The 230,252-nt window shown below is 39.0% G+C and overlaps 8 protein-coding genes and 1 pseudogene across 8 annotated transcripts; all 9 read left to right on the plus strand.

The window, feature by feature from the left end:
- Positions 1 to 7,064: 7,064 nt before the first annotated feature.
- On the plus strand, positions 7,065 to 25,685 carry LOC119732445 (plexin-B-like). Its single transcript, XM_038205969.1, has 37 exons — positions 7,065 to 8,242; positions 9,086 to 9,194; positions 9,316 to 9,401; positions 9,801 to 9,926; positions 10,199 to 10,314; positions 10,682 to 10,814; positions 11,087 to 11,240; positions 11,483 to 11,582; positions 11,771 to 11,888; positions 12,024 to 12,158; positions 12,498 to 12,593; positions 12,737 to 12,845; positions 13,016 to 13,206; positions 13,566 to 13,720; positions 14,109 to 14,223; positions 14,484 to 14,620; positions 15,015 to 15,182; positions 15,461 to 15,554; positions 15,779 to 16,015; positions 16,313 to 16,489; positions 16,861 to 17,086; positions 17,498 to 17,640; positions 18,245 to 18,372; positions 18,767 to 18,832; positions 19,012 to 19,086; positions 19,197 to 19,263; positions 19,533 to 19,679; positions 19,853 to 20,009; positions 20,358 to 20,458; positions 20,702 to 20,801; positions 22,651 to 22,757; positions 23,131 to 23,280; positions 23,442 to 23,605; positions 23,807 to 23,954; positions 24,254 to 24,394; positions 24,795 to 24,869; positions 25,207 to 25,685. The coding sequence occupies exons 1-37, from the start codon at positions 7,088 to 7,090 to the stop codon at positions 25,321 to 25,323; spliced, it is 5,823 nt and encodes a 1,940-aa protein (XP_038061897.1). The 5' UTR covers positions 7,065 to 7,087; the 3' UTR covers positions 25,324 to 25,685.
- Positions 25,686 to 33,833: 8,148 nt separating this feature from the next.
- LOC119732446 (plexin-B-like) lies at positions 33,834 to 55,229 on the plus strand. The gene is made up of 37 exons (XM_038205971.1): positions 33,834 to 35,070; positions 35,571 to 35,688; positions 35,805 to 35,890; positions 36,298 to 36,423; positions 36,917 to 37,032; positions 37,320 to 37,452; positions 37,863 to 38,016; positions 38,458 to 38,557; positions 38,757 to 38,874; positions 39,103 to 39,237; positions 39,727 to 39,822; positions 40,003 to 40,111; positions 40,431 to 40,621; positions 40,904 to 41,058; positions 41,419 to 41,533; positions 41,793 to 41,929; positions 42,325 to 42,492; positions 42,809 to 42,902; positions 43,103 to 43,339; positions 43,640 to 43,816; positions 44,752 to 44,977; positions 45,425 to 45,567; positions 46,064 to 46,191; positions 46,599 to 46,664; positions 46,989 to 47,063; positions 47,161 to 47,227; positions 47,497 to 47,643; positions 47,826 to 47,982; positions 48,331 to 48,431; positions 48,671 to 48,770; positions 50,595 to 50,701; positions 51,076 to 51,225; positions 51,387 to 51,550; positions 51,751 to 51,898; positions 52,199 to 52,339; positions 52,719 to 52,793; positions 53,132 to 55,229. The coding sequence occupies exons 1-37, from the start codon at positions 33,898 to 33,900 to the stop codon at positions 53,246 to 53,248; spliced, it is 5,850 nt and encodes a 1,949-aa protein (XP_038061899.1). The 5' UTR covers positions 33,834 to 33,897; the 3' UTR covers positions 53,249 to 55,229.
- A 3,167-nt stretch (positions 55,230 to 58,396) lies between these two features.
- Positions 58,397 to 84,432, plus strand: LOC119732447 (plexin-B-like). Its single transcript, XM_038205972.1, has 38 exons — positions 58,397 to 59,113; positions 61,095 to 62,312; positions 62,826 to 62,949; positions 63,066 to 63,151; positions 63,604 to 63,729; positions 63,996 to 64,111; positions 64,449 to 64,581; positions 64,875 to 65,028; positions 65,479 to 65,578; positions 65,697 to 65,814; positions 66,406 to 66,540; positions 66,880 to 66,975; positions 67,132 to 67,243; positions 67,405 to 67,595; positions 68,072 to 68,226; positions 68,584 to 68,698; positions 69,233 to 69,369; positions 69,794 to 69,961; positions 70,460 to 70,547; positions 70,777 to 71,007; positions 71,623 to 71,799; positions 72,543 to 72,768; positions 73,225 to 73,367; positions 73,804 to 73,931; positions 74,068 to 74,133; positions 74,384 to 74,458; positions 74,949 to 75,015; positions 75,293 to 75,439; positions 75,525 to 75,681; positions 75,998 to 76,098; positions 77,059 to 77,158; positions 78,689 to 78,795; positions 79,075 to 79,224; positions 79,569 to 79,732; positions 79,925 to 80,072; positions 81,283 to 81,423; positions 81,681 to 81,755; positions 82,043 to 84,432. Exons 2-38 carry the CDS (start codon positions 61,161 to 61,163, stop codon positions 82,157 to 82,159), a joined length of 5,826 nt encoding a protein of 1,941 aa, XP_038061900.1. The 5' UTR covers positions 58,397 to 59,113; positions 61,095 to 61,160; the 3' UTR covers positions 82,160 to 84,432.
- An 878-nt stretch (positions 84,433 to 85,310) lies between these two features.
- LOC119732299 (plexin-B1-like) lies at positions 85,311 to 104,298 on the plus strand. Its single transcript, XM_038205759.1, has 23 exons — positions 85,311 to 85,811; positions 86,568 to 87,781; positions 88,305 to 88,425; positions 88,520 to 88,605; positions 89,506 to 89,631; positions 90,140 to 90,255; positions 90,695 to 90,827; positions 91,366 to 91,525; positions 91,664 to 91,763; positions 92,285 to 92,402; positions 92,880 to 93,014; positions 93,534 to 93,623; positions 94,087 to 94,192; positions 94,453 to 94,646; positions 94,891 to 95,039; positions 95,573 to 95,708; positions 96,902 to 97,038; positions 97,414 to 97,584; positions 97,781 to 97,880; positions 98,097 to 98,372; positions 98,477 to 98,653; positions 99,942 to 100,176; positions 101,017 to 104,298. The coding sequence occupies exons 2-23, from the start codon at positions 86,627 to 86,629 to the stop codon at positions 101,031 to 101,033; spliced, it is 4,038 nt and encodes a 1,345-aa protein (XP_038061687.1). The 5' UTR covers positions 85,311 to 85,811; positions 86,568 to 86,626; the 3' UTR covers positions 101,034 to 104,298.
- Positions 104,299 to 105,350: 1,052 nt separating this feature from the next.
- On the plus strand, positions 105,351 to 125,158 carry LOC119732448 (annotated as a pseudogene).
- A 3,266-nt stretch (positions 125,159 to 128,424) lies between these two features.
- LOC119732301 (plexin-B-like) lies at positions 128,425 to 142,830 on the plus strand. Its single transcript, XM_038205760.1, has 20 exons — positions 128,425 to 129,539; positions 131,293 to 131,481; positions 131,869 to 131,994; positions 132,215 to 132,330; positions 132,506 to 132,638; positions 133,000 to 133,159; positions 134,100 to 134,196; positions 135,267 to 135,384; positions 135,938 to 136,069; positions 136,291 to 136,386; positions 136,630 to 136,735; positions 137,331 to 137,524; positions 137,730 to 137,884; positions 138,248 to 138,365; positions 139,082 to 139,218; positions 139,408 to 139,578; positions 140,135 to 140,234; positions 141,395 to 141,571; positions 142,079 to 142,301; positions 142,793 to 142,830. Exons 1-20 carry the CDS (start codon positions 128,439 to 128,441, stop codon positions 142,828 to 142,830), a joined length of 3,687 nt encoding a protein of 1,228 aa, XP_038061688.1. The 5' UTR covers positions 128,425 to 128,438.
- A 7,010-nt stretch (positions 142,831 to 149,840) lies between these two features.
- Positions 149,841 to 160,998, plus strand: LOC119732302 (plexin-B-like). Its single transcript, XM_038205761.1, has 16 exons — positions 149,841 to 150,960; positions 152,361 to 152,549; positions 152,937 to 153,062; positions 153,283 to 153,398; positions 153,574 to 153,706; positions 154,068 to 154,227; positions 155,061 to 155,157; positions 156,242 to 156,359; positions 156,941 to 157,072; positions 157,702 to 157,797; positions 158,041 to 158,146; positions 158,742 to 158,935; positions 159,141 to 159,295; positions 159,659 to 159,776; positions 160,498 to 160,634; positions 160,824 to 160,998. The coding sequence occupies exons 1-16, from the start codon at positions 149,842 to 149,844 to the stop codon at positions 160,996 to 160,998; spliced, it is 3,171 nt and encodes a 1,056-aa protein (XP_038061689.1). The 5' UTR covers position 149,841.
- Positions 160,999 to 161,951: 953 nt separating this feature from the next.
- Positions 161,952 to 164,219, plus strand: LOC119732056 (plexin-B-like). Its single transcript, XM_038205425.1, has 4 exons — positions 161,952 to 162,214; positions 162,800 to 162,976; positions 163,476 to 163,698; positions 163,987 to 164,219. Exons 1-4 carry the CDS (start codon positions 161,972 to 161,974, stop codon positions 164,022 to 164,024), a joined length of 681 nt encoding a protein of 226 aa, XP_038061353.1. The 5' UTR covers positions 161,952 to 161,971; the 3' UTR covers positions 164,025 to 164,219.
- Positions 164,220 to 173,304: 9,085 nt separating this feature from the next.
- On the plus strand, positions 173,305 to 227,777 carry LOC119732057 (plexin-B-like; the record flags this gene model as incomplete). The annotated part of the gene is made up of 36 exons (XM_038205426.1): positions 173,305 to 174,447; positions 175,661 to 175,849; positions 176,272 to 176,397; positions 178,094 to 178,209; positions 184,979 to 185,111; positions 185,571 to 185,730; positions 186,089 to 186,188; positions 187,367 to 187,484; positions 189,165 to 189,296; positions 190,671 to 190,766; positions 191,690 to 191,795; positions 192,191 to 192,384; positions 194,530 to 194,678; positions 196,770 to 196,905; positions 198,429 to 198,565; positions 202,194 to 202,364; positions 203,203 to 203,302; positions 204,046 to 204,321; positions 204,425 to 204,601; positions 206,191 to 206,413; positions 207,878 to 208,020; positions 209,379 to 209,506; positions 210,304 to 210,369; positions 210,838 to 210,912; positions 211,780 to 211,846; positions 213,175 to 213,321; positions 215,217 to 215,373; positions 216,762 to 216,865; positions 217,921 to 217,999; positions 219,762 to 219,901; positions 221,388 to 221,537; positions 222,501 to 222,658; positions 223,602 to 223,749; positions 224,676 to 224,816; positions 225,318 to 225,392; positions 226,076 to 227,777. Coding segments are annotated over 36 exons (5,877 nt in total), but the record flags the coding sequence as incomplete, so codon positions are not given.
- Between the last annotated feature and the right edge of the window lie 2,475 nt (positions 227,778 to 230,252).

Below are 230,252 nucleotides of genomic sequence, written 5' to 3' on the forward strand. Positions count from 1 at the left end.
CAACCGATTTCAAGGAAAATCGATGATGCTGTACATCAAATGTAAACTCGAGTCACACTTTGAGCGCGATTTTTGAATAGGTACGTACTTGCACGTGAATTTCAAAAGTGACTCAGAATAACAAAGAACAATATTGTTAATTTGAAAAACAGAAAGTAAAAGGCAACGAGATTGTCACATCATGAACATGATGAAGCATTTACACATTAGAACAAATGCGCATGACTGATTTTCCTTTAAATCGGTTGAGTTTGTTTGTGACATGCCTTTATGTGAACACGAATAATTTCAAAATCCTTTTGGAAATCAAACCATTACTTACCAGGGATAGCGTTAAGATTCCAAGCTTCAAAATGGTATGAAAAATAATGGCGGTAGAGCCTCGCAAAAATGTTGCGAGTATTTTTGGACGCGCTGTATTGATCGACTTACAATGCTTTGCGAAAATCATTTCCTTCACCAAAACAATGTTAGGGCGGCGGGAGCCAGTGCTAGCCAACTGCTGGTACGTTCCAGGGACGAGGTTGGCGTGTGCGCGCGCATACACATTTTAAAGTTGGCCAACAATCTTGCTTGATTAGAAAACTGCAGCTGCAGATACAAAATCGATTAATTGTTTTAAACTGAGCCCAGATGCTACAGTATGGTGTGCCTAGCCTGGGATAATTGAAAAAAATCAAACGCGTGTTTCAGCCACGTATTGAAAAAACTAAACGCTTTTTAAAAATCACAGTATTGTGTCGGGGATTTCTTTTTAAAGCGTTGTGAATTAAAATGGTAAACAAAGAAGGTTTGGCGCCCCTGCGAATATCATCGTAGTTCGGCCTATTTGTGATTTGCTTGGTGAAATTTGATTGCTTGTCTGATTACTTTAGGCCCCGGTGAGTCTCAGCTGAATCTCCCGTTGAACCTTTTCTTCGGAAATGTTAATAGTGCAACTTGTCCATCCTGTCCATCGACCATCCATGATTAACCCAATGGCAAGTTATATTACCTTTGTATCAACTGCATGCTGCCATGGAGCTTATTTACCGTCACAAAATCTTATTGGTTCCCAATTTTTGGTAGGCGGGTACAAAATTGAGTCACCAACATGGTGAGGTGAATTGTGATTGGTTGATAAGCTCGCTGCATACTGTGAATATTATGTGCATTGCAATCGTGTCCACAGACTGGCGCATATGCGTGCCAAAAAGAGCGGGAAAATGAAGTCTTTTCCCCTCCTTGGCTCGTTGCAGTCGAAATGCCGCAAGTTGAAGTCAAACGGTGAAGAAGACGCAAGGGTACATGAAGTTCACTTAAAGATGGAGAGTGGACGACAAGGAGTTTGGTTGACAGCACGCTGATCGAGATGTAAGTAGTAAAGTCGCATGCCGGCTGCATATGCCTTCGACGACAACCCGGTTTCACGACGTCAGTCTCACTAGGGGGCGAGTCTCACTAGGGAGCTGAACCTACAGTTGTTCACAATCATGGAGACCCTGATGATCTTGGCTTGCCTCGGGATATCGAACAGTCGAAACCGAATCGACATGAGTAGACTCTGCACTGGGATCAAGCTCGACTGAAGACGGCCATTCGAATTTCCACAGATAGGAACCGGCAAATACCACTGACGGCACTGTCTGGCAAAATAGGCCTGATACAGTGGCCAAGATGCCGACATGAAGCAACTTGGTGGAAGTATGGAAGCATGGTAATTGTTATTGTATGATTCATAAGCACCTATTAACCTTCACGGCATGATGCAGTCTGGAGAAGTAAAGGCGAAGTAGAGACGACAACAAAGTGGATATGACCGCACCGGTAAGCTTGAAACGGCAATTGTTTCAAACCAGTTGTGGATGCCTTGGTGAATAGACAACTAAACAGACGAGGCAGTGTGATACAATGTTTTGATACAGTTATGTAAGCAACGTTCTCAGCAATTTAAGTCCAGTGCAGTTAATTTAATAACTGGTTACCACGAAGAAGAAGGCAAGCATTTCAGCAGTCTGTTTGAAAAGTTAAGCATGTAAAATATTATATTCTTTCAGGGTCTTGAGAGACGGCCAGGTGTAACTATGAGCAAGAAGATGCAGACCAGGAAAACAAGTCTTAAATGTAAATCGGTGAGGTTGACATGCACTGCGCACGCTGAATGAGGTGGTAAATGATTGACATAAACGTATTCAGACAGAACTTTCAGTGCTCATCCTTTGTCTATAGTATGTCGTTATTGAAAAGGTAAGTGTTGGAGAAAGAGTCTACAGTGGATGCAGACTGGTAGTGTCCAGAGCTGACTATAACTGAGATTTGAAATTATGAATCAAGCTAATGAAAAGAAATACATTATGACATCAAGTTGCGATATTTGTGTTTCACTATTTCATGTTTCAGTGGTTGCTTATGCACCGACCAAGTTGCAAGTACGGGAAAAGAATTAAAGGTAAGGGAAACGTGCCTTGAGATACCAAAGAAGCTTTCCGCATGGTAACAATGTCTGTGGATATAGGTGCAGGCAACTGCCTTCAAAGCCGTCATAGACCAGACCAAGATGAAAGTCATGGCTTAGAAGAGAGAGCATGGTGATGACACCACGTCTTCAAGATGGAGTAATATCAACAAGATAAATTGCCAACAGTGTATGAAACAGCAGTTAATTATCCAGAATATAATGACAATCACCAGGAAAAATTAGACTTCGTAATGTATTGTCGGAGACGTTTTCCTGGGCATTATATATAACCGAAAAAAGAATGCTAAATCGTATTTGCCATCAAACTTAAACCAATGAAACAATAAAACAACGGGTAACTTTATAGAACCATAACTTTATAGAACCATTAGCGTGATCATAGATTATGAAGAACGAGGAACATTGCTTTCGATCAGTCTGAATTTTTTAACAATGATATCCATGTTGATTTATTCTTATCACAGCAAACCTTTAAACCCTTGCGCAGAGTGACCTGCTGCCTTTTGGGCCCCAGGTAACCGAATTTTTTGGAAAAAAAAAATTGAGGGCCAATGACGGTCACCTTCCATCTAATCCTCATTCGACCCTTGCCAAATCAGCTGGTTCAATGAACTTTGCAGCCAGGGCTACACCCAGGCCGTGTCAACAAACTTTCGACCAGGCCTCCTGCCAAGTCTCATTGAAACATCAACAAAGACCTGTAACTTGACACAGTCATCTCCCTTCATAACTGCATACCACAGCCGCCAGTCAATTATCTTTCCAGCGCACTGTCCGGCAACTGTCTGGACACTGTCTGGCACGTGGCTTTTTGTTGTATTGCTATGAATAGGGTCTTGCGTAGTGCGGGAAAGTACCTGGACGAGTTGTTGGAAAGTTTTTTCGTAAACGCTGCGCAAGGTTGGGTATACATAGTGATAGGTTTGTGAAATTGGCCAAGTAGGCCTTCATTATAAACGATGGGCCACCATATGCATTCTATTTCATCTCAAACCTACATTCGGGATACTAAACGTAAGACTACAAAGGGTAAAGCTTGGCTTCATTAACAAGTTCAAATAAATTGTACGGGTCCATTCTTGCCTATTCAAAGAAAAAGCCTATCGCTATGCTTATAGACAGAAGCAAACGTCCATTACCTCACCGGTCAGCAGCATACATTGGCTACATCAGATGTTTAGTTCTTTTACCTTTCCAATGAAGGTACTAACTTAGCAGATTAACCTTGTGAATAACAAGGGTTAACGTGTCCAAGCATATACCACTTACTACAAAATCCTCCACAGCTATAGAGCAGACTGAGAGCCAAAGTCAGCCCAACAAGGTCAACAGATATCGTCCAGTGACAGATGATAATACTCACTGGTAACTGGTTTTCGACCGATATTAAAAGATCGTTCAAAAGTGCAAATTGTGCCACCATCTGACCGGCTGTTTGACCGACTATCAACGCCGTGACTGATGAAAATTTTGCCTGACTGATCAGAATGGTACCTCATGAAATAACAAGCCTCGTTGGGCGAATTGGCAGTGTGATTCGAGATCGTTTACAGGTAAATTGAATTTTTCTTTTTATCATACGTTTTTGCTGTTTAAGTTTGTTGGTGTCGATAAAATGTTACAGTGGAAATGAATGAAAGAGGTAACATAAAATTTTTATATAACCTACCTTATCATTGGCCAGACACGCAGCAGAACTACTCATCGAATGCAGAAAACTGGTTCAACACTTTCCGTACATACAGCGTAAGCAGTATGGTCTAATGGCGAGAGATGTACTTCGATGAAGAACGTGCAACAGGGCAATATAGGTGCAATTATTTTTTAGGTAGATGCGTTATGACGTACTCCTAGCTCAATCACCAACAGCAAATTTAAGGTTCCGATTGGCTCAAATTGTTGAGAAGGCGTGAACGATCTCTCGTAGTAGTATTACTCGTAAGTCACCTACATGGTAAATGTGGATTATTATTGGTCGATGGACCTGATGTATTTTTATGCTAGACGTACAACGTGCAAGCGACGTTAGGTAGAGTGATTTAGAAATACATGTATAGCCTATGTGTATAAAAGTAAACGCAGAATTTATCAAAATCCATTTCGTTTCCTTCTTGATTCAGTTCGGAAAGAAGCAACTGCATGACCGTGTTCAGTTATTTGCTTGTTACAAGAAGGTGATCAACTCGGATTGTAAACTGCAATGTAGGAAAGAGGTGACATCGACTCACTCTGATACCAGTAGATAGTCGAATCTTTGGAAATCACTGCTCTGTCCACTCACTGGATTGATCTATACTCTATGGATCTGTGGTTGGATCGTCACTAATGTGTGAACGCTTGTGATCTTGCCTCACGTTGGATTGGTGTATTTTGAATACATCCGTGGACCAAAGAAGCTGCAGGTTGGCTTGCAACGTACCAAATTCTGGTAAGATTCTTTTCTGTGTGTCGAACAAAAAATCGCATCGGTAGGTTGTTATGAAGTGGATGTAATTTTAGCTCTATATGAAAAATCAGGTGTGCAACAATGGCCCTAAACACTATATACATATTTTATTTTCAAATTAACCACACAGAGAAACTTACTAGGTGAATTATAACTTAGCCGCATAAAATAAAAAAAAAGCTGTATCCTCTCCAAGTGATCCCGTTTGCTATTTTCCAGTTCTGTACCGTGACTTTGGAAAGGGCAGATCCAGAACACAATTTGTTTTTCTTTGGGGGGGGGGGCAAAAACAAATTGGTCCACAAAAAGTGTGTCAAAAAAGACAAAGGACTGTGTGGGGTTCGGGGCCCGCTTAAGGGAACCGATTTTTTTTTTGATTCTGGATGCTCTGTGGTGCGATCTGAGGCAATTTCTGACCACTTTAACCCGATTTTTTTGAGACAAAGATGGTGGTGTATGCAGTGCCTGTCTTTATTGCGACGTCACTTGGACTTTGACTTGATCCCTGGCTGTATGGCATACTGGTTTATGGCTTCTGACTAGCGCCCATTGAACAAAGATATTGACTTATTGGGGAAACCGCCAACATAGGGCTGGATAGCTCAGTGGAAAAGAGCACCGGAACGGTTATCCAGAGGTCATATATAGGTTCAAGGCCCGCTCCAGTCAATTTATTTGTTCAACTGTTCAACTTTACTTATTTTAAATCACACAAATGGGAAATTGAAAACATCCAACCCATCAATACATGCAAATGAGATTGAACTGAGTTAGTCATAGGTCATTCTTGGTGCAATTTAAATGTATTATATATTTGATATATAATACCGTACGAATGCATCAATGCAGACAGTAACAGTTTTGACCGCTTTGTGTAAACTGTAGGGGGCGCTCTAGCCTCCAAAAATAATGTTTGTTCCCCTATCTGTGGATTGATCTACATTTTGTACCCTTAAGTTGAACAGTGGGTCATCCTTACTTAATTGTAGGTTCATATATTGAGCGATTGAGATCTTGCTAGGTGACTAATACCTAGCAATTCCATTCATGCATCAACATACTAGAACCCACTCTATTAGATGCTTGCATGAACTATAAATACCGCTCGAGCCTATATCATATCATACATGATTGCACAACAACACTGAGCGGATAGCGGGTACACAACAATGTGAACGCGACCTCGAGGTGCTGAAAATGTATAGTGTTCTTGAAAAGACACCATTCCGTCGTTTATTCTTTCAATCGTATTGGTTCACATGTGTAAACGTTGTGGTTCACTTTAAACGATGCAGACCACGTTGAAGCATGATATTTCAAAAACACCATGATAAGTGTAGGCCTATACAAAATGCACTCTTACGATTCCTGTCTGCCGCGCAATGTCATTAATGCTGATACACTTCTGTTCAGACGTTTGAAATGTACTGCCTTGCTATTTTTGAGTAGGACTATTACCCCCCGAAATCCATTTCCTTTCTTTTTCTTCAATTTAACTTTTTTTTTGGTGATGAAAACAAATAAGTTTACTATCAGCATTACTATCAGCAAGCCGGAAAGACGATTCGGTTTTTTTTTTCAGTAACCCAGCCAGGTCTGCAATGTTCTCCATAAAGCATGTTAAAACATTTGAATATGGTGGGTTTATATACTTTGTTGCCTCGCAGAAAATGGATTTAAATTCTGCCCAGTTTGTTTCTAAGATAAGTAGAGTCTGTCACAGTGGTCCAAGGGCACGGACATTATCTTTTGTGATAATTATCAAACACGTAAATTACATTGCGTGGTATAACGATCATGTTCAGACAAATTTTAAACACGATGTTTTTCCGGATTAATAACTCTCGTGGCAGGGAGACCTGTATGCGGCAGGCACAGTCGCACCTCTTATTATATCCCCACGCCCACGACACACTTTTCACGTTGTAAATGTGTCGTCCGTTCACCTTCCCGCCCACCCGTCCGTCCGTTTGTGTTTATTTTTCAAGACATATGATTTTTTTGTTGTAAGTTCTTGTTGTGCGTGCCTTCTGTATTAGGGGTAGTTTGTGTCGATAATCGTACAATTTAACCAACTGAAATAAAATAAATAATCGTTTCCCCTTCGTATTATACAGACTGTTCAGGCATAGAATCCACCAGGACCAAGCTCGTCGACTCCAACAAGAACATCTGTGAATTTTATGAGAATTATGGAGTCCCATGGGCTGAGACATAACGCCTTTCTGCTGTTAGTCTGTCTGTCTTTGAGCATCACCTGTATGAGTGTTTGTATGGCATCTGCTGAGTGGTCTGGGGATCTGTCAGACTATGAGTTGGCAAGCTTTGACAATCCGGACATTTTGGGTGAAAATGAAAGACGTGGATCAAAGTTCAACCATTTTACCTTGAGTGACCATGGTGATGTCTATGTTGGAGCTGTCAATTGGTTGTACAGGTTGGATAGCAGTTTGGGAGAGATAGAGAATGTTACAACCTGTGATGCCAGCAGGCCAGATAGTGTGATGCCCTGTCACCTTACAAACAACTACAACAAGATACTGGTGGTTGACAGTACTCGGCCAGACAGTCTGATAACCTGTGGTGGTGTGTATGATGGTATTTGTCAGTTACGACAGTTACAGGATATTAGTAATGTGATGATGGAGTCGGTTCCTTATGTTGCAGGATTTGAGGATGCAACTACTGTTAGCGTGATAGCTCCAGGAAGTGATGGGGGGAAATGGCTTTATGTTGTAGTAACATATACTGGTAAAAATCTTGATAATTCAGGAAATTTTCGGCCGATCATAAGAAGGGGCCTACAAATGAATCCTTTTTTATCAGCATCAGATGATGAGAATGCCGTCCTTTTTAGTCTCGGTGCCAACGTGGCGATGTTTTCCATTAATTATGTATTAACATTTGCCGACGGTGGATTCACATATGTTGTTGCCTCACAGAAAGAGGACTTGAATTCTGTCCAGTATGTTTCTAAGATAAGCAGAGTCTGTCATGACCATACAAACCTAGACGCATACACAGAAATCACTCTACAGTGCAGTGGATCAGATGGCAGTGTGTACAGCTTGGTGCAAGCAGCTCACTTTGGACCAGCAGGACCTGATCTAGCGGCATCATTGGGTATCCCTGCAGACGAGCAGGTGCTGTATGCTGTGTTTGCCAAGAACCAAGGAGCTCCGGGTACCAGTGATGTACCCATCGATCACTCAGCATTGTGTGTGTACAGGATGACGGATATCTTGGATGCATGCAAAGCCGCAGTCACTGGCTGTATTAAGAATGGAAATGCATACTTGGTGGACTATTTGCAGGGCTCTCTCTGTAATAACTATGATGTAAGTCAATAGGCTAAACCTATTTTCTTTGTTAGATTCACATTCAGCGTCGTAGCTAAGGTTCAAGCCCCCCCCCCCCACAAAAAATGTCGTACCCCAATCACCCCCCCCCCTGGAAATTTGGCATTGCCAAAATCACAAAACCATGATTAGCTAGCGGATTTAACGTAAAGTGCCATTTTTAACATTTTTGATTTATTTTTTGGCGAAAACCCTGTTTTTTCGTGATTGGCTGTTTATTTTCGTGATTGGCTGTTTATTATAACATCCCATGGAACGGGTATAGTTATACCTTTTGTCTGGCAATGACCATGAGTTTGCCCCCCATTGAAAGAGATGTCCAGCCCCCCCCCCCCCCCCCCCCATTTTTGATTTTACGGAGGCCCAGTGTCCGGTGAACAGAACCTGTCAACCATTGAGCACGGATGAAATTAGGGGCCTCTCCACTGTTACATCCAGCCTTCCCCCTCACTCGCCCCCCCCCCCCCCCAGGATGAGAATCCTGGTGGAGGGGCGCCCAATTTCATCGGTGCTCAAAGGTAGAAGGGTTTTGTTCACTGGACACTTTGCACCAGCACCGGTGGGATTGGAACTAATGTTATGGGATTCTTCCATCTCCCATGTTAAAAAATCTATGCAGCTATATATATTCCTGTAGAGTATTCACAAAGAAATAAAAAAGAGGTCTGTTCCGGATCAAATGATTGATTAATGATATTTATTTCAGCTGTAACCCTTTTCTAAACCTTTGACATAGAATCAAACTATGCAAACTTCCAGACTTTCATCAGTGAATGGTATTAAAACTGACAAATAATCGTTATCATCATTCACAATCCACAGATTCCCATCTTAGACCCATACCTTTGCAATCCTGAAGCGAATCTACCACTGTACAAGTATGCCAAGGGCATCGCTCCAGTGCCATCTACAGCTGTGCTGGAACTTCCAGGTAAATGTCTTCACTTGCTGTAGCAAATGGCTATTATTAATAGGCCTTCAATAATTAGTGAAGTTTTTACAAATGTTTGCAAAGGGTAAATGTACATTTAAAAACTTTGTATATTTTTCAGGGAATCTTGCATCTTCCATCGTCACGAGCATTGAAGTCAACCACACTGTGGCTTTCATTGGAACATTGCCTGGAGATCTACTAAAGGTAAGAATTTATTAATATATTTGCATATGTGAGAGTTGCGTAATGCCTTTACATTTAAACATCATCCACTATTAGGAAGATGTTTAATTAACCTTCTCGGAAATAAATAGGCATGCATACTCGGAATTTTTTTTTGTTTTTGTTTTGCTGTAACCTTTGTGTGTTCTTAAAGCCAAAAATTAACTCTTAAAAAAATACACAAGAGAAAGCGCAATTGAAGAGCACAAAAAGAAACCCCTCAACACATATTGACTCTTTTCAATTCAAGCGGGCACTATCTCAAGTCGATATAACAGCTGGCTGTACACCAAGGGTAATTTCGAAACTCCTTATGTTTCAAGTTAATCCATCCTGTCAGTGTTAAAATGTATTGGGTATGTCTTGTGTTTCCTAATTCAGGTTCACATTGAAAGTAATACTACAGCCAGATTGTATGAGAGCGTTTCTCTAGATACCAGTCCAGTACTGACAGATATCAAGATTGATGACCAAACTAGAGTGATGCATGTACTCACTGAACAAAAGGTATGTTCAAAAAGTATATGGTGCATAATATTGTCTTAGAAAATATTTGACAAACAGTTTGTAGACTAAACTAAAAGTTTGAAAGTCTAATTTGAAATTACAATCAATTAATTCACTGAAAAAAACCCCAAATTGCTGTTAAAGGCATTGTTAATCACAAAAAGGATTGCTGAGTTATAAATGGAGCGGATGACAATGCTTTGTGTATACACACACATGTGGCCAATTTGTTATAGTAAAGGTCATTCGGGACTCATTGTTTTTCCTTTCAGTTGATCAAGATGCGTGCTGAGAATTGTGGTCAGTACACAACCTGTGAGACGTGTATTGGGACTGATGCAGGGAATGATGGAGACCCATACTGTGGATGGTGCACTCTGGAAAGGAGGTTAGCATATTGATTAGTCAGCATCCAAGAAAGGTCGTTTATGGATTGTCCCAATAAATTATTATTTTTTTGCCAAGGTAATTGGTTATCATTTTGTCTGTATTATCTTGTTTAAAGTGTGGGCGTATTAATCGCGAAATTTGTGCATTCGTAGGAAAATTAATATTTCGTTTACTGCAAATGTTACACCAGAATAAAACAACTGTAAGAAAAGAATGTTGAAGGAAATGACTGAAATGATGTCAAATAGATCAAAACCATTGACTCATAAGACTTCATGCACTGTAGGATTATCACACTTGATGTCAGTTTATCCTAAATTGTTTTAATATCTCACCACCATTTTAACATAAAATTATTCTCCTAGATGCTCAAGATACTCAGACTGTCCACTACCAGATGTGTCTTCTCGTTGGTTGGCCTACAATGCTGCTCAGTGCATCAATATTACCGATGTAGCTCCCTATGACAACCTGCCAATTACCGTCACAGAGCAACAGGTGAAAAGTCGGGCTTTTCCGGTATACTGAGGGCGTAAGAGGGTTCAAATTTGACAATGCCATAAGTTACAGTCGAAGTGTGCGTTTCGGTTATTTACCGGAGGTCATTCAATTAATTTTTTTTTATAAAAACATTCGGATATTTGAGTGTGATATGCGATCTTTTCAATAATTTTGGTTTGTTATGATGTAATGGCTTATTTGTTCGAGATACAACTTCAAAGTTGAACAAAATTTATAAATCTCGCTTTCTGTGTTGTTCTTTCCTGTAGATAACCCTGACTGTGCAGCAGTTACCCGATCTAGGAACTGGTCAGAATTATTCATGTCACTTTGGGTCGTCCGAATCTCCAGCTACAAAGAATGGTGAAGTACTTGAGTGTACGTCACCTCCGAGTGATGGCATACCAGCCATACCACAAGGAGGTATGTATCAAAAACACGTGTATAAACATAGAATTCTATGTTTTCTTGTTAATTCATGATAGCAAATAGCGAATAAGAAGTTGTGTTTTGAATTTTAGTGCCCTTCAGCACTATTGTATGTGATCAATCGGAACAAACTTTGTTAGTCGGTCATTATAGTGTGATCAACTTGTGATTACTGAATTACTAGGCATGTCTTACATTTTCACGAGCACTTTTTTTTGTTTACATCCTTTGCCTAGATGATGCAGTACACGTTGATTTGGGTGTTAAGTCTTCTGAAACTTCAGTTGAGTTCATTGACACCGACTTTTACTTCTACGAGTGTTCAACTCATACCTCGTGAGTAGCCTACTGGTATTTTCCTTGGTGTATTTCGACTATTGTTTCCTTCTGTTGAAGGGTTTGAAATGTGCTTTAAAAAAAATATATATATTTGTTCCCCTTTATCATTTTGTGCCTCATTTTTGTGTTGTATTAGTAGGCATATATATTTCTGTTATTTGGTTTACTTTCGTTGTTTTGCATAGTTGTGTATCCTGTGTTGGTAGTCGCTGGGCCTGTGATTGGTGCGTGTTTGAGAACAGATGTACTCATGAAAGCTCCACATGCACACGAGCCAATGAAATCATCATAACTGGAGATAATGTAAGAACAAACAAATGAAGTAAAACAAGACAGTCTGAAAATTAATAAGCGTCTGAACCATGTGTCCACATCATAAGTCTGAATTGGAGAGCACGTAAAATAATGTTTGTCTTGTCTTCTTTTTTTCAATCGCAGAATCCAACTGCTTTTGCAGTGAAAGGACCCAAGTTTTGCCCTCAGCTGCTGAATCAGACTGCTGAAGTTCTGCTTCCTAATAACATTATGAGGAACATCACTGTCATAACTACAAACCTGCCAGACAAAGCTGAGGTTGGTGTATCTGCTATGCGATTCAAAAACGTGCTGATCTCTTTAAAAGTAGTACCACTACTGTGCTTCAGTGAGATAGAGATTTTTTCGTCTTTCTTTCTAGAGATATTTGCTTGCGTTATCTTCATGAGAGTGCATTTGACACCAGTTGTTTCAAATAGCTTGGTGAACATAATACTCTCAATGTCTATCCTTGAGTGGGTCGGAGTCAAACTAATAGCCCATTTAATATATATAATTATATTATGTGAAAAGGTTCTGTCTGAAATCAAGTGAGGTATAAAAGAATGGAACAAATTCAAGAACTTCCTGATGCCTAACCTCATAACCCTTTTGCAGATTTCTAGCTATCAGTGCAGCTTGGATGTAGAGGGATCACCGCAGGCTGTGAATGCAGATCGTAATGGAGATAGAATCACATGCCAAGAGAAGGCTGTAAGTATTTTTTTTTTTCGATTTTGTATTGTCGTTCTCTTTTTACGAACAAGAAACAATGAAAAATTAAAGTAGTGTGTATAATATTGTTTGTTGAGAAAGTGCTGCAAAATGTATTCAATATATTTTTTTCCGTTCAACAGTACACATATCTTTCGAATGATGAGCCCGAACTTGAAGTGAAACTGAGTGTTTCATGGACAGACACGAGTGGTGTTGCGCACATCCTGGACGACATACATGGATTTGATGGTAATAGGAATCAGGACCTTTGCCTAGTATTACATGGCCAAGGGCCATGTTTATCGTCCAATTAGATTCAATACCAAAATTGAAAAAAAAATGTATGTGCAACAATTATGTCTTTATCGATTTACCATTAAAATGATTTGAATGTGTTATTCTTATTTTTCTTCTGACAGTTACCCTTTACAAGTGTGAAGTCCAGAAGCCAGACTGCAGTCGATGTGTAACAGCCCGCCCTGCGCTTGAGTGTGTTTGGTGTGGTGCCATGCCATCTGAGTCTGGTGTTTGCAAACTGAACGAAGTCTGCAGAGAAAACATGATTACTTTGGACAATGGATTGAACTGTCCTAACCCAGTCCTTAGCGAGGTGGGTGTGATGATCGATCCACTTTTGTTGAATTTTAAGAATCGAATGTTCAGCCAGATGACGCTTGCGCAATGCATTCATTGATTTTTATACCTGAACAGTCTTTAGATACTCAAACCGTCGATTTCTTATATTATAGGTTTTCCCGTTTATAACAATTGAAATTAACAATAAAGCGAAAAAAAGAAGACAAAACAAAACAAAATCAATATTGATCGTTCCCATAGGATTCAAAATGTGAGTGCTAACGGGAAAACCATTAAATCAGGAGATTAATGAGTACAGAGATTTCATGTCTTTCATACGTTGGCCATATTGCTTATTGATGTTTTGCTTGTTAACTTGATCTCATGTTGAAGGTATTTCCCTTGACTGGACCGATTGAAGGCAACACAGTCATAGATGTGATGGGAACTGAGATCGGTCGGAGATTCGAGGATGTTGTGTCAGTGATGGTTGGCAATCAGCCATGTGATCTAGCTGGATTGGACTCAGACTATGAAATTGGAGCAAGGTAAGAAATTAAATCAAATTACTTTCTTTATTAACAAATAATATGGAATTGCTCTCATTTTTCAGTATTTGTGCTATCTCAATTTTCATATGAATTACTGATCATTTTTTTGAACAATTCCAGTCCCGAAGCATTCATCAACTATGAGTTTACAAAATAAACTATTTACTGTTTTTAAATCTTTTTTGGTCATTTTCGATTTTAATCGGTAAGTTTCACTGGGACAATTGATATAATGTCATTTTAGATCAGATAATGGTTTGTAAAAATGCAAAGCCATGTTGAATTGCTATTTTAGTTTCGCCTCATTGCTACAGTAAATCTTCTGTGTGAGAGTTAATTTGGTAATAATCTGGAAATTTAAATGAAAGTCACACATTTCTTGCAGTGTCAGCTGCAGAACACGAGCAGAGAGTGAAGGAGCTGAGTTGCTTACATTGACAGTCACAGGTGCAGATGGTACAATGCAGCACAGCTCAGGAACAGTCAACTTTAACTTTAAGGTCAGCACATGTACTGATGATGGTGATTTTTCCAATGGTAAAATAATTATAGATGCGACCTGGCTAATAGGGTTGCAGGCATCTGCTCTCAATTAAGGTGCTCCGTCAAAAAGGTTTTCTTGATAGAATCCAGAGATAACATACAAAGTCCACAGTAAATACTTAACATAATGTTTTTACGATAGGAAATTGATTGCACGGGTTAGCCATACTAGTCAAGCTACCTGATTCTTTTGCAAGTATGTGTTGTTACCATTCAGGATCCAGCTATTACATCTTTCCAACCCCGCCTTGGCCCAGAAGCTGGTGGAACTGCAGTGAGTGTGAATGGTACAGCCCTCAACACAGGACGGAATATCGAAGCATTCATTGGTGACAATCCTTGCAATAAAACAGGGTATCTTTGCTTCTCTTTTTTTCGGATCGGTTTCGTAATTTCTTGTATGCAAGTTTGGAAATCACCTCGCTATTTGGCAGTGATTATGTTTATTGTCTTTTATCCCTAGCTAGTTTGAAAGTGGATGAGAAAAGATTTTTCTTGTCTTCCGGAAAGTACATTTATATTCGTGGTGGAGGGATATCGCCACATCTGTACTATTATTGGTTGTATATAACTAATTGATATTCTTAGAAGTGGTTATAATGGATATAACACTATGAACAACCTTGATATTTTCGTTCGTGCCACAAAAGCTACGACATGACTTTGTGTTTAGAAATTATTGGGATGCCAGCGATCCTAGCCTTTATGTTCATTAATTGTGTTTTCATTTCTCTCCGTGATTTCCAAGCAAACCAGTTGAATCTATGTTAGAGTGCACGACCACTGCTGGCCAAGTTGGATATAAAGGTGTTGTGAAAGTCTCCTTTGATGGGGCCATGAGAAACTCAGCAGATATATACACCTACACTGAAAATCCTACCATCACCAAGGTGTCTCCACTCAAAAGCATCGTTTCGTGAGTCTATGTCATTTGCAATTTCCATTTTTCCCCAGAAATTGACACTGTCAGCATTAAGTGAATCACACTGTTTTAAATTCACCGAAAAAAGTAAGGAAAATGCAATAATACTCACGAAATGCTTAAGTAAAGCAATCAAACTTTTTGTGTGACTTGTTTATGTAGTCATGCTGTTTACCTTTCGATATTTGCATGCTGTCTCTAATTTTGCGAGATTGGATTGAATAATGAGTATGAAAAATTTTATGTGCTGTGTTGTTACGTATTACATAAAGGGGTGGCCGAATACTGACTGTCACCGGGACATTCTTGAACACCTCCCGGAATCGTCAGATTTTGGTTGGAGACGGGAGTGAGACATATAATGAGGTAAAAGCAACACTGACATCAAGAAACAATCATTATATTTTGCTAATTTTAAGGGGAAAACGGACGTAACATTGCGATACCGTAGATTTCTTTCTACCCGTAAACAAATATATGACCATGGTTCTGATAAGAGCCCACGTGAATTGCAATGAGTATTATGTTAAAACATGTTGTGCTATGTTAAAACACACCGAAAGTTGTTGCTGCTACCCATTTCTGTCCAGGAATGCGAAGGCAAATCTGCAACAGAAATGCGTTGCAAATCTCCCAACATAACATCCCTGGACATGCTTGAAGAAGGCAACGAGAACGCGACCTTTGGATTCATCATGGACGGGGTCACCCAGCTATTGACATGGTCTCAGGACAACGACGTCGACTTGGAGTATTTGGAAGATCCAGTGTATTACACGTTTGAGGATGGGTTGCAAGACAAAGAAGGAGAAACACTAACAATAATGGTGTGTATAGTTCAGGCTCTATCCAATTGTCTACATATTGTAGATGCATTTCATGTTACTTCAGTAAGTCTTACTAGGTCCAGTGGAGCGAGAATAATTCCTGGGGAAATTAAAGTTGAAACAAAATCAATTTGAAAGTCTTTTTCCACTTCTACATCTGATCTGAGACTCAGTACAAATCTGGTTTCTTAAGATTGGGTTAAAGCAAGCCAGCGGCCCTAGAAAATATATTATGAGTCATAATGAATGAAATTTTCACTTACCCTGTTTGGTGTTTGAAAATGGAAATTGTTTCAGGGCGAACGGATCAACAGTGCAATCACAGACGAAGAAATCCTAGTCAGGATAGGAAGTGACGTATGCACAGTCAGCTTGATTAGTGACAGCTCCTTAGTGTGTAGGTTGCCAACAGAGGATCCAGGGCCTGGGGACTTCATGGGTGAAGACACAAGCGAAGGTCTACCTGTGGTCTGGGTAAGTGAAGAGAAAATACATCAAAGACATGTATGCACTGTGCCCATGCATGTGTGTCATTATATCATAATAACAGCCAAGTTGTACAATATTTAGTAAGAAAACAGCATTTTTCAGTCTCTGGAAATCAAGAAGTTGCTGGTATAGTTACTTTTTATCACAATAGAAACGACCCAGTGAAAACGATCTCCCAAATGTATAGCTTATTGTGACAAGTTTTGAGTTTCAGATATTCCGTTCATATTGTATAGATTGCCATATTTGCCATTGTATAGATTGCCATCAATTTCAAAACAAATGGTTATTTTACTATTTGAAACTAGAAGCTGTTTTCCAATTTCAACTAAATGTTCCATTAATTTTTTTTTCAGGTCGTGCACAGCAACCTTAAATTTCGCATCGGTTACATTCGGTACCCGCCTGATGTGCCCCCATACATCATCATTGTCTCGTCAGTCTGTGGAGCTATCCTGGTGTGTATTCTCTTTGTAGTGATATGTTTTGGAGCTCAGGTGTATGGAGCTAAACGAGAGGCCAGACTGATCCTGGAAGACATGAGAGCTATGGAGGCAGATCTGGCTGATGAGGTCAGGCAAGGTAAGCAAGTTCTTAGGTTATATAATAAAGTGCTTAGGTTATAAGGGCAATTGTCTAGTCTATTACTCTCTAAATTCCAAAGAGTGACAATTCACTCCATTCGAGTGAAGATTCACTCCCACAGTTGGAAACTAGGGACTAGACTTTTTAGAGCGAAATTTCTTCAATCGTAAAGATCGAGTTTTCAATCGAGCTTCGATGAGAGTGGTTCTTTTTCAGACTTTTTCAATCGAAAATGAGAGTGATTTTTACTGTAAAACGTGTAGTCCCTAATTCCTCTCTGTGGAATTTAGAGAGTATGGATCTGTTGCTAACAATAAAATCATTTCAATTTTTCCTTCAATTGACTCACCCTGTATTGCAATTTAGCAAAAGGATGGCAAAACAAAACTGTGGATTTTTGTCTTGCAGCCTTTGCCGAGCTTCAGACCGACATGACCGATCTGACCAGCGACTTGGAAGGGATCGGCATGCCGTTTGTCAGTCATCGCGAGTATGCCACCAACATGCTGTTCATTGGCCAGGAAATCACACCAGATACTGAAGATGAAGAGGTATAGTAAAAAGTAAAATAATGTGGATATACTTCATCAAATTTTGCCTTTTTAACACTTTTCTTTTCATGGCAATGACAAAAAATAAAAGCACAAGGAAGTAGTGATTTCTAAAAGCAATTGCAAAGCACAGACCAATATCTATGGAGATTTTTTTTTTTTTAAGACTAATAGTACCGTACTTCTAGAACTACTAGTGGTGTCGAAACGAAAGGTTCACTCATTCCATGTATATAACAGCAATCACTGAAAAATTACCGATCTAATGAAGTTATAGATGCAGATATTAGTAATAGGTTTTCACGTAACATTTAAGCAGGTATTTTTTGCTTAGTACTAAACCTGTTTGCTCTCAGTTATATTATACACACAGCATTTTAAGCAGAGGTGCGCCAAGCGCTACATTTTAGGAACTATTAATTTTCGTGATGGATTGCGCCAACATAAATCAAAATGTATTTTAGGCTGTGGAGATATTATATCAATGTTTACAAACTTGTAGCCGGAAAATCAAAGTAATTTGATTCACTATTTTCCTTATAATTTGTATTTGATAATCGGTTTTTCATGACATTGTGATCCCACCTTATATCTGTCTGTCCAGTACCCCAATGAGCAAGTGGAGAGGGCCATGGTCAAGTTCTCTCAGCTGCTAAGCAACAAGAACTTCCTCCTGCTCTTCATCCAGACACTGGATGCAGAGAGTAATGCCAAGCTGTCCATCCGAGAAAAGTAAGACACTCTCCCTGTTAACAACATAGAAGATAAATTGTGAATTTGATGTGGCAACATCTTTTGCTGTCTTGTTTGGTAGATATATTGTCAATGTGTGGAAATTTGTATTGACTTTTAATTGTAAGATACTGTAGGGCCTATGCTCAGGATTGATCAAGTTCTTGCTTGCGTTAGTGAGACTCCAATAAAAAAAATCTTCTGCTAACCTTAAGTTAAGATGAACAAACAAACAGATTGTGCCTTAGCATTCACATATGAACCAGTTCCAAGTTCATTGCCACATTATGGGCAATAATTATCTGCACAATAAATGAAGTTACATAATAATTTTGATGAAATAAGGACTGAAATAATCTTTACATTCTTTAATACCGATTTCCTTTCATTTCAGGCAATCCATTGCATCTCTGCTGACCGTTGTGATGATTCTTGAGAATAAACTTGTCTACTTGACCGAGTAAGTGACTTCTGAGATTAAACTCTTTATTAAAAGCATCTATCAAAATGTCAAGAATTTTTTTCTCGGGCTTTAACTCTCCCTTTTCTTATGTATACTTTTCTTTTTCATGCTAATTAGTTTCAAGTTTTCTTTGTTTAAATCATTTTTTTTTCTCCGAACCTTTCTCTATGTTACAGTGTAATGGTAACACTGATGACCCAGTTGATTGAGGATGCAGCTGATTCTGACCGCACCCGTCAGCTGTTCTGCAGGTAAGAAAGTCATTGTCTTCTTCCCGTTCTTTGACTTATTGTTTTGTATTTGTTTGGATAAAACTGCAAACATTTGTTTAAACAATCCTAACATCTGTTTACTTGCACAGAACGGAGACTATCCTAGAGAAGGTGATGTCAAACTGGGTTGCTCTTTGCCTGTACGACCAGTTGAAGGTAAAATCTCAATTGTGAACATTCTTGTTAAGATGAAAAATTGCCATTTCTATAGACACTTTAACATTGTTTGTAAGTAACAGGTCCACAAAATGTGCAATAAATATGATTTGTAGAGCTGATCTGCATACTCCTAATTATTGCCATGTTGCAGAATATTCATATTGAAATGTTATTTTGCAGTTCGTTTGGGAAAACCAAAAGCCATGAAGTTGAATGTTTACTTGCATAGCAAATTGTCTTAAGTCCTCTCTCTCTCTTTGATAAAGACTCACACAGCCTATCCCCTGTTTGTGATGTACCGAGCCATCAAATATCGCAGTGAGAATGGTCCCATTGACGTCATCACTGGTCGCTCCCGCTTCTCCCTGAACTACGACAAACTTCTTCAAGAGGATGTGGAATTCAATGCTCTTGTAAGACACTTAATACCACACTTTTGTAATCGTGATTTGAACACTAGACTATAGGCTTACTCTAATTAAACCGTATTTGGCCAACATATAAGATTTGCAGGGATTTCAATCATCCAATTTTAAGAACAAAACTGGGGAGATCAAGTTTGAATTTGGTTTGGTTGTCCTTTTAGACTCTGGTGGTTCTTATCAATGAAGAAGGCGATATCATCAAAGAAGTCAAGGTGCTTGACGTGGACACCATCTCTCAAGTGAAGGAGAAGATCTTAGATGCCATCCATGGCAACCATCCCTACTCCGAGCGGCCCAGTGCCAACCAAGTCAGTCTTGGTATGTTCAATATCGCTCAATATCATAATTAATAAAGTAGGAGTAGTGAATGTATATTCAAGACACACTGACACAGAATCACAGTAAAACATATTTTAATGGTCTTGTCCTTTGAAATAAATCGCACCAGAAAGTGCATGACTACTTTGATCAATTGTCAAAGTGCCTAACCATACAGATTTTCTTAATCAAAAAGTACGTTGACAAAAGGGTCTCTCTCGTATGCCTAAAATGCAACAGATTTGTGACTCTATACCTTAGAGAGTAGGTGAACATTATTTTGTCTTCAAAGTCGATACACACAATTTGTATTAAAGTTATATTTTTTTTATTTATCATTCGATCTAGAGTGGCGTCATGGAAGAAGCGGTAAACTTGTCTTGACTGACACAGACATGAGGCCATTGACAGACAAGTGGCGTAGAATCAACATGCTTAAAGACTTTCATGTATGTATGATTAACAAGTACTTGTACATGATGAGTGACATGACGACTAACATAGACCATGAAAGTATCGGAAATTTAATCAAGCTCTTCATATTATTCAAGGCATGAAATACTGTATTAAACAGAAACTGCATTTTTTTCTTCAATTCACATCCATTAAATCAGTGGAGGTTTCGGTTGTACTGGTTCAATGCTGCACTGATACTCGCGCTGAAACTGATACTGTTCTTTTGTAATTGAAAGGTTGGAGACAATGCTCAAGTGACCTTGGTAGAGAAACAGGATGTCCCAAATGCCGCCCTCTCGGGAACAATCCTCAAGGTGCAGGGCTCGGCTTCTTATGGTAAGACTTGAATTTCAGTGAATTAATTATAGGATGATATAGGATACACACATAATATGTTCGTTTAGTCAAAGAGAAAAGTGGCCTAGTAAAAATTGCAATCATACACAGTTTTCATGTCGAGTCAAGTGTTGGTAACTATATAAAAGCTTTCTTTTGGGAGGAGTTGTATATAATGAAACTAATGAATTTGAAATCAAAGGAAGAAATTAAAAATATACACCAGATTAGGGATATTTTCAGGTGGCGGAAATACTTTGCTAAATTCTGAATTGCGTGCAACTGCATACAAGCTAATTGAAAACAAATTCCATACTTTTTCCATGCTGTTGGCATGTCTTTGTATCCCACCGTGGGATCGTCTGGCTCTGCTCTGAGTACAATACCACTAAGGTCAGAAGGTCAACTGAACCAGTGGATCGAATCAATATGCCATTGAGTTACGAAAATAGCACAAGGAAGTTCAGAAAAGTATTGCTTTCATTGCTTGATGCACGTATTTCCGTTTGTTGTCAATTTCCGTAGCATAAAGCGTGTGGCATGTTTCTTTGAATAAACCAAGGGGCCGTCCCGCACGAAATACCGAGTTTTTAGACTCCCTCCCCATATGCACATGACATGTACGCAGTGGTTTCAACCCCTTCCTGTACGCATGCGCATTCCAAATATACATGTACATGTATTTGGTTGTGTTTTGGATTTATGCCGAAGTTGATTTGGAATTATAAACACACTCTTGACTCTAAGTACATGTACTCGACCAAAACTAAATAGGAGCCCGTAGCATCACAATAACCTTGTTTATTATGTCGCAGTCTCGTTAAGTTGAATGACCTTAAAATCTAAATGGTGGGCATAAAAAGGGTATTAATAGTGTTATAACTATATTGATGCATAAAAGCTGGTCCTGGTAGGTTTTGAATATGAAAACGGACATTGATTTTTTTGGCAATTGATAACAAGCAAATAATCACTCTGCATACGTATGCATTGACTTGGGCCATATTCCCCCGTGTATGCGTGGTGTACGCAAGGGCGGATCAAGAGGAGGGGGGGGGGGGGCAATGGTGGCCTTGGCCCCCCTAAAAAAATTAACCATTTTTTTTTTAGTGACGTCGCTATAAAAGCAGACAATGCGTACACCACCATTTTTTACTCGAACAAAAATTGGTCAAAGTGATCGGAAATTGCCTCAGATCGCACCACGGAGCATTTAGAATCAAAAAAAAATTCGGGGCCCTAGTGGGCCCTAGTGGGCCCCCAAACCCCACGCCGTATTTTTTTGGACCCACTTTTTGGGGGACCGAATCCCCCCCCCCCAAAAAAACCCAACAACAACAACAAATTGTGTTCTTGATCCGCCCTTGGGTGTACGCGATGTTAACAACCCCCCCCCCCTTTTCGTTAGTCTTATTTTATAGTTTGGTCATGATTTCTCCTGAACGACATTAATCATACAGTTGAACAAGAAATAGGCCTACATATAACCACAAGAACAACTCCTGTGTTTAGAATGTTGTTGAAAATATAGCAGATAGGGAAAGTGTGGGGTGGGGCTCAATTTTGAAATCAACCTCACATTTTTAGAATCCACAGAAGGCTGTTAACTAAACTTACTTACCTGATCTTAGATACACTATTTGAAAAAAAAAAACCATAAACTGTTTCTAGGTATGGGTTGAAACATTTAAAAACATGAAACATGACACTACAAACAAACTCATGAAGATACCGGAAAGGCATAATGATTGATTCCTGAAGCAAATCAAACAACACCCCAACACTACACAACCTAATCAACAACATCAAAAGTTCAAGCTGGTATCAATTCTCTCTATGCCTTCTGCAGTAAACATCGGCTTTGATGATGAGAAGATCAAGCGCAGGATGAGTACCAAGCGACGATACACCATTGCTGAAGTCGAGGCTCAAGAAGGAATCAGAGACTGGCATCTTGTAAAAAAACAACTTCATCATTGTACTCAAAATAAACAGTGTCCTAAAGATCTGAAATGAACCTCGTCCTCTGATGTGGAGAAAAGATCCCAGCTTGGCTATAAGAATGTAGATTTTACTTTGTCCGATAATCAAACCTGTACAAGCATTTTGAAAAAGAGATCTGACCGTCATTACCTAGTCTTCAATTTAACGTTGCTTGTATTGCCAGGGAATATATAAGTATGACTCTTATAAATGACAGAAACTGTTTAAAACTGTAGCCATTCTAACGAGTTTAGCTGATTGCAGCTCTTATCGATCGGATGGCATGAATGAAAAATCAGTGATGCATTTCAAGAAACTGAAAGGTGTCTCTTGTTTGATTCGCCAGACCCAGGAGGAGGAGTGGCCTACAGATGAGGACGGACATAGGCGGAGAAAACGAGGAGGTTGCATCTCACTGGATGCTGTCACCTTCAGGAATAAGATTACTCGTCACAGGATCAGAGAGATCTCCTTCCCTAGACTTCTCTCCACCAAGGCAAGAAACAATTATGGTTCTTATGTTTAATGATGATGGGAAATGACCCAACTCTCTATTCTATATAGCTTAAGTGAATCAACTGTTCCTATAATGCAACTTTTACGAGCTGAATTAATTGAAATGATACGATTTTAATATTACATTTTGATGAAACACAGGGCATCGTGCAGGAATATGTGGATAACATGTTCCAGGCGATACTGTCAGCGAAGAGTGCCCCCAAGGCCATCAAGTACCTGTTTGATTTCTTCGACAGTCAAGCCTACCGACATGACTTGTCCACCGCGGATCCTGACCTGGTCCACATCTGGAAGAGTAACATGTAAGTGAGATGGATCGAAAGACAAGACTGCTCCATTTGTCATTGTAGGGAAACTTTGCATTGGTAGAGTGCAATAAACATGCAAGAAACCTATGTTAGCTTTGAGGTCATTACCCTTTTTTTAATGAACAAAATTATATATCTGACGTCTAGTCTGCAAGACATGTAAAGTAGAATTTAATCGTTCATATGTTTCTTCAGTCTGCCATTGCGTTTCTGGGCAAACGCCATCAAGCACCCAGACTACATCTTTGACATCCGCCCATCTCGCACCGTGGAGGCCAGCCTGGATGTCATCGCACAGTTGTTCCATGATGCACACGATACAAAGACCCACAAACTTGGCAGGGTAAGTTGAATTTCATTGATTTATGGTATGTGTATAACATTTCGTGTTGGTTGAGCTATCATGCAGTCATTAAGATTGTGGTAAAGAATTTTCTTCTGGACAGGTTTTGTTCTTATGAAAAGGAAAGATGACACGACGACAAATTGTTAATAAGATTTCTTTTAAACATTTGTACAAATGAAAATATTTGACAATAATCTCGGCATTTAAAGAGTGTATCATCAGCTCCATCAAACGGAGATTGTGCATGGAATTTTCAAATAATAAAACTGTCCTTCCTCACAAAATGTCCATTGCAGGAGACGTCTATCAACAAACTACTGTACGGCAGAGAGAAGACAAAGTTCCACAATGAAATCGTCTCCTTCTACGAAGAAGTTGAGCAGTTGCCTCCAGTTCCGACTCAAGAATTGAACAAGGAGCTGTACAAAGCATGCGAGGTAAACTCATTAACTAACAGGACACAGATTTAGATATGAGTTGCTTTCAACTTGTTATTTTGGTTGCCACTTTTTGCTGAGGAATCGAGTCATCCAAATTTTAACTTTTACAAAACCTGAAATATATATGTGAACCTCAGAATAATTCGTTAACACTGAATATAAACTGATAAAAGCTTGCATTTTTCACAATTTGTGTTGTCTGTTTAACAATCCTTGGGCAACCTTCACAAAAAATGTACGGATTTAGAAGCATAAGGAAAATATCTCAATCTTCATGCATCTTAAATCAATTATCGGATTGGAGATACCAATTAACTGATAATACAGGCTAAGTTTCTTTAAAGTCAATATAATATGCAACTTGAATAACTTTGGTTGGACTTTGTTTTTTTCCCAGAACTTCACTGGCTTGTTCAGTAAGCTGAGTACTCTGGATCAACTCTGGAAAATTGTGCGACGGTTCAAGCAGAAGGTGGGCTATACAGATTTTCCTTTTAGATAAATTCTGTGCTTGAAAATTTGAACTGGTGTTGTGGATTTGAGTGCAAGTCGGAATACTTATCATGCGAACTTTAAGCAAATGTTTTCCATCTGATTTAATGTACAGTATCAACATTATTCTAGTCACTCAATTTTGAATTTACTGACCACTTACAATGATATTCCCCTTCAAGATAAGTTAGCAAGGTTCTTATTTTGTAGATTCTGATTTATATTGATTTGCCATATGTTTTAACAGTTTAATTTTGATGATTGCAAGACATGACTCCTTCTAAGTCATATGACTCCTTTTTATTGTCTTTGCGTAGCTCTTGGATGAAATCGAAAACAATGAGCGATGCAAGGACGAGAATCTGGATGGATTGTTGGAGGAGATTGACAACATTCTGTCTGAGGAACCTGATGTTGCTGAAGAATGTGTGTAAGATGCTGACAGTTGGCAACAGATTAATCAGAAAATACTTGAACATAAGTACACTTTAAAAGACAGACTAAAAGAAATTCAAAACAAATTTAGCGATTCATTTCATAACAGATTTGACGTGTCAAACGATTTACAGGTTGTTTTTTTTTACCCCAAAGCACAAGTTTTTAATTTTGCAGGTGATCATCTTATGTCCAACAAATGATTGTGCCAACGATCTGAATGCAGTAATTATATGCTTTAAGAAATTGATAAGATGTCTTAATAAAAATATATTTTTTACGCAGATATGTTCAAATGAAGTTATGTTATTTTACGTAAAGTTGCCACCAGTTCTTGTTTAATGCTGTTATATTATGGATGCTTGCCTTGGTGTTTGAAATGTGGATATTAGCTTAATTGTAAAGCCATTAGATTAATAGTTTGTTATAACAGGTTGCAGGAAGGTCTTTATCTATACATAATTATATACAAAGTGCATTGACCTATAAAGGGTCGATGAAGTGAATTGTTCTGAGGAACATATTTTGTGCAACTTTCTGCTTCTAAAATGTATGAAAACTATTTGGCATTCTTTTTTGGTGAATTCTATTGAAAAGTTTACTTCTTTGTACATTTAAAATGGGTTTAGGGGTTTCTGTACAAAATGTGAACCCAAATATTTGCTTTTAAAAAATATTTGCGGAAAAAAATTACTCACTGGCTTACTGCCATGTACTGGCACAACAACCGATCTTCAAGGAAAAACAATTTACGACAGCGAAATACCAAAAATTCTGGAAAATAGTTCTGAAACTTTCATAAGCATAACAAGCCAAAAGGCCTTGAAAATAGGAAAACAAAAATCGAAAATGGGGTTAAAGGGACACAAAAGTAAATTTCAAAGGATTGTATAAAAGAAAGTTACATTGCATGGGCCCTTTAACCTTGTGTTTTTTTTCAAACGAATTCCCTCATTTTTTTACTGTCGGCTTGTTGTAAACAAGACGTATAGTAGTTAATATATTTGGATATGTATAGAATACTGAACCCTCCAAAAGAGATTTTACAAACAAGAATCTTGTGAGGGTCTCCAACATTTTGTTCAATGGGATCAAATGTACAACTTAGTTTTTCATAGTTTTTTTCAGAACCTTTGGAAAACGTGTATGTGAAATGTTTGTGCAACTCATGCAGTGGTGAAGTGGCCTTAAATTAAGCAATTTGTAAAAATATTTTGTGATTAATATATAGGCAGGTGTGAATATGGAACTCAGATTATATTTGTTAATAAGTATGTGCTTATTCGGAAAACGCTGTCATATTCAGAATATGATCAAGTAATTCGATGTTTGGCATCTGAAATGAAAAGTATATTGCAATAGAAAAATGGCTGTATCCAAGATTACCAGAGTTGGTTTACAAAATATTCTACTTTAAGCACCTATTTTTCTAAATACAATTTTTATTATACCTACATATGCTTTATTTTTTATACACAGAAGATTTGTATCGTCAGATAATGTATGGTACTTAAAAGGAATTTCTATAGAAGCATTTGCACGTCGTTTATAACAACACAGTGATTGATGAGTTTACTGTAATTGATGATATAAGCGTAACTGATGGTAATTGCTTTACTGATTATAAGGGTAATTAAACGAAACTTCCTATTTGACTAAGAATGCAAATTTCTGTATGCGCTGATAGAATACCAGATGCTATTTAAGCACAGTAAGAAGAGATCATCTGCTTCATGAGGGATTACCAGGATTAAACACACACAAAGAAATACCGCTTTTTAGTACTCTACAGTGATTATTGTTGCCTTTAGTTACTTTGACTCCGTTAATGTACATGTACAAGATGCATAGTTGACATGTACACGACGCATGTTTTCAGTTACAATTCGTCGAGTGAAAGTGGAAATGCAATAAAATATTAATTCGTGCAAAAACACTGGTGTTTGTTGTAATGCATTTATTAGATTTATTTGTTTTAATACGAAGATCAACACGTTGTCCCTACTACTGCATGTCTGATGATTAACTTATGTTCTAGCGAATGTCATTTTGACCTCATGTAATTCCTTTAGTGGAACCAGCCTATCAACTACCCACGATGACCAAACGGTAAGTTGATAGTATTAATATATAAGCCATTTATCAGGGCCCATCTACAAGTTCAAAAGATAACACAACTTATACGCTGCCACGGAGCTAGACTACTTCCACAAAATCTTATTGGCTCAATTTGTTTGGAAGGCGGGAACAAGATCGAGTCACCTACATGGTGAAGTAAATTTTGATTGGTTGATATGCTTGCCGCATGTATTACTGTGAATAAAATGTACATTGCTATCGTGCCCCTAGCTCACGCATATGAGTGCCAGGAGAGCGGGAAAATGAAGTCCTTTCCCCTCCTTGACCTTATGCAGTCGAAATGCCGTGAGTTGAAGTTAAACAGTGAAGAAGACGCAATGGTGCATGAAGTTCACTTAAAGATGGAGAGTGGACGACAAGACGTTTGGTTGACAGCACGCTGATCGAGATGTAAGTAGTAAAGTCGCATGCCGGCTGCATATGCCTTCGTCGACAACCCGGTTTCACGACGTCAGTCTCACTAGGGGGCGAGTTGCTGAACCTACAGTTGTTCACAATCATGGAGACCCTGATGATCTTGGCTTGCCTGGGGATATCGAACAGTCGAAACCGAATCGACATGAGTAGACCCTGCACTGGGATCAAGCTCGACTGAAGACGGCCATTCGAATTTCCACAGATAGGAACCGGCAAATACCACTGACGGCACTGTCTGGCAAAATAGGCCTGATACAGTGGCCAAGATGCCGACATGAAGCAACTTGGTGGAAGTATGGAAGCATGGTAAGTGTTATTGTATGATTCATAAGCACCTATTAACCTTCACGGGCATGATGCAGTCTGGAGAAGTAAAGGCGAAGTAGAGACGACAACAAAGTGGATATGACCACACCGGTAAGCTTGAAACGGCAAATGTTTCAAACCAGTTGTAGATGCCGTGGTGAATAGACAACTAAATAGACGAGGCAGTGTTATACAATGTTTTGATACAGTTATATATAAGCAACGTTCTCAGCAATTTAAGTCCAGTGCAGTTAATTTAATAACTGGTTACCACGAAGAAGAAGGCAAGCATTTCAGCAATCTGTTTGAAAAGTTAAGCATGTAAAATGTTATATTCTTTACAGGGTCTTGAGAGACGGCCAGGCGTAACTATGAGCAAGAAGGTGCAGACCAGGAAAACAGGTCTTAAATTAGGTAAATCGGTGAGGTTGACATGCAATGCGCACGCTGAATGATGTGGTAAATGATTGTCATAAATGTATTCAGACAGAACTTTCAGTGCTCATCCCTTGACAATAGTACCGGTATGTCGTTATTCAAAAGGTAAGTGTTGGAGAAAGAGTCTACACTATGAGTGGATGCAGACTGGCAGTGTCCAGAGCTGACTATAATTGAGATTTGAAATTATGAATCAAGCTAATGAAAAGAAATACATTATGACATTAAGTTGCTATATTTGTGTTTCACTATTTCATGTTTCAGAGTTTGCTTATGCATCGACCAAGTTGCAAGTATGGGAAAAGAATTAAAGGTAAGGGAAACGTGCCTTGAGATACCAAAGAAGCTTTCCGCATGGCAACAATGTATGTGGATATGCAGGCAACTGTATACCAAGCCGTTATAGACCAGACAAAAATGAAAGTCATTGGTTAGAAGAGGAAGCATGGTGATGACACTACGTCTTCAAGATGGAGTAATATCAACAAGATAAATTGCAAACAGTGAACAGCAGTTAATTAACCAGAATATATTGACAATAACCAGGAAAAATTAGACTCCGTAATTGATAGTCGAAGACGTTTTCCTGGGAATTATATATAACCGAAGAAAAGAAGGCGAAATCGTATTTGCCATCAAATTTAAACCTATGAAACAATAAAACAACGGATAACTTTATAGAACCATTGGCGTAACCATAGGTTATAAAGAACGAGGAACATTGCTTTCGATCAGTTTGAATCTTTTAACAATGATATCCATGTTGATTGAATCTTATCACAGCAAATATTTAAGGGATGGTATACATAGTGCTAGGTTTGTGAAATTGGCCAAGTAGGCCTTCATTATAAACGATGGGCCACCATATGCATTCTATTTCATCTCAAACCTACATTCGGGATACTAAACGTGAGACTACAAAGGGTAAAGCTTGGCTTCATTAACAAGTTCAAATAAATTGTACGGGTCCATTTTTGCCTATTCAAAGAAAAAGCCTATCGCTATGCTTATAGACAGAAGCAAACGTCCATTACCTCACCGGTCAGCAGCATACATTGGCTACATCAGATGTTTTGTTCTTTTACCTTTCTAATGAAGGTACTAACTTAGCAGATTAAACTTGTGAATAACAAGGGTTGACGGGTCCAAGCATCTATCACCTACTACAAAATCCTCCATAGCTACAGGTAGAGCAGACCAAGAGCCAAAGTCAGCCCAAAAAGGTAAACAGATATCGTCCAGTGACAGATGATAATACCCACTGGTAACTTCAATTATTCGACCGATAATGAAAGATTGTTCAAAGGTGCAAGTTGTGCCACCATCTGACCGGCTGTTTCACCGACTATCAACGCCGTGACTGATGAACATTTTGCCTGACTGATCAGAATGGTACATCATCAAATAGCAAGCCTCGTTGGGCGAATTGGCAGTGTGATTTGCGATCATGCACAGGTAAATTGAATTCTCTTTTTATCATACTTTTTGCTGTTTAGTTAAGTTTGGTTGTGCCGATAAAATGTTACAGTGGAATGAATGAAAGAGGGAACAAAAACTTAATATTTAACCTACCTATATCATTGGCCAGACATGTAGCAGAACTGCTCTTCGATTGCAGAAAACGAGTTCAACACTTTCCGTACATACAGCGTAAGCAGTATGGTCTAATGGCGAGAGATGTACTTCAGCGAAGAGCGTGCAACAAGGCAATACAGGTAGAATTATTTTTTAGATGGGTTATGACGTACTCCTAGCTCAATCACCAACAGCATATTTAAGGTTCCGATTGGCTCAAATCGTTCAGAAGGCGTGAACGATCTCTCTTAGTAGTATTACTCGTAAGTCACCTACATGGTAAATGTGGATTATGATTGGTTGAAGGACCAAATATATTTTATGCTAGACGTAGAGCCGTGCAAGTAAAGTTTCGTAGAGTGATCTAAAAATATATGTGTATAAAAGTAAACGCAGAATTTATTAAAATCCATTTCGTTTCCTTCTTGATTCAGTTCGGAAAGAAGCAACTGCATGATCGTGTTCATGTATTTTTCTTGTTACAAGAAGGTGATCAACTCGGATTCTAAATTGCAACGTAGGAATGAAGTGACATCGACCCACTCTGATATAGCAGTAGATAGTCAAACTAATCTTCGGGAGACACTGCTCAGTCTGCTCACTGGATTGACCTACTCTTTGGATCTGTGGTTGGCTCGTAGTTAATGTGTGACGCTTGTGATTTTGCCTCGCACTGGATTGGTGTATTTGAATAGTTTGCATCTGGACCAAAGAAGCTGCACGTTGGCTAACTGGTAAGTTTCTTTTCTGTGTGTAGAGCAAAAAATCGCATCGGTAGGTTGTTATGAAGAGGATGTAATTTTAGCTTTATATGAAATATTAGGTGTGCAACAATGCCTCTAAACATGTATATACATATTTTATTTTCAAATGAACCACACAGAGAAACTGACTAGGTGAATTATGACTAAGCCTCAATAAAAAAAAGAAGCTGTATCCTCTTTGAGTGGTCACGTTTGCTATTTCCCAGGTCTGCATCGTGACTCTGGCAAGGGCGGATCCAGAAAACAATGTTTTTTGGGGGGAGGGGGGAATTTGGTCCCCAAAAGGTGGGTAAAAAAAATTGACTGCGTGGGGTTTTGGGCCCGCTTAAGGGCCCCGATTTTTTTTTTTTGGGGGGGGGGATTCTAGATGCTCTGTGGTGCGATCTAAGGCAATTTATGACCACTTTAACCCATTTTTTTGGGAAAAAGATGGTGGTGTATGCAGTGCCTGTCTTTATTGCAACGTCACTTGAACTTTGACTTGATCCCTTGGCATACTGGTTTATGGCTTCTGACTAGCGCCCATTGAACAAAGATATGCACTGATTGGGGAACTGCCAACATAGGGCTGGATAGCTCACTTGGTAAGAGCACCGGAACGGTTATCCGGAGGTCGTATAGGTTCAAGCCCCGCTCCATCACTTTCTTTGTTCAACTTTTCAATTATACTTATCTTAAATCACACAAATTGGAAATTAAAAACGTCCAACCCATCAATACATGCAAATGAGATTGAACTGAGTTAGTCATAGGTCATCCTTGGTGCAATTTAAATGTATGTTTGTTCCCCTATCTGTGGATTGATCTACATTTTGTACCCTTAAGTTAAAACAGTGGGTCATCCTTACTTAATTGTAGGTTCATATATTGAGCGATTGGGATCTTGCTAGGTGACTAATACCTAGCAATTCCATTCATGCATCAACATACGAGAACCCACTCTATTAGATGCTTGCATGAACTATAAATACCGCTCGAGCCTATATCATATCATACATGATTGCACTACAACACCGAGCGGATAGCGGGTACACAACAATGTGAACGCGACCTCGAGGGGCTGAAATGTATAGTGTTCTTGAAAAGACACCTTTCCGTCGTTTATTCTTTCAATCGTATTGGTTCACATTAGTAAACGTTGTGGTTCACTTTAAATGATGCAGACCACGATTGAAGCATGATCTTTCAAGAACACCATGATAAGTGTAGGCCTATACAAAATGCACTCTTACGATTCCTGTCTGCCGCGCGATGTCATTAATGCTGATACACTTCTGTTCAGACGTTTGAAATGTACTGCCTTGCGATTTTTGAGTAGGACTATTACCCCCCGAAATCCATTTCCTTTCTTTTCTTCAATTTATTTTTTTTTTGGTGATGAAAACAAATAAGTTTACCTATTAATTTAGTACCCCACAAACGGCTTTAATACGCTAATGTTCGCTTGGATAGGCATGAATCAACATGTTCCGCAGTCATTTTTACCACATTAGAATGACAAAGAATGCGCACACGATGGTTGCTATGAATGAGATCTATTTGAATTATTTGCAACCCGACAATGAATCTGGAGGATTGTTTGGTCGTTAGAGGCGCAAAGGCAGCCCTGAATAAAACCTCTTTCTAGAAGGATGAAGACACCCCAAAACAGAAAATGTATATATTTTTTATTGTTTAAATGAAGCATAGGCCTATACATTTTGAAATTGTCAGAAAAAAATAAATCAGTACATTGAAGGGCACCGACATTATCTTTTATAATAATTATCAAACACGTAGATTACATTGCGTGGTATAACGATCAAGTTCAGACAAATTATTAATATGATATCTTTCGGAGCAATGACTCTATGGTGGCAGGGAGACCTGTCTGCGGCAGGCCAATTGCACTTTTTAAGGACATCGCACATAATTCGTCGCTTTGCTCACGAAGTGACAAAAACCTCCAAAATCGATAATTATTCGATTTTGAGTTTTACTAGCCATTTTATTATAGTTGTCTCAAGGAACAATTTGACCAAGTTTCAAGGCAAAATATTGTTTACTTTCTTAATTATTGTAAACAAACAATTGACAAAAAGCCTGAAATCGGTGATTTTCATTTTCACAAAGTGTAAAAAAGTGTAAAATGTTCTCACGAAGTGACAAAAAGTCACCTCGTGAGCAGGGCCAGAAATTATACAATGGTCTATACGCGGCAGGATGGAAGCATACACGCGCGCGCGAACGATGTTGAAAAAGAACAGACGCGCGCGCGCTCAACTGTCGTGACGCGCAAAAGTAACAAGTTTGTTGCGTCGAAAAAAAGATTCATGATCCCACGAAGTGACAAAAACTGTGTACAAAGTAATTGGCAAAATATGGGAGCCAAAGTTCTGATGTTCTCACGAAGTGCAAAAAAGTTGTATTAATGAATTACTGTTTAATTACGAACTATTTTTAACAAACAACTATGAACTAACAAAGAGCAAATCATATCCTATCGGACAATGTAAACAATTCCGAATTCTGTTACTGCAAAATGGTCGAAAATGTCCTTTGAAAAAATGAATAACTTCAAATGCGATTATCTCAGAATGAACTTTTGTCAAATTTTGAGGTTTTTGTCACTTCGTGAGCAAAGCGACGAATTATACCCCCGTGCGGACGACACGCTTTTCACATTGTAAATGTTTCGTCCGTTCACCTTCCCGTCCACCCGTCCGTCCGTTTGTGTTTATTTTTTCAAGACATTTGATTTTGTTGTTGTTGTAAGTTCATTTAATGCCTGCTGTCTGTATTAGGTAGTTTGTGTTGATAATCGTACAATTTAACCAAGTGAAATAAAATAAATATTCTTCACCCCTTCGTTTTATACAGACTGTTCAGGCATGGAATCTACCAGGGTCTAGTGCGTCGACTTCAACAAGAACATCTGTGAATTTTATAAGAATCATGGAGTCCCACAGGCTGAGACATAACGCCTTTCTCTTGGTAGTCAGTCTGTCTTTGAGCATCACCTGTATGAGTGTTTGTATGGTATCTGCTGATGAGTGGCTTGGCAATCTGTCAGACTATGAGTTGGCCAGCTTTGACAATCCGGACATTTTGGGTGAAAATGAAAGACGTGCATCAAAGTTAAACCATTTCACCTTGAGTGATCATGGTGATGTCTATGTTGGAGCTGTCAATTGGTTGTACAGGTTGAACGGTAGTTTGGAAGAGTTACAGAATGTTTCAACCTGTGATGACAGCAGGCCAGATAGTGTGATGCCCTGTCACCTTACAAACAACTACAACAAGATACTGGTAGTTGACAGTACTCGGCCAAACAGTCTGATAACCTGTGGTGGTGTGTATGAGGGTATCTGTCAGTCACGACAGTTACAGGATATAAATAATGTAATAAAAGAATCAGTTCCTTACATTGCAGGGTTTGGGGATGCATCTACCGTTGGTTTGATTGCTCCAGAAAGTGGTGGGGCGGAAATGTTTTATGTGGGTGTTACATATACTGGTAAAAATCTTGATGGCACAGGAAACGTTCTGCCAATCGCAAGAAGGAGCCTGAAACTAATACCACAAATGGATACCTTCTTATCAGCAGCACTACCTGACAATGGCATGGTTTTTAATACGTTTGCCAAGATGAGACAATTTCTCATCAAGTACGTTTTAGCATTTGGCTATAGGGGATTCACATACTTTGTTGCCTCCCAGAAAGAGGACTTGAATTCTGCTCGGTTTGTTTCAAAGATAAGCAGAGTCTGTCAGGATGGTCCCGGTCCCAACTTGAACCTAGACGCTTACACCGAAGTTACCCTACAGTGCAGTGGATCAGGTAGCAGTGTGTACAGCTTGGTGCAAGCAGCTCACTTTGGACCAGCAGGACCTGATCTAGCGGCATCATTGGGTCTCCATGCAGACGAGCAGGTGCTGTATGCTGTGTTTGCCAAGAACCAAGGAGCTCCGGGTACCAGTGATGTACCAATCGATAACTCAGCATTGTGTGTGTACAGGATGACGGATATCTTGGCTGCCTTCACAGAAGCAGTGCGGGGATGTATTCAGGATGGAAATACCTACGCTATTGAATATTTGGAGAATGCTGTCTGTAGTAACTTTGGGGTAAGTCAATAGGCTAAACATAATTTCTTTGTTGAATTCAAGTTATCACTTTAAGAGAGACAGAGAGTTGAAGTACACACCTTTTGTAATAAAAAACGTTGCCAAATTAGCCAATAGTTGAAAACCAGAAGTTCCAATTCAGATAATGAAGAGTATACATTACCTTGGTGCGATTGCCTCACTTTGTACCAGCACCGGCAGGATTGGAACTAATAGTATGAGTGTCCTCGCAGATAAATGGTTTATTGTGTTCACCCTAAGGGAAAGCGTGAATCTTGCACGGTAACAAATGAGGCTTATATTCGGGTAGAGTGTTTAAAGGAAATTCAAAAAGAGATTCTTTACACATTAAATTATTAACCAATGAAAATATCTATTTCAGCCCTAATCCTTCAGAAAATCCGTTTGCCTCTAAATAAGATATCCAAAGTTTCTTACTTTCGTCAGTGAATGGTAGTTCAAACCGACAAATGATTGTCATTATTATTCACAATCCACAGATTCCCATCTTAGACCGATACTTTTGCATCCCTACAACGAGTGATAATAACACACCACTGTTCAAGTATGCCAAGGGCATCGATCCTGTGCCCTCTACAGCTGTGCTGGAACTTCCAGGTAAACGCGTTTAGTAAATGTCTAATTATTAAAATGACCATAATTTACAATTGATCCAGGTATAAAAAAATTGCTAAGGTTGAAATACACGTGAGAAAACTTTGTTTATTCTTCAGGGAATCTGATGTCTTCAATCATCATCAGCATTGAAGTCAATCACACTGTGGCTTTCATTGGGACATCAAGTGGGAATCTACTTAAGGTGAAAATTGTATTTGATTAGAGTTGCGTAATGCCTTATACATTTGTCAAATTTGTGTACTCGGGGTATTCAGGAAATAAATGTAGACTGTCACGTGTGTGTGAATAAGGTCTAAAATTAGTAAGAAATCATTAAAAACACATTTAAGTAGGATTTAAGAAAGAAAAACTAAGCAAATGGTGATGCTTTGTTTTCATTATCAGATGGAACCAAATACAAAAGACAATGCATAATGACGTCGAGCTTGTAACTTTTGGCTCGTCAGTTCAAGCCATCACTATTTCAAGCCGATAAAACAGCGGGCTGTTAACAAAGAGTAATTGGAGAACTCCTTGTGTTTCAAGTTAGTTAATAGTAATCCATCCTGTCAATAGATGTATTGGCTATGCTTTGTCTTCCTAATTCAGGTTCACATTGAAAGTAGTACTGCTGCCAGATTGTATGAGAGAGTGCCTCTAGACACCAGTCCAGTACTGACAGATATCAAGATCAATGAGACAAATAAATTGATGCATGTACTCACTGAACAAAAGGTAGTGTGAACAACTATCTATGTGGAGTTTATTTCCAAAACGCGATCAACGCCAGTTTGTTACCTTTTAACATTCCACCATCTCCTGGTTGCTAAAAATCCGTTTAGTTACACACATATTAATACATTAATAAAACGAAAATCTCAGTTAAGAAACCGCTGTCACTGTTTTTATTCTTTAAAGTTCATAATCGTGGAAAACTTCCACTTTTTTCGAATAGATATGTCGCATTTTGGAAATGAACGCTTCTTTAACTAAATGTGTGGAAAACACAAACCAAGATAAAAGGCTCAAAGTGCAAAAGTCCAAAATTAACTTAATTTGTGTTCATTCACAAGTGAAATCACAGTAAAATAGCTGCTTACTTGAACTTTATCACATTATGATATAGTTTGTGCATGAATGGAGATGAAATAATGCGTCATGATGTGTTGTTGTTTTGTTCTAAGATGAAATATTTGCTATCCTCGGGATTTATTGTTTTCCCTTTCAGTTGATCAAGATGCGTGCTGAGAATTGTGGTCAGTACACAACCTGTGAGACGTGTATTGGGACTGATGCAGGGAATGATGGAGACCCATACTGTGGATGGTGCACTCTGAATCGAACGTAATATGTCATAAGGGATGTATATTTTTTGTTGTATAGCTGTCAGTTCATTATCAGTCAGTCAGCATTAAAGAAAGTTTATCTGTTAATGATTTGTGTGCATACCATTATCATCAGTCAGTATATGTCAGTGTGTTTATGCAGAAACATTGACCAACCACTGAATGATAAAAAAAATACAACTCGGTTATAAGCAGGTTCAATCCATAGTAGATAAAACTTGATTTCGATTTATATGAAAGTTTTGAATATCTAGCAACCTTGATATCATTGAATTATTCTCCTAGATGCACAAGATACGCTGATTGTCCTTCACCTGATGTGTCTACTCGGTGGTTGGCCTACAATGCTGCCCAGTGCATCAATATTACCGATGTAGCTCCTTATGACAACCTGCCGATTACCGTCACAGAGCAACAGGTGAGGGTTTTCCTATCAGGAAATCAGTTGTCTTGTTGGTGTCTGACTATGATTTATATAGATGAAAATAAGAGTTCCTAAGGCTAAGGCAAGGCTTTTGTATCTTGATTAAAATCGCACCCTGAAAGAGAAAATCCCTGTGAAGAAATATATGCATTTTCGTCTGTTAAGGTTGGCTTCCTTTGGCCAATTATTCGTTACAACAACAAAGTTTTCTATTATTTTTTTGTGCATTACGTTTTGTCCTTTCACTATTGTTGGAACTAGACTTTTCGGGGATTGATGAAAATTAAATTAAATCTTATTTCAATACTACTAATATTCACAATGTGGGCTGTCATTCACTCTTTGGTCATGGTGCTTATCCAAGGAATAAATGATAAGTACATTTTTTAATTTTTACTTTGTAGATAACCCTGACTGTACAGCAGTTACCTGATCTAGGAACTGGCCAGAGTTATGAGTGTTACTTTGGGTCGTTTGAATCACCAGCTACGAAGAATGGTGAAGTGCTTGAGTGTACGTCACCTCCGAGTGATGCCATACCAGCCATATCTCAAGATGGTTAGTATTCCACCAGAGGTTTTCAAGAATAGTTGTCACAGATGGAATCGGAATATGATCGAATTGAGGGAATTGAGTCCCAATTTCTCGGAGCTGCAGAATGATTTGCTTGGAAAAAAACAGGATTGGAAAACACAGGCTACTGATAAAACTATTATTTACTTATAATATATTGCTTGTTACTGGTTTTATCTAAGTAAAGCACCTTATTTAGAAAAAAGAGTGTTTGGTGCTTCGCGCCTCCATGAAATTTGATCCTTACGATAAGCAAGCCTCTTGCAACAAAAGTGCATCCTATCCCTTTAAGTTATGAGTTATAGGTTTAAAATAGGTTGCCATAGTACAAATTAAAATATCAATAGTTAATTCTTCATCACAATACATTTGTCCATTCAGAACACATTATTTAAACCCCATCTATTTTTTCCTTACCCAAATTAGATGATGCTGTCTTAGTTAATCTGGCTGTCTATTCATCAGAAACAATGGTCGGCTTCATTGATACCAGCTTTCACTTCTATGACTGCTCAAAGCATACCTCGTAAGTTATTTGTTTGAACTGAAGTTTTGATTTCAAATTTGATTAAGATCTGCTTATGCAGTAAAATTTTCAAATGTAAGTACACATTTTTTTTATCCTCACATTTAGTTCTTTTTTATCCTTAGCAATATTTTCAACAGGTTTTGAGTTTTTTAAAGTCTTTTAACGAGTATTTAGTTTCTCTTGTTGTTTTGCATAGTTGTGTGTCCTGTGTTGGTAGTCGCTGGGCCTGCGATTGGTGCGTGTTTGACAACAGATGTACTCATGAAAGCTCCACATGCGCAAGAGCCAATGAAATCATCATCTCTGGAGATAATGTACGGCCTTATAATTTTTAATTTATTGAAAACTGCCCGTATTGCAACTGTTTAATTAGAACAACTGAATATGTATTACATCTTTAAAATACCGGAAAATATGTGGCTGGGAGCTTGTTACTTTTATTCAAAATCTTTCATCAGTCCTGTTATTTTTTATTCATCCGTTTTTATCAAGTAAAATTGAGTAAAGAAAATCATCTCTGAAATGTGATGCACACTTTATAGAATCCAACTGCTGCTATGCCGAAGGGGCCCGGTTTTTGCCCACAGCTTCAAGCTCAAAGTGGTGAAGTTCTTCTGCCCAACGGAATCCAAAAGACTATTGCAATCATGACAGATAATCTGCCACATGCATCTGAGGTAGGTGAAATTGGATTACAAAAATCAATCCTGTGAAATCATTTTAACTGTATTATGAGCAATGAACGTCACATACTGAGGCGTCATCCTTGGGTCTAGATTTCTCGTCGGAGGGGGGGGGGGCTGGTCCCCCCCCCCCCTTGGCGACGGACTTGACTGTACCACAGGGCTTTGCATGAATGGACGTCTTGTGCTCTCATTGTTATAAATTAACCCCAAAAAACCCACGCGCATAAAGATGGCACCTGGCCGGGTGCATATTGTGTACAGTACATACATGGCTATTAGTGTTTTAATAACCAAAAAGTGACAAGAATCATTCACAAGAATGTGTGTAAGTTAATTGTATTTGACCTATACGATGGGTAGGTTAATAATCCTGATTATTTCTGGAACAGTTATCCGACTCGTTACAGTCTATTATTTTACGAAGCTGAAGTGAAAAAAAAAAAAGATCAGTAAAAAGGTTTTGTTTGGGTTTGTGTGTAGATTTCTAGGTACGGTTGCAGTGTAGACATTGAGGGAACACCTCAGACCGTAGCGGCACAACGCAATGGAGATAACATCACATGTACCGAGAGGAGTGTAAGTATAACAATCCGAAAATTATATCGTTCTTGTAATGCTTTTGTTTAAAACAATTCCAACCTGATGTGTTTTTAGAATTTGTAGAAAATCTGCATACTTATGATAGGGTTCAGCAATAAGACACAGTTGTTCCTTTTACTTAAAACTAAGAGGAATATTTTTGGTTACATTTAACAGTACATGTACGTTGATAATGATGATCCAGAGCTTGAAGTGCGAGTGACTTTAACATGGACCGATGAAAGTGATGTTGTGCACATCCTAGATGACACACATGGATTTAATGGTAAGAATCAAGGAGTGGTGAATGGAGAAATATATGAACAAGGGTCGTGTTGTTATTGCCCGATTACATTCAACGTTTTTTTAAATGAAGATATGTATGATGAACATTGACACCATCGATTTACTGCTGCAGTTTTTTCGATTCATGAGTGTGATTACTCGATTTACTACTGCGATGATTTCGATTTAAATTACTGCGATGATTTCAATTTACTACAGCGGTGATTTCAATTTACTCGTGCAATAATTTCAATTTACTTCTGTGATGTTTATCACAACTGTTGAGATGATGAAGTTCCATTTTTTTTTTGGTCTGACAGTGACGCTTTACAAGTGTGAAGTCCAGAAGCCAGACTGCAGTCGATGCGTTACTGCCCGCCCTGCGCTTGAGTGTGTCTGGTGTGGTGCCATGCCATCTGAGTCTGGTGTTTGCAAACTGAACGAAGTCTGCAGAGAAATCATGGTTACTTTGGACAATGGAGTGAACTGCCCTGATCCAGTTCTTAGCGAGGTGGGTGTGATGATTGATCCACACTTGCAAGTGCTTGATGGATTTTAAGCCTTTGGATAATCAAACGATTGCTTATATTATAGGTTTTCCCGTTTACAACTATTGTAATTAACGATAAAGCCAAACGATATTGATCGTTCTTGTAAAGTTTCCATGTCTATGATAAAATATAAGTGTTCACGGGAAAACCTTTAAATCAGGAGATTAATGAGTACACAGATTTCATGCGTTGGCAATGTTGCTTATCGATGTTTTGCTTGTTAACTTGAACTCATGTTGAAGATGTTTCCCTTGACTGGACCAACTGAAGGCAACACAGTCATAGATGTGATGGGAACTGACATCGGTCGGAGATTCGAGGATGTTGTGTCAGTGATGGTTGGCAATCAACCATGTGATCTAGCTGGATTGGACTCAGACTATAAAATTGGAGCAAGGTAAGAAATTAAATCAAGCTACTTTCTTTATTGACAAATACTATGGAATTGCTCTTGTTTATCAGTATTTGTGCTATCTCAATTTTCATATTAATTACTGTTGATCATTTTTTTGAACAATCCCAGTCCCGAAGCATTCATCAACTATGAGTTTTCAAAATAAACTATTCACTGTTTTTTAAAACTGTTTTGGTCATTTTCGATAATCATGTCATTTAAGATCAGATAATGGTTTTTAAAATGCACAGCTATGTTGAATTGTTATTTTAGTTTCGCCTCATTGCTACAAAAATATTCTGAGTGAGTGTTGATTTGGTAATAATCTGGAAATTTAAATGAAAGTCACACTTTTTTTCGCAGTGTCAGCTGCAGAACACGACCAGAGGTTAAAGGAGTTGAGTTGGTTACATTGACAGTCACAGGTGCAGATGGTACAATGCAGCACAGCTCAGGAACAGTCAACTTTAACTTTAAGGTCAGTGCATGTACTGATGATGGTGATAGTAAAATAGTAAAATAATTGTAAATGCGACCTGGCTAATAGGGTTGCAGACATCTGCTCTCAATTAAGGTGCTCCGTCAAAACGTTTTTCTTGATAGAATCCAGAGATAACATTCAAAGTCCACAGTAAATACTTAACATAATGTTTTTACGATAGGAAATTGATTGCACGGGTTAGCCATACTAGTCAAGCTACCTGATTCTTATGCAAGTATGTGTTGTTACCATTCAGGATCCAGCTATTACATCTTTCCAACCCCGCCTTGGCCCAGAAGCTGGTGGAACTGCAGTGAGTGTGAATGGTACAGCCCTCAACACAGGACGGGATATCGAAGCATTCATTGGTGACAAACCTTGCAATATAACGGGGTATCTTTGCTTCTCTTTTTTTCGGATCGGTTTTGTAATTTCTTGTATGCAAGTTTGGAAATCACGTCGCTATTTGGCAGTGATTATGTTTATTGGCTTTTATCCCTAGCTAGTTTGAAAGTGGATGAGAAATGTTTTTTCTTTTCTTCCGGAAAGCACATTTATTTTCGTGTCGGAAGGATATCGCCATATCTGGTACTATTATTGGTTGCATATAACTAATTGATATTCTTAGAAGTGATTATAATGGATATAACACTATGAACAACCTTGACTTTTTCGTTCGTGCCACAAAAGCCACGACATGACTTTGTGTTTAGAAATTATTGGGATGCCCGCGATCCTAGCCTTTATGTCCATTAATTGTGTTTTCATTTGTCTCCGTGATTTCCAAGCAAACCAGTTGAATCTATGTTAGAGTGCACGACCACTGCTGGCCAAGTTGGATATAAAGGTGTTGTGAAAGTCTCCTTTGATGGGGCCACGAGAACCTCATCAGATATGTACACCTACACTGAAAATCCTACCATCACCAAGGTGTCTCCTCTGAAAAGCATCATTTCGTGAGTCTACGTCATTTGCTATTTCCATTCCCCCCCTGAAATTGACACTGTCAGCATGAAGTGAATCACACTGTTTTAAATTCACCGAAAAAAGTAAGAAAAAATGCAATAATACTCATGAAATGCTTAAGTTAAGCAATCAAACTTTTTGTGTGACTTGTTTTTGTAGTCATGCTGTATACCTTTCGATATTTGCATGCTGTCTCTAATTTTGTGAGGTTGGATTGAATATTAGAATGAGTATGAAATATTTTGGCACTGAACTGTTCTCCCCTTTCTGTTAATTATGTACTGTGTTGTTACGTATTACATAAAGGGGTGGCCGAACACTGACTGTCATCGGGACATTCTTGAACACCTGCCAGAATCGTCAGATTTTGGTCGGAGACAGAAGCAAGACATATACAGAGGTAAAAGCAACATTGTCATCAAGAAACAATTATTATATTTTGCTAATTTAAAGGAGGAAAATGTAACATTGCGATGCCTTAGAGTTCATTCTACACGTAAACAGACTACGTACATGGTTCTGATAAGAGCCCGCGTGAATTGCAATAAGTATTATGTTAAAACACACCGAAAGTTGTTGCTGCTACCCATTTCTGTCCAGGAATGCGAAGGCGAATCTGCAACAGAAATGCGTTGCAAATCTCCCAACATAACAGCCCTGGACATGCTTGAAGAAGGCAACGAGAACGCGACCTTTGGCTTCATCATGGACGGGGTCACCCAGCTATTGACATGGTCTGAGGACAACGACGTCGACTTGGAGTATTTGGAAGATCCAGTGTATTACATGTTTGAGAATGGGTTGCAAGACAAAGAAGGAGAAACACTAACAATAATGGTGTGTATAGTTCAGGCTCTATTCAATTGTCTACATATTGTAGATGCATTTCATGTTACTTCAGTAAGTCTTACTAGGTCCAGTGGAGCGAGAATAATCCCTGGGGAAGTTAAAGTCGAAACAATATCAATTTGATAGTCTATTTCCACTTAGAACTACATCTGATCTGAGATTCAGTACAAATCTGGTTTCTTAGGATAGGGTAAAAGCAAGCCAGCGGCTTTCGAAAATGTATTATGAGTTTTAATGAATGAAATTTGTACTTACCCTTTTTGGTGTTTGAAAATGGAATTGTTTCAGGGCGAACGGATCAACAGTGCAATCACAGAGGAAGAAATCCTAGTCAGGATAGGAAGTGACGTATGTACAGTCAGCTTGATTAGTGAAACATCCTTAGTGTGTAGGTTGCCAACAGGGGATCCAGGGCCTGGGGACTTCATGGGTGAAGACACAAGCAAAGGTCTACCTGTGGTCTGGGTAAGTGTAGAGAAAAAAACATCAAAGACATGTATGCACTGTGCCCATGCATGTGTGTCATTATATCATATTCATAAATACCTCAGACAGTTTAGCTATTCCTATTGGTCGAGAGCCCGTCACGTGGCCGGTATTAAACGGATGATAAAGACATGGCTAGCTGGTCTTAAACACTTTTCCAGTGTCACAATAAAATGTGGACTCCTTAAAATCCAGTGCCTCTTACCGTTTCATTGGTTGAACGTTCACAATCCTCACGTAGGCATGCACAACACTACAAGCGAGTCAGAATTTTATAGTTCTAAATTCAAAACGCAACGCCCCAGGTGCGTTCTGCGTGACATCGCGCAGAACATGTTACGCGCGCGTCAATCTCCATAAAAGGGTTGTTTACATCTTACTCGCCAGCTGAACACTCCATTATTTTGCAAGAGGGATGTTTCAAAAAGCATGAAGTGAACTTGTTGAACAAAATCGGGATTTTTTGAACGAATTATTTGAAATTTTTTTTACGGATAAGGTATTTATGAATGGGAATAAATATGTGCTCGGTCGGTATTTATCACTCGTTTAATACCGCTTAGAGTCTGGGTGCTGATAATTACCCTCGCCTCCGGCTCTGGTAATTATCAGCACCCAGACTCTAAGCGGTATTAAACGAGTGATAAAAACCTCCGGAGCACACATTTATTCCCTTAATAACAGCCAAGTTGTACAATATTAAGTAAGTGAAAACGATCTCCCAAATGTATAGCTTATTGTGACAAATTGTGAGTTTCAGATATTCCGTTCATATTGTATAGATTGCCATATTAGTACTTTGAATAATATGAAGCTTTTGACATAAATTTCAATACAAATGGTTATTTTACTATTTGAAACTAGAAGCTGTTTTCCAATTTTCAACTAAATGTTTCATTAATTTTTTTTTTCAGGTCGTGCACAGCAACCTTAAAGTTCGCATCGGTTACATTCGGTACCCGCCTGATGTGCCCCCATACATCATCATTGTCTCGTCAGTCTGTGGAGCTATCCTGGTGTGTATTCTCTTTGTAGTGATATGTTTTGGAGCTCAGGTGTATGGAGCTAAACGAGAGGCCAGACTGATCCTGGAAGACATGAGAGCTATGGAGGCAGATCTGGCTGATGAGGTCAGGCAAGGTAAGCAAGTTCTTAGGTTATATAATAAAGTGCTTAGGTAATAGGGCAATTGTCTAGTCTATTACTCTCTAAATTCCAAAGAGTGAAAATTCACTCCATTCGAGTGAAGATTCACTCCCACAGTCGGAAACTAGGGACTAGACGTTTTAGAGTGAAATTTCTTCAATCGTAAAGATCGAGTTTTCAATCGAGCTTCGATGAGAGTGGTTCTTTTTCAGACTTTTTCAATCGAAAATGAGAGTGATTTTCACTCTAAAACGTGTAGTCCTTTATTCCACTTTTTGGAATTTAGAGAGTATGGATCTGTTGCTAACAATAAAATCATTGGCTCGGCAAAGTCTACTGTAAGTAACTTCATCTTGTTTTTTTCCCCTTAAATTGATTCACCCTGTATTGCAATTTAGCAATAGGATGGCAAAACAAAACTGTGGATTTTTTGTCTTGCAGCCTTTGCCGAGCTTCAGACCGACATGACCGATCTGACCAGTGACCTGGAAGGGATCGGCATGCCGTTTGTCAGTCATCGCGAGTATGCCACCAACATGCTGTTCATTGGCCAGGAAATCACACCAGATACCGAGGATGAAGAGGTATATTAAAAAGAAAAATAATGTGGATATACTTCATCAAATTTCAAAGCACAGACCAATATTTATGGAGAATTTTTTTTAAGACTAATAGTACCGCACTACTAGAACTACTAGTGGTGTCGAAACGAAAGGTTCACTCATTCCATGTATATAACAGCAATCACTGAAAAATTACCGATCTAATGAAATTATAGATGCAGATATTAGTAATAGGTTTTCACGTAATATTTAAGCAGGTACTTTTTTGTTTAGTATTAAAGCTGTTTGCTCACAAAACGTCAATGTAGCTTCAAAACGCTACATTTTAGGAACTAATAATATTCGTGATGGATTGCGCCAACATCACTCAAAACATATTTTAGGCAGTTGAGATAACAATGTTTACAAACTTGTAGCCGGAAAATCAAAGTAATTTTATTCCCTAATTTCCTAATATTTTGCAATTGATAATCTGTTGCCATTACATTGTGACCTTACCTTATATCTGTCTGTCCAGTACCCCAATGAGCAAGTGGAGAGGGCCATGGTCAAGTTCTCTCAGCTGCTTAGCAACAAGAACTTCCTCCTGCTCTTCATCCAGACACTGGATGCAGAGAGTAATGCCAAGCTGTCCATCCGAGAAAAGTAAGACACTCTCCCTGTTAAAAACATAGAAGATAAATAATGAATTTGATGTGGCAACCTCTTCGGTTTTTTTTTAGTAAATATTTTATAAATGTGTGGAAATTTGTATTGATTTTTAATTGTAAGATACTGTATGCTCAGGATTGATCAAGTCCTTGCTTGCGTAAGTGAGACTCCAATCAAAAAAATCCTTCTGCTAATCTTAGGTTAAGGTGTACAAAACTGACCACCAAAACAAACAGATTGTGCCTTGGCATTTACATATTAACCAGTTCCCAGTTGATTGCCACAGTATGGGCGATTATTCCCTGCTCAAAACAAGAAGTTATTTTTTTTTAAATAATGACTGAAAATGTACTGACATTAGTGTTTCATTCTTATTGCATATCGATTTCTTTTCATTTCAGGCAATCCATTGCATCTCTGCTGACCGTTGTGATGATTCTTGAGAATAAACTGGTCTACTTGACCGAGTAAGTGACTTCTGAGATTGAACTCTGTATTAAAAGCATCCATCGAATTTCAAGACAATGGTTTCAGGAGCTTTGCCTCCCTTTTCCCTTCTATTATTCTTGTCCTTCCCATTCTTGGGCCGGGAAGGCACATCTTTTGATGACAGTTTTTTAACTTTTGCTTTTCCCTGGGCAGCCCCTGTCAATGAGTTATTTGTTACTTCTTTGTTGTCAAGAGATGTAAAATACAATAAATAAATAAGATTCTAATTCTTTTCAAGATTTCTTTAATTCAATAAAATACATCTAATTATTGTATTTTGTGAACCTTTCTCCATGTTACAGTGTGATGATAACACTGATGACCCAGTTGATTGAGGATGCAGCTGATTCTGATCGCACCCGTCAGCTGTTCTGTCGGTAAGAAAGTCTTCTTTCTGACTGTTTTTTTTTTAATTATGTGAATAAAACTGACATAATTTGTCAATAAAATCCTCACATCTGTTTACTTGCACAGAACGGAGACTATCCTAGAGAAGGTGATGTCAAACTGGGTTGCTCTTTGCCTGTATGACCAGTTGAAGGTAAAATCTCAATTGTGAACATTCTTGTTAAGATGAAAAATTGCAATTTCTATAGACACTTTAACATTGTTTGTAAGTAACAGGTCCACAAAATGTGCAATAAATATGATTGCTAGAGCTGATCTGCATACTCCTAATTATTGCCATGTTGCAGAATATTCATATTGAAATGTCATTTTGCAGTTCGTTTGGGAAAACCAAAAGCCATGAAGTTGAATGTTCACTTGCATAGCAAATTGTCTTAAGTCCTCTCTCTCTCTTTGATAAAGACTCACACAGCCTATCCCCTGTTTGTGATGTACCGAGCCATCAAGTATCGCAGTGAGAATGGTCCCATTGACGTCATCACTGGTCGCTCCCGCTTCTCCTTGAACTACGACAAACTTCTCCAAGAGGATGTGGAATTCAGTGCTCTTGTAAGACACTTACTACCTCACTTTTGTACATGGCAAAATGTATATAAATCGTTCTTTGAACACTAAACTATACGCTTACTCTAATTAAACCAACATATAAGATTTGCAGGGATTTCAATCATCCAATTTTAAGAACAAAACTGGGGAGATCAAGTTTGAATTTGGTTTGGTTGTCTTTTTAGACTCTGGTGGTTCTTATCAATGAAGAAGGGGATATCATCAAAGAAGTCAAGGTGCTTGACGTGGACACCATCTCCCAAGTGAAGGAGAAGATCTTAGATGCCATCCATGGCAACCATCCCTACTCCGAGCGGCCCAGTGCCAACCAAGTCAGTCTTGGTATGTTCAATGTCGCTTAATATCATAATTAATAAAGTAGGAGTAGTGAATGTATATTCAAGACACACTGACACAGAATCACAGTAAAACATATTTTAATGGTCTTGTCCTTTGAAATAAATCGCACCAGAAAGCGCATGACTACTTTGATCAACTGTCAAAGTGCCTAACCATACAGATTTTCTAAATCAAAAAGTACGTTGACAAAAGGGTCTCTCTCGTATGCCTGAAATGCAAAAGATTTGTGACTCTATAACTCAGAGAGTAGGTGAACATTATTTTGTCTTCAAAGTCGATACACACAATTTGTATTAAAGTTTTATTTTTTTAATTTATCATTCGATCTAGAGTGGCGTCATGGAAGAAGCGGTAAACTTGTCTTGACTGACACAGACATGAGGCCATTGACAGACAAGTGGCGTAGAATCAACATGCTCAAAGACTTTCATGTATGTATGATTAACAAGTACTTGTACATGATGAGTGACATGACGACTAACATAGACCATGAATCGGAAATTTAATCAAGCTCTTCATATTATTCAAGGCATGAAATACTGTATTAAACAGAAACTGCATTTTTTTCTTCCATTCACATCCATTAAATCAGTGGAGGTTTCGGTTGTACTGGTTCAATGCTGCACTGATACTCGCGCTGAAACTGATACTGTTCCTTTGTAATTGAAAGGTTGGAGACAATGCTCAAGTGACCTTGGTAGAGAAACAGGATGTCCCAAATGCCGCTCTCTCAGGAACAATCCTCAAGGTGCAGGGCTCGGCTTCTTATGGTGAGACTTGAATTTCAGTGAATTAATTATAGGATGATATAGGATACACACATACTATGTTCGTTTAGTCAAAGAGAAAAGTGGCCTTGTAAAAATTGCAATCATACACAATTTTCATGTCGATTAAAGTGTTGGTAACTATATAAAAGCTTTCTTTTTGGAAGGATGTATATAATGAAACTAATGAATTTGAAATCAAAGGAAGAAATTTAAAATATACACCAGATTAGGGATATATTTTTCAGGTGGCGGAAATACTTTGCTAAATTCTGAATTGCGTGCAACTGCATACACAAGTTAATTGAAAACAAATTCCTTACTTTATCCATGCTGTTGGCATGTCTTTGTATCCCACCGTGGGATCGTCTGGCTCTGCTCTGACTACAATACCACTAAAGTCAATAGGTCAACTGAACCAATGGATCGAATCAATATGCCATTGAGTTACGAAAATAGCACAAGGAAGTTCAGAAAAGTATTGCTTTCATTGCTTGATGCACGTATTTCCTTTTGTCGTCAATTTCAGTAGCATAAAGCGTGTGGCATGTTTCTCTGAATAAAGCAAGGGGCCGTCCCGCACGAAATACCGAGTTTTTAGACTCCTCCCCATATGCACATGACATATACGCAGTGGTTTCAACCCCCTCCTGTACGCATGCGCATTCCAAATGTACAATATACATGTACGTGTATGAAGTTGTTTTGGAATTATAAACACACTCTTGACTCTAAGTACATGTACATGTACATGACCAAAACTAAATAGGAGCCCGTATAATCACAGTGATCGCCATTTTATTATGTCGCGGTTTCGTTAAGTTGAATGACCTTAAATCTAAATGGTGGGCCTGAATAGGGTTAGGGTTATTTGATGCATAAAAGCTGGTCCCGGTAGGTTTTAAATATGAAAACGGACTTTGATTTTTTTGGCAATTGATGAAAAGCAAATTATCATTCTGCATACGTATGCATTGACTTGGGCCATATTCCCCCGTGTATGCGTGGTGTACGCAAGGGCGGATCGGGGGGGGGGGGGGGGGCAACGGGGGCCATGCTCCCCCCAAACAAAAATTAACCAATTGTTTTAAATTTTTTTTTTAGTGACGTCGTTGTAAAGGCAGGCACTTCGTACACCACCATTTTTTCCTCCAACAAAAATTGGTCAAAGTGATCGGAAATTGCCTCAGATTGCACCGCAGAGCATTAAGAATCGCAAAAAAATGTCGGGGCCCTAGTGGGCCCCCAACCCTACGCCGTATTTTTTTTATCCACTTTTTGGGGAACCAAATTCCCACCCAAACGAATTGTGTTCTGGATCCGCCCTTGGGTGTACACGCTGTTAACACCCCCCCCCCCCCACGTGCGTTAGTCTTGTTTTATAGTTTTGACGTGATTTTGCCTGAACGACATTAATCATTCAGTTGATAAAGAAATAAGCCTACATATAACTACTAGAACAACTCCTGAGTTTTGAAATGTTGGGAAAATATAGGAGAAAGGGAACATGTGGGGTTCAATTTTGAAATCAACCTCCAATTTGTGGAATCCACAGAAGGCTGTTAGGTGAACTTACCAATTCACGATTTGATTTCATACCTGATGTTAGATACACTATTTGAAGAAAAAAAACATAAACCGTTTCTAGGTATGAGTTGAAACATTTAAAAACATGAAACATGACACTACAAATAAACTCATGAAGATACCGGAAAGGCATAATAATTGATTTCTTGAGCAAATCATACAACACCCCAACAGTTTCACAACCTAATCAACAACATCAAAAGCTCAAGCTGGTATCATTTCTCTCTATGTCTTCTGCAGTGAACATCGGCTTTGATGATGAGAAGATCAAGCGCAGGATGAGTACCAAGCGACGATACACCATTGCTGAAGTCGAGGCTCAAGAAGGAATCAGAGACTGGCATCTTGTAAGGAAACAACTTCATCATTGTACTCAAAATAAATAAACTCCTAAAGATCTTAAATGAATCTCGTCCTCTGATGTGGAGAAAAGGTCCCAGCTTGTTTATAAGTGTAGATTTTACTTTGTCCGATAGTCAACCTGTACAAGCATTTTGAAAAAAAAGATCTGACCGTCATTACCCCGTCATCAATTTAATGTTGCTTGTATTGCCACGGAATGTAAAAGTACGACTCTTATATGAATGACAGAAAACTGTTTAAAACTTTAGCCGTTCCAACTAGTTTAGCTGATTGCAGCTCTTATCGATCTGATGGCATGAATAAACAAATCAGTGATGCATTTCAAGAAACCACAGTTGTCTTTTGTTTGATTCGCCAGACCCAGGAGGAGGAGTGGCCTACAGATGAGGACGGACATAGACGGAGAAAACGAGGAGGTTGCATCTCACTGGATGCTGTCACCTTCAGGAATAAGATTACTCGTCACAGGATCAGAGAGATCTCCTTCCCTAGACTTCTCTCCACAAAGGCAAGAAACAATTATGGTTCTTATGTTTAATGATGATGTGAAATGACCCAACTCTCTATTCTATATAGCTTAAGTGAATCAACTGTTCCTATAATGCAACTTTTACGAGCTGAATTAATTGAAATGATACGATTTTAATATTACATTTTGATGAAACACAGGGCATCGTGCAGGAATATGTGGATAACATGTTCCAGGCGATACTGTCAGCGAAGAGCGCACCCAAGGCCATCAAGTACCTGTTTGATTTCTTTGACAGTCAAGCCTACCGACATGAATTGTCCACCGCGGATCCTGACCTGGTCCACATCTGGAAGAGTAACATGTAAGTGAGATGGATCGAAAGACAAAGCTGCTCCGTTTGTCATTGTAGGGAAACTTTGCATTGGTGGAGTGCAATAAACATGCAAGGAACCCATGTTAGGTTCGGGGTCATTACCATTTTTTTTTTAAACAAAGTATATATCTGACGTCTATAGTCTGCAAGACATGTAAAGTAGAATTTAATCGTTAATGTTTCTTCAGTCTGCCACTGCGTTTCTGGGCAAACGCCATCAAGCACCCAGACTACATCTTTGACATCCGCCCATCTCGCACCGTGGAGGCCAGCCTGGATGTCATCGCACAGTTGTTCCATGATGCACACGACACCAAGACACACAAACTTGGCAGGGTAAGTTGAATTTCATTGAGTTATGGTAAGTGTATAACATTTCGTGTTGGTTGAGCTATCATGCAGTCATTGAGATTGTGGAAAAGAATTTTCTTCTGGACAGGTTTTGTTCTTATGAAATGGAAAGATGACACGACGACAAATTTTTAACAAGATTTATTTTAAACATTTGTACAAATGAAAATATTTGACAATAATCTCGGCATTTTAAAGAGTGTTTCATCAGCTCCATCAAACGGAGATTGTGTATGGAATCTTCAAATGATAAAACTGTCCTTCCTCACAAAATGTCCATTGCAGGAGACATCTATCAACAAGCTACTGTATGGCAGAGAGAAGACAAAGTTCCACAATGAAATCGTCTCCTTCTACGAAGAAGTTGAGCAGCTGCCCCCAGTCCCGACTCAAGAACTGAACAAGGAGCTGTACAAAGCATGCGAGGTAAAACTCATTTACTAACAAGACACGAATTCAGATATGAGTTCCTTTCAACTTGCTGTTTCGCTTGCCACTTTTTGCTGAGGAATTGAGTCATCCAAATTTAAACTTTTATAAAATCTTGAAATATATATGTGAACCTCAGAATAATTCGTTAACACTGAATATAAACTAATATAAGCTTGCATTTTTCACAAAAGCTTGCATTTTTTCAGAAAAAATGTACGGATTTAAAAGCATAAGGAAAATATCTCAATCTTCATGCTTCTAAAATCAATCATCGGATTGGAGATACCAATTAACTGATATTACAGGCTAAGTTTCTTTAAAGTCAATACAAACTGCAACTTGAATAACTTTGGTCGGACTTTGTTTTTTCTAGAACTTCACTGGTTTGTTCAGTAAGCTGAGTACTCTGGATCAACTCTGGAAAATTGTGCGACGGTTCAAGCAGAAGGTGGGATATACAGATTTTCCTTTTAGATGAATTCTGTGCTTGGAAATTGGAACTGGTTTTGTGGATTTGAGTGCAAGTCTGAATATTAATCATGCAACGTTTAAGCAAATGTTGTCCATCTGATTTAATGTACAGAATCAACATCATTCTAGTCATTCAATTTTGAATTTACTGACCACTTACAATGATATTAACCTTCAAGATAAGTTAGCAAGGTTCTTATGTTGTAGATTCTGATTGATATTGATTTGCCATATTTTTTAACAGTTCATGATAATTTTGATGTTGGCAAGACATGACTCCTTCTAAGCCATGACCCTTTTATTGTCTTATCATAGCTCCTGGATGAAATCGAAAACAATGAGCGATGCAAGGACGAGAATCTGGATGGATTGTTGGAGGAGATTGACAACATTCTGTCTGAGGAACCTGATGTTGCTGAAGAATGTGTGTAAGATGCTGACAGTCGGCGACAGATTAAATAATGAATGGCAGCAAATACTTGAACATAAGTACACTATACAAGACAGCCGTAAATAATTCAAACAAATTAAGCGATTCATTTCATAACAGATTTGACGTGTCAAACGATTTACAGGTTGTTTTTTTTTACCCCAAAGCACAAGTTTATAATTTTGCAGGTGATCATCTTATGTCCAACAAATGATTGTGCCAGCGATCTGACTGCAGTAATGATATTCTTTAAGAAATTGATAAGATGTCTTGATAAAAATATATTTTTTTTGTACGCAGATATGTTCAAATGAAGTTATGTTGATTTACGTAAAGTTGCCACAAGTTCTTGTTTAATGCTGGTATATTATGGATGCTTGCCTTGGTGTTTGAAATGTGGATATTTGCTAAATTGTAAAGCCATTAGATTAATAGTTTGTTATAACAGGTTGCAGGAAGGTCTTTATCTATACATAATTATATACAAAGTGCATTGACCTTTGAAGGGTCGATGAAGTGAATTGTTCTGAGGAACATATTTTGTGCAACTTCCTACTTCTAAAATGTATAAAAAGTATTTGGCATTCTTTTTTGGTGAATTCTATTGAAAAGTTTACTTCTATATACATTTAAAATGGGTTTCCAAAATGTGAACCGAAATATTTGCTTTTAAAAAATATTTGCGAAAACAATTTACTCAGTGGCTTACTGCCATGTACTGGCACAACAACCAATCACCAAGGAAACGAAAATCTACGACAGCGAGATATCAAAAATTCTGGCAAATAGTTCTGAAAGTATAACATTGAGATTTCTGCCTGAAATGACATTACACTTTTGCTCATGAATATGGACATTTTCATAATCATAACAATCCAAAAGGCACCAAAATGACCTTGAAAATGGGAAAACAAAAAATCGAAAATGGGGTTAAAGGGACACAAAAGTAAATTTCAAAGGATTGTATAAAAGAAAGTTACATTGCATGGGCCCTTTAACCTTGTGTTTTTTTTTTCAAACGAATTCCCTCATTTTTTTACTGTCGGCTTGTTGTAAACAAGACGTATAGTAGTTAATATATTTGGATATGTATAGAATACTGAACCCTCCAAAAGAGATTTTACAAACAAGAATCTTATGAGGGTCTCCAACATTTTGTTCAATGTGATCAAATGTACAACTTAGTTTTTCATAGTTTTTTTTTCAGAACCTTTGGAAAACGTGTATGTGAAATGTTTGTGCAACTCATGCAGTGGTGAAGTGGCCTTAAATTAAGCAATTTGTAAAAATATTTTGTGATTAATATATTGGCAGGTGTGAATATGGAACTTAGATTATATTTGTTAACAAGTATGTGCTTATTCGGAAAACGCTGTCATATTTAGAATATGATCAAGTAATTCGATATTTGGCATCTGAAATGAAAAGTATATTGCAATAGAAAAATGGCTGTATCCAAGATTACCAGAGTTGGTTTACAAAATATTCTACTTTAACCACCTATTTTTCTAAATACAATTTTTATTATACCTACATATGCTTTATTTTTTATACACAGAAGATTTGTATCGTCAGATAATTATGGTACTTAAAAGGAATTTCTATTGAAGCATTTGCACGTCGTTTATAACAAAACAGTGATTGATGATTTTACTGTAATTGATGATATAAGCGTAACTGATGGTAATTGCATTATTGGTTATAAGGGTAATTAAACGAAACTTCCTATTTGACTAAGAATGCGACTTTCTTTATGCGCTGATAGAATACCACGTGCTTTCTAAACACGATAAGAAATGAGGGATTACCAGGAGTAAACACATACACAAAGAAATGCCGCTTTTTAGTACTATACAGTGATTATTGTAGCCTTTAGTTACTTTGACTCCGTTAATGTACACGTACAAAATGCATATTTGACATGTACACGACGCATGCTTTTTATTTACAATTCGTCGAGTGAAAGTGGAAATGCAATAAAGAATTAATTTGTGCTAAAAAAGTGGTGTTTGTTGTAATGCATTTATTTAATTTATTTGTTTTAATACGAAGATCAATACTTTGTCCTTACTACTGCATGTCTGATGATTAACGTATGCTCCAGCGAATCTCATTTTGACCTCCAAAATTTTTTTTTTCTGACATGTAATTTCTTTAGTGCAAGCTGCCCATCAACTACCCATGATGACCAAACGGTAAGTTGATAATAGTTTTACTATATAAGCCATTTATCAGGGCCTAGCTACAAGTTCAAAAGATATGCTGCCACGGAGCTAGACTACTTCCACACAATCTTATTGGCTCAATTTGTTTGGAGGGCGGGTACAAAATCGAGTCACCAACATGTTGAAGTCAATTTTGATTGGTTGATAAGCTTGCCACATGTATTACGGTGAATAAAATGTGCATTGCTATCGTGCCCCCAGCTCACGCATATGAGTGCCAGGAGAGCGGGAAAATGAAGTCCTTTTCCCCTCCTTGACCTTATGCAGTCGAAATGCCGCGAGTTGAAGAAGACGCAATGGTGCATGAAGTTGACCTAAAGATGGAGAGTGGACGACAAGGAGTTTGGTTGACAGCACGCTGCCCGAGATGCAAGTAGTAAAGACGCGTGTCAGGTGCTCACCGCAGTCATCCTTCAAACATTGATATGTGGTATGCCACGCTGCATGATTCCTGTGTCTGCGTCGACAACCCGGTCTCACGATGTCAATCTTACCAGGCCGGGCCAGTTGCTGAGTGCACAATCTTTCACAATCATGGAGAGCCTGATGATGTTGGCTTGCCTCGGGATATTAAACAGTCGAAACCGACGGAATCGACATGAGTAGACCCTGCACGGGGATCAAGCTCGACAGAAGATTCCGCCAATCAAGTATCCACAGATTGGAAGCGGCAAATAAGTATCGCCAACGGCAATGCCTGGCAAAATAGACCGACACAGTAGCCAAGATGTCGATATGAAGCAACACTTGGTGGAAGTGCGGAGGCATGGTTAGTGTAATTGTATGTTTCCTGAGCACCTATAAATTTTCACGGAATAAGATGCAGTCTGGAAATGCAGTGATTAATTTGAGACGACAGCAAAATGGACATAAGTGTAACGGTGAGCTTGGGGTGACAGATGTTTCAAACCAGTTGTTGGATGAATAGACAACTAAACACTTGAGACAGTGTGGTAGAGTGTTTTGATACAGTTATACTGTGCTCCCATCATTGTCAAGAATGTACAGTCGTGTGCAATGAACAATGTGTTACCAAGTATCTGTATCTGCATCATTATAGTCGGTAAAGCATCCCAGGGGAAACATCACACCAACTTAGAGAGAAGACAATGAGAAGAAATTACAGTTTTAGAGGTGGGAGGAAAATCAGGCAGGGACTGAAAATCCAATCCACATATTGACCCAGTAGCCAGGAATTTTTCAGTGTGTGTGTGTGTGTGTGTGGGGGGGGGGGGGGGGGGGGGCTGGAACATTTCATGGGGGGGGGGGGCGTCATGTAGATCAATGATAATTTTTTTAGAAACTCAAAATCTCAGTGGGGGGGGGGGGCTGTCGTCCCCCCCCCGTGGCTACGCCACTGCATTGACCCAGGCGGGATTCGAACCCGAGTAACAGCAGTGGAAGGTGAGGAAAGTACCGCTACGCCAACCTGACTCCCTGACAAGTAGAAGAAGACCTATTTTCAGCAGTCTGGATAACATGTTAAAACCATAGCAGGATCTTTGCAGGATCTTCAAAGATGGCTAGGCTTATTTATGAGCTAGAAGGTGCAGACCAGGAAAACAGGTCTTATACAAGCGAGTGAGGTGCAGACAATGCGCACACTGACTGAGAGGGTAAGTGGTTGACATAGGACCTAACTTAAAACTGTACTCGGACAGAGCGTTATCGGTGTCGTTATTGATGTAGTAAGTGTTGGAGTGTCTGCTTTGGCAGTGCCGACCAACTGAAATTTTTAATCAAATATCAAGCTAATAAGTGTTCAAAAATACTTGATGAAACAAACCCGAACCAACGTTGACATTAATTTTCAATATCTGTGTTTAATTATTTAGTGTTTCAGTGGTTGCCTTAGTTGCAAGTATGGAAAAGAATTTAAGAGCAAGGAAAAATCTGCCCTGAGGCACAAGAGAACGTTTCCAGATGGTTAAGATGCTATGTAGCTGCATGGAATTCCTCACCGAACCCTATAGACCAGGCACAGATGAGAAAGCATGGCGATGACATTCTTCCAGATGGATCTTTTCAAACAAGATGATATAGAAGTTGTCCAGACTCTATTATCAAATACAAGGTAAAAGTATGAACTTCGTAATGTAGTTGGAGCGTTTTATCCGGGGATTACGAATGACCCAAGTAAAGTAAATATGCTTTGAATCAAATTTAAACCAGATATCAAGGAGCGCAACCATTTTTTTTGAAGAACGAGGCACATTGTTCTCGATCAGTTTGAATCTTTTAACAACGTAAATCATGTTAATGACATTAACAAGTTCAAATTAATTGTATGGGGTAACTTCTTGCTACGTTAGAGGAAGTCAATCTCTATGCTTAGACAGGCCATCCTTAAATGGAAGCAAAATTCTAGTTTCCCTCAGCTGTCACCAGAATATTGGCTACATCAGAAGCCTTTCCTCTTTTTACCTTTCTAGTGAAAGCACTATCTTTGCCGATTAACCCTGTGATTTACCAGGGTTAACGGCTGCAAGCATCTAGCACTTACAATGGATTACGAAATATTCCATACCTACAGGTGTAGCATATACACCAAGAGCCACAGTCAGCCCAACAAGGTCAAAAGATATTGTCCAGTAACAGGAGATGACACAATACCCACTGGTAACTTCCATTATTCGACCTATAATAAAAGACCATTCAAACGTGCAAGTTGTGCCACCATTTGACCGGCTATTTGACTGACTATCAACGCCGTGACTGATGGAAATCCCGCCTGACTGGTCATAAAATGATATTAGAATAAAATAGCAGGCATCGATGGTAAATTTGCAGTGGGATTCGCGATCATGTACGCTCACAGGTAACTTGAATTCTCCTTGTATTATACGCTTTTGCTGTCAGTGTTTGCTAAATATTGTCGATGAAATGTTTAAGTGGAGTTTAATGTTAGAGGTAAAATATTACCTACCTTATGTTTGGTCAGGCACTTAGCAAATCTGCTCGTCGAATGCAGAAAACGGGTTCAACACTTCTCCGTGCAGAGAGCAGGTTTAGTATGGTCAAGGGACGAGAGATACACTTCAGTGAAAATCATGCTACAAAATAATATAGGCGCAATTATTAGATGCATTATGGCGTACTCCTAGCTAAATCACCAACACCGTGACCTAAATAAAAGGCTCCGATTGGCTCAAATTGATGAGAAGGCGTGAAAGGTAGTAGTAGTACTACTAGTAAGTCACCTACGTTGTAAAAGTGGATTATGATTGGTTGATGGACCTGATGCATTTTGTTGCTGGATGTAGATCCGTGCACGATACATAGAGTGATCTAGAAATACATGTCTATAAAGGTAAACGTAGAATTGATTAAAATCCACTTCGTTTCCTTCTTGATTCAGTTCAGGAAAAATCATAGGAATCGCTCGTGTTCAGAGTGTTAACAACTCGGACTCCAAAACCTACGTTTTTATACCTTTCCAAATGAAATGAAGTCTAATCGACCCTCTCTGATATCGCAGTAGTCGGAGTAATCTTTGGAAGTCACTGCCAATTGATTGATATACATGTACTCTTTTGGCTCGCAACTAATGTGTGAACGCTTCTGATCTTGACTGTAGCTGAATGGTTTACATCTGGACCAAAGAAGCTGCATGTTGGCCAACTGGCAACGTACCAAAACCTGGTAAGTTTCTCTTCAAGGGGTAGAACACAAATCGTATCAGTAGTTCGTCATTTGAGAGGAAGACATTTTAGGCTTTTAGGATTAAAATCAGGTGCAACAATTATCCTAAATATGTAAATACTAAATCACAAAACAGGATTGGGTTCATCAAAAATGGCCAATCCATGCGAATGACATTTAAGCGAGTTAGTTCTACATGCATTGGTCATCTGTGGTGTAATTTAAGTGTATTATATATCGGGTCGATATAATAGCCAGAGGCCACCAATACCAAGCAATTGAATCAATGCAGACCTACGAGCACAATTATTTATTTGATCGTTTCCGCCTTTCGTGAACTGTAGATGGCGCTCTAGCCTTTATCAATGGATTGATCTATGCGTGGGTCATCCTTACAAAAAAGTACAGGTTCATGTAATAAACAGTTGAGATCTTGCTAGTTCACTAGTACCCGGAAACCCCATTCATTGAGCAATATACGAGAACGCATCCTATGAAATGCTTGCATAAATTATGGAGGCCACTATAGCCCATAATAATGTTATACAATGTAGCATAATACTGACCGGATAGCGGGTAGAGAACACAGGCCAAAATGATCTGAACGCGATCTCGAGGGGCTTATCATGTTGTTGAACAGACAATTTTTCGTCGTTTTTCTTTCAATCGTCGTAGTTTACTTTGTTAAACGTTGTGGTTCACTTTAAACGATGAAAAAAAAACCAACGATGGGAGCATGAACTTTCTAAAACACCATGATACGTGTAGGCAGGCCTATAAAAACAGTCTTGCAAATCTATAGAGATGTATTTAAATTTCTAGAGTGTTCTTGCTGTACAGTGTAACATGCTAGGCGCATCCAAATCGATGGACAGCTCGGAAATTTCGCAGTTTTGTGCGGCAGTTTGTAAATCTACTCCATTTTTAGTGAGAATCGATGCATAAATGAAGCCGATATGCCAAAAACGAAACCGCGCACAATCAGTAACGCACATTTAGTTTTACACACTTAAGAAACCGCGCCTAATTGTCGGGTTTGTTCACTCTTATTTTCCATTTAGAGACCAAGGGTGAAATTCAGGGCAATTGTCAGGGCTACAGCCTGACGATTTCCGCGTGATAGCATTCATGCTGATACATTTTTAACGAGACTTTTGAATGTGCTGTCGTGCTACTTTCCAGTATGCATATTACCCCGAAAATCGTTACCTTTCTTTTTCTTGAATTTAACTTTTTTGGTGATAAAAAAAGAAAAGAATCCGCCTAACTTTACATATGGATTTGTTACAAACGGCCTTATTCGCTTTTGTTTTGCCTTGGATAGGCATGAGTAAACATATTCTGCAGTCATTTTACTACGTTACAAAGAATGCACCCCAATATGGCCGCTACGCATGAGATCTATTCGAAATATTTTTAACCTGACAATAGCTATGGTGAATAGTTTGGTCTTAAGAGGCGCAAGGGCAGCCCTGAATGAAACCTCTTTGATGGATTGAGGACACCAAACCAGAATTTTGTTTTGTGTTATTGTTAATACAAAACATACATATTTTGAAATCGTCAGATGAAAAATCAATACATTGACGAGCACGTACATATCTTTTTATAATTATCAAACACGCAAATTACTTTGTGCGGTAACGATCATGTTCAAATCGTGGTAACGATCAGACAAATTTAAACACAATGTTTTCCGGATATTAACTCTGGTGGCAGGGAGATCTGTCTGCGGTGGGCATAGTCGCACTTTTTTTTTTTTAGGACATTGTACATAATTATAACCCTATGCGGACGGCACACTTCCCGCTCGCCCGTCAGTTTTGTGTTTATTTTTCAAGGCATTTGATTTTTGTTGTAGTAAGTTCATGTCTAAACGCATGCCTCTGTATTTTGGGTAGTCATATGTCAATAATCGTATAGGCCTAGTTTAACCAAGTGGAGTAAAAATAATGTTTCGTCTCCCCTTCGTTTGATACAGATTGTTCAGGCATAGAATCTACCAGGGTCAAGCTCGTCGACTCCAACAAGAACATCTGTGAATTTTATGAGAATCATGGAGTCCCATGGGCTGAGACATAACGCCTTTCTGCTGTTAGTCTGTCTGTCTTTGAGCATCACCTGTATGAGTGTTTGTATGGTATCTGCTGAGTGGTCTGGGGATCTGTCAGACTATGAGTTGGCAAGCTTTGACAATCCGGACATTTTGGGTGAAAATGAAAGACGTGCATCAAAGTTCAACCACTTCACCTTGAGTGATCATGGCGATGTCTATGTTGGAGCTGTCAATTGGTTGTACAGGTTGAGTGGTAGTTTGGAAGAGATACAGAATGTTACAACCTGTGATGACAGCAGGCAAGATAGTGTGATGCCCTGCCACCTTACAAACAACTACAACAAGATACTGGTAGTTGACAGTACTCGGCCAAACAGTTTGATAACCTGTGGTGGTGTGTATGAGGGTATTTGTCAGTTACGACAGTTACAGGATATTGGTGTCGAAGTGCAAGAATCAATTGAAAAAGTTGCGGGGTTTGAGGATTTAACTACTGTTAGTTTGATTGCTCCAGGAAGAGGTAACAATCAGATGCTTTATGCTGCTGTTACTTATACTGCAGTTAATAATAATGGAATGGGAATCTTTCCAGCAATCACAAGAAGGAGCCTCCTTTTGGGAGGAACATATTTAAGTGCACCTGACGATACAGATACAGTTCCTTTCATCGCAGCCGCTCAAAATGTTCTCATCAAGTATGTTTTAGCTTTTGGCTACAACGGCTTCACATACTTTGTCGCCTCCCAGAAAGAGGACTTGAATTCTGCCCAGTATGTTTCTAAGATAAGCAGAGTCTGTCAGCGTGGTCCCAACCTAGACGCATACACAGAAATTACCCTACAGTGCAGTGGATCAGATGGCAGTGTGTACAGCTTGGTGCAAGCAGCTCACTTTGGACCAGCAGGACCTGATCTAGCGGTATCATTCGGTCTCACTGCAGACGAGCAGGTGCTGTATGCTGTGTTTGCCAAGAACCAAGGAGCTCCGGGTACCAGTGATGTACCCATCGATCACTCAGCATTGTGTGTGTACAGGATGACGGATATCTTGGCTGCCTTCAGAGAAGCAGTGCGGGGATGTATTCAGGATGGAATTACCTACTCTGTTAACTATTTGGAGAGTTCTTTCTGTAATAGCTTTCCGGTAAGTCAATAGACTGAATATATTTTCTTTGTTAGATTCACATTATCACTTTGCAAAGAGAGCGAGTTGTAGTACATACATTTTGTAATTAACAAAAGTTACCAAATAAACCAATAGATGGCATCCAGAGATGCCAATACAGTGCATTAATTATATCATAACGTGTATACCCGCCTTGGTGCGATTGCCTCACTGTGTACCAGCACCGGCAGGATTGAAACTAATGAGATTCTCGCAGATAACCTGTTATCTTGTGTTCAACCTTAAGGGAAAGCGTGAATCCTGCATAGTCAAAAACAAATAAAGTTTATGTTCGGGTGGGGTGTCAAAAGTAAATTCCAAAAGAGAGTCTTTACACATTAAATAATTAATAAATGATAACATTTATTTCAGCCGTGTGACCCTTCAGAAAAGTATTTGTCATAAAATCAAAATATCCAAACTTTTCGACTTTTATCAGTGAATGGGAGTTAAAACTGACACATAATTGGCATTTTTATTCACAATCCACAGACTGTTAGGATCGAAGACCGATACTTTTGCATTCCTGTAACGGCAGATGTTAATCAGGTGTCACTGTTCAAGTCTGCCAAGGGCATCGATCCAGTGCCATCTACAGCTGTGCTGGAACTTCCAGGTAAACACGTTTAGCAAATGCCTTAGTCAATGACTATAATTTACAATTTGTCCGGACATTACAAACTTGCTTCATTTGAAATACACGTATGAACGTAATACACGTATGTTCTTTAGGTACTCTGATGTCATCCATCATCACCAGCATTGAAGTCAACCACACCGTGGCTTTCATTGGAACATCAAGGGGACATCTACTGAAGGTAAGAATTGCATGAAAATCTTGGCTTAGAGTTGTGTAAGTCATACATTTGAACATCCAATTCCTGTAGATACGTCAAACTCAAATACTGAGAATACTCAGGAAATATATGTTCATTAGGCTGTCACGTGTGTCTGCGTATAAAGGTCAACATTTAGTGAGAAATCATTAAAATGCACCACAAACATGCACAATAAGGTAGGATGAAAGAAATGCCTAAACGCGTGTTAACTCTTTGCTTTTAGAATGTGCTGGAGCCATTTACAACTAAGACAATGCACAATGACGTCGAGTCTGTACATAATTACATTTTGGCTTATCAATTCAAGCGGGCACTATATGTCAAGCCGATCAACACTTGACTGTACGAGTAACTTGTTATATTTCAAGCTAGTTAATAGTAATCCATCCTGTCAATAAACATATTGGGTATGTCTTGTCTTCCTAATTCAGGTTCAAATTGAAAGTAATACTACAGGAAGATTGTATGAAAGAGTTTCTCTAGACACCAGTCCAGTACTGACTGACATCAAGATCAATGACACAACTAGAGTGATGCATGTGCTCACCGAACAAAAGGTATGCTCAAAAAGTATATTGTGCATACTATTGTCTTAGAAAATATTGGACAAAAAGTTTTCGGGCTAAACTAAAATTGTGAAAGTCTGATTTGAAAATGCAGTCAATCGCAAAAAAAAACATAGCCTAACCAAATTGCTGTTGAAGGCAATGCTAATGAGTTATGAATGGAGCGGATGACAATGCTTTGTTTGCACGTAAATATATGGTCATTTTGTTCTAGTAATAGTATTTGCGCTCCTCGGATTCATTGTTTTCCCTTTCAGATAATCAAGATGCGTGCTGAGAATTGTGGTCGGTACACAACCTGTGAGACGTGTATTGGGACTGATGCAGGGAATGATGGAGACCCATACTGTGGATGGTGCACTCTGGAAAGGAGGTCAGTCAAACTCTATGTCTCGCTCAGAAATGGCTGGTTAGTGGTTCAGCATATTGATTGTCAGCATACAAAAAATACGTATATGGATTGTCCAAATAAATTCATTGTTTGCCCAGATAATTATATTATCTTTTGTAAAGTGCGGGTGTTTTAACCGCGAAATTTGTGCTATTCGTAGGAAAATTAATGTTTCGTTAACTGCAAATGTTATTCCAGAATAAAACAACTTGAAGGCAATGACTAAAACGATGTAAAATGGATCAAACTCATTAACTTTCTTTCATCTGAATTTGTTTCAATATCTCACCACCTTTTTAACTTTATATTATTCTCCTAGATGCACAAGATATTCAGACTGTCCATCACCTGATGTGTCTACTCGTTGGTTGGCCTACAATGCTGCTCAGTGCATCAATATTACCAATGTAGCTCCTTACGACAACCTGCCAATTACCGTCACAGAGCAACAGGTGAGAGTCGGTGTTTTCCGGTATTACTGAAGGCATGAATAAGGTTTTCTTTTTTGACACTGCTGTATTAGTTTCAGTCAAAATGTGCGTCTTGCTTATTTTTTTTTTTAATTGTTACCGAAAGTAATTCATTTAAACTGTATGTAAAAACATCCTTTTCTGGTGTTATGTTCGTGCGATCTTTTTAATAATTTGGTCTGTGTCATGTAATGATGGCTTGATTTGTTCAAGATATAACTTCAATGTTGAGAGAAAATTCTAAAACTCAATGTTTCTGTTGATCTTTCTTATAGATAACCCTGACTGTGCAGCAACTACCCGATCTAGGGACCGGTCAGAGTTATGAGTGTCACTTTGGGTCGTTTGAATCTCCAGCTACAAAGAATGGTGAAGTGCTTGAGTGTACGTCACCTCCTAGTGATGGCATACCAGCCATTCCGCAAGGAGGTATGTACCAAAAACACGTGTATTATAGTCATAATGTGAACATAAATCAAACATTAGCTAACCCTCCTACTATTTAAGAGGTCACAAACGGTCAAAATTTTCTTCCTCACCTCCTGGCATACCGTGTACAAACCAATGGGGGTCGTGACCAATATTGACCCAAGTAATAACAAGGCTCACACGGCATGTTTCCATAGGAGAGATGAATTGTATGTTTCATTGTTAATTCATGATAACAAACAAACGAATAAGTAGGTGTGTTCTGAATTATAGTGCCCTTCAACGTTTTGTGTTACAATTGTATGTGATCAATCGGAGCAAACTTTGTTATGTAGTCGGTCATTATAATGTGATCAACTCGTGATTAATTGATTACTAGGCATGTCTGACATACTCACGCGCACTAACGAGAACCTTTAAATTCAATATAATTTTATATCTTTTGCTTAGATGATGCAGTGCACGTTGATTTGAGTGTTGAGTCGTCTGAAACTTTAGTTCAGTTTACTGACACTGACTTTTACTTCTACGAGTGTTCAACTCATACCTCGTGAGTATATATGCTAATTTTTCTTTGATGTTTTTCGACTTGGGTTTCCTTTTGTTTAATGGATTTAAAATGCATTGTTTCCCCCTTACCATTGTGTGCCGTTTGTTGTTTTGCATAGTTGTGTGTCCTGCGTTGGCAGTCGCTGGGCCTGTGATTGGTGCGTGTTTGAGAACAGATGTACTCATGAAAGCTCCACATGCACAAGACCTGACGAAATCATCATAACTGGAAATAATGTAAGAACAAACAAATGAAGTAAAACAAGACAGTATGAGAAGAAAATGTAAAGTTTTACGCTTATTTCCATTGAATCTCAGTTAATCGTAAAACTCCAGGTTAAGAACCTACTCTTCATAACTGCTCTGAAAATTGGAAAACAAACAAACACCAATTGTGATATAGCCCCCCAGCACCACTGTCGCATAGGTATAGGTAATACCTGGAAATTAATCAGCACTTAAACAATGTGACCATCATAACTTTGAATGGGCCTTATTCCCGAGTCGGCCATATTGGATTGAGAGTGAGGTAAAATCTTCATTTTTGGGAACCTGTGTATAGTGAAATATAAGCAAGTTAATTACTAATTAATTCCAGTCTGCTTCAGTGAATAATTTTAGATTTAAACGTTCCCGAATGTTTAAAGCCACATTAAAAAAAATACATTAAAAAAGGCTGCATTATGCCTGCAAAAATAGTCTGGCGCCATCCCATTCAACAGTTAAGAATTAATTATATATATTGAGGGAACTCAACAAAAATGGCCAACTCGTGAATAAGGCCCATTGGAGAACACGTAAATGTTTGTCCTCTCTTTTCAATTACAGAATCCAACTGCTGCTGCTGTGAAAGGACCTGAGTTTTGCCCTCAGCTGCTGAATCAGACTGCTGAAGAGTTGCTTCCTAATGGCATTATGAGGAGAATCACTGTCATGACTACAAACCTGCCAAACGTAGCTGAGGTAGGTGTATCTGCAATGCGCTTAAAAAACTTACTGATCTCTTTAAATGAAGTACCACTACTGTGCTTCAGTGAGATAAAGATTTTCTTCGTCTTTCTTTCTAGAGATATAGAGATTTTCTTGCGTTATCGTCATGAGAGTGCATTTGCACCTGTTGTTTCAAATTGCTTGATGAACGTACTTCCCTCACCGTCTATCCATGAGTGGGTCAGAGTCAAGCTAAAAGCCATATATGTAATTATATTATGTGAAAGGTTCAGTCTGAAATCACGTAAGGTATAAAAAAAATGGAACAAATTGAAGAACTTCCTAATGCCTAACCTCATGACCCGTTTGCAGATGTTAAGCTATCAGTGCAGCTTGGATGTAGAGGGATCACCACAGGCTGTAAATGCAGATCGTAATGGAGATATAATCACATGCCGAGAGAAGGCTGTAAGTATTTGTTTGTTTTTGATTTTGTATATATGCTTTAATGATCAAGCTATTTTTTTTTTAAGAATAAAAAATGAAATGGGAAATTGAAGTGGTGTGTAGTTTTTGGTGAGGAAGTGCTGAAAGATTACCAATATATTTTTTTCTGTTCAACAGTACACGTATCTTTCGAATGATGAGCCTGAACTTGAAGTGAAACTGAGTGTTTCATGGACGGACACGATCAGTGGTGTTGTGCACATCCTGGACGACATACATGGATTCGATGGTAATTAGAATCAGGACCCTTGCTAAATAATACATTGCCAAGGGTTATGTTTATCATCCAATTACATTCAAATTTAGCAAAATTGCAATGTTTATCAGCAACACCTTCTTTATCAATTTACAAATGATGATGATTTTAAATTTCCGCCTTTCCCCTTTTAGTGACCCTTTACAAGTGTGAAGTCCAGAAGCCAGACTGCAGTCGATGCGTTACTGCCCGCCCTGTGCTTGAGTGTGTCTGGTGTGGTGCCGTGCCATCTGAGTCTGGTGTTTGCAAACTGAACGAAATCTGCAGTGAAAACATGGTTACTTTGGACAATGGATTGAACTGCCCTGATCCAGTCCTTAGCGAGGTGGGTGTGACGATTGATCTACACTTGGTAAACTTTAGGAATAAAAGTGGACAGTCGACACTAATAGGCCTATAGCTTCGAAGATTCCTATAACTAAACAGTATGTGGATACTCAACCGATATTCAATTCAATTCAATTCAATTCAATTCAATTCAATTCAATTCAATTCAATTCAACATTTATTTCCAATTCATACAGACACTTTATGGTAATAAATATGTGAAAATTATCTTTTATAGGTCTAAGTTTGTAGTTTACAATTGGAATTAACAACATCGCTCAACAATATTTAATGTTATTACACTGAAAGTGGGCATTTCGCTCAACTTGTGTTGTACAAATATTTGAGCAAACGTTGGACCTTAAATTTAAATCATCTTCCCGGACTCAAAGGATTCCATGGACTCCAAGCAATTCATGCCAATACAATGTTGCTTACTAACATGTTGCTTGTCAACGTGAACTCATGTTGAAGGTGTTTCCCTTGACTGGACCGATTGAAGGCAACACAGTCATAGATGTGATGGGAACTGACATCGGTCGGAGATTCGAGGATGTCGTGTCAGTAACGGTTGGGGATAAACCTTGTGATCTAGCTGGATTGAACTCAGACTATGAAATTGGAGCAAGGTAAGAATATGGATTACTCTTGTTTATCAGTGTATGTTTTATCAGTCAATTTTCATGTCAAATACTGTTTATAATTTTGTATGAACAATTCCAATCCCGAAGCATTTATCAACTATGAGTTTACAAAATAAACCATTCACTTTTTAAAAACTGTTTTGGTCATTTTCGATTTTAATCGGTAAGTTTTACTGGGAGAAATTATATCATGTCATTTTAGATCAGATAATGTTTTGTTAAATGCAAAGCAATGTTGAATTGCTATTTTAACTTCGCCTCATTGCTACAGTAAATCTTCTGTGTGAGAGTTGATTTGGTAATAATCTGGAAATTGAAATGAAAGTTACACTTTTCGTGCAGTGTCAGCTGCAGAGCACGAGCAGAGAGTGAAGGAGCTGAGTTGGTGACATTGACAGTCACAGGTGCAGATGGTACGATGCAGCACAGCTCAGGAACAGTCAACTTCAACTTTAAGGTCAATATTGATAATGATGATTTTCCCCAATGGTAAATAATCTATGCTACCTGCTGGTTATTGGGCTCCGTGCACAAGTATTCCTTCAACGGCCAGGGAAAGGGAGAGTTGGGGAGACTGGTTCCCGGTCCATCCACTGCGTATTTCGAATAATCCAAAGTTATTGGGGCGAGGATTAGTGTGGGAGACCATCGCCTAAAGGCTGCATCCGAATCAGCTGTCTAGAGCTAGGTCTAGGTCTGCGCCATGCGCCCATTGAAAATACGCGGCGGTGACGCGCTGACAAGACGTAGCCTTAGCTCCGGAAGCCCGTTTCGGACACGGCCTAACTAAATTCTCACGTGCGAAGACGCTATGGCTTAGCTTTGTGCACATTCAGGATAAATAAGTCGTGTGTACGTCTCGCGCAAATCAGTACAGAACGCACACGCGTTGTCCCGGCCAAGACTTTTTTCAAGTTGCGAAATTGATTGCACGGTTTAGCCATTCTAGTCAAGATTACTTTATTCTCACCAAATTGTGTTTTGTTGCCAGCATCCAGCGATTACAGCTTTCCAACCCAGCCTTGGCCCAGAAGCTGGTGGAACTGCAGTGAGTGTGAATGGTACAGCCCTCAACACAGGACGGGATATCGAAGCATTCATTGGTGACAATCCTTGCAATATAACGGGGTATCTTTGCTTCTCTTTTGGTTTTCTTATCTTAAAGGTTTCGTAAATTTTGTCTGCAACATTCAAAACGTCTCAATATTGGACAGTGATTATGTTGATTGCCTCGCCGCCATGGCTTGTTTGAAACTGGTCCGAAAAGCAAGTTTATTTTGGTGTCAGATATCGCCGTATCCAGTATTATTATTGGTGGCATTAACTGATCTTCTTAGAATTCTTACAAATGCGTTTTTGAATAAACACAATTGTAATATCGGTTGGCATATAGAAATTAAATCACGAATATAACACTGTAAATAAAATCGACCTTTTCATCTGTGCCAAAATAGCTACGACATGAATTTGTGTTTTAAGAAATATTGGGATGTCAGACAACTTAGCGTTTGTGTTTCACGAAGAGCTTTCAATTCTTTCCATGATTTCCCAGCCAACCAGTTGAATCTATGTTAGAGTGCACGACCACTGCTGCCCAAGTTGGATATAAAGGTGTTGTGAAAGTCTCCTTCGATGGGGCCATGAGAACCTCATCAGATATGTACACCTACACTGAAAATCCTACCATCACCGAGGTGTCTCCTCTGAAAAGCATCATTTCGTGAGTCTCGTAACTGCTGTCTTAGTAAAGCTATTTGAAAAGCTTGCACCATTCCAAACTTATTGGACAAGAGTTAGTTGAAACTGTCAAAATTGTACAACGGAAATCACAATCTTCCGATTTACAAGGACAAATGAATGAAATTAAATGAAATGAAATTCATGCCACGGCATTAGTAAAATTTGTCCACTTTTGTGCTCAGTGACTCGGTGCTTTTTCTGAATTTCCGAAGTCTTGCAACCTCCAGGGACATTGTTTCATTTAAAAGAAATTTAATAAACGGTATTTGTTGTTTTAGAAATGCGAGTTAAACAATGCAACTTGAGCATAATTTGCAAAGTGCAATGTAATGCATTATTTTCTTCGGTGGTTAAGGTTGTGATGTTGGAATGAATAGCAAAGTAGCAATATAACTTATGGCACCGAACTGCTGTCGACTTTCTCTTTATTCTTTGTTGTTTTATTATCATAAAATATATTGTATTTCTCAATTATAAGGGGCGGCCGAACACTGACTGTCACTGGGACATTCCTGGACACCTGCCAGAATCGTCAGATTTTTGTTGGAGACAGCAGTAATAAGGAGGTACAAGCAGCACTGACATCAAGACACATAAGTTATCTTTTGCTTATTATTACAAAAAAAGCCTTAAAATTGCAATACCTCTGAGTACTTTCTGCACTAACAGTGACCAAGGCCATGGTCATAATAAGAGCCTGCACGTGAAATGCAACAACAAATTCGGTAAACATAGACCAATCATTTATATATAAACACTATTCAAAGGTCGTCTTTGCTCTCCATTATTTTCTAGGAATGCAAAGGAGAATCTGCAACAGAAATGAGTTGCATATCTCCCAACATAACAGCCCTGAGAAGCATCACAGAAGTCAACGCGACCTTTGGATTCATCATGGACGGGGTCACCAAGCTATTGACATGGTCTGAGGTCAACGACGTCGACTTGGAGTATTTTCAAGATCCAGTGTATGACGAATTTGAGAATGGGATGCAGGAAAAAGTAGGAGAAACGCTAACAATAAAGGTGTGTAGTTAAGGCTCCATGCGTTTGCCCACATATTGTAGCCGGTGAAATTAAAATCGAAACAAAATCAAGTTGATGCTCAACTTCCATTTCTACACCTGATCGGGGACTCAATACAAGTCTGGTATGTTAGGATTGGGTTAAAGGGAAAACAACATTTACAAACATATAAAAGCTGCCAAATTATAACGAAATACCTTACTGGACTGTTAATGAATGACAGTCTAAATATCCTGTAAAATTCTGGCACCTGGCATGCTGTCATTTTCAAGAAACTTGTATTTTTGAAGCAATTTCCAAGTTAATCCATATTTTGTTTGCAATTGATTATAAACACCTATATGAACGGGTACAAGCCAGCTAGACTGGTTCCCTGACACTACATTTCCCCGACGTCTTTAAATCACCCCGTTTCATCATAAGTGGGGTCAGTGAACCAGCCTACAGGAACAAGATTGCTTTTCTTGGTTTTTCCAGCATCTACGAACCCAAAACTTCGAACAAGTCATTGTAACAGTATTTGCTATAAAAACTCGCAAAACAAGTCATAACGAGATGTAATGAATGAACTTTTCACTTGCCGTTTTTGGTGTTTGAAATTCGAAATTGTTTCAGGGCGAACGGATCAACAGTGCAATCACAGAAGAAGAAATCATAGTCAGGATAGGAAGTGACGTATGTACAGTCAGCTTGATTAGTGAAACAGCCTTAGTGTGTACGCTACCAGAAAAAGATCCTGGGCCTGGGGACTTCATGGGTGAAGACGATGAGAAAGGCCTACCTGTGGTGTGGGTAAGTGTAAAGAAAACACATCAAAGGCATGTGCCCATGGCAGTGTTTAGTAGAATATAAGCCATTATATCAGAATAACAGCCAAGTTGTTAACTATTTTTGTGAGTATATAAGCAACATGTTTTCAGTCTCTGAAAGTCAAAATGTTGCCGACATAGTTACTTATTATAAGATTTGAGGCTTTGCATGGTGGGGTATCGGTATCGTTTCGGTTTGCGGTAATACCATGTGGTAATAACTACTGCTTAGAAGATATTAGTTCTGAGAAGAACTTGTCCTGCTTATTATCAACTTTGCTCAGTAGTTTTTGTTCTGTTAAGAACAGTCCTGCTGTAAGTTCTATAGCTGTAAGTTTTGAGACCAATGACAAGTTCGTATAGAACTTACAGCAGGACTGTTCTTAACAGAACAAAAACTACCGAGCAAAGTTGATAATAAGCAGGACAAGTTCTTCTCAGAACTACTATCTTCTAAGCAGTAGTTATTACCACATGGTGTTACCGCAAACCGAAACGATATAGTTACTTATTATCCGAATAGAAACAACCCAAAGTGAAAACGGTCTCCTAAAAATGATACCTCAAGCTAATTGTGACAAGATTTGAGTTTGTGATATTCTGTCTAAGATTTCCATATTAATACCTTCAATATTTTGAGGCTTTTACACCGGAGGCTGTTATAATATTTGAAACTAGCAATTTTTCAATGTTCAACTAAGCGCTCATCTATTTATCTCCATTCAGGTCCAGCACAGTAACCTTAAAGTCCGCATCGGTTACATTCAGTACCCGCCTGATGTGCCCCCATTCGTCATTATTGTCTCGTCAATCTGTGGAGCTATCCTGGTGTGTATTCTCTTTGTAGTGATATGTTTCGGAGCTCAGGTGTATGGAGCTAAACGAGAGGCCAGACTGATCGTGGAAGACATGAGAGCTTTAGAAGCAGATCTGGCTGATGAGGTCAGGCAAGGTAAACAGGTCATAATCAAAAATAATATCAAGTATATGCAATTATTGGATCCGCTCTTACATTAAAACCAATTGGCTTGGCAAAGTCTGTTGTAAATAAAGTACAAGACTTCATCCTGCTTTGGTGGTTTTTTTTAATTGACTCGCAAATATAACCTGTTTTTTAGAATTCTTTTGCCAAAGAACATCTTTTATATTGAAGTTAACTTCATGTACAAGCGAAATATGTAAGTTTCCTAGACCGTTTTTTTGCAGTTACTTTTCAGCCTAAACCTCAACCGTCTTAAGTGATATTAATTAAGTTGTCGTAAGTTACAAGAATCTGCAGGACAAGTCCTTGCAAATATTTAATATATCACTGTTTGTCTTTATATCAGTTGAATTCCAACCATCATTTTAGCTATATATTGCACGTTAGCAAAAGGCAAATAAAAAACGTGTGAACTTTGTCTTGCAGCCTTTGCTGAGCTTCAGACCGACATGACAGATCTGACCAGTGACCTGGAAGGGATCGGCATGCCGTTTGTCAGTCATCGCGAGTATGCCACCAACATGCTGTTCATTGGCCAGGAAATCACACCAGATACCGAAGATGAAGAGGTATGCAAATAGAGAGGACATTGAATTGAATATTACGCACTTTGAATGTTTCCATTCGTGGCAATAATGGACAGATTAAATGCCAGAGGAGGTATAGTAATACCTAAAAGGTTAATTTCCTGTGAGGAATGTCACCACAAAGGACAGACAACAATTTCAAAGAAAGAACAACAATTGCGGAGGAAACGTTTTGACTATCACGTAGATTTAGATGACTACAATGACGTTAACTACTTTTAATAACAATCACTTAAAATGAACACAGCTAAAACAGCAGTGTTTACTGAAATGTCAGAAACATGAACGTGGTGTAACTTTGTTATATTGAGGTAATTAGTTTTCTGGAAGAAATCGACTGTTAAATCCAATTTTTATATTAACTTGTCATCAAATGTTGCCCTTACGTTGTGACCTCACCTTATATCTGTCTGTCCAGTACCCCAATGAGCAAGTGGAGAGGGCCATGGTCAAGTTCTCTCAGCTGCTTAGCAACAAGAACTTCCTCCTGCTCTTCATCCAGACACTGGATGCAGAAAGTAGTGCCAAGCTCTCCATCCGAGAAAAGTAAGATGAATTCAATAACCTTTCAAATTGATATTTTTTGTATTCTTCTTCTTGCAACGACCTACTAAATTGACGGGTTTTGGAATGTACACATTTGGGATGACTCTAAAATTCAGACGTATGGTTTTCTTTTCAGGCAATCCATTGCATCTCTGCTGACGGTCTTGATGGTTCTTGAGAATAAACTTGTCTACTTGACCGAGTAAGAGACTTGAAATTGTCCATAAATGTTGAAAACTCTTCAAAGATATTACTTCAAGAATAGTACAGGAAAAAAATGATACAACTAGAAAATGGGATTTTTAAAAAAAAATTGTTTCCCTCTTTTATCGTGTTTTTGCTTCGTTTCCCCTAAACACCTCGCAGACTAGTGTGTGCTTTTTTGGTTTAATTCAAGTCGGGACTACAGTACATCTAAATACTTGTTTTGCCAAATTCTCTCCATTTTACAGTGTGATGATAACACTGATGACCCAGTTGATTGAGGACGCAGCTGATTCTGATCGCACCCGTCAGCTGTTCTGCCGGTAAGAAGTAGACCATCAGCCTGGGGGTTTGGTCGGTATCAAAAGAGGGGAATAATGCTCATTGTGATTTTTGGCAAGGTGTCACCCTTGTAGTTGGAAAATACGTATGATAGCTTGCAGCAGTGGATGCTGTTTTTTTTGGAAAAAACGGCGGCCAAAATATGCTTGTTGCCAATATATTAATCCGGTAATAAGCATATGGCGGCCATTTTGAAGAAAAAAAGTGATAACACCCAAAAAAATGCCATCGCTCACACTGCAAAGCTATCACACATTTTCCAACTCTAGATGTGCATACCTTGCCAAAAATCGCTATGAGCATTGCTCCTTTCGATCATTTGATACCGGTGGCCCACTTTGTGGATCGAAGCTGATAGCCTAAAAGTCATGCTCATCTTTCTGTTCTTTGACTGATTGTTGAAAATTGTGCGAATAAAACTGAAATAATTTGTTCATAAAATCCTCACATATTTTTGTTTTGACTTTACAGAACGGAGACCATGCTGGAGAAGCTGATGTCAAACTGGGTTGCTCTGTGTCTGTATGACCAGTTGAAGGTAAGATTTCGATTGTGAGTTTTAAGAAGACTTAAAAGTTGTCATTTCTACCGACCAGACAAAATACACTGATCAGTTAAGATACAAAAACAGAAAAGCTGAGCAAAGCAATGACGATAATTTCGTGGGCTGACGGGAAGATTCGTATTGGTTAACCAGATCACGAATACACTCAGTTCAAAATTATGCGATCCGTTTGGAACACTAAATACAATATCGAATACCTGCCTCCTTGGCTGATTTCTTATCGATCTCCTGTTCATTTTTATCTTCATAGACTGACACAGCCTACCCCCTGTTTGTGATGTACCGAGCTATCAAGTATCGCAGTGAGAATGGTCCCATTGACGTCATCACTGGTCGCTCCCGCTTCTCCTTGAACTATGACAAACTTCTTCAAGAAGATGTGGAATTCAATGCTCTTGTAAGTGCTAGATTTTCATGTCACACATTTTTATCTAGAAATGTACGGAAAGCAAATTCCGAGTTTAGTTTGGTTGTCTTTTTAGACTCTGACGGTTGCTATCGATGAAGAAGGGGATGTCATCAAAGAAGTCAAGGTGCTTGACGTGGACACCATCTCCCAAGTCAAGGAGAAGATCTTAGATGCCATCCATCGCAATCATCCCTTCTCCGAGCGGCCCAGTGCCAGCCAAGTCAGTCTTGGTATGTTAAAACCGCTCAGTATTCGATAATCAATAAAGTTGGAATATACAAGTGAAGAACATGAATTCTATTCGTGGTCCTGTACTTTGAAAGAATGGGCAAAACATTTGTGAGCGTTAGATTAGTTTGATTAATTATCTGCCTAACTATGAGGATTTCTTGAATCGTTTTTGATTTGACGTTGAGAAGAGGGTGTCTTTCGTTTGCCTAAAATCCAAAATATTTGTGACTCTTTCCTTCATACAATAATTGACTTGAATCATTGACTTTGAAGTCGATATTTTCAGAAATGTTTTTTTCCCATTAACCATCCTAGAGTGGCGTCATGGAAGAAGCGGTAAACTTGTCTTGACTGACACAGACATGAGGCCATTGACAGACAAATGGCGTAGAATCAACATGCTCAAAGACTTTCATGTATGTATGATGTGACAAGCATATTTATTAACATGAATATATACCGATCCCGCAAGCTCGGTGGCCGAGTGGTAAGACGGCTGCACTAGAAAACAGGACGTCGTGGGTTGAGTCTCACCCAAGTGATTTTTTCCAACTTTCACTTGGGAAGATAGGCCTTGTGCATTGAGTATACAGTGTTTATACGTCCGAGAAGTGCAAGACCTAATATTGATGAATATAAACTCTCTGATCATAAGTCATTTGACCGATCTTATCCGGTAACTACAGGCGGCAGTAATAACAAAAAAATGAAACAGGACAATGGGAAATAATTCACTTGAATCAGATTATCCTCTCTTTTTGTGGGTCTATTTATGCGTAAGTTAATTGAAATAAAGATAATCTGATATCCGAGTCTCTTGTGCACATTTCCTCCTCTCAGAATTTGAGATTGACTAGAAACAAAGATATTTATACAAGTTGGAAAAGGCTCTGCTTGCTCAAGGCAAGGGCGGATCGGGGGGGGCCCCCCCCCCAAAAAGAAACCAACCCAATGTATTATTTGAAGTGACGTAGTCATAAAGTCAGGCACTGCACACACCATCATCTTTTCCTCAAAAAAAATTGGTTAAAGTGGTCAGAAATTGCCTCGGATCGCACTACAGAGCATCTAGAATCCACAAATTTCTAGAAACCAAAAGTTTGGACCCAATTTTTGTGGGACCAAACATTTGTTTTTGCCCCCCCCCCCCATAACAAATTGTGTTCTGGATCCGCCTTTGGTTCAAGGCATGTGTCACTGAAATGAAAAGTTCGTGGTTGGCATTCTCGATTCAATTCAATCTTGTTTTCAACTTTACAGTCTTTGCAGTATTGCTCATGCCAATTTAATATTTAAAAGAGTTGCTTTGTTAGGTTGCGTTCAAGTCTTGCATTAGAAGATATTGTTATAATCTTTGTTTCTTGGTAATTAAAAAGGTTGGAGACCATGCTCTGGTGACTCTGGTCGAGAAGCAGGACGTCCCGAATGCCACACTCTCAGGATCAATCCTCAAGGTGCAGGGCTCGGCTTCTTATGGTAAGACTTGAATCTCAGTCAATCATTGAATGATAGGATGCACACCTAATGGGATTTTAGTCCAAGAAAAAGGTGGCCTCGAAAAATTGCGATCATAACACAATTTCCATTTGTGTTAAAGTGTTTGAAAGTGTACTGATAATACCCTCTTTTTGGAAGACTTTAAAATTAATATCAAATGAAGACAGTGAAATCATGTACACTGTAAAAAATGTTGGATAAAACACTGTTGGACAATGTAATTTACCCAGCATTGGCAAGAAATGCCTCATATTGGGTTGAAATGGGTAAAAACTGTCAAACTATTGGGAAGAATATGCCCAAGAGTGTAGGCAGTTGATAATTCGACCAGTGTTGGTCGAATTATCAACCCATTTTGCCCAATTTTTTTTTACAGTGTACCCGGTTAGGATTATATAAAATGGCGGAAATACTTTGTTAAATTCTGAATTGCGTGCAACTGCATACAAGTTAATTGAAAACAAATTCCATACTTTGTCTATGCTGTTGGCATGCCTTTGTATCCCACCGTGGGAACGTCTGACTCAGCTCTGAGTACAATACCACTAAGGTCAGAATGCCAACTGAACCAATGGATCGAATCAGTATGCCCTTGTGTTACGAAAATAGCACAAGGAAGTTGAGAAAAATATTGCATCCATGGCTGGATGCACGTATTTTCATCCGTCGGTAAATTCATAAGCGATACATGTATTTGCTATATGGTAAATCCAGAGGGATATTATTTTTTATTATTTTGAATCTTTGACATGAACTAAATTTTGAAATTCAGATCATGTCGACTGTACAATCTGAATACATGTAACCACTAAAACAACTCGAGCTAGCTTGTGAAATAAAAAGGGGCAAAACTTTTGGTTCCAACTCTGAAATCAACAAAAAAATGATAAGCAGAGAAGGCTGCTTACTAAACTGCTAACTAAACTTACCCATTCACGATTCTATTTCTTGCCCGATTCTAGACCATAGGCGTAGCCAGCGGGGGTGGGGGGATGGTGGTGGTGGGATGGGGGTAAGGGGGTATTTATCCCTCCCCCAATATTTGGTGTAAACTGCCCTTGCCATTCATATGCCCTTTTTTTCACCAGCACCTCCCCCCCCAAATAATTTGTAAAGAGTGCCCTTTTTTTTTTTAAAGAAGTGCCTTTTTTCTGAACAAGTGCCCTTTTTAAAAAGAAGTGGTGCCCTTTTTTGTGCCATCAGCCATACAAGGTGATTTTTTTTTAAATTTCACGCATGTAGCACCCTGAAAAGCACCATATATTGTCCGTTAGTGTGCATAATCGTCGGCTTTGAACAGCGCCCCCATCGACAGATGGTACCAGCCCCCATCCTATTTCAAAGGATTGATTACAACATTTATATCAGGCCTACAAATCTGGAATATGACATTGCAAAACAAAATCAAGATGATACCAGTAAGGCTTCTTTGATAGAATCCCTGAACAGATTGTCTACAAGTTTGCCAAATATTAGGATGTTAATACCACTTTTTTTTGTCTTCTGCAGTAAACATTAGCTTTGATGAAGATAAGCTCAGGCGCAGGATGAGTGCCAAGCGACGTTACACCATTGCTGAAGTTGAGGCTCAAGAAGGAATCAGAGACTGGCATCTTGTAAGGAAACAACTTCATCCTTGTACTCCAAATAAATAAAGTCTTAAAGATCTTAAATGTTCCTTATTATTCGATATGAAGAAAGGTTCAAACATTGTCTAAGGGAATTTAGCTTTTCCATTTTCACAGAGCTGACCGAGGGAGTCATTACACAATTGTCTTCATTTTGGCACTTTTTTGTAATTTGTAGGCATGGTTCTTAACGATGAAAGAAAACTGTTCAAAGGGTATACTTTGAATTAGTGATGCATTTCCAGATCTAATTGCTTGATTCAACAGACCCAGGAGGAGGAGTGGCCTACAGATGAGGATGGACATCCTAGGAGAAAACGAGGAGGTTGCATCTCACTGGATGCTGTCACCTTCAGGAATAAGGTTTCTCGTCACAGGATCAAAGAGATCTCCTTCCCTAGACTTCTCTCCACAAAGGTAGGAAAGGAGGGAGCGGGAAAGACCAAATACCTTCTTATTCTATACCTTAAGGGATTAAACATTTCTTCTACAAAGTAAAACTTATTTGAAATGATTGTATTGTCATCAGATTAACAGTGGCTTAAAGGGAATATTGATCGGTGCATGACTGTATTTGATCACCCCCTATAAAATTTGAGCTCAATTATGCTGCTTCTGCTTTATCTTGTTACTTTGAGGAATTTATGATTATGATTTTCTTCGTACACGTACTGACTTAAAATTCTCTCCATTGCAATTAGTGTCAAGAGGAAGCCTAGGCAGCATTATGTGAGTTAACTATTGGTTTTGCTTTAATACAGGGCATCGTGCAGGAATATGTGGATAACATGTTCCAGGCGATACTGTCAGCGAAGAGCGCCCCCAAGGCCATCAAGTACCTGTTTGATTTCTTTGACAGTCAAGCCTACCGACATGACTTGTCCACCGCGGATCCTGACCTGGTCCACATCTGGAAGAGTAACATGTAAGTGAGATGGATCGAAAGACAAGACTGCCCAATGTGTCATTGAGGGGAAGCTTTGTATTGGTATAGTGCAATAAATATGCAAGGAACCCATGTAATCTTGAATGTCATTACCCAGCACGGCTGCACAATGTTTTGTTTAATTCAATATTCAGATAAGTAGAATTGAGTCTTCGATGTGCTTTTTTACAGTTTGCCATTGCGTTTCTGGGCAAACGCCATCAAGCACCCAGACTACATCTTTGACATCCGCCCATCTCGCACCGTAGAGGCCAGCCTGGATGTCATCGCACAGTTGTTCCATGATGCGCACGATACCAAGACCCACAGACTTGGCAGGGTAATGATAGAAATATCAATGAAGCAATCAGGGAAACATCGGGACCTGCTATTATGCAGAGCTTGTTGGCCATAAATAGACTATTAAACCTTTGAGGATACTTTGCTGATTATCTGAATTAAATTTACCCCCCCCCCCCCACGCGAATTAGTCCCCCCCCCCGCCCTTCGACGCGAATTAGTTTTTCCCAAACAACTTGGTATGGATGGTTGTTTAACGCCCTCTACGATGCTTTTATATACGTACTCCAGTATAAATGCCAAGAATGACTGTTTACTGTCGAGCCCTTCAGTGTCTCAGTGGGATAATGCCATGGTTTTGAGATCGGAGGATGCGAATTCAAAACCACATTTTCCCATTTTTTTCTTTTCAAGAAGGAATCAAGAAGGCTCAAGAAGGAATCAGAGACTGGCATCTTGTAAGGAAACAACTTCATCCTTGTACTCCAAATAAATAACATCGGGACCTGCTATTATGCAGAGCTTGTTGGCCATAAATAGACTATTAAACCTTTGAGGATACTTTGCTGATTATCTGAATTAAATTTACCCCCCCCCACGCGAATTAGTCCCCCCCCCCCCCGCCCTTCGACGCGAATTAGTTTTTCCCAAACAACTTGGTATGGATGGTTGTTTAACGCCCTCTACGATGCTTTTATATACGTACTCCAGTATAAATGCCAAGAATGACTGTTTACTGTCGAGCCCTTCAGTGTCTCAGTGGGATAATGCCATGGTTTTGAGATCGGAGGATGCGAATTCAAAACCACATTTTCCCATTTTTTTTCTTTTCTAATATGCGGCGTTGGATATTTTATTTTAAAAAGGGAAATAAAGTCCGAATTTCATTAGGTCTGAATTCATTCTTTTTTTCTTTTCTTTTATGTATGTTTTTTTCGTACTTTCCGGGAAGTCAGTCCAAAACAATAACTACGGGAAACATATGTAGGGACCTGCTACTATGCAGAATTTGATTTACCCCCTCCCCGACGAGGGCTATATTTTGTGGTATTAATCTTTGTTGAGTTTTATGAGTAAGTTTAGAAGATTGGCATTTACCTCAAAAATATGCGACAAGTGCCCAGCTTGTGACAATTACTAGCAGGAGAAAAAGTAATATCTCAGCAAACAAATGTTGAATTACCTTCACAAATACTTATCGTGGGAATTGGGAAAGCAGAACTGATCAGATGCTCTTTGCATAAAAACAGGAGACGTCTATCAACAAGCTACTGTACGGCAGAGAGAAGACCAAGTACCACAATGACGTCGTCTCCTTCTTCGAAGAAGTTGAGCAGTTGCCTCCAGTTCCCACCCAAGAACTGAACAAGGAGCTGTACAAAGCATGCGAGGTAAATATTCTCCAAAACATACAGTCGTAGTCGGTAGTAAATAAAATGCTCAATATCCAGATGAACTTATGTCATGACAGACTATACATCGGCAATGACATGCATGTCTCGTGTTCGTTGCAAAGTAGTTGTACGACTTTAAAATAACAATAAGGAGTGGATCTATGTTTGCTCGTCAATCTGTTTTGATTGTAATTACCAGTTAGTAGTGTCTTGATGTTGTTAATGACAGAGGATCAAATTGTTTTTGCACGTAGAATTTCACTGGTCTGTTCAGCAAGCTGAGCACCCTGGATCAACTGTGGAAACTCGTGCGAAGATTCAAGCAGAAGGTATTTCCTTTCCCTCATAAATGCTGATCACCAGATTCCAACATTCTTATTTTTAAATAATGCACAGAAATATGTGGCAATCCAAAACCAGTCAGATACTTATAGTCACATTCACAGCGATTGAGTTGATTTCCTCATTAAAAAGGTCCTGCTGTTTTAATGTTTTCCCAAGAATTTGTTAAAATTTAACAGAACCTTACAAAATGTAATAACACTTTAAAGCATTTTTTTTTCAAAATGTCAACTCTAAATTGATATTGAGTCTGTTTTATTCGTCTTGCATGCAGCTCCTGGATGAGATCGAAAACAATGAGCGATGCAAGGACGAGAATCTGGATGGATTGTTGGAGGAGATTGACAACATTCTGTCTGAGGAGCCTGATGTTGCTGACGCAGCTGTGTAGATCGAGGGATTGTCAAGCTAAAAGTCTAGCTTCCCTGATGAATATAGTGAAAATCAAATCACATCTTCAGTTAGAAATAATGCAAAATGCAGGATTCTCCAAACTTTTGTACCTATGATATAATTACCGCATCTTCTTTGCTTCCAATTCTGTAATATTTAACTTTTGTACTTACCTCATTTAAGTACAAATTTTAAAACCACTTTCTTCTCATGATTCGATGATACAATCATTAGAATCTCGTGGAAATAACTCCGTACGATGTAGACTTTTTCAATAAGGTAATCTAAAAGTGAAACGCTCAAGGAAGCATAAAGCATGTATTAACATATAACCAGGTTTAATTAGTGATTGGTGTCGGGGAAAAACATTGATTTTTCTTACTCGTAATATCCTCATGTATTTGAAAGCAAATTAATGATCCAATTGACTTTAAATGTATCATTTTACACAGACATTATAATACGTTTTCAGAGCAAGAATTCGTATTCCGTACGTTACGATTACAAATTGCTCTTAGATGATGAATTATGGAATTTGTTTGATATATTAACATATTTTAAGAAAAAGGATTTTGTTGTAACAAACCAATCCTGTACACATTGTTCATGTATGTTTAGATGCAGACATTTTGTGTGTACAAATGCCAAAACCAATCGAAATGTAATTGATGATAAAACATACCATTTTTTTCAGATTTAGCGTAACCACTAAAATGCAATGAAATGCCGATCTCTTTTGACAATGCATAATAGATTATGTTATAATGAAAGCTTTTTTTTATAAGGAAAGAGTGTTGACTCAATGAAAGACTTAGAAAACAGTAATGAAGTTGTACATGAAGATATCTGCATTGTATCACGAAGTAAAGTAATTTTTTTAGTTTATCAATTTATTGTACAATTTGAAATATTACACAGTTAATTTGCATAGCAAGAAATTGTTATTGAACATATTGTAGATGAATATACCCGGTTTTCAAAACAACAGAGGAATTTGTTAGAGGAAATTAATTTTCCACACATTTAATATTTCATGTATGGTTAAAATTCAGACATTTGTGACAGTGAGCAATCTCTCTAAAAATCTATCGATCGTAATTACATGATTTACTGTGGAGTGTCTTGATGGAGGAAAAGTGTTGAACGGAAAGCTTTCAAAGTAATGAAAATGAATAAGACTGATGTCAATTCATTTTATTTTGTACTTGGGGTAAACTTTAACATTTATTTTGTTAACTGATACATATTCTAGGAATAATATATGGTGATTTGATTTGGCAGTTTTAATGAACATGTAGCTGGGACCCATAAAATCTTCCACATTTCGTCATTTCAACAGTGGTTTTTGGTGTTTTTTTAAGGATGTATATTTACATAGAATAAACGATAGTTGTATATGTACGCAGGGTGATCGATATAATCGTTTTACAATTTATCAATTTACACAGTGAACTCAAATATTATTTGGTTGTCAGTTGGTTTATTTGTTTGTTTGTTGGTTTTTTGTTTGTTGGTCGGTTGGCTGACGTGTTGGTTGGCCCACTGGCTGACTGAATGGATGATTCGAGGGTTGAATGGTTGTTAATTTTACAGATTACTCAGTATATTCCGGTGCGTTCCTTTTTTTTTTGCATTTTTATATATAACGTGTTATGTAATAATATTTCGTTAGACATATCGAAGTTCATAATGCCATTCCATCGCGTGAAGTTCGTCCATGTTACAGACCTACGTAGTTAGAGCCTACATTCCAAAACCTACAAAGAATAATCAATGATGTACACAGAATAATTAAAAGAGCCGTTTTAAAATTTATAAATGTACACAGTGAACTTATATATGATTTGGTTGTAAGTTGGTTTGTTTGTTTGTAGTTGGTCGGTTGGTCGGTTGGTTGACTTGTTGGTTGGCCCACTGGCTGGCTAAATGGATGATTCGAGGGTTGGTCAGTTGAATGTTTCGGGAATGAGGTAATATTACAGATTACTCAGAAGTATATTCAAGTGCGTTCATTTATTTTGCATTTTGGGGTATTATGTGTTATAAGATATTATTCTATTAGGATTGTCGAAGTTCATTATGCCAAAACCGTCGCGTGATGTTCGTCCATGTTACGGGCCTATTTAGTGACATTCCATGCACTCAACAATAACGTGTTACTTGTTATTGTCATCATAAAGGAAATGAACAAAACCGTATAACACTGTGGGTTTTTTTTTCGTGATCTGCTGATTTTTTTCTGCAATAAACGTCTGCTTGAAATTGCTTGAACTCTGCTCTGTGGCTTCCTTTACTCGAATCACAATACGTGTACATGTAGTACCAATTCATTTAATTGTTATTTGTGAATTCTTTCCTGTTTGGCAATTAAACAACCACCCTGCATATGTTGATTTTTTTCCACTCTTTCATTTCCGTCTCAGTATAAAAGTTCATGTGGGGGTGTGAAGTGTTAGGTCTACGTCAGTCTGGTTTTGAAAAAGAGCTCCGGGTCAAAGGTTTGTACGCTTGATGACACAAGTTCAAAGTACATTGTAGATTGCAGCTCCTATGCGGGAATGCTAGCTTTCTAAATGTGCATACCAATGCCTATTCATACCAAGGGCTGCTTTCACCCTGTTGGATTTGTGCGGATGTGAGTACTCCGTGTGGGTGACAAATATTTCTTCTTGTACTGGCGGGAACCGAGTGCGGTGAGAATACAGGTAAGCATATGGAAGGCATACAATAGCATTATATGGGAGGCGTACGATAGCTTTACAGAGTTGGGTTCAAACATTTCGTGAAGGGGAGTTTGGAAGAGAAAAATACATTTTCCACCAATTTTGTATTGAAATTGAAGTTTATTCAATTGTGTTAAGATTTAAATAATTTAAAATATATTAAAACCAAGCAGAATCTGTGGGTGAAGTGTTATAAAACAAATATTGAATGCTTTATCTCGTGGTGAAGTTCGCCTCGGGAAAATAGAATGTCCATGGATCACCTCGGGAGGCTAGTTTTATTCACTACTCGAAGCAGTCAATATTTGTATACTAGCACTCCCTATCAATAAGCCTTTTCGGAGTTCCAACTGCGCGCATTCGTAACCTGTGACAACGCACATTGTTTGTGTCAACAAAGGCCATTTGAGACAAGTAATGCGCGTTGTCACAGGTTACGATTGCGCAGTTGGAACTCCGAAAAGGCTTATTGCTGCACGCACATTTTAACTGGCGTGCTCTGCATGCAACTTTTGACCGGCGTGGCATGCAGTTGCAACTGGCAGTGTCTAATATCCGAATATTCAAATAGTAAATTATTTGAAAATGGACAGCCCTAAGCCCAGCCAATCTCATCCGGACTCAGAAGTCAGAAGTCTACAACTTGCATATCCCGTAGCGGAGATTGCTGCAGCTTTTTCTAGTATCCAGCAGATGCAGAATGTACCGTTATTTGCCCTTCCATTGGATACAATACATTAGTAAAGCCAGTTACCTGTCGTTGGCACCGCTTAAGATGCAAGGCTTGTACAAGAAATATTTAGCAAGTGCAAACCAGCAGTGCTTTGGGACACCTGTTTCTGTGAACGGAATCTGCAGTCACCAACACTCTTGGATAGAGGGACAGGCTGGATGTTAACTGCTCCTTTAACTGCCTCCATTTGGAATGTGAGATATTTGAGATGCTTGATGGAAGCAAATACTGCACCTTTTCAATTGTTTGTGTCATATGGTGTTTAAACTAATGTGCGCATATTCAAAATGATCCAAACAATAGAAAAGGTCGAGGTTTTTGCAGCCACCAAGCGTCCCAAATGTCTCCCATTGAAGTATGATTTTTGTCATTGAACCTCTTGGTCATTGGTCAAGTTTGCTTGTAAATGCTTTAGTAGCAGTGGCATAAATCTGTGACGGCGAGATGGGGGGGGGGGGGGGTAATGGGGGATGACCAAAATTAAAACAAAAATTGCCTTGCTGTGCAAATCCAAAAAGGGGGAGGGAGCTGGAGACCACATTGCACAAGTGGGTGCTGTTCATGATACAGATGAACATCTTTACTTACGTCAAAGTGCTAACATAAAAATGCCACATTTTAAGCTTTTCTTTTTTTTCTGACATTATTCAGCGCTATTATAAATTTAGGTGGAACTTACTAACCTGCTTACAAGTCGTCTTACGGTGGTTTTGCTTTGACAATTAGCACCAGTGTGTATTACTTTTGAATTTTGGCAAGAATAGAACAAAGTTGAAAGGAAAGGTAAAAGTGCAGTTGTAAGAGATACTACAAGACTTCATGTGTACATGTACCTTAACCAATTAAACAGCGCCACCCTTCAAAAATATATTTTGGCTATTTTTTTAACGAAACCTGTTTGTTCTCATTAATTATGAATTGGTTTATACTGTATTCTTCCGTTACTGCAGAGACTACCGTCTGCCATTGGATTCTGTAATTAAAGTGCCTTTGCCATCTGAGACATTTTATGAGCACTATGGAGTCCTGTAGGAGACACACCACCCTGTTGTGGGCAGTATGTCTGATTTTGAGCATCATCTGCGTTAATGTTCGTATAGGATCAGCAGAGTGGCTTGGCGATCTGTCAGACTATGAGTTAACCAGCTTTGACAATCCGGACATTTTGGGTGAAAATGAAAGACGTGCATCAAAGTTCAACCATTTCACCTTGAGTGATCATGGTGATGTCCATGTTGGAGCTGTCAATTGGTTGTACAGGTTGAATGGTAGTTTGGGAGAGATACAGAATGTTACAACCTGTGATGACAGCAGGCCAGATAGTGTGATGCCCTGCCACCTTACAAACAACTACAACAAGATACTGGTGGTTGACAGTACTAGGCCAAGCAGTTTGATAACCTGTGGTGGTGTGTACGATGGTATTTGTCAGCTACGACAATTAGAGGATATTCATGACGTGGTGATGGAGTCAGTTCCTTACGTTGCGGGATTTGAGGATGCATCTACTGTTAGTGTGATTGCACAAGGAATAGGTGGAAATCAAACGCTTTATGTCGGAGTTACATATACTGGTCAAAATCTTGAAAGCGGAGGAGTCTTTCCGGCAATCACAAGAAGGAGCCTGGAAATGGCTAATTTCTTATCAGCAGTGCAAAATGACAATAGCATTGTTTTCACAGCAGCTGCTGGGATAAACAATCTTCTCATCAAGTATGTCTTAGCATTTGGTTATAAGGGATTCACATACTTTGTCACCTCGCAGAAGGAAGATTTGACGAATTCTGCCCAGTTTGTTTCTAAGATGAGCAGAGTCTGTCAAGGTGGTCCCAACCTAGACGCATACACAGAAATTACCCTACAGTGCAGTGGATCAGATGGCAGTGTGTACAGCTTGGTGCAAGCAGCTCACTTTGGACCAGCAGGACCTGATCTAGCGGCATCATGGGGTCTCACTGCAGACGAGCAGGTGCTGTATGCTGTGTTTGCCAAGAACCAAGGAGCTCCGGGTACCAGTGATGTACCCATCGATCACTCAGCATTGTGTGTGTACAGGATGACGGATATCTGGGCTGCCTTCAGAGAAGCAGTGCGGGGATGTATTCAGAATGGAAATTCCTTCTCTGTTGACTATTTGGAGGGTTCTTTCTGTAGTAGCTTTGGGGTAAGTCAACAGGCTAAACCTATTTCCTTTGTTGGATTCACATTGTAACTTTCCCAAGAGAGAAATGACATTACAACACCTCTCATTGTAACAACTTAGCCAGTATTGCACCCAGCAATTCCCACTCATAGTAAGGTGAATTAGATGATATAGGCCACTATGCCTACATTTCTTGATGCAATCATATCTCTTTGAACCAGCACCAACAGGACTGGAACTACTGACATGGTTCTCCTTGTAGATTGTGTTTGCCCAAAGAGGAAGCTCAAACATAAATGAACATCATTTATGTTTGAGGCAGAAATTAAATACCTTGTCTGGATTCAAAGTGACTCAAGGGAGCACTGTTGCACATCAAATTATTGCAAAAATAATGATAATTTTTTTTCTCAGCCTGTATACCTGTACTGTAAGACCAACATATCCAACCTTGCACATATAAATGGAACTTAAAAATAAAACAGACTAAAATTCCTGCAAACATAACATTTAATAGCAAGTTGTGCTTGTTTACAATCCACAGATTCCCATTTTAGACCGATACTTTTGCATCCCGGTAACGAATGATCAAAATCAGCTGCAACTATTCCAGTATGCCAAGGGCATCGATCCAGTGCCATCTACAGCTGTGCTGGAATTACCAGGTAAACTTTGATTCAATTATTTGTTTTCACCATTCTTACAGTTGGTCATCAATTGATGAAATATATGTAAAAAAAAAGTTTTAATATTCTCCAGGTACTCTGATGTCGTCCATCATCACCAGCATTGAAGTCAACCACACCGTGGCTTTCATTGGGACATCAAGTGGAGATCTACTGAAGGTAAAATATTTTTAAAATGGTGGCTTGTGGTACACATGATAAATATGAGACTTTCTTAAAGTTTTGGGATAAATATGGGGGATGTTCAGATGTTCTTATATAAATGAAGTCCCTGTATGTGCCAAAGGTAAAAATATTAGGGACTAGGAGGCACTCAGAGCGCGTAAACCTCCACTAAGGCTAAACAATTCCCCGCCATATTGTCAGCACACCCAAAAGAAATACTGGCATATCCAGTGGACTGCCATATATTATTGCACATTTAAAATGTTAACAGGGTTGCTCATATGATAATACTTCTATTTCAATATTAAAAAGTAGAAACTAGCAGATTTTTGCATCTAGCAACATTGTGCTATTTTCATACGGTCACCCTGGTTGACTGTGAGTTTTTACATTAAAAGGGTCGTAAAACAGAGGCTCCAAATTCGCACATAAAAATGGTAAAGAATCCTTAAAAAAAAGCCCCATATCGGGATCACTTCCAAAATCTAATTTCGATTTGTATTTGTACCAAGGACCACCTCCCATAAATTTTTCATGAAAATCCGTCCATACCTTTTTGAGTTGTCTTGTTCACAGGCAAACCAATCACCCAACCAACCAACGTGGATGAAAACATAACCTCCTTGGCGAAAGTAATTGAACAAGTGCATGTATGACAAATCTTTGAAGAAAAACCAAAACTACCAAAAACACAATTAATTTTGAGTGTGGAATGTTTGTTAATATCAAGCCAACTCATCAATTCAAGCAGATACTACACTGTGTACTTTTAGGCGGAATATCAGCTGTCTGTACACAAAGAGTGTTTAGGAAAACCCTTTTTGTTTCAAGTTGGTTGATGGTTATTCATCCTGTGAGTAAATGTCGTGAATATTTCTTGTGTGCATGTTTTAGGTTTACATGGAAAGTAATATTGCAGCCAGATTGAGTGAGAGAGTTTCTTTAGACACCAGTCCAGTACTGACAGACATCAAGATCAATGAGACAAGTGGAGTGATTTATGTGCTCACTGAACAAAAGGTATCTTTATATGCTCAAAAAATTGATATATATTTTCCAAATGTCTGGGGGAAAGGAAACAACATGATCCCTCTTCCTTTGATTTAACGCTTAGCTCAAACTGACAAAGGGCGAATTTGAAATTTATTCAGAAATCCAATAAACAGTTGTTCTCAGCTTACCAAATGATAGCCAATTTTTTTTTTCTAATTCTGTGACTGTGAATGAAGATAAAAATAATGCTTGTTTGTAAAGACCAAAATTTGATCCTGTGGTCATGTGATACTGACTTTTAGCAACCTGTTCTATTCTTTAGTACATGGATTTCTCTGAAAAATTTAGTGGTGTAAAAAAAGTGTTGACATAAGTGTTTAATGTTGGCAAAATGATGTGAGAGAGATGCTTGGTTGTCTGTTTTGCCTGTTGATTGCCTCTCGGCATGTCATCACGGGCGGCAGTTGGGGTCAACAGTCGTAAGTCTTTAAGCAAAGACGTCTCAGATTTCAGGGTGCGATTATTCCTTGCACAGTTGGTCAAGATGCAACCTGAGAATTGTGATCGGTACACAACCTGCGAGGCGTGTATTGGGACTAATGCAGGGAATGATGGAGACCCATACTGTGGATGGTGCACTCTGGAAAGAAGGTTAGTCACAGGCGATGTTTCTCTATACAGCTATGTATGCGTATGTCGTCTCATTACAGGGTGTGTCAAAAAAAAACCAGATGTAAAATATAAATTATAAAAAAATGTAATGCATATTTTCAAATAAGTTTAGATCATGTGAAACACACATACTGAAATGCGTATCTTTGTGGAGTCATTTCTTTGCTCTCGTGTACTAAAATTTTGAGTTTGAAAATCTAGTTTTAAAAGGCTCCTATTTTAACCAGAATTATTTCCTGGGCTGCACTGAAATTCGGAATTAACATCGCTTGGGGATAATCTTTAAAAGCTTTTTTTCCGGAAGTTACAATTTTTACATTTTTCTTAGATCAACAGTACACTGTTGATGTACTGGAAATATTTGAAATTCTGAAATAATATAGTAACACCTTATTTGTTTTGATCCCATTCCATCAAGGTGCACCCGATACCATGACTGTCCACTGCAGGATGTGTCGACTCGTTGGTTGGCCTACAACGATTCACAGTGCATTGAAATCAGTCAAGTCCTTCCCCATAACAGCCTGCCAATCACGCTGACTGATCAGCAGGTACAGTCACCGAATGTATTGAGGAATTTTCCTGTTCTAATTTCCCCAACTTAAGTTGAACACTTACAGGAAGAAAAATGTGTATATGGTATCAGGGCTATATTTTTTTCCCCGCTGAAGTGGAATCCTACTCGGAAAAAAATATTCTCTGAAAGCAAAACACAGACCACTTGAAGTGATTCTAAACCAGTAGCAAGATCCAGCAAGGGCCATTAGTCGACTAGTTGTCGGTTTGTGACGTAACTTATGTCTGCAAATAACATGCAGTGTTCAGGCGTCTCTAGTTGAACTGTTATCATAAAACTTCTGGTACTGGCTCCCTGCTGTGCATTGTGATGCTTGCAGCTGTTGTAACCAGTGATGCTGCCAAGCTCATTTGGTTGCAAACTGTCGACTAGATTAGTCCAGATATGCATCGTTGACAACCAGCATTGGATCAGATTCAGATGAACTGAGGTCATAGCTACAGATCACATTCAAACCTGCTCCAAAATTCCTGTTTCTGGCTCTGTTGTATTTCTTCGCTCTGTACACATAGATAATGTTGACAGTGCAGCAGTTACCAGATCTGCTTGATGGCGAGCATTATGTGTGTAGGTTTGGTGATCAGTTCAGCAGCCAAGCAACCAACTACAATGGAGATAGCTTCGATTGCAGGACACCACCAGCAAACAACATACCTGCAATACCAAGTGGAGGTAAGTAATAAACACAAGACATTTAATGTCGCACTGTGCAGCTTTAAACTGCCAGTGTTGCCTTCACAATACACGCCTTCATAATTTACTCATCACTACACCATGTATTGGATTTTATTTGCTTTCTTGGTCATTCAGAAGACCATGTGACAGTTACACTGAGCGTCATGTCTTCAGAGACAAGTGTGGACTTTGTCCATATCGACTTCGGCTTCTACGAGTGTGACACCCACAAAAGGTAAGTCTTTATGTTGTACATATTGGTCATTCTTCAGTAAGTGTCTACATTCATGTCCCGCCACTTAAAGGCACTATAAGTCGAACAATTTTAGGATGAAAATTTGATTATTATAAGCGGTAAACATTTACTTTAACATGATTCTGATGATATGCAGTGTTATAAACTCTTTAAAATAAAGGACAAGATGCTCAATCTTTACAATACCCCCCTCAAAAACCACTCAACACGCATGTCCTACGGTATTCTTTAAAATGTCCCTATGTACAATAATTTAAGTAAACAACTGAAAAGGTTGATTAAACTACGAAAAGTCAAGTAATATTAGTCTCCTTCAAATGTGAAATTAAAAGTTGCATCAATTAATTGCATGAAGTATGAGCTATTAATGATGAAAAACCAAAACGACCGTGTGCCTGCATTTTTGGTTATCTCCGTCACAATATTTTGGAGCACCATATCTGGTAGAACAAAGACGTAAACAATACTTTCATTTGTCATTTTTGGGGTTTCTTTTTCAGCTGTGTGACCTGTGTTGGTAGTCGCTGGGCCTGTAATTGGTGTTTGTTTGAAAACACATGTACACATGACAACTCCACGTGCTCCAATCCGAATGAAATCATCATGACGGGACAATATGTAAGTCCAGGTTATGGTAAAATTGTTTAAGCTATTTGATATCATCAATAAGTATTGGTAATATAATTTCATTTTGTGGGAATGCAACCAAGGATTCCTAAAACGCTCTCAATGCAGTAAGTCTGAAGCCACTACACAAGATGCAGTCATCATGGTGTACATTTGTCTATTTTCTTCCGTTTTCTCACATAGGCTATTCTTAGCATGTTCAAATGTAGTTTAAAGACAAGCTTTACCTACAATAAACAAGCATAATGATGAAGTCTTCCGATAATATTCTCCAAAAGTTGGTTCTGTCCGATTTGATCAAATATCTGTATCGATCATAGAGGTACGTATGTTGAGTGTTAGGAAAATACAAGGTTCATATTGAAAAGGTAAACATTAAAAAGTCGTTCCTGGACCATCGTAATTTCAGTGTAAGGTTCTAAAAGCCACCACCTTTCCAAGACATATATTTTCTTTTGATTTCGCCAGAGTCGAGGAACTGCAATGCAAGGACCAAACTCATGCCAGCCTCAGCTCCAACCCCAACGTGGTGAAGTGCTGGTCCCTAGTGACATCAATAGGCAGATTGTTGTGGCTGTTGACAACCCTCCAGATACAGCAGAGGTAAGTGCAACTCGGTCAAAAAAGGAAAAATTCTGTAAAAATAAAGCAAATGATTACCAAGACACGTGGTACATATTTGTTGCTAAAGCTGTAAGGTTATGAAGAAAGTTGTGCCTACTACATAGCGAAAACGATTTGCTTACTTTTAGCTTAATAAGCACGTGGACATTTATGTAATGGTGGACATTTCTATCATGGTATCACGGTTTTAAGCAAATTATGCTTCTTCTAAAAAAAACCATACTTTTTGCTTTACATACTGCTTACAGACGTGAAATGAAAAAAACTGCATAAACTGAAAATCAAGTGCATGGAAGCGCAATACAAACCCTAACAATTGGCAACATGCTTGCTGGTTCGTCCACGCGGAGCTACTCAGCCTTGGAATTGAGTTCTTGATGAAGACACCAGGGAGTTATTCCTACAATGTTGTGCATTACTTAAGATAGAGAAATGGATTTTCAGCCTTGAAATCAAGCTCGTGAAGGAATCATAATGTTGTATTTTGTTTTCTTGCAGAGCTTTCAGTGCAGTCTTGATGTAGAGGGATCTACCCAGAGTGTAGCTGCAACTCGTGTTCATTCAAGTTTGATCTGTGGCATGAAAGCTGTGAGGACGTTTTGCTCTCTCTCATTTTTCTTGAGCACAGTGTTGTAGCCAAGTTGTAGTCCATTTCCCGATCAGTTACATGAAAACGAAAGGTTTTATGAGGTCTGCACCTCATAAAACTGACCGGATTAAATGGATCAACTACAGATTTGACTTGTGCTCTGGTTCAAACTAGTCAAACTTGATCCTGAATCTTATCAGACCCTTTTCAGTTAAAAACAAGAGGGCTTGATGTTTGAATACTATTATTGTCTTTCTGAAAGAAACATTTAGGTAGGAGACACGCAAACATGATTTGTATTTGTGCTCTGGCTCACTGAGTCAAACTTGATTTTTTTTTATATATAAGATCTTTACGGTCCTAAAAATTTTGTCTTGGGAGTTAGTACTCTAACGAATGTCATATATACATGTGCCATATTGCTGAAATTCTTTATATTTTTCCCGTTGTTTACTACTGCAGTACACTTTCACAGCCGCTGAGCAAGAATTGAATGCATCTCTGACACTACAGTGGACAGACAGCAATAACGTCATGCACACCGTGGATGATAGATATAATTTCACAGGTCAGAGTTCAGAGGGTCAACATGTGACCTATCACTGATCTTGATTTATAAATGATCCATGGTACATTACTGAACCCCAATCTCATTTGTTTGAACTGATAACCCATCCGAAATACATGAACAGTCTGATCGAAGCCTAGATCGGTAAGGAAACACATGGGCCTAACGTACATAGTTTACAATTCTCGATTTTGAGATTGAATTGTTGTTTGAGAACCGCAGTGGGTTTTATCTCCGGACCTTTGTTGTTGTGTTTCTAGTGACGCTGTACAAGTGTGAGGTCTTGCGTCCTGACTGTAGCCGTTGCATTTCTAACGAAACTACCCGTGCTGAGCTGGGATGCATGTGGTGTGGGGATACCTGTGGGGTGATAGACAGCACTGTGTGCATGACAGCTGATGAGAAGGTCACTCGGAATAATACCATCAACTGCCCTGATCCTTTACTGAAACAGGTACGTCTGTGGACCAGTGGAAATCAATATGCAGTTGACATTGCCTGGTGGGAAATATGAGCACAGGTAATTAATAGAGTTTTAACTCCTGAATTCTCAGAAATCTTTTGGACTGGGTGCAGTCATTATGATCTTACTGGTAAATGCAATGAAATTTCGGCCATGAGTTCTAAATGCATAGCATGAAAAGAGATCATGAGAATAAGCAAATGATTTTTGTTTTCTTTCGTGTCAATTTCTGTAGGTGTATCCGCTATTTGGACCCACCGAAGGGAACACTCTACTGACTGTGTCTGGGACTGACATAGGACTGCGATACAGTGACATCCTAGAAGTGAAAGTCGGGGGTCAAGATTGTGCTTTGGATGATTACCAGTACAGAACTGGGAGCAGGTAATTAGTTTCTTGAAGAAATTATCAGCAGCAGTTGATAGAAGCTTAGGGAATCAAAAAGATAGAAGCAAAAGTACCTGGTGTTGCTAGAGTTAGCGTTGTTTAAGACGAACCTAATGTGGGACCTTAAAAAGAGGATATTTCCTTTGCAAGGTTTCAAAATTATAGCGTGACACCAAATTAATTTAAGATAATTTTTACCAACCAAACCTTAACTTGAAGTAAAATCAAGGAATCGTTTGATAATTTGACCCGCAGATGAATGGAAACTTGTCCATATTTAATGATTTGAAATCAAAGCTGTTTAACGTAGTAAACTATGGTAGGCTTCAAAACTTCGTATGGTATATTGATACTGCTGGCATCAAAGTTGCCAGCAATCTCCCATCAGCTGTGCAGGAAAGCTTGCCAATGTTCCAAATGTTTGCTGGAATGGAATGCACCAAATATCAGGTATATAAGGCTTCCCCTAGTTTCTAGTTCATTTCCACATCCATCACACTCATAGTTTATTCCTTGAATATTTAATGCAGTGTCAGCTGTCGTACGCTAGGAGAGACTGCAACACGCAGGCGACGCGATGTGACACCACCATCCCTGCAAATGACAGTTACTGGAAGAGATGGATCAATGCAGGCTAGCCAGGGAAACGTGACCTTTGAATACAAGGTAAAATAATATGACTCGACTTCTTCTTCACAGTTGCCAGATTTTGCCTCACAAAGTCATATCTTTTACCAGTCTGAGACAAATAAGGACTTGAAATAATAAGCATATTTGGGCTCATACATGTTCAAAGATTTTGCCTTCCACAGTTTGATTAAAAAAAGCAAGGCGGTCTGATTTTAAAATTTCACGGGCCTTAACCCTGCGCAGCGTTTACAAAAAAACTTTGCAACAACTCGTCAACTGCTGCCCTTTGGGCAGCAGGTACTTTCCCGCACTACGCATGATCCTATTCATAGCAATACAACAAAAAGCCACGTGCCAGACAGCCTCCAGACAGTTGCCAGACAGTGCGCTGGAAAGATAATTGACTGGCGGCTGTGGTATGCAGTTATGAAGGGAGATGACTGTGTCAAGTTACAGGTCTTTGTTGCTGTTTCAATTAGACTTGGCAGGAGGTCTGGTCAAAAGTTTGCTGAGACGGCCTGGGTGTAGCCCGGCTGCAAAGTTCATTGAATGAGCTGATTTGGTAAGGGTTGAATGAGGATTAGATAGGAGGTGAACATTATTGGCCCTATTTCTTTATTTTTATTCCAAAAAGTCGGTTACCTGGTTCCCAAAGGGCAGCAGGTCACTCTGCGCAGGGTTAAAATAAATGCTGGATGGGTCCCAGTGTTTCAATATCATCACCCCACCAAAGAAGAAGTTTCTTTCCATGCGTATAAGCCTGCCTTACTCTATCCGTCACAGTTGGTGGGAAGGACTGGGGGACATGACGGTAAATAGTTCCGAGGGTTCTTACATCTGATGAGTCCTTCAAGGACATGGGGAGTCTATTGTCTTGGGGAGTCAGGTTGGCGTAGCAGTACTTTACACGCTTTCCACCGCTGTGATCATGGTTCGAATCCTGCCCGGGCCAATTTTTTGTTTGGGTTTTCAGTCCCTACCTGATTCCGTTGGTTTTCCTCAGAATATTCCTCTGGGCTTTTCCTCCCACTTCTAATACTGTAGTTTCTTCTCATTGTCTTCTCTCTTCAGGTTTCTTCAGGCTTTTGAGCTACTGTGCTTAGGGCACTTTTGAGGAATCCTTAGTTTCATTACCAGAAATAAATAAAAAAGAATATCTGTTTTCCTGTGTGGTAGACTTGACATTTGAGGCCTTATACACCATTTTTTGACAATTTGTTGACTCCCAGAATCCAATGCTCGATGACATCAATCCCAAGATGGGTCCACAATCTGGTGGCACTAGGCTGACAATCTCCGGCCAATCTCTGGATGCTTGGAGGAACATTGAAGTGTTTATAGATGATATACCATGTGTTGTTGACAGGCGAGTAAAACTCATACTTTAGCCGTATCTGTGATTTTTCTCATTTTTCCTTGACCAACTTGCACAAGTAAGTGAACATTTTCAAAGGAATCTGACGGCTAAAATAATGGTGGGGCTTAGACAAATTTTCAGATAAGATCTTTAGCTTAAGAAGGGACTAATTCGGGAGCTCTATTTCCAATTTTTGACTGACGAGTGTTGTTGTTTTACTTGAACAAGATCCCAACTTTCGTCTTTCCAAAGACATACCGTCTTTGGCCTTCATTATGTCTTGATTCCAACACTTAAGCATACGGCTCTTTTGACATTTGGTTTTCTTTGCACGGAGAGTTTTAAAAGATTTAAACATTACATTTTCCCCACTGCTTGATACAGAGCGAGAGTCACTGATGACAGTATAACCTGTATCACATCCCGTACTGACAGTCTCGGTTCTTGGATAGTGAATGTCTCATTTGATGGAGTAGAAAGATTCTCAATGGCCAACTATACATACACCGTGGATCCAGATGTGGAGGAAATCAATCCCTCTACCAGTGTCTTAGCGTAGGTTTCAGTTTATTTTCCATTTTCACCTCAAAGCAAAACAAAAAAGAGAAGAATTAATTAAATTTGCCATATGTTTGTGCTTGTGCTTGTGCTTTGTTTATTGTATTTATTCTTAAGGAAGTGAAAGATTTCCAGTCTGATTTATAATTATTCAGTCATTAATATTTCTTATATCTGGAATGAATCGAATCAGTGGTGGTCGAGAGCTGACAGTCAACGGATCTGGTTTCTCAATCATTCAACAACCGCAGATAGTCATCATCTACGGGGATAATGAACAAGAGTTTGTCGGGGTAAGCAACTGGTGTATAAAAAATACAAACCCAAATGTGAAGTTTGCTTGATGGAAAATTACAACTGAAAATGTACTGATTGTGAAGTTTGCAGTGTTTAGATGTGTCAATTTATTTTGTGTAGAATTACATTTCCCGAGTACTATTTCTGACACTGACAGAAAAGTGTATCACAGCGAGATTAATTTTATAAAACAAATGTGTACTTGATTTCAGAACTGTAGCGTGACAAGTGATGACAAAATGATCTGCACTTCACCAGAAATCAATATTCCAAATCTGGTCCTGGATGCGGACACCAGCGTGAACGTAACCACTGGGTTTATCATGGATGCCGTGGAAGCCCTCCGAACCTGGTGCTCTGTCGACCAAAATGATGGCTGTACACCTCTGGAGTACTTCCAGAATCCTGAATACTACCCCTTCAATGATCCTGCGTATGGAAATGTGGATGGCATTGAGCAGCAAGCAGGGCCTGATCTGACTATTAAGGTCAGTTGCATTTTGTGAAAGTGTGCTTCTAACCTCATATGCATGCTGCTGGAGATTTTGCAGATCAATATGAATCAATTAATATTGTATAAATTTCCACTCAGGGAGTGAGACTGAATCTAGCGATAACAAATGAAGAGGTAACGGTCCACATTGGGAAGTCCCTGTGTACCGCTGTGACTGTGGGTGCGGGTGCTCTGTCATGCAGATTACCTGAAGAGGGACCAGCTGCTGGCGATTACCTTGGCATGAATACAACGAAGGGTCTACCTGTTGTTTGGGTAATGTTTAATTGTTTGCCGTGACACAACATGTGAAGGATTGCTGTTGTTTGCTTAAAGCATTTTTGTAATCTAGTCCATCTCAAGTCCAATCATCCAGCCAAAAGTCGTCAAAAACCATTTGAATTAACAGTTTGCACTGTGGCTTCACCAGCATAAGGGCACAGAAAGCCAGCTGTTCTTTATATATGACTTGACTTCAAAACCTTAACTGACTGAATTCAAATCTCCCGCACTCTGCAGGGGAGTTGTGTGAATGGAATGTGAGGTCATAGGTCAACTGCCAAATATCCAAAGAACTAACCAAAACGTGGTGTACATTTGGTGCCATGCTTGACTACCGACTTTATCTGGTGCATACTTTGGTGCAGTGTCCAAAGAACTAACCAAACGTGGTGTACATGTGGTACCATGCTTGACAACCAACTTTATCTGGTGCATGTTTGGTGCAGTGTTCAAAGAACTAACAAAATGTGGTTTATATTTGGTGCCTTGCTTTGAGAACCAACTAAATGTGGTGTACTTTTGGTGTATGTACATTATGGCTAAGATTTTGGGGTGTATGTTTGGTGTAGCCACATCATTTGCGTAAAGCTGGTGCACAATTGGTGGACACCACATGTGCACCAAAACTACACCAAATAAAGAGGTGCACACCACAATTGGTCGAGGGCTCACAAACTGGTTTGTACACAAACATGAGGACAGTAACATACACTCATCATGTAACTCATTTAACAATACTATAATATAATTACGTAACTTATTTAAGAAGACTATGCCGTCCACTGCTCTTCAGTTATCTGGAGCGCTAGCGCCTCGACCCCATGCATGGTCTGGAGCATCGAACTCGTAAAGTAGCCTGTTAGTAATTCTGCAGGTTGCTGGTTCGAGTCCAGCCTGGGGTTGAGGTGTGTGTGTCCTTGGGCAAGGCACTTTGTCAGTCATTGCTTCTGCCCGCCCAGGGGTAAATTGGATACCTGTGAGAGTAGAGGTAGTTAATGTGATTGATAGTAGCTGCTTTGCGTCGAAAAGGCAGCAGCATCTCATGGTCAGTTGTGGTCAATGGCGCTGACATGGGGGTCCTTTACACCCCATTCCCCTTCCACTCTTCCACATGAGGCATAGAAAGGGATGGGCAATCAAGGGCCATTTCCATGAATTTTATGCCATAATCAGGCAATGATGATCAGGCAATTGGGATAACTAAGCCTTATTCTTACTATTGTGGTTTTTTAACATCACTGTCCGATCTCTTCCTTTATTTTTGTCTGTAAATTTCAACCAGGTGATTCATGGAAACACACTATCCTTCAACATTGGTTACTTCCAGTACGCCTACAACGGCGAACCTTCTCTACTTATACCACTTGTATGCTCAGTCAGTGCTTGTGTGCTGTTGTTGGTCGTGTTGCTAGCTGCGGTCCTGTACAAGAAGCACAAGCGATCACAGAAAGTGGCAGACTTGCCAATAGAAGAAAGCGGCAACCAGCAGAAACAAGTAGCTGATGATATGAAAACAGGTATTTTGATATTCAAGAAAGAATGCGATTTTGTTGTAAATGTGGCTGGGATTTTTGTTTTAGTCTTTTGGGAGGATATTGCAAAATGTATTCATTATTGCCACTTGTCTGAATTCCGTCATTGAGGTGAAGTAATTTTAAATATGCCGTGACAGAAAAAAAAATGTATGTGAGTTTGTTTCTGCATTCAATAGGGGACGTTGAACAATAGATGACAATATGGTTCCCAATTCCGAAAAGGTTCCCAATTTAAAATCGTGTACAAAACATATGGGAAGTCTTCCTAAAAAGTACAAACAAAAGAGGGAAAATAGGGGGTCCCCGATTGCAGGCAAATACAGACATCTATGTGCGTGTGTTATATAAGATAATTTTACCCCCCCCTCCAAAAAAATGACCTTTAAATTAAGTGAAATTTTTATAATCACACAAAATTGAAATTTTCGACAAGGTGTACAAACAAATTTATTTGAAATTTAGCCGGTCGAAACTTGCGAACCTTCAGAATTTTTCCAAATTATTAACAAGATATATCTTGTTGAAGCTTAACTGTTCATTTACTATTTAAACAATATACCGCTTTAGCGAAACTTTTCATACACTATTTAGACATAAAGCCAAATGGTGAGTTTATTGTCCATGTATTTGACTTTTAGAAATCGAGCGTGTCTTTATTCTCAGAGGCAAATGTTTTAATTAATCGCATTATTAAAGGCTCTGTGTGGCCTATTTATGAAAGTCAAGCCAGAAAACTTGCATTGTGCTGATGGCAGAAATGAATATTGTTGGAATTGGTAAATTTGACTTATGGTTTTTTTTATATGCATTCTTTGTTCACAGATAGTGGAAGCCTGTAAAAATGACGAGGCTTGTCACGATGAGCATCTTCCCTACAAGCTGGTTGAGGTGGAGACTATCCTTGACAATCAAGACTGCGACGCAGAGGAAGTTGGTAAAATGACTCACAAAGCCTAACCATGGCGATTGATACATGATTTTGGAGACAACAGTATAAAGACCTGAAAGAAGGAGTTTTTATTACACATCATATTTACCCAGAATTTAGACCTGAAATGTGTTATTTTCTATTAACGAGTATACTTACCCAGAATGTTTTTTAATGTAAGATTAACATATTTTTGATCTGCTCTTTGAATTGTAATGTTGATGACCAAACACAAAAAGGTTCATTGTTGCTTTTTGGCAGAGAATTTTTTATTTTTTATTGCCATGTTAGTTATGCAGACAATAGAAGATTCATGTCTATATATTGCATTAGTATTCGGATATATGCATCAGTATTCAGATATTTACTTTACACAGGAACATTATCGAGCCTAATTTGAGAACTTACATGCCAAGTTATTCAAAAGCCTTAAATTGATGATATCTAAGGCAACAAACATTGACAATATATGAATACATTTTCATAGGTTTTCTCCTTATCATTTAACTAGCAATTAATTATGCGTGCTTGTCTTGCTGTTTGAAATATATATATTTGCAAACTATTATATGGTATAAATAATATTGTGAAAGACACATGCCATTCAATTTATGTCCTGGTCCTTTATACTTAAAACAAACCATCTCTGATAAAACTGAAATTTAAATGTTAAATTTATGTCGTTATTAACTAGAATGAACTCCCCTTATTTTACTGCCAGCTTATTGTTATGGTGAAGTACAATCCACATTTCGAAATGTATAGTATATTTCACCTTCCAAAAAAATGTTTAAAACAAGAGTCTATGTGGGGGGTCTCATACTATTATAATTTGATGAGATAACTTTTGACACTTTTTACAAACATCTTAGAGAACATGTATGTGAAATGGTTATAGAATGCAACGTATCGTGTGGTGATAAGACGTCATTCAAATAAGTAATTTACATATTCATTTATTTAAATAAATTAATTATATTTAGCATATTTAATGAAATGTATATTTTTGCATTGGAAAAATGAGGTCTTTTTACTAAAATATTATTCAATTCCTTGTATAAATACATCTGCTCTATTTTTATAATACACAGAATATTTGTATTTTTAGAACCTGCATGGATACTTCAAATTTATGATGACTTAATGGTGACTTCATCCAAAGGCAGTTTATTTGGAATTTGTATGTAAATGGCAAAAAGATAATGGTTGAAATTACAATCAATGTCGCTGCTTTACTATTGATGAAGATAATTGAAAACCTTGTTTTTTTTTCATGTTTATGAAGTGCCACTTTGTAGCATAATGATGACCTGTGATCATGATGACTCCCTGAACAAGATGAATTGATATTTTCATTCAGATACAATTTGTCCAGTCAAATTGATGAACATTTTTTTTCATTTGCGCCAAAAGTCCCCTGTTCTTGCACCGGCCCATTATTCAGATACGCATGAGCCATACTTAATTGCGGCGAGGTTCCAACGTTCATACCGAAAAGTACAATCTTGTATATTGTGTAAGACAATTCACGCTGAAAATTAAATTTGAAGAATGACCAGAAGTGATTTATGTAACAAACACATCCTGACTATGACTCGGCATTGGGCGCCTGTGCCAGACCAGGATAGGCTGAGAGTAATGTTTGAAACAAATGTGGGCCAAACTTTATTCGGTATCGATACCATATTAATGTTTGAAGCCCTTTGGGATCGATTTTCACTGCACTAGTACTTTTGACCAATCAGCACCAACGTGTCTTGTAGTTTACGTCACCAAAATGTCGTGCGTGTACAGTTTATTTCAACCTCGTTCCCAGTAGCAGGAAAGCAGTCAGTGGTTCGCTCGTCCTCATCGCACTAACCAAGGGCGCTAGGATCTCCCCTTTTTGACCACTCATCAGAAAGATTAATTGACTGGAATCAGTGACCAGAGGTCAACACTTCCGCGTGCACACGATGTCTAAATTATCCCTGTATTAAGCATGGCGGTAACACTGCTTGTGAAGTACTAGCCTATCCACAATGCTTGCGAAGTCATCATTTCCTTCCCACAAGTGTCAATGAGCAGTGGATAGAACCAAAGATAGTATAATTATGTAGGAGAAGATCAGATAGTCCGCTGAAAAAAAGGTGTAACAGGAAGTAGCTGCTCATAGGGAAGGGCGCCCCTAGCGTTGTAGGTAGAAAACATATTTGCATCATGCACGCATTCTCTACATAGTACAATTATTTGAAATGATTCAATTGACATCAGATTAACAGTAGCTGACGAGGAATATTGATTCGTGTGTGACTCTATTTTATCACACCCTATAAAAAAAACTGAACTAAATTATCCTGCTTCTTCTATGTATCTTTTTACTATGAGGAATCTGTATGCATTCTGATTTTATCTTACACTTACTGCCTTAAAATTCATTCGATTCAGTTTATTCCGGTGCGTTAATTTTTGGTATTTTTTTTACATTTTTATATATTACGTGTTATGTAAAATATTTCGTTAGACATATCGAAGTTCATAATGCCATTACATCGCGTAAAGTTCGTCCATGTTACAGACCTACGTAGTTAGGGCCTACAATCCAAAACCTACACAGAATAATCAATAATGTGCACAGAATAATTAATAAGCCGTTTTAAAATGTATAAATGTACACGGTGAACTTATATATGATTTGGTTGTAAGTTGGTTTGTTTGTTTGTCGTTGGTCGGTTGGTCGGTTGGTTGACTTGTTGGTTGGCCAACTGGCTGGCTAAATGGATGATTCGAGGGTTGGTCGGTTGAATGGTTGAGGAACGATGAGGTAATATTACAGATTACTCAGAAGTATATTCACGTGCTTTCATATATTTTGGATTTTTGGGTATTATGTGTTATTAGATAATATTTCATTAGGATTGTCGAAGTTGATAATGCCAATACCGTCGCGTGAAGTTCGTTCATGTTACGGGCCTATTTAGTGACATTCCATGCGCTCAAACGTTAACGTGTTACATGCAATTGTTATCATAAAGGAAATGAACAAAAGACCTGACAAAATCTTGTAACACTCTGGTATTTCTCTTTGTGATCTGCTGATTCGTTTTTGCAATAAACCTCTGCTTAACATTGCTTGAACTTTGCTCTGTGGCTTTCTTTACTCGAATCACAATACATGTACGTGTAGTACCAATTCATTTCATTGTTATTTGTGAATTCTTTCCTGTTCACCTCAGTGTGTGGGGTCATGAAGGGTGTAAAGTGTAAGGTCTACGTTAGTCTGGTTTTGGAAAAGAGCTCCGGGTCATAGGTTTGTAAGCTTCATGACGCAAATTCAAAATAGCTTCTAGCTCCCGTGGCGTGAGGGAACAATAGCTTTCTAAATTTGCATACCAATTAATGCTTATCAAGGGCTGCTTTCGCCCTGTTGTATTTGTGCGGATGTGAGTACTGGTGGGAACCGAGTACGGTGAGAATACAGGTAAGTATATGGGAGGCGTACACATGCATCATATTCATGGAATCTAAACTTATATTTTTTTTATATATCAAGATTTTTTAGACGCTAAATTTTAAATAACGAGCTCACTTTTATTAGTAATTATTTGTCTTTGTTGAAGTCTGTAGCCAATATGGCATTATGCAATCCTTGTTCGGTGTTTTGTAACAATTTCATTGAACTGGAGGATTCCCGAAATACATGGCCTGATTGTATACCGCTAAGTGTGAAATCAAATGTTTCCTTCTGTACTTAGGGACATGATGAATGTTAGAGTCGGCGTTGCTCAATGTGCAGTTTTTAATGACAATGATGTCTCTGAAATAATTAATTGCGTCTGTGTCAATTGACCAAATTTTTGGTTCTTTGTATCTTTGTATGTCTTTCATTCTTAAATGGATGTGTTTACCTTTTACTATATCTGTTTTGTATCTTGTGCCATTAATTTGTGAGAATGAAGATATTATAATTATAAGTTAATTGGCAATGCCAATAAAAGGATTTGCATTTAATTGTAAAACATTCTTGTCAGTCTGTGTATATCCACATGTGTATGGGCATGACAGAAGAACTTGATTGGATTTAACATTATTGATTTTTGATTAAAAGATATCTTATTCCACTTTACTATATCCGATACAGACCTCCACTTAAACAAAGTTATCGTTTTTTTAACAGTCTTAGGAAAAGATGACTTTGGTTGAATAAAATGTTCTTTCTTTTGTGCTTCTTTTATTGATGTCACAGAATTCAACGCAAGAACTGCGGATCCTCACTCTGTCTGGTGATTTAAATCAAGTTCAGATCAGGAGACAAGAGCCATGGCAACCAGAGGCAGAGCTAAACCAATCTTGATCTTGGCATTTCAACTGCTTCTCATTGGTGGCTTAGTCCCGTCTGTTTGTATGGAGTGGAGTGGAAGAGCAACGCTTGCCGACTATGAAGTAGCCTCCTTTGATAATCCCATCGAGGAAACAGCGACAACTCAGCTGGATCATTTTGCTGTGCACCCAGAAACGGGAGACGTGTACGTCGGCGCAGTGAATTACCTGTATAAACTGAACAAGGAGTTGAAACAGGTCACTAATGTTAGCACATGCTCGGAAGACACTTGCTTGAGTTACAATAAGGTTCTGGCGTTGCATGCTGGTATGCTTATCACTTGTGGCACTGAGCGTCCCAGTACAGATCAGTGCCAGTTGAGAAGGCTGGATGATCTAGAAGGTGATGGAAGAAGCAGGAGAGGCCAAGTTGTAGCATTTGGTACGAAATCAACAGCAAGTATCATTGTGGATAGCCCAAGCCCTCCAAGACTGTATATCGCAAATACTTATTCTACTGAGGGAGACTATCAGGACATTCAACCTATTGCAAGACGCGGGGTTCCAAGTGGCCCAGGGTTCATGTTTGCCGATACTGGGACAGATGCAGTTCAATTCACAAGTGGCTATACAGATGGTAGCAATCCATTTCCCATCAGTTATGTCAGTGTGTTTAATTGGAAAGGGTACACCTACTTTGCCACTTTCCAAAAGAAAGATTTGGCACCATTAAGTGCTCACGTTTCAAAACTAACTCGCCTCTGCCACAATACTAACAATGTTCGCTCTTACACAGAGATTATCATTGAGTGTAGAGGACCCAGTGGACTGTTCGGTTTGATACAGGCTGCTCATGTTGGACCAGCAGGCCCACATTTGAATGAGTCATTGCCATTGGATGAAGATGATCAGGTGTTATATACTGTGTTTGCAAGGGACCAACAAGCTGGAACCAGTAATAATCCAGTTCCCACGGCTGACTCTGCACTGTGTGTTTACAAGATGAGAGACATTGAAGCTGCATTCAGCGAGGCTGTCAGGGGATGAATTCAGGATGGTAATGCCTATAAAATAGGCATATTCACGTCATCAAGCTGTGGTACTCAGGTACATTATTTAATTGAGGTTTATTGCAATATTAGTTATCCTGCAAGCACGAGAGGAACACGGAATAATGTAGTGCACCGTTGAGTGGTAAGTGGGACACAAGATGCACTACAATTTTCGTGTTCCACAAGCGCGAGTGGGATAACGAATTAATATCAAGCAAACTTGAACAGTGTTGGAGGTCTCGAGGCCGGCCTCGAGGCCGATTTCTAATAATAGGAGTCAGTATTCCTCGTGTTACCAGGATACTTTTTTGTATTTTTAGAGCCATGTTGATACTTATTACATGTATAAGCACGGTTTGAAATTGAATAATTTTGCGTGGTTACAGATATACGGCCAAAACCTCTGGACTCCCTACCTCTTGCCATGATCTTAAAATTCTTCGAAGCCATTGGATTCAAATCGGATGATCCGAGAATTCATGGTCATTTTGATGAACTGAGTGATATCATGCACGCATGTTCCGTGTTGCCGTGTTGTTTGGAGCGGGATTGGCCATTGCCAGACTTTGTCTGGTACCGCGGTATTAACAGTGATAATGCGTGGACACTTATCCCGTTGTGTGGAGCGGGATTGGAACTATGCTCTGCCCGTGCGTAACGGCGGGCCGTCTGGCATTGTCTGGTCGCATCGCAGTGTTTGCTCGGCGCGCGCCTGGACAGTGCGAAGGTCGGGGGGGGGGGGGGGGGGGTTCGTAACTTTTTGGTTATGAGTGGTAAAAACCTGATTCAAAAATCAAGTTGTTGTTTATTTAATGGGGATTCCTATGATATTAAGCATTTTGATAGGTTTTGAAAATAAGATTTATAAAACATGCTAAAAGTAAATGATGTAAATCTTACAGAATAGAAACTCAAAATTTGGCCATTAATTTGGTTTTGGTCGTATCTCCAAAGGGCAAATACCTATGAGCCTGATTCAAACGCCATCGATTTTGTTGTGTAATTTGCTTTCAGTGATACAAAACTTGAGATTTCTTTCTTTAAAAATAAAATTCGCCGGACTCCCTACAAGAGGAAACCCATTGCAAGCTGTAAATTTGTAAGCCAGGCACTCCAAAACTCAGTGAATTCAACTAAAAAGATGTTAAAACACTAACATAATCTTAGCCTTGTTTTAGTGATTTATATTTTATTAAGTGATTTGATAGCTCGCCTCGGCCTTGGCCTCGGAGGTGGTGGCCTCGGCCTTGGCCTTGGCCTCGCGGTTGTGGCCTCGGCCTTGGCCTCAGAGGTTGTGGCCTCGGCCTTGGCCTCGGCTTTGGCCTCGGCCTCGGAGGTTGTGGACTCGACTACAACACTGAACTTGACACCAGTAACGATGGAACATGCACGTAGTACACAAACTTTTTGGCGGTTATTCTATTACAAGTGCATGCAGAAGGAACGGAGTGCTCATATTAGAATAGCGCAATACACAGTGTGCGATACGGACCCGGCCGTTAGGTGTAATATCACACTGTTGTTGCCATTGATCAACTCAACAGGATCAAGGAGTCAAGTTTGTTGAAGATAACAATTCATATAAAATTTCATTTTGATATTGGCAAAGGTTTTTTTCTAAATACATGAGTCTAGCTTACATAAAGCAAACAAAGCTTTAATTTTCTTCACTGAGTGCACAAATGTGTGTGAGTGTAAGAAAATATGGAAAGGTAATTCAGTTCTGTTTATTTTCTAGCCAAGTGTCAGCCCTGAGCCGTATCTCTGCAATACTGGGAACCATTACCGATATGCCACTGGGATAACTGCAGCTCCTGGCACATCAGTCGTACATCTGCCAGGCCATTTAGCGTCGTCCATTATCACCAGCACTGAATACAACCACACTGTGGCTTTCATCGGAACAACAGAAGGGCAACTTTTGAAGGTAATAAAAGTGTCAACAATATGTTCTAATTTTTTTGGCAACAAGGTGTAAATGTGTAATTCTAACCCTGAAGATGGCCTTGTTTGTTGCATAAGTTTTCTAGCAGTAAACCAGTCAGTCTCCGGTTGGGAATAGTGATGATTGAAAGACAAATCTATCTCTTCCTATATTTAAAAAAACCCCAAAAACTGAAATATCCCCAAGTAAATTGTAATGTGCTTGTGAGTAAAACCTTGAATTCATTTTTGATCCTTTGGTAAATTGTGGCTTATTTGAAAATTCACTTATGTCATTGACTTATACATGTATTCCCTACACCTTTCACAGCAATTGCACTCAATGATGCCATTTGTATCAGTTTCTGTTCCATTTGTATTTATTTTATGGGCATAAATTCAATAAAATCCAAATGTTGCCATTATGGAAAAGGATTGTCTTTTTCCCCAGGTGCACATTGAGAATCTACGAGAATGTAACACTTGATGGAGAACCAGTTATGAAAGATACAATGTTGAATGAAACTAAGGAAGAGGTGTTTGTACTCACAGAACAAAAGGTATGTGCTAAGGGATATGCATGGAGCATATTACATGTACATGTTGGAGGAGGGGTTCTACATTGAGCATCAATTTGAATCATCCTTAGTAATGGAGAACTTGATGTCTTCTGCCCGTGTAGGCGTAGTGTAGTGATAGGGACAGAATTGTGCATTTTGTAATGAAATCATGAAACTTGGCATGTGAGGTCTTCATACCATGACAACAATTTTCAGATATGGAGGCATTTCATATCTGACCCCTGGTGACCTTTGAGGGGTCAATGACCTTTGAATACTCTATTTATACCCATTGTTCTTGAAAACATCACTTTCCTATGACCTAAGTCTATGTATAGTCTTCATACAATGTAAATAACGACAAAATGCGGGACAGTTTCACAATTGACCTCTGATGACCTTCCAGAGGTCAATGACCCTTGTATTAACTGCACTAATTCTTTTAAAGGTTATTTATGCGATTTACCCTTTAAACCCCAACATTTTCAAGACCCAAGTCATAATGTTAAGTGGCTTAGCTATGAAGCGAATTTTATATGAAGGGAATTTCATATCTGACCTCTGATTGCCTTCTAGTGGTAATTAACTTTGCGTATCCTATTTATAGATAATAAGAGGATTAACTATTCAAAACACCACTTTTTTATTTCTCATATCTAAATTATGGGTATTTTTACCATGAGACGAATTTTCAGATATGTAGACATTTCATATTTGACCTCTGATGACCTTTGCGAGGTCAATAAACTTTGTACACTCTAATTGCCGTTATTTATCATGTTTAATCTTTGAAATGCCACTTTTTCATCACCACAGTGTAATTAGTGCAAATTGAGTGTATTTTAATAATGATTCTACATCGTGTCATGAACTTAGACCCAAAAGAATTGTTTTTGCATGACCTCTGATCTCAATTTTCCTTTTTAAAAGTGCAGACGCAGGCGCAACAGAATATAACAGGCACATCGGACAAGCATCACTCTGTAACAGTGACAATTGGGCTTGGTAAAACGGTTAAAAACGTGGTTATCCAAGGCCATCTGGATACAGCAGGGTGTAATAAGTACACAAGAGTGAATATTACTTTACATCATGTACATTTTCCATTACAAAACAGACCGACAGATTTCTATTCCAATCTCATTATATTGCGTCTGCCAACAAAACAAGGTGAAATGAGGTCAAAGTCACCTCACAATTGTTTGTGGGGTCTTAATTCATAACATGACTGTAAACCAATAGGTGCAATACCGTTCTTTGGCACTATTGAGGCTTGGGTCACAAAAAATGGCGTTTTGACGAATAGATATGATAAATAACGGCACCTCAGATATGCAAAGTTCATTGACTTTTTCAAGGGTATCACTATGTCAAATGTCCCCGCATCTGAAAATTCTTTTCATGGCACAAAGAGTAAAGTTTTAGACTTTGGTCATGAAAAGAGTGGCATTTACAATCGTGTAAATCTTATTAATATCCATATGTAGGCTATGGTTTTACAAAGGTCATGACCTCTCGTAAGGTCACCATAGGTTAAATATGAAATGACCTAAATATGAAAATTCTCTTTATAGCATTAACACCTTTCATTTAGACATGAATCGTGAATAAAAGATGGGGTTCAAAGAATAAATCTTACAAATAGCTATAAACAGGTTTACAATGGTCATCGACCTCTCAAAGGTCACCAGAGGTCAGATATGAGTTTTTCCCACATCTGATCAATATTTTCATTGTATGAAGACCTATGATGTAGACATTGGTCATAGGAAAGTGAATTTTTAAAAAACAACAGTTATGAATAGAGTATATGTTTCATTGACCTATCAAATGTCACCAGAGGTCCAATATGAAAGGCTCTATATCTAAAAATGTTCTTCATGGCATAAAGAACACACATGCGAAGTTTCATGCTTTTATCACAATATGCACAATCCATTAGCATATTGGGGCTATGCCACACCACTATTATAGTTGCGTTCCCACTCTTCCCTGTGCTCCTAGACAAATTTTTGTTTTTTTCTCTTTGAATAAATTTGCAACTCTCTTATTTTTCTTTTTCATTTTGACGTCTGCCACCCTTTGAATAAACGTTTGTTTGGGCACAAACAGGCGCGAGCAGCCGGTTCCCGGTCCGTAAATTATCAATACTGATTGTGGGGCGTGAACCAACCTACCCAGCGAAAACAGAATTGTTGAGCAGCCTACAATTACAAATTGTAAAGTAATAACTAAACATAGGCCGATTTTGTTTTGGTCAATGTCTCATTCAAAAATGAATAACTCTTGTACTGCTAGAAAACTAGCAATTTAGAAAAGGAATCAATTTTTCAGAATGAAACTTGAAAAAAGCACGGGGAACGATCATAAGACCATTGGGATTTAGTTATCGAAAGCTTTTCGCCCCAAATTTGAGAAGAGCAAATCTTTATCTATTTCAGAAAACTTTAATGTGTGTTTCCTTTTTTTTATGCTGCCTTAAGCTGATCAAGATGCGTGTTGAGAATTGTGGTCGGTACACAACCTGTGAGACGTGTATCGGGACTGATGCAGGGAATGATGGAGACCCATGCTGTGGATGGTGCACTCTGGAAAGAAGGTTAGTCTCAGGCGATGTTTCTCTTAGTTGTATAGCTACATGTATGTTGCCTTATTACATGGTGTGTCCAAAAAAATCCCCAGATGCATAATGTAAATTATAAAAACTCTAATACATACTTTCAAATAAGTGCAGATCATTTGAAACACACACACACGATATGTGTATCCTTGTGGAATCATTTCTTTGTTCTCGTGCACTAAAATTTTGAGTTTGAAAAAATAATTTCAAAATGCTCCTATTTTAACATAAATTATTTCCTTACATAAAATACTTCAATTTGCGGCGGATCAACACACCTTGGAAGTTCCTAGTTTTTGAGTAAGATCCATATTTCTATTTCGTGATAACCTTGTGGAGACCTGTGCACCTGTAGAAATATTTTGTTCGCTATTATACACAATGTCATGTCTCCACTAGGGTACCGTGTATCTGATCACCAATGCGTCCTCTTTCCAATGATACCTTTATAATGTGTCTGTGGCCACGGATGACTGAGCATTCATTCTGTCATGAGTCAAAACCTGCACTGAGCCAAGTTTTACCTGGCTAAGACTGCTGGCTGGTTTGATATGCGACGTTGTGCAGAGCTATGAATGGAAAGGGGTGGTGGTCATGTTGAAGGCATGTGGCCATGAGGGGTTACTTCAACAATGAGAGTGGGTAAATTACTGTGTCAAAATTCAATAACTTATTTTAAAGAAAAGGAAGTCTTCTTTCTAGAAATTAAGAAGTTCCATATGCCCAGAGTACCAGTTATTAGGCTGACCCTTTTGCACAAACCCAGTACAGGTTTTGACCCTTGACAAAGTAACAAAGAATGCTTAGTAATCCGTGGCCACAGACACACAATCAAGGTATTATTGGAAAGAGGACACATTGGTGTTTCACATGATCTTTAACTTATTTGAAAATAGTTATTAGATTAAGTTACATTTACATCTAGGTTTCCCTTTTTTTGACACACCCTGTATTAGTCATTCAAGAAATGTTATCTGTTAATGAATGGTATGCATATGCCATTCTCATGTGTAGGGGCCGTCCAAAAAGTACGTACACACAAAGGGGGTCTCAATGTCTAGGCCTGATAGGCCCTAGGTGATAAGATCGTGCCTTCGATGACAAAAGCATGTCATTGGGCACACAGTCAGAGTACATGTATGTCGTGAGAAAGATATTTGGCTATAGTGTCATCGCAGATTTGTCCTTTAAAAAAAGTATAGGTAAAATAACAAGCAATGGCAGCCAATTTGAAAATTTTGAAAATTGCTTGTTATTCTACCTGTAATGGCTTATAGCCAAATTTCTAAAGATATTCTCTGATTGTGTGCCAAATGCCATGTTAGTGTCATCAGAGGCACAATTCCCCCAAATATTTACCCTTTCTGCCCACTACAGATGATGCTGTCGCTTGGGGATAATCTTCAACAACTTTTTTTCCGGAAGTTGCAATTGTTTACTTTTTCTTTAGATCAACAGTACACTGGTGATGCACTGGAAATGTTTAAAATCCTGAAATAAAACAGTAACACCTTATTTTGTTTGATCCCATTCCATCAAGGTGCACCCGATACCATGACTGTCGACTTCAGGATGTGTCGACTCGTTGGTTGGCCTACAACGATGCACAGTGCATTGAAATCAGTCAAGTCATTCCCCATAACAGCCTGCCATTCATGCTGACTGATCAGCAGGTACAGTCACCGAATCCGTTGAGAAATTTTCCTGTTCTAATTTCCCCAACTTTATATGGTATCAGGGCTATATTTTTGTCCCGCTGAAGTAGAATCCTACTCGGAATCCTACTGCTTCTCTGAAAGCAAAGCACAGACCAATGGAAGTGATTCTTAACCAGTTGCAACAAGGGCCATCATTGACTAGTTGTTGGTTTGTGATGTAATTTACACATGCCTCTCTTACGGAAGCGTTAAAAGGACATAATACAAAAAAAAAAATAAGTCATAATTATGACTTATATCTCATAATTATGACTTATTATTAAGTCATTGTTATCAAATATAAATCATAACTATGACTTAATAATAAGTCATAAACATGAGATAATAGTCATGACTATGATTTAACAATTACTAAGTCGTAATTATGAGATATATATCATAATTTTGACTTAATACTAAGTCATTATTTTAATACTAAGTCATAAATATGAGTTATTTTAATTTTTTTTTTAGTTTGTATTTTGGCCCTTTAACGCTTCCGTACTCTTTAGTTAAACAGTGGTAAATAAGTTATCATAACATTTCTGGTACATGGTTCCCTGCTTTGCATTGTGATGCATGCAGCTGTTTTTACCACTGATACCACTGATGCTACCAAACTCATTTGGTTGCAGTCGACTAGATTTGTCCAACCATCGTTGACTAACCAGCATTCGATCAGATTCAGATGAACTGTGGTTATAGCTACAGGTGCACGTTAAAACCTGCTCCAAAGTTCCTGTTTCTGGCTTAGTTGTATCTCTTCGCTTTGAACACATAGATAATGTTGACAGTGCAGCAGTTACCAGATCTGCTTGATGGCGAGCATTATGTGTGTAGGTTTGGTGATCAGTTCAGCAGCCAAGCAACCAACTACAATGGAGATAGCTTCGATTGCAGGACACCACCAGCAAACAACATACCTGCAATACCAAGTGGAGGCAAGTTAAACGCACACGGTGCAGCTGTAAACTTATTGCCATTGTTGACTTCACAATGCACGCTTTCATAATTTACTCATCATTACACCATGTATTGCATTTTATTTGCTTTCTTGGTCATTCAGAAGACTATGTGACAGTTACACTGAGCGTCATGTCTTCAGAGACAGGTGTGGACTTTGTCCATATCGACTTCAGCTTCTACGAGTGTGACACCCACAAAAGGTAAGTATTTATGTTGTACATACTGGTCATTCTTCAGTGAGTGTCTACTTTCATGTCCCGCCACTTTCAGGCACTATCAGTCGAAAAAAATTAGTATGAAAATTTGATTATCAAGCGGTAAAAGTTAACTTTAACATGATTCTGATGATATGCAGTGTTACAAACTCTTTAAAATAATAGACAAGATGCTCATTCTTTGCAATACCCCCTGAAAAACCACTCAACACGCATGTCCCACGGTATTCCTCAAAATGTCCCCATGTACCATGATTTAAGTAAACAACTGAAAAGGTTGATTAAACCACTAAAAGTCAAGTAATATTAGTCTCCTTCAAGTGTGAAATTAAAAGTTGCATCAATTAATTGCAGGAAGTATGAGCTTTTAAGGATGAAAAACAAAACGACCGTGTCCCTGCATTTTTGATTATCTCCGTCACAATATTTTGGAACACCATATCTGGTAGAACAATGACGTAAACAAGATTTTTTTGTCATTTTTGGGGTTTCTTTTTCAGCTGTGTGTCCTGTGTTGGTAGTCGCTGGGCCTGTAATTGGTGTTTGTTTGAAAACACATGTACACATGACAACTCCACGTGCTCCAATCCGAATGAGATCATCGTAACAGGACAATATGTAAGTCCAGGTTATTGTAAAATAGAATGAACATGTGGTAAAGTTGTTTTAGCTATTTGATATCATCAATAACTATTGGTAATATAATTTCATTTTGTGGGAATGCAACCAAGGATCCCAAAACGCTCTCAATGCAGAAAGTCTGAAGCCACTACACAAGATGCAGTCATCATAATATACATTTGTCTATTTTCTTCCGTTTTCTCACATAGGCTATTCTTAGCATGTTCAAATGTAGTTTAAAGACAAGCTTTACGTACAATAAACAAGCATAATGATGAAGTCTTCCGATAATATTCTCCAAAAGTTGGTTCTGTCCAATTTGATCAAATATCTGTATCGATCATAGAGGTACGTATGTTAAGTGTTAAGAAAATACAAGGTTCATATTGAAAAGGTCAACATTAAAGTGTCGTTCCTGGACCATCGTAAATTCAGTGTAAGGTTCTAAAAGCCACCACCTTTCCAAGACATATATTTTCTTGTGATTTCGCCAGAGTCGAGGAACTGCAATGCAAGGACCAGACTCATGCAAGCCTCAGCTCCAACCCCAACGTGGTGAAGTGCTGGTCCCTAATGACATCAATAGGCAGATTGTTGTGGCTGTTGACAACCCTCCAGATGCAGCAGAGGTAAGTACAACTCGGTCAACAAAGAGAAACTTCTGTAAACATAAAGCAAATGATTACCAAGACACGTGGTACCTATTTGTTGCTAAAGCTGTAAGGTTATGAAGAAAGTTGTGCCTACTACATAGCGAAAACGATTTGCTTACTTTTAGCTGAAAAAGCACGTGGACATTTATGTAATGGTGGACATTTCTATCATGGTATCAAGATTTTAAGCAAATTATGCTTCTTCTAAAAATACATGCTTTTTTCTTTACATACTGCTTACAGACGTGAAATGAAAAAAGCTGCAAAAACTGATAATTAAGTGCTAAGAAGCGCAATACAAAACCTAAAAATGAAAACACCAGGGACTTATTCCTACAATATTGTGCATTACTTAAGATAGAGAAATAGATTTTCAGCCTTGAAATCAAGCTCGTGAAGGAATCATTGTGTTGTATTTTGTTTCTTGCAGAGTTTTCAGTGCAGCCTGGATGTAGAGGGATCTACCCAGAGTGTAGCTGCAACTCGTGTTCATTCAACTTTGACCTGTGGCATGAAAGCGGTGAAGAAGTTTTGCTCTCTCTCATTTATCTTGAGCACAGTGTTGTAGCCAAGTTGTATTCTATTTCCCAGTCAGTTACATGAAAACGAAAGGTTTTACGAGGTCTGCACCGGTCAAGTGGATCAAGCACAGACTTGACTTGTGCTCTGGCTCAAACCATATAATGAATCTTAAGAGACCCGCTTCAGTTAAAAACAGGAGCTAGGGCTTGATGTTTGGATACTAACAGTGTCTTTCTGAAAGAAACACATTTGTAGGAGACACGCAAACATGACTTTTATTTGTGCTCTACTAGCTGGCTTCACTGAGTCAGACTTTATTTCTTTTTTTATATAATATCTTCATGGTCTTTAACATTTTTCTTGTTAGTTAATCTTCTAACGAATGTCATATATACATTTGCCATATTGATGAAACTCTTTATATTTTTTTTCCGTTGTTTACCACTGCAGTACGCTTACACAGCCGCTGATCAAGAATTGAATGCATTTCTGACACTACAGTGGACAGACAGCGATAATGTCATGCACACCCTGGATGACAGATATAATTTCACAGGTCAGAGTTCAGAGGGTCAACATGCGACCTATCAGTGATCTTGATTTATAAATGATCCATGGTACATTACTGAACCCCAATCTCATTTGTTTGAACTGATAACCCATCCGAAATACATGCACAGTCTGATCGAAGCCTAGATCGGTAAGGAAACACATGGGCCTAACGTACATAGTTTACAATTCTCGATTTTGAGATTGAATTGTTGTTTGAGAACCGCAGTGGGTTTTATCTCCGGACCTTTGTTGTTGTGTTTCTTAAATAGTGACGCTGTACAAGTGTGAGGTCTTGCGTCCTGACTGTAGCCGTTGCATTTCTAACGAAACTACCCGTGCTGAGCTGGGATGCATGTGGTGTGGGGATACCTGTGGGGTGATCGAGAGCACTGTGTGCATGACAGCTGATGAGAAGGTCACTCGGAATAATACCATCAACTGCCCTGATCCTATACTGAAACAGGTACGTCTGTGGACCAGTGGAAATCAATATGCAATTGACATTGCCTGGTGGGAAATATGAGTACAGCTAATTAATAGAGTTTTAACTCCTCAATTCTCAGAAATCTTTTGGACTGGGTGCAGTCATAATGATCTTACTGGTAAATGCAATGGAATTTCGGCCATGAGTTCTTAATGCATAGCATGAAAAGACTCCATGAGAATAAGCAAATAATTGAGAGCGTTTTGCATAATACAGAGATACATGTACGCATAACACTTAAATTGTAACGGTGAACCTAAAACCTTAGTTTGATTAGCACTGTTCTTTGCTGTACGAGATTGCTGTACAAGAGCTGGGAAGAACGTTTTGGGTTTTTTTTGGTTGGGGTGCGATTGAGATGTTCAGTGATTTTGTTTTCTCTTTTGTGTCAATTTCTGTAGGTGTATCCGCTATTTGGACCCACCGAAGGGAACACTCTACTGACTGTGTCTGGGACTGACATAGGACTGCAATACAGTGACATCCTAGAAGTGAAAGTCGGAGGCCAAAATTGTGCTTTGGATGAGTACCAGTACAGCACTGGAAACAGGTAATTAGTGTCTTGAAGAAACCATCATCAGTGCTTGAGAGAAGCTTGGGGAATCAAAAAGATAGAAGCAAAAGTACCTGGTGTTGCTAGAGTTAGCTGTCTTCTTCTTGGACGTTGTTTAAGACGAACCTTGTAATATGAGAGGATATTTCCTTTGCAAGGTTTCAAAATTGTAGCGTGACACCAAATTAATTTAAGATACATTTTACCAACCAAACCTTAACTTAAAGTAAAATCAAGGAATCGTTTGATAATTTGACCCGCAGATGAATGGAAACTTGTCCATATTTAATGATTTGAAATCAAAGCTGTTTAACGTAGTAAACTATGGTAGGCTTCAAAACTTCGTATGGTAAATTGATACTGCTGTCATCAAAGTTGCCAGCAATCTCCCATCAGCTGTGCAGGAAAGCTTGCCAATGTTCCAAATGTTTGCTGGAATGGAATGCACCAAATATCAGGTATAGAAGGCTTCCCCTAGTTTCTAGTTCATTTCCAAACCCATCACACTCATATTTTGGTCCTTGAATATTAAATGCAGTGTCAGCTGTCGTACGCTAGGAGAGACTGCAACACGCAGGCGACGCGATGTGACACCACCATCCCTGCAAATGAGAATTACTGGCAGAGATGGATCGATGCAGACTAGCCAGGGAAACGTGACCTTTGAATACAAGGTAAAATAATATGACTCGACTTCTTCTTCACAGTTGCCAGATTTTGCCTCACAAAGTCATATTTTTTACCAGTCTGAGACAAATAAGGACTTAAAATAATAAGCATATTTGGGCTCATGCATGTTCAGAGATTTTGCTTTTCACAGTTTGATTAAAAAAAGCAAGGCGGTCTGACTTTAAAATTTCACGGGCCTTAACCCTGCGCAGCGTTTACAAAAAAACTTTGCAACAACTCGTCAACTGCTGCCCTTTGGGCAGCAGGTACTTTCCTGCACTACGCAAGGTCCTATTCATAGCAATACAACAAAAAGCCACGTGCCAGACAGCGTCCAGACAGTTGCCAGACAGTGCGCTGGAAAGATAATTGACTGGCGGCTGTGGTATGCAGTTATGAAGGGAGATAACTGTGTCAAGTTACAGGTCTTTGTTGCTGTTTCAATGAGACTTGGCAGGAGGTCTGGTCGAAAGTTTGTTGACACGGCCTGGGTGTAGCCCGGCTGCAAAGTTCATTGAACCAGCTGATTTGGCAAGGGGGAGTCTATTGTCTTGGGGAGTCAGGTTGGCGTAGCGGTACTTTCCACGCCTTCCACCGCTGTGACCAGGGTTCGAATCCTGCCTGGGCCAATATGTGGATTGAGTTTTCAGGCCCTACCTGATTCCGTTGGTTTTCCTCAGAATATTCCTCTGGGCTTTTCCTCCCACTTCTAATACTGTAATTTCTTCTCATTATTTTCTCTCTTCAGGTTTCTTCAGGCTTTTGAGCTACAGTGCTTAGGGCACTTTTGAGGAATCCTTGGTTTCATTACCAGAACTAAAAAAAAAAAATATCTGTTTTCCTGTGTGGTAGACTTGACATTTGAGGCCTTAAACACCATTTTTCGACAATTTGTTGACTCCCAGAATCCAATGATCGATGACATCAATCCCAAGATGGGTCCACAATCTGGTGGCACTAGGCTGACAATCTCCGGCCAATCTCTGGATGCTTGGAGGAACATTGAAGTGTTTATAGATGATATACCGTGTGTTGTTGACAGGCGAGTAAAACCCATACTTCAGCCGTATCTGTGATTTTTCTCATTTTTCCTTGACCAACTTGCACAAGTAAGTGGACTTTTTCAAAGGAATCTGACGGCTAAAATAATGGTGGGGCTTAGACAAATTTTTAGATAACATCTTTAGCTTAAGAAGGGACTAATTCGGGAGCTCTATTTCCAATTTTTGACTGACGAGTGTTGTTGTTTTACTTGAACAAGATCCCAAATTTCGTCTTTCCAAAGACATACCGTCTTTGGCCTTCATTATGTCTTGATTCCAACACTTAAGCATACGGCTCGTTTGACATTTGGTTTTCTTTGCACGGAGAGTTTTAAAGGTTATAAACATTACACTTTCCCCACTGCTTGATACAGAGCGAGAGTCACTGATGACAGTATAATCTGTATCACATCCCGTACTGACAAAATCGGTTCTTGGATAGTGAATGTCTCACTTGATGAAGCAGAAAGATTCTCAACGGCCAACTATACATACACCGTGGATCCAGATGTGGAGGAAATCAATCCATCTACCAGTGTCTTAGCGTAAGTTTCAGTTTATTTCCATTTTCACCTCAAAGCAAATCAAAAAAGAGAAGAATTAATTAAATTTGCCATACGTTTGTGCTTGTGCTTGTGCTTTGTTTATTGTATTTATTCTTAAGGAAGTGAAAGATTTCCAGTCTGATTTATAATTATTCAGTCATTAAAATTTCTTATATCTGGAATGAATCGAATCAGTGGTGGTCGAGAGCTGACAGTCAACGGATCTGGCTTCTCAATCATTCAACAACCGCAGATAGTCATCACTTACGGGGATAATGAACAGGAGTTTGTCGGGGTAAGCAACTGATGTATAAAAAATACAAACCCAAATGTGAAGTTTGCTTGATGGAAAATTACAACTCATAATGTACTAAAGTGAAATTTGCAGTGTTTAGATGTGTCAATTTATTTTGTGTAGAATTACATTTCCTGAGTACTATTTCTGACACTGGCAGAAAAATGTATCACAGCGAGATTAATTTTATAAAACAAATGTGTACTTGATTTCAGAACTGTAGCGTGACAAGTGATGACAAAATGATCTGCACTTCACCAGAAATCAATATTCCAAATCTAGTCCTGGATGCGGACACCAGCGTGAACGTAACCACTGGGTTTATCATGGATGCCGTGGAAGCCCTCCGAACCTGGTGCTCTGTCGACCAAAATGATGGCTGTACACCTCTGGAGTACTTCCAGAATCCTGAATACTATCCCTTCAATGATCCTGCGTATGGAAATAGGGATGGCATTGAGCAGCAAGCAGGGCCTGATCTGACTATTAAGGTCAGTTGCATTTTGTGAAAGTGTGCTTCTAACCTCATGTGCATGATGCTGGAGTTTTACAGATCAATATAAATCAATTAATATTGTATACATTTCCACTCAGGGAGCGAGACTGAATCAAGCGATAACAAATGAAGAGGTAACGGTCTACGTCGGGAAGTCCCTGTGTACAGCTGTGATTGTGGGTGCGGGTGCTCTGTCATGCAAATTACCTGAAGAGGCGCCAGCTGCTGGTGATTACCTAGGCATGAATACAACGAAGGGTCTACCTGTTGTTTGGGTAATGTTCAAATTCATACCCTGACACAAAAGTTGAAAGACTGTTGTTTACTTGAAGCATTGCTGTAATCTAGTCCATCACAATTCCAATCATCCAGCCTAAAGTCGTCAAAAACCATTTGAATTAACAGTTTGCACTGTGGCTTCACCAGCATTAGGGCACACAAAGCCAACTGTTCTTTATATATGACTTGACTTCCAAACCTTAACTGACTGAATTCAAATCTCCCGCACTCTGCAGGGGAGTTGTGTGAATGGAATGTAAGGTCATAGGTCAACTGCCAAATATCCAAAGAACTAACCAAAACGTGGTGTACATTTGGTGCCATGCTTGACAACCAACTTTATCTGGTGCATGTTTGGTGCAGTGTTCAAAGAACTAACAAAATGTGGTTTATATTTGGTGCCTTGCTTTGAGAACCAACTAAATGTGGTGTACTTTTGGTGTTTGTACATTATGGCTAAGATTTTTGGGTGTATGTTTGGTGTAGTCACATCATTTGCGTAAAGCTGGTGCACAATTGGTGTACACCACATGTACACCAAAACTACACCAAATAAAGAGGTGCACACCCCAATTGGGTGAGGGCTCACAAACTGGTTTGTACACAAACATGAGGACAGTAACATACACTCATCATGTAACTCATTTAACAATACTGTAATATAATTACGTAACTTATTTAAGAAGACTATGCCGTCCACTGCTCTTCAGTTATCTGGAGCGCTAGCGCCTCGACCCCATGCATGGTCTGGAGCATCGAACTCGTAAAGTAGCCTGTTAGTAATTCTGCAGGTTGCTGGTTCGAGTCCAGCCTGGGGTTGAGGTGTGTGTGTCCTTGGGCAAGGCACTTTGTCAGTCATTGCTTCTGCCCGCCCAGGGGTAAATTGGATACCTGTGAGAGGAGAGGTAGTTAATGTGATTGATAGTAGCAGCTTTGCGTCGAAAAGGCAGCAGCATCTCATGGTCAGTTGTGGTCAATGGCGCTGACATGGGGGTCCTTTACACCCCATTCCCCTTCCACTCTTCCACATGAGGCATAGAAAGGGATGGGCAATCAAGGGCCATTTCCATGAAATTTATGCCATAATCAGGCAATGATGATCAGGCAATTGGGATAACTAGTAAGCCTTATTCTTACTATTGAGGTTATTTGACACCACTGTCCAAACTCTTCCTTTATTTTTGTCTGTAAATTTCAACCAGGTGATTCATGGAAACACACTATCCTTCAACATTGGTTACTTCCAGTACTCCTACAACAGCGAACCTTCTCTACTTATACCACTTGTATGCTCAGTCAGTGCTTGTGTGCTGTTGTTGGTTGTGTTGCTAGCTGCGGTCCTGTACAAGAAGCACAAGCGATCGCAGAAAGTGGCAGACTTGCCAATAGAAGATATCGGCAACCAGCAGAAACAACTAGCTGATGATATGAGAACAGGTATTTTGCTATTCAAGAAAGAATGTGATTTTGTTGAAAATGTGGCTGGAATTTTTGTTTTAGTTTTTAGGGAGGAAATTCCAAAATGTGTTTAGTCCTCAGTATTGTCACTTGTCTGAATTCCGTCGTTAAGGCCAAAAAAAAGTCTCCGGTTTCTGGTATGGAGCTTGCCCCAAAAGTGGTGCGGCGACGCGGCTTTTTTTTTTTTACCTGGTTTTTTTTTTTTTGGCTTCAAATGTCGGCTTATGACTGCAAATGGTGCCCGACTAAACTTAGTGCAAATATATGGGAGTCCAGAGAGGCCACATAAAGCTTATTCTCGATCATAACCCCATCTAAAAACACGTTAAAATTGTGCAGCAGCAGAATTCCAGTTAAACCAGTGAGTTTGGCGGTTTTGAGACATCATCTTTTATTGAAAAAAAAACTTTTTCATTTTGCCGACGCGCATGGCTACTGCGACGCGCACTCATACCAGAAACCGGAGACTTTTTTTGGGCCTAAGGTGAAGTAATTTTAATATGCTGTGACAGAAAATAAAATGTATGTGAGTTTGTTTCTGCATTCAATAGGGGACGTTGAACAGTGGAGGACAAAAGGGTTTCCAATTCCCGAAAGGTTCCCAATTTAGAATCGTGTACAAAACGATTACAAGGTCTTCCTAAAAAGTTCAAACAAAAGAGGGAAAATAGGGGGTCCCCGATTGCAGGCAAATACACACTTGTTTGTGGGGGTGAGCTTGTCTTACATACGCAGTGTGGACTTCCGAACAAAAGACGTCCACATAATGTAGGTAGCACCGACGTTGTGTGGACTTACCCCACGTCCACACAGTGTTTCCCCATTTCTGGAAAACAGGTTTAGAGGCATTTTTGGGTTAGGTTTATCTGTAGCAGAATGAAGAGAAACACTAAAGGGAATCATAGAAAAAAAATTGGGTTGAAAGAGTTTTCACAGTTTGAGAAAAATGAGTTTTTTCACTGGTTTTTCTTAACTACACGAAAGCAATGGAAAGTCCACACTAGTCATGTGAAACAAGTATGGGTGTGGGTGTGTGTGTGTGTGATATAAGAGAATTTCAACTCCCCCCCCCCATTTTTTTTTATTTATTTGAAATTTAGCTGGTCGAAACTTGCAAACCTTCAAAATTTTCCATATTATTCACGAAAAATATCTTGTTGAAGCTTATCTTTTCATGTACTGTTTAAAAAAATACCGCTTTAGCGAAACTTTTCATACACTATTTAGACATGGTGAGTTTGTTGTCCATATGTTTGTGTTTTAGAAATCGAGGGTGTCTTCATTCTCAGAGGCAAATGTTTTTATTAATCGGATTATTTAAGGCTCTGTGTGGCCTACTTATGAAAGTCAAGCCAGGGCACTTGCATTGTGCTGATGGCAGAAATGAATATCGTTTGATTTGGTAAATTTGACTTATGTTTTTTTTATATGCATTCTTTGTTCACAGATAGTGGAAGCCTGTAAAGATCATGAGGCTTGTCACAATGAGCATCTTCCCTACAAGCTGGTTGAGGTGGAGACTATCCTTGATAATCAAGACTGCGACGCAGAGGAAGTTGGTAAAATGACTCACAAAGCCTAACCATGGCGATTGATACACGATTTTGGAGACAACAGTATGAAGACCTGAAAGAAGGAGTTTTTATTACACATCATATTTATCCAGAATTTAGACCTGAAATGTGCTATTTTTATTAACCGGCATATTTACTCAGAATGTTTTTTAAATGTAAGATTATTTTATTTTTGATCTGCTCTTTGTATTGTAATGTTGATGACCAAACCAAAAAAAGGGTTCATTGTTGCTTTTTGGCAGAGAATTTTTTATTTTTTATTGCAATGTTAGTGATGCAGACAATAGAAGATTCATGTCTATATATTGCATTAGTATTCGGATATATGCATCTGTATTCAGATATTTACTTTACACAGGTACATAACCGAGCCTAATTTGAGAACTTACATGCCAAGTTATTCAAAAGCCTTAAATTGATGATATCTAAGGCAACAAACATTGACAATATATGAATACATTTTCATAGGTTTTCTCCTTATCATTTAACTAGCAGTTAATTATGCGTGCTTGTCTTGCTGTTTGAAATATATATTTGCAAACTATTATACGGTATAAATAATTTTGTGAAAGACACATGCCATTCAATTTATGTCCTGGTCCTTTATACTTAAAAAAACTATCTCTGATAAAACTGAAATTTAAATGTTAAATTTATGTCGTTATTAACTAGAATGAACTCCCCTTATTTTACTGCCAGCTTATTGTTATGGTGAAGTACAACCCACATTTCGAAATGTATAGTATATTTCACCTTCCAAAAAAATGTTTAAAACAAGAGTCTATGTGGGGGGTCTCATACTGTTATAATTTGATGAGATAACTTTTGACACTTTTTACAAACATCTTAGAGAACATGTATGTGAAATGGTTGTGCAACGTATCGTGTGGTGATAAGACGTCATTAATTCAAGTAATTTACATATTCATTTATTTAAATAAATGATTTATATTGAGCATATGTAATGAAATGTATATTTTTGCATTGGGAAAATGATGTCTTTTTACTAAAATATTATTCAATTCCTTGTTTATATACATCTGCTCTATTTTTATAATACACAGAATATTTGTATTTTTAGAACCTGCAATGATACTTAAAATTTATGGTGACTTAATGGCGACTTCATTTAAAGTCAGTTTGTTTGGAATTTGTAAGTAAATAGCAAAAAATAATGGTTGAAAGTACAATCAATGTCGGTGCTTTACTATTGATGAAGATAATTGAAAACCTTGTTTTTTTTCATGTTTATGAACTGCCACTTTGGAGCACAATGATGACCTGTGATCATGATGACTCCCTGAACAAGATGAATCGATATTTTCATTCAGATACAATTTGTCCAGTCAAATTGAAAAACATTTTTTTTTCACTTGCGCCAAAAGTCTCTTGCTCTTGAACCGGCCCATTATTCAGATAAGCATGAGCCATACTTAATTGCGGCGGGGTTCAAACGTTCATACCGAACAGTACTACCTTGTATATTGTGTAAGCCAATTCACGCTGAAATAAAATTTGAAGAATCGCCAGAAGCGATTTATGTTTGTCATTATTATGTAACAAACACATCCTGACTATATGACTCGGCATTGGGCGCCTATGCCAGGTCAGGATAGGCTGAGATTAATGTTTGAAACAAACGTGGGCCAAACTTTATTTGGTATCGATACCATAATATTGTTTGCAGCCTTTTGGGATCGATTTTCACTGCACTATACTTTTGACCAATCATCATCAACGTGTCTTGTAGTTTACGTCACCGACATGTCGTGCGTGTACAGTTTATTTCAACCTCGTTCCCAGTAGCAGGAAAGCAGTCAATGTTTCGCTCGTCCTCACTGCAATAACCAAGGGTGCTTGGATCTCCCCTTTTTGACCACTCATCAGAAAGATTAATTGCCTGGAATTAGTGACCAGAGGTCAACACTTCCGCGTGCACACGATGACTAAATTGTTCCTGTATTAAGCATGGCGGTAACACTGCTTGTGAAGTACTAGCCTACCCACAATGCTTGCGAAGTCCTCATTTCCTTCCCACAACTGTGACAAGTGTCAAGTGTCAATATACTTATGTAGGAGAAGATCAGACATTCCACTGAAAACAAGGTGAAACAGGAAGTAGCTGCTCCTGGGGAAGGGCGCCCCTAGCGTTGGAGGTAGAAAGCATATTTGCATCATGCACTTATTCTCTACATAGTACCATTATTTGAAATGATTCAATTGACATCAGATTAACAGTAGCTGAAGAGGAATATTGATTGGTGCGTGAAATCTATTTTATCACACCCTATAAAAGAAACTTAACTGGTGCTTCTCCTCTGTATCTTTTTACTATGGGGAATCTGTATGCATTCTGATTTTCTCTTACACTTACTGCCTTAAAATTCTGTCCATTACCATTATCATTAATGCTGAAGTGCAAGCCTAGTTATGCAGCACGTTTGACTTGACTATTGGTTAAGTATAATACAAGGCATCGTGCAGAAATATGCAGATAACAAGCTTAGGTTCCATACTGGCTGGTTCAGTAAACTGAGCACCCTGGATCAACTCGTGCAAAGATCCAATTAGAAGGTAACTACGACCATTATAGTTGTCGATCAGCAGATATCCACCAACTTTTTATAGTTAAAAAGATTTAATATCAATACCAAACCAGTCAGATACTTAGTCACATTCACAAGGCTTGAGTTGATTTTTCCTCATTAAAAAGGTCGTGCTTTTTAAATGTTTTCCCAAGACTTTGCTACAATTTAACAGAACCTTACAAAATGTAATAACACTTTAAAGCATTTTTTTCAAAATGCCAACTCTAAATTAATAATTGAGTCTGTTTTGTTCGTCTTGCATGCAGCTCCTGGATGAAATCGAAAACAACGAGCGATGCAACGACGAGGTTTGTTTGTTTGTTTGCTGGGGTGTTGGGGTGTTTGTTTGTTTGTTTGTTGGTTGTTCGGTTGGCTGACTTTGTTGGTTGACCTACTAGCTGGCTGAATGGATGATTCTAAGGTTGGTCGGTTGAATGTTTCGAGAATGATGAGAAAATATACTGATTAATCAAGAGTATATTCGTGTGCGTTCATTTTCTTTTCCATTTTATCTATTATGTGTTATGTGATAATATTTTATTTGAATTGTCGATGGTCATGATGCCATTACATCGCGAGATGTTCTTCCGAGTTACAGACTTATTTAGTGACATTCCATGCGCTCCCAAATTAACGTGTTACATGTAATATCAACAACGAAATAAAGTAAGGCCTGACAAAATGTTATAATACTCTTGTATTTCTTTTCCTGATCTGCTTATTTGTTTTTGTCATAGTTGACGTCTGCTTCAAATCGCTTGAACTTTATTCTGTGGCCTGCCTCTTTGCCCGAATCACAATACACTTACATGTACTACATTATTTCTTTCCAGTTTGGCAATTTCACAACTACCCTAGCCCTGCTACTTTTTTTAACTTATTCATTTCCGCCTCAGTATAATAGGTCTTGTAAGCGTGTACAGCGTTAGGGCTGCGTTAGTTTGGTTTTGGAAAAGAGCTCCGGGTCATAGGTTTGTTCGCTTGATGACACAAGTTCAAGGTAGATTGTAGCTCCCGTGCGGGAGCGCTAGCTTTCTAAATTTGCATACCAATGCATATGCCTATATATACCAAGGGCTGCTTTCGCCCTGTTGTATTTGTGCGGATGTGAGTACTCCGTGTGGGTGACAAATATTTCTTCTTGTACTGGCAGGAACCGAGTGCGGTGAGAATACAGGCAAGCATATGGGAGGCATAATACGATAGCATAATATTCATGGAATCTAGACCTATATTATTTGATATCCGTAATAGACGTTATAAATAAGGAGCTCGCTTATATTAGTTTATTGGCAACGCCAATAAAAGGATATGTAGTCTTATATGTAAATCATTCTTGTTAGTCTGTAAATATACACATAAATATGGGCATGACTGAAAAACTTTGATTGAAATTAACATTATTGAATTTTGACTACAAATACATCTTATTCCTCTTAATGTCTACGACTTTATCTGATACAGACATCCACTTAAACAAGGTTATTATTATTCTTTTACAGTCTTTAAAAAAAGATAACTTTGGTTAAATACAATTTTCATTCTTTTGTTCTTCCTTTTATTAATGCACAGAATTCAATTCAATAGCTGCGGATCCTCACTCTACGGTCTGGTATTTTAAATCCAGTTGAGATCAGAAGGAGGCAAGAGCCATGGCAACCAGAGGCAGAGCTAAACCAATCTTGATCTTGGCATTTCAACTGCTTCTCATTGGTGGCTTAGTCCCGTCTGTTTGCATGGAGTGGAGTGGAACAGGAACGCTTGCAGACTACGAAGTAGCCTCCTTTGACAATCCCATCGAGAAAACAGTAACGGTGACAACTCAGCTGGATCATTTTGCTGTGCAACCAGAAACGGGAGACGTGTACGTCGGCGCAGTGAATTACCTGTATAAACTGAACAAGGAGTTGAAACAGGTCACTAATGTTAGCACATGCTCGGAAGACACTTGCTTGAGTTACAATAAGGTTCTGGCGTTGCATGCTAGTATGCTTATCACTTGTGGCAGTACAGATCAGTGCCAGTTGAGAAGGCTGGATGATCTAGAAGGTGATGGAAGAAGCAGGAGTGGCCAAGTTGTAGCATTTGGTACGAAATCAACAGCAAGTATCATTGTGGATAGCCCAAGCCCTCCAAGACTGTATATCGCAAATACTTATTCTACTGAGAGAGACTATCTGAACATTCGACCTATTGCAAGACGCGGGGTTCCAAGTGGCCCAGGGTTCATGTTTGCCGATAATGGGACAGATGCAGTTCAATTCACAAGTGGCTATACAGCCGGTAGCAATCCATTTCCCATCAGTTATGTCAGTGTGTTTAATTGGAAAGGGTTCACCTACTTTGCCACTTTCCAAAAGGAAGATTTGGCACCATTAAGTGATCATGTTTCAAAACTAACCCGCCTCTGCCACAATACCGACAATGTTCGCTCTTACACAGAGATTCTCATTCAGTGCAGAGGAACCAGTGGCATGTTCAGTTTGATACAGGCTGCTCATGTTGGCCCAGCAGGCCCACATTTGGCCGAGTCATTAGCATTGGAAGAAGGTGATCAGGTGTTATATGCTGTGTTTGCAAGGGACCAAGCTGGAACCAGTAATAATCCAGTTCCCACGGCTGACTCTGCACTGTGTGTTTACAAGATGAGAGACATTGAAGCTGCATTCACCGAGGCTGTCAGGGGATGTATTCAGGATGGAAATAATGACTTTGAAATAGGCATATTCTTGGGAACAAGCTGTAGTAGCCAGGTACATTATTTAATTGAGGTTTACTGCAATATTAGTTATCCCACTAGCGCGAGTGGAACACGGAATAATGTAGTGCACCGTCGAGTGGTATGTGGGACACAAGATGCACTACATTTTTGTTTTTCGCGAGTAGGATAACGAGTTTATTTTCAAGCAAACTTGACCCACATTAAGATGGAACGCGCACGAGTTAACACAAACTTTTCAGCGGTTATTCTTTAAGACATAGTGTATGCTTAGAAATAGCGCTATACAAGAATAAGCTATTTTTATGCTGTGTTTGCAAGGGACCAAGCTGGAACCAGACCTAATCCAGTTCCACAGCAGACTAGTTCACTGCAACAATTCACATGTAATACATTTTGAATTTAGAAGTGCATATTACTGGAGATTGAGGCCTAGTGGGGTTCGTGAGTGAGTCATGATCAGAGGGGTTCGAATCCAGCTGCTGGTCACACATTGTGTCCTTGGGCAGGCCACTTCACTCCTAATTGCCTCTCTCCATCCAGGAGTATAAATGGGTACCGGCATTAGCTGGGAGTAACCTGCGATGGACTAGCATCCCATCCAGGGGGAGTAGCAATATTCGTTTCATGCTTCTGAAACCGGAGATAAACGCCGGCCTGATGGGCCACACTGGCTCGTGACAGACATTACTTACTTTACCATGTTACTAAAACCTTGAGTCTACATACTCAAACTACCTAAAGCAAGCTTTAATTGTCTTCACTGAGTCTTCTTTGGTTTATTCATGCTGACATTAACATTCATTAATTAAATTTGGATAAACTTGTTTTAAGATGGATACACTGAAATGTCAGCATAGGGGGTCAAGAGAAGGCAAGGGCTTTTATTCCTCCCTCTATCCCGTCTCCTATGTCACCCTTGTTGTATTACATTACAATAACATTAACATTATTAAACATAAAAGTACAAGGTAAGGACAGGACACTTATTACAAGACTACAATTAACAACACAATACAATGAAAAACAACAGGAGATCAGACCATAACAAAGGATTGAAGTATACAAAGTTTGTCATCAGATTGATTTTGAGGTTTTGTGTGAAAATACATTTAGGGACGCCGACAATCTTATGGTATCTGTAAGGCTATTTCAGAATTTGATGCCGCGTTGTAAGGCCAAAAAAAAAAAAAAAAAGACTCCGGTTTCTGGTATGCGCGCGCGTCGCCGTAGCCATGCGCGTCGGCAAAATGAAAAAGTTTTTTTTTCAATACAAGATGATGTCTCAAAACCGCCAAACTCACTGGTTTGACTGGAATCCTGCTGCTGCACAATTTTAACGTGTTTTTAGATGGGGTTATGATCGAGAATAAGCTTTATGTGGCCTGTCTGGACTCCCATATATTTGCACTAAGTTTAGTCGGGCACCATTTGCAGTCATCAGCAGTCATTTGCAAAAAAACAGGTAAAAAAAAAAAAAGCCGCGTCGCCGCACCACTTTTGGGGCAAGCTCCATACCAGAAACCGGAGATTTTTTTTTTGGCCTAATGGTCCATTTTTAAACAAAGTGGGTCGATTATGGGTTTTGAAAGAGATTATTTCGAGATGAACTTCTCGTTGAATACGAATGAACACCGGCGGAAAATAAAATGTATGAACGTATACAGGTATAGGATCAGGTCATTCATAAGTGTTAACATAATTTCCCCAGATTTAGAGGTGGAGTGGACAAATGTGTGTGAATGTAGAAAATATGGAAAGGTAATTCAGTTCTGTTTATTTTCTAGACAACTGTCAGCCCAGGGCCGTATCTCTGCAATACAGGGAACAATTACCGATATGCCACTGGGATAACTCCAGTTGTTGGCGCACCAGTCGTACATCTGCTAGGCCATTTAGCGTCGTCCATTATCACCAGCACTGAACTCAACCACACCGTGGCTTTCATCGGAACAACAGAAGGGCAACTCTTGAAGGTATTTGTCACCCAAAAGTTACTGTCTGTATTAATGGCTGCTAAGTAAGATCGCGCTTTTGCGTCTTGATAAATGATCAAATTTGTTTGCAAGCACATATAACTTTGTATGAGCAATACAGTCAATATCATACAAACAGAATACATCAGAATCTCTGTGATAAAGGGTTCGCTTTCTCTGTACCCTGCAATCAATCATTGTGTTGATGGATTAAACTGACACCTTCCCTTCTTCACCGACAATCAGAAATGTACAATTTTATTGCCTTTGTAATCTTAAGGAAACGATGTAACAGATGATATACTCCAGATAAGTATACCAAAGACTGCTGTTCCGCCTTATATTTTTTTAAGGAGTACACTAATAAATGTGTATCTTATTCGACAGGTGCACGTTGAGGATGTTTCTTTTGCCAGATTGTATGAACAGGTAACACTTGATTATAATCCAGTGATGAGAGATGTCATGCTCAACGAAACAACAGCCGAGATTTATATACTTACAGAACAAAAGGTAAACAACATTTAAAAGTTAAATATTATTGAAGTAACTTTGTTTGAAACCTGCAAGTCTTAAAAGGAATGTAATAAACAAAAGAGAATTCCAGTTAAGAGTAATGGTCACCTGCAAAACTTTTAGTGTGAAACAGGCTTCATTGTCCAATTGTAATGATTTGCATACTTAGATACCTTAAATGCCTGGTCTTAAGTTAAATGTAATTATTTCTTATCAGTTGATCAAGATGCGTGCTGAGAATTGTGGTCAGTACACAACCTGTGAGATGTGTAATGGGACTGATGCAGGGAATGATGGAGACCCATACTGTGGATGGTGCACTCTGGAAAGAAGGTAAATCACATGGAATGTTGTTCTTTCTTTTAGGTTTTAGTAGAACATGCAACAATGTCAGTCCATCTTTAGTCAGTTACTGTTGGACACAAAGCTAGACTTGTTTGATGACTTATATGATTTCTTTTTACAAAGAGCTCATCGGAGTAACTGAAATCTAATTTTCCCTTCAAAGGTGTGCAAGGTACACTGAATGTCCACTGTATGATGTGTCAACACGTTGGCTTGCCTACAATGATGTGCAATGCATTGAGATAACTAATGTCACTCCAGATGACGTTTTACCGGTCACTTTCGCTGACCAACAGGTAGGCCTACAAATTCAAGTTACCAAAAACATCATAGACAGGGAATGTTTTGAAAACACTGAGTGTGCGAAGAAAAAAGTAAATGCAAAAAAGTTTGCAAAATGCATCAGCAGATAAGAATTCTGAAGAAGAGGATCCCAGACTGAGATGACCTTTATATTATTGGGATTTTGGAAAGCAGTCTCAAACATGTTATAGGGTTGGGTGCTGTGATATGTCAGTCTGCTGTTCATTAACTTTATGACAATTCCAAGCATTCCATACTGCAGTGTTTAAGAAACAAAACTGTGAAATTAAAACATGCACAGCACATTATGAATTATTTAATATATAATTAATGTGATTCCCAACATCTCCCTAGATAACGTTGACAGTGCAGCAGTTACCAGATCTGCCTGATGGCGAGCATTATGTGTGTAGGTTTGGTGATCAGTTCAGCAGCCAAGCAACCAACTACAATGGAGATAGCTTCAATTGCAGGACACCACCAGCAAACAACATACCTGCAATACAGACTGGAGGTAAGGATTGAAGAGGCAGAGCCCAATTACTTCATCAGTGGATGATGGGGACAAGTAAAGGGGCAGAGGATGATATACTGCATACTCAAAAAGACATGTAGATTCTTGCTGTAGGCCAATTTGGGTCACTCAGTATGCCCGTAGGTATTGCGCCTCATCATTAGAAATAACTACCATATATTTCGCCCTAAATACAACGTGTGGAACATAGCATTATTCCTCATCCGATTCATGGTTTGGCCTACATTATTCTCTTTCTGAAGGTGTTCTCAATCTCACAGGCCTATCTCGGAAAAAATACCCCTTCCTTGTCTCCAAATATTCTAGCACCACCGCCAAATTGTTCTATAAATGCTATAGCGGTCAGATAGGTTCAGTGTCTTTGTTATGAAAATTATACTTGGAAATTGAGCCAGAATTTAGCAAACTTCCCTTTAATAGGCGGGGTAGGTAGCTAGCGAGTAGCCCGCCCAAAAGTTAAGCTTTCAACACACAGTTCATGTTATGAAAATCTCGTCAAATTATGTTACCACACTGGACAAACGAACGCACCATGAACTACACGTGCCTACATTTGAAAGTTGCATTAGAAGTGGTTGTTTGTGTCCGTCCCCGCTACTCCAGTAATTTTGGAAGCAAAACAATAGCCTTTCATATATTAAATTGACGAGTAACAAAGTGCAGTCACTGCCCTTTGCTTATTCAATGAAAATTGAGAGGGAATCTTTCTATGAAAGGAGCAAAAAAAAAAACCTGTTTGCTCGAGATCTTCGACCTCCAGGAACGTCCATCAGTTCAGAAATTAAGAACAGTTATTGAGTTCATCGTAAGACATTCATCATAAAACAAAATAATTGCAGCAATTGGATTTTAGATTCACATTAATAACGCTACTATTTTAGCTATTTTTTTGTGATACGTATTGTTGATTTATTCAAAGATCACGTGAACGTTTCTCTGAGCGTTATGTCTACAGAGACAACTGTGGACTTTGTTCATAAAGACATCATTTTCTACGAATGTGACATCCACAAAACGTAAGTAGCTGCATTCATTGGAATTTGGTATAGCGCCCTCTAGAGTAGACATTTGATGATTATAATTGGTTTTATTTGATGATATTAACCCCGTGTGTGTGTTTGTAACAAATGTTAAAGGATATTTTTTTTTCAAAAAGTACTGTTTTGACCGAACTTTATAAAGCGCTGTCTTTTGGTCACCGCATCGTAACCAAATGACTTCACATTAAAGATAACCGGCCACCAGTATTCCTGCCAAATTTAAGAAAATCGGCGAATGAACATGGAAATTAGGGTTGGGAACAATGTACCTCCCTCGATCGGTCCTGAGAAGAACCGATAATAACCCGGTCCTGACAGGGTAAATTTACATTTCTTTCCTAATTGTGTATTTGGCACACAAATCAGAGGATTTCACGGCTTATCCTCCTTTTCAAAAGTGAGAGGCGGGACATATCCTCCTTATCACCAATGGGATTTACTACCGTGCTTATTTTGTAACAAAAAGAAAAGGAGACCCCAATAGCAGGACCAATTTGTTAATAAAGTTCTGCGTGTAGCACTTTCAAAATCTAGGATATAAAAGCCATATTCATAAGCTTTATTTTAGTACAAACATCTTTCAAATCAATTATGTACTTTTTAAGTTACGGAATATTAAACACAACCACCGTTTTAAAGTTCTGTCCACAGGTAACAAAAGGTCAGTGTTTTTAGCAAAACGAAAACATTTCACATAGGGATGTTGTGTATTGTTTTCGTTTTGCTGAAAGAACATTTTTTTGTGATCCATGGACAGAACTTTAAAACGGCGGTCGTGTTTAAAATTCCGTAACTTAAAAGGTACAAGAGTGATTTGAATGATTCTTGTACTAAAATAAAGATTATTAATTGGGCTTTAATATCCTAGATTTTAAAAGTTCTTAATGTAGAACTTCATTAACAAATTGGTCCTGCCATTTGAGTTTCCTTTTTTTGTAACCACCCTGTAGTATACTTATTCTAAAAGGGTATGACCCTACATTACGAAAAGTGAATGATTCAATGAAACTCACTAATAATCTTATCTGTTTGTCTTTTAATTTCAGATGTGTATCTTGTGTTGGAAGTGACTGGGCCTGTAATTGGTGTTTGTTTGACAACAAATGTACTCATGATAATTCCCACTGCTCCAAACCAAATGAGATCTTTGTAACCGGACAAAATGTAAGTATACCTGATGTTTTGCGTATCTTTAGGTTAAGTGCGTTTGCAACATGCAGCAGCATGAAAGTCACTTTGACAAAACTGATTATTTCATGTCAAGGAAGAGCAAACTATAGCCTTTTTGTACACATTCAGGGGCAGCGGAACGCTTTTCAAACTTGGGGGCAACACCAAAAAAGGCTGTCACTTGCTTAGAAAAAGGGGCACCTCCCGTCGGTGTAAAAGTGGAGGAAAAGAATATGGTCCCGTTTATTTCGCTATAAAAACTATATGACGAAGAACAAATTATGAATACGTTGTCCATCTTGCTTTTTGTGTTTCTTTTACCTAGTTATGTGGAGAGACATTTGTTTTATCGCGAGAGGGGCACTGTTGCTATTGATGGGAAGTTCAGCGGCCATATTCGCGTGAAAAACACTATTATTTTTAGGAGCCAGCGAGCGGGGCAATAAAAATGTATATACTTTGATGCGATACTCTGAAATATAATTTTATACCCTTTCATGGCTGTTAGATCGATCTTAGGACTATCACACTGTTTTTTTTCCCCCAGAGTCACGGAACGTCTATGAAAGGTCCTGACGCATGTCCCCAGCTCCAACCACAGAACCATGAAGTGCTGATCCCTAATGACATGAACAGAGAAGTAACTGTTGACGTGTCCAATTTGCCACGTCAAGCACTGGTCAGTTGTTTTTTGTCTTCTTAGTTAATAACCAAATCTCATCATATGTCAATCCGACAGCAATAGGAATATTCAATTTTATCGATGCTGCAGCTATAGGATGCCTGTCTGTTCCATTTATTTTCTCCTCACTTAATTCTTCCATACACAGTCTAGCTGGTACAAGTTGGAGTTGCTTCACCCTATTTTATTTCATCCTTGCATAACACTTTCTTTTTCAGATATCCAGATACCAATGTAGTCTTGACATTGAGGGAATGGATCAGTACGTAGATGCAACCCGAGAGGATGCCACTGTGACCTGTTACCTAAAATCAGTGAGCAGTGCATTTTACCGATGACTTTTACCAATGAGTTGACCCATATTGGCAGTCTTTTGAATTTTTGCTGGTAGATAATTGAGACGTACGTGCCTATTGTGACCATCATTTTTGTCTCTGTTCCGATTGCTAGCTTATTTGGTATAAATTCCTATCACATTTTTGAAACTTCTGTTTAAGTAATAATCCAATAATCTCAAATACTGTTCGTCTCATGGGGTATTTTTGATACATCCACAGGTTAAATATTCGACTAGTCAGCAGGAGTTGAACGTAACACTGTCATTGTGGTGGACAGACATGAATAACAACATACACCGTCTAGATGACAGACATGTGTTCAAAGGTCAGTTTAAAGGTCTTTGTTATGTAGTTTATGGCATATTGGGTCATCAAGGTTTGGCTGTTCAACTCGGCTATGAAGCACATAAAACGATAAATATAATTTGTTTGTTCGTGATTTTATATTCCGTATAATATGTTCCGTGGACACGTTTGGTCTAACGGTGGAGCACAGGATTCATGATCAAGAGGTTGTGAGTTCAAGCCCCATCATGGCCATGCGTGTTGTACCCTTGAGTAAGGTGCTTTACCTCAATTACTCCTCTCAACCCAGGTGTTAAATGGGTACCAGCATTATTCAATGCTGGGAAGGTAACAGACTCGCTGTGGAGGAGGTGTGGCGATCCCCCCACAGCAGCATATGAGTCTTGCCCAATCGCTAAAGAGAGATGGGCACTCCGTTCCTGTGAAAACAGGTTCGTTCCTTTACCTTTTACCTTTATTACCAAACACAAGCAAATATGGAATCAACTGATCCGAAGCTGGTAATCAATATAAATGTAATGAAAGACAGTTAGGAGCTTCGTGATTTCAGAATATTCCAGCTTTAGGAAATATGAAATACCATTTAATGCAGACACCTGGTTGTGTCATTCTAGTGACTCTTTACAAGTGTGAGGTCTTGCGTCCTGACTGTAGCCGTTGCGTTTCTAACGAAACTACCCGTGCAGAGCTGGGATGCATGTGGTGTGGGGATACCTGTGGGGTATGGGATAGCGCTGCATGTTTGTCGACTGTTCAGAGTGTCTCAATGGATAATACCATCAACTGCCCCGATCCAGTTATATATGAGGTATGAGAAGTCGGACATTTTCACTGTAATTGAATAAATACATACATCACGATCTTCTGTCTTAAGTGGTATCCGGCATGCTTGATACCAGACCTTTTTAGAGGACGGACATCATGATTAGAACATTTTAAGCAATTGCATTTTAAACTCAATTAAAATGTGTGAACATGTTAACTAGGGAATTCTGGACTTAACGTTGTTACAGGTGCACCCATTGTTTGGACCTGATGAAGGCAATACGATAATTACTGTGATGGGCACGAATATGGGACGACGATTCAGTGACGTGCAAGAGGTCAGTGTTGGCGGCCAGACCTGTGACCTATATGGATTGGAGAGCTACTACCAAACCGGCGCCAGGTAATTGAATGCACATCACATTAAAGAATAATAAACCTCACATTAAATTGTAATAAACCTCTTTTAATAGAAACAGGTACATTTACTTGCACATCAAAGCACCAACATAAATGATAAGGAGGAGCAATTTGACAAAAAAGTCTCAATACCAAAGCATTTTTGTACCTAAAATAATATTCTTCCATCTTATTTTGAAAGAATAATTCTTTCAATATAAGATCGAAGAATATTATTTTTGGCACAGTTTGTAACACTTCAAAGGCAGATGACAACATTGGTTTATGCAAATTATACTTTTATTAATCATTCAAAATACGCTGTGGTCATTTTGGGGTTATTCTGATGCTATTTTTTAACTTACAGTGTGAAATGTAAGACTAGACCTAGTTATGATGCAAGACCGCAGCTTCTTCGAATGAGTCTTACTGGCGCAAATGGTGGATCGCAGTTAAGCCATGGATATGTTACGTTCCAGTACAAGGTACCCCTCTATAAATCTCACCACAAGTTTAGTGGGGTTTTTTTTGGGGGGGGGGAAATATTAAAGCATCCATGCAAATAATTTGTTTTATGCAATTCTTGAAAAGCACCTTTGTACCCCATTTAACCTCATTTGCAATTTTCATTTTGCCATTTGCAATGTTTTTTTGTGTGCCTCTTTGGTTTTTAAGCTAATGCGAATTTCCATAAAAAGGGGAAAAGTGTGATGTCATTTCAGGCAGAAACCTTACAGCTATTTCAGCTCAAAAAGTTGCCAGAGTTTGGGATATTTTGTTGTTGTAAATTTTGTTCTCTTTGGTGATTCGTAGTTGTGTTAGGACATAGCAGTTAAGTGGATGAGCAAACTTTTCCCTTAAATTTATGTTTTCAGTGAACACATTTTGGGATTCACAATTTGAACAGAAATCACCTAAAATGAACAGTGTCTTCCTGAAATGACATCACAGCAACAACGCCCTCAGTTGTCCGAAAAGCATGGACAATTTTAAATGTTTTAAGAAGTCTACTTTTCAATAAAATTTACGTAAATAGTTTTCATACATTTATGAATAGAAAAGGTACCTTACACAACATGTGTTCCTAAGAACAATTCATTTCATGACCCTTTAAGCAGATATTAAGTTTTATGATCGTGCGAGCTTCAAATTATTTCAAATTAATTATTGATAAATTCAACTATTTTTCTCTTTCATTCAGGACCCAGTATTAGCTGATTTTAGCCCGAAGATTGGCCCACAATCCGGCGGGACACGGGTGACAATCTCCGGTGAATCCCTTGATACCGGCAGAAATATTTATGTTTCCATCGGCAGTACACCTTGCTTGTTCGACAGGTATCGTGCCAGACGTTCGTGACTATTGAGTTTCATAAAAAAAAGTATCTTGGTAATATCTTACACTTCCTTAAGCCTTGCTCTCCATTAAAAAACGCACACTGTTGTATGTTAGAATATTTGTAATTAAAACAACAATTTTGATTCCAATGTCCATCTTGTGTGAATTAATAATCCATTTCCAACCAGGTCCCAGGTTAATGACAACAGCGTTATCTGCCAAACATCAGAGGTCAACCAGCTTGGTTCCTGGTCACTGTACATATTCTTTGACGGTGCCGTTCGGTTTTCTCAAGGGCAGTTTAGTTATACCCAAGATCCAACGGTGGAGGGAATCGAGCCTTCAACCAGCATCTTGGCGTAAGTCAAATGGGGTTATAATGATTGTTATAGAATTATATTGGTGTTGATTAAGCGTCTTGCAGGAAAACACAAAGTTGTCGTGCTAAAAAGCCTTGAGAGAGGTGTCTCGAATCTTATGTTGTCATATTGACAAGATACTTTATCACATAGTCTGTATTGACTGATTTAATGACAGACCATCTTCCAAAGGATTATAATTCTTATAAGTGAACATAATCGCTTTACACTCGCAAATTTTCCAGATGTTCAGCTGATGGCCTGATTGGGTTTTTGTAGGCTAAAAAAGGCGAGAATGTAACGCTTAAAGCATTCATTAATTATTCATTCACGATAATGTAAATGTTGATTTTGTGGCTTAGCCTTATCTTGGGATTTTAGGGAATGCCAAACACTTCAAGATTATTTTCCTGTACTCCATATTTTTATGCCGCTCTCCCTTCCCTCCGACTGAAGTCGTTCCATCTTTGCTGTACCACATGTCTTATACTCTGCTACTTTGTGAAAATTTCCTAACTACATTTATGTCAGTGAGAAGAATTTTCATTTTATTCAGGGGTGGGCGAAAGCTTCAAGTCAGGGGATCTGGTTTCTCAATCATACAACGACCTCAGATAATAGTTACCCTACAAAGCAACCAACGGGAATTTATTGAGGTAAGATATTAGCAAAAGACAAAATACATTAGTCACAAATTCGTGAACAGAACATTGCCAATCACAACCTCCCCCCCCCAAAAAAAAAAAATAATAAAAAATACAGGACTCTCTTATCCATTCTCCAACCCATGCATCTAAAGTTCCAAATTTTGTTTTAAAGATAACGTGTAAGTTCTACATTCAAGCTTTTTTTTTCAAATTCAATGAGTTTTTTTTATTCATTTGATTCTTGTTGTTTTTGTTGTGTTTTAATTTTTATGAATATTTATATGTGTTAATATTACTAACTTTCTTTCAGGATTGCAGCATAGAAAGTAACGACGTCATGTACTGCATCTCACCAAGCATTGAGCTTCCCAGCAATTTACTTTCTAACGATGCCTTTTTGAACACCTCTACGGGCTTCATCCTTGACGGCGTGACGGCCCTTCGTGCCTGGAGTTCGGATCCTACATGTAGTTTCTGTACATTGCTAGAGTATTATCAGAATCCTCGATATTTCTCTTTTGACGATCCTGCATATAAATATGAAGATGGGATTGCTCACAAGGATGGAGACACTTTGCTTCTTCGTGTAAGTTTGGAATTCGGAGTCACAGAATTATGGATGCATGACTTTTCAATTTAAGCATTTGGGTCTTTCTTTTTAGGTGTCTTGGTATGTCTTTTATGTGTCAATGGGATTATACCGTGTTATTATGGACAATCAAGTATTTTTCGGCCTTCTTTATACCAGTCGATATATAACAAAAGGCCTACGATGTGTTTAAAATTTCTCAGTAAATACACTGTTATTGCGGTTGTGTAAAAATCAAACGGTTGTGTACTATATGAACCTAGCAACCCGTTGTGTAAACTGTTGTTTACAAAACTTGTGTAAAATTTTACACAACTTGTTTAATTTTTTTACACAACTGGTTGCTAGGTTCATATAGTACACAACCGAAATAACAGTGTATGACCATTGGGAGGAATGAACATTGAAAAATATTGATAGGCACAATGAGCAATGAAGCAAAAGGGATTTTTTTAAGACAACACCATTCGACTGAATAGAGCTGAGTCGATAACAACTGATCAGATTTAAGAATGTGACAAATTATTAAAATGATTGGTACATTTTCATGTTCATTTCTCTGTTTTTTTTTTCTGAACAGGGAGACCTCCTTGATCTTGCAATAACCGCAACGGAAATCACTGTCTACATCGGGCGCGACGTTTGTTCCAATGTTACTCTTTCCAGTGAATTTTTGGGCTGCGTACTGCCGCAAACACAACCTGAAGCTGGCGATAATCTGGGCAAGAAAACTGACAAAAATCTCCCGTTTGTTCGGGTGAGAATTATTCTGTTATTATAATGGGAGTAGTTCGCCCACTGTATAGCGGTCAGAGCAGAAAACAATCATGCGAAATTGTATTATTTTTTTTTAAGTGCTGGTTATCCAATGATAATATTGATGTGACTTATTTGATGCCCCAAGTAATACCAAACTGTTTGTCAAATATTTAGAATGGGAATTATTTGCTAATTGTTGCAAGATTTGGGCACTTCAAAAAGATTAAAAGGGCTTGGCGATTTCCATAATTTAAAAACCCTTGTGTAATTAATATATATAAACGACTATAAAACGAGAGGAGTTATAGAACCATGTTCTCTTGTTATGAATCGCTATTCAAAATTTGTTTCAAAGGTTCTCAGAACATTATGAAAAAAAAAACATAATATAACCAAAAACAATCATCACTTAGGAAATAAACTTCATCATAATCTCAAGACTTATTTTCCAGTGCACTCACACCTTTTGGTATAAAACAAAAATATATGAATTGTTCTCGTGTAGGTGTTTCATGGCTCACACCTGGCTTTTGATATCGGCTACATCCGCTACCATAGTGCATCCATCACCGTTCTCGTGTGTGTAGTCAGTGTGGTGGTCCTCCTGATCTTTGTCATTGTCGCCATAGTGATTTACAGGAAAGCCAAGTCAGCTAGAAAAGAAGTTGAGGAGCGACGAACTGACTTGATCATGAAGAAGATTGAAAAGACCGAGGATATGATGGCAGGTTGGTGAAGTTCTGGTCATACATTTTCTTGTAAACTCTCAAAAGTGTAGATTATTTGATAATTGTGAATTATATACGGAACACATATAGGGGAGTCAGGTTGGCGTAGCAGTACTTTCCTGGCCTTCCACCGCTGTGATCCGGGATCGAATCCAGCCTGGGCCAATATGTGGATTGGGTTTTCAGTCCCTACCTGATTCCGTGGGTTTTCCCTGGAATAAAAAGATCTGGGCTTTTCCTCCCACCTCTAAAACTGTAATTTCTTCTCATTTTCGGGCTACAGTGCCTAGGGCACTTTTGAGGAATCCTTGGTTTTATTACCAGAAATAAATTTAAAAAAAATAAACACAATTACTTTTCAGTACTCCTTTAGTTTCTGTGTCATTACTTCGGATTTTGTTTGTGTAGTTACTATTGATGTTTATCATTTTCATAATGTTGAAACAGTGGAGATCATTCACGGTTTGCTTCTTATACTTTCATTTTCCCAGCATCTGGAGTCGTTGGGATGCAACAATCGGAGATGTAAGGCATGATGCCGAGTCTTCATTATTGAATGGAGGATAAGCTTATTATCTGTAATAAAAAAAGTTATCATTTTGCAAAGTTGTACCTGAAATCCCGTTTTTTTCTGAAACAGTTTCCTTTTCTAAATTTGGAGACTGAAAAGAGACACTTTACAGAAACTGTACCTGAGGGCCTACATTCCAAAACCTACACAGAATAGTCAATAATGTACACAGAATAATTAAAAGAGCCGTTTTAAAATTTATATATTTACACAGTAAACTTATATATTATTTGGTTGTCAGTTGGTTTGTTTGTTTGTCGGTTTGTCGGTTGGCTTAATTGTTGGTTGGCCTACTGGCTGACTGGATGGATGATTCGAGGGTTGGTCGGTTGAATGGTTGAGGAACGATGAGTTAATATTACAGATTACTCAGATGTATATTCACGTGCGTTCATTTTCTTTTGCATTTGTGTGTATTATGTGTTGTGTGATACTATTTCATTAGAATTGTCGAAGGTCATAATGCCATTACATCGCGTGATGTTCGTCCGAGTTACAGGCCTATTTAGTGACATTCCATGCGCTCCCAAATTAACGTGTTACATGCAGTGGCGTACGCAGGATTTTTTCAAGGGGGGTGTTTCAAAATTGGATGTCGTCATTTATGACGCTAGAAATGAAGATGGTACATCAGTGGGCTAAACTTTACGCTAAAATAAAAGTCAGGAGTTTGTGTTGGCGCCAGAAATAAAAGAGGGTATATTTGGACGGGTTAAACTCGAAGGGCCGGAAACCCACGACCATCAGTTATCTTTTTGAGCTAAAGCATAGTAAATCGGGAAAAAAAATGTTCTGTGTCTTTAGAGTATGATGAACATTATGAGTAAAGGGGTCAATATGGGCAGTCCCCTCCCTCAACAGCATTTAAACCAAAAAAAAGAAGAAATTCAAGAAAAAAAGTGACACGGGCTGCGGAAGTGCTATGATCTGTTCTTGTTATTGGCTAAAATCACTCAGCTTCGTCCTCTGGATTTCATGATTCTCATCCGTTGGGAATCTTTGTGTAAACCGCCCCCACCCCTAAGGCCAAACTTCAGATACAGGATACATATGCGCTCTGGTCACAGGAGCGGATTCAGACTGCCATTTGCCGGAGGGCCTACAATTATTGTAATGAAGGGTCCAGGACCTGCGAAGGCCTTGCGGCGTGGGGTCCGGGGCCCGCTTAAGGGCCCCGGAAAAATTTGGATTTAAGATGCTCTGTGGTGCAATCTGAGGCGATTCCTGGCCACTTCCACCGTTTAGAAAACGTTTTAAACATCGAAAATTCCATTTAAATTTGTTATTTTTTTTTTGGTTAATAAAGTTTGTTACGTACTCAAAGTTGAGAACCATGTTCCATCTCCGTATTTTTTCACAATTTTTTATTTTGGAAAGGGATTTATGCCACTTGTAGAGCCATTCGCTGCTGAAGGTAGAAAATGGTGGGGGCACCGCTAGGGTGAAATTATACCATAGAGGGAATTTGAATCCCGGGACATACCGTTATTTCGTTTTACCGTTTTGGATGTCCTCAAAAACAAATACAGTAAACGAATCATCGACCGTTTTGTCGTTTTACAGTGTTATAAAACGACAAGCGGTATTAAGATAAATACGGTTTCTCCGTTTTATAAGTTTAGTAAAATTCATTATAGCATAACGATCAATGATTTTTGTTTTACAGATTACACAAATACAGACTGTTTTTTTTATTCCAGTGTCGTGGTTAACAGTCCGTGGTGCATTTTGTGGCGGTGGGCAAGGGGGTGGAGGGGGACCATGTTTTGCACGAAGAAGTGTTACCTCGGCATAATTAATGCGTGACGTGATTCCTGGCGCGGACCCTGACCCCTTTCTCATGCGATTCAGACAAGTTGGTGGGGCTTAAAGAGTTCCAAGCAAAATGGCGCTGGAAAACTTCAAGGGAGGACATTACTTTTCACAATGGAAACAGGATGGTCATAAAACATTTGATGAAGTTGCAGACATTTTGAAGGAAACTGGGGTTCAAGTCGACGCGGCTCTTCAATAGCCAATTCGCAAATTTTGTCGTGAGAACTAAATGTAAGGAGCGGGGCCCAGGCAATGACTCGATCCCAAGGACGCATTAATTAACATTCCGGTGCATTGCTTAATTGCCGAACCTAAAATAAAAAAATGGTCGGTAAGACTATTGACCGTTTTGTCATTGTCATGATTTTGTAAAACAACACTCTAAAAATAAAGCAACTAACCGTTTAACGCTTTCTACAATTAAAAACAACAAAAAGTATTTTTTGTGTGTTACTTAATACCGTTTGACCGTTTTTTTTTTACAAAACTGTAAAACGAGAAAACAGTCAATGGTTCGTTTACTGTTGTTTTGTTTTTGAGGAAATCCAAAACAGTAAAACTAAATAACGGTATGTCCCGGGATTAATTTGGCCGGAGGACCAATGCGAGCGCGGAGCGCGAAGCACTTACGGCGTGGGGTCCGGGGCCCGCTTAAGGGCCCCGGGAAATTTTGGATCGTAGATGCTCTGTGGTGCAATCTGAGGCGTTTCCTGGCTACTTTCCCCTGGTTTTTTTAGCAGAAGTTTTTTAAATTATGAGGGGATATTTTGTTTCATTTGTTTCAAATACATATAGGCCTATTAGTCCAGCGGATATGTGAAAAAATTGTGCACTTTTGCATAAAAGCGTGAAACTTGGCACAGATGTTTATATTCATGCGAGAAAATGTTTTAGATGTGGAGCCATCGCAAATTTACCCTTTTAGGGGCGTGGCATCCATTTAAAAAAAGGGGGGCGGGACTTGTCGTGCCCGCAGTAAAAATGTTTTTTCCCACTTGTTACAAAAGCAGGAAACTTCACAAACACATAATTATATAGATTATTAGTGTTTTCCAGATTCGGAGCCACCACAAAAGTACCTTTTTAGGGGCGTGGCAGCCATTACAAGAAAAGGGGGGTTTAATTATTATGCCCACTTTGGAAAACATTGTGCCCATATTTCATGAACGAATAAAACGTCCCACAGACGTTAATATTCATGAGAACAAAATTTTCCAGATGTGGAGCCATCTCGAACACACCCTTTTAGGGGCGTGGCAACCATATAGGGAAAAAAGGGGGGCGGGGTTTTCATTATGCCCACCCTGGAAATATTGTTCCCACACTCATAGAGAAATGGAACTTTCCACAAACATTGACATTCATGAGAAAACAAATTCCAGATGTGGAGCCATCTCGAACACACCCTTTTAGGGGCGTGGCAACCATATCAGAAAAAGGGGGGGCGGGGTTTTCATTATGTCCACCCTGGAAATATTGTTCCCACATTCATAGAGAAATGGAACTTTTCACAGACATTGACATTCATGATAAAAACAATTCCAGATGTAGAGCCATTGCGAACACACCCTTTTAGGGGCGTGGCAGCCATATTGAAAAAAGGGGGCGGGGTTCTCATTATGCCCAACATGGGAAAAAAATGCCCACATCTCATGAAAGAATAAAGCTAATTCCCACAGATATTAATATTCAAGAGAAAAAAAAAGTCACACGTGAAGCCATCGTAAACACACCCTTTTAGGGGCGTGGCAGCCAAAGTAAAATGGGGGGGGGGGTAGTCATGATGCCCCTATAAAAGAAAGTTCTTATGTAGAGCCACAGCAAACTCATCCTTTTAGAGGTGTGAGGGGCCTACTCACTGTGCCCACAATTGCAATTTTTATATTTTGTTGTTGATTTCTTATAATGTTGATTGGCCCATAACCTATATTATTTCGTAATACAATGACTTACCCCAAAGAGCATGGGTAAGTACCGGTAGGCTAACCCGTGTTATGTTGTTCAATGTGTGTACTTGCACCTATATTATCATGCACATCTAAATTCCAGAGTGATTTCATAATTACAAATACACAGCACACAATGGCAGCCCTAAACTCTAACATTTAACATTAATGGGCCATGGAAATCCTTTTTTTACGGGGGGGGGGGGAGTGTAAAATCCCCCTACCCCTTACCCGTTGCGCTGCATTGACAGCAGATTGGGTAACAACACGATGTACTCGCCTCACAAAGTGGTGGACATGTCCACTATGACTTCACATTCAATGAATCTGTGTACCCCCACCACACAACACCTCTGTTCTCTTAAAAATGGTATATCAAGCTCTTATGAGTGTTTTTTTTTACCCCGACCAAATCCACTAAAAAAAATTATACGTTATACAGGTGCGACACTGCATATGCCTTTTGGTCTGTCAGAAAAAAAGGCAGGGGAAACAATGTATTTGAAGAAGTAACACTAGTCTTTCCAGGACTAACTGAGGTACCCCAGTTTATACCCCTAATTCAGATATTGATGCAGTTGAAAGTTTATCAATAATTCTACAAATGAAAGAACCAGTAACTGGGTTAATATAGATGAGGCCAGAATGCATAGTGTAAGAAAACAAAGGGTTTGACAACAGTAAATTCCAACTATAAAGGCGGCCCTACTCCAACACATTAAACAGCTATCTGAGGTGGATTTTATTATATGAAACGCGGTCAAAATTTTCCACGTTGTACATATTGAGTACCCCCCCCCCTTTTAAAAATGGATGCCGCACCTCTATAAGGGTAGGTTTGTGATGGCCTCACATTAAAAAAAAAAGATTTTTATGAATGTATTGTCCGAGTGGAATTTAATCCATTTATGAAAGGTAGGCACAACTTTCTTTTATAGGGGCATCATGACTACCCCCCCCCATTTTATTATGGCTGCCACGCCCCTAAAAGGGTGTGTTTACGATGGCTCCACGTGTGATTTTTATCTCGTGAGTATTAATGTCTGTGGAAATTAGCTTCATTCGTTTATGAGATGTGGGCACACTTTTCCCATGTTGGGCATAATGAGAACCCCGCCCCCCTTTTTTCAATATGGCTGCCACGCCCCTAAAAGGGTGTGTTCGCAATGGCTCTACATCTGGAATTGTTTTTATCATGAATGTCAATGTCTGTGAAAAGTTCCATTTCTCTATTAATGTGGGAACAATATTTCCAGGGTGGACATAATGAAAACCCCGCCCCCCCTTTTTCTGATATGGTTGCCACGCCCCTAAAAGGGTGTGTTCGAGATGGCTCCACATCTGGAATTTGTTTTCTCATGAATGTCAATGTTTGTGGAAAGTTCCATTTCTCTATGAGTGTGGGAACAATATTTCCAGGGTGGGCATAATGAAAACCCCGCCCCCTTTTTTCCCCTATATGGTTGCCACGCCCCTAAAAGGGTGTGTTCGAGATGGCTCCACATCTGGAATTTTTTTTCTCATGAATATAAACGTCTGTGGGACGTTTTATTTGTTCATGAAATATGGGCACAATGTTTTCCAAAGTTGGCATAATAATTAAACCCCCCCCCTTTTCTTTTAATGGCTGCCACGCCCCTAAAAAGGTACTTTTGTGGTGGCTCCGAATCTGGAAAACACTAATAATCTATATAATTATGTCTTTGTGAAGTTTCCTGCTTTTGTAACAAGTGGGAAAAACCATTTTTACTGCGGGCACGACAAGTCCCGCCCCCCTTTTTTTAAATGGATGCCACGCCCCTAAAAGGGTAAATTTGCAATGGCTCCACATCTAAAACATTTTCTCGCATGAATATAAACATCTGTGCAAAGATTCACGCTTTTATGCAAAAGTGCACAATTCATCGATATTTTGTCACATATCCGCTGGACTATATATACTCTTGCTCTTATAAAGTGTCTTCTGTATTCAAAGCTTAAAGTTGAGAAAATGCACATAATTTGTAATTGTTCCGCGCTCGGTCACATAACTCTCTTTTCCCTCCATATTTTTACATTGCAAAGGGGGGTGTTTAACAGCCAAAACACCCCCCCTGCGTACGCGCCTGGTTACATGTAATATCAACAACGAAATAAAGTAAGGCCTGACAAAATGTTATAATACTCTTGTATTTCATTTCCTGATCTGTTTATTTGTTTTTGTAATAGTTGACGTCTGCTTCGAATCGCTTGAACTTTGTTCTGTGGCCTCTTTACCCGAATCACAATACACGTACATGTATAGTACATTATTTCTTTCCTGTTTGGCAATTTCACAATTACCCAAGCCCTGCTAGTTTTTTTTAAACTTATTCATTTCCGCCTCAGTATAATAGGTCATGTAGTAGATTCAAGACTCGGGAGCGCTAGCTTTCTAAATTTGCATACCAATGCTAATATTCCAAGGGCTGCTTTCACCCTGTTGGATTTGTGCGGATGTAAGTACTCCGTGGGGTTGAAAACAAAATATTTCTTCTAGACTGGCGGGAACCGAGTACGGTGAGAATACAGGTAAGCATAGTATATTTCGAAGGCGTACAACTAGCATATTATTCATTGAATTTAGACCTATTTTATTTGATATCAGGAACTAGCAGAAAAAATTATGTGAACTATACCAGAAATTGCTTTAACCTTCATATTCATATGGCATAGATATATAGACGCATTTATCAACCAAACTTGAGTCCTCAATCCTGATTGGTCAATCCATGGCAACAACAGTGTGGTATAATACAAATGATGTATTATATTATTTTTTATTATAACATAAGACGCTACAATTTACATAATAAGCTCGCTTTTATTAGTTAGTTTGCAATGCCAATAAAAGGATTTGCAGTTACATGTCAATCGTTCTTGTCAGTCTTTATATATACACATGTGTATGGGCATGACATAAAACTTGATTGAATATAACATTATTGAATTTTTATTAAGATATATCTTATTCCACTTAATTTCTTATACTACTACATCTGATACAGACGTCCATTTAAAGAAAGTTATTATTGTTTAACAGTCTTAGAAAAAGATGACTTTGGTTGAATAAAATCTTCGTTCTTTTGTTCTTCCTTTTATTAATGCCACAGAATTCAACACAAGAACTACGGATCCTCACTCTGTCTGGTGTTTTAAATTCAGTTGAGATCAGAAAGAGATAAGAGCCATGGCAACCAGAGGCAGAGCTAAACCAATCTTGATCTTGGCATTTCATCTGCTTCTCATTGGTGGGTTAGTCCCGTCTGTTCGTATGGAGTGGAGCGGAAGAGGAACGCTTGCCAACTACGAAGTAGCCTCATTTGATAATCCTATCGAGAAAACAGTAGCGGTGACAACTCAGCTGGATCATTTTGCAGTGCACCCAGAAACGGGAGACGTTTACGTCGGCGCAGTGAATTATCTGTATAAACTGAACAAGGAGTTGAAACAGGTCACTAACATTAGCACATGCTCGGAAGACACTTGCTTGAGTTACAATAAGGTTCTGGCGTTGCATGACGGCAAGCTTATCACATGTGGCACTGAGCGTCCCTATTTAGATCAGTGCCAGTTGAGAAGTCAGGATGATCTAGAAGGTGATGGAAGCAGGAGAGGCCGAGTTGTAGCATTTGGTACGAAATCAACAGCAAGTATTATTGCACCTGTGGGTATGAACCTAAGCACTCCAAGACTGTATATCGCAAATACTTATTCTACTGAGGGAAACTATCAGGACATTCCACCTATTGCAAGACGCCAGGTTTCAAGTGGTGAAGGGTTCATGTATGCCGGTGTTCAAACAGATACAGTTCAATTCACAAGTGGCTATACAGACGGTAGCAATCCATTTCCCATCCGTTATGTCAGTGTGTTTAATTGGAAAGGGTTCACCTACTTTGCCACTTTCCAAAAGGAAGATTTGGCACCATTAAGTGCTCACGTTTCAAAACTAACTCGCCTCTGCCACAATATTAACAATGTTCGCTCTTACACAGAGATTCTCATTGAGTGTAGAGGACCCAGTGGACTGTTCAGTTTGATACAGGCTGCTCATGTTGGACCAGCAGGCCCACGTTTGGAGGAGTCATTAGCATTGGATGACAATGATCAGGTGTTATATGCTGTGTTTGCAAGGGACCAACAAGCTGGAACCAGTAATAATCCAGTTCCCACGGCAGACTCTGCACTGTGTGTTTACAAGATGAGAGACATTGAAGCTGCATTCACTGAGGCTGTCAGGGGATGTATTCAGAGTGGTGATGCCTATAAAATAGGCATATTCACGGGATCAAACTGTGGTACTCAGGTACATTATTTAATTGAGGTTTACTGCAATATTAGTTATCCCACTAGCGCGAGTGGAACACAGTCTAATGTAGTGCACCTTCGAGTGATGTGTGGGACACAAGATGCACTACATTTTCCGTGTTTCGAGTTTATCTTCAAGCAAACTTGACTCAAATTAAGATGGAACACGCACGCGTAACACAAACTTTTCAGCGGTTCTTCTATTATAAGACATAGTGCATGCAGAAGGACTGTGCGCGCATCTTAGAAATAGCGCTATACAAGAATTAGTTATTATTATGCTGTGTTTGCAAGGGACCAAGCTGGAACCAGACCTAATCCAGTTCCACAGCAGACTGGTTCACTGCATCAATTCACATGTAATACATTTTGAATTTAGAAGTGCAAATTACTGAAGAGTTAGGCCTGGTGGGGTTCGTGAGTGAGTCATGATCAGAGGAGTTCGAATCCAGCTGCTGGTCATTATGTTGTGTCCTTGGGCAAGCCACTTCACTCCCACTTGCCTCTCTCCATCCAGGAGTATAAATGGGTACCGGCATTAGCTGGGAGTAACCTGCGATGGACTAGCATCCCATCCAGGGGGAGTAGCAATATTCGTTTCATGCGTCTGAAACTGGAGATAAACGCCGGCCTGATGGGCCACACTGGCTCGTGACAGACATTACTTAGTTTACCATGTTACTAAAACCTTGAGTTTACATACTCAAACTACCTAAAGCAAGCTTTAATTGTCTTCACTGAGTCTTCTTTGGTTTATTCATGCTGACATTAACATTCATTAATTAAATTTGGATAAACTTGTTTTAAGATGGATACACTGAAATGTCAGCATAGGGGGTCAAGAAAAGGCAAGGGCTTTCATATCTCCCTCTATCCCGTCTCCTATATCACCCTTGTTGTAGTTACATTACAATAACATTAACATTATAAAACATAAAAGTACAAGGTAAGGACAAGACACTTATTACAAGACTACAATTAACAACACAATACAATGAAAAACAACAGGAGATCAGACCATAACAAAGGATTGAAGTATACAAAGTTTGTCATCAGATTGATTTTGAGTTTTTGTGTGAAAATTCATTAAGGGACGCCGACAATCTTATGGTATTATGTAAGGCTATTCCAGAATTTGATGCCGCGTTGTAATGGTCCATTTTTAAACAAAGTGGGTCGATTATGGGTTTTGAAAGAGATTACTTCGAGATGAATTTCTCGTTGAATACGAATGAACACCGGCGGAAAATAAAATGCATGAACGTATACAGGTATATAGCATCAGGTCATTCATAAGTTTAAACATATATACATTTCCCAAGATTTAGAGTGTGCGGGAACAAATGTGTGTGAATGTAGAAAATATGGAAAGGTAATTCAGTTCTGTTCATTTTCTAGGGAGGTGTCGACCCCGAGCCGTATCTCTGCAATACAGGGAACAATTACCGATATGCCACTGGGATAACTGCAGTTCCTGGCACATCAGTCGTGCATCTGCCAGGCCATTTAGCATCGTCCATTATCACCAGCACTGAACTCAACCACACCGTGGCTTTCATCGGAACAACAGAAGGGCAACTCTTGAAGGTATTTGTCACCCAAAAGTTACTGTCTGTATTAATGGCTGCTAAGTAAGATCGCGCTTTTGCGTCTTGATAAGTGATCAAATTTGTTTGCAAGCACATATAACTTTGTATGAGCAATACAGTCAATATCATACAGACAGAATACATCAGAATCTCTGTGATAAAGGGTTCGCTTTCTCTGTAGCCTGCAATCAATCATTGTGTTGATGGATTAAACTGACACCTTCCCTTCTTCACCGAAAATCAGAAATGTACAATTTTATTGCCTTTGTTAGCTTAAGGAAACGATGAAACAGATGATATACTCCAGATAAGTATACCAAAGACTGCTGTTCCGCCTTATAACTTTTTAAGGAGTACACTAATTAATGTGTATCTTATTCGACAGGTGCACGTTGAGGATGTTTCTTTTGCCAGATTGTATGAACAGGTAACACTTGATAATAATCCAGTGATGAGAGATGTCATGCTCAACGAAACAACAGCCGAGATTTATATACTTACAGAACAAAAGGTAAACAACATTCAAAAGTTAAATATTATTGAAGTAACTTTGTTTGAAACCTGCAAGTCTTAAAAGGAATGTAATAAACAAAAGAGAATTCCAGTTAAGAGTAATGGTCACCTGCAAAACTTTTAGTGTGAAACAGGCTTCATTGTCCAATTGTAATGATTTGCATACTTAGATACCTTAAATGCCTGGTCTTAAGTTAAATGTAATTATTTCTTATCAGCTGATCAAGATGCGTGCTGAGAATTGTGGTCAGTACACAACCTGTGAGATGTGTAATGGGACTGATGCAGGGAATGATGGAGACCCATACTGTGGATGGTGCACTCTGGAAAGAAGGTAAATCACATGGAATGTTGTTCTTTCTTTTAGGTTTTAGTAGAACATGCAACAATGTCAGTCCATCTTTAGTCAGTTACTGTTGGACACAAAGCTAGACTTGTTTGATGACTTATATGATTTCTTTTTACAAAGAGCTCATCGGAGTAACTGAAATCTAATTTTCCCTTCAAAGGTGTGCAAGGTACACTGAATGTCCACTGTATGATGTGTCAACACGTTGGCTTGCCTACAATGATGTGCAATGCATTGAGATAACTAATGTCACTCCAGATGACGTTTTACCGGTCACTTTCGCTGACCAACAGGTAGGCCTACAAATTCAAGTTACCAAAAACATCATAGACAGGGAATGTTTTGAAAACACTGAGTGTGCGAAGAAAAAAGTAAATGCAAAAAAGTTTGCAAAATGCATCAGCAGATAAGAATTCTGAAGAAGAGGATCCCAGACTGAGATGACCTTTATATAATTGGGATTTTGGAAAGCAGTCTCAAACATGTTATAGGGTGGGGTGCTGTGATATGTCAGTCTGCTGTTCATTAACTTTATGACAATTCCAAGCATTCCAGACTGCAGTGTTTAAGAAACAAAACTGTGAAATTAAAACATGCACAGCACATTATGAATTGTTTAATAAATAATTAATGTGATTCCCAACATCTCCCTAGATAACGTTGACAGTGCAGCAGTTACCAGATCTGCTTGATGGCGAGCATTATGTGTGTAGGTTTGGTGATCAGTTCAGCAGCCAAGCAACCAACTACAATGGAGATAGCTTCGATTGCAGGACACCACCAGCAAACAACATACCTGCAATACTCACTGGAGGTAAGGCTTGAAGAGGCAGAGCCTCATTACTTCATCAGTGGATGATGAGGGCAAGTAAAGGGGCAGAGGATGATATATTGCATACTCAAAAAGACATGTAGGTTCTTGCTGTAGTCCAACTTTGGTCACTTAGCATGCCCGTACCCAAGGTGGGGGAGGCGGGGAGGGGGTATTGCGCCAGTTATGTACGCACGACCCCCCCCCCCATATCATTAGAAATAACTACCACCGCCAGATTGTTCTATAAATGCTATAGCGGTCAGATAGGTTCAGTGTCTTTGTTATGGAAATTATACTTGAAAGCAATAATTTAGCAAACTTCCCTTTAATAGCCAGGGTAGGCAGCTAGCGAGTAGCTCGCGCAAAAGTTAAGCTTTCAACACGCACTTCATGTTATGAAAATCTCGTCAAATTATGTTACCACACTGGACAAACGAACACACCATGAACTACACGTGCATACATTTGAAAGTTGCTTAGCATTGGAATCGGTTGTTTGTGTCCGTCCCCACTACTCCAGTAATTTTGGAAGCAAAACAATAGCCTTTCATATATTAAATTGAAGAGTAACAGTTACTATGCCCTTTGTTTATTTAGTGAAAATTGTGAGTGAATCTTTCTATGAAAGGAACGAGAAAAGAACTGTTTGCTCGAGATCTTTCATCTCCAGTGAATGCCCATCAGTTCAGAAATTAAGAACAGTTATATCGTTCATCGTAAGACATTCATCATAAAACAAAATAATTGCAGCAATTGCATTTTAGTTTCACATTAATAACGCTACTATTTTAGCTATACCTTTTTGTGATACGTATTGTTTATTTACTCAAAAGATCACGTGAACGTTTCTCTGAGCGTTATGTCTACAGAGACAGATAAGGACTTTGTTCATAAAGACATCATTTTCTACGAATGTGACATCCACAAAACGTAAGTAGCCGCATTCCTTGGAATTTGGTATAGCGCCCTCTAGAGTAGACATTTGATGTCTATAGTGGTCTTATTTGATGATATTAACCCCGTGTGTGTGTTTATAACAAATGTGAAAGAACATTTTTTTTTCAAAAAGTAATGTTTTGACCAAACATTTGCACAAAATGTTATAAAGTGCTGTCTTTTGTTCACCGCATCGTAACCAAATGACTTCACATTAAAGATAACCGGCCACCAGTATTCCTACCAAATTTAAGAAAATCGGCGAATGAACATGGAAATTAGGGTTGGGAACAATGTGCCTCCCTCGATCGGTCCAGAGAAAAACCGATAATAACCCGGTCCAGACAGGGTAAATTTACATTTCTTTCCTAATTGTGTATTTGGCACACAAATCAGATGATTTCACGGCTTATCCTCCTTTTCAAAAGTGAGAGGCGGGACATATCCTCCTTATCACCAATGGGATTTACTACCGTGCTTATTTTGTAACAAAAAAGAAAAGGAGACCCCAATAGCAGGACCAATTTGTTAATGAAGTTCTGCGTGTAGCACTTTCAAAATCTAGGATATAAAAGCCATATTCATAAACTTTATTTTAGTACAAACATCTTTCAAATCACTTATGTACTTTTTAAGTTACGGAATATTAAACACAACCACCGTTTTAAAGTTCTGTCCACAGGTAACAAAAGGTCAGTGTTTTTAGCAAAACGAAAACATTTCACATAGGGATGTTGTGTATTGTTTTCGTTTTGCTGAAAGAACATTTTTTTTGTGATCCATGGACAGAACTTTAAAACGGCGGTCGTGTTTAAAATTCCGTAACTTAAAAGGTACAAGAGTGATTTGAATGATTCTTGTACTAAAAGAAAGATTATTAATTGGGCTTTAATATCCTAGATTTTAAAAGTTCTTAATGTAGAACTTCATTAACAAATTGGTCCTGCCATTTGAGTTTCCTTTGTTTGTAACCACCCTGTAGTATACTTATTCTAAAAGGGTATGACCCTACATTACGAAAAGTGAATGATTCAGTGAAACTCACTAATAATCTTATCTGTTTGTCTTTTAATTTCAGATGTGTATCTTGTGTTGGAAGTGACTGGGCCTGTAATTGGTGTTTGTTTGACAACAGATGTACTCATGATAATTCCCACTGCTCCAAACCAAATGAGATCTTTGTAACCGGACAAAATGTAAGTATACCTGATGTTTTGCGTATCTTTAGGTAAAATGCGTTTGCAACATGCAGCAACATGAAAGTCACTTTGACAAAACTGATTATTTCATGTCAAGGAAGAGCAAACTATAGCCTTTTTGTACACATTCAGGGGCAGCGGAACGCTTTTCAAACTGGGGGGCAACACCAAAAAAGGGTGTCACTTGCTTAGAAAAAGGGGCACCTCCCGTCGGTGTAAAAGTGGAGGAAAAGAATATGGTCCCGTTTATTTCGCTATAAAAACTATGACGAAGAACAAATTATGAATACGTTGTCCATCTTGCTTTTTGTGTTTCTTTTACCTAGTTATGTGGAGAGACATTTGTTTTATCGCGAGAGGGGCACTGTTGCTATTGATGGGAAGTTCAGCGACCATTCGCGTGAAAAGCACTATTATTTTTTAGGGGCCAGTTTTCCATCTTGAGAAGGGGCACAATTTGAATGTTGCGAGCGGGGCAATAAATATGTATATACTTTGATGCGATACTCTGAAATATAATTTTATACACTTTCATTGCTGTTATATCGATATTAGGACTATCACACTGTTTTTTCCAGAGCCACGGAACGTCTATGGAAGGTCCTGACGCATGTCCCCAGCTCCAACAACAAAACGATGAAGTGCTGATCCCTAGTGGCATGAACAGAAAAGTAACTGTTGACGTGCGAAATTTGCCACGTCAAGCACTGGTCAGTTGGTTTTTTGTCTTCTTAGTTAATAACCAAATCTCATCATATGTTGATCCTACATCAGTAGCGATTACCGCTGGGCGAGTACTCGAGTACTCGTGATCAATTTATGCTACTCGTTGCGCTACTCGTGGGTTTTCAATAAATTATTCGATTACTTGTACCGGCCGAGTACTAATAAATACTCGCGAGTAGTGACTTGTTTGTGAGAACCGATTAAGTTAAGGAACGACGAGTAATGACTTTCACTAGCGCTTTCAATGACACACCTGTTTTTCTTCCTCCGAACGATATAAAAATACTATGTACAAGCATCCTATAATGGACACTCGACAGTTATATGTCACTTAATCCTGTTCAAGAAAGACGACAATGGTTCAACGTGCTAAGACCTTTGAGTGAGCCACACGTCACGATTGTTACAATTGTATATAAATACATGTATAGCCAGAATAGGAATATTCAATGTTATTGTTGCTGCTTATAGGATGCTTGTCTTCTTCATTGATTCTCCTCACTTAATTCTTCTATGGGTGCTTTTTCGTTCATATATACACAGTCTAACTGGTACAAGTTGGAGTTGCTTCACCCTATTTTATTTCATCCTTGCATAACACTTTCTTTTTCAGATATCCAGATACCAATGTAGTCTTGACATTGAGGGAATGGATCAGTACGTAGATGCAACCCGAGAGGATGCCACTGTGACCTGTTACCTAAAATCAGTGAGCAGTGCATTTTACCGATGACTTTTACCAATGAGTTGACCCATATTGGCAGTCTTTTGAATTTTTGCTGGTAGATAATTGAGACGTACGTGCCTATTGTGACCATCATTTTTGTCTCTGTTCCGATTGCTAGCTTATTTGGTATAAATTCCTATCACATTTTTTAAACTTCTGTTTAAGTAATAATCCAATAATCTCAAATACTGTTCGTCTCATGGGGTATTTTTGATACATCCACAGGTTAAATATTCGACTAGTCAGCAGGAGTTGAACGTAACACTGTCATTGTGGTGGACAGACATGAATAACAACATACACCGTCTAGATGACAGACATGTGTTCAAAGGTCAGTTTAAAGGTCTTTGTTATGTAGTTTATGGCATATTGGGTCATCAAGGTTTGGCTGTTCAACTCGGCTATGAAGCACATAAAACGATAAATATAATTTGTTTGTTCGTGATTTTATATTCCGTATAATATGTTCCGTGGACACGTTTGGTCTAACGGTGGAGCACAGGATTCATGATCAAGAGGTTGTGAGTTCAAGCCCCATCATGGCCATGCGTGTTGTACCCTTGAGTAAGGTGCTTTACCTCAATTACTCCTCTCAACCCAGGTGTTAAATGGGTACCGGCATTATTCAATGCTGGGAAGGTAACAGACTCGCTGTGGAGGAGGTGTGGCGATCCCCCCACAGCAGCATATGAGTCTTGCCCAATCGCTAAAGAGAGATGGGCACTCCGTTCCTGTGAAAACAGGTTCGTTCCTTTACCTTTTACCTTTATTACCAAACACAAGCAAATATGGAATCAACTGATCCGAAGCTGGTAATCAATATAAATGTAATGAAAGACAGTTAGGAGCTTCGTGATTTCAGAATATTCCAGCTTTAGGAAATATGAAATACCATTTAATGCAGACACCTGGTTGTGTCATTCTAGTGACTCTTTACAAGTGTGAGGTCTTGCGTCCTGACTGTAGCCGTTGCGTTTCTAACGAAACTACCCGTGCAGAGCTGGGATGCATGTGGTGTGGGGATACCTGTGGGGTATGGGATAGCGCTGCATGTTTGTCGACTGTTCAGAGTGTCTCAATGGATAATACCATCAACTGCCCCGATCCAGTTATATATGAGGTATGAGAAGTCGGACATTTTCACTGTAATTGAATAAATACATACATCACGATCTTCTGTCTTAAGTGGTATCCGGCATGCTTGATACCAGACCTTTTTAGAGGACGGACATCATGATTAGAACATTTTAAGCAATTGCATTTTAAACTCAATTAAAATGTGTGAACATGTTAACTAGGGAATTCTGGACTTAACGTTGTTACAGGTGCACCCATTGTTTGGACCTGATGAAGGCAATACGATAATTACTGTGATGGGCACGAATATGGGACGACGATTCAGTGACGTGCAAGAGGTCAGTGTTGGCGGCCAGACCTGTGACCTATATGGATTGGAGAGCTACTACCAAACCGGCGCCAGGTAATTTAATGCACATCACATTGAATAATAATAAACCTCACATTAAATTGTAATAAACCTCTTTTAATAGAAACAGGTACATTTACTTGCACATCAAAGCACCAACATAAATGATAAGGAGGAGCAATTTGACAAAAAAGTCTCAATACCAAAGCATTTTTGTACCTAAAATAATATTCTTCCATCTTATTTTGAAAGAATAATTCTTTCAATATAAGATCGAAGAATGTTATTTTCGGCACAGTCTGTAACACTTCAAAGGCAGATGACAACTTTGGTTTATGCAAATTATACTTTTATTAATCATTCAAAATACGCTGTGGTCATTTTGGGGTTATTCTGATGCTATTTTTTAACTTACAGTGTGAAATGTAAGACTAGACCTAGTTATGATGCAAGACCGCAGCTACTTCGAATGAGTCTTACTGGCGCAAATGGTGCATCGCAGTTAAGCCATGGATATGTTACGTTCCAGTACAAGGTACCCCTCTATAAATCTCACCACAAGTTTGGTGTTATTTTTTTTTTTGGGGGGGGGGAATATTAAAGCATCCATGCAAATAATTTGTTTTATGCAACTCTTGAAAAGCACCTTTGTATCCCATTTAACCTCATTTGCAATTTTCATTTTGCCATTTGCAATGTTTTTTTGTGTGCCTCTTTGGTTTTTAAGCTAATGCGAATTTCCATAAAAAGGGGAAAAGTGTGATGTCATTTCAGGCAGAAACCTTACAGCTATTTCAGCTCAAAAAGTTGCCAGAGTTTGGGAAATTTTTTGTTGTAAATTTTGTTCTCTTTGGTGATTCGTAGTTGTGTTAAGACATAGCAGTTAAGTGGATGAGCAAACTTTTCCCTTAAATTTATGTTTTCAGTGAACACATTTTGGGATTCACAATTTGAACAGAAATCACCTAAAATGAACAGTGTCTTCCTGAAATGACATCACAGCAACAACGCCCTCAGTTGTCCGAAAAGCATGGACAATTTTAAATGTTTTAAGAAGTCTACTTTTCAATAAAATTTACCAAAATAGTTTTCACACATTTTAAGAGGAGTAGAAAGTTACCGTACACAACATGTGTTCCTAAGAACAATTCATCTCATTGCCCTTTAAGCAGATATTAAGTTTTATGATCGTGCAAGCTTAAAATTATTTCTTATTAATTATTTATAAATTCAACTTATTTTTCACTTTCATTCAGGACCCAGTATTAGCTGATTTTAGCCCGAAGATTGGCCCACAATCCGGCGGGACACGGGTGACAATCTCCGGTGAATCCCTTGATACCGGCAGAAATATTTATGTTTCCATCGGCAGTACACCTTGCTTGTTCGACAGGTATCGTGCCAGACGTCGGTGACTTTTGGGTTTCATAGAAATAAATATCTTGATAATATCTTACATTTCCTTAAGCCTTGCTCGCCATTACAAAACGCACAATGTTGTATGTTAGAATATTTGTAATTAAAACAACAATTTTGATTCCAATGTCCATCTTGTGTGAATTAATAATCCATTTCCAACCAGGTCCCAGGTTAATGACAACAGCGTTATCTGCCAAACATCAGGGGTCAACCAACTTGGTTCCTGGTCACTGTACATATTCTTTGACGGTGCCGTTCGGTTTTCTCAAGGGCAGTTTAGTTATACCCAAGATCCAACGGTGGAGGAAATCGAGCCTTCAACCAGCATCTTGGCGTAAGTCAAATGGAGTTATAATGGTTGTTATAGAATTATATAGGTGTTGATTAAGCGTCTTGCAGGAAAACACAAAGTTGTCGTGCTAAAAAGCCTTGAGAGAGGTGTCTCGAATCTTATGTTGTCATATTGACAAGATACTTTATCACATAGTCTGTATTGACTGATTTAATGACAGACCATCTTCCAAAGGATTATAATTCTTTTAAGTGAACATAATCGCTTTACACTCGCAAACTTTCCAGATGTTCAGCTGATGGCTTGATTAGGTTTCTGTAGGCAAAAGCGGCGAGAAAGTCATGCTTAAAGCATTTACTAATTATTCATTTACGATAATGTAAATGTTGATTTTGTGGCTTAGCCTTATCTTGGGATTTGCAGTAGTACCAAGCACTTCAAGATTATTTTCCTGTACTCCATTTTTTTTATGTCGCTCTCCCTTCCCTCCGACTGAAGTCGTTCCATCTTCTGCTTTATCATATGTCTTATTTTCTCCTACTTTGTGAACATTTCCTAACCACATTTATGTCAGTGAGAAGAATTTTCATTTTATTTAGGGGTGGGCGAAAGCTTGAAGTCAGGGGATCTGGTTTCTCTATCATACAACGACCTCAGATAATAGTTACCCTACAAAGCAACCAACAGGAATTTATTGAGGTAAGATATGAGCAAAAGACAAAATACATAAGTCACAAATTCGTGAACAGAACATTGCCAATCACAAAAAATGCAAAAAAAACCAAAAAAACAAAAAAACACAGCACTCTCTTATTCATTCTCCAAACCCATGCATCTAAAGTTTCAAATTTTGTTTCAAAGATAACGTGTAAGTTCTACATTCGAGCTTTTTTTTCAAATTCAATGAGTTTTTTTATTAATTTGATACTTGTTGTTTTTGTTGTTTTAATACTTATAAATATTTCTTTGTGTATATCTTAACTTATTTTCAGGATTGCAGCATAGAAAGTGACGAAGTCATGTACTGCATCTCACCAAGCATTGCTCTTCCAAGCCATTTACTTTCTAACGATGCCTTTTTGAACACCTCTACGGGCTTCATCCTTGACGGTGTGACGGCCCTTCGTGCCTGGTGTTCGGATCCTAGTTTCTGTACATTGCTAGAGTATCATCAGAATCCTCGATATTTCGCTTTTGACGATCCGGTGTATAAATATGAAGATGGGATTGCTCACAAGGATGGAGACACTTTGCTTCTTCGTGTAAGTTTGGAATTCGGAGTCACAGAATTATGGATGTATGACTTTTTAATTGAAGCCTTTGGGTCTTTCATTGTAGGTGTCTTGGGTATGTCTTTTATGTGTCAATGGGATTATACCGTGTTATTATGGACAATCAAGTATTGTTCGGCCTTCTTTATACCAGTTGATATATAACAAAAGGCCTACGATGTGTTTAAAATTTCTCAGTAAATACACTGTTATTTCGGTTGTATAAAATCAAACGGTTGTGTACTATATGAACCTAGCAACCCGTTGTGTAAACTGTTGTTTACACAACTTGTGTAAAATATTGCACAACTTGTTCAATTTTTTTACACAACTGGTTGCTAGGTTCATATAGTACACAACCGAAATAACAGTGTATGACCATTGGGAGGAATGAACATTGAAAAACATTGATAGGCACGATGAGCAATGAAGCGAAAAGGGATTTTTTTCAGACAACACCATTCCACTGAATAGAGCTGAGTCGATAACAACTTGATCAGAATTAAGAATGTGACAAATTATTAAAATGATTGGTACATTTTCATGTTCATTTCTCTGTTGTTTTTTTCTGAACAGGGAGACCTCCTTGATCTTGCAATAACCGCAAAGGAAATCACCGTTTACATCGGACCCGACGTTTGTGCCAATGTTACTCGTTCCAGGAAATTGTTGGGCTGCGTACTGCCGCAAACACAACCTGAAGCGGGCGATAATCTGGGCAAGAAAACTGACAAAAATCTCCCGTTTGTTCGGGTGAGAATTATTCTGTTATTATAATGGAAGTAGATCGCCCATTGTATAGCGGTCAGAGCAGAAAACAATCATGCGAAATTGTATTTCTTTTAAGTGCTGGTTATCCAATGATAATATCGATGTGACTTATTTGATGCCCCGGGTAATACCAAACTGTTTGTCAAATTTTTAAAATGGGAATTATTAGCTAATTGTGGCAAGATTTGGGCACTTTAAAAAAAGATTAATAGGGCTTGGCGATTTCCCCAAACCCTTGTGTAATAAATATAGATAAACGACTATAAAACGAGAGGAGTTATAGGACCATGTTCTCATGTTATGAATCGCTATTCAAAGTTTGTTTCAAAGGTTTTCAGAACATTATGAAAAAAACCCATAATATATCCAAAAACAATCGTCACTCAGGAAATAAACTCCATCATAATCTCAAGACTTATTTTCCAGTGCACACACACACCTTTTGATATAAAACAAAAATATTTGAATTGTTCTCGTGCAGGTGTTTCATGGCACACACCTGGCTTTTGATATCGGCTACATCCGCTACCCTAGTACATCCATCACCGTTCTCGTGTGTGTAGTCAGTGTGGTGGTCCTCCTGATCTTTGTCATTGTCGCCATAGTGATTTACAGGAAAGCCAAGTCGGCTAGAAAAGAAGTTGAGGAGCGACGAACTGACCTGATCATGAAGAAGATTGAAAAGACTGAGGATATGATGGCAGGTTGGTAAAGTTCTGGTCATACATTTTCTTGTAAACTCTCTACAAAAGTGTAGATTATTTGATAACATTTGATTAACCAACCTATCATAGTCACTTAATCTCTTATTTTGTGAATTATATACGGAAACATAATTACTCATCTTTTCAGTACTCCTTTCGTTTCTGTGTAATTACTTCGGATTTTGTTTGTGTAGTTACTATTATTGCAAAGTCTTTTTTATCATTTTCATAATGTTGAAACAGTGGAGATCATTCAAGGTTTGCTTCTTATACTTTTATTTTCCCCAGCATCTGGAGTCGTTGGGGTGCAACAATCGGAGATGTAAGACATGATGCCGAGTCTTCGTTATTGAATGGAGGATAAGCTTATTATCTGTACTAAAAAAATATATCATCTTGCAATTGCAAAGTTGTACCTGGTATCCCGTTTTGTTTTGGAAAAAGTGTCCTTGTCTGAATTTCGAGACTGACAAGAGACACTTTACAGAAACTATTTCTGAAGACTTTTCGGGCATTCTGTGTTTTTAATCATAGGATAGACACATATTGTATGAAAGATTTTTTTTTAAGCAGAATGACACTTCAACTTATTCCATTATGCTCCCAATTGCCATTCAATCATTTAAAGTAGCAGAAAATAAGTCAGTAAGATACTGTGATCATGCAGAAATTACCGTTTTGTATTTTTTTTTATTGTAAATTTGATTTACAGAAACTATTTCTGAAGACGTGCTTTAATCATAAGTATAGACACAAACAGTAGGCCTATATGAAAGAATTGTTGGTTTTTTTTTTAAATCAGAATGGCACTTAATTCAACTTATTTCATCATGCTCCCAAAAACTTGCCATTCAAATCATTTAAAGCAGTAGAAAGTAAGTCACGAAGATACTGTGATGCAGAAATGACCGTTCTTTAATTGTAATTTTGATTTTTCTCGATAGTTAACTTGATTGTTTACAATGTCGTCCAAAAACCCACATTGTTCTATCGTTCCGGAACTAGGGCCAAGTTCGGGCAAGGACCATTAGTCGACTAGTGGTTGATTTGTGACGTACCTTACGCCTGCGCACTGATAGCAAAGTGCGAACGTCTCTAGTCAAACGCTGGTCAAAATGTCATCGCAAAACTTCTGGATCCTGGCTCTCTGCTTGCGTTATAAATGCGCGCGGCTATTGGTTACCATCGAAGCAACCAACCCCAGTAGGCTGGTTCCAAATATATAGTCGACTAGCGTAGTCAACCACCGTCGACTAGACAGAGTTCGGGCAAACATTAGTTAACCATTGGTCAACTATAGTCCTTGCGCGAACTTGGCCTTGGTTGTTTGTCATGAGCATGGCTTTTAAACTAGCAATGTTTTGTATATTCCTATTGCATTATTACTCAGTTTATTATAGAAACGTTTACAGTTGTAAGTGTTTGTTGAAATCTTGTTGATAAACTAAGTTTGGAGTACGTGCTGAGTGCTCGCAAGTAAAGGAGAAGAAAGATGTTTACAGAAAAGAAACACCGGCACCTGTGATTTTTTTTGAGGAACATAATTTTGTGCAACTTTCTACCCCTCTCAAATGTGTGAAAACTACTCGACATCCATTATTGATTAATTTCATTAAAAAGTGCCTTTTTAAACATTTTAAATTGTCCTTGCTTTTCTGAACAACTAAGGGCGCTGTTGCTGCGACGTCATTTCAGAAGGGCACTGCTCAGTTTAAGGATTTTCTGTTTTTCGGTATTCCAAAATAGTCTGGTGCACAAGAAGTTTCGATGAATTTTTATTTTTCGGGATAAACGCGGGAGATAAATACACACAAGGCTATGGGGGATGTGGCAACGAATCTGCGTTCTCTGTAATTTGTCGTGCAATTGAAAATGGATGGAAACTTTCATTCGCACAAAAGATTGGACACATCACCAGACACCTTAAATCACTTTTTTGTTCAAACGTGGTTTGTTTTTTTTTTACAAATTGTTACTTCAGACCACGACGATCTCTTCAATTTTGCTGGTACCCCGCTATGCTTTTGCATGCATACCATGAAAAGTTTATCCCGAAAGAAAAATGTGCTTGTTTGTTTGTTTCTTTTGGCTGGTCCAGGTTTATTTTTATATACATGTATATCAGTGTGTTTTTGTACCCCGTATTTTTCTATCTCTACTGTAATTTCAACGAATGGCAGAGTGTTATTTGTAATTTTAACAAATGGCATTGTAGTTGCTGGGCACCTCTGGGAAACAGTATTGCAGGGTAAATACGAAATAAATAAAATAAAATAAACAATTTTTCATATCTTGATGAGCACACATGGCGCAGTTGGAATACCGAGCTGGCGTATTGTGAACCTTACAACACAGCAAGAAATAACAAAAGAACAGAAAATTTCAGCAAAACTATCCGAAATTCCGGCAAGTTTTTAAACAGCGCTGTAAAAGCTGTAACATTGAGGTTTCTGCCTGCAATGACATCACACCTTTGCTGATGAATATGGACATTTGCTTTTGTAAATAAAATAAAAAGACGTCAAAATACCCTTAATGGCCCCCCAAAAAAAACTGTTAAAAAGTACTGATTACATATGGGAGACAAAATGTGCATATTTTTACATTGCATGTTTTCGTGATCTCGATCCAGACAAGAGCTACCCCCCCCCCCCAACCACCACCACCCAGACCTACGTACGTTACATACCTTGTGTGCACTTTCCATTGCTTTCGTGTAGAAACCAGTGAAAAAAACCTCATTTTTCTCAAACTGTGAAAACTCTTTCAACCCATTTTTCCCTATGATTCCCTTTAGTGTTTCTCTTCATGCTGCCACAGATAAACCTTACCGAAAAAAATGCCTCTAAACCTGTTTTCCAGAAATGGGGAAACATTGTGTGGACGTGGGCAAGTCCACACAACGTCGCTGCTACCTGGTTTATGTGGACCTCTTTTGTTCGGAAGTCCACACAGCGTATGTAATGCTTGTACACCCCCCCCCCCCCCCCCCACCTTCACTATACCAACCTACACACACACCCAGAACACACACAAAACATTTATTTGATGATGTTTATACAGTCAACTGCTCTCCGGCAGTTGTTGCAACAAATTTATTTATTAAATAAAAAAATGGCCATTCGAGGACACCGTAACAAGGAAATAACTTGTCAAAAATAACTTTGGGAAAAATAATAAACTAGCTAGCTGCGTGTACTGTGCACTAGTAGTAGTAGCTACGTACGTACATGTACATCTATTTTCTTCCTCCATGATAACAAGTCACACAACAGCAGCGCGGAAGTTTCAGAGCTCAATTTCCAGACGACACCACTTGACAGTCTTGGATTTTGTGTAAGTTTACTTAGTTTTTGAAAGGTAACCTTGCATATCACTTGTCAGTCATTTATCATGTTCAGAGAGTGGCCATTGGAGACATGGGAAATAACTAGGGGTTAAGAGCAGAAAATGTCAGTGTTTATGACTTTAATACTTGCTGGTAGTGGTACTGGGGATAGGGTGCACGATGACCGGCTGGCCTGGCACGTACCTGCCGGCGATCTGACGGTGGGAAAGGTGGCTTATTTAAGGTTAAGGTTTTTCGTTTTCTTCTTTGGCTAACTTTTAGTTTTACACTTTTTTTGTTCCGAAGTGGCTATCGTTACGGCACTCGTTGTTTAGCGCCCTCTACGATTTTTTTTTGATACGCACGCAGGTATATAATTATTTGTTTCCCCACGTTTCATCGAGCAGTGCGCCAGCTCAGCCGATAGAGGGTAGGATTTTGCACCGCGAGGTTGCGGGTTCGAATTTCAGTTTTGCACTCGAATTTTTTTCCTTTTCTAACCTGAGGCTTTGGAGGATTTTTTTTAAAAGGGAAATAAAGTCCGAATTTCATAAAGTTCAAATTCACTTTTTTCCTTCTAATTTTATATTTTCTTGTCATGTTTTTTTTATAAAAGTTGCCAGGTTGCAGTCTACCGTAACGATAGAAAATGGGAAATGCGTTACGGCTGCCGTAACAATAGCCACTGCGTTTTTGTTCCCCCCCCCCCTCCCTTCTTACTTTTTTTTGTTGGGGGTGGGGGGGGGGGGGTGGCTGATATTTGTATTGTTTTCAATTCCCAAATTTGTTATATTATTTCAAAGTAACTTTTGAAACCCAAGCAGTCTGAAATTGCAATATCTCTAGTTTATTAATTTTCAACAATACTTATTACTTGGGTTTAAAACTTGAAAAAAAGAAATTCCCCTTAATTAGGCCTAGGCCTACCTTTTTTACAACATTTTTTTTTGCATTTCATGTTTGTGCATATACATTGTATGTCAGCCAGTGTCTTGTTCGTTGATTTTATCCAAACCTCAACCTCAAAACCCATCAACAGACTTAAAAGAACATAAGGAAAGAATGTTGCAACCTGACGCCACTTTTTTCTTCATAAATTATATCATCTCAGTGAAGGTCATTCATTGCAAAAATGATGATAAGTCATGAATCTGGGACTGAGAAACATTTCCAAATTTGTTAGGAAATAGTTAGAAAATTTTCTTGACTCTCCATAGACTTTGTACACAATCGAGGAAGTTTATTATTTTGCTCTGATCACAGTTTGTTTACTTAATTTATCAAAGTGCACCTACATGACTACCGTTAAGGCCAAGTAGAAAAGAAACAATAGATTCTCGTCAGGGGTTTTGAAATGAGATGGCAGATTTACCAATTTGTTGGATAATTTTCTTGACTCTTTTTCTGATACTTTTGTTTCCAGCTGTCATCACCATTTCCATCAGATTTTGAAAGCATATCTACAACTTTGCTGAAAACAAATTTAAAAATACACGCTTAGTGCAAACATATGATTAAATGACAATGTTCACATGTAGTGGAGTAGATCATTTGCAGCTATCCGAAAAAGTAATTGACCAGTTAAAAAGCTTATTTTACTTGGTTTAACCCTACAGGAGCCAGGTTATTTTGACCATCTCAAAGCCGTGGGGATTCCAACCCAAAAAAATTACGAAACTTGGTGCATGCATAGAACAACTTAAAGATAAAGTCCGTTATTTGTAATTTGTGCATTTTGTTCATTTTTGAAGCAACAAAAGTGCTCAAAATCTAAAGAAGGGTACTAAACAACTAACCTGATGAAGTTTCAGCTCAGCTTCAGCTGTATATTTCAAGAAAAACAGCATTCTAGGATCTCAATTTCAAATCAAAAGTTGCTGAATCATGTTACGAATTTGGCCTGAATTCAGCGTCCGAGACACATTCTCGCTGAGCCGATTGCAGCTACGCGATGTCGCACACTGATCAGACGAATTATAGCAACCGGGGGTGCGTGTGCGTCGTGCCAATGCTTGCGCGCACTTCGCCGAATAACAAAACGAACTACTAATTAAATTTTCGTACGGTGCGTCTTAAGAAGCACCATTGGAAAGGCCTTCTTTCGTTGATTACTTCAAAATGACAGCTTGCCAGAAAGAATAATTTCACAGAGAGTTTAGTCCCCTTACTATCTTTCAACCAAGTATGTTTTTCAACAATAATTACGCCAGTTACTTTTCGGATAGCTGCAAATGATGGAATGTAGCTTTAATGTTAAAACCAAAGACATTCCATGACTACAGAAGAATAGGGCTAGAATTATGGCTAATGAGTTAAATGCACCATATTCTGCTTTGTGTACACTACATATAGGGAAATTCACTGGCTTAAAATTTGTGTTGTATTTCCTGGTGCAAAGTACACGTACATGTAGGAGTGCCACGCAGCCACAGATAGAGAAGTAAAACCTCTCATGCAGACCACCTGTGCTGCCATGTATGACCACTGAGCACAGCCAAATTAAAAGTATTTAATTTTTGCGGAGGGAGGAAAACCGGAGAACCCAGAGAAAAACCCTCGTGGCACAGGAGAGAATCAAACACACTACTCACATATGGTCTGAGCCAGGAATCGAACCCGGGCAACGGACAGTGGTGGGAGGAGAGCGTTTTTCGCACAAGCACCAGAAAGTCCTTCAAAACCAAAGACCACATCACTCTACTTACATATGGTCTGAGCCAGGAATCGAACCCGGGCCACAGTGGTGAGTGACCAGAAAAGGAGAGTTGGGGGAGACCTAGACTGGTTCCCGGTCCATCCACTGTGTATTTCGAATGATTCAAAGTTATTGGAGGCAGGGATAAGTCTGGGAGATCATTGCAAGTCTAACATATTCGCGTGCCGGCGACGCCTGATGCTCAGGCGAAGACGCTGTGGCTAAATAGCTTTGGCACTTGCAGGAAGTCGTGCGTACTTCGCCCCCAAACCAGTACAGAACGCAGACGCTGTGTGCCCCATCCACGAGGCTCTCTTTTGGGGACTAAGTTTTTGAATAATGGTTAAACTAATGTAAGGAAATTGCTCTTGCAAAGTTTATCGCAGAAAATGGTGTACTCGACACATGCTAGAAAAGCCAAGAAAATCAAACACATTTTGAATCTATCTTGGAACATTTGGAGCTGCACAGCAGCAACAACATTACTAGGCATTTTACAGGAACATTGAAGGTATGCACAAATTTCTGTTGTATTTCCTGGTGCAAACTACATATAGGAGTGCCCGAGCTAGAAAAGTAAAACCAGTCACGCAGAACACCTACGCAGTGCTATTGAAAATGGATTTGAATATGAATGGTTCCGTAGTTGTTCAAAATGATGTATTGTTTTGTGTTGGTAATGCTGCAGTAGTTGACCTTTGCGGAAAGTTCAGTTCCGCGTAGATTCATAGAACACGTCTCACCAAACGACATAAAAATATTCTGTACAAGCATATTGATAAAGTTTGTAAGAGGAAATAGAAAATGCCAAACGAGTGATGAAACACCCTACATGTACATGTATGTGTGTACATGTATGTAGCTTGCTTCTTTTATGTTTGTAACAATACAATTTTTTTTTCCAACTTTCACTCGGGAGGTAACACACTGAGTATACAGTGTTTAAAAACGTCGGTGAAGGGCAAAACCTAATTTGATTTTTATCACCCCAACGCAAAATTCCATCTTATAACAATTATGAGATGACGCTTTTGCAAAGAAATACAGACTTTGGTACTGAGTTACACACGTTTGAAGGGAAATGACCAAACATTGAACTTGAACAGATACACTGATGATGACATGTACATGTATCATGAATTTTAAATGTCAGGAAACTTCAATTGTCATGACATTAGCAGTCAAATAAACTTGTCTTATGGGTATTTCAGTTATCATTGTTCATCACACGTTCAGGCTGATACAGTGATATGGTAATCATCATGAAGGATCACAAATAAACCTATTACTTCCTTTTACTTTTTATCTTGTAGTACTGCTTACTTGGCTCATGTATCAATCTATTTCCTGTATTGTTTGAATGCTACATGTGACAGCCTTCTTCACTAAGATGATCAGAGTGGTACACCATTAAATAAAGGAAGTCATCGCTTTTAATTGACATGATTGAGGGATTGATAGATTGATGAATGAACAGCATCCTTGTAACCAAACAGTGCCGAGTTTTTTTTATTTGTTCGTTCCGTTTAAAGCTACAGTCCATCATTTGTAATTTGTGCATTTTGTTCGTTTGAAGCAACAAAGGAGTTCAAAATCTAATGAAGGATACTGAGCAACTAACCTGATGAAGTTTCAGCTAAGCTTCAGCTGTACATTCCGAGAAAAACAGCATTCTAAGATCTCAATTTCAAATCAAAAGTTACTGAATCATGTTTTGAATTGTTTTGAACTGCAGCTATACGCGACGTTGCGCACTGATCCGACGAATTACAACAACCGCGCGCGCGTGTGTGTCGTTCCAATACTTGTGCGCGCTGCGCTGAATAACAAAACGAACTACTAATTTAAATTTTCCTACAGTGCTTCTTAAGAATCACCTTTGGAAATGCCTTCTTTCATTGATTACTTCAAAATGACAGCTTCCCAGAAAGAATAATTTCACAGGGAGTTTAATTCCCTTACTATCTTTCAACCAAGTTTGTTTTTCAACAATAATTATGCCAGTTACTTTTCGGATGGCTGCAAATGATGAACTATAGCTTTAAAGGGACACGTGTGGCCTGGAAAGTGCCCAATTGGGCTACGAAATGCGTTTTGAACAAAATGATGTTATAAGATGGAATCTTAGCGAAAGAGTTAAGATCAATATTTAAAAGTTTAGGTTAAAAAGCCTCAATGCGTGAGAGCCAAAATGAGACCTCACTCATTTTAATCAGTTGTTTACATTTTCAGAGAAAACATAGGTCAAACAACAACAACAACGCTACATTTTTCCATTATTTGATGCAAGAATGTGTTGGTATCGTTGATATACTTTTTAAGATCAATATTTAAGTTTAGGTTAAAAAGCCCCAATGAGAGCCAAAATCAGTCCGAGACCATTTTGAAACCTCTTTGAGACAGATCAATTTTCTCATTAAATGTTTATTTTAAGGTCTATGGTAACATTCAAACAATCCAACTCTTTATATTCAAAGTCAAGGCTGCTGAAAGTCTTTCAACATTCATGTCTGATGTGACTTTAAGGTATAGTCCATCATTTGTAATTTGTGCATTTTGTTCATTTGAAGCAACAAAGTGTTCAAGATCTAAAGAAGGGGCCTGAACAACTAACCTGAAGAAGTTTCAGCTCAGCTTTAGCTGTATTTTTCGAGAAAAACAGTATTCTAGGATCTCGATTTCAAATCAAAAGTCGCTGAATCATGTTTTGAATTGGGCCTGAACTCATCGTCTGATACACGTTCTCACTGAGCCGATTGCAGCTGCGCGATGTCGCGCACTGATCCGACGAATTATAGCGACCGCGCGCGTGTGCGTCGTTCTAATGCTTGCGCGCGCTTCGCCGAGTAACAAAACGAACTACTAATTTGAATTTCCTACGGTGCGTCTTAAGAAGCACCGTTGGAAAGGCCTTTCTTTTGTTGATTCCTCCAAAATGACAGCTTGCCAGAAAGAATAATTTCACAGGGAGTTTAGTCCCCTTACTATCTTTCAACCAAGTATGTTTTTCAACAATAATTACGCCAGTTACTTTTTGGATAGCTGCAAATGATGGACTCTGATACAATGCTGTAACATGCACTATAGCTTTCGTAGATATTTAGGCCGTGCATTTATTTGTCGCACCAAGAATCATGCAAATAGCTTTTTTTTTTCCTCCTGCAACATCTTTGTGGATTTCATTCCTTGAAGCAGTGTGGTTTTGAATTAAATTCAACACATTATTTTTTCAGTTGTATTTCTTCAAGATTGGGCTCAAGTGTGTTCCCCAGAGTCTTAGATTGTTCTGTAGATTTCCTGTTTCTTTTTAGTTGATTGGCTTAAAAAGTTTTGCAATGGACGAATTTTCTAAAAAAAGAGAGAGAGAGAGATTTACCAGATTATAGGCCTATGGACCTTCATGACCTTAGCCCAAATATGGCACCGCCCATACCTACAGGATATTCTTTTTATGCTGTGAGGAAAAGATGACATTGGTTGAATAAGATTTGTTTTTTCTTTCCTTCTTTCTTCTTGAATGCTACAGGATTCAACAAAAGAACTGCAGATCCTCACTCTGTCTGGTGTTTTTCAATCCAGTTGAGATCAGAAGGAGACAAGAGCCATGGCAACCAGAGGCAGAGCTAAACCAATCTTGATCTTGGCATTTCAACTGCTTCTCATTGGTGGCTTAGTCCCGTCTGTTTGCATGGAGTGGAGTGGAAGAGGAACGCTTGCCGACTACGAAGTGGCATCCTTTGACAATCCCATCGAGAAAACAGTAACGGTGACAACTCAGCTGGATCATTTTGCTGTACAACCAGAAACGGGAGACGTGTACGTCGGCGCAGTGAATTACCTGTATAAACTGAACAAGGAGTTGAAACAGGTCACTAACGTTAGCACATGCTCGGAAGACACTTGCTTGAGTTACAATAAGGTTCTGGCGTTGCATGCTGGTATGCTTATCACTTGTGGCACTGAGCGGCCCAATTCAGATCAGTGCCAGTTGAGAAGTCAGGATGATCTAGAAGGTGATGGAAGCAGGAGAGGCCGAGTTGTAGCATTTGGTACAAAATCAACAGCAAGTATTATTGCACCTGTGGGTATGAACCCAAGCACTCCAAGACTGTATATCGCAAATACTTATTCTACTGAGGGAGACTATCAGGACATTCAACCTATTGCAAGACGACTGGTTTCAAGTGGCGGAGGGTTCATGTTTGCCGATTCTGGGACAGATGCAGTTCAATTCACAAGTGGCTATACAGACGGTAGCAATCCATTTCCCATCAGTTATGTCAGTGTGTTTAATTGGAAAGGGTTCACCTACTTTGCCACTTTCCAAAAGGAAGATTTGCCACCATTAAGTGCTCACATTTCAAAACTAACTCGCCTCTGCCACAATACTGACAATGTTCGCTCTTACACAGAGATTCTCATTGAGTGTAGAGGACCCAGTGGACTGTTCAGTTTGATACAGGCTGCTCATGTTGGACCAGCAGGCCCACATTTGGAGGAGTCATTAGCATTGGATGACAATGATCAGGTGTTATATGCTGTGTTTGCAAGGGACAAACAAGCTGGAACCAGTAATAATCCAGTTCCCGCGGCTGACTCTGCACTGTGTGTTTACAAGATGAGAGACATTGAAGCTGCATTCAGCGAGGCTGTCCGGGGATGTATTCAGGATAATGATGATAACTATGAAATAGGCATATTCACGGGAACAGTCTGTGGTAACCAGGTACATTATTTAATTGAGTAATGAAAGGTTTGCGGAAACACCATGTGCGAATAATTTCTCAACTAAGAGATGGTTCTGAAAAGAACCAGAGGTATAAACTCGACGTTCCGGTCAGTATGCTCTGACCATCTTCAGGAGAGTCAGACGGTCAGAGCATACTGACTGGAACGTCGAGTTTATACCTCTGGTTCTTTTCAGAACCATTCTCTTAGTTGAGAAATTATTCGTATGTGGTGTTTCCGCAAACCTTCCATTATTTAGTACATGTATCTCCACCATGCAAAGCCTCAAATCTTACTTATTTAATTGAGGTTTACTGCAGTATTAGTTATCTCGCAAGCGCGAGTGGAACTCGGAATGATGTAGTGCACCTTCCAGTGGTATGTGGGGGATGAGATGCACTACATTTTCTGTGTTCGACAAGCGCGAGTGGGATATCGAATTTATCTTCAAGCAAACTTGACACACAGTAGAGGGGAACATGCACGCAGTACACAAACTTTTCAGCGGTAATTGTATTACAATTACATGAAGAAGGAACGGAGTGCTCATATTAGAATAGCGCAATACCCAGTGTGCGATACAGACCCTGCCATGAGCTACATGTATAATATCACACTGTTGTTGCCATGGATCAACCCATCAGGATCAAGGAGTCAAGTTTGAAGATAACAATTCATACATAATTTCATTTTGATATTGGAAAAGCTTATTTCTAAATACATGAGTCTAGTGTACATACTTGAACTAAGGCCCAAAAAAAAGTCTCTAGTTTCTGGTATGCGTGCGCATTGCCGTAGCCATGCGCGTCGGCAAAATGAAAAAGTTTTTTTTCAATGAAAGCTGATGTCTCAAAACCGCCAAACTCACTGGTTTGACTGGAATCCTGCTGCTGCACAATTTTAACGTGTTTTTAGATGAGGTTATGATCGAGAATAAGCTCTATGTGGCCGCACTGGTCTCCCATAATATTTGCACTAAGTTTAGTCGAGTACCATTTGCAGTCATCAGCCGACATTTGAAGCAAAAAAAAACAGGTAAAAAAAAAAAAGGCTTGTCGCCGCACCACTTTTTGGGGCAAGCTCCATACCAGAAACCGGAGACTTTTTTTTTGGCCTAAGCAAACCAAGCTTAAATTGTCTTGACTGAGTGCACAAATCTGGGTGAATGTAAGAAAATATGGAAAGGTCATTCAGTTCTGTTTATTTTCTAGCCAAGTGTCGATCCCGAGTCGTTTCTCTGCAATACTGGGAACCATTACCGATATGCCACTGGGATAACTCCAGTTGTTGGCACATCAGTCGTACATCTGCCAGGCCATTTAGCATCGTCCATTATCACCAGCACTGAATACAACCACACCATGGCTTTCATCGGAACAACAGAAGGGCAACTCTTGAAGGTAATAAAAGTGTCAACGATGATCTCATTTGTTGACAACAACATGAACAAGGTGTAAATTCTAACCCTGAAGATGGCCTTGTTTGTAACAAACGTTTTCTAGCCATAAACCAGTCAGGTTGGGAATGGTGATGATTGAAAGACAAATCGATCTCTTCCTACATTTAAGAATAAAAAAACTGAAATATCCCCAAGTAACATTGTGATGTGCCTACATGTATGAGTAAAACCTGGACATATTTTGCTGTCATTTGGTAAATTGTGGCTTATTTGAAAATTCACTTATGTTATTGACTACACCTTTGACAGTCATTGCACTCAATGATACCATTTGTATCAGTTCCTGTTTCATTCATATTGATATTTATGTGAATATATTCCAAATATATTGGCATTACGGAAAAGGATTGTCTTTTTCCACAGGTGCACATTGAGAGTAGTACCCTTGCCCGACTCTACGAGAGTGTAACACTTGATGGAGAACCAGTTATGAAAGATACAATGCTGAATGAGACTAAGGAAGAGGTGTTTGTACTCACAGAACAACAGGTATGTGCTAATCAAGGGATATGCATTGAGCATATTACATGCATTTCGAAGGGGTGGGGGTCTACATGTACATGGACCATCAATTTCAATCATCCTTAGTAATGAAGAACATGTATTTGTGTGTTACCTCCCGAGTGAAAGTTGGAAAAAAAATCACTCAGTGCATGGGACTCTGACCGAATCAATCCCGCATGCTCGGTGGTCGAGTGGTAAGACGTCTGCGCTAGAAAGCAGGAGGTCGTGGGTTCGAGTCCCACCCGAGTGTTTTTTCCAACTTACACTCAGGAGGTAACACACTCAGTGGATTGCTTTTGGTAATCCTAAGAAGCCTTTCGCAATTGGGGCCAAAAATTTAAAGGTCAAATTGACAGTGGCTAAAACAATAGAAATCTTGTTTAGTATAAAACAGTGTTGTAGTACTCGTACTTGGTACTTCTACTCTGTACCCCTACTCGTGTACTACTCAGTACTTTTTAACACTACTCGTACTCGTACTCAAATGTCAGAGTACTCGTACTCTTAGTGACGGTACTTGTGCTCAGGCAGCAAAGTACTGGTACTCGACTTGTCGAAATTGTACTCGATCATCAAAGTACTCATACTCGAATAGCAGTACTCGAAAACAAAAATGGTTTTGCTTGACTTACCATGGCCTTATTTTATCGATACTTTCAGTTTAAAATAGTTGATTAACTTGCAGAGAAATGAAAGTTTTCTGATTTTCCTCTGTGCACGTCGGGACAAACACATTTAACAGCTAGCTGTGAGTGGATCTGTATATCGGTCTGACTGGGCCTGGGCCAATTACGCACAATTAACCATTTGCTGTGTGGTCGTATTCGGAAATAGAAGTACTCGTACTCGGCATACAAACACTCTACTCATACTCGGCAGTACAAATACTCATACTCATACTCGGAAGTACCAGTACTCGTACTCAGAGACCTGTACTTGTACTCGGAAGTACCAGTACATGAAGTACTCATACTCGTACATGTACTCGGTAACCTACATGTAAGTACTCTGCAGTACTCGATACTCAGAAAAAAAGGACTAAACTACATGTAAACACTGGTATGAATTTGAAATGTGATCTTTTATTTCATGCACAGCTGTGTTTTTTTGGGTTTTTTTAAATTCAGCTTGTTTGTACAGGATCTCTTCACATTCACTCACTCTTTTAAATCACATACAATGACTTCCCAAAAGAAAAGCAAAAAAATAAATACACTATATTTATTCTGAGATCATAGGGATTAATTCCTTTTTGACATCTGCCACCCTTTGAGTAAAGGTTTGTTGTGGGCACAAACAGACGCGAGCAGATGGTTCCCGGGCCGTACATTATCAATACTGATCATTAGGCGTGAACCAACCTATCCCACGAGAACAGAAGTATTGTCGTGCAGCCTTTTATTTCGAAATTTTAAAGTAATAATTCAATAACTAAACATAGGCCGATTTTGTTTTGGTCAACGTTTCATTCAAAAGTGAATAACGTTTGTACTGCTAGACAACTAGCAATTTAGAAAAGGAATCAATTTTCCGGGATGAACCTTGAAAAAAGCATGGGGAAAGATCTTTAGATCATTAGGTTTCGGTCATAGAGAGCTTTTCACACCAAATTTAAGAAGAGCAAATCTTTATCTATTTCAGAAAATTTTAATGTGTGTTTCCTTTTTTTTGCTGCCTCTAGCTGATCAGGATGCGTGTTGAGAATTGTGGTCGGTACACAACCTGTGAGGCGTGTATTGGGACTGATGCAGGGAATGATGGAGACCCATACTGTGGATGGTGCACTCTGGAAAGAAAGTTAGTCACTGGCGATGTTTCTCTTAGTTATTTTCAGTACATGTATGTCGCCTCATTAGGCCAAAAAAAAAAAGTCTCCGGTTTCTGGTATGGAGCTTGCCCAAAAAGTGGTGCGGCGACGCGGCTTTTTTTTTTTTTTACCTGATTTTTTTGCTTCAAAATAATGATAATGTCGGCTGATGACTGCAAATAAACTTAGTGCAAATATATGGGAATCCAGAGAGGCCACATAAAGCTTATTCTCGACCATAACCCACTCTAAAAACACGTTAAAATTGTGCAGCAGCAGAATTCCAGTCAAACCAGTGAGTTTGGCGGTTTTGAGACATCATCTTTCATTGAAAAAAAAACTTTTTCATTTTGCCGACGCGCATGGCTACGGCGACGCGCGCGCATATGCCAGAAACCGGAGATCTTTTTTTTTTGGCCTTACAGGGCGTGTCCAAAACCAGATGTAAATGCAAATTATAAAAAATCTAACACACATTTTTGAATAAGTTAAGATCATGTGAAACACCAATGTGTCCTCTTTCCCATGATACCTTGATTGTCACGTATGTTTGTGCCTTCCACTTAGTTTGTCTCATTGTGCCTAGGTATCCCACTCGACACCATCAGCCTTTGTTCCCTTAATAAGGCTTAAATGCCGCATGACATAATCAGTCTTTTCTTACTCTAATTCTTGTTTCAATAGGTCTATTGATGCTCCGTATTCAAATGATGTAGTAGTCTTTTCGCAAACAGTGATTTTCGTAGATTAAGATGTTTTTTTTTGTTTTCCTTAAAAATCTGAGTTTTTAGGAATTTTTTTTTTATTCACAATTATTGATTTGCTCTTCATCAGTATAATTCACGGTCAATTTGCATGGCAAAAAGAAAGCAACGAATATTCCTTTTAAAGAAATGTAGCCCAGTTGATTATATGGTGAGTTTTATTGGAAACTTATTTTGAGAATATCTTTTCGGGGTATAACTTTGGGAAAACTCACATAATGGAAATTTTGGACATTTTATGCCACCGTAGCAGCAGAATTTGTTGGTAAAATGTCGCCAACATGTGCAGACTAGTAAATGTCTCACACTGCGCATGTGCAGCGAGTAACCCCCAAGTGACTACACCGGCAATAGGCTATGAACATACGTGTTGTGTGTCTGTGGCCACGGATGACTGAGCATTCGTTGTTAATCTGTCACTTGGGTCAAAACCTGTGAGCCAAGTTTTACAATGGCTAAGATTGCTGGCTGGTTTGATATGCGACGTCGTGCAGAGCTTTGTGTGGAAAGGGGTGGTGGCCATGTTGAAGGCATTGGGCCATGATGAGGATGGGTTAATCACCGTGTTTAAACTGATAAATTGTTTTATGGAAAGGATGTCTTCTTTCTTTAAATTAAGAAGTTCCACATGCCCAGGTTACCAGTTACGTTTTTGAACAAACTTGGCCCAGTACAGGCTTTGACCCTTGACAGAATAACAAGGAATGCACAGACACACAATCAATGTATCATTGGAAAGAGGACACATTGGTGTTTCGCATGATCTTTAACTTATTTGAAAATATTCATAAGATTTTTTATAATTAACATTTACATATGGGTTTCCTCTTTTATGATACACCCTGTATTAGTCAGTCAACATTCAAGATCTGTTAATGAATTGTATGAATGCCACTCTCATGTGTAGGGGCCGTCCATAAAGTAGGCACACAATAAGGGGGAGGGGCATTGTTAACCTTGTGCACAGCATGCGTACACGGGGGGAAGGGGGTCCAAGCAAATGCGTATCTATGAAAAGTGATAATTTGCTTTTAATAAATTGTCATAAAATCAATGTACTTTCTCATATATACTTACCTTCCAGGACAAGCTTTTATTCATAAAAAAAATCATTCATAAATACCTCAGACAGTTTAGCTATTCCTGTTGGTCGAGAGCCCGTCACGTGGCCGGTCTTAAACGGATGATAAAGACATGGCTAGCTGGTCTTAAACACTTTTCCAGTGTCACAATAAAATGTGGACTCCTAAAAATCCAGTGCCTCTTACCGTTTCATTGGTTGAACATTCACAATCCTCACGTAGGCATGCGCAACACTACAAACGAGACAGAATTTTATAGTTCTAAATTCAAAACGCGTCAATCTCCATAAAAGGGTTGTTTACATCTTACTCGCCAGCTGAACACTCCATTATTTTGCTAGAGGGATGTTTCAAAAAGCATGAAGTGAACTTGTTGAACAAAATCGGGATTTTTTGAACGAATTATTTGATATTTTTTTACGGATAAGGTATTTATGAATGGGAATAAATATGTGCTCGGTCGGTATTTATCACTCTGTTTAATACCGCTTAGAGTCTGGGTGCTGATAATTACCCTCGCCTCCAGCTCGGGTAATTATCAGCACCCAGACTCTAAGCGGTATTAAACGAGTGATAAAAACCTCCGGAGCACACATTTATTCCCTTATTATAACACATGAACTTCAGGCCCCACCATTTAGATTTATCTTCCCTGTGCCACCACCAGCCAGTGCGTTTAGAGGTCATTAAACTTCAGAGAACGCGACATGATAAAAAGGCGATTGTTATACAGGCCCTTCTTTAGTTTTGGTCAAGTACATGTACAGTCAAGAGTTTTTTTATCATTCAAAACAACTTCTGCAACCTACAGCTGACTTCCCTTAAATCTAATAACAATATTTTTGAAATTGTCTTTCGGTAGAAAATTTTCGTACGTATTTTACAGTTCATGCAGTGCGAATCTACGCGGTTTTGCGCATTTGTGATGCATTGCGGTAAACATAAATTAACACAAATGAAAAATTAATGGCATCTGGTTAGCTGGATTAAATAATTGCACATTTTTTTCATACATAGTGCTAATTAATTATGCGTATCGTATCAAGACTGATTGTTCCTTTACACATTGTGGTGTTCATTGTCAGAAAAAGGACACAAACATCGTTTGTTGGGGTTTAAATTCTCTTTGGCCATTCAAAACTGAACAAGAGCTTGGACTTGTTTTTTTCCAATGACAATCAGTACAATGGAAGGGGAAGTAGAAACTCAGAATTCTTTTTGAATTTCCTGTTTCTGGTTTTGGTGCAGAAAACAGGAACTAAACCAGAAAAAACACCATTGAAACAATAAGATAATATCTGCTTTCTCATGCAAACTGCTTTGTGTTTGATGGCAATTATAAAACAAGCTCAACTTATTTCCATCAGCAATATGTGGCCAGTATGATTTGAAAACGCTAACTCGGGGAGGATTAGACACCAGTGGTATGGCAGATACAGGCATGCAACTTTTCCTCTGATCCGCTGATTTCCGCGTTTTTTTAATTTCTCGTGAAAGCCATTACAAACTGAAAAACACTGTACAAAGTCTTGTGTGGTTTGAATTTTCCTCTTTTTTTCTAAATTCCCAGTTGCATGCCTGCAGGTAGCAGGCCTCGACATTAATCGAGGCCACCAAAGCCATTGGCCGCTTGCCCTCCCAGGATTGCCGCAGTCCTCTTAAAAGATCACACTGTCCACATTCAAGTTGGCCAGCATGCCCTTTTTATTTAATAACAGATAATAATAATAACGGAGTCTTATATAGCGCACGTATCTACCAAAAATTAGGTACTCAAGGCGCTGGAAATTATGTCTATTATTAAAGAAAGGTAAATAAAGCATATGAGAAATATGAGACCCATTATGTAGCACCTTATAAGGGTTGACAAGGTGCTGCGGCGCATATTGCAGCCACTGCCAGAAACACCGGGGCAAACCCCTTCTCTTGTCACTGGGTTCTTTAACGTGCATTACACAACACATGTGACCTACGGCTTTACGTCCCACCTGAAGGACGAAGCAATAATGGTAAAGTGCCTTGCTTAAGAGCACAAGCACCATGTTCCCACGGTCAGGATTCGAACCCATGTACCACGGCACACAAATCGAACACCGTAACCATTGGACCACAGCACCCCACACTATGACAATGTACGTACCAATAAGAAGTGGCCCAGCCCTTTTTTGTTAATGTCGAGGCCTGAGATAGGTGATGGGATTGTGCCTTTAACATGTTTAATGATACAGGCATGGCATTTGGCACACAGTCAGAGTATGTCATGAGAAAGATATTTGGCTATAGGGCCATCGCAGATTTGTCCTTTGAAAAAATATAGGTAGAATAACAAGCAATGGCAGCCGTATAAATTTTGTTTAAAGTTGTTTGTTATTCTGCCTATATTTTTTCAAAGGACAAATCTGCGATGGCCCTATAACCAAATATCTTGGTTAAAGACATATTCTGTGTGCCAAATGCCATGCTTGTATCATCAAAGACACAATGCCCACAAATATTTACCCTATCTGCACACTACAGATGATGCTGTCCCTTGGGGATAATCTTCAAAAACTTTTTTTCCGGAAGTTGCAAGTTTGTTGATATTCCTTAGATCAACAGTACACTATTGATCAGGCGCGGATCCAGGGGTGGGCCGCGGGGGCACGTGCCCCCTGTCAAATTAAGTCCACAAAAAAATTAAATGAATAAAACAGTGAGGAAAAGAGGGTGAGGTGAGAGAAATGGAGGGAAGGAGGAGGGCAACCTTCTAGCAAAAATACTGGTGCCGATATTAAACATCAGCGGCCTGCAAACATTGTGTACTGGCCGTATGACACAGGGAACTCGAGAAGCTTCGAAATAAACCGCGATCCCGGCCACCGTACGTACTCCATACGCAGCCTCGACTCCAGGGGTGCGTGCTCGTTCCTTACACTAACCCCTGGCTGTGATGATGACGTAAATGATGCTGAATGGCTATTCACAGCGTACTGCGCGGGCATTTCGAAGATTGCACGCCGGGCGCGCCCATAATGCGCTCGCGCTCGCGTGCTTAGCTTTGCACGTAACGTCACGTACGAAAAAACAATTATGATTCAAAAGTCGCGATGCCTGTACGATTTGGATTATGTCAGCCGCGTTTTTCGCTAAAATAACCCCTGTATCTGTGGTTGTAAAGGCACGAAAGGGGTACATACATTTAATACAAATCTTTGCTAATTAACACAATGTCCAAACGTTGTGTTTGCGAGGATTGATTTTTCAAAATCACAACTTTTAACATTTTAAAGATGGCGTCGGCACGTAAAACGGATACACTGCAGCCCTAATTATAATATACCGTATTTTGGTATATTTAAATTACACAATTCCAGGGGTTACAATCGTGCAAGGCATGATGGGAAACAACATGGCGCTGCAAGATCGTACCCACGGGGCACGAGGTTGCTCCATACGTAACCCTGCATAGTATATCGATTTATGAAATGCGATTCATATGAGCGTGCGTACCGGTACGAAAAACACGCACGTTTAGCGCGATGAGCGCAACATACACGCTGTACGCTGCTCTTTGTACCACACTATTAGTCAAGTGTACGGTTTTCGTACGAACACTTTGCCAGCATTTCTTCGGCGCTTTTAAGGAGTCCAAAACATGTCCGTTTCCGTAGAAAATTTCCATTGAAAATCTTATCTTATTGATAAACTGAAAATTTGAACTTGATACAAAACATTGGAAAGCATCATGCAAAAGTTTACAAACTAAGTCTATACAATTCCCTTTCAAAAATAAAATGCACGAAAACAATTATGCAGACGAAAATGGTTATCAAGTGAAAAACAGAAGAAACTTAAAAGGCTTGTTAAAGCAAGAGTATATATTAAACCTATGAAAAAAATCCTTATTTAACTTAAAACATTATGCTCAAATAACTCAGGGAAAGAGGGGCCAGGAATCGCCGCAGATTGCACCACAGAGCATCTAATTATCAAAAAAATTCCCGGGGCCCTTAAGTGGGCCCCGGACCCCACGCCGAAAGACATTCGCGCTCCGCATTATTAGTCCTCGGGGCAGATCTCCCTAGCCCTACGCATCCTTAAAACAGTTTACAAACTAAGCCTATCCAATTCCTTTTCAAAAATAAAATGCAAGAAGCTGATTATGCAGTTATCAAGTGAAGAACAGAAGGGACTTAACTAGGCTTGTATAAGAAATACATGAGTACAATTTTAAACTAATGAACAAAACATTAAAAAAACACATGGTGTTACCGCAAACCGAAGCGATAATGGAAAAAAAATTCTAATAATCTTCACAACATTTTGCTGAAATTGGGCCAGGAATCGCTTCAGATTGCACCACAAAGCATCTATAGAATCAAAATTTTCCCGGCGCCCTTCAGTGGGCCCCGAACCCCACGCCGTAAGACACTGCTCCGCGTTCGCATTAGTCCTTGGAGCAAATGCCCCAGCGCATCGCCCATTCCAACAGTTTTCTAAGTCAATACAATTCCTTTTTTTAGTACAATGCTTGAAATTATGCAGACGAAAATACATGGTCTGCAACTTTGAAGTACACAGTAGCTTAAAATTTGTAAAAACAAGAGTATATTTAAAAAATAAATCCTTATAAGCTTAACAACTTTTGCTTAAATAATTCAGGAGGAAAGGGGCCAGGAATCGCCTGAGGGCAGCATGCACCACAGAGCATCTATGATACAAAATTTCCTGGGGCCCTTAAGCGGGCCCCGGACCCCACGCCATAAGGGCTTCGCGCTGCGCGCTCGCTACATTAGTCCTCAGAGCAAATACTCTAAAGGTGTGCCCCCCGTCAAAAGAAATCCTGGATCCGCGCCTGTTGATGTACTGGAAATATTTCAAATTCTGAAATAAAAAGTAACACACTTATTTTGCTTTTATCCCATTCCATCAAGGTGCACTCGATACCATGACTGTCCACTGCAGGATGTGTCGACTCGTTGGTTGGCCTACAACGATGCCCAGTGCATTGAAATCAGTCAAGTCATTCCCCATAACAGCCTGCCAATCACGCTGACTGATCAGCAGGTACAGTCACCGAATCTATTGAGGAATTTACATGTTCTAATTTCCCCAACTCAAGTGGAACACTTAGGCCAATAAAAAAACATCTCGCTTTTCTGGTCTGCGCGCGCGTCACCGTAGGCATGTGCGTCAGCAAAATTAAGAAGTGTTGTTTTTTTTGTCAGTGTAAAATGATGTCTCAAAACTACCAGACGCTGCACAATTTTAATGTGTTTTTAGATCGAGTATAAGCTTTATGTGGCCTCTCTGGGCTCCCATATATGTTGCACTAAATTTAGTCGGGCACAATTTGCAAACGATGTTGTAAGTTTGTATGCGCCCAAAATCACGCAAGAAATATAATAGGTATTGACCCCTAAAACCCCCTTCTCCATCCTCGCCTGAGATCACATTCAAACCTGCTCCATAATTCCTGTTTCTGACTAATAGTTGCGTCTCTTCGCTCTGTACTCATATATGTAGATAATGTTGACAGTGCAGCAGTTACCAGCTCTGCTTGATAGCTGGCAGTATGAGTGTCGGTTTGAAGAACATTTCACGAGCCAGGCAACCAACTACAATGGAGATAGCTTCAATTGCATGACACCACCAGCAAGCAACATACCTGCAATACCAAGTGGAGGTAAGTTAAACAAAAGAAATTCAATGTCAAACTGTGCAGCTGTAAACTTACTCTTATTGTTGACTTCACAATATACCCCTTCACAATATGTGGTGCGATCAAGCTAAATGAGTTGTTTGTCGACAGATTTGAAAAGAGCACAATCTCAGCATTACTGCTGTGAAAGCCACATGCTGATACCATTTTTAGTTCAAAAATTATGGAAGTTGGAACACCAAGAGATGTGATGAAGTGGCCCTATTTTGGCCTGTATCTCCAAATGAAAATTCCCGACAAACAACTCATGTAGCTTGATCGCATCACATATGCTCATATTCAGACCCTGTATTGGATTTTATTTGCTTTCTTGGTCATTCAGAAGACCATGTGACAGTTACACTGAGCGTCATGTCTACAGAGACAAGTGTGGACTTTGTCGATATCGACTTCAGCTTCTACGAATGTGACACCCACAAAACGTAAGTATTTTATATGTTTGACATACAAGTTCCCCATGTGCAGGACAAGAAGTATGGGTTATCTGTTTCTTACAAAAAATTCAGATTTTGATGGATTTTCCATCGGGGAGATGAAATGTGTATTGTGTACATGTATCTCGGTGAAAAAAGACAACAAACCCTTGCAAGCCCTTTAGTTCATTGGTGAAGACATCTGCACGTTTAGGCAGGAGGTCCTGGGTTTGAGTCCCACCTTGTAAGCTTACAATCTTCTGATAAACTCTCTAAGATGTCAGTCACACATCCACGACTCGGCCAAGACTGTGAGATTTTGAAATATCTTGAAAATCATACCAAATAGGTAGCAAATGTGGAGCTAAATTCAAATTTCATATTCCAAGCTCTAGTCTGCGGACCATGACCAGAATATGCTGCAATGTTGTCCCGAATACAAAGACTGATATGACCTTGAACCGAATATTACGATTTCGGTATGACTTTGCTACAACTTGGATCCATTCATTTGTATTTTTTTTTTCACGACTGAGTCCCTATCTCGTTATGACATATCCGACAGAGTACCGACAGAGTACCGACACAACCAATTGAGAACCAACACACAAGATTGAGAACCAATGCCGAAACGACTCCGAAACGACAGAGGGATGACATCTTTAGAATTTCACGTCGTAATGGTCATATCAAAGTTGGTCAGATAAAAATTGGCTGACTATGTACGACCACTGCCGATCTCGTACAGACTTTTGTAAAATTGTTACAACTTCGTTACGACTTCGTTACGAAACAACCATTTGAGTACAGACAGAGAACAGACTCTGATCCATTTTGGATTTTTTTTTTTTTTGCCGACCATCATGATATGTTTGAACAGTTGAAACTAATCGTGGCTCCACTGCCGACCGTGCACGACCTGTAGGATGCCAAAACAACGCTCCAGAAGTCGTTCCGATGAAGTTCAGATGTCATTCTGAGCTTTACGATGTCATGGAGTCTTGCGTCTCAGCACGGTCTTATCGTGATCGGGAGGCTACATTGTGACAATGTGACAAGCGCCTTGTAGCAACGAGTACACGATATAGTGCAAAACTGTATATTAAAAAAATATTCTACTATCAAATTTTACTATCAAGTAACTATCGAATTCATTTCACTTGTAATTTTTTTGGTTTCTTTTTCAGCTGTGTGTCCTGTGTTGGAAGCGAGTGGGCCTGTAATTGGTGTGTGTTTGAGAACAAATGTACTCATGACAACTCTACGTGCTCTAAAATGAAAGAAATCTTCGTAACAGGACAATATGTAAGTCCAGTTTATTGTTAAATGGAATGAAAATCTGGCAATACTGTTTTTGCTAGATCTACAAAAGTGCCCGATAGGCCAAAAAAAAAAAGTCTCTGGTTTCTGGTATGCGCGCGCGTCGCCATAGCCATGCGCGTCGGCAAAATGCAAAAGTTTTTTTTTTCAATGAAAGATGATGTCTCAAAACCGCCAAACTCACTGGTTTGACTGGAATCCTGCTGCTGCACAATTTTAACGTGTTTTTAGATTGGGTTATGGTCCAGAATAAGCTTTATGTGGCCTCTCTGGACTCCCATATATATTTGCACTAAGTTTAGTCGGGCACCATTCATGCCATTTGCAGTCATCAGCTGACATTTGAAGCAAAAAAATCAGGTAAAAAAAAAAAAAAGCCGCGTCGCCGCACCACTTTTTGGGCAAGCTTCATACCAGAAACCGGAGACTTTTTTTTTGGCCATAGGTCTGGGAACATGCAAAGTACATGTATATAAAAAGGATTTCAAGCCTTGATATGATATCATCAATAAGCATTGGTATATTTTTCATTTTGTGGGAATGCAACTAAGGATTCTCAAAAAGCTCTCAATGCACTGTACCTTGTAAGTCTGAAGCCACTATGCAAGATGCAGTCATCATGGTGTACATTTCTATTTTCTTCCTTTTATCACATGGGCTATTTTCAGAATTTGAACGTAGTAAAAAGACAAGCTTTAGCTACTGTAAACAAGCATAATGATAAAGACTTCGTTAAAAATGCAATTTCAAGAATCGTCGTCACAATTGTCTTCAACCTGCATCACTAGCGTTAAAACCTCAGTTGAAAAGTTAAAAATATTCAACAAAGTCCTTTTCAAGGCCCGTCTTTAAAACAAAATTGGATTTAATCAGTCCTTCTGTTTTGAGGCGTGCGATCACACCCCCACGCCATCACACGCCTAAATGCTTCCTGAGAAGTGCGAATAATCGCACGCCTGAATCCCTCAGTACCGCACACCTCGGCATACATTTACAGCATAATTATACTTCATAATTTGTGAAAAATAAAGTGAAGAGAAAATGGCTTTATTGTAAACCAAGATGAATATTATGAAATAATATCCCAGCTTGGACCATAGAATCACACACCTAGAAAAATAAATCGCCTAGAAAATCACAGGCATAGAAAAATCACACACCCAAAACAATCCAGGTGTGCCCTTTTCCACACACCTGTGATTTTCAAACCAGAAGGACTGATTTAATAAATCATATTGTTTGCCTAACCAGGGTTGTTAATAAAGATATTGTGTACTACAGTTGTTGAAAGTTGTTGAAACAAGTATTCTATGTCATTTTGTACTTCCAAACAGTAAGAATACACAATAAATTATAAATTGCTTTTTTGGACGAAACAGGTTTTAGGGTCATTGCGTTTAAATGGTTATATTTTTCGAACGGGTTGAGCAATTTCAGTAATTTTTTAATCTAAAAATGAAATTGACTTTCCAGTCATTATTATTTTTGATGCTACACATTTTGTTTTAAATAAATATATAATTTTGGGGTTTGGGTTCCGCTTTTTTTGACTCGCCCTGTAGGTCACAGGTTACCTACTCCCATAATCCCCCAACCCTAATCCCAGTGTAAGGTTCTGTAATCCACCCCCTTTGCCAGACATGTATTTGCTTTTAACTTCGCCAGAGTCGAGGAACTGCAATGCAGGGACCTGTCTCATGCCCTCAGCTCCAACCCCAACCTGGTGAAGTGCTGATCCCTAATGTCATCCAAAGGGAGATTAATGTCACTGTTGACAACCTACCAGATGCATCAGAGGTTAGTACAACTCGGCCAAAAAAAGGAAACCGTTAGCTCGGTGGTCGAGTGGTAAGACATCTACACTAGAAAGCAGGAGGTCGTGGGTTCGAGTCCCACCCGAGTGATTTTTTCCCAACTTGCACTCGGGAGGTAACACACTGAGTATACAGTGTTTATACATCGGTGAAGGGCAAAACCTAATTTGAAACTTAATTGTGTTTACGGTAAGGCAAATGCCAAGACACTTGGGACCAATTTCATGCCGAAACCAGCGAAGTTCTGAGGAAAGTTGTGCTTACTATCGGCCCATGGATGGGACGCTGCTGTTGTGCGTATTGCGGAAAGTACGCTCAACTAATTTGGTCTGACTGTGCACAAAGGCATGGCATCTTTGCATGAGCATCACGATACTTGGTCTGCACCAACTCCCCTGTTTTGTGCATTTAGTGGATGGCAGAAAAGATTTTGCTTACACTGAACTCGTGCACATGGAGATTCAATTGTTGTATCACTACTTTTTTAGCAAATTGTGCACCTTCTTAAAGTTGGCATGCTATTTGCCTTACTTACTGCTTATAGTTTTTGTGAAATAAATAAAAGCTGCATGAACAGAAAGCCCAGTGCTTAGAAGCGCCATGAAAATTGGCCCTGTAAAAAACTACAGAGATGAAACTTTTCCGATTTTAATCGGAAATCCGATTTTTTGAAGTTTCCAACGAAATTTCCGATTTTCTTACAATGTGTCCCACAAAATTTGATTTTGTAACGATTTTTTCACAAAATGTCATTTTATTTCAATCATAATTTCGAAGAAAAGTGCCCTTGTCTTTCGGACTGTTTCCTCGAGTAAGAAGTGAACTTATTAATTGATGACTCGGCTACTCCGTTACCATTTTGTTTTTTCATCGTAAAATTTTGTTTGAATCGAAAAATAAAGCAGGAGTTGGTGTCCGGAAATTGGGCATGAAGTGTATTGTTCATGCATGCACATATGTGTAACTGCGGCGCGGCCCGGATTTCAGACACATATTTTTGTTAGACCTATTTTTCCAATTTTTTTGCCATTTGCCAGTTTCATCTCTAAAACTTAAATACTGGCAGTGTGCAATTACTATCGAGAAAAGGATTTCAGCCTTGAAATCAAGCTCTTTATGGAATTATTCCTATAGACAAATCCGGCGGCAGCCATTTTCTGCGGTGGCGCAAAACTCGCGGGAGTCGCTTTCAGGTAGTACACACGCACTCCGGGCTCCTTCAATCAATAGGAATACCAAAATGTGCGTGGGCTTCGACTTAATAAACGCGTGCATCATGCGCGTAAGCGTGACACCACCGCAGTCTATTTCTGGTCGCCGGATTCCACTTTAGTAACGTCTTTTGGTTTTTTTGCAGACTACAAGCTTTCTGTGCAGCCTTGATGTAGAGGGATCTGCCCAGAGTGTAGCTGCAACTCGTGCTGATTCAACTGTGACCTGTGACTCGAAAGCAGTGAGGAAGTTTTGCTCTCTCTCATTTATCTTGAGCACAGTGTTGTAGCCAAGTTGTTTTCCATTTCGCAGTCAGTTACAGGAAAACGAAAGGCCTTATGAGGTCCACAACGGGCAAGTGGATCGAGTACAGACTTCACTTGTCCTCTGGTTCAAAATCGGACTTGATCCTGAGTCTTAGGAGACCTTTTTAAAGCTACAGTCCGTTAAAGCGAAATAATTCTTGTTGAAAAGCATACTTGGTTTAAAGATAGAAATGGCGCTAATCTCCCTGTGAAATTATTCTTTCTGGGAAGCTGCCATTTTGAAGAAATCAATGAAAGAAGGCCATTCCAACGATGCGCCTAAAAACGCATTCTTGGAAATTTCCGTTAGTAGTTTCTTTTTAATTTGGCAAAGCGCACGCAAGTGTTGACACGAAGCACACTATTGCTTTAATTCATCGGTTCAGTGCGCGACCTCGCGTAGCTGCAATCGGCTGAATGAGAATGTGTCCCGGATGCTGAATTCAGGCACAATTTGAAACATGACTGAGCAACATTTAACTTGATATCGAGATCCTAGAACATTGTTTTCTCGGAATAAACAGCATTCACTGAACTAAAACTTCGTCAGGTTGGTTGTTCAGCACCCTTCTTTAGATTTTGAGCACTTTGGTTGCTTCAAATGAACATAATGCACAAATATGATTGACTCTACTTTTAAGTACGAATAGTTACAGCTCTTGACATTTGAACACTAGCAGTATCTCTCTGAAAAAAACAACCAACCAGGTAGGAGACACACAAGCATGACTTGATTTGTGCTCTGGCTCAAACTCAGACTTGATCTCTTCTTTTTTTATAAGACCTAGCGCTCTAACAATTGTTAGTACATCTACCAATGCTGACATTGTTCATTTTTTTCTATTATTTGATACCACAGTACAATTACACAGCCACTGTGCAAGAATTGAATGCATCTCTGACACTGCAGTGGACAGACAAGGATAACGTCATGCACACCCTGGATGATACATATGATTTCACAGGTCAGAGTTCAGGAGGTCAACATGTGACCTGCCACTATCTTTGGTTTATACCTGATTCACGGTACATTCCCGATAATTCCTCCGTCCATGTCTTTGAACTACTACCCAGTCTGAAATACATGTACAGTGTAACTGATCTAAGCCAACATCAGTTAAATTAGGAAACACAAAGCTGTACAAAAGCTGTACAAAATGTTTAGGTCTCCATAGGTTCGTGCACAAACATGGATGCGCCCAGCAGGCATTACTTTGTACACGAAGTTAGCGCTCTAGTAGTTTAATATAGCTCTATGGGCTGGGCCCACAGTGTGAATATGAAATTGTTTTCTGCAAACAGCAGTGGGTTTTTATCTATGGGACTTGTTACACAATGTTGTTGTGTTTCTCAAATATAGTGACACTGTACAAGTGTGAGGTCTTGCGTCCTGACTGTAGCCGTTGCATTTCTGACGAAACTACCCGTGCTGAGCTGGGATGCATGTGGTGTGGGGATACCTGTGGGGTGACAGAGAGCACTGTGTGCATGACAGCTGACGAGAAGGTTACTCTGCAGGACAACCGGAACTGCCCTGATCCAGTACTAATGCAGGTAACGTCAGTGGACCAGTGGCCCCGCCCCCCTCTGGAGTTTTGACCAATCACAGCTGTGATTGGTGCCTGACATGCATGCATTTGCATATGACACCCATATTTGGAGCATGTATTGTTGCCCAGGTGCAGAGTGGGCTGGGTTCAGTGGACTGGTCAATTCTCAAGATCAACAGTTCTTGACAATATTAACAGACTTCGACTATAATGGGCTCTTTGCACCATCAGAAGAGGGCGAGTTTTTACCACTTTTAAGAGCCCCTTGGATGGGACACCGTGTGTGCGTACTGTACTGGTACTAAGCACCGTCGATATCACAATTTTCAGTAATCAATATGTCGGAAATCCAATATCGAGTATATTTGACACATCGATTATGAATGCGTTAAGTCAATTTAAAAAAAAAAAAAATCATGGAAATCTCGCACCTGTTATTAATTTTTGTGGTCCCCTGGTACATTTAACGAAGGACCATAGAGTGATTCCTTGTTTGCATGGGGATGGTATTAAGTCGTGGACACAAACACAATTTGCTGCTGACTTTTATTCCATTATACAGCAAACTTTAAACTCAAAGTAAAACCACAAGCGGGAGATTTATTTTGACGATAATCTAACGCATTTAAATGCTGATGTCGATATCATCCCTCAATTATCGAAATTTCAATATTTCGATATGATTAAAAAAAATGCTATTGGCGATATCGATATCAAACCAATATCGAATAATCGAGTAATATCGATACATCGACGGTACTTAACTGATACTGGGGCTTGTGTGTGTGTGTTTTTTTACGAAAGTGTACTTGTTGGGTACCGAGCACATAGGAAGCAGTTGTGCCCCTTGAAGGGAAAATACAACATTTGCAAACATTGAAGAAAAAAAACTACCGGTACCAAGTTTTTGCAAAATACCTTACTAGGATGTTGGTAAATGACAGTCTAGAGCAGCATCCTGTAAAATTATGACACCTGGTGTGAAGTCATTTTCAAGAAAATAGTATTTTTGTATCCATTCCAACAGTGGTCGGCCGACCACCGTTGGAAAAACCTAACTATTTTTCAACTACTGCTCAAACCCTACCCTTTTTTCAGTTCAAATTTTGTTTGCTATTGGTTACATGTTCATGAACGGGTGCAGGCCAGCTACATGTAGACTGGTTCCCATACCTTACAATTTTCAGGCATCTATAAATTGATCCATTTTATCTTTAGTGGAGTCAAGGAACCAGACTACTTGAACATTGTTGTTTTTCTTGGTTTTTCCAGCATTTTCGAACACAAAACTTCAAACATGTCAGTGTAACATCATTTGATCTATTATACTAACCCCTCAAATAGTCACATTTCTGAAAATTACAGCAAAAGCCAATGATGTACATTCCCTTTAAATCGGTTGGTGTCTAACATGTCTAACTATACTAAATTCTAAAGAAGATGGGATGAGAGGAGAACAATGCTAGAACTCCATAAATTCCATCTGCAAACTTATGTGTTTGGTTTTTGTTTTGTTTGTTTAATTGCAAATCAATGACGTAGTTTCATAACACTGGGTACTCTGTGTAATCCAAGATCTAGCAAGAACATTTTTGATGTTACATTGTTGACCTTAAAGCTATAGTCCATCATTTGTAATTTGTGCATTTTGTTCGTTTGAAGCAACAAAAGTGTTCAAAATCTAATGAAGGATACTGAAAAACTAACCCGATGGAGTTTCAGCTCAGCTTCAGCTCTATATTCCGAGTAAAACAGCATTCTAGGATCTCAATTTCAAATCAAAAGTTGCTAAATCATGCTTTGAATTGTTTTGAATTGCAGCTTTACGCGATGTCGCGCACTGATCCGACGAATTATAGCAACCGCGCGCGCCTGTGCGTCGTTCCAATGCTTGCGCGCACTGCGCCGAATAACAAAACGAACTACTAATTTAAATTTTCCTACGGTGCTTCTTAAGACGCACCGTTGGAAATGCCTTTTTTCGTTGATTTCTTCAAAATGAGAGCTTGCCAGAAAGAATAATTTCACAGGGAGTTTAGTCCCCTTACTATCTTTCAACCAAGTATGTTTTTCAACAATAATTAGGCCAGTTACTTTTTTGGATAGCTGCAAATGATGGACTCCGGCTTTAATTGGTGTATTTCTGTAGGTGTATCCGCTATTTGGACCTTTTGAAGGGAACACTCTACTGACAGTGTCAGGGACTGACATAGGACTGCGATACAGTGACGTCAGAGAAGTGACACTCGGAGGCGAACAATGCACTTTGGAGAATTACGCGTACAGTACTGGATACAGGTAATTAGTTTGTGAAATCAATCAGCGGAGGCTGATAGAGGATTTATGAAGGTTTCTAGCAAGAATCCCTGTTGCTAGAGTAACCCTAACCCCCTAGTACTTCCTCAGGACTACCCTGCTAAATCCAACAGAGTCCGACGGGACTTTCCTGCTCAATCCACTGTGCCTCATTTTCAGTTGTCTGCTGAATCCAACGGAGTCCAACAATGTGTTATGATGCGGTTCAGTTGCCTGCTGAATCCAACATTTTGCACGAGGAATGTACACCAGGGGTTAACTGCTCAATCCAACAGGCTCCATCGGGTATGTGACATAGTTGGATCCTGTTGGATTCAGCAGGGGTAAAGATTCTTTTCGGACTTTTTTTTTTTTTAAAAGGAAAAATCTCAACATGGAACTATCAGGAGAGGATAGCATGGTTAGGGTTTCAGCATTTTGAGCATGTTACCAAAAAAATTTACGAGAAAACAAGACAAGATTTATTTTAACTCTAATTTAATACTAAAGGTGAAAGTTTTAAGTTTTCAGTGAGGTTAATTTAAAGGTGGAGTGGAACATTGCAGCTATCCAAAATGTAATTGACCAAATTATTCTTAAAAATCTTACTTGCTTGAAAGATAGTCATGGCACTAAATGTTTTGTACACAAAAATCGGGAGCCAAGGATGATGTTCGGTCTAGCCGAATGTTCAGTACAGCGACATTCCATTGTAGTTGGTTTGTCATTTGGCAAGTCCATGCATGGGTGTGTGCAAGCATTGACACGACGCACACGCGCGCGCATGGATGCTATTTGTCGGTTCAGAGCGTGACATCGCGTAGCTGCAATCAGCTGAATGAGAACGTGTCCTGGATGCTGATTGCAGGTGCAATTCGAAAGAAAAATGACTCTGCAACTTTTGACTTGAAATTCAAGATTCTAAAATATTGTCTTGGAATAAACAGCGTTCACAGTGCTCTTTTTCAGGTTTCAAAAATTCATATCACATGTTGCTACTGCTGGCATCGATGTTGCCAACAGACTCCCATAGCTGCCAACTAGTACGATTTTTTCGTAATTATTACAAATTGTTTGTTAAATTACGAAAATACGATTTGCCACTAAAACATTACGAATTTCCCATTTTCTACCTAACGAAAAAAAAAAAATGTAAAGTATCGTTTTTGACCGAAAACTTCTGGCGAAATGTCGCGATAATGGATGGACTGGTGACAAGTCTAATAAGAATGCAGTCAAGCACCTGATAGACATCAATGCAGTGTGCGCAGTGGAGTACTTGAGGACCAGATTAAAAATATTTTTCAATGTTGTGTCATTTGTGTGCATCTCGTGGATGTGTGGTTGTGTGTACTGTATGCGAGTACTTTTCAGTGACGATCGTGAGCACATTTAGTCGCTTATTGCCGGGATGAGACCCATCAGTGCGAGATTTTAATCATGGAATTTAATAAGAGTATGGTTGGAATAATTGGTAATAGAGTTTGAGTTTGTCACAACGGACAGAAAAGATAAATCAGCATGCGTTTGCAAGGTATGTTGGCGGGATATTTCTATTGCATACGGTGGCCATAGATCATTGTGTGTAAAAACATGATACGAACTCGAAACTCAACATCGATAGCATGCATCTCCAAAAAAATATGCGCACATGTTATTGATGTTATTATTTATTTGACTTCAACAAACTAATACAGACATTAAAACAAAATTAATTTAAAAAAAAATATATATATTTTTTTTAAATTTTTTATTTTTTTTAAAAATTATCTTTTGGCCTACAGTACATTATTTTTCACAACAAGAAGGGTATACACATGTATGTGTACATGTAAACCATGTACCTGTACTTGATGTTGGTAAAACTTTTGATAAAACGAGAAGTTGAAAATGACCGCGCGGGTTGATTACTAATTGGGATTTTGAAATGTTGGCAGCTATGGACTCCCATGGGCTATGCACAAAAGGTCACAAAGTTGGCAATTTGCAGTAAAATGCATTCCAGGTCAATGTAAACATGTCAGCCCTACAGCTTCCAAATAATGCCCAAACCTGCACTCATTTGTTAGTTTTGGATTTATTTGCACTCTGCAGCGTCAGCTGTCGTACGCTAGAAGGGGCTGCAACACGCAGGCGACGCGATGTGACACCACTAACCCTGCAAGTGAGGATTACTGGTAGAGATGGAACGATGCAGACTAGTCAGGGAGACGTGACTTTTGGATACAAGGTATGCATAACAGTGCTTAACCAGTTCGCGTCGGAGGACGCGATAACACGCACTGGCTGTTTTTATACACATGCATGACGGGTTAAGATGTCAAGATTGCCTCGATCGATTTGCCTCCAGGTGACGTCTAAACATGCTAATCCCTCATGCCTTTTGTACACAAAGTCCATGAAGTCTGTGGAGGTGGACTGTGTGTTGATCTTGAATTGGCCGTTGTGCATGGCCATTGTTTGACAATTACGCTTTAGTGCACACCTCAGAGTATTTAAACATATGAGGTTTCGGCAAGAAATATCGTACAATACTGTTGAAATGACTCTTGCGAATCAGTATTTGTGGCGTTTGGCTGTACATGTATATCAGAATTTGGCAGGAAAATATGTGTGTATGTACATGTACGTGTATACATGTGTATTGTGTTTCGCTTTTGTATATTTTTTACTTTTTTATTATGTAATTTGAACACAAGGTCTCGAGGTCTCGGTCTCAGACCATCAGGTCTCGGTTTTGGTCTCAAACCTTAGGTCTCGGTCTCGATCTCAGTCTTGGACCTCCTGGTCTCGGTTTCGGTCTCGGTCTCGGACTTCCAGGTCTCGACTACAACACTGAAATGCACTATAAAACCCAAGAGGTCTTTCATTGAGGTCAAATGGAATTGTGATTAGAAGCACAATTTTGGAAAGAAACTATTTAAAATTCTATACTGCTTGCCTGTCAACCATTGGCAAATTGGCAAGCTGTACCAATAAAGCCCCAGTCACACATTTACTGTTTGGAGCTACAAATATCCACAGTTTACCAAGAATCAATCGATCACAATGAACCGTCGAGATTCGTGCAGAAATCAACTTTCTAAGAATGCACTACGGTTTCAGGACAGCGAGCCACGACTGTCCTTTAAGGTTTCCCTACAAATACACCATGGTTTGTCAAGAATAAGGACGAATTGGAATATTGACGTTAACGCCACAGTTGTCTGCGATTGGGCCATTGATGACCAAGGTTCTCCTACGAATAAAGCGTGGATATTGGTAGTTCAACCTTAGCAGAACCCTAGCACATCCGGGCATATCCGTAGGATATTTTGTAGCGAATTCATAGAGATTTCTACCACAAATGAGCTACGAATCTTCAAGAATGTGTACAGATAGCCACGAATAACACAACAAATAAGTATGGTTGTCCTACCAATGTCCCACGCGGTTGCACTACAGATTGATTTTCATGACGATTCACCACAGAAGTTTTGAACAGTTTAAAACTTCCATAGCCCCTCCACAATACCCAAGGAAGATGACGGATAACCACGGATGAATATGGTAGTCCCACGGTTTATCACAAATTTCAAACCGTGGAGTTTCATAGCTCCAAACTGTAAATGTGTGACTAAGGCTTAAAGCAGTTTCTTAGGTGTCTTTGTTTTCAAGCTCTCATCAGGAAACTTAATTATCAGCAAATTATAGGGTCGGTCAAAACATAACTTTGAATCAAAATTTCCCCAACACATTTTATTGATCTCTCAGGACCCTGACATTTCGGGTTTCAGTCCCGAGATAGGTCCACAATCTGGCGGCACTAGGCTGACAATCTCCGGCCAATCTCTGGATGCTGGGAGGTTCATCGAAGTGTTTATTGATGACATGCAGTGTGCTGCTGAAAGGTGGGTAAAACTCGTACTCTAGCAATATCTGTGATTTTTCTCTCTTCTGCTTGACCACCTTGCACAGTTGACTGGATTTTTTTCAAAGGAATTTGACGGCTGAAATTGTAATGGGCTTTAAACACATTTTTGGAAAAAAATGTTGCAACCTGATGCCAATTTTTGTTTTCATATATCATCTCAATGAAAGTCATTCATTGCAAAAATGATAAGACATGAATCTGGGACTGAGAAACATTTCAAATTTTGTTAGGAAAAAATTATCTTGACTCTCTATAGACTTTGTACACAATCGCGGAAGTGGCATCAGGTTTTTCCATATTTTTAGATAAGATTTTCTGGGGTAACAAGGGGAGCTCGATAACCAATCTTTGACTGACAATTTTTAAGGCTTAGATTTTTTTTTATTACTAACATTTCCTATTCCAAAATAGCATCAAGTGATATTCGTTTTCTATTCATTACTAACGTCTTTTGGTCTTCATATGTCTGGATTTTATTTGAAAGAGTGAAAAACCAATGGGGGACAACTCTTTTTGAGTAGTTTTTCACGCTTTTACAGGGTGAGTTAAAAAAAAACGAAACCCAAATGGCAGGACCAAATTTCAAATGAAGTTTTGCCTGTAGCACTTTAAAATCTAGGATATGAAAGACCAGTCATTAAGCTTTCATTTAGTACAAGAATCATTCAAATCGCTCATGTACTATTCAAGTTAAGAAATTTTCAATACAAACACTGTTTTAAAGTTCTGTCCATGGATCACAAAAAGGTTTGTTCTTTTAGCAAAACAAAATCGATACACGCACATCCCTTTGTGAAATTTTTTCGTCTTTCTGAAAGAACACTTACCTTTTTTGTTATCTGTGGACAGAACTTTTAAACGGTATTTGTGTTTAAAAGTCCCTAACTTGAAAAGTACATGAGTGATTTGAATGATTCTTGTACTAAAAGAAAGTTTATTGATTGGACTTTTATATCCTAGATTTGAAAGTGCTACATGCAGAACTTTATTGAGGAATTGGTCCTGCCATTTTGGGTTTCGTTTTTTTTTTTACTCATTCTGTGAGTGAATTTTCTGTTGTTTTTTGAGTGGTTTTTAGTGTGACTTATAGGGAAGAAGCACTTTAAAAGAATGAATTAACTTCCACTCTTTTTTTAACCCTAACCACCCCAACTCCATCAAAATCCATTCCCCCATTTTGGTGGATTTTTGGGGACTTGGTCCAGAAGGCCTGGCATGTCTAAATATTGATGGAGTATGATGGACTTGGGCCTAATGGCCTGAAGCAGTGCTAGGGGTATCCGATTGATTTTGCCTAGCTTCCTGTACTGCTATTGTGATAAAAGCCATGTGTATAGCAAGTCCATGAATGGGCAATTCCACGGTAACGGAAGGACGTTTTCACTCATGAAACAAAATTTCAAATGTGTGTATCACAGACACTGTTCATAGTTACAGCAAACAAATGTCACAATTGTATTGCTATAATGCTACTTTCATTTTCCACACTTTTGGGGGGCATGAATGCCTCCCGTTTATGAATTATGAATATTAATGAGGTCGGTAACGGAAGGACGGTAAAACGGACAAGGGTTTTCCAACTTACTCGCGTTTTGCGTAAACTCTGTGAATTTTATGGGGCAATTATATTTTAAAGGTAAGAAATGGAATCCCTGAAGCTTTATCTATACTATACCGCCTTTCATTTGACTTTAAGTGTTTCGGTAATATAATTACAACGTTTTAAGCAGATTATGATTTGGTAACGGAAGGACGGTAACGGAAGGACAAAAGGTTTACTCAATTATAGCATGAACAAAATGTGAATTTACACTAATTATACAAGTGAAACAGATTGCTGAAATGTGTAACTGAATGTGAAATCAACAATATGCAGACCTGGCATAAAAAATTATACCCAAGAAACTATTGAGATAAAGATAGAAGCCTGCTAATTAATGATAACAAAAGAAAAACGAAAACTACCCAAAACACATAATTCACGAACACAAGACAACTACAGAAATGGACTTCAAACCCATCACCTCAATCCTTAAAAGTTTAAATACACAGTTTTTGAGCACTTGAGTATATTGGTTACATGTTCACCAACAACTTTTAATAATAATACCGGTAGGTTCAGTGGTTTACTTAAAGGGTGGGGGGGGGGGGGGCGACCAGCCTACATGTACATTTAAGGTAAAAACATCTACCGGTAGAACTGATGGCTTCAGTTAGGTGTTGCTTTTAATTGAACTCTAAAATCAATGTTTGAAATCAAATTACAATGATTTAGAGTAGTAACAATTAATTTATAAACATCCAAACTGAAATTGTTAACTTGGGCATAATTTGTCAAAGATTGCACCTCACATGTCTTACACATGTAAATTGAATGAAAGTGCCCCAAAGTACCGGTACTTTCTGCCATCTCATTTTTGACTTAATTTGCTTCTGGAATGGCTTCACAGAATTCGTATCTTTCTCTATTGTTCATGAATGCTGATGGCAGCAACTTTATGATTTGATTTTCTGCAACAACTCCATACATGTACAAGTACTGGTACATCAGCATATATGTACATGTACATTGTACATGTTGTACATGCCTGTGCCTTCCTTTGTAATAAACACCTTGCCCTGCTTATCCCGCTTTTGTGAAGGTGGGTCACATGAATGTCCTTTCAATGCTCATTATACATGCATGTATTTGCAGTGATTTTCATTTTTCAAACATGAGCGCAAATGTCGTAACATTTGATAAAAATACGATTTGTCCTTCCGTTACCGTCCTTCCGTTACCAATTTGGTAACGGAAGGACGTGATTTAATTAATTGTAATTAAAAAACGAGAAGTACAGCAGTGTCAGTTATAATGTCATATTGAAGGCCTACCTAAACTTGCTTTGGACAATAACTTTCAATGCATTCATACTGCAAGTTTTAAAAATAAATTAAAAATATGTATTTTTTCGGTAACGGAAGGACATTTTCGAAGGCTGAAATATTAGGAGTCACTGAAGCGAAGCAAATTACGCAAAATATTAAAAACAAGTTTTAGTCGGTTTTTCAAGACCAATACTTTCTCATGATAGAAACTGATGGCATTAGTACATATTTTTGTGTGTGTTTTGGTAGAATACTTTCATATCACTATTTATCACATTTTTAGGATAAAAACAGGATTATTACATAATCCTATTTTTTGGTACCGAAATGTATAAAAAATAAAATTCTGACTTCAAATCTTGAAAATATAGACTTTTAGCTTTCATTTGATGCCAAATTTGTTTAAGTCACATGTATTTGAATTTTTTGGTGTCATGTCCACTTTGGTGTGGAATTGCCCGAATGTCAACCAGTGCGTCAGTGGTGGATTTCATTATGTCATGTACAGTTTTGTATTGGACGCACAGTGATTGATGGATTTTGATAAACTTAGTCCAGTTCCTAGTGAAAGACGCTAGGGAGTTAGGGTTGACCCATACATGTATTGGGGACAATTAAAAGTGATTTTTCACTCTTTTTCACTGAAATAGGCAAAAGTGTTATTTAGCTTGATTTTCAATGACCAGAGAGTTTTAAAATTTTAAGCATTCAATTTGTTCCCCCACTGCTTGACACAGAGCGATAGTCACTGATGACAGTATCACCTGTATCACATCCCGTGCTGACAATCTCGGTTCTTGGATAGTGAATGTCTCATTTGATGGAGCAGAAAGACTCTCAATGGCCAACTATACATACACCGTGGATCCAGATGTGGAGGAAATCAATCCATCTACCAGTGTCTTAGCGTGAGTTACAGTTTCTTGTTTATGTTTACCTCAATGTGAAACCAAAATAAAAGGAATAAAAACAATATTGCCATATGTCGTCGCGTCAGTGCAACAAGGTCGTATCTCCTAAAATGGCATAAACGCAAAACGCGAGTTTCAGAATGTCAAAAGGTCGTATGTGGCTTAAAATAACCCGGATGTACACGCAAAGTCAATGGACGTCGAGATACGACGTTGTTGCACGGAGTGTATACGCACAAGATACGACTTTGTTGCAGATACGACTTTGGACATACAACCTTGTTGCACTGTCACGACGATGTGCATGTGTGAAGTAGGCTTAGATGACTCCAAATTGGAACCAAATTAGAAAAAGAAAGTAGTTTATTGTGTATTCTGACTGTTTGGAACAACAAAGAAAGTGACACAGAATACTTGTTTCAACAACTGTAGTACACAATATATAGCCTGGCTTAGGCAAACAATACGATTTATAAAATCCCCTTTTATAAGACGGGCCTTCAAAAGGACTTTGTTGAATATTTTAAACTTTTAAACTGATGTTTTATCGCTGGTGATGTTTGAAGACAATTTTGACGACGATTCTTGAAATAGCAGTTTTGGACGAAAGAGGTTTTAGGGTCATTGCTGATGGTGATATTCTTTGAGCGGATTGAGCAATTTCAGTAATTTTTTCATCTAGAGGTAGTTTCTGAAATTGGCTTGTCAGTCAGTATTTTTGGTGCTACATATTTTTTAAATACGAAATACATGTTTGGGTTTCGCTTTTTTGACTCGCCCTGTATGTGTGATATTTGTTGTCTTATCTTGTTGGATTGTTGTGGCTTTGAATCAGTGGTGGTCGAGAGCTGACAGTCAACGGGTCTGGTTTCTCAATCATTCAACAACCACAGATAGTCATCACCTACGGGGATAATGAACAGGAGTTTGTCGGGGTAAGCAACTGATGTATAAAAACAAACCCAAATGTTAAAGGTATAGTCCATCATTTGTAATTTGTGCATTTGTTCGTTTGCAGCAACAAACGTGCTCAAAATCTAAGGGTATTGAACAACTAACCTGATGAAGTTTCAGCTCAGCTTCAGCTGTATATTCTGAGAAAAACAGCATTCTAAGATCTTGATTTCAAATCAAAAGTTGCTGAATCATGTTTTGAATAGGGCCTGAATTCAGCATCCGAGACACGTTCTCAATGAGCCGATTGCAGCTACGCGATGTTGCGCACTGATCCGACGAATTATAGCAACCGCGCGCACGTGTGCGTCATGCCAATGCTTGCGCGCGCTTCGCTGCAAAACAAAATGAACTACTAATTTAAATTTCCTACGGTGCGTCTTAAGAAGCACCGTTGGAAAGGCCTTCTTTTATTGATTTCTTCAAAATGACGGCTTGCCAGAAAAATTAATTTCACAGGGAGTTTAGTTCCCTGAATATCTTTCAATCAAGTATGTTTTTCAACAAGAATTACGCCAGCTACTTTTTGGATAGCTGCAAATGATGGACTCTAGCTTTAAGCTTGCTTGCTGGAAACATTTAACATTCCACTAAAATGTACCGACATGAAATCTGTGTATTTTGTGTATTTTGTGTGGAAGAAATTTCCTTGGTATTTTTTCTGACATTGACAGAAAAATGTATCACTGAGAGATTAATTTCAGAAATATTTCCTTGATTTCAGAACTGTAGCGTGACAAGTGATGACAAAATGATCTGCACTTCACCAGAAATCAATCTTCCCAATCTGGTCCTGGATGCGGACACCAGCGTGAACGTAACCACTGGCTTTATCATGGATGCCGTGGAAGCCCTCCGAACCTGGTGCTCTGTCGACCAAAATGATGGCTGTACACCTCTGGAGTACTTCCAGAATCCTGAATACTACCCCTTCAATGATCCTCTGTATGAAAATGAGGATGGCATTGAGGAGAGAACAGGGCCTGAGCTGACTGTTAAGGTCAGTTGCATTTTGTGAAAGTGTGCTTCTAACCTCATATGCATGCTGCTGGAGTTTTACAGATCATTATAAATCAATTAATATTGTATAAATTTCCACCCAGGGAGCGAGACTGAATCTAGCGATAACAAATGAAGAGGTAACGGTCTACGTCGGGAAGTCCCTGTGTACCGCTGTGACTGTGGGTGCGGGTGCTCTGTCATGCAAATTACCTGTAGATGCGCCAGCTGCTGGTGATTACCTAGGCATGAATGCAACGAGGGGTCTACCTGTTGTTTGGGTAAATTGTGAAAATTTGAGCTTGCTTGTTGTGAGGCACCAACATTTGAACGACTTGTGTTGTCTAGTTGAAGCATCTTTGTATTCTGGTCCATCATAATTCCTGAAAGGGTGCTTACCGGTAAATATGCTTAAACCCATCCGCCGAGCTCATGAATAAAAGTTATACCCTCAAAATATTCTGTATTAGAGAGTTCTGAGAGCCATAAAATTGGGGAATTGAAGAGATATGGCGATGAACCTCTGGCCCAGACTTGGGGCTTCCAATTCTGAGCATTTTGGATGCAATTGGGCTCGAAAGTGGCACTATTTTGCCACGTTGTGGAGGGATCGTTTTTCAAGATGGCTACTTTTCTGCTTTGGGGGAAAAGAGGGGTCATCTTCTTTCGGTGAGAATTCCTTGAAAAGTCAATGGTCAACCCACCAAAAAATGAAAAGAAAATGAAAGATGACATGTTGATCCGCATTTTTCTGTGCAGCTTGTTTGAGAGTAGTCGTAAACAGCTCCTTATATATGGAGAGTCTTAGATATTTATGAACGTCTCTTAAAGGAAAGAGTCAACCATGATTTTTACTGAATCGCAGAAGAGATTCTCGTGTAAAGCTACAAATACATTGACCACATCTCACGGTCAGCCGTGGTAAATGGCCTGTGCATGGGATGTCCTGGACATACTGATTACTACTTCTGTTCCCCGGGCATTTGAGAAATAAAAATGATGAAACAGTCATCAAGGGCCATTTTCACAAAATTTGTGCGACGAAATGGGTTGACACTGTTGAGGAAAGTGAGATCAGCATCATCGTTACTGGCATCAGTGATAATTAGCTGTTCCCAATTTCCAATGGGAACAGCTTTTGTTTTCATTAAAGTTTTTTTTTTTCCTTTTTATTTTTAGTTCTTTTTCTTTTTTTACTTTTTGCCATAGGTTTTGTACACGCTTTTATTCTACAAGCCACTTTTGGAATTATTCTAAATCTGATCAACTTTAAACTTTCCATAGTGATTAACCATCATATGAAGATGTATGCCGAAACTTTTCGTCATCGTGACGTCATCGTTACGTCATCGTGACGTCATCAGGGGTCACGTGACATTGATTTGTATGTTCATTTGTTACAGTCTTATAACTATCGAACTCTTGGACCGATTGGTCTCAAACTTGGTATGTATACAGTCAGGGAATTGTTAGAGATGAACATTGATATGTGAAGGTCACGTGACCTTCACCTCCAGTTTTAATGAGGCAATATTGTGATCGCCATATCTCCAAAAAAAAAATAAGATATGATTACAGTTCTTCGCACATTTACTCATATTGGACTGAAAATGCACCTCCTCGAATGTCATGATGGTCATGTGACCCTTACTTCTGGTTGTACCGGAAGTGCAATTTTTAGAAGTAATAACTTCAATTTTATTATTTTTTTTAATTATTGCATCATTTTGTTTACGGTCCGATAGACAAAACTGGGAACAGCTCTGTGGTTGTTCACAACCACAACCTCTATTTTTTTTTTGTTTTTTGGTTAGTTGAAGTCACTGTCCTGTCCAATCTTGTTTCCTTTTTGTCCGTAAACTTCAACCAGGTGATTCATGGGACCACACTATCCTTCAACATTGGTTACTTCCAGTACCCAGTTGATAATACCGTACTAATTGTATGCGTAGTCAGTGTTGGCGTGCTGGTGTTGGCTGGGTTGTTAGCTGTTGGCCTATACAAGAAATCCAAGGGAGCGCAGGAGGAAGTAGACAAGCGTCTGGACGATATCGACAACGTGCAAGCGAAACTGGCTGATGATATGAGAACAGGTAATGGGGGGGGGGGGGAGCTCAAGGTTCATTTATTTTCCACAGTATCAAATCAATAAATGACATGAAATAATTACATAACAGAAAAGAATTACAAATAATACAACAAAAGTGATATTTTAAGGACACTGCGGAGGGGCCCATTGAGAAGCAGAGCTTTTAAGCATGGGCCCAGACAGGCATGCTTATTGAGCCCAATCCAAGAGAAGGGAATTAACTTACAATGGACACTATTTAATGGTTAGTCACACCGAGGCTCAATGAGCATGCTGTATTTAAAGTAATTACATGTACGTAGAAAAGCAACATACCTAAACACAATACACATTGAGACGTAAACAACAGACAAACAAACAATACAATACAGATCATTTAAACTAGTCAGGTCAGCAAAGAGCAATACAATCATGGATATTCTACAATCTACATGTAACTACATGTACATATTATATCTACTGGCATGAAGTAATGATAAGTTTGAATTAAGATTGATTTAAATAGTCGTTTAAAAGTGGAGAGATTGGTAGAAGCTTGCAGTTGTTTAGAGAACATTTCAAGTTGCTTCATCGAAATGTTTTTTGAAATCAAGAGAAGATTTCTGAAGGGCAAATCAAATCACACGAATCAAGCAAGGATAAGAATTGTTGTAATTATCTTTGAAGAGGAAATTACAATTAACAGTGGAGACTACACTTATGTGCAATCCCTCATTATTGTCATTTGTCTAACACCGTATTTACACTGGATCCGGCAAAGGGGGATCGCATCCTGTGGTCGCCATACAACTACAGGGAAGCTAACCCAAAGTAAATTCCATCATTGATTTGAAGTGATTTTGAATATACCGTTGCGAAAAAAAAATTATTGTGTGGTGTAAGAGAATTTTACCCCTGTTCTCCCCAGTACAATTTTTATCATTCAAAATCGGAAATTCTAAATAAACTTTGGAAAAAAAATTTGACAAAAAAAAGTTGCAAACCTTCAAAAAGTAACTCGAATCCTCAAAAATGTTCCAAATTGTACATGAGTGATTGCTTATTCATTGAACCTTATCTTTTCATTTACTGTTTAAAATATGTACGTTTTTGGCTTGTAATTAATTGATTTTTTTTTCAGAATACATATATGTATGGGTGTGACCTGAGTTTGTTTCTGCATTCAATAGGGGACGTTGAACAATAGAGGACAATAGGGTCCCCTATTCCCGAGAGGTCCCCAATTTGCAATCGTGTACAAAACACATGGGAGGTCTTCCTAAAAAGTTAAGGTACAAACAAAAGATGGACAATAGGGGTCCCCGATTGCAGGCAAATACACACTTGGGTGTGTTACTCATTTACACAGAAAAAAAACAGCGTTGGCGTAATGTTGGCGTTTGCGTAACGGTGCATGAAAAGTTGTGCTGGACGTTTAGTAAAGAGAAGCAGAAGTGTAATTTTGTGAATATTTTGATATGATTGCCAGCTTTTGCTGAGCTGCAGACAGATGTTTCAGATGTGACCAGTGACTTGGAAGGGATCGGCATGCCGTTTAACAGTCACCGCGAATACGCCACCAACATGCTGTTCATAGGCCAAGACACCAAACCAATGACAACTGACCCTGAGGTATTAAGTCAAACTAAGAAGAGTCCTTGGCTCTTGATTTCTGTGTCGAAATGAATATTGTTATTATAAGATGGAATTTTGCGTCGGGGTGATATAAATCAAATTAGGTTTTGCCCTTCAGGGCAAAACCTAATTTGATTTATATCACCCCGACGCAAAATTCCATCTTATAATAGTTTATGCGGTACCCGCTGCTATGTACATCAGATTCGAACCGGCCAACCGATCCCGTTAGCTCGGTGGTCGAGTGGTAAGACATCTGCACTAGAAAGCAGGAGGTCGTGGGTTCGAATCCCACCCGAGTGATTTTTCCAACTTTCACTCGGGAGGTAACACACTGAGTATACAGTGTTAAAACGTCGGTGAAGGGCAAAACCTAATTTCATTTATATCACCCCGACGCAAAATTCCATCTTATAATAGTTTATGCGGTACCCGCTGCTATGTACATCAGATTAAGTCAAACTAAGAAGAGTTGCTATGACAGTGTAATACAAACATCGGTACACCGTTTTACCAAACATTCAGCTTTACCGAACATCATCCTTGGCTCTTGATTTCTGTGTCGAAATGAATATTGTTGTTGAAAAATGTCAACAGAAGAGTGACAAGTGGCTATTATTTCCCCAAGGAATAGAAGGGGGAAGCCACCCATTGCTGCAGGTGGTAAACTCACAGTCTGTGTAATTACATAATTCAGTAACTATAACTATAACTTACAACATTTATAATGCGCTTTCCACCATGTTTCAAAGCGCACAGTAGTTTCTTGTACAATTATCAATTTACTGATCAAAGGCTTGTGAAAAAAGAAAGCTCTTAAGTACTGTCTTAAACGAGTCCAATGAATCAGTTTCACGGATGTGGATGGGAAGAGAGTTCCAGAGTTTCGGGGCTAGCACAGAGAAGGCACAGTCCCCATAGCGGGTTTTGGTTTTAGGTCCAGGCAGTAACTAAAGATGGGCTGTAGAATGTGATCGGAGTTGGCGGGATGTAGATGAAATGGCTGTGGACCGGGTAGATACGAGCTTCTGGAGGTATGATGGGCAAGGTTGTGAATGATTTTGAAAACAAGAAGAAGTGTTTTGAAGATGATGCGTTCGTGAACCGGAAGCCAATGAGTAGTCGGCACGTGTTCAAAGTTATCTTTCAGTAACTACCAGGGCGTGCAGGGTGATGTTATGAAGGGTGCTATTTATATGAAAAGTGAGTACCGGAGCACTGGCAGCTTAAAAACGCTATACCGAACGATCGCTATAACAAACAATTTCTGTGGATCCCGCGATGTTGGTTATCCACTGTACAGGTGCTAATTATGGGTTTAGGAATTCATTTCCTTTCTACTTGTCTTTCTTCAGAATCCTGAGGAGCATGTTGAGAAGGCAATGAAGAAGTTCAGTGATGCCCTCGGCAACAAGACGTTCTTGCTGATGTTCCTACAGACACTGGATGCCCAGAGCAAGGCCAAACTCTCCGTCAAAGACAGGTCAGAATTTCAAACCCTAAATCTTGATTTCGCTGTTCAAATGTTATCTTCTGTGATGTGGTCCACGGTGTTTTTTTACACATGAGGGGTGTAAATTGCACCTGAGGCAAAGCTGAGGGTGCCGTTTGTTCCCAAGGGCGTACAAAACCCATGGACTATTAAACATCGGGGGTTTTGTTATACCTAGTATGCAGGGTTTTTCTGCCTGTGGTACACAAAGCAGAACCTGGTGGGGGGGGGGAGGAAATATCTAAAGAGTTTTTGAGAACTATCACGTAATGCCAAAAAAAAAAGTCTCCGGTTTCTGGTATGCGCGCGCGTCGCCGTAGCCATGCGCGTCGGCAAAATGAAAAAGTTTTTTTTTCAATGCAAGATGATGTCTCAAAACCGCCAAACTCACTGGTTTGACTGGAATCCTGCTGCTGCACAATTTTAACGTGTTTTTAGATGGGGTTATGGTCGAGAATAAGCTTTATGTGGCCTCTCTGGACTCCCATATATTTGTACTAAGTTTAGTCGGGCACCATTTGCAGTCATCAGCCGACATTTGAAGCAAAAAAATCAGGTAAAAAAAAAAAAAAGCCGCGTCGCCGCACCACTTTTTGGGCAAGCTCCATACCAGAAACCGGAGACTTATTTTTTTGGCCTAAGCGCTGATGTATTTGTCAGTTGTAGAAGTGTTTTGCATATTTACTGCTAATGGTGTAGGTAAGCATAGAGCTTGTATGTACTTCTATAATTCTGTGTTCTGTAATTTGATAGATTTGTTTGTTTGTTTGTTTGTTTTTGTTCTGCAGAGGAGCCATTGCTTCCTTGTTGACTGTAATCATGGTGGCTGAGGGCAAACTGGACTACCTATCTGAGTGAGTATTCATGTTCATTTCTCTCGGCATATTGGCATGTTGCATTTGGCCAGAATTGTGTATCTCATTGTTGAACAATTTTACACAAGCTGTGTTTCTTTTACCACAGTCCTATAAAACTAAAGTAAAACTACACCTCCCCTTTTTTTCATTCATATGTTTTATTCCTAGCGTTTGCCCGGTTACACCTCTATGTTCCGACACCCCTATGTTCCGACTGCACATATTCCTATTCCTAACCCTAACCCTAACCCTAACCCTAACCCTAACCCTAACCGGGAGTAACACAATCTAGGTTGTCGGAACATAGGGGTGTCGGAACATAGAGCAGTCACCGTTTGCCCAACTATCCAGGAATAAAGGTAACACATACCTGGGCTACCCAGGAATACAATTGAAGTGTGGCTGCTATGAGTTATCATATTTGTGTTTTGTAATTCAATACAAATTTCATTCTTTCGTTGACAGCGTGCTGTTCAGTTTGATGGCTAAGCTGGTGCAAGATGAACTGGATGCCAACAGGCCTAGGCAGCTCTTCCGTCGGTAAGCTAGAATAAGTAGTCAGGAAACATTTCTCACATTTTAACCATGTTAACAGTGACAGATAGTCAGGTGCCTTGAAGAAGGTCGGAGAAAAATGGGTCAAAAGGTCCAATTCAGATTTTTCGGGTGATCGATAGAGCTTTGAAATATCTTTCATTGGATATACATTGTCTCAAGGGGCTACGTCATTTTGATGTAATTAACAGTAAACACAGACGGAAGGAAGATTTTCATTATTTGTGCTCGGGAAAAGATAGATCACAAGTGTGTAATTCCAATGTAACAAAAAATGTTTGAAGCGCCCTAACGTCCCACTTTCAAGTGGGTACATAAAGCCAATTTTGTTCCTGGCGGAAGGACGTAAGGATTTAATATGCCGCTGAAGCGTACATTTAAGGCTTGGGAAGTTCCTGGTAAAAGGTTGTTAGCATAAAAATTTAAATAGCTTCGCAATTAAGTAATATTTTGACATAAAAATGCACCATATTATTTTAATCATTAACGAATGTCATCAGTAAACATTTCAACCTTATGTGATTCTAAATCTAGAAATGGCAGCACAAAACCTTTCAACTTCTCCAGAAGTCCTTTTTGTGTGCCTCGGCTGCTAACGTCCTTTTCCTTGTCACACGATGAAATGTTAATTTAACTTGAAAGTCAGTGATGGTTAATTGCATTGCAGATATTCAGAAATGATAGTTTGCATCAACTTTCATAAATACTGTGGGTTGATCTGTGCTGATATGATTGTTCATTCACTTACAGTTTCATAGATATAACAGTATGGCTTGGGTTTTGTGCAAAACCAATGTGCAACTGAGTGTTGATGATTCATAAAAAGGAACTTTGAATTATGTTTCTTGACAGAACGGAGACCATTCTTGAGAAGCTGTTGTCCAATTGGATCACTCTGTGTCTGTATGATTCACTGAAGGTAAATATGTGACAACTCATCATATTACTCATTTTAAAGACAGCGTCGCCTTAAACTAGGCATTTTTAGTGAGAAATGTCTAACTCCAAACTGCAAGCACATTGTTTGTACTTCTTTTGACATCAACAAACCCCACATAAAGTTATGTTGGCTGTGTTCTACACATAAAGTGTAAGTGCTTCTAGCAGCTTTCTGAGTTAGGGCCTGTAAACTCAGAAAGAATACAGTACTTCTAGCAGTACACTCTGATCTTTTTAATCCCTTTATCAACAAAATGGCCCCTGTTATCAGATACTGCTGCTAATCCCCTGCACTTGTCAATATCAGCTGTGTGACAGCACATGTGCCTTTATTACACTAAGTGTTAGGGATTATAAAGCTACTGTTTGGACAAAGGATTAAGATAGATTAGAGGGCTGGCCAGTTTACAGTTAGATTGACTGTTTTCTCTCAGAAGTTTCTAGTGGAGGTTACTCGCAATGTTCCTTAATCCTGCAAAGTCCTCTGAAGCCTAACGGCAGATTTTTAAAGGACCTAAGGGATTAGGGTTGAACTTTTATAGCACTATTGCCGTAACAGAACTACGTGTTGAGCAATCTACACACAGAATCGTTCTGCACTAGACATGAGCATTTTGCCAGCTGTTGGTCAGTATATAGGTTGAGTAAAAAAAAAAAAATCCCAAATGGCAGGGCCAATTTTTGAATGAAGTTTTGCCTGTAGCATTATCAAAATCTAGGATATGAAAGCCCAGTCATTAAGCTTTCTTTTAGTACAAGAATAATTCAGATCACTCATGTACTTTTCAAGTTAAGGAATTCTGAACACAAACACTGTTTTAAAGTTCTGTCCACGGATCACAAAAAAAAAAACTTTTATCCAGCATCCATAACATTTGGACTGCTGACGAATAACTATCGTTTCTTTTTGGTTGTATTGAAATAAAATTTTGTGATCAGTTGGTTGGAGAACATATCTGAGAGTCACTTGTAAACATTTTCTGTGTAACCTGACCAGCTTGGTTACACGCCTCTTTGGCTTTGGTTTGATTCCCGCCCTGATTCACATGTGGATTGGGTTTTCAGTCACTTCCTGATTCCGTGGGTTTTCCCCAGAATATTCTTCTGGGGTTTCGTCCCGCCTGTAATACTGTAATAATTTCTTCTCTTTGTCTTCTCTTCAGGTTGCTTCAGGCTTGCGAAGAAAATATAATAATAATAATAGTTATTTATCGGTCTTATAGATCTCTACCACACTGTACAATGCTGTTTTTACGTTGCTAATCATTCCTGTTTGTTTGTTTGTCTGTTGATTGCTTTGCATGATAGGATCACACGGCCTACCCCTTGTTCGTTCTGTACCGCGCCATCAAGTGTCACAGTGAGCACGGACCCATGGACATCATCTCTGGCCAGGCCAAGTTCACGCTGAGCGATGAGAAGCTACTCACTGAGGACATTGATTACCGAGAGATGGTCAGTCTTGATCAACTTTTGTAAATGTAGTTTGAATTTTGTGTAAGGTATTAGTAGCCTAACTAAGGTTAAGCTTCTTGGGAGGGGGACTTGGGGTTCCATTATGTACAGCATCCTTCTTTTTGATTTTAGATATTCTTTTTTGTGATGGTTGATGAAAGACTGGGGAAAAATTCCTGACTACCATCTAAGGCCAAAAAAAAAAGTCTCCGGTTTCTGGTATGGAGCTTGCCCAAAAAGTGGTGCGGCGAAGCGGCTTTTTTTTTTTTTTACCTGATTTTTTTTGCTTCAAATGTCGGCTGATGGCTGCAAATGGTGCCCGACTAAACTAAATATATGGGAGTCCAGAGAGGCCACATAAAGCTTATTCTCGACCATAACCCAATCTAAAAACACGTTAAAATTGTGCAGCAGCAGGATTCCAATCAAACCAGTGAGTTTGGCGGTTTTGAGACATCAACTTTCATTGAAAAAAAAACTTTTTCATTTTGCCGACGCGCATGGCTACAGCGATGCGTGTGCATACCAGAAACCGGAGACTTTTTTTTTTGGCCTAATCTTGAGTGATGTGGAATTTTTAATTAGCAATTTTGCCCCCCTCCCAATTTAAATTAAGATGACACCCTCGATCAAGAATAGTGGCATAGTCTTAATTGTAACACCTCACCCACAGATTCTGTATCTTGACTGGCCGAGAGCGAGTCACATGGCGTTGGCTATTTTTGCTATCTTACTGTGCACAGCCAAAAGTACTATACCCGTAGCAACCAAGTACTATGTCTATGGCGCATGTTAAAAGTGCTAGCGCTATGAGCTGGGTTCAAATATTTCGCAAAGGGGTAATTTGGAAAAGGGCAAGTAAATGTTCAACTCATTTTGTATTCAAATAGAAGTACATTTTAATTGTATTTAGATTGAATTAATCAGTTGTCGCTTATTTAAGCAGAATCTGTGGGAGAGGTGTTATAAAACAAATATTGACTGCTTTATTTCGTGGTGTAGTCAAACCAGCCTCCCTCTGTGATCAATGGAGCATTCTATTTTTCCTCGGCTTCGCCCCGGGAGAATAGAATGCTTCACCTCGGGTGACAAGTTTTACTACACCACTCGAAGCAGTCAATATTTGTATACTATACAGGGTGGATATAAAAAAAACGAAACCGAGATATTATTGCTAATTGGAACAGAAGTAGGGCACATGTGAATCAAAGGGAGATATCTTCTGTAAGGGTTGAATCTCCTCTTCAAAATGACACCCTGGTCATGTCATTACATTCACGGTTGACTGAGCAGTGACCAATTTTATGAAAAGGTCTATTGAGAGGCTTGCGCCACTTTTCATTTTTGTGGTTTTTGTGGTGTCATTTTTCACAGAGTGAAAGGCTATGGTTGCCAATCAAGGCAGGTGGGGAAAAAAGAGATTTCACCATGAAAAGTGGCGCAAGTCTCTAAATAGACCCTTTCATAAAATTGGTCACTGCTCAGTCAACCGTGAATGTAAGGCCATGATCAGGGTGTCATTTTAAAGAGGAGATTCAACCCTAACAGAGGATATCTCCCTTTGATTCACATGTGCCCTACTTCTGTTCCAATTAGCAGTAATATCTCAGTTTCGGGTTTTTTAATCCACCCTGTAGAAGGGAAAGGAATATCAACCTGAATTTGATTTTCTATAGGCAGGTGATAATAGCTGCTTGCTTTATGACATAGCCCTGTCTAGTAGTTTTTATTGCTTCTTGAAGCATAGTTTTAAGTTTTGATGTAAGTTTCCTGTGATTCAGTTCCCAATCCACAGACCAATGAAAAATAATTGAAATGGCCGTAGTTGCATCAGCTAACACAATTTAGACACTGATGTCAGTCATTTCACTTCTCTGTTTTGGGTTTTTTTGCAGGTGCTTACTGTCATTGTGAACAATGCTGATGGGGAGACCAAAGAAGTCAAGGTGCTAGACGTGGACACCATCTCCCAAGTCAAGGAGAAGATCCTGGATGCCATCCATCGCAGCCAGCCTTACTCCAGGAGGCCCAGCGCCGATCAAGTCGATCTAGGTAAGAACTAGCCTTGGACCTATCCCTCAAACTTTCCCACAAGCAAACCTGAGACATCTGTGTTGTGGAGTGCTGTGGCCTCGTGGTTAAGGGCATTGGATTCGTGGTCTGTGGGTAAAGCTGCGGGTTGTGGGTTCGAGTCCAGCCGGGGTCATGGTGCGTGTGCCCTTGGGCAAGGCACTCTGTCACTCATTGCTTCTCTCCACCCAGGAGTAAATGGGTACCTGTGAGGGCAGAGATGGTTATCGTGATTGAATAAGCTGCTTTGCTCCAAAAAGGCAGCATCGAGCAGTATACTCCCAAGGGAGCTGAGATGGGTTAGAAATGTTTCACGGGCCCAATGAGCAGGGTAATAATGATGTAGCGCCTTGAGCACCAGTCCTGGTGGATATGTGCGCTTTATAAATACCCACTATTATATTTTTATTATTATCTGTGAGGACTCTGATCAGGAATCATAGACAGTTCTTATTTTGTCTGCCTTTCTTGTGAGAACTAAGCTTGAATCATGCAAACTTTAAGGTTGTGCTTACAAAGTGACAAAAGGGAAGGTTTCAAGTTTCAAATTTGGTTGATTACCACAATTATGATTTAGATAAATGAACCTTTCTTTTTTCAAGCGTCATGTGGGCCTTTTCACTGATCCCAAGTTGTTGTCGGGGTGGATATGGGACATTCTATGAATTTGGGTCCAAAGTTTGACATTTTTCCTGTCCCTGTTATCTTGAAACTTCTTATTCATAAAAGATGGTATTTTGCGTCGGGGTAATGTAAATCAAATTGGGCTTTGCCCTTCACCAACATATAAACACTGTATACTCAGTGTGTTACCTCCCGAGTGAAAGTTGGAAAAAATCACTCGGGTGGGACTCAAACTCACACCCTCCTGCTTTCTAGTGCATATGTCTTACCACTCGACCACCGAGCTAACGGGGTCGGTTGGCCGGTTCGAATCTGATGTTCATAGCAGCGTGCACCTTATAAACTATTCATAAAATGGAATTTTAAGTCGGGGTAATGTAAATCAAATTAGGCTTTGCCCTTCACCGACATATAAACACTGTTGTGTTTTTTCCAACTTTCACTTTTGAGGTAACACACTGAGTACCTTTGTATATACAGTGTTTATATCTCGGTGAAGGGCAAAGCCTAATTTGATTGAAACTTCTTAATTTGCTATTCAGGTATCACTAAAAATGACTTCAAACTACTTGTTATTCAGAGCATGGGTATAGGGTAACTGCATTATCCAAAGTTTTAAAATTATAGATGTCGGATGTAACACAGACAGGCTGCACATTTGTTTTTAGACAAGTTTGAATTGATAAGCTATTAGTCCAAGGCATTTGTTGCTTCCTGAAGTGGGTTTTTTTTCCCCCACAAAATAGAATGGCATGCTGGCGCTAATGGACGTCAAATCCTGCGTGATGTGGATCACACGAGTGTCACGTCGGATGGATGGAAGAGAGTGAATACACTCCGGTTCTATCACGTGAGTAGCAAGATAATTATATAATATTGGATGGCTTTGAGGGGCATACAAGAATATATTGCACGAGCTATAACAATATTGCACAAGCTATAACAATATTGCACGAGCTATATAACAAATATTGCACGAGCTATAGCAATATTGCACGAGCTATAGCAGTATTGCACGAGCTATAACAGTATTGCACGAGCTATAACAGTATTGCACGAGCTATAACAGTATTGCACGAGCTATATAACAAATATTGCACGAGCTATAACAATATTGCACGAGCTATAACAATATTGCACGAGCTATAACAATATTGCACGAGCTATAACAATATTGCAGGAGCTATAACAATATTGCACGAGCTATAACAATATTGTACGAGCTATAACAATATTGCACGAGCTATAACAATATTGCACGAGCTATAACAATATTGCACGAGCTATAACAATATTGCACGAGCTATAACAATATTGCACAAGCTGTAACAATATTGCACAAGCTATAACAATATTGCACGAGTCGAAGACGAGTGCAATATTGTCATAGCGAGTGCAATATATTCTTGTATCCCCCCCAAAAAAAGCCATCCAACATTATTATTATTGTCCTCAATCCATCAGAATCCCCAAAATTTTTCAACATGGAGGTTTCCTGAATCCGCCGAAATCCTCCAAAACAGGGGTGTGGTTTTTGATGGAGTGAGGTACGTTAGGGTTAATCAAGGCTGCATTTCGCGGAGTGGCTTAACCCTAACTACCTAATATGATTTACTAGAAACCATACCCATCCTGGCAAATTCCAACACCATATTGGAAACTGCGCACTCATATTTCTGACTTTGTTTCTGGAGGTGTGCCAACCCAATGTAAAAGACTGTCAGTTTAGGGGTACTGTACCCATCCTGACAGATTCCAACAATACATGCTGTTGGGTTTTGATGGGTTGAGTTCTGTTAGGCTAAATGGGATTCTTGGGATTAACAATGAAGAGAAAACAGTGCTTTTTTCTAACAATATTGACAGATATTTCAGAGGTGAGTTTGTTATTGTTTGTCTGAGCAGGTTCCTAACAAGTCTACCATGGCCTTATTGGGAGGATCATCTGGCACTCAGAAGCCAGCATCAGACGATAACGTGTACGGTAAGCGCACTTCTGCAACTCATGGGCAGGAGAAGTCAAATTAGTAATTAGTCGATTCACAAGTCTGTTCACAAGTTAGAGGAGGAGCATTGACAAAGATGATTTTTTTTCACAGTTTGTATAGCTTGTGACTTGACTTGGGGCCAGACTAGATGACTGGTGGTGGGCTGATGATGGGTTTAAGAAGGCATGTGACAACATGTGTGGACGTGATGCACTCAACCACAAGCTGCTTGAGACTTACTTGTGGTCAACCAACAACAATATGATAGTACAGTGAAATCTCGATAAGTCAAACTTTGATAACTCAACACGACTGTTAAAGGGAATATACAACATTTGCAAACATTGGAAAACAAAACTACCAAATTTTTAGGAAATAGCTCACTAGGATGTTGGTAAATGAAAGTCTAAAGCATCCTGTAAAATTATGGCACCTGGTGTGAAGTCATTTTCAAGAAAAGTGGTATTTTGTATAAATTTCCAACGGTGGTCGGCCGACCACCGTTGGAAAAACCTAACTATTTTTCAACTACTGCTCCAAATTTACCATTTTTTTTTTCAGTCCAAATTTTGTTTGCTATTGGTTACATGTTCATGAACGGGTGTAGGCCAGCTAGACTGGTTTCCTTACCTTACAATTTTCCGGCATCTATAAATTGATTCATTTCATCTTTAGTGGAGTCTGGGAACCAAACTGATTGAACTTTTTGTTTTTTTTCTTGGTTTTTCCAGCATTTTCGAACACAAAACTTCAAACTTGTCAGTGTAACAATATTTGATCTATTATACTAACCCCTCAAATAGTTGATTTCTGAAAATTACAGCAAAAGCCAATGATGTACATTCCCTTTAAGTCAAACAAAGAATCCATTGCCTTCAGTAAGTATAACAATGATATACAACCCTGCTTAACTCAAAACTCTGCTTAAGTCAAATTTTGAACCTGTTCCCTTGAGGTTTGACTTATCGAGATTTCAATGTAATTAACCCTGTCCTTACCACATTGCTTATTGACTTGGCTCTCCGGTCCCCAGGACCAAATTGTTTGCTCAGTCATGCGGAAATCACTAGAGCGTGAAAAATGGACAAGTCTAAAACTCATTTTTTTTTCAACCCAGATTTTCTTTAAATTAGGGTTTGCCCTTCACCGACGTTTAAACACTGTATACTCAGTGTGTTACCTCCCGAGTGAAAGATTGAAAAAATCACTCGGGTGGGACTCCAATCCACGACCTCCTGCTTTCTAGTGCAGATGTCTTACCACTCGACCACCGAGCTAACGGGATCGGTTGGCTGGTTTGAATCTCATGTACATAGCAGGGGGTACCGCACAAACGCAAAATTCCATCTTATTATAGTATTAAAAAAACTTCACCTTTAGAACGATCCAAAATAACTCTTTCAGCTGATATGTGGCTGACATATAGGCGGCCAAACATAACAACATGCCAGCTTGCTGAAAAGCAGTGAATAAATCTGTGTTGAGGGTGTTTTGTAAGTGGTTTCTTGGTCGACTAAAGTCACCTATGGTAAGCAGGAGGGGGTAGTTCCCTGTGGACAAAAGTCCCCATGGTAAGGAAAGGGTTAAACAAATTTAAACAAAACATAAATATTAAAAATGCATCTATCACAAATGTGCATTCTCGTTGCAAAAAATGTACGCCAGCCTCCCAAACAAAAATATCTTGCTTGTGGCTCAGTGGCTGTTCATTGTCCAGTAACGCTGTCCAAACATCATTTATTTTGTTGTCTTCTTCAGTGAATTTTGGGTCTGACGACACACAAGCGAGTGCTTCTGCCAGTAACTACATGCCCATGAAGCCTGCTTCCCGGCCACCACGCAGTAACCGTTTCACTATGGTAGAGGCACCAGACGATGATGCCAAAATCTGGCATCTGGTAAGCACAAACGACATGACACAGACCAAGGTGCTCATAGTCATGCAGATAATATACACAAAATATACTTTAAGCACAGATCTTGCTGAGGGAAAGCAGGGCCCAATTTCACGGCGCTGCTAAGCACAAAAATTTGCTGAGCACAGTATGGCTTGTAAAAGCAGGACACCAGCCAAAACTCCGTGTGATTTTCATGCTAAGCAAACAACAGTTGAATACTAATCACGAGCAATATACATGAAATGGAGTTTTGGCTGGCAACCTGCTTTTATAAGCCAGACTTTTTTTGTGCTAAGCAAAGTTTTGTGTTGAGCAGCGCTGTGAAATTGTCCCAGGTCACCAGCCAAAATGTCTTGCGATGTACAATGCTTGTTCACTGGTTCTCGGCTGGTTTTCGCTAAGCAAACAAATGCCATTAGTAAATTTGTCATTTGGACCTTGGTCTAAAGAAGTAGCAGAATAGTTAAATGTTAATTATATCAGAAAATAGTGTTGACCTTAAAGGGAAGAAACAGCCAAATGATCACATTTTCACGAAATACCTTACTGGATTGTTAGGGAATGACAGTCTAAAGCATCCTGTAAAATTGTGGCTCCTGGTTTGCCGACATTTTCAAGAAAAATTGTATTTTTCCAACATTGGTTGGCCGACCAGCGTTGGTTAAAACTGGCTTTTTTTTCTTCAAAAACTGCTCCAAATTTTTCAAATTTGGTTACATGTATTCCGCATTTTCTTTGCAATTGATTACACTCCTGTGAAGGAGTACAAGCCTGATAGGCTGATTCCCTGACCTACCAATTCCCCAAGGTCTATAAATTGCTCTGTTTCATCTTAAGTGGGGTCAGGGAACCAGACTACCAGAACACGATTGGTTTTCTTGGTTTTTCCAGCATCTACAAGCCCCAAAAGTGAAACAAGTCAGTGTAACAATTATTGGCTATAACATACTAAGGCCAAAAAAAAAAGTCTCCGGTTTCTGGTATGCGCGTGCGTCGCCGTAGCCATGCGCGTCGGCAAAATGAAAAAGTTTTTTTTTCAATACAAGATGATGTCTCAAAACCGCCAAACTCACTGGTTTGACTGGAATTCTGCTGCTGCACAATTTTAACGTGTTTTTAGATGGGGTTATGATCGATAATAAGCTTTATGTGGCCTCTCTGGACTCCCATATATTTGCACTAAGTTTAGTCGGGCACTATTTGCAGTCATCAGCCGACATTTGAAGCCAAAAAAAAAAAAAAAAAACAGGTAAAAAAAAAAAAAAGCCGCGTCGCCGCACCACTTTTTGGGCAAGCTCCATACCAGAAACCGGAGATATTTTTTTTTGGGCCTAATCCTCCAAATCCATTTATTTCTGAAAATTGCAGCAAAAGCAAATGTTGTACATTCCCACTAAATGAAATTCACTATTAAGTACAGGTCTAGCATTTTGTCCACACATGACTAACGTTGGTGTTCTCCATTTTTCCGTGTTGACCTTATCAGCTCAAATGTGAGGAGAGCGACTATGGTTCTGCCGACGCATCTGCCACCAAACGTCGCAACAAGCGCTTGTCCAAACGCCTGTCCATGATTGCATCACGTCCCAAGAAACGGATCCGTGAGCTCTACATCCCAAGACTCATCAGTACTAAGGTCAGACAGAAACAAAACTTTGAAAAAAAAATAGCTGCTTTAAAAAAATATATGCTTTGTTTAGATTCAAACGCTGTACCGGGGGTAGGCATTTTATTGGTAATGTCATTATGCATCACGTCCCAAGAAACGGATCCGTGAGCTCTACATCCCAAGACTCATCAGTACTAAGGTCAGACAAAATAAAATTTGAAAATAGATAGCTGCTTTAAAAAAAATATGCTTTGTTTAGATTCAAACGCTGTACCAGGGGTAGGCATTATAAAGGTAATGTCATTATGAAACGTTAGCATTAGTGACATTTTTAAGGTGAGTCTGGTTCAGAGCAGTACAGCATTAAAAAAGACGTCAGTCTAAAAAAGTGAAAACTACATTAGTGAGCTTGTTGGAGAATGGATAAGTCGATACACAATTCTTTGGTTGAGGACTGTGTTTACTGTGACCGTTTAGTCCACAACAATATTTTAATACACATTGATTGATCAACATCATCCACGCACGCGTGGATGCTCCCATCCTGCCGTGTGTACACCAATGTGTAATTCATCCGGCCCTGCTCACGAGGTGACTTTTTGTCACTTCGTGAGAACATTTTACACTTTTTGACACTTCGTAAAAACGAAAATCACGCATTTCAGGCTTTTTGTGAAATGTTTGTTTACAATAATTAAGAAAGTAAACAATATTTTGCTTTAAAACTTGGTCAAATTGTTCCTTTGAGACAACTATAAAAAAATGGCTAGTAAAACTCAAAACCGAAAAATTATCGATTTTCGAGGTTTTTGTCACTTCGTGAGCACAGCGACGCTTTGAAGGCCCTTAATGTCCAAATCAAGTGGAAAGACTTCAAACAAGATTTGTTGTTTCTGAACCTTGGCCGTGAGTGAGAGTTGGTTATTAAGCCAAGGTTTGGATGAGATATGATCTGTTTCTGACTTCCTTTAAATGTTGATCCTTTTTCAGGGCACCATCCAAGATTACATCAACCGCATGTTCCAGGCCATCTTAAATGCCGACACTGCTCCCAAGGCTGTCAAGTACCTGTTTGACTTCTTTGACAGCCAAGCCGTCAGACACAGCATCCAAGACTCTGAGGCGGTCAGGACCTGGAAGGGCAACAGGTACAGTTTTCCAGTCCAACTTGTTGTTTTTCATTAACCCTCGGTGTGGCCATGTGGTGATAAAATTCTCCACATTTTCCAAATATGGTCATAACTTTTTTTTTCAACGGGCCAATAAGGCTAAGATTCCATGTAATCTTCACCCCTGTTATACACCACAAGCCTGTAGACTTCCATTGACCAGACCTAACCACTGCAGAGTAAGGAGTGTTGAAAGACAGCAGCCCCAAGAGACGCCTAAATGCCTTTGGGAAGTAACTGGAGATCTTAGTGGCCAACCCCTTTGTGCCGCCGATCTCTCTGTGTCAACCCCTCGTGCCGCCCAGAGCTCAGACAGGTCGTAAACAATCCTGGCCCACACAAAGGCCATGTGACTTGCCTATATCTTGTGCATGAGGGAGTTATTGAACTAGAAACAGTGTGGTGATAAAATTCTCCATGTGGTTTCATGGTGTGATTTTTTTGGTCACTCGACTCCGAGGGTTAAATTAAAGGTACAGTCCATCATTTGCAGCTATCCAAAACGTAACTGACGTAATTATTGTTGACACGCATACTTGGCTTAAGGATAGTAATGGGACTAAACTCCCTGTGAAATTATTCTTTCTGGCAAGCTGTCATTTTGAAGAAAACAATGAAAGAAGGCCTTTCCAATGATGTGTCTAAAGACTCATCGTTGGAAATTTTTGTTAGTAGTTCATTTTTTATTGGGCGAAACCCGTGCTAGCGTTGACACGACGCACGCGCGCGCGCTTGCAGTTTCGGAAGGTACAGGGAGTAATGACCAGGGTTGGGGTTGTACAGGGACTATATTGGGTTAAACTCTCCTGGAAAAAAAATTAAAAATGAAAAATTTCAATATTTATCTACTCAATTCAGAATTGGCTCCTTTGAGTTGAGGAAATAAAGATGAAAAAAATGTGGGTTTTTTTTGCATTGGTAGTCTGTCCCTGCGTTTCTGGTCCAATGCCATCCGGCGTCCTGACTTCATCTTTGATATCCGACCCTCTCGCTCTGTGGAGTCCAGTCTAGGAATCATCGCCCAGGCCTTCTACGATGCCCACAATGCCAGCGATCAGAAACTCAGCAAGGTGGGTGCGGCTGACTCTAGCGTTAATATCAAGACAGTACGCATTTTGGCAGTCATAGCGCCAAAACAAAACTGGTTTTGTCGTTCAGAAGTTTAACAACTTTGGTTTGGCAGTTCTCACGTTGAGTTACTGTACCTCCTAAGTTTCTAAAACTGAGACAAAGTATCATCTATTCATAAAATTTAAGTTTTTCTGAACTCATTTTTTTCAAGAGAGTCCGCATTTTGGCAGTCGTAGCACCAAAACAAAGCTGGTTTTAACAGAAGTTTAACAACTTTGGTTTGGCGGTTATCACGTTGAGTTACTGTACCTCCCAAGTTTCCAAAACGGAGACAAAGTATCATCTATTCATAAAAATTTAAGTTTTTCTGATCTCATTTTTTCAAGAGAGTACGCATTTTGGCAGTCGTAGCGCCAAAACAAAACTGGTTTTGTTGTTCAGAAGTCTAACAACTTTGGTTTGGCAGTTCTCACGTTAAATCACTGTACCTCCCAAGTTTCCAAAACTGAGACAAAGTATCATCTATTCATAAAATTTAAGTTTTTCTGATCTCATTTTTTTCAAGAGAGTCCGCATTTTGGCGGTCGTAGCGCCAAAACAAAACTGGTTTTGCTGCTAAGAAGTTTAACAACTTTGGTTTCGCAGTTCTCACGTTGAGTTACTGTACCTCCCAAGTTTCCAAAACTGAGACAAAGTATCATCTATTCATAAATTTTAAGTTTTTCTGATCTCATTTTTTCAAGAGAGTCCGCATTTTGGCAGTCGTAGCGCCAAAACAAAACTGGTTTTGTTGTTCAGAAGTTTAACAACTTTGGTTTGGCAGTTCTCACGTTGAATTACTTTACTTCCCAAGTTTCCAAAACTGAGACAAAGTATCATCTATTCATAAAATTTAAGTTTTTCTGATCTCATTTTTTCCTTGCAGGATTCGGACCTGAGCAAGCTGCTCTTCAACAAGGATCTGCCTCGCATTCAGTCCCTGGTAGAGGATTACTACGACGGCATCTCCAACAAGCCACGAGTGACTCTACAAGAACTCAACAATGAGATGTCACAGACTTCCCAGGTCTTTAGCCAAAACAAAATTCGAGTTTATTTTTACATTGATTCTTCAAAGGGACTAGACAACATTTGCAAACATCCAAAAACAAAACCACCAAATTATTATGAAATATCTTACTGGACTGTAAGGGAATGACAGTCTCAAGCATCCTGTAAAATCATGGCACCTGGTGTGCTGTCATTTTCAAGAAAAGTGGTATTTTTGTGTCAATTTCCAGTGCCGGTCGGCATCAGCGTTGGCAAAAACTGGCTTTTTCAAATACTGCCCCCAATTTACCATATTTAGTTAGTCCGCATTTTGTTTGCAATCGATTACACACCTGTGAACGGGTACAGGCCATCTAGACTGGTTCCCTGACCTTACAATTTTTCTGACGTGTATAAGTTGCTTTTCTTGGCTACAAATTACGTCGGTCAATTTTAGATACTTGGGTCAAGTTTTCCTTTAATTTTTTTTTATTTCGTCACAGGCTTGATTGTTTTTGTGTTTTTATTTTGTTGACAGAGTTTCACGGGTCTGTTCAGCAAGCTGAGTACCCTTCTGCAACTCTGGCACTACGTCAAGAAATACAACACCAAGGTAAATAGCCCTTGTAAAAAAAACGTTTGACTCTCTTTTGATTGGAATGCAATTCTTTGTGCTACCTAGTCTCGAGATTAAGACTTGGGACGTATCAAGACCTCAGCTGCTCAAGATGGAGACTAGCAGTAACACAAATGAGATTAACAAAGTGTAGTCTTGATGAGACCAAGACAGAAATCGAGTCCAAATTCTAGAACTACAACACTACTGCTGGCCTTGTTTCTGAAACCTGCGGCCAATTTCATTGCGCTGCTTAGCAAAAAATGTCGCTTAGCAAATTTGACACAAAGTGTTCTTAACAGTTATTTCAGCAAAATGAAAAAAAAATCACAAAGAGATGTGTGCGAATTGCTTTCGTTTTGCTGAAAGATCGCACACTTTTTTGTGATCCGTGGACAGAACTTTAAAACAGTGGTTGCGTTTAAAATTCCATAACTTGAAAAGTACATGAGTGATTTGAATGATTCTTGTACTAAAAGAAAGCTTGTTAAATGGGCTTTCATATCCTAGATTTTGAAACATGACATGAGATTTTGGCTAATAGCCTTTTTATCTAAGCAAATCGCTTTTGTGCTTAGCAGAATTCTGTGCTTAGCAGCTCAAGAACAGGTAAGGAGTTGTGGATGGTTGAATTTGAAACCGTATTTTCTTTTCTTTTCTTGTGGATTCCTTGTTTACAGATTGTGGAGGCCTGCGAGGATGATGACGCTTGTAAGAATGAGCATCTTGCCTACAAGCTGGTTGAGGTGGAGACGATCCTGGACAATGAAGACTGCGACGCACAGGAGGCTGTCTAAAACAGCCCGCACGGGCTGTAAGCATGGCTATGGATACATGAGTATGGCCACAACAGTGATTATGGCCTGTAAGTGTAAGCATGGCTATGGATACATGATTATGGCCACAACAGTGATTATGGCCTGTAAGTATGGCTATGGATACATGATTATGGCCACAACAGTGATTATGGCCTGTAATTGTAAGCATGGCTATGGATACATGATTATGGCCACAACAGTGATTATGGCCTGTAAGCATGGCTATGGATACATGATTATGGCCACAACAGTGATTAAGGCCTGTAAGCATGGCTATAGATACATGATTATGGCCACAACAGTGAAAATGGCCTGAAAGCATGGCTATGGTTACATGATTATGGCCACAACAGTGATTATGGCCTGTAAGTGTAAGCATGGCTATGGATACATGATTATGCCCACAACAGTGATTATGGCCTGTAAGCATGGCTATGGATACATGATTATGGCCACAACAGTGATTATGGCCTGTAAGCATGGCTATGGATACATGATTAGGGCCACAACAGTGATTATGGCCTGTAAGCATGGCTATGGATACATGATTATGGCCACAACAGTGATTATGGCCTGTAAGTATGGCTATGGATACATGATTATGGCCACAAACAGTGATTATGGCCTGTAAGCATGGCTATGGTTACATGATTATGGCCTCAACAGTAATTTAGAGCTGAGATATGTACTTTTCATTACCCAGCATTTTTTTTTCTACAGGTGTGACTTTACACAGAAACTTTATAATTGATTTTTTTTAATCAGCATTAGATTAATCCATGTGATATATATTTCAGATCTGGTCTTTGTACAGCAGATAACCAAATCAGAAAACAAAAAGCGTTCAGTTTTGCTTCTTGGCTGAGAATGTGTTTGTGATGACGACAGTGTGAAGAATCATGTCTAAATAACTGCATCAGTACACAGATATATAACTTACACGGGAACATACATGTACAAATTACTGAGCCTATATTTGAAAACTCGCATACATGTATCAATTTATTCAGAAGAAACTGCAGTAAATTGATATGTAAGGGAACAAACAGTGACAGTTTCTCCTTTGTGTATTTTGGGTAAATTAAAGTTGATTTTTTTTAGCGACTTTGAATTCCAGCAATAAGGAGGGACAAGAAAGAAGAAAAAAACGAAAATCTGCTGAACTGATAAAATATAAAACAAATAAATGCCTTCAGGTTTTTGGGGAAAATGCAAGATTTGGGGTGCATATTTTAGGGTATTGCAAGTATAATCAAATGACATGTAATTTTGAAATGCTGGAATATGTGAAGCTGGGTTTCACAGCAGTTTTTTTTAACCTTGCATGAAATGCAACAAAAAGCTTTTTAAAGTAGGTTTTCAAAGTGAATAAACATGTCTTCTGCCAAATTTTACACAAGGAATGCATGCCAACTTGCGGAAATGTAAGTCAAATAATGTATAATGTGATTTTTTTAATTTATGCCAATGCTTTTTGTAATCATGGATCTGAAATTGTTTTAATCAGTTCTGTACTAGCATTTTAAATATCTTGATAATAAATGCAAAATATTGGTGGAGATTTTGTATATAATATGTCAATGTAGTTTTACAAAGCGGACATGGGGGATACAGTTTTAAAGTGGACTTTTTCAGTAATTAAAACGAAATGACTTTTGTATCTTAACTATCATGTACAAAGTAATGGCTTCCTGTACTGCTGTAAAACAGTTTATAGATACTGTGATCAAGGGTATGCCACAAAATGACTGGTTTATTAAAATTGAAAAAGATGCATTCAGTATCCCTGAGTGAGTGCCAAAAAGTTGCCAAGTGTAGGTGAAAAAGACATTTGATGTCTGTTTGATAGAAAGCATGGCACTCCAAAATTTATTCAGACTTCTGCCAGTTAGTGTATTTTAACCCTGCGCAGCGTTTACAAAAAATGTTTATCAGAACTCGCCAATGGTATGCAAGACCCTATTCATGTCAAAACAACAAAAAGCCACGTGTCAGACAGTGTCCAGACAGTTGCCAGACAGTGCACTTAATTGACTGGCGGCTGTGGTTTGCGGCTATGAAGGGAGATGGCTGTGTCAAGTTACAGGTGTTTGTATATGTTTCAATGAGACTTGGCAGGAGGCCTGGTCGAAAGTTTGTTGACACGGCTTGGGTGTAGCCCTGGCTGCAAAGTTCATTGAACCAGCTGATTTGGCATGGGTTGAATGAGGATTAGATGGAAGGTGACCATCATTGGCCCTCAAATTTTTTTTTTTTTCAAAAAATTCAGTCACCTGCGTACCCATGGTACGGAGGTCACTCTACGCAGGGTTAAGACCTGATCGATAAAATAGCATAGTAGCACTTTAAAAAACCTATATATGTTGCATTGGCTTTGAAACAACCATTGCAGATAAAACCACTTATGAAAGCAACTGAAAGATGCTTCTTTACTGATCTTCCTGCCCATGATGTTTGTAATCAAAAGTTTCTAGCACAGAAATATATACTGCTACCTTGGTATTGGTTTGAAATTCATGTGTTGGAGAGCTAACTGTGTTAAATTGTGGACTTGTTTGTTTTTTTGGTCCTGAAAGGAAGTGAACTAATTAGGATTCCTAGGGTTCAATGAGCTTTGAAAAGGGTACAGAATGTCCATGGTCGTCCTGAGCACACACAACAAGAGAAATATATTTGTATATTTGTGATTATTTCAGAGGTTTTTAGGCTCCATATTTCTATAGTGAATTTGGGTTTAAAATGTGTAAATAAGAACAATTCATATGGACTTTAAATTTTGGTAATCAGGAGGAACAGAATAAAAACAAACCCCCAAAAATCAGTTGAGCTGGGAAAAAAATTACCTTAAAGTTTTTGAGAAAGGCAATACTGTTGAATTCATGTTGTTGTTTTTTTTTTTTTTGTATTTCAAGTACAATCACATCAAATGTAATTCTGAAATGCTACAAAATATGAAGCTGAACTTTGCAACAGTTTTGTTCTTAATCATTGCATGAAATGATAAAATGATAAAAACCTATTCAAGTAGATATTACAAAGGAAAAAAAAGATGTCTTTCCCAAATTTTAAACAATGATTATATGCGAACTTGTGGAATTTTAAGCCAAGTACTATACTACTTCCAATTTTTTTCTACGTGCCAATACTTTTCTTATCATGGATTTGAAATGTTTTATTCAGTACTTGTAAAATACCTTGATATTAAATGTAACATTTTGGTGGAGAATTTATATGTTCATAATCTGTTAATGTAGTTTCACAATTGATGATGCGTCTTTAAAGTAGAACTTTTCCATAATTTAAGCGGTGAAAATAGCTTGTATATCTTGCTTTTCATGTAATGGCTTCCCGTACTGCTTTACATAATATTTTATAGATACCATGATCATGAGTATGCCACAAAATGACTTTTTTTGGTTTATTAAAATTGAAAAAGAAAAAGATGTGTTAAGTATCCCTAACAAGTGCCAAAAAGTTGCCAAGTGTTGGTGAAATAAAAGACATTTGATGTCTTTTTGATAGGAAGCATGGCACTCCAAAACTTATTCATATTTCTGCCAGTTAAGCGTATTTTATGACATAATGAAAATAGCAACTTTTAAAACTTGAATAATATTTTGTGTAAAAGTAATCAGTAGCTTCTAGCACAGAATTATATTGCTGCCATCTTTTTAGCTTTTATGCTTGGTGGTAGGTTGGGTATTTGATTGAAATTTATGAGTGGGAAGGCAGAATGTGTTAAATTGTGGACTTTGTGTTTGTTTGGTTTTTAAACGGAGTGAACTACTCAGAATTCCCAGAGTAGAAATAATATTGAAAAGGCTACAAAATGTCTGTGGAGGTCTTCTTGAGAACACAAAGTAAGAGAAACATTTATATATTTTTGGATGATTTTATTGGCTTTTAGTGCTGCATATTTCTATATAAATATCGGATTTAAAGTGTATAAATAACAATTTATATTTACCCAGAAAAAAGTTTTGATTTTGTATAAGGTGCATTTTTGTTTTATATTAGCTTTTATGATTCCAGTATATAT

Source organism: Patiria miniata, unplaced genomic scaffold (genome assembly GCF_015706575.1).
Source record: "Patiria miniata isolate m_02_andy unplaced genomic scaffold, ASM1570657v1 HiC_scaffold_24, whole genome shotgun sequence".
NCBI classification, from domain to species: domain Eukaryota; kingdom Metazoa; phylum Echinodermata; class Asteroidea; order Valvatida; family Asterinidae; genus Patiria; species Patiria miniata.

What these genes read in the sequence shown, in the direction of transcription:
- LOC119732445 (XM_038205969.1), top strand. Translation starts at nt 7,088, where the DNA reads ATGAGAATTATGGAGTCCCATGGGCTGAGACATAACGCCTTTCTGCTG. An exon ending in GCCTGTACGACCAGTTGAAG is followed by an intron (nt 19,264 to 19,532) that starts GTAAAATCTCAA and finishes TCTTTGATAAAG; the next exon opens with ACTCACACAGCCTATCCCCT. An exon ending in TGCCAACCAAGTCAGTCTTG is followed by an intron (nt 20,010 to 20,357) that starts GTATGTTCAATA and finishes CATTCGATCTAG; the next exon opens with AGTGGCGTCATGGAAGAAGC.
- LOC119732446 (XM_038205971.1), top strand. Translation starts at nt 33,898, where the DNA reads ATGGAGTCCCACAGGCTGAGACATAACGCCTTTCTCTTGGTAGTCAGT. An exon ending in CTGATCCAGTTCTTAGCGAG is followed by an intron (nt 40,622 to 40,903) that starts GTGGGTGTGATG and finishes CTCATGTTGAAG; the next exon opens with ATGTTTCCCTTGACTGGACC. An exon ending in CTAGACTTCTCTCCACAAAG is followed by an intron (nt 51,226 to 51,386) that starts GCAAGAAACAAT and finishes GATGAAACACAG; the next exon opens with GGCATCGTGCAGGAATATGT.
- LOC119732447 (XM_038205972.1), top strand. Translation starts at nt 61,161, where the DNA reads ATGAGAATCATGGAGTCCCATGGGCTGAGACATAACGCCTTTCTGCTG. An exon ending in AAGGCCTACCTGTGGTGTGG is followed by an intron (nt 71,800 to 72,542) that starts GTAAGTGTAAAG and finishes ATCTCCATTCAG; the next exon opens with GTCCAGCACAGTAACCTTAA. An exon ending in GAATCAGAGACTGGCATCTT is followed by an intron (nt 78,796 to 79,074) that starts GTAAGGAAACAA and finishes TTGATTCAACAG; the next exon opens with ACCCAGGAGGAGGAGTGGCC.
- LOC119732299 (XM_038205759.1), top strand. Translation starts at nt 86,627, where the DNA reads ATGAGCACTATGGAGTCCTGTAGGAGACACACCACCCTGTTGTGGGCA. An exon ending in ATGTGCTCACTGAACAAAAG is followed by an intron (nt 89,632 to 90,139) that starts GTATCTTTATAT and finishes TTCCTTGCACAG; the next exon opens with TTGGTCAAGATGCAACCTGA. An exon ending in TGATCTGTGGCATGAAAGCT is followed by an intron (nt 93,624 to 94,086) that starts GTGAGGACGTTT and finishes TTACTACTGCAG; the next exon opens with TACACTTTCACAGCCGCTGA.
- LOC119732301 (XM_038205760.1), top strand. Translation starts at nt 128,439, where the DNA reads ATGGCAACCAGAGGCAGAGCTAAACCAATCTTGATCTTGGCATTTCAA. An exon ending in ATATACTTACAGAACAAAAG is followed by an intron (nt 131,995 to 132,214) that starts GTAAACAACATT and finishes ATTTCTTATCAG; the next exon opens with TTGATCAAGATGCGTGCTGA. An exon ending in AAAATCTCCCGTTTGTTCGG is followed by an intron (nt 141,572 to 142,078) that starts GTGAGAATTATT and finishes GTTCTCGTGTAG; the next exon opens with GTGTTTCATGGCTCACACCT.
- LOC119732302 (XM_038205761.1), top strand. Translation starts at nt 149,842, where the DNA reads ATGGCAACCAGAGGCAGAGCTAAACCAATCTTGATCTTGGCATTTCAT. An exon ending in TCACTTTCGCTGACCAACAG is followed by an intron (nt 153,707 to 154,067) that starts GTAGGCCTACAA and finishes ACATCTCCCTAG; the next exon opens with ATAACGTTGACAGTGCAGCA. An exon ending in ACCTGCAATACTCACTGGAG is followed by an intron (nt 154,228 to 155,060) that starts GTAAGGCTTGAA and finishes TTTACTCAAAAG; the next exon opens with ATCACGTGAACGTTTCTCTG.
- LOC119732056 (XM_038205425.1), top strand. Translation starts at nt 161,972, where the DNA reads ATGTACTGCATCTCACCAAGCATTGCTCTTCCAAGCCATTTACTTTCT. An exon ending in AAAATCTCCCGTTTGTTCGG is followed by an intron (nt 162,977 to 163,475) that starts GTGAGAATTATT and finishes GTTCTCGTGCAG; the next exon opens with GTGTTTCATGGCACACACCT. An exon ending in GACTGAGGATATGATGGCAG is followed by an intron (nt 163,699 to 163,986) that starts GTTGGTAAAGTT and finishes TATTTTCCCCAG; the next exon opens with CATCTGGAGTCGTTGGGGTG.